At 31.8% G+C, this 236,204-nt stretch overlaps 17 protein-coding genes across 24 annotated transcripts; 8 read left to right on the top strand and 9 right to left on the bottom strand.

The window, feature by feature from the left end:
- Positions 1–19,285: 19,285 nt before the first annotated feature.
- Positions 19,286–23,641, bottom strand: LOC106710335 (cytochrome P450 6k1). Its single transcript, XM_014502354.2, has 8 exons — positions 23,170–23,641; positions 22,706–22,861; positions 22,326–22,510; positions 21,679–21,839; positions 21,201–21,319; positions 20,391–20,496; positions 19,946–20,194; positions 19,286–19,479 (listed from the first exon to the last, which is right to left on the bottom strand). Exons 1-8 carry the CDS (start codon positions 23,548–23,550, stop codon positions 19,316–19,318), a joined length of 1,521 nt encoding a protein of 506 aa, XP_014357840.2. The 5' UTR covers positions 23,551–23,641; the 3' UTR covers positions 19,286–19,315.
- A 33,676-nt stretch (positions 23,642–57,317) lies between these two features.
- On the top strand, positions 57,318–62,741 carry LOC106710355. The gene is made up of 5 exons (XM_014502375.2): positions 57,318–57,377; positions 59,175–59,344; positions 60,965–61,070; positions 61,782–61,965; positions 62,393–62,741. The coding sequence occupies exons 2-5, from the start codon at positions 59,176–59,178 to the stop codon at positions 62,495–62,497; spliced, it is 564 nt and encodes a 187-aa protein (XP_014357861.2). The 5' UTR covers positions 57,318–57,377; position 59,175; the 3' UTR covers positions 62,498–62,741.
- Positions 62,742–77,578: 14,837 nt separating this feature from the next.
- LOC106710319 (glucose dehydrogenase [FAD, quinone]) lies at positions 77,579–81,009 on the top strand. The gene is made up of 6 exons (XM_014502337.2): positions 77,579–78,480; positions 78,947–79,163; positions 79,353–79,554; positions 79,782–79,993; positions 80,130–80,279; positions 80,800–81,009. Exons 1-6 carry the CDS (start codon positions 77,600–77,602, stop codon positions 81,007–81,009), a joined length of 1,872 nt encoding a protein of 623 aa, XP_014357823.2. The 5' UTR covers positions 77,579–77,599.
- Positions 81,010–81,476: 467 nt separating this feature from the next.
- LOC106710361 (39S ribosomal protein L51, mitochondrial) lies at positions 81,477–82,834 on the bottom strand. Its single transcript, XM_014502382.2, has 4 exons — positions 82,675–82,834; positions 82,482–82,601; positions 82,145–82,289; positions 81,477–81,650 (listed from the first exon to the last, which is right to left on the bottom strand). Exons 1-4 carry the CDS (start codon positions 82,734–82,736, stop codon positions 81,507–81,509), a joined length of 471 nt encoding a protein of 156 aa, XP_014357868.2. The 5' UTR covers positions 82,737–82,834; the 3' UTR covers positions 81,477–81,506.
- An 8,173-nt stretch (positions 82,835–91,007) lies between these two features.
- On the bottom strand, positions 91,008–92,842 carry LOC106710349 (zinc finger protein 98). Its single transcript, XM_014502370.2, has 2 exons — positions 92,770–92,842; positions 91,008–92,476 (listed from the first exon to the last, which is right to left on the bottom strand). Exon 2 carries the CDS (start codon positions 92,460–92,462, stop codon positions 91,308–91,310), a length of 1,155 nt encoding a protein of 384 aa, XP_014357856.2. The 5' UTR covers positions 92,463–92,476; positions 92,770–92,842; the 3' UTR covers positions 91,008–91,307.
- A 388-nt stretch (positions 92,843–93,230) lies between these two features.
- Positions 93,231–94,748, bottom strand: LOC106710351 (surfeit locus protein 6 homolog). Its single transcript, XM_014502372.2, has 4 exons — positions 94,473–94,748; positions 94,034–94,399; positions 93,665–93,876; positions 93,231–93,471 (listed from the first exon to the last, which is right to left on the bottom strand). The coding sequence occupies exons 1-4, from the start codon at positions 94,594–94,596 to the stop codon at positions 93,301–93,303; spliced, it is 873 nt and encodes a 290-aa protein (XP_014357858.2). The 5' UTR covers positions 94,597–94,748; the 3' UTR covers positions 93,231–93,300.
- Positions 94,749–95,040: 292 nt separating this feature from the next.
- Positions 95,041–99,758, top strand: LOC106710388 (protein arginine N-methyltransferase 5). Its single transcript, XM_014502410.2, has 9 exons — positions 95,041–95,523; positions 95,613–95,891; positions 96,203–96,382; positions 96,605–96,791; positions 97,023–97,187; positions 97,565–97,718; positions 98,174–98,412; positions 98,730–98,987; positions 99,578–99,758. Exons 1-9 carry the CDS (start codon positions 95,123–95,125, stop codon positions 99,731–99,733), a joined length of 2,019 nt encoding a protein of 672 aa, XP_014357896.2. The 5' UTR covers positions 95,041–95,122; the 3' UTR covers positions 99,734–99,758.
- Positions 99,759–99,887: 129 nt separating this feature from the next.
- LOC106710389 (ubiquinone biosynthesis protein COQ4 homolog, mitochondrial) lies at positions 99,888–102,070 on the bottom strand. Its single transcript, XM_014502411.2, has 3 exons — positions 101,495–102,070; positions 101,157–101,319; positions 99,888–99,996 (listed from the first exon to the last, which is right to left on the bottom strand). Exons 1-3 carry the CDS (start codon positions 101,975–101,977, stop codon positions 99,914–99,916), a joined length of 729 nt encoding a protein of 242 aa, XP_014357897.2. The 5' UTR covers positions 101,978–102,070; the 3' UTR covers positions 99,888–99,913.
- Positions 102,071–102,436: 366 nt separating this feature from the next.
- LOC106710318 (zinc finger protein 271) lies at positions 102,437–103,286 on the top strand. Its single transcript, XM_014502335.2, has 2 exons — positions 102,437–102,791; positions 102,874–103,286. Exons 1-2 carry the CDS (start codon positions 102,523–102,525, stop codon positions 103,184–103,186), a joined length of 582 nt encoding a protein of 193 aa, XP_014357821.2. The 5' UTR covers positions 102,437–102,522; the 3' UTR covers positions 103,187–103,286.
- A 237-nt stretch (positions 103,287–103,523) lies between these two features.
- On the bottom strand, positions 103,524–108,077 carry LOC106710390 (high affinity copper uptake protein 1). 4 transcript variants are annotated; one of them, XM_014502414.2, is made up of 7 exons: positions 107,923–108,077; positions 107,243–107,371; positions 106,512–106,601; positions 105,940–106,052; positions 104,421–104,543; positions 104,314–104,343; positions 103,524–103,927 (listed from the first exon to the last, which is right to left on the bottom strand). In XM_014502414.2, the coding sequence occupies exons 2-7, from the start codon at positions 107,354–107,356 to the stop codon at positions 103,726–103,728; spliced, it is 672 nt and encodes a 223-aa protein (XP_014357900.1). In that variant the 5' UTR covers positions 107,357–107,371; positions 107,923–108,077; the 3' UTR covers positions 103,524–103,725. The 4 variants fall into 4 exon arrangements, with proteins under 4 accessions (XP_014357900.1, XP_014357901.1, XP_014357899.1 ...); XM_014502415.2 differs by having other exon boundaries at positions 107,243–107,364; XM_014502413.2 differs by having other exon boundaries at positions 103,525–103,927; positions 107,737–108,077.
- Positions 108,078–115,193: 7,116 nt separating this feature from the next.
- On the top strand, positions 115,194–129,266 carry LOC106710317 (bromodomain-containing protein 3). Of its 3 annotated transcripts, none has more exons than XM_045686620.1 (20): positions 115,194–115,347; positions 115,740–115,796; positions 115,941–116,111; positions 116,238–116,432; positions 116,632–116,919; positions 117,102–117,200; positions 117,310–117,459; positions 117,533–117,712; positions 117,912–118,159; positions 118,562–118,908; positions 119,481–119,741; positions 120,008–120,166; positions 120,314–120,436; positions 120,609–120,722; positions 125,454–125,546; positions 125,624–125,691; positions 125,836–126,948; positions 127,026–127,168; positions 127,303–127,501; positions 127,593–129,266. In XM_045686620.1, exons 1-20 carry the CDS (start codon positions 115,303–115,305, stop codon positions 127,656–127,658), a joined length of 4,119 nt encoding a protein of 1,372 aa, XP_045542576.1. In that variant the 5' UTR covers positions 115,194–115,302; the 3' UTR covers positions 127,659–129,266. The 3 variants fall into 3 exon arrangements, with proteins under 3 accessions (XP_045542576.1, XP_045542577.1, XP_045542578.1); XM_045686621.1 differs by having other exon boundaries at positions 115,736–115,796; XM_045686622.1 differs by lacking the exon at positions 125,454–125,546 and having other exon boundaries at positions 127,593–129,265.
- Positions 129,267–130,353: 1,087 nt separating this feature from the next.
- LOC106710398 lies at positions 130,354–137,993 on the bottom strand. Of its 2 annotated transcripts, none has more exons than XM_014502437.2 (11): positions 137,782–137,993; positions 136,026–136,238; positions 135,087–135,368; positions 134,858–135,003; positions 134,424–134,522; positions 134,189–134,271; positions 133,862–134,057; positions 133,208–133,375; positions 132,972–133,072; positions 131,960–132,878; positions 130,354–131,858 (listed from the first exon to the last, which is right to left on the bottom strand). In XM_014502437.2, exons 1-11 carry the CDS (start codon positions 137,822–137,824, stop codon positions 131,484–131,486), a joined length of 2,625 nt encoding a protein of 874 aa, XP_014357923.2. In that variant the 5' UTR covers positions 137,825–137,993; the 3' UTR covers positions 130,354–131,483. The 2 variants fall into 2 exon arrangements, with proteins under 2 accessions (XP_014357923.2, XP_014357924.2); XM_014502438.2 differs by lacking the exon at positions 137,782–137,993 and adding an exon at positions 137,108–137,179.
- A 909-nt stretch (positions 137,994–138,902) lies between these two features.
- LOC106710352 (leucine-rich repeat-containing protein 57) lies at positions 138,903–139,856 on the top strand. The gene has a single exon (XM_014502373.2). The coding sequence runs from the start codon at positions 139,061–139,063 to the stop codon at positions 139,775–139,777; it is 717 nt and encodes a 238-aa protein (XP_014357859.2). The 5' UTR covers positions 138,903–139,060; the 3' UTR covers positions 139,778–139,856.
- A 1,597-nt stretch (positions 139,857–141,453) lies between these two features.
- LOC106710336 (1-acyl-sn-glycerol-3-phosphate acyltransferase alpha) lies at positions 141,454–160,545 on the top strand. 2 transcript variants are annotated; one of them, XM_014502356.2, is made up of 8 exons: positions 141,454–141,591; positions 146,451–146,544; positions 148,709–148,797; positions 151,124–151,257; positions 152,277–152,455; positions 157,953–158,118; positions 159,585–159,749; positions 160,433–160,545. In XM_014502356.2, exons 2-7 carry the CDS (start codon positions 146,455–146,457, stop codon positions 159,746–159,748), a joined length of 822 nt encoding a protein of 273 aa, XP_014357842.2. In that variant the 5' UTR covers positions 141,454–141,591; positions 146,451–146,454; the 3' UTR covers position 159,749; positions 160,433–160,545. The 2 variants fall into 2 exon arrangements, with proteins under 2 accessions (XP_014357842.2, XP_045542298.1); XM_045686342.1 differs by lacking the exon at positions 160,433–160,545 and having other exon boundaries at positions 159,585–159,751.
- A 3,708-nt stretch (positions 160,546–164,253) lies between these two features.
- LOC106710350 (1-acyl-sn-glycerol-3-phosphate acyltransferase alpha) lies at positions 164,254–168,700 on the bottom strand. Its single transcript, XM_014502371.2, has 5 exons — positions 168,239–168,700; positions 166,120–166,253; positions 165,647–165,828; positions 165,173–165,341; positions 164,254–164,586 (listed from the first exon to the last, which is right to left on the bottom strand). The coding sequence occupies exons 1-5, from the start codon at positions 168,427–168,429 to the stop codon at positions 164,414–164,416; spliced, it is 849 nt and encodes a 282-aa protein (XP_014357857.2). The 5' UTR covers positions 168,430–168,700; the 3' UTR covers positions 164,254–164,413.
- An 841-nt stretch (positions 168,701–169,541) lies between these two features.
- Positions 169,542–175,162, bottom strand: LOC106710344 (1-acyl-sn-glycerol-3-phosphate acyltransferase alpha). Its single transcript, XM_014502364.2, has 5 exons — positions 174,932–175,162; positions 172,419–172,552; positions 171,817–171,998; positions 170,714–170,882; positions 169,542–169,769 (listed from the first exon to the last, which is right to left on the bottom strand). Exons 1-5 carry the CDS (start codon positions 175,126–175,128, stop codon positions 169,597–169,599), a joined length of 855 nt encoding a protein of 284 aa, XP_014357850.2. The 5' UTR covers positions 175,129–175,162; the 3' UTR covers positions 169,542–169,596.
- A 16,387-nt stretch (positions 175,163–191,549) lies between these two features.
- LOC106710345 lies at positions 191,550–192,369 on the top strand. The gene is made up of 2 exons (XM_014502365.2): positions 191,550–191,700; positions 192,100–192,369. Exons 1-2 carry the CDS (start codon positions 191,550–191,552, stop codon positions 192,363–192,365), a joined length of 417 nt encoding a protein of 138 aa, XP_014357851.2. The 3' UTR covers positions 192,366–192,369.
- Positions 192,370–236,204: the final 43,835 nt, after the last annotated feature.

Raw genomic sequence — 236,204 nt, 5'->3', positions numbered from 1 at the left:
ACTCATAATAATTGTACATACTTTTAACATGTAAAATTTAAAATAAAGATTTAATATTATTATTATTTTGTAATGAAAGTGAAAAGCTTTTTTAAACGCGGCAATCTCAGCGTCAATCGGATTTAAATCATATTCTTTTGTTTTGCCAGCCCTATTGTTTAAGTATTAACCAATTGTTTTAGTAAAATACATAAGTGCAAAGCTTTTATGGTTATATTTTACATATAATTATTAAGTTTACTGCAACGCTGTTACAATAGTAGGACGTTTTAATATTTGTGTTTTTATAAGCCTTTGCGATTATAAAGGTTGGATGTAAAAATTAATAAAGCATTGTGTTTCTAAAATAAGCGTTTTACTTTAACCGCAGATTACAAGCCAGTCTTTGTGATGGAAACGAAGTAAAATCAGTGAAAAACAACGATCCTGAAAAGAAGTCAGACATTATTCTTTTAAAACTATTGTAAAGGAGCGAGACCCTGCTTACATGCGACAAGGTCAATCTAGATTCCAATTTTAAATTTTAATATGATATTTATATTAGGTCCTTACATATGAAATTGGTGTTTTTCGTACTAGCCACTTTAATCACGAATTTCTCCTCTTTGGTAAGGAATTCCAAATTCAAATTTGTACAGCTATAGACTCATGTATTTGTGGTTCGATGACCGTCATTCATTTATTTTTTTCTTCTGTTTTTTTCTGTTTGCGTCACTCATTTTACAAAATGGAAAACTTAAAATATCGCATTATTTACGAGTACGAGTTCCGCCGTGGCACTAGTGCTGCGCAAACGACTCGAAGGGTGAATGATGTGTATGGCGGTCGTGTTGCAAAAGAAAACACAGTTCGTTTTTGGTTCCAACGTTTTCGTTCTGGAAATTTCGGTCTGCAGAACAAGCCCCGTGGACGGCCTGAGACTCAAGTTGATAATGAAGAGTTGAAGGCTATTGTGGAAGCGGATCCATCGCAAACCACGTCCGAGTTAGCTGCAGGCTGCGATGTTAGTGATAAAACTGTTTTAATTCACTTGAAGCAAATTGGGAAGATTAAAAAGCTTTAAAGGTGGGTACCTCACGAATTGACTGAAGCAAACCGGCAAACGCGCGTCGACTGTTGCGTTACATTACTAAACCGGCACAATAATGAAGGTATTTTAAACTGAATCATCACCTGTGATGAAAAATGGGTTCTTTACGATAATCGGAAGCGCTCAGCGCAATGGTTGGATCCTGGCCAGCCAGCCAAATCCTGCCCCAAGCGAAAATTAACCCCAAAAAAGTTACTTGTAAGCGTTTGGTGGACTAGTGCCGGTATTGTTCATTACAGTTTTCTCAAATCTGGCCAGACTATTACGGCTGATGTCTATTATCAGCAATTGCAAACCATGATGGAAAAGCTAGCGGCTAAACAACCTAGGCTGGTCAATCGCTCCACGCCACTGCTGCTTCACGACAACGCTAGACCATACACTGCGCAACAGACGGCTACTAAATTAGAAGAGCTTCAATTGGAAAGTCTAAGACATCCTCCGTACTCCCCGGACCTTGCTCCAACAGATTACCATTTTTTACGAAATTTAGATAACTTCTTGCAAGGGAAAAAATTCAACTCCGATGGGGCAGTCCAAATCGCCTTCAAAGATTTTATTGATTCCCGTCCGACTGATTTTTTTAGTAAAGGGATCAATGAACTACCTATGAGATGGCAAAAGTGCATAGAAAATAATGGTTCATACTTTGATTATTTAAATATATTATATTAAAAAATATTCGACTTTTTGTTCCTCCCATACAAAACGCCAATTTCATATGTAAGGACCTAATATTAACTAGGGCTGAATAATAGTGTAGTAGTTCAGTTGTTCAGTTCAGTCATAATTCACTTTTTGAATACTCGTTGAATCGTAATTTACGCTCAATTGAAAATTAGTTATGGCGCCAGACAACGGCAATTAATAGTCCTTTATAAATAAGCTTTCAAATAGGGCGACTGAACCATTGAGTCCACTGTACTGTGTATTGCATATTGTATATTTACATGCCCTTTATATTTGTATTTTATCTGGCTCTTGGTTATGTACTTGAAATCCATGATATAATGAAATGAATTTAAATTTATAATTTAACAATAGAAACACAAATAAAACCTTAACAATGGTAGACGTGAGTTGGAAGCCATTCCGCGTTTCGACTGAGGAGTGTGCGTTTCGGAGGCCTAACTTTAGTCCTCTTTCCCTTACGAACCTTTTTTATAAGGAAAGGATGGGAAGGGGAAGTGGACTTGACTGAAGAGGGGACGCTAATAACAGGAAATATTCTCTATCTATCCGTCCCCGCCTCTATCAATTAAAGGTAGACAACGCATTTGCAAATGTGAATGTCTATGGGCAGCGGTCGCTTCGCTTTCGGTGAATCCCGGTGGCCGCTTGATTGTTTGCCAACTAATAATATAAAAAGGCACTAAAATGTCTGGCTGAATATTAGTTTGTAAATATTAGTCTATAAAAGCGATTGTGGATTTTCATCAAAAACAAATAACCAAGTTTTCTTATAAGCAGATTAAATTTTGCTAGGAGTCGAAATTGAATTCATCGCGTCAGTTCGCGCCAATTTCACGGTTATTTTCTTCACGTGCCGTCTTCGTCCACGGCGCGGCGGTCTCCCGGGCACAACAAATATAATTCCGATACATTTATATTGAATACGACTGACTTTTAATAACTTTTATTGGTTTAGAAGCTATCGGACTAGACTTGCCTGATAGTTTGACAAATTAGTTATGTAAAATGTTCATATTTTAAAACAATTTTTCAGTTCTAACTAATACCTGCAATTAAATTGAAAAATACACATGTGTGAAGTGAACTAACCGGAACTGGACCAGTGTGGTTGACTATGGCCTAGTCACCCCTAACTTAGGGTAGGCTCTGAGCCCCTTATAACTAAACTAAATACTTATAATGGGCTCATGATTATTATTGCGTTTTCATTATTTACAAATGTCTCAAAAGTTTACAAATAAAATTTATTCATTTTATATACATATTTACAACATTTTTAAGGTCCTCGACGCATCTGCGATTTCTCTGTTGTATGTATGTCGTCAAAGCATGACGAAATATTAATGAATTTTGATGGGCGTTTACGTATGCCGCTATTTCTTTTGCTTTAAAAATATTTTAATGTTTGTCAAAATCATAGCTGTTTCAGGTAAAAAATAGGGCACAGGGTTAATGTTTTATGTGGGGCTTGTTAAATCACCCTGCCCTTATCACGTAAGCGCCTCGCGTCCGCCATTTTATGACCGCATCTGATGCTTCAACAATATAATAATATTTAATTTTATCTTACTTCTTACTAACATTATAAAGGCGAATGTTTGGATGTATGGATTTATGGATTGATAGAAGTATGCAAGGGTGGGTGAATGGATGGATGTTTGTTAGAAATTATGTCCAGAACGGCTTTATAGATCTCACCGAAAATAACATATACGTGAACAATTGGCATAGTCTGGAAGAACATATTATTAAGTTTTTATTTGTAAATCAACGCAGTTGTCAGTCGCAATATGGAATAATTTTTTTACTATCGTAATTATTAAACTATTGTTTAACGCACAACACGCACTAGTCGTCGAATTGCGAAATTTAACCTACAACTACATACATAGGAATTATTTGACGATTTACAATGATTTCTTTATTTATTCAATTTAAGCAATATAATTTTTTCGGATAAAATTAAAATCAAAGAAATAAGAATCTTTAAAAAAAATTGAGCATCGTAACAGATAAAAAACCCATTATAAATGAAACAGAAGTCCTTCGCATCGAAGTTCGAATAGTTTTATTCGTATTGAAATTTGAATTGAAGCCAAAAGTTGGAAAGTCGTTAGTAAACATTTCGAACACTGATGAATACAAAATGTGTTTTACAAACTCCTGAAAGTTTTTAGACTTTTTTTCAGCCCATTTAGTCTTATTTTCATGTATGTACTGGACGAATTACTTCGAATTCTTCAAGTCTACGAAATTATTTATTCTCTTTCTGTAAGTGAAGTAAGAAAAAGAGAGCTAATTGCTATTCTAATCATTAAGGGTACGGATTTCCAATCATGTGGTCCCGTCAACGACATGATTAATAATAGGAATCCCTCCATTCGATTACTGTCGTAAAACACACTGTAACAAACAACAACGATCACTCTTGTACAGAAGATATTACTCACTTATTAAAGTTGCAAGTTAATACTTTACTGGAAACTTTGAGCGCATCAAGTGAAATATTGTTGAAATAAATCAACACATTCAACCACGGAAAATAACGCCTCATGTCTGCACATAAAAGTTAAATAGATCTAAAGACAAGCAACGGCTACAGCCAAATCAATTTTGTTAATAGCTTGAACTGTTTCGATATAAAACACAGAAATAAGAACAGACACTAAAATCATTGAATTCAGTTTATAAGACGTTCAGATGTATTATCGGTTATGTAATTTAAATAAAAGTATAATTTCAAGGTGAAAAATATAAATGAATATGTTTTTCCTACAACAATTTAGGTTAACCGGTTGCCAATATATGCCATTTCGTAAACCATTGTGAAAAGTAAATTTAACTACAACTTTAATAACAAATATATAATTGGCTACTTGTTATACATTATATACCGTGAAGGGTATGAAAAGGGTTTTACGAGTATTTTACTAATGACCTTACATGTTCTCGACCTTGTCATTTTCAAGTTGTATATCAAATTATATGTAATGTTAAAATCAAAAATGTGAACATTATTCATTTTTTAAAACTATGATTGTTATTTTATAATACTTTTTAAAAGACAATCCAACAAAATCATGTAAGTTCCTGTGACATTAATTACGTTACAGTGCAATCATAGTCACGAACATTTGTGACAATAGCCATCGTATCGACATCGACATAATCTGGTTTTTAAATTTGTGCAAAAATCTCATACATCTATATATATAAAAGAAAGTCGTGTTAGTTACACTATTTACTCTAGATCGGTCGAACTGATTTAGCTGAAAATTGACGAGGAGGTAGCTTAGAACTAGGAGACGGTCATAGGAACATTTTTATCTTGAGTGCATTTTTTTATTCCGCGCGAACGGAGTCGCGGGTAAAAGCAAGTAATTGATAAATGACACAATTGACGATCATGATACGGAGGCACTTCTCACAAATATTCGTGCTAGGCCCTTAGATGTTCTTTGACTATACGTGTAATAATGTTAAAAGCGACGTTGCGTTATCTGACGCCCTCACTACTCCCCCGCCAATAAATTTCAACTCCTTTGATGTTCACAAAGTAATAAGTATAGCTAAGAGATACTTAAATATATATAATTTCTTTATCTTTTCAAATATAGTATCACTTTTATACCAATTATTTAAAAATTAGTTTTTACATTCTGTATATAAATAAAGCTTTAATTTAGGTTTAAATTAAGGCAATTGAAATTTTATAACCTCAATAATTGAAAATGGTTCCATGACATTTGACTGATTCATTTACTGACCACTTCATTTCTATCGAAACATCGAAATTGTTTGTTCGCAATCACGACCCTTTCAATCAACATATCTGTCGTAATACAATTATCATATTTACCTTCTCAATCAATGTGATACATCAATTTTGATACATTTTATTGCTTTAGATGTAATAAAAAATTATACAAAGGCTATCTATTAAAGACTTTGGCAAAGAGTGCTTTATAAAAATTTATGAGTCAAAGAAAAATTCAAACATACATTTATTCTCATAAAAAGAATGCTTACAGTTTTTAACGGGTTACTTACTTTCCATAATGTTCCGTTGTTTTCCTTCCAAAAATCACAAACAGTAAGATGTACTCGTCTAGGAGAAGTCATAGACTTTGTAACTTGACTTGTGTTTGTCTTTTAACATAATAAATAAACTGGTAATCACATATTTTGCTGATTATGTATATCTATTTTAGTCGGTACAAATCCGTTTAAATCGTCTACTTATCATATGCTTACTTTCGCATCATAAATTTGCCTTGACATTTTTTATTTTGGTCGATTTACTTAAGTCTGTGTTTAAGGAATATGCGTTTTATTATTAATTTTAATACAAAAATGATTTTAATCTAGGAGAGAATATAATTTCTATCACATAAAGAGTTCATTTCAATATAATACAATGCACGAACATTCCGATTTTAAGTTAAAATTGTGAACGTAAATTCAATATCCGATAGGAAACGTCATCACAGTACTGAATAGCGGTCCGATGAAACCGAAACGGTATTGTAAAGTTAAAATAAAACGACAACTTTGCCGGCTTTCCAACTGGAACACAATTTCACATTGAAGAGATGTTTTCACTGCTTCACTACATGTGTTTTCAGACTGAAAATGTTTGTTCTATACGATATCAACATATGCATACTCTACTGTCTTTTCTTTTTAAATAAAAAAAAAACAGTTTACTCACCAAAAACAAAACAAATTACATTTACAAAAGATATCAATTGAAGAGAAAAAAAATCTTGGCTAATGGGAAGAGCCTCAGCTGATGCTGGCTCCAGCTTGTCACTGAAGGCCGCGCTGGTTTTCAGCCTCTGTAAGTCTGTCTTTCAGCCTTTGTTATTATATCTTTAAAAACCTCGTTAGTATAGACATAACTTCCAAACGGCTACAAAGATTTTGATAATTCCTTGTGCGCTGTGAAGTTCTCAATTTAGGAAAATTTAGGTTTCGAAATACATCAAATCGAATGTTACAAAAAGATTTTATTTTATACTGTTAGATGTCATTTGTTTTAAAATCCATTACTATATTAGTCTAGCTTAATTTACTCTTAATGTTTTTGCTATTTTTTTTTAATTATTTATGAAAATGATGACTGAATTCTTTTATTTGTATTTCTTATAATACTTTTTATGCCTTAAACTGTATACCCTTTGGAATACAAATTCATTTCGGACGAAGGTTGTATAGTCGATTATAATGCAGACGACGTTTCTTTACTTACATATTCTTTTACCTTATCTAAATTTAATATTTAAGGTTTTGTGTCGAATATTAAATTCATTTTGTGAACTTAAATATTTACAATCACACAGCACACATATATGCACAATAGAGTTCGTATTTTGTATCCAAGTTCAAATTATATACATTTTATACAAGGTTTCATCTCTCAGAGTTCTTTTTTTACCAATACTTTACTTAATAGTTAACTGATGTGTATATTTTTATAAGAATAAAAGTATGAATTACAATATTAGAATATTTTTTCATGACAAATAATTTTTACACTGCCCCTAGGCGAATACGCAATTAGAGTAAAAAAGCTACGCGAATAAATTCTTTTACACTTTTATATTGAAAAATAATTAACAAAGTATAAATTGCCATTCCTTTGTGAGATAATTATAAAATTTAATTAAAATTTGCAAATTTTCTCATCTTTTAATCGTTTTAGGAAAAAATTATAGCGGCAATTAAAATATTAGTTTTCGTAGTCGCGATTTTTTTATCTCCGTCTTAGTTTTGTCCGTTTTCAAACAATATTATTACTATGACAGAGAAACAAAAGTACTTCATATGTGAGTTTATTTCATAAAAACTCTTTAATATTATCCTTTCTCTCTAGCAAATATTTTTGCAAATATCCAATGCTTCGAAACTTTAAAATAACAGTTCAATGCTTCGAAGTTAGCAGGAAATTAAACTTGGTGTTTGTTTCTATGTAACAATTGAACGGACACACTGTATTCAAATGTTGGACTTGCGCTATCACAAATTGTTTTTGTTTGCACTAACGAACGAACAACATGAATTCGTTTTACTCAAATATTTTTTAGACCCAAAAATATTTGTGGGAGCTATAGCCGATTCTTCTATTGCATGTCCTCAAAAGAACAACTTAGATTTAGTAAAAAAAATACTAAAAAAGTTTAAAAAAAATCAACCTGTGATAATCAAAGTCCTCGTTGATTCTTTTTGTTTTAAAAAAAAGTAATTAAGGCTTGAGTTGTGAAAATTCACTGCTATAAATCTTATGTCTTATGTATTGTTTTCTATGTTTATTAAGGCTTTGAAATGTAAATTTTGATACATAATGATTCTCAAATTAACATTCCAAAATGTTATAACTTTCCTTTGTGTGGAATGTATTCTGACGGAACAACTCTTGCGGTCCCTCGGGAAGACATTGTTGCAGTCACCTAATATAGTTCAGCTTCCCACGACCGACTTGTGGAATAAAGTTTGTTAGAAGATATTCCTTAAGTTGCAGCACCGTAATATCACTTAGAACTTTTCTATTAAAAGTTCTCTTCACTTTGCTACTGTTGTTTAATAGTCGCTCATGAATGCCCAGCGGAAAGCAGCCGAAGCTAGAAAACTTTCAATTCTTGACTTCTATTATTTTTGTATTTTGAGGTGTTTAGATAGTTTTTTTTTTTTTTTTGCTTCATTATGTTCGTATAAGTTGTTTGTAATTTAAAGCCGAGAATTCAGAAGTTTAGACATAATTTTTGCAACACAATTATTTTGTTTTTTAATAAGTTACTTACGAAACGAATGCGTTTTATGAATGTAATATGTGTATTTGTAGCAAACGAAGAAATTTTGTGACTTTTTATTAATTAAATAATAAAAAAAACAGTAAAAAGATTGGTATCTAAAAACATTCATGGTTCCATGAACACTATGTTTGATGAATGTACGATAAATTAAAAAAAATAAGTATATTTTATTATTAAATCCAAAGACACATGAATCAAATTATCGTTGTAATAATACACGGGCAGATGAATTCGTCCCTACAATAACAAACGACCCGTAAAATCCGCTTGATCGTTATTGCTGAAAATATTTGTTGTCGCCGTGTCAAAGGATTTCACTTGTAGGGGCTCGACTGTTTATACAAGTATGAACATAAATATTTTATTTATATTCTTTGAAATTCGAGTTGTTATTGAATGTGATATATAACTTTAGTATATTATGTCGATCAATGATTATAAAATAAAAATAATTTCTATTTTTAGCCGACTTCAAAAACGAAGGAGGTTATTAATTCGACCGTATTTTTTAATGCGTGTTACCGCGAATCTCCGCCCCTGGTGCTCCGATTTTGGTAAAAAATATTTAAATCGAAAGGTAGTGCTTGCAGATGGGTCTCATTTTTTTGAATTTATTTTTTAAAATAACTAGAAGACTTGTAGATTTTGAGTTTAGCTACAAAATGCGAAATTTAGGGACTTTTTATTTTCAACGCTTACGTAGGCTATAGGACCTACATATAAATGATGAATCGAAGAATTGTAGCTCTTTAAATGTGCTAAATAAAAGTCTGCGAAAGCATATAGTGTATATATCTTTTATAGTTTTCTCAAAATAACCATTTTTTTCTTTCTTAAAAAACTTATTATTTTTGCTTTCTTAAAAAAATGAAATGGATGTAACGGAAGTATTGTATTGAACGGCAAATTTAAAGGTACTTGTTACAAATTAATTTGATAAGACAATAAAAAAAAATATAGTCCTTAAAATCAGTAACATGCTTTTTCTCTCATTTACGTGAAAAATTTCTCCAATTAGTGCAAAAATACGTCAAATGAAACACTATCATTAAATTGGAACGTTTCTGTTAACGAGGAGTCATTAGCAGAAATATGTCATACTTTTATACATTTCGAACATGCTAACGTAGATTTTTACGTTCTTACTTGACTTGACTTAAAGTCCTATGTCCCCGTAGTGGGGCAGAGGGCGTCCACAGTACGTCGCCAGCTCACTCTATCTTGGGCTCTGCGTTTGGTCTCGAGCCATGTCAGCCCGACTGTCTTCATGTCGGCTGCCACTGAGCGCCGCCAGGTTTGTTTAGGGCGACCACGTCTTCTTGTTCCTAGCGGGATCCACTCCAGGGCCTCCCTGGGAATATGACTGGGATCCCGACGAAGCGTGTGGCCAATCCATAACCACTTGCGGCGTCTTATTTGTTGACCAATCGGCTGTTCTCTGCAACGTGCAAGGAGTTCTTCGTTGCGGATCGTATCTGGCCAGAAGATTCCTAGGATCTGTCGGAGGCAGCGATTGATGAAGACTTGGACCCGCTGTGTTGAAGCTTTTGTCACCTTCCAGGTTTCGCATCCATATAGCAGTACGGATTTTACATTAGATCGAAATATTTTAGTCTTCACTCGGTGCGTAAGCTTCTTAGACTGCCATATGGGGCGCAGTTGCGCGAAGGTGGCCCTGGCCTTGGCTATTCTAGAGGTGATATCTTCGTCGGTTCCTCCAGAGTTGGACACGACACTACCGAGGTAAGTAAACATCTGCACTTGCTCGATATTGACGTCCCGTAGTGACAGTGGTAGCGTGTTACTTCCCTCAGTACGCATCTCTTGAGTCTTCCGCGCGTTGATTTTTAAGCCAACTCGCGCTGCCTCTTCTTGCAAGTCGTCCAATTTTGATTGCATGTCGGCATGTTTGTGGCTCAGCAGACAGAGGTCGTCAGCATAGTCTAGGTCGTCCAGGTTGCTATCCAAACCCCATTCTATACCTCGTCGCCTGCCATAATTCTTGTAGACGGCTCTTAGGATGTTTACAATTTTGGAGGGGACTCCTAATTCTCTGAGACGAGACCAAATACTGGACCATTTGATGGTGTCGAAGGCTTTTTCGAAGTCAACGAAGGTAAGGTAAACTTCCCGTTGCCATTCTGATGCTTCTTCGAGAATAATTCTTAAGGTAGCAATTTGGTCTGTACAGGAGCGGTTGGGCCGGAATCCCGCCTGTTCCTTTCTTAAGAGGGGTTCTACCACTTTTGAGATTCTATCCAATATTACTTTACATAGAACTTTTGATGGGATAGAGAGCAAAGTTATACCCCTCCAATTTCCGCATTGACTAAGGTCTCCCTTTTTCGGTACTGTTATAAGAAGGCCTTTATTCCAGTCGTCTGGAAGTATTTCAGAGGACCAAATTCTCTCCAGGAGGGGCGTCATTATCTCTACAGCTGTTGTTACATCCGCTTTCAGCATTTCCGCTGTTATGAGGTCTAATCCTGGCGCCTTGTTGGTCTTCAGAGAAAGAATAGCCTTTTTGACTTCTTCCTTGGATGGAGGTGAAGTGTCAATGTCCAGAAGTTGGGATCCCGTGGCATCAAGCGAGTTGTCGTGGGTTGTCATGGCAGAATTGCGGAAGACTTCTTGGAAATGTTCTCGCCAACGTGCGAGTTGCCTTTCCGAAGTAGCGATGAGTCTACCCTCCTTATCGCGTAGAGGCTTTTTCCAGAAGCCTTTCCTTCCAGCTAGCATCTTAGTAGCGTTATACAGCTCTCGCATATTTCCAGTATTGGCGGCTGCCTGAGCTCGGTCCGCAATATCGTCGGCCCACTGTCTTCTATCTTTCCGGGTGCTGCGATAAATGCGCCTCCGTATCTGCCGGTACTGCTCTCTGAAATCAGCTAGATCTGTTTCAGACGACGTACTAAGAATTTTCCGGTGGAGCTCCCTACGTGCTTTGATAAGGTTCCAGGTAGACTGAGATATCCAGTCCTCGTTTTTCTTCGGACGATATCCCAAGACGTTGGAGCTGGTTTCTTGGTAAGCCGCTTTGATACGTTTCCACTCATCGTCTATGTTATCTAGGGGGAGGCTGGAGAAACGATTTCTCAGTTCAAGAGCAAACTTTTCTTGAACTTCGACCTTGTTCAGTTTCCCGACGTCATACCGGCGTCCCACCTTACATATATTATTAGCGCGCCGGGCAGTCGCTATTTTGATACGCAGTTCTGCCACTACCAGCAGATGGTCACTGTCTATGTCTGCGCCTCTTTTATTTCGTACGTCTAATAACGAAGTTCGCCATGTGCGGCTGATAGCGAGGTGGTCAATTTGGTTTTTAGTGATACCGTCGGGTGAATTCCAGGTGTATTTGTGAATTTCTTTATGTAAGAATAATGTTCCTCCGATGGTTAAGTCATAGTTCTGACATAGTTCTACAAATCGTTCTCCATTGTCGTTGCGGGTACCGAGTCCATATTTCCCCATATGCTTTTCACAATCTGTATTGTCTGTGCCAACTTTTGCGTTCAGATCACCCATTAAAATGATGATATCTTGTTTGCGTATACTCTTCAGGATAGTCTGAAGCGCATTATAGAAGTTGTCCTTCTCTTCTTCCGTTGCGACGTTGGTGGGGGCGTAACATTGTACTACGGTAATCTTGCGTACTCTAGAGTTGAAGCGTGCAGTGATGATCCGCTCCGAGACTGGTTTCCAATCTATAAGGCCATTCTTTGCGGAATTAGAAAGGAGAAGCCCTACTCCGTATTCTCGGCCGCTGTTAGGGTCCTCCTTACCAGAATACAGGAAAGTCAGACCTTTAGGTGTTCTTAGTTCCCCGAATCCATTTCTGCGTACTTCACTCAATCCCAGTATCTGTAGATTATACTTTAGCATTTCGGTCTCCAACTGAAACAGTCTACTCTCATCGTATAACGTTCGTACATTCCAGAATGCTAATCGATTTTTTACGTTCACAGGATACATTTTTAAGATCCTTTTTAAATAACTTTTAAAATGGTAATGTAATATTAAAACTCAACTTGTTCAACTTAGGATTGGAAATAGCCCAATATGATGATGGTAACAAAAATATAAAGCTATTATATTACGCATTTAAACGACATTGAATTAATAATGAATTGATATATCAACATACATTCGCGAGTATCAATTAACAGATTGTGTTAACTCACCTAACGCTATCTACGACACCTGTTAATTTAAATTGAACCCTGGCTCCATCTAAATTAACCGCCGTTGTAGCAACTAACGAGGATTGTAGTATATATAGGTATGTACTTAGATATACTTGATACCGTGTGACTTAATTGCTTTGATAATTTCGATCATTATTGAAATTAGGCGAAGAAAATCTGGATTAAAATAAAGTTTTTCATGAAGATTATTTTTTCATAATTTTAATGGAAACATTCTTTTGTTTTTTATTTGAATTCTATCATGATTTCAAGTAGCATAAATAATACAATCCTATATTAGTAATAGTAATAATAATAAGGTTGAGGTTCCTGTCTCTGCAGACCTGACCACAGGTTGCTTGAGTTATGAGATTCCGCTGCCGATGCTGCACTATTTTTTATAAAATAAATTTTATAATTTTTTTTATAAAATGTGTTTTATAGAAAAAAAGTTAATTAATAAATATGCATAATATTTATAAGTATACTCATAAATATATAACAAAATGATATTGAAAGAAAAACAATTTAACTAACTTTATTAAGATACAAGCTGTCGCCCGCGACTCCGTCCGCGCGGAATTAAAAAAAAACCTGAGAGGTTTCAAGGGACACCCGGATGGAACGAAGTTCCTTTCGATTAATTAGTGAAGGAACCAATGTTTATTCTATGAATAAAAAACATAAGTCTTCACAAGAAGTACATTTTATTTCTATGGATTTTCCTTATATATTGTCAAGTCGTTGCCATGGTGAAGTAGCGCTCATTCGTCGTTAACATACTTACTATAACAAAAAGTGTCGTGACAACTTTTCGTAAGAATTTTTTCCGTCTAGCCCCCTTTCACAACGCGCAATAAGGAACTTCGTTCCAATAAGAAGCCTATGTGTTCTAACCCAACTATGTTCTACATATGTGCCAAATTTCATCAAGATCCGTTGAACCGTTCCGGAGATACCTTCAAACAAACATCCATCCATCCATCTAAGCATCCGCATCTATATATAGGTAATATTTATTGTATTTTATGTATTTTATAAAATAATATTACATGAAAAATCCTTGGAAGCTATTGTCGTGTACAAAGTGATTTAGGAACATTAAACGCGAACATCAGAGGACGTAAAGTTTAGCGTCGGGAAGAGGCAGTCGGCAAGCATCAGATGAGAAGATAATTCCGCCTCTGTCGTTCATCATGCCTTTAATTAAGTGAAAATTAGACAGTTACAATGATATACTTTGTATTCATACATTTTCTGCGCGCTGCAAAATTAATCACCAATTCACTTTATTCTTCCACAGTATAAGTCGAAAATGACATTCATTCGTTCAAAAAGCTTTTCATACGTAGTTGTGTATTGCGTATAAAAGATTTTTTTAATTTAATTCTGAATTAAACTGAATGTTTTGTTTCAATATGTATAAAAATATAGTCACAATGTTCGTACATTAAAAGTGGAATCAAAATATAAAACAAAAACAATGTTTCCCGCTCTGATATTCTTCGCCAACAAAATTTCTAAAACAAATTTATCTCCGCAAGCAACTGTCTACAGAATCGTGAAGAGTACTAAAGTTTAGAAGATTTAAGTTTCGAGGGTACATTATTTCTGGTCTCGGGAGATATAAATCGCTTTTGTAACACAAATATTTTAAAATCACGGCTATAATTTGGTGGTTGCTCCAATTTCGTATTCATTAGACGTCATGACATTGTTTTGTACTGTTTTTAATTGTTGTTAATTTTATTATTTTATTTATTGTTTCATTAATGGCAAAAGGATTAAAATGTAGGAAAATAAAAACATGAATAAAACATAGGAGAAAACCTAATCTAGTGAAAGCATCTAGCAAACCAAGTTTTTAAATTATCAGATATCGAGAGTAAAACTCTAGTAACCGCTACTGTTCCATCTATTTGCCAGCATCACGATCTCGTCGTAACGAAGAGGACGGTCGCCGCGTATGAGATAAGGGCTGGGCAATTTGAAATTCTGCTGCCAACGTAATAAATTTGCACCACATGAGGGTAGTAATAGCATAATAATGAGACTATTTTGTTGCTTTCAAACCTCCTATACGCATTTAACCTTTTATGACATCATATTACTACCAAGATTAGTCTTTTAAAATTATTGTAAGCAAGCTTTTCGTGTCTGATTTCGCCAAAAGTAAATTAAAAATTAATTAAATTGACTTTGCGTTTTCTGTTAATCCATAATTAACAAAGAAATATTATGCTATCCCCAAAGCAAACCAGCTTTCTTGACATAGGTGAGTAGTGCTTATTCTAGTTTTGTGACAATAAAATTATATAAATAACACTGCGCCAGTGGTTCGGAAAGAGTACCCGTTCGCTCTTCAGAGCCGCGGTGTCAAGGGTACAAGTTGTCGTAATGATCGCCAACCTTCGAAAGAAGATGGCACTGTAAGAAGAAGAATAACACTAAGATTATTTACTTTGTAAAGTTAAGGTAATACGTTAACGTCACAAATTGCAATCCGCAAAGACGCAGTTGGCAACATGCTGCACCCTTGCTCGCAGTTACAAACAACTCTATATCATGGTAAGCCGTGACAGTGCACAGCGATTTACAATTGTCGAAGAAACAACTGGCTATTATGTAGCTTCACTATATAGCTTGATAAAGATTATTAGACTATTAATTATATTTTATTATTTTAATTACTATTACGTTGAATTGAATATTAAATATATGACGTACTTTAAAATAGAGGAGATTGGTACGTTGTTGAGTAAATGTATATATTCATCGCGCAATATTCAGCCAATATCATTTCATATTCGCAGCAAAGCTTCTTAAAGTGAAATCTTATTTGGTATCAACGCCGAGTGTTCGGGCTTTAAGGAAATTTTAAATCCTAAGCATCGCTTCGATATTCTTAACTTATTTCCGCTCACGTTCTATCTTCAAGATTGAAACTACTTGCTTGCTTACGAAATGTAAGAAAATGTAAAATGTAAAAAACACAGTTTGTGATTTTTTACATATTTTTTTCAAACTAGGAAAGTTTTTCTTAATCTCACCTCTCACTTTGTTCCAATATACTGTAGGAATTTTGGCAAGAAGGGAGATAAAGAAGCTGAGAAAGAGTGCGCTATTTGATTTAACCATAGATGACAGGTGGTACTAGAGTTGGCCGTCTCAATGCGCCAAATATTGGACATTTTTTCGTTTCTTGTTTTTGAAAGTTTCTCCGTTTTCTCGTTGTAAATTTTTTCGAGTAATAATGTATACAATAATCCATTCTTCGAAATTCGATCTCAATTTATAATCAAACATTTTTTTTTCATTTTGAATAAAAACGTTCATCCGTTAGCGCAATTTATTAAAAAAAGTGTATAAAATTTTCGCTTCAGCTATCATAATATAATTATTCTGTACTGATCGTTTTCATATGCTTTTATTCAAATAACTTTATTAAATCTATTGCGAGATGTCGCTCTTGCTGGAGGACAAAATCCATTAGAAGACAAAGCCGCCCTCGATGGGTGACGGTTCACTTTCGCTGCCATAAATCAAACTAAGGCAAATGTCATTAGCGAACGCGATAAATCTAACACTCATAGATGATGTCATTGCTTTGTATGTTTTAAATGGAATATAATACTTCAATAGAATAACAAAAAAAACTTGAGAGGTATCGGACGCCCGGATGGAACGAAGTTCTTTTCGATTAATTAGTGAAGGAACCAATGTTTATTCTATGAATAAAAAACTTAAGTCTTCACAAGAAGTACATTTTATTTCTATGAATTTTCGTTATATATTGTCACGTCGTTGCCATGGTGAAGTAGCGCTCATTCGTCGTTAACATACTTACTATAGCAAAAAGTGTCGTGACAACTTTTCGTAAGAATTTTTTCCGTCTAGCCACCTTTCACAACGCGCGATAAGGAACTTCGTTCCAAAAATGAAGATCTTGAAATCTAAATAAATATGTAGAACAGTGAAGCAAAATAGACGTAAAAATGTAGAAACAAAAAAAATTAAGTGGAGTAAAACAACGGTAAATTTTAAACTTGCAGTACAATTTATCACAACGTAAAAGTATACTGTTAATAATGTTACGTGTCCAACATAATGTCGTTAGGAATGTAATTGTACACGCAAGAAACCCTAGTCATTGTCACCACAACGTAACAATGCTCGTATGTGGACCGTCGTTTTTTTGACACAATGTATTGTGTGGCGAGTAATTGATAACCTAACGAAATAAATAACAAAGTTTCATAATAAGCGCACAGACGCTCTTAAAGCTATATAGCTTTATGATCATTTTCTCGTACATAACCCAGGAATTATTTTATAAGTGGTTTCATACATAAATATTAGCCAAAGGGAAATTAACATTACTAAAATGCACTTGATGAACAATCATTCAAATTACAGATTATTGCCATTTATCATGACGTCATATTGCTACGTTGGTATTACTTCGTGTAGATATATTCTTTCTTTGTATGCGGTATACTTTTACTTTCTATTCTAATTAAATAGTAATAATGTATAGTTATTTTTATTTAAACAACAATTTAATATTATTGTCTTTGCTGCGAAAAAACAGAAGTCTATTAGATTTATGTACATTTCATTCAAAACAAAACACGTTAACACAAAGTAAAATTTTGTTTCAGTGATTTTTAAAACAGAATCTACTTAATGAATTAATTTTAGCAAACAACTGCCTCTATCTAAACTTTAAAAAGATTTACGCTTCGCAGAACATTATTTTTATTCACAAAAGAATAATTGTCCCTTTTCTTTAATTATGTATCTCGATTTGTTATTTTTCATCTTACCAATTTCAATATTTTCGTAATAATGGATGATGAAAAAAATTTAACGATTTTTTTTAATTCTACATCTGACAATGACATGTATAAGTATAACTACTACTATAACAACATAAAATATTCTAGGTATAAATAATAAAATGAACAAAAATATCAATTTCAAGTGTTGCAATTAATCTTAAGTGTCCGACGAATGTTGCTATTTTGTGAAATTAATCTCATTAAATTACGCGTAAACCAAAATAAACGTTCAAATTATATAGTCGTGTTCACAAATAATTTAAACAATTGTAGAGTATTCATTAGGCTTGTGCAAATAATACAATACACAAGTAATGGTAATGAAAATGTTATTTTTCAATGTAGTATTTTATATGAATAACCAATTGAAATGTTATTATTAAAATTCAGCGAAAAAATCGGAATATCGGTACATGCAAAAAAATATATAACATAATTTATACTAACTATGGGTTTCTAATGCCCTTGGTATAAAAAAAACACACACAGATGTTAGAAAGTAGAAAACCTTTACTAACATTTCAACCAAACAACACTAGTCTCTAAGGGATATTTCTTAATATACACATATGTCACAAATGTCTCAGTGTTCTTTAAATCTTCTATATTCTGGTCAGCGTTAGTTCCTCGTTGGTTTTGTTATTTAATCTTGGTCATAAAAGAATCAACCATAAAGACGAAATTCATTTTACTGGAGTATTGAAATTTTTATATTTTATTAGACTTTTAGTTCACTGCAAGCTGTTGCTAACATAACGAATTTATTAGTTTGCAGTTTGCGATTTTATTTGCAAATCATAACAAATTAAAATTTGAATGAATCGTAAAGTGCGCACCAAAATTATTTTTGATAAACAAGATACTATAGCAAAAAACATAAATAAATAAAACAGTTTTCGCTCTTTTTATTCCACATGCATGCTCTTAACAAGACTCGCTCATAAAGAATTTACGCTTAATGCTTACAAGATGAGTGCAATTTCCAAGATGTCGTCATTGCAATAACATATCTTGTTTATGGGTTTAGGAGTCTATGAGCTGTAAGCATTGTAATAATAATATAAAAATATGTTGCTTTTATGTGTAAGAATTATTTTGTTTTTCTGTTAGTAACTATAGTATTATTTCATATGTTCCAGACAATTTGAAACATTAATAAGCCGATTTTATTATCATTTGACAAGAATTAAGCCACAAAAGAGAAATATCATGTTTTAAATTTGTCTATGAATCTATTCAAACTAAGCTGGTTGGTAATTCGAAAGTCAAACTCATGGTTAGCCATTACAAAATATGATTAAGTACACTACATCTAAGGTGTTTGGAAACAATTATACCTACAATCAATGTTTGTGATTTTCCTGCTTGACTATCGGGCAAATACCGTCCGCTAATCTCCGCGATAAACCTGACTTACACGACTCATTTACTTCATAGAATGCCAAGCCGGAAAATATCATTTTGATATCAGATATTGTGATACGATGAACGATAATATTTGTTTTAGCTTTAGAGTAAAACAAAATCTTAGATTAATATAATCCTAATTCTCTTATTCGATTTTTTATGAAACGTATTTATAGTTTTTTTAATGAAAAAAAAATCATATTAAAATGGTTTAATATTAAAATCATCAATAATGTAAACCTAAATTATGGTTTCTTTCACATTATAATAATTTAAACCCAATTCTTAGTATCGGGCCTGAAACTTAACACTCAATCCGCCTTTGGGTGATAAAATAACACTGTAGGGATCTGTTTCCACTTTGTACGGGATGTCAGCTGGTAGGAATTTGTATGCGGCCACCAGCTGAGAGAGCGATGCGCGAATTTGCATGTAGCCGTAGCGTTTACCTGTAAAACAACAGTTATTTCATATTTTTTGTATTTAATAAACATTGCATTACTTTCAGTTATTATTAAAAAATAAAAAGTTTACGTTTACTAATAAATATGATTACCATAACTCGTATTTCTGACTTTTGACAATAACAACTTTTTGAAATATGTACATTTTACTTCAAAAAAAAAATTCAGTTCAAATTTATTGATATTTAACTAGATTATAATAAACAAGACATATTCATGTATGAGTTATACATGCATACAACTTGTATAGAGGTTTTCAAATATCTTGTCGGCTCGGAATATTGCTGTCGCTGCGCAGTAAAGGGGCATAAAGGAGTGCGGGGGGAGAGCACAGAGCAGCACGCATATGACCTTGAGCCGCCATAAAGATTGAAATGGTCTATACTACATTTAAAATGGTAAGTGGTTAAACTTAGTACAGTTATATTAAAATAAAATTATGTACACTTACCTATGCAGAAACGAGGTCCTTCACCAAAAGGTAAGAAAGTAAAGTTAAGATTATCATTATCTGATGCATTATGCATTCTCTCCGGTCTCCACTGGTGGGGCTCGGGGTAAATCTTCTCATCGTAATGTATGGCTAACACATTTATAAACACAGGGGTTCCTTTCTCGATGGTCACTTCATCATTTAGCTTATATCTTTGATTGCAAATCCTATCCAAATAACCAAGTGGAGGGAATTTACGGAGTGTTTCTAAAAATATATGTTTCTTTATTTAAAATGTTTTTCTTTTTTTATCATTAACTTAAAAAAATATGTCAAATTTAATGCTTATTTTTACTCAGCGAGTACCCAACCCGGGTTTTTGAACGACTTTTATTTTGTATGGAATCGCTTTCATATCAGTGGAATTAAAACACGGGAAATTTGAATGGAACTTAGATCTTACCGTTAATACAAGCGGACATATACTTCAATTCCATTAACTCGTCATAATTTAAATTATCTTTTCCAGATTTTTTTAATGCTTCAGACACTTCATTGTAAAGTTTCTCCTGAAAATGTATATAAAACATGAAATTTTATATAACAAACCAAATCATCATCATCATCATCAGCTCACTATACGTCCCCACCGAGGGGCTCGGAGCCTACCACAAGTTAGGGGTGACTAGGCCATAGTCAACCACGCTGGCCAAGTGCGGGTTGGTTGACTTCACACATATCATTGAATTTCTTCTTAAATATGTGCAGGTTGCATCACGATGTTTTCCTTCACCGTAAGAACGTCGGACAAATGTACATATGTAAATCGAAAATCGAAAAACACATTGGTACATGGCGGGATTCGAACCCAGGACCTGCAGATTGCAAGACAAGTGCTTAACCCCTGAGCCACCGACGCTCTTACACCAAACCAAATAATATGTATGATTTATGTAATGCGTGCTCAGGTAGAGTAGGAGAGTTGCATAATGATGTCATAAACATGCTTAACAGAAAGGGATAAATATAAAAACTAATATTAAGGAATCAAAAAACATTTGCCTCATCTGGGAATACCCGCTGAAAACAAGTTACGCTTTAACACGTAGGTACAAAATACTATATTTACAATTCAAAATAAAATAAACAAATTTCTCAAACAATATTAAAATATACGTTTATTGACTTGAAGTCGTTATAACGTAACATACTTTAACGGAAACTGACTTAGCTTTACTAGTTTTAAAAAAAATATATCTTAATAGTTTTTCACCTGCTCCTCTGGATGGTGAGCAAGTTCATGCAGACAATAACTCAGTGCCGTAGAAGACGTCTCAATAGAGCCTAAGATGAACACGGCCACCTGCGCCAGCATCAAATCATCAGCCAGGTCTAAAAATGTTATAAACGAAACGAAACGAAATGTTATGAATAATGTTGATACTCTACATATTTGATTTGCATATTGCAACAGTCGAGGTGGGTCACTTATTTACCGGCTGTTGTTACTATGAAACCCATTTAGTGGTTCAATAACATACCTAAGCTTCAATTTCAGTAGCAAGTAAAACAGAAATTACGAAACGATCGAGACGCAAAAATTTCGTCTATGGGTAAACGCAAAATGTTCTCGGTTACATTTTTTTTTAAATGTATAATTACGAGGAACAATACTATTAAAATTTCATTGAGTAATTTATATTAGTATGATTAATAATATCGGTTATCACAAATTATAAACATCGACGTACCAGAGCCTGAATCTGCTGGAAGTTTTAAGTTATCTCGTAACTTTAACAAGTGATTAACGAGGTCCTTATGATTGTCGTAGTCACTACTTTTTCGTTCTCTGGCAACGTTCCAGAACATCTTCTTTATATATTCAGTTGCAGCGTCCGAAAAGAATTGCAATCTAAAAATAAAACATTATAATTGTGATGTATGTCGTAAGGATATAAGTCGTGAATAATGATTTTTTATTTGTACGAAGAATGCTTCAACAGTCAACAGACCTCCAGACATATAACATGTAATAAATAAATTAAATCTAAATATATAAAAGAAAGTCGTGTTAGTTACACTATTTATAACTCAAGATCTGTCGAACTGATTTAGCTGAAAATTGACGGGGAGGTAGCTTAGAACCAGGAAACGGACATAGGATAATTTTTACCCCATTTTCTATTTTATTATTCCGCGCGGACGGAGTCGCGGGTAAAAGCTAGTGCATAATAAAGCGTATAAATTTTATTATGATACTGAACAACACTCATATGCTATTTCTTTTACATAGCTTATAATAGTCTTTTTTATTTTAATTTAATTAAATCCTTAAATAAAACACTTTCATTTAAATTATCTGTTTCCTTTTCTCTATTTCTTCATTATTGGTTATTACCTCAGTAAAGCGGCGACCGCGGGTACAAAGAATATCATAGTGAACTCGAAGCCTCTCCAGAAGGTCCACTTGACCATGTGGTTGGTGATGAACCACAGCGGCGAGTCCTGATCGTTGAGCACGCTCACACGGATACCGAAAACACTATACGCCACCGTGTCTGAAGTATACATTGAGAATAGTTCCTGAAATACAACAAAACATACATAGTGGAAACAATAATACGCGTAGCTCAGCGAAATGAAGAAGCACCGTGATCTTTGGCTCGCAGCGAGGACATACTGCGAGTATTCAATACGTAAACATTGCTACAAAAAAACAACCGCTGTGATTATTCTTGTCATAAGTACTACTATATTATTGTAACGTATCAATATTACCTTCAAGTTAACAGCTTTATTGTTCTCGATGTGATCTCTTCGTATTTTTCCTACTAGTTCTTTAGAATTCATGTTCATTAGTTCTGTTATCATTTTAAGTCTAGACGCTGTAAACATAGGTGATAGAGAATTTCGCATTGTCGACCAAATTGGGTTCTGAAATAAATATAAATCTTTTAATTCCTATCTATTATGGAATAGTAAACGAGATTCCTTTCTCCTAATTTCCAAAGCTCAGATCAAGAAGTAAATTTTATTATTTTATCCTATTTTCTCTTTGGGGACGTAACTTGGAGGCTGAAATAATCTTTTTGGTCAATTTTTAATAGGCCTAATAAATATGACTCTGAGAGTTTGTTTAAATTTTCTGAGAGATTGAGACAATCAAGTCTATAAGTTTTAAGAATTCAAGTAACATTAAGTAAGGTAGGTAAGGTAAGTGATAGTAAATTGGACGAACATACCTTGACCGTAAACAAATTCAAAGAACCCAAAGGATCAGAGAAACCGGTGTACAAAAATCGATCTTGAAAATATTCGAAATCTTTGACGAAAATCCTTCTTGCGAATTCCGGCGTCTGCAACATGAGCGCCGGCTTCCATGCCAAAAATATTCCGACATAATCCCTCGGATGTTTACATTTCAATTCATAACAAAAATCCCATACACTTTTTCTCAGCACGAAACTAAGATTTCCGAAGAAAAGGAACGGTTTCTCGTAAGGGATGCCGCGATTCTTCCAATAGTTATAACTCGAGTAAAAGAACCAACATATTAAAAATATACAAATACTTAACAGTATAAGGAACCAGTTTAAAATGACACCTAGCACGGGGACGTCCATGTTGGTTCGTCTCCGTACTGATACTATTTGAGTTCGTACCGTGATTACTAACTTGATAATAATTGTATATAAGTAATACTTAGATACGCTTACTATAAACTGCTATTCACGATGTAAATACACTTTTAAGTAAGTACATAATTTTATTTTTACCTGATAGTTAAGTATATATTCAAGTTAAAGTTAAATATAGCAATGGTATATTCAAGTACATATTCTATTGTTCGTTCGCTGAAAACAAATCAAGTGCTTACGCTGTGATTGATTTTTTTAGCCGACTTCAAAAAGAAGGAAGGAAGGTTATCAATTCGACTGTATTTTTTTTTAAATCTAATATTCATCAAAAGGAAAACATCAACAGCTAATGTAATTCAGTTTTAAGTAAATTAAATGATACTCATTAAAGAAGGCGTTACATAGAAAATAATAAATAATTTAAAAATTCGATTTCGTTATATAGAAACTATTTAATTATTAGTCTAAAAACATAATCATTAAAGATAACGTAAAAAAGATTTTTTATAACCTTTAATTATTTAAGAATTATCTATCAACCATTTATCTATGAACGTAAATACACTGATAGTGAACGACCACCGTCTTTGCGAATTTAATTATTGTGTAATTGTGTAGTTTGATATTATTTTTAAAAACCTAAATAGGTATTTTTAAACTAATTTCAATAATAAAGGAAAACTTTACGTATTACCGCCAGCCGACCTACATAAAATGCTAACTATTAATTAAGGTTTAATTACAAGGAAATATTTTATTCTATATAAATCTCCTTATACCTACAAGACCATATCGATAGAAATCAACAGCAATCTCGTTTTGCACTCGTGACCACAAGCATACGTGTTTTCCGACAAATTGGCAAAACCCAGAGGCAAGTAAACACGTTTGCACATTTACCTGATTGATAAATGAATCGCCGACTGCTTGCATATTCAATTTTCAATTCGATAATATGCATGTTTGAATATTTCATATTTAAAGCTAATTTTGAAATTTCGTATTTTCCAAATCAAATTAAGTCTTTTGCATATCAACTGCAGACTTTGTAAAATTAACCTACAGAACCAATTATTATAGCAAAGTGACGCATAGCCATAGGCATAGTAAAGTAAGTCATAAAAGTATCACCTCAATCATAATTACAAATTCATAGAATACTTATCAGAAGTTCTCTGTAATACTAGTACCCTTTACTGTTGCAAACTTTTTATCTCATTAATGCTGTGTCCAGGGCGTAGACTGTAAATAGCAATTTTTTCAATTCATTGAATGCGGAATTTGTTGCGATTCAAAAACAACAGGCTCTTGTGCGTATAGTGCCGTTAACTGCGCGTGTAACTTTTCTTGTAATTTTTTTCTCTTTTAATACTTGATCACATCATAGACGGAAAATAAGTCTCTTTATTTATAATAAAGTACACTCTTGGCATTTAAGTTTCGATTTCTATATAAATGTTTAAAACACGACTAATTGTCACTATGTAAAAAAACAATTAAAGTTATGAAATTTTATTGTCAACAAATTAAAAATAATTTAGTAATCGCCGCAATTTCTTTCTATTTAAAAATGGTCTAACAGCTGGATGTAAGTACTTTTAAGATTAATGTCTGTCATTATCAGCCCTTTTCTCTACGATCATATTGCTTTAATTAAATCTTTTAAATGCTAAAAATAATTGTATCTGAATTTTTAGTAACTCTAACAAAAGAATTCCATGCAATAATATTTTAACCGAATAAGGTTTAGTACACACAAATGTGTAATACAATGATTAATCTAATATGAACTTAAATTTATTCCTTACAAACTTTCACAGATAATAAGCAAACTAAAATTAGTGTAATTAATTACTATAAAGATAGTTTACTTTGTCCTATCTTCGGTGTCAGTGTGTTGTGGGCTTATCATGAACTAACAGGCGCGAATATTATGTATTTTATGAAGCCTTTCGTCCTTACTAACCAACAATCTTAAAGGACAATGCTCGCCTTGAAACTTCACTGCTGTGACTCTTGTGTTGATGCTTATTGTCATCCCGTTTACCAAAACCAAAACCAAGACTTATGAATTAATACAAGCCTGTCAGTCGGGTTATTGTTTTTTTTTTTTTTAATTTAGGTTAGGTTACCCTAACAGAAATGAGAAGTGTCCTTTGTTCTTGGAGATAATATAAAAGCCGTGTTCTTTACGAGTTGGCAATAAAAGGAAGACTTGACCCGACCCTTCGAAACAAAAGCTAATTGTAGACCCATGTGAATATAAAATATTTGAAAAGTTGAAAAGCATAGATATATTACTTTTATATGAAACGTTTCAATTTCATACAAGTTGACATTTAAAAAAGAAACGATTTTTGAAATAGCTTGTATGACGCAAATGTTTACCAGTATAACGAAATTTTTTTTCGCAAATTCAGGAAAATGTTGTGTTTAAATTAAAAGTAAAACAAGCTTTAACATTTGTTAAAATTTGTATTATTCTTATTCTATTATACTATTTATCTAAAACAAATTGAAACCCCCTAAATTGTATTTTATTGCAGTTGCAAAATGATTAAAAGACAGGAACACATTTTTCAAGTTAGCGGCCAACCTTCAAGACTGAAGAGGCACTGGGAGAAGAAAAAAATTATTAGTTAATGTTTTATACAATTCACGATTAATTAAATATTTAAACTTTATTGAAAACTAAGAATTAAAATATAAGCATTATAAAAGAGGTTGTATTGGATTTATTTTATACTTAAATATTGTATTGTACATGACAACACTGGGGAAATTTACCACAAAAATGACTCCGGACGCTTTCTAACCCACACATTTGAGTTTCGAACATTCCGTCTAGAGGTCTAAGTCTATGGTGAAAAGGGTCAGCAAATATTTGTCAATTTTAAAATTCTTGTATAAAATAAATTCAATTAACATTATGTAAATGGTTAACGATGTATATAAAAGTTTTGATGCGAAGGGTCTTTGTTTTAATTTTTTAGTACATACCGGCGCTGAAAGGTAATGATACTTGACCCACTGCCACGGCGGCCCTACGCCACACAACCTTACATACATGTATTTTAATACATGTAACATGTAGTTAGTCTATTTTGAACTAAAAACTAAACATTGTTAACAAGCGTAGAGGTCTAATGTAAGATAATGTGAAAATAGCTTGGAATGAGCGTCGGTAGCTCAGGGGTTAAGTACTTGACTTGTAATCTGCAGGTCCTGGGTTCGAATCCCGCCATATACCAATGTATTTTTCGATTTAAACATGTACATTTATCCGACGTTTTTACAGTAATGGAAAACATCGTGATACAATCTGCACATATCTGCGAAGAAATTTAAAGATGTGAAGTCAACCAACCCGCACTGGACCACTATGGCCTAGTCACCCCTAACATAGGGTAGGCTCCGAGTCCCTGAGTAGGGACAGATATTTATTACGGATTAATATTATTTTATACCCTATATAATAATAAATATGCTTATAGAAAATTCGGAATTCTTCCTAAAAAAAACTTTAAGCAAAAAATATTTAAGCGCAAAAAGATTAAATGCTTAATAAGATTTAACTGTAATTTAGTTGTTATTACTTTAATACTGGATAGTGTAGAATTAACACAAGCATATAGTTTAATGAATTGGAACATTAATTGTAAAATAACTTTCTAATCCCAAACTTAATGAGTTTAGTAAGAGCAGATAAAGCTATTTTCAACTTTAAACACTTATTTAAGGTTGAAAGTGCAATGCATTAGACTAATGCGTCTACGAAATAACTAAGCGGTTGACTTCAAATAACCTTGCATCTGAAGTGTATTTGATTTAAAGTCTAGGAGTTAAGTCAACATTTTGGTCAAGAGAAGTCTAGGAGTACATTTTGTCTAGTAAAATTATTCAACATAGTATCTTATAAAATATTACTCCTATGTAAGCAAATGTTCCAGTCTTTGACTCAGTCTGAAGGTAACTTTAAAAATATATAAACTAAATCTGCTACCAGTTTATTATAATCGTGTGACAACATATTTCCAAGATACTTAACAGAAAATGAATACATTATTATGCTTTGCAAAGTTAATTATCATCAAGAGAACTGATAATATAAAATAAAATAATTTTGTATTATGTAGAATTTATACTAACTTTATATCATAATGTATTGAGAATAAATGAAAACATAAAACGCCGCAGCTGTTTCTTTCGTCAAGTAACAATAAAAATGTGGATTTAGACAGTCGTATATTGTAGATACTACCAACTCAAGTGCAAAACGTGATAAAGTTAAAAGGAAGTAATGGCCAATCCTATTTCCAAAGTTGGGAAATTTTAAAAAGGTATCATTGCCTTTGGATTTTATGACTAATGTGTCATCATCATCAGCCCACTATGTGTCCCCAACGAGGGGCTCGAAACCTACCCTTACTTGGGGTGACTAGGCCATACTCAACCACGCTGGTCCAATGCGGATTGGTTGACTTCACACATATCTTTGAATTTCTTCTCAGATATATGCAGGTTCGATCACAACTTTATCCTTCGAAATCAAAAAACACATTGGTACATGGCGGGATTCAAACCCAGGATCTACAGATTATAAGTCAAGTGTTTAACCCATAAGTCACCGATACTCTCTATAATATAACTAAATCAAACTAAAAAAATTGTTTGACACGTAAAGATGGTTCTCGACAATCGTACAGAAACAATCAAACCCATTACTATTTAGAAAATATTTAAACATAAATAATACAAAACTTTCTACTGATAAATGTAGTTTATTTTACGTCCATAAGTCTTCTTAATAACCTTTCATTTTTCCTATTTTTCATATGTCACTACCAAGCTTATCATTTAGTTTTATTATTGTCTTTTATAATAAAAATGTCTGAAAGTACTACAGCTCTTAACGTCAACATGACAAAAACACTTCCTTGAATAATAAATAAGTTCTGTTTTAGTGTTGTAGCTTTACACTGGAATGGTATATTCTGTGACCATAAACTACGGAACTAAGTAAAGAAAAAAACATTTCTTCTATGTACAATAATATTCCATTAGTACAGATTACATAACAATACAAGATTACATAACAATAGCGCATTAATCTTGCAATAAAGTATACGTGATTCAGGAATGTTTGGAATATTCCTTGAATTTAATTAAACAACCTGATTCCCGGAATCTGGAGGTACAGCCGACGTATGTCAGTTATTTATTGCTGTTGTCTCATTTCATTCTAGCGGGTTGTAACAAAAACAAACGAATAGATTATTTCGTTGTTTACACATGCGTTATACGAAACATATCTAACAAACAAATAACTTTAAAAAAGTTCTAAAATTTGTAAATTTTCACATCAGATAATATAGTAAAAGTGTAATAAAAAAATTACACAGAGGCCATCTATTATCCGTAGCAGAACTAAATCTGACGTTAGCAACAATGGTTAATAATGTCTTAATTTTGTCTATGCTACAACATATATAAGTAAAAAAATATATTTCCCCGAAAAAAAAAACTTTAAATTCACCACGCCTCTGACAGTTTTTGACAATGAATTGCAAGAAATGATAAAAATATAAATTTGTGGTGTGAAAATAAAAATTAATTTAAAAGCTTTATAAACCACAACACAACCGACCCTCATCTGCGTTAAACAAGCAAAGCGTTGTATTTGTTCTTTCATCGGATCGCCGGATTCGATTAACCCCAACTCGTTAATCAAATTTACAATTCACTTGTTTTGTTCCAAATAAATTATTTTCGATTTTAATCCTAACAAAAATGTAGTGACACAACTAGTGATTTTATTACACGTATATTATACATATATAATATAGTGATGTTAACCAGCTTTATTACAACCGTTTCATTGTTTTTTATTAACAAGAAAAACACACCGTAAAATAATCGGAAACATACATAACTTCACTATGTTACACACGAAGCGTTCACCATATTAATGTTTACTCGCATGTAATACCTTGAAGATATCTTAAAGACGAAAGCCTTACCGAAGCCTCTATTTAATGAAGTTTAAATAATTTGATTGATTACATTCATTCATCTTAATTTGAACTTCTGTATGGAGACTGCAATCTGTGAGCAACAGATAGAATGATTGATGATATCTAGCTATACCTAGACTAGATACCTAGACTAGACTAGAGTGATATCAATATTATATTAGAAGATATATCGAATATGAATAATCACTTTAAATGTAATATAGAAGAACAAGGGAATTTATTTGTAAGGTAACGGTGTGTATTTTGAATTTAAGTGCATATGAATTGTTACAAAAGTAAAATATATTTTTCATTAAATATCCCTTGTATAGGCATGCCTTTACATGTAAGTATATTTTGTTTTTCTTAACTATTTCCATTTAAAGCAGTATTAAATTAAAAATCACGACTTCGGATTCTCCCTACTGAGAGGTAGGAACTCTTATCTCGAACAGTTCGCACTTTATTAAAACCTTGTTCATTGCACATTTAGGTCAAATTACGACGACGTCGCCAAACGTTTTTCTGATAAAATCAGATCTCTTTAACTTTCATTAAAGTCAGGTGCTTTTAAAATATAAGCGCTATGAAATTGCATCCATTCATTTTAATTTTTGTATCATAATTAAATTGCAAATTCAATTGTTAATATTATTTATGTTTACGTTATCTACGGAACTTATGTGTATATTTATTACCTTACTAAATTTGTATATTATTTACCTTGCTAAATTCACAACATGGAAAAAAAGATGGTTAAAAAAGCTTGTGAAAATAATATCGCATTTATGAACAGCTTTTTTCATAAACACCAAGGAAACAGTTGGAAGAGGCCTATATGTCACAAGTCACGCCGACGACTAACCTATGACAAAATTAAATAAATCAATAAAATTACACATATAAAAATGTATAATAAGAGAAATTTACGTATGCAAATTTTATAAACTTTAAATGTAAATACTTTTACTTTCGGCAATATATGAAGTGGTATGAAAGCTTAAAAAAGTTCGATTTTCCTACATGAATAAATATTTTTTATACCTCATAAAAGCTGTCATCAAGAAAAAATTTACGATCCGAACAGCCACTTGTAAGGGCAATTTTATTAAGTTTTTTTATAAACTGTCTCGTTGCAAAAAGTGATTTAGCACGTTCAATTATAAATTGTATTTCACATTTCTCCGCTATGGTAAAATTTGTGTGAATTTTGTTTTAAAGGAAACATATAAAATATTTCGTTAATTAAAAATACCTTTCACACAATCTGTGTTCAAGATCCGAAAATAATTTTGCCCCGCCAATCAGTCAAAAGGTTTTGTTTGTTCTTTCATCAATACGTTGAATTCAGATGACCCAATTTATTTTTCATACTACTTTTTATAACTTCCTTAATTCAATGTATAAATTCCATCGAATTTGAGATATGGCGAGTGTAGAATAAAATATAAGCAGTTTTATTTTGGCCCAGAGACAATTTAAAAAATTAATTCTTTTGTTTTAAACAACAAGTTTTGTTTAAGTTTTTCACCGACAAAAATGAAATAAAAATTAGAACAATTAGGTATCTTTCTCTTAGATGTAGATTAAAAAAGTCTAATGTAAATTATTTAGTCTAAACTTTAAAAATCCTTCTAATGTATAATTCTAAAAGTAATGTACTGCATCGACATTGTACAAAAAAGAGGTCAAGTGAATTTTCCTCGGTCAATTACTGTCCAGGGATCGTTTTACCCGCTTTTATTTTTAAGTATATAATAGTTTCTTCGGTTCGTTATTCTCTTCGTAGCAATATTCTTAAGATAAGGAAAATATTTTAAAAAAACAACTTATACTCGTAATCTAGTAAAGGATAAGTGAAATTATTTCCTTACAGAATTTCTATTAAAGTAATAACATAACGAGAGCTAGTTACAAATAGATATTTTTTTATTTACTTAGAAGTTAAAGGCATCTTTATATATTTCTACATATCTATTTAGATATATTATAAACTAGCTTTTACCCGCGACTCCGTCCGCGCGGAATAAAAAATAAAATAAAAAACGGGGTAAAAATTATCCTATGTCCGTTTCCTGGTTCTAAGCTACCTGCCCACCAATTTTCAGTCAAATCGATTCAGCCGTTCTTGAGTTATAAATGGTGTAACTAACACGACTTTCTTTTATATATATATAGATATTATAAAGTTGTTTCTTTCTCTAATTTTACATTTAAATTACTTCTTAAAAAAACTTTATTAAATAGGTATTTTATTTATAGAATAGTTTTGTAGCAAATGAATCTTTTGGCAAGGAACTCTATGTTTGCACATCTATATGAGCTCACTGGAAGCTGGCACGCTATTCCCTGTTGTTGCGCTTGTATTACAATCATATTGTAGGTCAGTGGTTAGAGTTCTATGAAATAATAACGCCCACCGCTAAGGAAAAATTCGACACCGTACCACAAAAAAAATGTTATCCAAATTTTTATCTGGATCCTGATAGACTAGTGCAGTCATTTCTGAGTAATTCCTAAGTCTATACCCAGAACAAGGGTATACTGTTTGGAATCTGAGACCGGAATAATATTTATTCGACACAAAATACGCATCACTAAAAAAGGAGTAGCGAAAACCATAGTTCATCGTGTCATTACAGGGTAGTCGGCGCAGTACTTACTACGCTTCCATGCATCTTCTTATACCTATATAGCCATCGACATTCAATCTAATTACTTTCTTATTTATGTGATCATCATCTCTTCACATAATATGTTAAGTTTTATGTCAAAAAAAAAATAGCAATTAATTTTAAAATCCTTCCGCAACAATCCATAGTTGAAACCTAGCTCTTCAAGGCTGGTCCAGTCAATTTGCCTCCGCATAATCACGATGGAACGGCAATCAAAACATAACCAAACCAACTTGGCAGTTGGGCAAAAAGTGAATCTTATTAATTAACAAACAAAATTAGTTATATAATCGGGTGAACTAGGAGTTACATCCCATATTTAGACATCAATTTCAGTGTATCACTTACTGAAATTCATTTACCATTTATATAACCAGACCTTGGGATGGTATGTATTGTTTTGTCATCAAAGCTTTGACATTTCAATTTCACTTCGACCCCTACACCCGATCATATTGTTTGAATTTTCATAAAGCTCTCACAATGGGAGACGAGATAGCTTACCAATCTGAATGTAACTAAGCGATGTATCAAATGTTCTGTCTATACTATGTTTCTCTGAGTTCCCACTGTCGAAACATATGTATATAAACATATTGTAATTGTCATGCCTCAATTACTCTTAGAAAAATCGAACACAAGCCTGATCAATACATCAGTGGAATTTTCACGGTTTTTCCATGTTAATACGAAAAAGAAACCTTAGTTGTTCTCTATAGAATTTGTAAAGTTGCAAGTTCTAAAACATATTTATGTGAGGTATTTTTAGTGAACAGGTATTGTTATCGGGTTCCTTTAGAGTTTTTACGTTTATTAAGCTAACGTTAAACCGTCTAGACGTTTTAAGAAAGTTTTAAAATTTTCTACAGAAGTTTGTTGAAATAGAAGTGATATGTCCATCTTGTGCATATTATTTGTAACCGTAACATTTTAAATATACAAGTAGTAAAATAATATCATTAAGTTGTTCTAATTAATCGATTCCAAATGTTATCTTTTATTTCGAAATATTTATTTGTTTAAATTTAATTACAAAATAAGTAAGTAACAAAGTTGTTTCGTCGGTTGTTGAAAGAAAAAGACTTTATTTTTTTACTGATAATTCTTGAAATAAAAGGGACGAAGGAATAAAAAGCGAAAACAAATTAAGCTAAGTGAACGTTTGATCGATTGACTCGTCATTTTTATAGTGTAATCTCTCACGATACATGCCGACTTTTTAATCATGTCAGTTTTCTAAAACTATCATAGAACTGTATTGCTAAATGCTACATACATATAAGTGTTATTAAAAAAAAACAGTATAATACTGGCAACAAATAAAAGTAAAAAAAGGTACAAGTATTTTAATTCCAACCGAAGAATTTGTTTGACGGCAGAAAGAAATGGATATTTATGCAGTGATAATTTATAAATGCTAATAATAAATGGCTTGGTTATTTGTCTCCTTCTATCATAAAAAAATGTCATGAACCCCAGGGACCAAGTAACTTCATTTTATACAATATATCTGTATCAGTATGAATTTAAATAACTTTATTGGTCTTCCTTTCTTTGACGAACGAGACAGAGTATTATTTCAATATAAGTTGAAACAAAGTTACGGACAATCGAGCAAGGCTTGAATACGAAACGATCGCTCAACTTAATGTAAATTTTTTCATAACGACAAAGAGCGATGGTATAGGAAATTTAACAAGAAATACAATTTTCAATGCTTCACTGTTCAATGCTATCTGCTTCACTATGACCTCTTGAAGCATAAAAAGATTGACCAATTTTGTAGTGCAAGGTATCATTTACTTCGAATTCTTTCCTGGAGTGTTGTAAGGTACAATCAATTGTGTCAATTGTTTGGGAAAAATAAAAAATGACATTAAAACGAGCGGAGCTATTTGAATCAAGTAAGTAGTTTAAAATATTCTTAATACTAGCTATCGCCCGCGGCTCCGCCCGCGCGGAAACTTAATAAGCAGCCTATGTGTTCTTCCAAACTATGTTTTACATCTGTGACAAATTTAATTAAGATTCTTTGAACTATTCCGGAGATACCTTCTAACAAACATCCATCCATCTAAACTGTCGCATTTATGAGATTAGTAAGATTAAAATTTGTGGTTGATAAATCCTTTTAGGTTCTTTACAATCACTAAAATTTTGCAGCAATTTTTTTTATTTACTAATTTAGTAAATTTAATAACTATTTATAATTCATTTTTTCCCCGTTCTCATCATCATCTTCACTAAGATGAATGGAGGTAACTGAACAAGGAAGGAAAGCCGACACATCGAACAGACAATCGATTAATTTCTACAAGATGCAATCTAAACAGTACACGGGTTATCCCGGGAAGATAGACCTTTTTATAGCAATTAGATTAATCTTTTTACTAGAAAATTGTCAAAATAAACAGCCAAAATCAAAATCTTTGTATTTAAAAAAGCAAGAATGAAATAAAAATAAAAGCAAAAATAAAGACATCTGTAGTAAAGTTTAGTTAAACTTTAATATAGTTAAGAAAAAGCGAAACTTTTTATGACTGATGTCTGTGTTGACTCGATTGAAGAATTTCTCGTGTATTTTATTTCTCAATGAAATTAGATCGTCTCAAACTTTAGAACTTTTACGTACCTAACCTAAATATTCTAGTAAAATATTAAATACAAAAACGATTATAAATTATTTATTATATCATAGATTAATATTTATTTTCATTATGTTTTTAAATAAGAAAAATACTTACGATACATTTTTTAATGAAACATATTGTTACAGTATTATGTACTAAACCACAATAGTATTACTGCTCTGATTTATGTAATATAAAATAAATGCAAATACTAAAGAATTACGTGGTTTTTGATGTAATCTCGTAGAGTAAATCGAAAATACGCCTAACAAATTTTATTCACATCATGTTTTGGTGAAATAACTTATTCTAAAGAAGCGTCGAAAAATAATCCTACTTACTAGCTCTTACGTAATTTGACAAGACAGTACATTTTTCTTTGAGAAAAAAAAACTTTAATAATTTTTATATGGTATTTGTAAAAATAGATATATTGATACTAATTATTTGTATAGGTAACATTATAAATAGATATAGAGTTAACTCTACTCTGGTTACTTTAAAAATAAATATACAGTAATAACAATAAATTAGTTGTTGGGTGACAATAGTGTTTCTATTAATGAAAGAAGTATTAAAATCTATAGTTTGTTTTTTAAATTTTTAAAGTGTTTGATATTTTTTGGGTCTATATTATACTAGTTAGTAATATAATTAACCAAATATTATTTTTTCCTTGTAACAGGGTTTATTTATTTATAATATAATAACCCTGTAGCCATAACTTCGTACGTGATCAAACAAACAATTGAGTCCAATTAGGAATAAGCAAAGGTTGGAAAAATGTACTAAATTGATTACTGTTATTATTGTCTTCATTTATATTTATTATTAATGATTAAAAAAACTATTTTTCGACTGTTAATGAATTATTAAATATGACTTTAGCAATGTAATCAGTTTTGTATAGGTAACTACAACTATCACGAAAATATGAAATTTACCTAGTAACCCTACCTAATTTAATTCACTCTTGTGCAATGTTTCAACGTATGCAGAGTTGAATAGGTCCAATTAACTACCATGAGCCAACGACCTGTGAGTGGGCCTTGACTTCTGACAGTAAGAGTCTCCACTGTTCTCGATCCCACGTCATCTCGACCTGTTCCTCAACCTAGAGTTCCCTTAGGTATTTTTGGTAAGTTACGATACCCTTGATGGCCAATAGGTCTTCGACACTCGGCAATAAAGCGTGATAAAGCAAAAGTTTAAAAATACAAATTGAAGATTTACAAGTAAGGCATTCGAAGCGGAACATAATTGGCTCACTCCCTTCAATGCTCCTCGTTACGAGTGGATTTGGAAACTTAATTCGGAATTAGATCACTGAGCGTTCGAACGCGCCCGTCACTCGCAGCACTCTTACAACAAACTTTTAATTAAATCCAATCAAATTGTTATTTGTGATTCAGCCTCTTATCAATTGAAATACCAAACTTAGGATTCTTATTGTTGCAGCATTACGAATGAATTCACTTGATTGAGTTAGAAATCACATACCAATATTATGTCCAAATTGAAATTCCTTAAATGTCAACTGTATATTATCATCAGCACGTTCCCAACGAGGGGCTAGGAGCCTACCCTAATTTAGGGGTAACTAGGCCATAGTTGTCCACGTTGGCCCATTGCGGATTTGTTGACTTCACACATATCTTAGAATTGCTTCTCAGATATGTGCAAGTTGCATCACGATGTTTTTCCTTCACCGTGAGAACGTCGAAGAAATGTACATATGTAAATCGAAACTCGAAAAACACATTGGTACATAGCGGAATTCGAAACCAGGACCTGCAGATTGCAAGTCAAGTGCTTAAATCCAGAGCCACCGACGCTCTTGTATATGAAGAAAAAAATTTAATTAAACATATTTTAGTTATTGGTTTATTGTACAATACTGTTGATTAAGATTTTTATCCATTGTATAATGACCTAGTAATAGATGAAAAAGAATAAGGCTTTTATTTTTTTTAATTACATAAAACAATTAAATTTCTAACGTCCACAGACAGCTCTGTAAATCTTAAATTACTTCTTGTTGGCAACTCTGCTATTTCATGCGCCATTAATTTTTTTTTTGTACATAACTAGGGTAAGTCGTACATCTCAAATAATGAGAGAATGCTTGTACGAAAATAATTTTCTTTTCGTACTGTAAGGATGGCGTCCGTGGGTCCTTTTTTTAAAAAGAAATACAACACACGATTGATACACTTACTACTTTATTGGAAACTTACTAAACTACTCTATCGACTGCTCTGTAGACTGCACTGCGCTGAATTGAATTGAATTGAATTGAATTGCCGACTGCCGCGAGTCGGACATTTTATATACTTTGTGACGTCAACGACGCCCAATGACAGCTAGGGGGTTTTTGCAAGAGAAGCAGTTACTCCCTATAGTCAACTGTTCATAACATCTCCCCCCTTTAGACTGAGCTTTATTTTTTTTTAAAGAATAAAGTGAAGGATTATTTTAATATCAATTATAATTATTTGAGAAAAATAAAACTCAGTTTACATAAAAATAATTAGAATTTTGTTAGTATAATAGAACTTACTTAATAGTATTAATTTTATCATTAAAACCCCATTATAGAAATTAAGATTAAAAGTTAAGATAAAAGCAATAATAAAAAAATTAAGTAAAATGATTAAAATTAAAAATTGCTTAAGTTACGGTTGGATTTATTAAAATTTCGGAAAGTAGCATTAGTTTTTCCAATTTCTATATTGGGAAGGCTTTTAACAGATCTTTTTTCATAGTCGGAATCTTCCGAAATTTCCGTAAGTTCCAGAGATGTATGTACTTTATTACTTTCTTTATTTTTCCTTAAATTATAACATTGGTTAAAAATTTGAATGCAACAAGAGGAGGTTTTACAAGGACAAAGACATTTATAGATTTTATAAGTAATAAAACAGATTACAATTATTATTAACACATAAGTTATCCCGGAATAATAGTTACTATACTTAAGAATGTGAGATTGGTTTTCATGTTCATGTATTTTATCGTTTAAGTTATCTAATTTATGTGCAGCTAAATTAAGGGATTCTAAATCAACGTTTGACAGACTTATTGGGTTTATAAAATGAGATGATTCATTTATTATATTATATTTGCAACAATCATCTTGGGTTAAATCAAACTTTAAACTTATTTGACTCGGTACAGTAGAGTTATATTTATTTGAAGTATACAATTGTAAAGTTTCGAAATAAGCTACACAATTACTTTCAATTTTTAAAATTCCTGTTCCTTGTATAATATAATCAGTAATGTTATTAATACATTTCATAGTTAATTTCTTAGGCTTAGATTGTACATAAATATACCTGTTATCATTAAGTTTTTGCCAAATGTTTACATTGCCATAAATAACTTTAGAATCACAAATTTCTGGAAGTGATAATGTAACTTCAGATAGTAACTTAGATTCACAAGTAGGGTTGTTGATTGTTGACAATATTGAACCCAAAGGACATATAATATATTCTTTATTAACATGTTTACATTCAGTGATACTATCTAATAAGGCGTAATACAATCTGTCATCTGTTATAGCCACATAAAGCTTAGAAGGATGAATTAAAACATATGTAGAATAATGCTTATCGTCACGAGGAGTAGGCAATGGTAAATTCTTGTAAAGGTTGAACTTTGTCGGATTTATTAGAGGTATTTGTATAACAAACATAAGTTTATTATTATAATAATACACAATTAATTCTGATAAATCGATTATAGTGTGAATATTTTGTAGAGATAATGAAACTGGGAACTCCGATGTTCTCTTTAATTTAATGTTATTTAATAATTCTGTGTATAATTTCATTGGAGTTATAACAAATGGATGCAAAATATTTGCCTTGGCGAATAAAATAGAATTTAAGATAGTGTCTAAGATATTAGAAATAGATAGCAAAGATCCTTCAATAACATTGAACATAGAGTTTATTCTTTCTAAGTTAATTAAATTATTATTAGTTTTAGAATTACCTAAGAGTATATAATTAAGTTTTTCAATTTGATTATTAAGTCTAATTTCATTATTATTTAATTTTTGTATTGAAACGTTAAAATTATTAATTGTAGAGCGAACAATATGAATATTATCTTTCATTAATGAATAAATATGATTTTCGTTCTGTTCACATATGTTAATAGCTTCATCATATTTTCTAGCATCGTCAGCGTCTAGTGTTCCAAAAAAGAACTTTAATATTTCGCCTCCGAATTCAATAGCGCGTTTTTGGCGGTTATCAGAAATGAGATGTGACAAAGAATCTAACTTAAGATTATTAGAGTTAATAAGAATTTCTAAAGGATTAATTACGTCTTTACAATCTAAATTAAAAGTTGATAGATTTCGAGCTTTGTCGCAAAAGCTAGAGATAATTTGAGTGGACCTTTCAATTTTTTCCATATAAGGCCGTATAGGTACAATGTCTACATAAGTTACGACATTCCAAAAATCGTTATGAAAATAGACGATGGATGTTGGGTCAAAATAAATTCCTGGACTGTGACTGATAGTTTCTATCGGCTCGGAACTAGTTGGATACACGAGACATCTGAAACAATATATCTATGCTGGTTTTATTTCGTTAACATGGTATTTAACATGTTTTCTGTTTATGCATAGAGTGACATTAGTTTTACCATGTGTTTTCACTATTTTATAAGGTCCTTTCCACACAGGGGACAATGACTTACGAAGTCTATGATGATATTTTAAATACACTAAGTCGCCAACTTTATAATCTTTTTCACGTGCTGAAACATCGTAGTATTTTTTGGAAATTTCCTTATTTTTATTCATGTTTTCAATTGCTTTCTCACGTGAATATTTCATTCTGTATTGTAGAGCACGAATATATTCTTGATAGGTAGTATTACTGTTAGAATCGTAAATGCTACTAGGAATTGATGGTTTATAACCATATAAAAGTTCAAAAGGTGTGTAATTAGTAGAACAGTGAGGAGTAGTATTATAAGATAAGATTGCTGTTGCTAAGTAACAATGCCAATCATCTTGATTTTCATTAACAAAGGATCTTAAATACTCTTTAAGGGTAGCATGACTACGTTCAAGTGCGCCATTTGTTTGGGGATGATAAGGCGTTGAATATAAATTTTTAATTTTTAGAATTTCTGTTAATTGTTTGAACAATTCAGATGTAAAGGAGGTACCTTGATCGGTTAATATAATTTTAGGAAAACCAAATAACGAAAAGAAATGAATGAGGCTGCGTGCAACTTCATCTGAAGTACAAGTAATCATAGGATAAGCGCATGAAAATTTGGTTAAATCATCTTGTAAAGTGAGAATATATTTGAATTTTTGAAAACCAGCTTCTGGTAAAGTGCCTACAATGTCAAGAGCTAATCTTTCAAAAGGCTTAGTACTGGTTGAAGTTATGACCATAGGAGATTTATTAGAAGTTCTAAGAGGTTTATTAATTTGACACATTTTACAATCTTTTACAAAACGTTCTATATCTGAACGCATACCTTTCCAATAATAAGAGGCTTTGATTCTATTAAACATACGTTTCACACCTGGGTGACCGGCAATGGTCGAACCGTGATTTTCCTTAAGAATATTAGTAATTTCGGCAGGAGTTGGATACAGTATTTGATTTTTGTAGATATGAATTTTAATATTAGTAGAATGAAAAATATACGATATCATATTATAAATTTTAATGTAAACCAATTTACTAAAGGGTTCAGTAAAATCATGCAAAGCTAATTCTTTATCATAATCATTTTTTGAAATAATCGCATCGCGTAATTTAATTAATAAATTATAAATAGTTCTGTAATTAGTTTCATCGAAGTGATGAACTTTAGTGAATAAGAAATAAAGTATTTTATTGTTTTTACAATTTATAATTTGTACAGTGTCAGGTTCACGTTCACCTGCACGGAATTCTTCGGAATCATCTAACATGGATAATAATTGTTCACAATGCGGCATTGAATTATCTAAATCTAAAGAAACTGGACATGCAATTGATTTTTGTTTAGCCGTATGTAAACTTTCATTATGTTCTTCAATTATAGTATCACAAAAAGAATTAGTTTTAGTGAATTGTTTTTTAAAATATTCTTCATAAGTAGTTGAATTTAATCTAGAACTACGAGTGGTTACAGCGTTTACTGGGTAAAGAGATAAAGCGTCTGCATTAGAGTTTATTCTGCCTGGTTTGTAAATAATCTCATACTCATATTCTTCGAGTTTTAATCGCCATCTTAGTAAACGACCGCCTGGATCTTTAGCATTAAACAACCATGTCAAGGGTCGATGGTCTGTGACAATTTTAAACTTATAACCATAGAGATATGGTCGGAAAGTGTTAACAGCGAATAGAATTGCGAGGAGCTCTTTCTCAGTTGTAGAATAGTTACCTTCTTGTTTATTTAAAGTTCGAGAGGCATAAGCAATGGGCTTATCTTTACCAATCTCACCTTGAGATAATACAGCGCCAACGGCGTAATTTGAAGAATCCGTTGTAACAATGAAGGGCTGTGAAAAATCAGGGTACTGTAACAAGGGAGCTGAGATGAGCTTTTGCTTGAGAGTATTAAAAGCATGTTCTTGCTCATGTGACCAATGGAAATTAATATCTTTTTTTAATAGGCTTGTAAGAGGCTTTGTTATGTGAGAAAAGTTTTCAATGAAGCGACGATAATAACCTGTTAATCCAAGAAAAGACTTTATGTCTTTTTGAGTTTTCGGTGTTGGAAATTTAGAAATAGCTTTGACCTTATCTGGGTTGGGCGAAACACCGTTATCTGTAATAACATGCCCTAAATAAGCGACTTCGCGCCGTAAAAACTCACATTTATCGGGCTGTAATTTTAAATTTGCTTCTCTAAGCTTGTTGAAAACTGATTGTAATTTTTGCATATGAGATTCAAGGTCATGGGAGTAGACAATACAATCATCTAAGTAAATATAACAGTGAAGACCTTGTAATCCTGAGAGGACAAGATTCATCATCCTCTGAAACGTTGCAGGAGCGTTTTTTAAGCCAAAAGGCATTCGAGTAAATTCGAATTGACCTGAAATGCTGTTGGTTGTTACACTAAAAGCTGTCTTTTCAGTATCTTTAGGATCTAAAAGGAGTTGGTGAAAACCTGAAGCTAAATCGAGCGTACTAAAATATTTAGAATGACCTAGTTGGTCTAAGATGTCAGTAATGAGAGGGAGAGGGTAAACCTCTGAAACAGTGACATCGTTTAAACGTCGATAGTCGATAACAATTCGCCATTTTTGTTTCCCGGATGCATCAAGCTTTTTCGGAACCACCCATACAGGTGCATTCCAAGGGGAAGTAGAGGGACGAATAATATTCTGATCAAGCATTTTCTTGATTTGTTTCTCAACTTCTTCTTTATGAATTTCTGGGAAGCGATACGATTTAACATGAATAGGGTCTGCATCCCTAGTATTAATAGAATGCTTAATAACATTTGTATAAGTTAAGAATTCACCATCGAGATGGAATATATCCGTATAATTGGAAAGACAATTCATTAAAGTCTTCTTTTCTTCTGGGTTTAAATGAGAGCACCTTATCTGCTCTAAAACTTTCTGAGAACGGTCAATGTTAACAGTATCTAATTGATGAATGTTTTCCAGTTGAGTGTAGTCTAACTCATTAGATGGAAGTTCAAATGGAGTTAATTTAACTTGAAAATTATCAATTTCGACTTCAGACTCTGTAGTGTTAAGAACGGAAACATTAACTCGATTATTCGGCTTTATACTCACTATACAGTTAGCTAAGAATACGCCTTCACAAATTTTATGATCTAATATTAAGGCTTCTTTCAAATTATTAATCTCAGATAAATTTGAAACTGGACACTCAATAACCATCTCTGAGCGAGGAGGTATTATATATGATGGCTTACTACAACAAATAGGTATTTCATAACCTTCTAAATTAAGAGTATTGGTAGAATATTGAACATCTATTTTAAAATGTTGTATAAAATCATAACCAATAATACCATCGTAGGTTAAATTAATCGTATCAGGAATCGCATGAAACAAATACTCAAATAAAATTTTACCTTGCGGCGAGATGCGATGTTCAAACTTTAGTTTAGTAGACCCGAGAGATTCACAATAAGAATCGTTATCACTTAAACCTTTTAGTTTAATTATTTCGGGATTAAGCACTGGATTATTTAAACTTGAATGTTTAACAATAGAAATCGTTGAACCAGTGTCTATAAGAAAGCACAAGGGCTTGATATTATAATTAGTTTTTAAGTAAACATGAGGTAGAGAAATTTTATTTTTTATTTTATTTATTGTAAATGAAATCTCATGTGAACAATCCTTAGGAGAAAAACTCGATTTATTACGAGGTTGAGGATTGTCAAAATACTTCGAATTGTCCTTAGTTGTGCCGACCTGTGTTGGGAAAACTTTATGAACACAGTTTGAAAGACTCGTAGTCTCATTATTTGCACTAACCTGTGTTGGAAAAAATGTAGGAACACAGTTTGAAGAACTTGAAGTCTTATTATTTGCGCTAACCTGTGTTGGGAAAAATTTAGGAACACAGTTTGAAAGACCCGAAGTCTCGTTATTTGCGCTAACCTGTGTTAGAGAAAATTTAGGAACACAGTTTGAAAGACTTGAAGTATGTTTATTAATAACATTAACCTGTGTTGAAAAAGGTTTAGAACCACAGGATTTAGAATTTTTTTTCGTGTCGTTTAAATTGTATTGAGGGTTCGGCAGACACGACACCGGAACCCTATTTAGTTTAAATTACAAGTATTCTCATTAGGAATGTCAACATGATGCACATTAGAGCCTTTGTTCGGCTTGTAATATGAACTCTGTGCATGTTCACTGGGTGGCGCGGAATTCCGCGACTCAGCGTTATGATTGTTCTTCGCTTTAAGTTTACGACATTCGCTTATAACGTGACCTCGATTTTTACAATAAGCGCAAGTTTTATTTGCGTTATAATTTGTTTTATAATTATTATTTATGTTCGGTGAATTTATATGAAGTAACGAATGTCTGTTTTTATTTTTAAAACATTCCGAAGTGGCGTGCCCACTTTTATTACATGTTGTGCAATATTTATTGTTGCGAGATGTTAATTTGGATAAATTAAATAATTTCTCTTCTTCAATGGCTTGTGTAATTGCTTCTGATAGAGTTTTTGGATTTCTACACCGCACAATATGGGAAAAATTAGAGTTCAACCCTAACAAGAACGTATTGAGGGCCAAATCTTCCATGGCGGCTAAGCGACCTAAAAGTTCTTTGTCATTCTCACAGCTATAATGGATGTCAGATTGTAATTTTGTTAAACAAGATTCTACACGAATAGAGAATTTCATCACATCCTCAGAAGGCAATTGCTTACATTGTTGTAAATCAACCAATAAATGAGTGGAATGTTTCTTTTCACCAAATGTTGTTTTAAGGAATTGTTTAATTTCAGACCAGTTATTAAATCTTTTTAAACAACAAGCTAACTGAGCCTTGCCTTCTAATTGTGAGATGATATATTTACACAAGACATTCTGTTGTTCTGTAGTTGCTAAGGCTATAGCGTTTTCGCAATTCGTTAAAAACGCGGGAAGTAAATCGCGGTCCCCATTGTAGGGTTTGATGAACTTTGTGAGGACAGATAGTGTAATAGAGGTCATTTTAACCTTTGCTTTAGTAGAATCGTCCTCTGAATAATCTGAATAAGATGAAGATGCGATTTCTTCAGAAATCTCGTGTTTTAGAGACATGAAATAATTTACGCGTAATTAAATTAAAACCCTACAGAACATCAGATTTAAATAAAAATATATGCACAAACAATGTAATGTAAATCAATAAAAAATTGTATAAGTTGTAAATGAAAAAATATAACTATTATTTATAATTTTGAAAATTCACTTTCACTATAATGACTTTAGAGCACTTTTCACAAAAATTGATAAAAACTCACAGTAGCAGCGATGTAACAGCAGCACGCGGGAACATTCTCGAAGATGATGTCACACGCGTGGCGCAGTAGAAATGGCGACGCCTGGCGACTCAAGGAGTCGTATTACAGCACGTCGTCACGTTGTCGGCTTCTTCCACGTAGTGCGTTCAGAATACGTGGCGCTGATGACGGATGATGAGCAGTCGGGTGTTTAGGTTTCTCAATAAAACCTGATGATCCAGGTGGTGCGGGCTCACACGTAGAGGTGGAGGCTGATCGTCGACCAACGTAGTAGCAGGTGTTGCGGCTTACCGTAATGCGGGCTTAGGCTTTTGGAGAGCCTAAGGCTTACCGTCGATTACTTAAAAAGGACTTTACACCACGGAACCAATTAATATTGGTGCAGACGAGTGGATATTTCGCGACGCCTACACCTAATAGATCCCAGTACTCACGGATTTTCCTGGGATCCCACTTCTGACACCAAATTTGTAAGGATGGCGTCCGTGGGTCCTTTTTTTAAAAAGAAATACAACACACGATTGATACACTTACTACTTTATTGGAAACTTACTAAACTACTCTATCGACTGCTCTGTAGACTGCACTGCGCTGAATTGAATTGAATTGAATTGAATTGCCGACTGCCGCGAGTCGGACATTTTATATACTTTGTGACGTCAACGACGCCCAATGACAGCTAGGGGGTTTTTGCAAGAGAAGCAGTTACTCCCTATAGTCAACTGTTCATAACAGTACGAAAAATTTTTTGCAGAAAAGCGATTTACGTGTTTGTTTTACTTTCGAGCTAGTATCTAGGTTATATAAAATCTTTACTTGTATATTAAAACATTGATTAAAATGTTGCTACACTATTTTTATAAGAAACTTGTACAGTCAGAACTATAGTAAGGAAAAAGCTAATGCAAAAACATTTAATTTCGTGTAATTTGTCATCACTGAACATTTTGTTTTGAAAATACAAAAGTAATATACAAATTCCCAACAAAATTCACGAAATCTCCAACTAAAATTTCAAATTTGGAACTAACTGTAGAGCTGTCAGATTGCCTTCGGTTTTACGTCTTGTATTTAGCTAGTGGTGATACAAAATAATTCTGCGGATATAACTTTCTCGGCCAGAACCGTTCCTACAATATTACACAAAATGTTACGTCAAAACTATTCATTAACAGTGAAGTTCCACATTAATAACTTAGTTTTGTTAAACAAATGTTTCGACAATGTAAACCTTCAACAAAGTTTTAAAAAATCTGCTCCTTATAACAGCTCGAATGAATTGGATGCTTGTTTTCATCGAAGTTTCGAAGTTCGAATATAACAGTCCGAAAACAATTTTCCAATTTGAATACTTGAAAAGTTTTGTAATGAAACCGCTTGCAGCGCTGTAACATTTCAGTGTGCAATTAGTTCCGATGTCTGTTGCCGTCCTCTCGTGCTAATTAAACAAATATCATTGAAGTTATTTACATTCTCTTCTTCCTCGTCTGATCTTTTATCAGGGTTTTAATTAACGTAAATTCTATTGTAAAGGTAATAATAGAATGTTTATTAGTGTGTATGTAAAATGAATCAAAAATTAAATATCAATTAAATATCTCTACATCCTCTCAAAACCAAAAACACACTTCAACGTTTTACTTCTTAATCTTAATTCTTGACAATTATATAACAAAATAATTGGAATTTTCTTAAGTCCAATAAAAATTTATCGCAAACCATAAGGTTCTTCCAGCGATACACGATTGCCAACGCGGTTAAACCTATTAAATAAAAGCTGTTTCCACTGCGCACCAGAACTGTTGAAAAGTCAATAAAAGCGTGTTAAATTATTCGTTACGAAACTTTATAAAAACAGAAAAAACTGTTACAGAATAAAGTACAATTTTAGCAGCTGTATCAGTTATTCAATTTTTATTTCTTTTTTATGTGAAAGCACTTTTTGTGGAAAAAACAGATGTATTATTATTTATAATGACGTTAATTTATAAAGTAGAATTATAGTAAATGACAATGATAAAGCAAACATGTTTGTAATAAATATAGATAGAGCATTAATAGTACAGTTATATTGATAAATGTATACTTGTCAGGTTTCATTAATTACTAACTCTATGTCATATCTCATCATTAATAAATCGTAACACTATTTACTTCGTTCGATTAAATAAATAAACGAATGAAGAAAATATATTCCACTAAGTTATTAGTTATTTTATAAATAAAATAGTTTTTAAAATCGGTTCCGTAGTATTTGTAGTTAGAAACGAACAAATATCAAAAACAACGTTTTTACGGCATCGTTAGCAATTTGTAAATCTGGAACACGATGTATAAATAATTCCCTCTACTTACAATGGACAAGGGATTAATCCGACTTGATACTGGGCTGGTAGGGAACAAGCGCTCTCTCGCGGGAATTACTTCCATTTCCGATAACAATACGCTTAATTCTCCTTTCCTGATCTGAAATCGACTTCGCTTAAGAATAGTTAGTCTAACAAATAGATGAACGCACACAACATATATAAAACATGGTGTTAAAAAAGTCATAATTTTTTTACAATCCTAGAAGATGCTCTACAATTTCATAGAGTTTGAATTCTATAAAATATGCGTTACGCGACGCAACTTTAACTTTTCTCATCAGCCAATAACTAGGGCCTATGTTATGAAACTGCTTTTATAATTAACTAAGTTTCTGCAACGGTTTCAAGAATATTGCAGTTATAGTTAAAATAAAATACGAGACACTTAGTGCGAGATACAGAACTTGCACGCTGTTTACGCAGCATTACAGACAAATTTAACGGACTCTCACTTCATTATCCTTTTATCATCTTTTTTTATCATGTATTATGTCACCAATTTAATCGTTGTTTTTCTGGTAAGTCTCTAAACAACACTTCCAATCACTTTAAGATTTAGTTGTATTGTCAATTCATTCAACTTTTAAAGATGGCTGTACTCAAGAATGCCTCTCACAATTCTAATCCTCAAGCTACACTTTTCTCTAACAATTCAATTTATATCCCCAATATCGTTGTATTGAAAAGCGAAAGCCACGTTGCTGAAAGCATTCAATCAATGCAACATGACTCGGGAAAGCGCTTCATAGAATAGCAGCAGTGGCTGCCCGCCTTTTATTTGCTAAAATATACGTTGCAATTTCTTTATATCAATCATTTTGATGTATTAAGTTCTTTCATAATGGTAATAACTTGAAAAATAAATATAAAATCAACTTTAAACTTAAAAAATTGTAGAAGAATTAAACGAGAGAAAATTAATTTTCGTATTCAGTTTTCTCTCGTTAATGGAAAATGAAATTTGCATTTATAAAGTTTTAAAGAGAAAATCTACTGGACCGATTTAAAAAATTCTTATGCCATTAGAAGGGTACATAATAGTTAACCGAGTAACATAAGCTATAGATATTACTAGAAAAAAAAATCCCGCTTAAGCGAAGTCGCGGGCTAAAGCTAGCGAAATATGAAACTGTAAACTGTATATTGTAACATTTTTTTAATTAATTCAATTTACCTGTTTTCAAGTTGAAGAAAATATACGCCATCGCGAAGTACAAAAGCAAAAGCGAACAATGGTTTTTATAAGCTCTTATCTAAACGAGTATCAATTGATTCCAAAAAGACATTTCTTTTTAAAATAATTACTTATCTGTTGGCATTCATCCAATTTTAAAACCAGGCTTCTTTCTCATGTTCAGATGAAAAATAATCTCATTAGTTGAAATGAAAATTGGATTTATGTTGAATAATTGCAGATGTTAAAATAACTTCAGTAACGGACTTTACGTTAACAGCTGTTTTTGATTGTTGTGATCTTTAAACTTTACGAGATCGAAATCCTAATGAAAAAAATATTAAAGTATCAATATTATTAGCAGTACAAATTCAATTTATTTATCGCATTGCCTTACACAACAGTAAGTACGCACTATAGATATGTTAGTGCGTAAGTTAGGGTGGATTTTCACTGACGCGTAACAGCCACACTGGTAGAAATAGATCAATCAGATTATATGAAGCTCGTCCTTGTCCCCGCTCTAATTCAGTGGAAATAGTATTTTTTGAAAAGGCAACGAGTCGTACTACATCAAGGTTTTTTCAATCATATTATAACTAAGTAAAATGTGTGTGCGTCTGACAGGAAATTTCTTATACCTTTGATAATATGGAGTCATTGAGGGTATAATACATAAATTCAGCAAAGAACCGCCTTCATTCTTATGTGCCATTAACATAGAGAAGCTAAGCCAAAGCGGCTTTCGTTAGGGAATATTTTTATTTTTAAGTAAGAACCAAACTCAATCAAAGGTAAAATTATTTTTTACTTGATAAAAATTATGCATTATGTATAATTTCTACATATATGCAAAATTCACAAATACGCGTAATGTTTTCTAATCTTAGTAAAATCACTAGGGAATTAAATATATTTTATGTGGATAGAAACATGATTAATCTTCCATTTTTTTCACGTCTCACAGGGACAGCGGTAATGGCCTTTTTAGGACCCTACATATACCTTTCTACCTTTCAATTCTAACTCTATTCGATAATTCTAAATTACATTCACTAAATCAAATAAATAAAACATTTCGTTACTTTACCTTGTAGAATATTTTTTATGAAAGTAGCTTTAATATTAAACACGTATATCTCTTAAATTAAACGTTTTGAAACCACAATTGACACTTCCTCTTATTAGTAAAGCTTACTTTCCTTTGCATGAGAAATTCTGAATTAAATTTTACATTAGTGAAGTTGACAACTATTCGATTTTGTTCAAGGAATCCGTAATATTCCTCCGGCCGTGCTCGAGCGAAAGTCGGAGCGTTGTTTAATGGTTCGTTTGTTAATTTCAACTTACATACGTCGACAACTATTCAGCTGCTGCTAATTTAGATCTCCAGTATTTGTACTGTAAATTGTTTACACATAACACGAAATTAGTCTTCATGTTGCTATTAAATTTATACACAAAGACACCATGGACCAAAATCTCTGTTCAAAACATATTTTATACATAGATCTTGATCTCAGAAACCAACGGTTAATATTTTAGTTTAACTGTGAAATGTTTGGCTTCTTAGTGATATTTGTCATGAACAAAACTGATTGATGACATGAAATGATGTAAATACTCTGTCTACTATACTATGTGTTTACTTACAAATACATTTCTTACACTTCTTCTTTCATTAAGCAATAGCAATAACATCTAATTGTTTAACTGTTTTAAAAAAGTCTTTATTATCGCATTAGTGAGTCGTTATTTCAATACGACCGGCAGTTTGCATAAATATAAAGCAAGCGTCGCACTAAGTCTTCGTTTAGTTAATGCAAAGAGATGTATGCTATGGTGGTAATGGTATCAAACGACGGAATTACTGTCGTCTTTGAATTGTTAACCTTATTTACTTATCTACAATGTATAAACTAGTTTATAAATTCAATTTTTTTTACATACCGTTGCACGAAAAGGTTACAATGTATATTTTCTAAATCAAAATTTTATGTATTATACAAAAACAGCGAATATTTAGTAAAAAGGGATCGCCTTGACCTATGAGCTCGGGAAATGTTGACGTAATCAATATTCAGAGTGTCATTTAATTTTTTAATTAAAATCTTAGTTTTCTCTAGAGACTAACGTTTTTTCTTTAAAAAGTAAATAATAATTTCTAGAACTGGGTTGCAGATGCAGCACTGATTTAGGTTACCTTCCTATTAACCTATATATTACTATACCAAATGGTATCGGAAATTGTCATTTCATGGTTTGTTACCTCAATCGGTACTTACGGCTGCAAACGCGATACAAATTACAGAATCACACTTACCACAACAATAGCTTCCGATTCATTATACTATGATACATACGATACATACTACATACTGCTATATACATATATGGAATATAAGTCTTTAATGAAAAAAAACCTTTATTTTATCTAGTAACATTAATTAAGTAAACATCTGGCTATGTACAGTTATTTTCAAAAAGTACAAAAATGCTACGAGTGTCCATCTTAAACCTGGGCAAACAATGAAAAAAAAATCAAATTCATACGAAATTTTTGTGTATTAAAGAATTTAAATAGATACTAGATATTTTTTCTTTTCCTATATTAAAATATACTAGGGATACTTTAAAGCTTAAGATATGTTCTCGTGTGACCGCTGGCGTATCTCCAATTTGAAAGCCACACAAATGAATCAGCTTGTTATTACGTAATGTCTGCCTTACTAAAATATAACTAGATTTTACTTGCAACTTTTAAGAAGAAGTATACAAAGTACTTAGTTAAATACTTGCATAGTCATTAACGACGATAATTTTAAGGTTCAAAACTTTGTTAGCAGTATCAGTTAAAGTGAAAGAAAATTTTTCAATGGCCATTATATTACATAGTAAAATTAACTACCACATTTTAACGGTTCATATATGTGTATATATCTGTGTAAATAAATGGGTTTCTTAATTTACAGTACCAGTAACTCTAAATCAAGAGAACTCTTAACGAAGTAGCGTTAAATTCTGCCAGATATATCCCGACTAATGACGACTCCCGACGACTTCGGCAAACATGAAAAGGGTTCTAAGCCAAAGTAAAATTAATAAAACACGCCATCAATCTAGGTAAAAAATATCCAAATATTATCTATACATATAAAAGAAAGTCGTGTTAGTTACACTATTTATAACTCAAGAACAGCTGAATCGATTTGACTGAAAATTGGTGGGCAGCTAGCTTAAAACCAGGAAACGGACATAGGATAGTTTTTACCCCGTTTTCTATTTTTTATTCCGCGCGGTCGGAGTCGCGGGTAAAAGCTAGTATCAAATAAAAGGAGCTTACAATTGTATTACAACTTTAACAATAATATTGTAACTTAAACTTATACGTTAAAGTTGCAACAATTGTATTAAATTAATTCAATGTTACATTTCAACTTAGTCATCGTCCATAACTATACGAGTACCCTTCCTATTAAATAACCCATCGAGCCGGTGTAGACAACAATCGCCATGAACAAACCGAACAAAATTGAATCCTTACTGTGTGTTTCTGCTACCAAGACACCTGAAAGAAACATCTTTCATCTCTGTCTTTTTCAATGAAAGTGAGAAGGATAGTAATGTGTTTTTGTACAAGTGTATCAACATTGGAAAGCCACGGCAATACACATACATATTTAATATGTACTCAAGAGGTAAAAGGGTCCACATCAAGAATTCAATTGTAATTCCGTATTGCGTTTATTCTATACTTTACTGATTGTTCAAAAACATAATAGGTTGGCAAAAAACAATTTAATATGAATCAAATATTAGTGGCTACAAGAAGTCTTTTTCTTCTTCTCAGCCACGTGACGCCCGCTTCCGGCATAGTCCTCCCCCAAAGATCGCCACGATGATCGGTCCTGTGGTACCAAGTATGTCCTGTGGTAGAAGTATGTCGCCAATAATATGCATAACATTTAGCACCACAAAATACTAGTTTTAGAATTATTTTCTAGAATTTGATGAAATATTTTGCTACACTTATAAGGACGACGTTAAGAATCATCAATTTAAAAGCTAATAGAGTAAAATCGTCTCTGGAGTATATTGTAACTAAAATATAAAATGTATATAATAGATGAAGCGGAAAGGAGATATATTTTTACATTAAAGCCTGAGGGCTCGGAGCCTACCCTAAGTTAGAGGTGACTAGGACATAGTCAACCACGCTGGCCCAGTGCAGGTTGGTTGACTTCACACATATCTTTGGATTTCTTCGTAGAAATATGCAACGATGTTTGCCCTTTTTGTGAGAACGTTGGATAAATGTAAATCGAAAGTCGTTAAAGACATTCGTACATATTGGGATTCGAACCCAGGACCTGCAGATTACAAGTCAAGAGCTTAACCCCTGAGCCACCGACGTTCTCTCGATACAGCTTTTATGAATTTACTATAAAACGAAGATAAATTAAAATATTATTTTTAATTAAAGAATAAAAAGTTCAATCATTCAATTTCTAAATGGGTTTGAGTTAGAATGCTTCATTGGAAAAATAAAACTTGAAAACCGTATGCGGTTGGGCCATTTACTGTATTAAAAGAATACGGTTTCTATTTTTCACTCTTACATTGTTTCAAGTTGAAATTTACAATTTTGTGTTAAAAGATTATTTAATTTTCGTAGCCAAATTTTGTATTTAAAACTATAGAACATAAATAAGTATTCATATATAGAAAAATCGCCATTAATAAATACTGTAAATGTTCAAATTCCCATTATCGTTTTCACTTACCAAGAAATCGTTATTAAAATTGCATACTCAAATAACATCAAGACTACAAATCTATTTGTAGATCGTAAACCGGTCTTCCAATAATATAAATCTTGTAATATTATAATTTTGTATAGCGCGTCATTACTACACTGACCTAGAAGAAATTATTGCGTACGTGTTGAGTACATACAATTGGCCTTTCAGAAAATTTATTTGGTACGTTCACGTTGTTGAATAATCTTTATATTGATGTTAACATGTAAAAATAAAATAAATCGTAAAACCTACAATTGAAACATACTTCTTTAAATATTTCATTCCTACTAACATTTATAAGAGTAGAGAGACTCCGTCCGTGCGCAATAAATAATCATAATAAGAAGCCTATGTGTTCTTCCAGACGATGATCTACATCTATGCCAAATTTCATCGAGATCCGTTGAGCCGTTCTGGAGATACCTTCAAACAAACATCCATCCATCCATACATCCAAACATTCGCATTTATAATATTAGTAAGATATAGAACAAATAACTTAAAAATGCTGAAGCCAAGAAGAGACTGAAAACTACAAATTATTACTAACTATCGTTTTTGTGATTCGTCTCAACGTACTTACACACTCGCTTAAGTTTCCTCATATTTAAACTACACTAAGGAACTCTATTTGTGATTACTTAACGACATATGGCAGTCAATCAAAGTTAAGGTAAAGATCGTGTAACCTCAATTCTCGCTTCTTTAATTTCTTAACACCTAAGTATAGTGCGGCATACGTCAGCGGACAATATTACAGGGCTCAGATTTGGAGCGGCGCCAGATATTTGAAGATTTGCATTAAGCTCTATTCCAATAAGAACCTAAATAAATGTATTTTCCAGTAAGAAAATTTGACGTGAGAATTCCGTTCTATTAATGGTATCCGAATAAAGGGAAAAGAACAACAAATAGAAATAACTTAAAAAAAAATTTATTGAACAATTTTAAATTTAGGCATTTTACAGAGAATTTCAAGTTGTAAAAAAAAACTGGTATCAAGAAATTAAATCATTAATTTTTAAGTTTTACTCAAATGTATATTTTGTTTGCTTTTAAATTGTTAATATTCCGAAATCCGTTAATATCCCTGAAAATCGTTAACATATTGAAAGTTCATTGTCCAATGATTTCTCAAATTTGGAACATTAATAATGTAAATATTATTTAATTAATGTACGATGAAGGCCGCAGACGATGACGGCTTCGGTGCAAATATTTTATGACGGCATCAAACTGTAAATTGGTTTCAGAGAACCGCTCGTAAATAAACTTTTACCAAAATGAACTTCATATTTATGTATTCCATCTATATTTGACAGAATGCATACGCTTTTAAGATTTAAAATATTACGATTTAAATTGTATGAATTTACGTAATAAATGTCTTGTCCTAAAATTTTAGATTTTTATAGCAATTCGCCTCATTAAGTTTGCTTCAAAAAATAGATATTTGTGATGCTGAAGTTTCTTTTGATAGAAAACTCTACTTTTAGTTCAGACAGCCACACTATGGATACATATATTATCAAATTCTTCGATCGCTGGCCTGCACAGATTTGTCAAGGGAGCTTTTTATCGCTCTTCAAAATCAGCCACCCATTGCAGCATAAATTTTCTCCGTCTACGTTTTTGTTATCCATTTAAGTCAAACCTTCTAACTTTTGCATTACTATAGATAGGTATACTTTTAGTTAATATATTCTTGGCATAGAATTCATTGAAATGTTTCAACTTACACTAAGGGGTCCGCTTAACTCTGAGTTGGCAGTAACTGTATTCACCCTGGTTTTGATTACGAGTAGTCTTTTCAACAAAAAATTCGGACCGATCATTCACTGACATCTTATAAAATTGTATTTCATACAATAGGTTCTCAAATAATGTATGTATCAATACCATTGTACATTGATCCGAGAATATAATAAGATACTATTGAAATGAGCAATATTCCAACTGGAAAACTCTGTTTAAGAACATGTATGAGACAAACATATAAGCATACATTTTCATCGTATATTTAATCAAAGAATTGACATTTATTTGAGAACAAAATAGATACTTAAAGCTCCATACAACAGAGGTCTTAAAAGTTTACGTGAAACTCCTTCCAATGCCTTTCGCTTCTCAGTTAATGTATATAATAAGCCGTAACAGTAAACGTAAACATATATTGCAACTGTGTAAATACAAATTCATTTGTTCATTGACCCATTTTTATGTAGAAACAGAGAAAATTCAATAATTTAAAGTGGAAACCGTTACAAAAAACATACAGGAACAATAACTATTAATACTTGTCTGCTTAAAATACGAAATTAAAAATAATTTTAAGCGCTCTATTATTTGTAAAGATGAAATAGTTAAAATTCGCAAAACATTTAAAAAAAATGTACATTTATTAAGTGTACGTACATTTTCAAAGGTAACCTTTCATTATCATGCGGAAGGGATCGCATGATTTATATTTCACGTAAACCTCATATATACCGATTCTATCATTGATATATCAGAGGTATAACATATAAAGAGTGGCCTTTTTATTGCTTTACATATTTGAATCACATAAAACTGTAATAAGTATTACAAACCAATAAACAAAATACAGTGATTCTTTTTTTACAAACATTTGACTAGTATTTGGCAAACATTTGTTACTAAAATATCGTACAAGCCGCAAAATAACAACTGAGGAAACGAAACAGGATTCCAAGACAGCGTAATTGACTCACGTATGGGTGAGAAAATATTTGAAAAGAGAAAAGATCGCATTTGACCTATATAAGGATTACATTGCTTTCACCATGCATGTAAGAATATAAAATACAAAGGTTTGTTATTTAATGAATTTGGAAGCACAATTTAAAGTTCTTATAAATATCCTCACAACATCGCTTTAGGGTTTAAAAGAACTATTCAGGAATTTTCTTACCTATTTGTAATACATCAAGCAGTTCATCCCTAAAGAAAGAAAATAGCAATTTAGTAATAATATTTCAGTAATGTTAGTGTATACAAAATTGTTTTAATTAGACGTTTATTTCTGTAAACCACCAAGGCTGAGCTCGACAAAACGCAGAATATCGATCTATGAATTTCATTATACAACGCTAATAACTTCATAGCCAGCCATAAACAGATAACCATTGTGTTTACAACGGATACAACGTACCTAGATAACAAGCTATTCATTAGCGTCCTCACACGATCTTCATGTATAACTACTAAATAATTGTTTAAACTTTATTTATATAAATTTTATTGGACCTATTTGAACTTTCGATAAAACTTAACAGTAATGGATTTAATAATACCACGAACTCATAGAAGACAGGTAAGAACATCTCTCATAAAAATTAATAGAACAAACCGACTCTGTCATACCTTAATGTTACATCACAACTCGACTACATTGTACTTACACAACGACTTTTTAAAAAGTAAACAAAACATTTAACACTGTTAGAATGAAAATTTTTCCTTAAAGAACAAGCATTAAAATACCGTTACTTCTAGGAAATAATTAAAACATAAGCATCGCAGATTCAAATAAAAAAACAGAAAACAGACTTGAGTTATAGCTTTAAATTACAAACGCTTTTTCGCGATATTAATGCAGGGAAAAAGCTACAAAAGTAATATTTTATAAAATCCTGACTCACAGCCAACAATAAGAAAAGAAATAACTTATAAAAAAATGTTTCTTCAAAAATGTTCATTTCTTTACGTATTATAAAATGTTCGGTCTGTATTATATCATTTGAATGTCTACATTGGATTGGAACAGAAACCTGTCTGTCTGTCACATTTGTAGCTTCATACCTTGAATAAAGGAGATATGAACGCGGAGTATGCTTTGTGTTATTAAAGGCCTGAGAATTCGGGTCGCTGGACGAAATGCACTGACTATGGCTCGTTGTTTCAGTTCCATTCTATTCAATTCAGTAACCGGTAAGCTTCAGTGTGCCGGCGGGAATCCTGCCGATTGGACGTGTCGATTCCTCTGCAGTTTACATTAGAAAATTCATTGTAACGTGCTTGGAATAATAATTATAAAAAAATTATTTTAAATTTAATAATTTACAATTAAATTGTATAGAGGTATTTCATAATATAAATCAATATAGTTAAAGTGTATGTACATAGGATAACGTGATCGGTGAGTACAGCATGTAAAACGCATAGTTAAGCTATAAATAACTGAAACATAAAAGACCTACATCTAATACAAAGAGTGATTTTATGAATAGAATTAAAATTCAAATTCAAAATCAATTAAATTGTTACTAATTCTATACTTTAAATTTTAACTGTAAAATATCCGCCTATCATCTATCTTATAAGTAAAAAAAAAAACATAAAAACCTACATATTTTAGTGATGTAAATTATCTTAACACGTTTTATTACATCAATAATTTTTTCACAATCTCCACTGATTAGTGTAGTCTGGTGGTTTCTATTTTGGCTGCTAATTAGAGGTAGAGTGGAGTACACCTCACTTCAACTTTTTCCATTATATTCTATTCAAGATAAAGGTAGTCAAAGTGAACAATAAAGTTTTATTTAGCAATACGTTGTTAAGTTAATATTATGGGATACAATTCAATTTAGTTAACCGTTAAATAATAAAAAGAACTTCCTGAAAAACGTTCACGCGATGTTCACTAAGATATTATTGCCACAAATAGCATTAAAACCCATAAAATACATACATAAATCAGCCGTAACCAACTAATTCTAAAAAAATAGATGGGTTTTTTAATTTAACTGTACAATTTTTGACTAAAAATAAATTAGACATCAGCAAAATAATATAGTAAAAGGCGCTCAACCTAGTTTCAGTTTAAACGTGCCTGTAAAAGGGGAATAAACCACTACCACATATTTCAAATTAATTTCTCTTAATAGCTCACTTCGCTAAAGCGACAATGTAGTTGATAATTTACTACTAATTGAAACTTTATGTGATTTTGCAACAGTTTCTTTTCACAAAGATAACATGAGTTTTAAATTAATCTTAATTAGTTCTTATTCAATCATATATATTACATAAACATTTAGAAACATGATCAATTTTTTTTGGGAGTAATTCATGGTGATAAAAATTATTTTATTGAATTTTCATAATATTGATCATGCATCGGAGTATAATAAATTGAAAGTTATAAGACTTAAAAACGTTACGTTACACAGCATGTGGTTATAGCCATCAATCTCTTACATAGGGTGGTTTATGTATGTAGTGTCGACTTCCCACTCACAAGACGTATCATCTCATATCTTCATGTAACGAAAACAAATGAGATTTTGCTCCGTATTTGATATATAATAATCCGAGGAAATATCGCGTAGATGTGGCTTTTCGCAGTAAGATTCCTTTGCCGAAACACCTGTACAATATTTTTCTCCATTTTTTTTAAGATAACAAGTATTTTTATAATGTTTTATTGTAAAGATGTTTGAAAGTAGAATTTATTTACATGTATTCATATCTTATATCTATTCTAATGCCACGATAGAGATTCTAAAGCATTTCTTAATAATTCCTATGAAGAAACATATAGGAACCAAAAACGTATTATTTCAATCGAATTCTTCAATCGTTAATTGGTTAAGCGAATAATAACCTAATTACAACCTTTCAAATAAGAAATTAGTTTAAGTACTTACTACACCTTTTTCTCTGGGAAACTTTAAGGATCGTTTCTTCTGTAAAATAGCACGTCATTTACAAAAGATAACAACGTGAAAATAATATGTGAATTTTAAGCAGATACATTATAATCTTAGTTTTCATTTTTTATAATCTTACATATTTTAAATTAACGTAAAGTGAGTTCTTGATTAATAAGTGATTTTAATAAACAAATCTTTAGTTGACAAGTATTTTTAATTTAAACTTTCTTTAAACAAAAAAATAATCTCTTTTAATTTACATTTGCCCTATTGTTTAGAATGAAAATGACTCGGTCAAGAACTACAGAGTCCTTAGGAATATTAGAACAGCTCAGCACAAATGCCGCTACGACCACAACTCGGACGACAACAGCTGCCAACGTGGTGTCCGTCGCCAAGTCTAGCTCGGGCGGGAACAAAAGACCTCCCATCATCATATATCCTACAGGTATATTCATAACTCTTCTTACGTTGATAAAGATCATATTAATCGATTCGATCGTTCTAAAACTTAACACATCATAGCAAATGAATCACTAGTATTTAGAGTATGTTTGTATGTATACTAGCTGTCACACACGACTCCGTCTGCACTCAATAAAAAATCGTTATAAGTAGCATGTGTGTTCTTCCAGACTATGTTTTATATTTGTGCCAAATTTCATCAAGATCTGCTGAGCCGTTCCGGATATATGGACCTTGTATCAAATATACATCTAAACTTTCGCATTTATTATATTAGTAAGATTTCTAGGAAATATTTGATATTACATTTTCTTAACTACAAACTATTTTTAATTGGGATGCTTCAATGCAAACATTCATAAAATTAATCATATGGCTTGATTGACCGCTTAGTAAAACGCTATCTTATTATTAGTTATAAGTAAAGCTATAACGTATTCATATCTCATGGTTTTTATGATATAGCAGACTATAAAAGCTAATGGGCACCTACCTAAATGTTTCGGGAAGACTCAGAGGTACAGTACGCGTCGTATAATCAATTAACATTAAACGTAATTTCTACACGACCTTCTGTAATATTAAATTGCCAAAAACAAGTTTCGAATACGTTAAATAATATATTAAACCCTCACGACCATTTTGTCATCATATACGAAGAACATTTTGTAGTTACATAAATCTTTTGAAGATACTATTGAGTATTTCACGATTCACTAGAAAAATTCAAAAAATATTTCATTCGTGCGCAATTAATTGTACTGCTGTCCTTTTAATTTTGCATGTTATTTTAAAATTTCTTTTTTATTACTCTAATTTCATTATGTAGTATAAGTTAGTTAAATACGTTTTAAAACAGTTATTTTTGGAAATATTTTCTTAAATAAAAATGAATGTTTTATTAAATAAAACATCATTACCCATGGTAACACATTTTACAAAATAATTTCATGATGCAAAAAACCTTACTGAGCCGCGCATTTTTCGTATCTTTTAATCGTCTAAATGGGGAAAAAGAAGACTTTAATCCTCCTTACTAAGTAGGAGCGCTGTACGCGAGACTCACGGAAATTAATTATTCAAAATTGTAATACTTATTTAATTTTAAGGAAGTTTCATATGTATATATACTGGTGTCACTCCACTGACTGGAGTTACGTTACTGAATCCAGAAAACAAAACTCAGTCCCCTTTATGGAGCGATAAGGTCAATTTTACGCTCATTTGCTACCCTCAAAAAGATTCAACTTAATATGCCGCATTACCATATTCCATTAATAAAACAATAAATACACGTCAAATGAAAGTATTTTCGTAACCAATGCTGAATCTGTAATATCCAAAGCATTTTATTACTCTGTGGTAATCGACTTATTTAAGCTTTGTATGAATATATCCACCTACAATCGACCTTGTAAGCTAACAATAAATGGGTTCAGTTGTACACATTTATCCCGAATTACGTTACATGACGGAGAAGAAAAATTCAATAAGCTAAAGTAGTAAATGCGAGAGAGTATAGAATCTCAATAGTGATTTTTTAAAACGCTTCACTGTTATAAGGTGTATTCAATTTTTTAATAACGAAATCACTTTGTTTCAGTTACACCCGAATCAATAGTTGTACCGATTGTTTCGTGTATATTTGGTTTCCCGTTGCTCGCGTTAACAGTTATCTGTTGCCTCAGACGGAGAGCGAAATTAGCAAGGTAAGTAAGTAACGAAAATTACTAATAATTAACCGTAATTGGAAAATTATTGGATGCGGGATGGATAATAACCCTCATTAATTTAAAGCCGTAGAGAATATTTAACAGATAGCTATCTTTTACATTATTATATTTACCTATTCAACAACAACACAGATAGTTAGAAGATATTCCCGGATCGATTTGCTTAGCAAAAGCACATCACCTGAGAAATCTGCAACAATTGTACCACTTTCAGGTAGCTGTTGGTAATGTGTGAATATTTACTTAATTCGGCAAAATAGAATTGACCTTAATTTTCGTAACAGATTTTCCCAATAGGAGACAATGATGGCACATTTAGGTACTCGTAACTGTCGCCGGCTCGCGTATCGTTGACATAACCTTGCTTTTATTTTTATCGGTTTTGCTGTGTAGTGTTAGAGCCAGGGCGGGTACTTTGAAACTTGATTATATCTTTTTATTACGACGCTAGGAAACAGCGTGGTTTCTCTTTTAAGAAATGCGACTGTAGAACAAACATAAAAAGAATGCCAGCCATAAAATTAGTATATACCTACCCTAATAAATAAGCTTTAAATAAACCCTAAAACGCTACAAATTACAAAGACGCGCTTTTGCAAAATAAAATTTGTAAATAAAATTAAGTCACCATCACACTTATCTTGTAATATCTGAACGAAGGTATTAAAGCTAAATTTATTTAAATAGAGAACGCGCAAGACGTCGTAATTGTGAGTTGGACAGAGGAGAGCTGTCCGTGGTGCGGCTGTCCCCTGTGAAGAATCGTGCGCGAGCCGTGAGCTTGGTCCGCTCGCCGCGCCCTCTACCTACCCTAGAACTGGACACGGTGCTTGAAGAACGTTCAGACCCCGAGCAGACAACACTATCACAAGTAACGATAAAAAAGCTACACATTTTCGCCTTCTTTTCATATCATAATGTATTTTGTTCATTTTAAATCTCGTACTTCGACGATAAAATCTAATGTAATAATTAATTTTAATTATACGATAAGATTATTATGCGGGGATTTTATTATATGAGAAATGAAAAAGGTCTCTTTAATGTTTCATGAAAATTATTTCCACGCGCATGAGCTAATTTTAGAAATTTCTTCTCCGGGACTAATTGTATGTAGCTGTCGCTGTCGTGTAGACCTCACTGCAGTAGACCAATATCAGTGGAATGTAATTCTACAATAGAATAAACGGGGTAAATAAAAGCCAATATAATATAAGAATGTCTATATTGAGATGTCAAGGCTTTCCACAGTTGTGTTTTCTTCCTAACACTGAGTATATCCAAATATCAATTATCAGGTTGACATAACACCGGACCGTGAGGTGGGCACGATACTGTTTGGTGCGATGGGCGCGGTGGGCACAGCGGCAGCAGCAGCGGCGGCGTGCGCGCGTGACATCTAGCGGCGCGACTCGGCCCAGCTCGGCGCACGCTCGCCGCTCTGGGCCGCACTCACCAGCCAACCTCTCGACGAGGAGGACGTGGAGGAGGCGTCCATTAGCTGCGACAGCTAGCAAGAAATTGAAGAACATACCGTTGTCGATATCGGCAAACGTATGAAACTGTTCTTGGACATTCCACTCAGATTTTAATCTATTGCTGTGTAAATAAGTGCTAAGGCTATTTCGATTTGATCGTCAATATACGTATAAATTTCTGTGAACCTGTATATATCACTGTAAAAGAATTATTACACAACATAAACTAATGTAATCTAGAGTAAGTGTAGTCAACCTTTGTAGTCTTCCTTACGTCAAAAAAGTGTTCCATAAAGCGTAATTAAATCACACTGCTTAGTTCGTTAAAATATTTTTAAATTCGCAAAATTCGTGTGACGTCAACAACTTAAAAAAAAAACTTTAAAATGTAATTAGCTGACTCGTAGTCTGCCTAATTGGCTATATCTATTTTAGGTCGTATTATGACCGAATATAAAAGTTTTATCTTTAAGAAGCACAGTATAAAAGCTTTGACCTGATTGCAAATAATTAAGTGTTGTCTTTTGTTCAGACTTTAATACTGTTGGCGGATATTTGCATTTTGCATGCACAATAAAGTTCTAATTAGTAATTTTGACACTAGAATATTAAAACATTGAACAGAGCATTTTTAAGCGAACAACATGGTTATTACAGCTTCCACTATTTTTGTCTATTTCCATTAAAAGTGTTTTAAAGTGCCGTGTGAAAATATTAGTATCAATGAAAAAAAAAATTCAGTCGAATTGATAACCTCCTTCTTTTTCAAGTCGGCTAAAAATACAAATAACGCTTACAAAAATATAAGCACAAAGCTTTAAACTTACAAAATAACTTTACTTATGCATGTATTTGATAGTCGTAGACAAAGTTAAATTTTCTTCTTTTAACAAAATGGTCTTCGCTAAGATATATATTGATTCTGTAAAAGCTCTTTTTCATGCACTTAATAACCTTTATTTTAATAAATATTGTAAAAGTATTTTATTACGTAAAGAATGATTTATAAGGATAATAAAAGACTCTTTAACTACTGTAATTTGCAAAATATTAGAAATTAAAACAATGAAAATAAAGTAGAACAATTAGGATAAGTGTGACACATTCAAAGTCCCATTCATAACTTTATTACAGCCAACATATTATCTTGCGCCTCGCGTAATGGCTAATGAACCGTTTTACCCAATAATTAAAATCAGAGGTCCTAGCATGAATATTTGCGGCAAGCGCCTTCGTAGTATCGTCGACGTCAATTACGTCAAAAATTTTGGTGAATTTTATGCCCGACAAAGGCGCTGCATCAATTTATGTACAAATTTTGTCGATAACGAAACGAGGGTGCTTGACATAAATATTCGTGATAGGCACAGTTCGAAACATTTGGAAATTAATTCGGTTCCTTGAATCGTTATCGATTGATTTTGTATTTAATAGAAATGTAAATATTAAGTAATTGTGTAATATTCACATTGTTGTAAATGTAAAAATGAATTTGGCAAATAAATTACAGTGCTATTGTTTTGTTTTGTCCAATTAATATTAAAACGATTCGGAACGTACTTCTTAAAAAATTTTGTATGACACAATCATAAACGTTTGCTTTAAAAATTTACAAACGATTAAAGCAGACACAAATTGTAAGACTTGGAATACCATTATTAAAAACAAATGTACATCAAATGCTTAACCTATATCTTGTTTGAACTGTGTATGGAAAAAAAAGGATTCACCACTTCAAACAATTCACATTTAATTAAAAAGTACAATCACATAATAATTAGATCAATTTCAGATGAAGTATATATACAACGATATAAATAGATGTAGATTACATTTATACATTTATTTTTCTTGATTTTTCAATAAATTAAGCTGAAGCAAAGAAAGTTTTATTTCATTTTTAAAAATTTTCAATAGTAATTTACCTTTTAATTTATCAACATGTAGTCGATGTATTATAAATAAAATAAACTAATAGACCGTCTTTTCAATATCAGTAACATATATTTGATTTCAATTTGGTATTCCCGAAGCCAACAAACATAAAAGAACCCTTCTATTGTAAAGAGACTGTAAGAAAGCCGGTGGTTTTCTTATCACAATATCAAATACAAATGTATATTGCGAATACATGTATGCTACAGATTTCTTTAATCAAATTGTGGGTTTATTTTTAATATTGTATGTGAGAAAAAATTCTCAAGAAAGAAAACTAACATCGTAAATGTTTTATTAAGTCCAACCATTATTCATTTCTAACATGAATAAAAAATTTACGATCCATTAACCAGATGATTGCAAACTAGTAATTAAAGTTTTTTAACAGGCGTTTTAGTCATGTTATTTATGTCTGGAGGAAGATTTATTGATATAAATTTCATATGTTTATTAATCATTTATAATTTTCATATATAATGAAATATGAACATAATCGGTTCATAAATTCAAAGTTAATCCATCACAAATTAATCCTTCCACTTTATAATGTTAGTTAAGTAAATCTAAAAGACAAATGTTTTCATTACAACATGCAAGCTGCATTTTAGAGGCTTAACCGCTAGGCACAAAGACTAAGTTAAATAGAGATTATTTATATCTGCTTGAGCTTATTGTTTAGCGTGAATAAACACTTCATCAAACTATTAGAACAAAAGAAAAAAAACTGCACTACGAATTTTAATTAATTATTAGTGTTACAAACGACTAATAGTCACGTACGAACTTGGCATTAGACAGCAGGCAACCACAAGTCATACCATATGACTCATTACTTAATGTATAAACAATACTTTTTATACTATTAAAAATAATACAAACATGTCACTTATCACTTAGGCACAAATAACTATTGTCTTTCAGCGAAAAGCTTCCTCAAGTTTATCGATGTTCACAAATGATAAGGTAAAATGGTAATGTCTTATTGGCATAGACTTGTGTCGGTCTCTTACCGCGGGTTTCTGAGACCAAAATCCCCGTTTAAAACATATTGTTAAATCTGTTTTGTCAGAGATAACAGGGATGACCATATGTTTTATACAGAGATTTTGGTCTTAGAAAACAAAGGTAAAAGGTTATTACCACTTGTTTTCTTTCTTTCACAAAAGTTATCAATTGAAAAAATTATCGACCAATTTCAGCTTTTTTTTTAAATGTACATTCAATACCTACTAAATGTATTTATTTTTAATATACGTAGTTCAGCGTAATTTTATATCAAAAAATTTAATTTACTACTCTCGTTAAGGGCCCGTTAAAACACAAGCAATTACGCTGTTATACAAGAAACAACTCTTATAATTAAATCTTTAGCCGTGTTTATTTTTAATTAAAAACACGTCCTTCGCCTACGTATAATGTAATAAATAACTAATTATATGTACGAGTATTTTATTTATAGTAATATGGAAGAAGACTCGAATGTGTTCACGTATTGTCATTATCTTCTGAGGCTGGACTTCTACATTAATTGTACAACAGATCGATTCATCCGAGAAAAAGAGTTACATCTCTTATCATATTCCTTAAGATATGTAACTATTTTCGTTAGATAAGATATTGCCGTCGATGACTCTTCCTTTGTTAAAATAGAAAGCACAATTTTATCTATAAGCTTTTATATAAACATAGAGAATATTTGTGTTTAAGAAACCTACATCTTTTGTAGCGAGCGAACCGTCAATGATAAGAGAAATTCCGATTTCCAGCAAACATTAAAGTATCATTTGCCAGCCACGGAGTAGAAATCACATTCTGAACACAAGTCTACAGATATTGAGACAATTTCATAATTTATTTATCTATTTATCATCTGGTATGATAATGTCTAACAAAATAATACATATTTGTTAAAAATTACCGAAGAAAATAAACCAATTTGAAATATTGAATGGGATGCACACTAAAAAAAATCTTTACCAAGATATTCTTTTCAGATCCAATATACTTATAAGAAACTACGAAAATAGTCGAATTGGAAGTAATGGAATAAGAGCGCATTAAAATTACTAAACCCATACCAATAGAGACCTAAAATAAGGCGCGCGGGAATTTGTATTCGCTTTATAACGTAATCACACGCGAGACGGACATTACTTCGTTTGTTTTGTTTGACTCTGAATTACATTTCAGACATATTTACTGAAAAAGTTTAGTTAAATATAAAAACATACTATATAACACAATACTTTATTCTATGAGATTTTGATAACAAATCAAACGATGTTCTAATTAATATCTACTCATATTTTATAGCAAAGTTTATTTACGTCACTTTGTGAGCATTAGAACGTAAGGCGCCTAAAATTATTACATATTTTTCTTAATTTCTTTTGAATTCTTTTGAATATACACAAATAGGTGGTGATCTAAATATATGTTAGCCTTTATTTTTTTTACACTTTTTTAATAATACCCTTGTAATATTGAACAAATATGTACACAATTATTCTGACACATAATTTTTTATTTGACGCTAAAAGTGTTCAAAGCGTTCATGGAATCTAATTACAAAGTATAACGAAGGAATAAAAGCTTTAATTTAGAAAGATTTTAATCTCTTTTAAGATTGAGCCCGCCGTAATGCGTCACAGTAATTAATACAGACGCAAAATATTATCTATACTTAAAAAGAATCTAAAATCTATAGAATATTATCATTTATAATTATTTACGAAATATAATGAAAATTTAGTCAAATTCACGGAGAAAAAATAATTCGCTGAGTCCAATTTAATTTTTAGCAGCGCGGATAAGACTTAAAATCTAAAAAAAATTTAATAAAAAATATAAGTGTTAAAAATGTTATATATTAGGTCCTTACATATGAAATTGGCGTTTTTCGTACTGGCCACTTTAATCACTAATTTCTCCTCTTTGGTAAGGAATTCCAAATTCAAATTTGTACAGCTATAGACTCATGTATTTGTGGTTCGATGACCGTCATTCATTTGTTTTTTTTCTTCTGTTTTTTTCTGTTTGCGTCACTCATTTTACAAAATGGAAAACTTAAAATATCGCATTATTTACGAGTACGAGTTCCGCCGTGGCACTAGTGCTGCGGAAACGACTCGAAGGGTGAATGATGTGTATGGCGGTCGTGTTGCAAAAGAAAACACAGTTCGTTTTTGGTTCCAACGTTTTCGTTCTGGAAATTTCGATCTGCAGAACAAGCCCCGTGGACGGCCTGAGACTCAAGTTGATAATGAAGAGTTGAAGGCTATTGTGGAAGCGGATCCATCGCAAACCACGTCCGAGTTAGCTGCAGGCTGCGATGTTAGTGATAAAACTGTTTTAATTCACTTGAAGCAAATTGGGAAGATTAAAAAGCTTGAAAGGTGGGTACCTCACGAATTGACTGAAGCAAACCGGCAAACGCGCGTCGACTGTTGCGTTACATTACTAAACCGGCACAATAATGAAGGTATTTTAAACCGAATCATTACCTGTGATGAAAAATGGGTTCTTTACGATAATCGGAAGCGCTCAGCGCAATGGTTGGATCCTGGCCAGCCAGCCAAATCCTGCCCCAAGCGAAAATTAAACCCAAAAAAGTTACTTGTAAGCGTTTGGTGGACTAGTGCTGGTATTGTTCATTACAGTTTTCTCAAATCTGGCCAGACTATTACGGCTGATGTCTATTGTCAGCAATTGCAAACCATGATGGAAAAGCTAGCGGCTAAACAACCTAGGCTGGTCAATCGCTCCACGCCACTGCTGCTTCACGACAACGCTAGACACACACTGCGCAACAGACGGCTACTAAATTAGAAGAGCTTCAATTGGAAAGTCTAAGACATCCTCCGTACTCCCCGGACCTTGCTCTAACAGATTACCATATTTTTCGAAATTTGGATAACTTCTTGCAAGGGAAAAAATTCAACTCCGATGGGGCAGTCCAAATCGCCTTCAAAGATTTTATTGATTCCCGCCCGACTGGTTTTTTTAGTAAAGGGATCAATGAACTACCTATGAGATGGCAAAAGTGCATAGAAAATAATGGTTCATACTTTGATTAATTAAATATATTATATTAAAAAATATTCGACTTTTTGTTCCTCCCATACAAAACGCCAATTTCATATGTAAGGACCTAATATATATTACATATATATAATTGTTATAAGAACTGATGATTTCTTTATTTAACCTTTAATCGAAAAAAAGTATTTCCGTTTAAATAGTGCCTGTAAATTGAATAGTTTTAAAATAAATCATTTTATTCCTCAAATCTATTCGAGCTGGGTATTAATTATTCAAATTAGTTAACCGCACTCTATCGGTTTTCATCAATCTGCCTTATACAATCAATTTAAATTAATGAATGAAAATTGTATTTTATTTATTAAATGATTGTTTCCGAGGGGAAGTTAACAAGTTAGCTAGTTATTTCTTTACTAAGGCGCACATTACATCAAACTGGTTTAATATCATTTTGCTTTTACATTTACGATCAATAATTAATATTAATTAAACATTATCATACAAATCTGATATATATTAAAATATGTGAAGTATTTTGCAATAAATACATTGACCTCTTAACAAAATGTGGTCATTTCACAAAAAACAATAAATATGTCTGCATTTCGTAACAGAACATGACTTAAAACAGTATTACATACGTATATTTATGTAATGTAACCAGAAAAAATACTTAATATTTTAATTCTCAAGTCATTCAAGTTAACTCTTAAATCCAATTATGGGTCAATAGATCTCGCATATATTTCATTACCCTTTTCCTTCGTGAACCCGTTATGTTTTTATTTAAGAATCTTAAAACATCTTTACACTTACGTTTAACACGTGGCCCACCGCATGTCCAATAAGAGTCTGCAACCTTCGTGATTCGTGACACGAGATGAAATCATTAAATATCTGCTATATCATTCTGACATTGCAAATAAAATCTTACTCTTACTAATATTATAAATGCGAATGTTCAGATGGATGGATGTTTGTTTGAAGGTATCTCCGAAACGGCTCAACGGATCTTGATAAAACTTGGCGCAGATATAGAACATAGTCTGGAAGAACACATAGGCTTATTAAGTTTTTTTTAATTGCGCGCGGATGGAATCGCAGGCGACAGCTATACAATATACGCTTCCAATGTCGAAACATTTGTGTGAAAATATATTTTCATCACCTTCAATCACTTTAAGATAAACAGAGATAACAATAACATTCGGCGTTAGACGTAACATTATAATAAATCCGATTGTTTTCATGGACGTGGATAGGCCTTTATTGACTATTAGTGTTGTAATACGAAGCTCTAAACAATTTTTAAGGTGAAAAGTTAAAGCAATACGGGCGCCAACAAGTCCTTGTTTCGATTACCTTCAGGAATATTATCTTTACCGATATTATAAATAGTAAACATTTGTTTGTTTGTTTGCTTTTGTTTGTTTTATTTTTTCACCGTTGGGAAGCTACACTATCCTCGGGTGACAAAGGCTATATTTATTACTAGATTTTCTTAGTTTAGCGCGGACGAAGTCACGGGAAACTGCAGATTTGTTTACCAGTCGGCAAAGGCCTCCTTCAGCTTTTTCCACTTATTCCTTTCTCGGGCTATTCTGGTCCAGGTCACTCCTACCTAATTAATAATTACTTCTAATAATCTTGATACTTGTTTAGTCAATTGATCTTGACATTCCAAGTAAAAAGTGTCAAGATACACTTGCCCTTGTATTACGTTTATAGACGCGAAACGATTGCCAAGGTGATGCGATGTTTGTTCACAAGGGAACGTCCATCAATTACGTAAGACTCAAAGGGGGGTGACCCCAAATGTTATGGATGGTTGCATGGTTGCATTGAATAATATTCTTCAGCCGGCCTTGAACAGTTCAATATTATTGGAAAAAAAATATATTAAAAAACAACACAAATTACAATGCCATGTACGCGATTATATACTCGTACATATTAGTCAGAGTAACCGTAGTTTTATTGTAAGTAAAGGCGATTGACTTACAAAGTTTTCCTTGAAATATTACGTGAAACTACAGGACGTGTATAATTGTGTTAACACATGAATGAAATAAACTAATAACTTTAGCAAGGCAATACAAAATAATTCCATTCAGATCGTATTGCTTTTTGTTACAAGACTGATCTTTTTTTTTATTGAAGTGAGAAAAAAGATGAATAAAATGTCAACAAGAAGAAGTAAAGAAAAATAAACATACAAAAAAGGTTGCGCTGTGCGCACTGGCCACTCAACCCCGGGGCCGGTGTTGCCGCAACAATACTATTAATATTGAGAATATTAAGAAATCGAGCATTTGGACCAATTTGACATTGGTTCCTTTAGTGATGCTTCTGCAATTCCAAATCCACTTAAACATAATAAAGTTAAGAAAATATTTTTGTATTCCTTAATTAGTCATCTATCACAAGATTTTATTCCTGATTTAATTAATTTAAAAGCCTGTTTACCTTTATTACAATTATGAACCTTTTAAGGAAAATACTTTAATAGGAGTATTTAAAGACTATTAAATTTAGCAAATAAATTCATATACGACGTATCGGAGAAACAACAAACGTGACATACATGAACATGAGTGATCATTGACACAATGCATAAGTGCATCTGTGACGCAACTCAAACAAACATCTATCCTTGTCATCTTAACTATATCTAGGACTTACCACACAAAGTACAATACAAAACATTGACATGAAACAGTTTAAAATAATTTGACTGCCAAAAGGCTTTTTTAACAGTACGGAATGGATTATGAATAGTAAAAAAAGTAAATAAAATAAGTAACCCAAATTTAAATCTACAGAATGTTTCTTCTTTACATATTCTTTTTTATTAATAACCTTGAAAAGTACTGATATACAGAAAATAACTGTACGTATTTAAATTATTATAAACATGTCAATACACTGTTTTAAATAATTTATCTCATATTAATATCATTATGCTACTCCATTCACGTTACCTTTACGTTAAATAAAGCTAAAACCGCAGCAGAGCAAATGTATTTCAAATGTAACGTTTATCAGTTTATGTACAAAAATGCTAGTTCCAGTTTATTTCGCGGGGGAAAAACGTACAATTGTATCTAAAATCTGAGCCTCAACAAGGTCGATCATTCGCGTCCCGTGTTGGTCAGCTATACGTTAACGCGACCATACAACCAATACTATTTACACCGCGCTGCGTGCACAATGCGTGCATTGGATCGTATCGATCTAATCAAAATAATTACTTAATTCGAATCATTAAAAAAAAAACTTCGTTCTATTTTCAAATAAAAATTATAACCGTCAAAAATTTTCTGGATTGCAACCGACCAGTACGTTCAGTAGTGTTATAGAATTACCAAGTGTCAATAAAAATAATATTAAGTGCAAAAAATAATAATTAACGAAGTTTTTTATTAGTTGATAAAAGGTAAGACTTTACATTAAAATTATTTCTACTATCATATTTTAGATGCTTATTGGTTTTATAGCCGTATTAAAACTCTCTAAAATGTGCTAAAATAAAAAAAAAATATGTGAAAACAACTATTAATGTAAAAACTAACAATCCAAATCCACATAATGTGCATAATTAAGAAAGAACGGATTCGGTTAAAAAAATAACTTATCAAAATAAATTATATAGGCCCTAACGGCTATTCTTGATCCTGTTATAGATAAATACAAAATCGTCCATCTGTACGAAAGGCATTAAAATAGTTCAGACCGAAGAAAGGAAATTTGAATTTTCTTAGAAACCAATGTTCGAATCCAAAACTATGTCTAAATTCCACTAACGATTACGATTCGACCAAAACACGTGCTCAGATACGAAGGAAATTGACGTAAGAATACCAAAAACCCGTTTAAAATGATTTATTGATAGGCATGGCATATTTTTTTAATTTTATTAATAGTATTTCACAAGCTATTGCAACGATAGCAATGTGATTTTTAAAAAATATGATGTTTCCACACAATAACACGAGAAAACCAGGTCATTACCACTTTTAGAATATTTTCGGTGATAATGATTTCACATTTTTTTACATTTGTATAACAGAATACGTAATCTAATATTTGTTATTTAATGTTTCCTTTTCTTTATAGTAAGGTGGCAATCGAGCAAACAGCCACTTATAGTCGCCAAAATAGAGAAGCAAACTTTGCCCATAGACATCTGTATTTGCAGATGCGTTGCGTATCTTTAATCAAAAGAAAAGGGGAATCTCCTCTGTCAAATCCACCTGCCCTTCCCATCCATTCCTTATCGACAAAGGCTGAGAAGGGGAAGAGAACTAAATTAGGCCCCCGGCACGCATACTCATCCGGCAAAACTTTTAATTGTTATCACATCACTCCAGTCTTCTTTGTGGTCTTGATATTTCACCGGACGAGCCAGACCATTCGTGCAAAAAATGTTGTTACAGGCTCTACCTATATGCCAAAAATAAAGATAGATTATTCCACATCGGCTGAAGGAATATTGATGAAATTTGATAAATAGCAGTTATAGAATATAGTGAAGAAATATTGCGAATTAAAAGAGTATATGTGAGGATCAGTTCGTTTTCAATTTCTACCGGGACTAAGTCGGGGGCAACAATTAGTAATTGATTAAAATTCGTACGTTTATTGACCGAAAAAAATCGGTCAATAAACTTTAAAAACCCTTTCGAACATGTGATACCGTTACAAACAAATTTGTCTAATGAGTGGTAATTTCAAATACTATGATAATATATTATTATATACTAGCTTTTAGCTGTCAAATTTATTACTTATCTATCAGCATATTTAAACGATCAATCAATAAGATTATTACAATAAAATAAACAAACAAGCCATAAATTAGGAAAGTAGAGAGATGTAACGGATTCCAAATTTACATATGAGTACCTTTCTCATTTCCAAAATGTACCTATTTGATAGGTAAATTTCATCTTTGCAAATCACATATTAATAAATTGTTAACTCACAAGAAATTGGATAAATAATTAGAAAATTTTGAAACAGTACACGATAGTTGCATATTTCCTAATGATCCAAATAAAACCTGTGGAGTAGCTCGCAAGTATGTTAAATATGCTAACAAATTAACATAATTACGTTTACTTTGTAATACATAGGATGTCTAGAAACATGTGTAAGTGAAGACGACAATTTTTTTAAGAGAAAACACTTCTTGTTTGTTAGAGAAATTACCAAACGCATCACGATCAGCAGACAAATATTCTTTCTTTGTTATTAAATTGGCCAGTAACATTAACCTTTTTAAACATGATGCAGTTAAAACCTTTTTATCTTAATTTTATTAAAGATATTGTTAATCGTAAAACGTGCAGGCATCTATTGATTCTATAGTGTTTAAACAAAATCTATACAAATAGGTAACGAATAAGGCAATTCTTAGCGCAGTACTCAAGTACCGTATGTAAGTTGTTTTGTAATCAGTCAATACATGGTAACACTTAACGAACCCTTTTATTGCTAGACGCGACCAAGGCGTAGAATCATACGTACTAAATTATAATGTATCACATACTGACATATTCATACTACACAACACATTACACTATTCAAATTTCACGATAACTTATTACACGAATTGCCATGTCAATCCCCTTCATGAGACAATTTTCTGAAAGAAATTTTTGCTTGCCATTTTTGTGTTCTATGATTTCCTATTTCTTCTTTTTTAAGTTTTCTTTTTTTTATAACAACGTACAAAATTTTACTTTTAATTATGATTACGTCACAAGTCAATGGTTTGAGTACTTTTTTCCGTTGTAAAGTATCGCTGATAATGTAAAGTACTAATCTTCGATACTTGTTAACTTTTAACAAAAGGTCGACCATTACCATTCATTCCGTTCATAAACGCTATGGAGATATGAATCAAATATGGCGGGAATGTATGTTACGCAATGCAATTTTTTTTCCGACGCTACCGGATTGAAAAATAGCCCAGGTTTTAAACTAACCTTCCAAAAATTGTATTACACTCTGGCAAAAGCTCTTGGCTCAAAATTAACAGGTACATTTTACTGTATTTTTACTGTATTTTTACTGCATTATTTGTTTACGAGATTAATATGTCTCATTCATATTACATCTTTTGTAATCCTTAAACGAAAACCGGTGTATACTATTGTTACCACATGGTGCTCGGGGGACATAAATACGCACTAAGAAATCCACTTGAATACGTCCTAAACATGTTGAACATTTTTGCCGTCACAATTTTTATTTAGAAACCTTTTATGGTTATAATCCATTTGACGTACATATTTTTTCAATCTATTGAGTTAAATATAAGGAAATATTGGAAATAGAAAAGAACATGAAAAATCATATCCATTTGACACAAATTTTAAGTAACCGGTGATGATTAATAATATGACAGATATCAGTTACATTAAGAGATAACACGCATTGCCAATGTTACAAGTTTTTGAAATAATTACAAAAGTTGACCTTGATTTGTTAAGTTTAGAAAGTACTGACCGTGCAATATAATCCGTTACATTTTCTATAAAGTCATGGTGTAATTACAACTAACAACCTGTTCATTACAAAAGCAGGTGTAACTAGTTGTTGTCACACAAAGTAGATAAGACATTTGAAAATATTGGTCATAATTTCAGCTTAAATAGTACCGTATATTACATTAAAAATTAACTTTTAAGGGTTAGAACTATGAACTTTTAGATTCATGTTGACCAAACCGTAAAACTTATAACAAATTCAGATAAACCAAATCAATATACAAGATATGGTATTACAAGAGACGTGAGCAGAATTATAGTGATGGAAAGTTGTAGCTTTTGCATTTGAACAAATTGAAATTTGAAGATTAACGATCAACAACCCTTTCAGGCATCAGAGCATCAAAAAATTGGTAATCAAATAATGCCCGAACAAATTATTTTTTAATACATGTCACTCACGTCTCTAGGAATAGAAAAAACGTTTGTATCATAATAAGCAAGTATCGAAAGCCTCTGTGCATTAGATTTATTTAACTAACTATTAATTTGGAATGCATGCTACGTACATATTGTCAGAGACGATTGTTAACTTTAAATGTGTTAAAACATTTCGCATATATTTACAACCACGTGTTAAATACCTCCATGGCTATGTTAAGTTACTATGGAAGCTTAAGGTCTAATAGAGCAGTTTTTATGTATCGTACAGTTGACCTTATTAACATTACTATAAAGAGAAATTATTTATTTTTTTCTTTTTTTATAGTATAACCAAATTTTGAACCTTGAAATCGGTTTTAAATTCTTAATTTTAAGCACCATTGAAACATTTTCATCTTAAATAGGTTTTCCAGATCAAATATAATAATAAAAAGAATTGAGATTCACAAAAATTTATTAAATAAAAATCTCATCCTAGATAAAAATAGACCACTTGCTAAATTATTCAGTCTGCATTCGGTTCTTTTAATGAAACACTTTTTTTTGCGAAAATCGTGTTTGTTATAAATTCTCACATCCACTTGACTCGTCATGTGACGTCATTAAAATAATTTTGAGGGGCCTTGAGTTACTAGGTGACGGCCGTTCCCATGATAGGCCGACAAATTTACATCTTAAATGCTGGGTGTGTGCCCATCTTTAAAAAAAAAACATAACTGGTTCTACCAGAAACGTAAGAATTTTATTATATTCGATATCAACATTCTTTATATTTTATAATATTATCGGGTATAAAAACGACATAATTATAAACAATGCGGAAATTTAGTTTTCATTTACGAAGAAAACTTATAGAATATTTTACCACTATAAATATATTTATACTCTACCTGCACATACAATAAATTTTGATACAAAGCCAAAATGTAATTACATAATATACAATACCTTAGAATATAGTTCATTTTACCTATTTATTTATTTACATATTAGCATGTACATCAATCACATTATATGGAATCTGCTTGTAAACACGAAATTAATAATTAGCGTTCTGAACCGAAATCTATACCTATTGAAAAAAGGCTGTAAATAAAACACCCTCGCCTGAAACATATGAAAGTGTAAACATGTAAATGTGTGAAATAACCTTGACAGGAGTGAATAGTTGTGTAAATGCTACTCGAATTTACGAATTGTTAGTATTTTTTGATATAATTTTTAACCTCGATCTTTTACTTTTCAACACCAATATAAATATTCATTCGCGTTGAAAAGTAAAAGATCGAGATAAAAAATTAAAAAGTCATATTTATTCCAACATATATTTCTGTTGTAAATATAAAATACGTGTCGACCAAATAAATCGACAAAGAATGAAAAATTCCCTTTGACAGGATAGAAAAATGGAAGTTATTCTCTTCTTTGTCTTAAGTATTTGTTGATAAAATTTAACGTAACATTTTATTACAAAATTAAGAGGATGAAAATAAAGATATTTTCATATTCACTTTGGTCTTAAATCTTTTTTACAACTCTATCGGAGAATCCTTAAATTGTCTCCGTAGAATATTGTGTGTGGTATTGCAGAATCTGTCTTATTATTTCAAAGAGAGCATGAGATTTAGATTCAATGGGCGCAATGTGAGGCGATTGACTGATTAGTCTCCTATGAGACAGGCAAATGGTAATTTGTATTCACACCATAAGGGCAACTGAAGTACTATTGTGGCAACGGACGACCTTCGAATAGCTTCGTTACAAATAAATTCCAAGTAGCTAGCACGCCCTACGTAAAGTTTTAAATCCTCGCTTAAATTAATTGAAAGTGGAATAGATTGAGCAATATATCACGTAGCGTTTGAGTAATTTCAAAGTTTGCATATTTTCAAGGGTTCTGTAGTTTTTCAAAAATTTCTAAGACTTGTTATTCATCGTTATTACTTGAGTTAAAACGCAGTATTGTTGAAGAATCATCATAGAATACAAAGAGATAGACTAGTCTCAAAGCTATTTCTCTCTAAACATTTATTTTTGTCTAAATAAAAAGACATGAAAAATATAAACCGTTTCTTTTCATTTCTTACAGGTATGATAAATCGTAAACAACATGCGATGGGTATTCGTAATTACACTAATTTTATGTGGTTCATATGCAAGTGAGGTGTCACAAATCTTTGACTTTTGGACGAATTTATTCCGACCTCTACCTCGAAATCCCAAAGAAGGTTTCGTACCGGATTACACTCCCAAATACTTGGAACAATTCGATTTTATTATAATCGGCGCGGGCTCGGCAGGCTGTGTGCTGGCAAACAGACTGACGGAAGAGCACGATTGGAAAGTTTTACTCCTAGAGGCCGGAGGCAATGAAAACTTTTTTTCAGATGTCCCAATATTTGCTCCTTTCCTTTCCCTTACGCCTTTGAATTGGGGATATAATTCGGAGCCGGAACAAAAGGCTTGCAGAGATCTCAGAGGGAACGTTTGTTTTATGCCTCGGGGAAAAGTCCTCGGTGGCAGTAGCGTATTAAACTTTTTAATATATCAAAGGGGACACCCAGAGGATTACAATGACTGGGCCCGCATGGGCAACGAAGGGTGGAGTTATTCAGAAATCCTTCCTTATTTTAAAAAATCAGAAAATATACAAATTAATGAATTAAAAAATTCATCCTATCATGGTAGAGGCGGTTATTTAGATATTGATTACGCTAGTTATTCATCTCCATTACAAACCGCTTTTAAAGACGCCGGCGAGGAACTCGGCTTCGAATGGAACGATCCGAACGGAGAAAATGTCATAGGATTTTCCAAACCTCAAGCGACCATAAGAAAAGGAAGAAGATGTAGCACCTCGAAGGCATTTTTAGAACCAGTTCGGTTCAGACGAAATTTAAAAGTTTCCAAGTATTCAACGGTCCTGAAAATATTGATTGACCCCTACACCAAGAAAGCATACGGCGTTGACTTTTTCAAAGGTAACAAAAGGTAAAAATAATATTCTGTAACACGTTTTAAAAATACACATTACATTTACTAATAGAATAAAATAATAAAAATAGAAAGAATTTGTACATTTAATAATTTTAAATTATATCGAGACGTCTACATTTTTCGTAGACCGTAAGCAAATGCGTATTAAAAAGGGACAATGTGCGAGAATTCCGTTCAATGCTATAACAGCCTACTAGTAACGCGCAAACAATGTGTAAGATATCCAATAAATTTTATCGTTAGTACAAGTATCGTTAGTATCAGAGCTAAATTACAAAAAATATTAAATTTACTGATCTTTTACTAATAACTAAATTGTAAATTATAAAAATAGTAACGAGAAATTTGATTTTTATTTCAGTGCTTATACAATTAAAAAACATATATCTCTATGAGTGTTGTTGAAATAATTACACATATTAGATTACTTAAACAAGTACATGTATTATCAAATCAACAGACGACGGGTGATAGCTCGGCGCGAGGTTATCCTATCAGCTGGTACAATCGGTTCTGCACAAATACTCATGTTATCTGGTGTAGGACCGACAGACCACCTTTCTGAAATGGGCATCAAGACGTTAGCGGACCTACCAGTAGGCTACAATTTGCAAGATCACGTCACTTTCTCAGGAAATGCCTTTATTGTTAATGATTCAAAGCTCTGTGTAAATGACGTAAGTTATACTGACTACTTTTCAGTTATAAAAAATTGCATTAATAAATTGGCTATTTTATTTTATGAAAATTGCATGAGTCTTTCATAGAATTCACCCGCTCTCAAGTATCTTCACTTTTCTGCACTGGGAAGGAACCGTGGTAAATTAATAATGTTGTAAGACTTTAATAGTAAACTATTGATCTAGCTAACAGCTGCGTCTCCACTAGCAGCCGCTGCTTACTTAGCTGGTAGAGGACCTTTGACGATACCAGGTGGCGCCACAGGGCTAGCGTTTGCTCGCACCTCGTACGCCGCAGATCTGTCTGAAGGACGGCCCGATATGGAACTAGTGATGGGCGCTGGATCACTCGCTGGAGACCTCTTAGGCATTTTACGATCTTTGCTAGGTAATATATGATTTCTGGATATAAGTAGGTCTACGCGGCTGTGCCGTAAATAAACAAGAATTCTTTCATAGCAAGCGTTTAATCATAAAGTGACAATTAAACTTTGATAAATCCCATAATTTCAAAATTTAATCCATTCTAAGTAGTTCTATTAAGCAGATGTTTTGAGCAAATGATAGAACAAACAACAATTGCTGTACAATTTAGATCGATATTTCTTTTAATAGGTGTAACTGACAAATGGTATTGGAAAGTGTACGGTTCCCTGCCGCCGGAAGTCCGACAGCGTACATTTTCAATGAACCCTGTACTGATCAGACCGCGCAGTGTAGGCCGGCTAATGCTGCGTAGTGCTAACTACTCCGATCATCCCAGAATACATCCCAACTACTTCCACCATCCCGATGATCTACGTGCATTGAGGGAAGGTCTACGACTAGTAAGTTTAGATATTTTTTTGTATTTTTTCTTTGTAATACTTACCGTGTATTTTTACTTATAATATATGCAGTTTTCTGGACATTCTTGATTTTCGTAAAGATTTCTTGACTTCCTCTGGTATTTATTTCAACCAGGTAGAAAAAGTAATAAGCACTAAAGCTTTTCAACGCTTCGCAACAAGAATTCATAACGTGCCGTTTCCCGGATGCGAACATTACAAATTCGATTCAGATGATTACTGGGAATGCGCTATTATGCAAACCTCCATCACTCTTGACCATCAAGTAAGTCCAAATTTACCATTGCGTTAATTATGCGGTACTCCTTTATTTTGTATAAAAGGGTTTTCTTATTACAAATGACATTACTTCTTAAATTTGAAAGAAGAAAAATAAAATATTTTTATATTACAGACAAAACCATGTTTTTGTCATATATTACTGAATTTTAGTACACCTTGCTCAGCTTATGAGAAACAATAGAACACGATTCCCATCTACAAATTGTACCACAATTACATTCATAACGAAATGTTTTCCTACATTCTTGCGTCTGAACAAGATTAAATCTTTAATGTTTCGTTTGCGTTATTCTGTACGATAAAGTTCAAAGAAAATCTCACGTTTCTTTGTCCATTTTACTTCCATGCATTTTGTCATAAAATCACCTCACCTAATTCTACCAGAAAGTTGCGGCAATTTATTTTAATTTGTTAAAAATCTCTCTAAGACCAGTGATTCAAATGTACGACTAGTAATGAACGAACTTCACATCTTACTTCTTACCTTATTACTTTGTGTACAGGTTGGCACATGCAAAATGGGGCCAGCGGGAGATCGCACTGCAGTGGTCTCGCCACGACTACTGGTCCATGGTGTACAAGGTCTACGGATAGCAGATGCTTCTATCATACCACGAATACCAGCGTCGCATACATTAGCACCAGTTGTTATGATTGCGGAGAAAGCCGCGGACTTAATCAAAGAAGATTGGGCACGATACCCTTTTTCATAGTCGAATAGTCAATATAGAATAGATTTTTACTTAAAGTATTTTAATAAAAAGTTATTGCGTAAAAAACTTATTGATAGTTGTAATTTTTTGTCTTTAAATGTAACCTATGTTTTTTTTTAACAATATGTATCACTATTTCATGCTAGTCATTAGAAAAGTTTTAAAGCCATCAAAATAATAAAGTGCATCACAGAAATTTGTTTTACTTTCACCTTCTCTTAAAAATTTCTAACACAAACCTTCATTATAAAAATCTACATAAACAAACATCTACATGAAACTTATAAGAAGAGGTTTAACGCAAAATTACAGTTGTCACTAAAACCCCCAACATACTGCTGTGTCAATGTTTGGGCCCAATGCATGTTTGCAAGTACCCTACTATAGTTATTTTCTTGTTATTCAAAAGCGGAAAGAAAATGCATCTTTAATGACATTATTTATTAATTATTAATAATCTACATGTTTTCCACAAATACTTATTTTTACTTCAGTATCTAGTCTGGCGATGGACCAGTTTTTGTCTTCCTGTTAAGTTTTCTATACAAATAAGAGAGTCGTTTTTGTAACTCCTTCCACTTGGTAGGTCTAACCACTGGTGATCCTGTTTTAGCAAACATTTTTTTCTTCCTTAATAGTATCTATAACAGAAAAATTTAATAACCTTTTAATAATATACACTGGGACATATTACACTGGTAAAAGTGAACAGAGGTACACAGAGAAATTTTTTATAGCGTATTGTGACAATTGAGCAAGTGCCCATCATAATTTTCCAAAATAGCAAAGTGAGCACTGCCCATAGACATCTCCATTTGCAGATGCAATGTCTACCTTTTGTCACAGAGAGGATACCCAGAAAGAGGATATTTCCCCTACCTAAGCAACCCATCACATGCCAAATACATGTCCCCCTACCCATCCTCTTCTTGTACTAAAAGGGTGGAAAGCGGAAGAGGACTAAAATAAGGCATTTGTCATGCACACTTATCAGACAAACCACAAAATTACTTCAACTTCATGCACATCTTCTGTGTGGTTGTAGTATATCATTGGGAGAGCCAGCCCTTTGATGCAAAAAAAATATCACCATTTTTTCTCTATTTGCCTGGATAAAGATAATAAGAATACTTACATGATATTCATGTCCACTGACTCCCCTAATCCATGAAGGAACAGTGTAAAGAGTTTTGACGGGGTGAAGATTCCCAGGACCTAATATATCTATATAATCATTTTGCCCATATAATGCTTTGCGTTCAGTCCATGCATTTGCAGGCCTAAAAATAATAAATAGTAAAGTAAATCCAAATAAGATACAATTATTTTATCACCAAAGAATTCACTTTTGCCAGACTTTTCATATAAATACTTATATGAAAAGTGTGGCGACAGTCAATTCTTTAAGATTCTTAGTTAAGTTTGGATAAGAATCCAACGAAATAAAAACTGTAAATATATCAAAGTCAAACCTGTATTGTGGAATAGGTAACTGTCTTTCCGAAATCCTGGGCAATAAACCTCCACACCAAAGTTTTTCTTCATACCCATATCTTCGTACAAGTCTAGTTTTATCAGCGTGGTATCTTGTTCTAAAAATATAGTAAAGTGTAAGTAATATTAAGGTTATGCAAAAAATAACAATACAATTAATGTATTTACAACCTTACTATATTTATGCTTGGTCTCCATAGCGATTTTAAAATTGTACTACCTAACCGCTCCATAGCAGAGTTTACTCAACCGTGTAAATCTTTGAATATTAAATTTTAACTGCTTATTTTAACCAAACACCAAAATCTAACCTACAACTTTATTTAATAAGATTGTCACCTCCGTGAAGTTGGCCCCCTCACTTTCATTTTTTTAACTTTTTTTTACGCAAATCGTTTGAGAATCGTTTGAGAGGGTTTGAGAGAAAAGAAATATCGTTTGAGAGTTCCTACTTTCTCCGTAAAAACAATTTCAAATTCTAGTGTTAAGTTGGCCCCCTCACTTTACTTTTTTTTATTTTTTTCAATGCGAATCGTTAAAGAGTCGTTTGAGAGACATTAAGAGAAAAGAAATATCGTTTGAGAGTTTTTACTTTTTCTGTAATAAGTATTTTAATTCTGGGCATCGAAAGTTACAAATCGATTTTCTTTTTTTTCCGAATTAAATATGGCAATCATGCACTTGGACGTTTCAAATTTATTGTGTAGGTAGAGAATGGTAAGAGAGTGATTGAGAGAAAAGAGAAATCGTTTGAGAGTTAATACTTTTTCTTAAATAAATATTTCAATTTCGGAATCGAAAGTTACAGATCGGTTTTCCTTTGCTCCGAAATAAATATGGTAATCATGCACTTGGACGTTTCAAATTTATTGTGTAGGTAGAGAATGGTAAGAGAGTGATTGAGAGAAAAGAGAAATCGTTTGAGAGTTAATACTTTTTCTGAAATATATATTTCAATGTCGGAATCGAAAGTAACAAATCGATTTTCCTTTTTTCCGAATTAAATATAGCAATCATGCACTTAGACGATTCAAATTTATGGTGTAGGTAGAGAATGGTAATAGAGTGATTGAAAGAAAACAGAAATCGTTTGAGAGTTAATGCTTTTTTTGAAATAAATATTTCAATATCGGAATCGAAAGTTACAAATCGATTTTCCTTTTATTTCGAATTAAATATGGCAATCATGCACTAAGACGTTTCAAATTTATTGTGTAGGTAGAGAATGCTTAGAGAGTGATTGAGAGAAAAGAGAAATCGTTTGAGAGTTAATTCTTTTCCTGAAATAAATATTTCAATTTCTGAATCGAAAGTAACAAATCGATTTTCCTTTTTTCCGAATTAAATATGGCAATCATGCACTTAGATGATTTAAATTTATGGTGTAGACAGAGAATGGTAATAGAGTGATTGAGAGAAAACAGAAATCGTTTGAGAGTTAATACTTTTTTTGAAATAAATATTTCAATGTCGGAATCGAAAGTTACAAATCGATTTTCCTTTTATTTCGAATTAAATATGGCAATCATGCACTTAGATGATTTAAATGTATGGTGTAGACAGAGAATGGTAATAGAGTGATTGAGAGAAAACAGAAATCGTTTGAGAGTTAATACTTTTTTTGAAATAAATATTTCAATGTCGGAATCGAAAGTTACAAATCGATTTTCCTTTTATTTCGAATTAAATATGGCAATCATGCACTTCGACGATTCAAATTTATGGTGTAGGTAGAGAATGGTAATAGAGTGATTGAGAGAAAAGAGAAATCGTTTGAGAGTTAATACTTTTTCTGAAGTATATATTTCAATGTCGGAATCGAAAGTTACAAATCGATTTTTCTTTTATTACGAATTAAATATGGCAATCATGCACTAAGACGTTTCAAATTTATTGTGTAGGTAGAGAATGGTAATAGAGTGATTGAGAGAAAAAAGAAATCGTTTGAGAGTTAATACTTTTTCTGAAGTATATATTTCAATGTCGGAATCGAAAGTTACAAATCGATTTTTCTTTTATTACGAATTAAATATGGCAATCATGCACTAAGACGTTTCAAATTTATTGTGTAGGTAGAGAATGCTTAGGGAGTGATTGAGAGAAAAGAGAAATCGTTTGAGAGTTAATACTTTTTCTGAAATATATATTTCAATTTCGGAATCGAAAGTTACAGATCGGTTTTCCTTTGCTCCGAAATAAATATGGCAATCATGCACTTCGACGATTCAAATTAATGGTGTAGGTAGAGAATGGTAATAGAGTGATTGAGAGAAAAGAGAAATCGTTTGAGAGTTAATACTTTTTCTGAAGTATATATTTCAATGTCGGAATCGAAAGTTACAAATCGATTTTTCTTTTATTACGAATTAAATATGGCAATCATGCACTAAGACGTTTCAAATTTATTGTGTAGGTAGCGAATGGTAATAGAGTGATTGAGAGAAAACAGAAATCGTTTGAGAGTTAATACTTTTTCTGAAATATATATTTCAATGTCGGAATCGAAAGTAACAAATTTATTTTCCTGTTTTCCGAATTAAATATAGCAATCATGCACTTAGACGATTCAAATTTATGGTGTAGGTAGAGAATGGTAATAGAGTGATTGAAAGAAAAGAGAAATCGTTTGAGAGTTAATACTTTTTCTGAAATAAATATTTCAACTTTTGAGATTTGTAAGTTTTTGAAAATCGATTTGTTACTTACGATTCCGAAATTGAAATATTTATTTCAGGAAAAGTATCAACTCTCAAACGATTTCTCTTTTCTCTCAATCACTGCCTAATCATTCTATACCTATACAAAAAATTTGAAACGTTTAAGTGCATGATTGCTATATTTAATTCGGACAAAAGGAAAATCGATTTGTTACTTTCGATGCCGACATTGAAATATATATTTAAGAAAAAGTATTAACTCTCAAACGATTTCTCTTTTCTCTCAATCACTCTCTTACTATTCTCTACCTACACAATAAATTTGAAACGTCTTAGTGCATGATTGCCATATTTAATTCGTAATAAAAGAAAAATCGATTTGTAACTTTCGATTCCGACATTGAAATATATACTTCAGAAAAAGTATTAACTCTCAAACGATTTCTCTTTTCTCTCAATCACTCTATTACCATTCTCTACCTACACCATAAATTTGAATCGTCGAAGTGCATGATTGCCATATTTATTTCGGAGCAAAGGAAAACCGATCTGTAACTTTCGATTCCGAAAATGAAATATATATTTCAGAAAAAGTATTAACTCTCAAACGATTTCTCTTTTCTCTCAATCACTCCCTAAGCATTCTCTACCTACACAATAAATTTGAAACGTCTTAGTGCATGATTGCCATATTTAATTCGTAATAAAAGAAAAATCGATTTGTAACTTTCGATTCCGACATTGAAATATATACTTCAGAAAAAGTATTAACTCTCAAACGATTTCTCTTTTCTCTCAATCACTCTATTACCATTCTCTACCTACACCATAAATTTGAATCGTCGAAGTGCATGATTGCCATATTTATTTCGGAGCAAAGGAAAACCGATCTGTAACTTTCGATTCCGAAATTGAAATATATATTTCAGAAAAAGTATTAACTCTCAAACGATTTCTCTTTTCTCTCAATCACTCTCTAAGCATTCTCTACCTACACAATAAATTTGAAACGTCTTAGTGCATGATTGCCATATTTAATTCGGAAAAAAGGAAAATCGATTTGTTACTTTCGATTCCGACATTGAATTATTTATTTAAGAAAAAGTATTAACTCTCAAACGATTTCTCTTTTCTCTCAATCACTCTTTTACCATTCTCTACCTACACAATAAATTTGAAACGTCCAAGTGTATGATTGCCATATTTAATTCGGAAAAAAAAGAAAATCGATTTGTAACTTTCGATGCCCAGAATTAAAATATTTATTACAGAAAAAGTAAAAACTCTCAAACGATATTTCTTTTCTCTTAATGTCTCTCAAACGACTCTCTAACGATTCGCATTGAAAAAAATAAAAAAAAGTAAAGTGAGGGGGCCAACTTAACACTAGAATTTGAAATTGTTTTTACGGAGAAAGTAGGAACTCTCAAACGATATTTCTTTTCTCTCAAACTCTCTCAAACGATTCTCAAACGATTTGCGTAAAAAAAAGTTAAAAAAATGAAAGTGAGGGGGCCAACTTCACGGAGGTAAGATTGTCGTTGTCAAAAAATTGTCAATGTCAGGTCGACAAGTCAAAACAAAAATCAAAGATCATAATTATTTTACCGTCCAACCAAATATATCATTACATACTTTATAATTAATGAGAACTCTTTTTTTGTAATTAACTCCGATAATTTTATATCAGACAGAATTAGAGTATATCTATTTCACCTCGCGGGTTTTTGCGTTAATGCTCCTTATTATTCTATTAGCTTAGCTGACAACGCCGATACTATTTTATCCGATAGCTCTTTCGCACTGAGAATTCGGATGCAGAACGGAGATAACCACAAGCCGCACAATCAAATTGAATACTTAGGTATTAAGTAACCAAAACAAATAAAGGCACTAACCTAAAGAAGATAGACAGGTATTGGCACCTTCATCATCTCCCTGGCCTTTTCTCACTCACGTGGCGTCGGCACACGAGGTTTTATAAACCTTAGTTTTGGCTTGTTTTTACCGCCGCCCGCCAGTCTGTCGCCAACCCTACTTTGGAGCAATTTAGGCATTGGCATCTTATAAGCAATTATTTTTTAAGAGCGTTGGTGGCGAAGTTGTTAAGCACCTGACCGGATTTAAATGTAATCTACACGCCCAGGTTCGAACCCCGCCATGTACTAATATGCTTTTACGAATTTGTATGTATTGTGTGTATTACAGATAAAGTTCAGCCCAAGAAATAATAATCGAAATCTGAAAAAGAATGTTTATTATCGACAGTCGTGTACAGATATTTTAGTTAAGGTATTTTTACTTTATACAATTAAAAAATATCGTAATTATTGTTACTTTTGAAGCTGCTTTCAAAGTGTACAATACTAAAACATTTTTAAAAAACCATAAAAAAAAACTCAATTTGTCTTAAATGAAAATGCATAAATGTAATGGAAGTTACGTATACTCGGAAAAATATAGCTTCCGTACAATAGTGGAATTGCACTGTTATACAGTCTACTGTGCTAATATAGATATACTAATCTATGTAAATAACTAAATTCATATGAACACATTTTTTCTTAAAACTAGGTGCATTATAAGAATAAACACACCAAGCTAAATACTTATAACATTGAAAGTTAAGAAACTATTATTTATCATAATATAACTTTAAAAATATAAAATCAATGATTGTAAAATCAAAATTCTTAATTGCTTTTGTACTAGACGCTACATCGGCAATTTAAATAAATTATTGCATTGTGCTTATTTTACTTAAAGGTAAAAATTTTATCAAATGGTAATAAGATTACATCCCCACTTTACATATTAGGTCACACATTTTCCGAACACAAATAATTCATGCCCCAAGACGCAATCGCGAGGCACGCGTCATTAAAAGATGCAATAACATAAATGAACTCCAACAAGAAATTAAACTCAGAAAAACTTTTTTACACTGACAAAAATTATGTACAGTGGGGCATTGCTGGTGTTATTACAACTTTTAACTGATAATTTAAATTTAATTTAGCATGTTGAATAGGCCGTTTATTTTGGCGGCTCAAGCCTCACTGTATTACATATCGATTTTCATGACATACAAATGGAAAGGCGAATTAAAAAATAAATTCTTAAATACGAAACATAAGTACATGCAAAAATTGTTGGAATAAATGTTTAACAGAATATTTGGCATTATCAAAAATTTCAGATATTCCTTTATTATTCATATTACCCGAAACCATATTTAATTATACGTCTAAAAATAATTTATAGCGATATTTTTATAAAACAATTCAAAGTTTAAAACTCCGATGACTTTAAGAAATGTTACGAATACAATATTCAAGAAAATTTTACCAGTTTTCTAAACAACTAGATCTTGTAACATAAAAAGTATACAATATATAGAAAAAGTAAAGAAACATAAACATATATTTTAGAGGTTAGCGATTATTAATACTTCAAAAACTGTAGCAAATAATATATTATGATTTAAAAAATTAGGCGGTATCGAATATCGGTAATAATAAATCATCAAAGATTGGATGAAACAAAATTATTATTACACAAAAATATAAATTTAAAAAGTATCTGAAAAACTTAAACGAGAGATATTAAAAAAGTTAAAATATAAATGAGGCTATAACAAAAACTATAGCATATTTTAAAAAATATATGAACATTAAAGCATTTTTAAAAAGGCAATTTGAGTTAAGAACTTTATCATGATGAGAATGTAATTTTTAAATCAGCGCTGCTCAAAATTTTTTTTCCTAAAGCCTGAACAAAAAAAGAATGTTGCATACAGGAACAGGACCGTCTTTACCCGGTCGTGCATGAGGTGAGGGTGAGCCAGGGCACAAGAGACTATGTTTAGACGGCCCTATTACATGAAAACATCAAATCGCAGCCTCAAATTTTAACTTTAAAACAATATGGAACTTAAACATATTAATTAAGGCTATTGTTGATAAAACATTGCCATCAGGTACAGAAAAAATCTAGTTTAAATCTATAAATGTCAGTAAAATAACTAATTTTATAAAAAAAAATCTGCCACAAAAGTACATTCATATAATTTTTGTGACTTAAAAATAAAAAAATGGTGGGTGTTATATGGCCAATATCAATTCAAAATAGCAATGAAAATGTAATAACATAAAAAAATAATTATGCAAATACAATTTGCTAGTCATTCGAAATAATAAGATATCTTAATTCTTTCTAATACTAGAAATACTTAACATACAAAACAGTGTACTGTATTTTGTGTACAAAAATAATAATTATTTATACTAAAACTTATTTGGATATTAAATTAAAACGTAATAAACATATTCTGCTCGATATTCCCTCAAAAGTTGGTACCATAAAGCCATTTTATTACGAGCTATATTCCTAGAATTCCTTGACTTATTCCAGCATAAATCTAATAAAAACATATATATGTCAATCAAAATCAAAGTTTATATCATAGCTTGAGAATAAATCATGTATTCTTAATAATTTGCATCTCTTTAACTCACCAATATTCTTTTAAGTGCATAAAAGTGATATGCCATCAACCATTATAGAATTTATTGTCTATACTTTAATTGACATTTTAATTTGTTGGATGAATTAAAGATTATCCATCTTATGTTATAGGCCTTGCAATTGAGAGAGCTAATTTTTTTTATTAGAACCATGACTTTTGTGAATGTTATAATAAAAATTTGAACATTTTAAAACATAAAATATATGCAGTACTTAAACTTAAGCAAATACAAAAACTAACCTAATTTAAAATACAAGAATAAAAAATAAACTTGTCAATAAAGTGGAAAAAAACAATTGTAAATAGCAACAACATATTACCAAGGTACAGCCTCCATATAAATAACAAATAAAATAAGTAAAAAGAATAAAAAATTAGCTTGTGCTAAAATATGGATATGATTTAAAATTTATATAGGCTCTATAGCCCAATATATACATAGCCTCATATTATTTAAAAACATGAACATACATGTGATATTGCATATATCTATAAATACATTTGTAAAATATACCGAGACCCTTTTACAATCAATTTTATAAGATAATCTGGGCATTTAGTAAAACATAACGAACTCTATTTGAATTTTACAGTATTGAATAACTGAAAAGTTTTATTCAAAGAATGTAATAGGATCTCTAAGCAATCTCACAAATAACTTTAGTGTATAACACTTCATGAATAAATATTTTGTGTTTACACAACAAAAAAAAACTTGATAACTTCAACATGGTCAGGCTTTGCCAGTGGTCATTGCACTTTACAGTTCCTTAAGATCTAATGTCATGGAACGACAAGTTCCACATATAAAGGTGAATTAAGAAATATTAAAAATTCATTCTATATGCAATATGAAACTATTCTAAGTCTTTGGAGTATAGAGTACAATAGAGCAGTGAAATATTGAACATGCTCAAGTACACACAAACCTCCACAGACTGCCACTTTGTAAAACTAAAGCTTCCTAAAAATATGTTCTAAAACCTATAAAAAAAATATATCTCTTATTTTTTCAAAAATAGAAAACTAAAATAGGGTCTGATGTAATACTGGACACTAAACATTACTCTAAATCAGTCAAGATATTGTAGTTATTGTGAAATTAAGAGTAATTCATAATGTTTTGTATGAAGAAATGTACAAAATTATTTTTCAGATTGTATATAGTAAAGCTATTTTTGTAGAAAACTTACAAAATTAAGTATAAAAGTAAAAGGTGGATAATTTTGAACATATTCATATATTTAATTGATAAATAGATGACCTCTCACAATAAATGTTTTTTCAAACAATTATATAGTAGTTGAACACTTCTTTCTTCAAATTGTGAAACATTATGCAAATCACACACATTATGAGAGGGCACTGTTTATTTGAATGTATGAATATGTCCATCGTCTACAAAGTTATCCTAATTGTATTTACCTTACTTTCTACACCTTAATTTAAATGGTAATAATAAAGCAAGTTGTGAGGCGGGATATTTGCATCAGTCTTGTGAAATTCTCAATTGTGAAAATTATTACGGACATTGATTTAACTATTTGGTAATCTGTAAAAAAACATGAAAAGTCAAACCTGTAGTAAATTAAAAAAAAAAACTGGTGCACCATACTACATCAGTTCATATCACTTTTTAAAGATGATAGTGTTGCATCAAGTATTCTGCCAGCAGCATAGCCTGGTATGTTGAGGTATGCTGGTTTATCATGTTCACACAACCCTGGTTGTGTGCAACATCGGTTCATAGGTGGCACATCAGTGCTAGATGTTCCACTAACACCAGGTAAGTCAGACGATGTTCCTTGGCAAATCATTTTGTGATTTGTAAATTGTTCTAATGAACGAAGCTGTTCACCACAATTTTCACATTTCAATTCTCTTGCATGAACCTTTTTATGGCTGTTTAATGATCTTGAATTATCAAATACTTTGGTACACATGTCACAATATTTTAGAACTTTCTCCCCCGTGCACACCACTTTATGATTATTAAGTCTATCCAGAGACATGTAACGCTTGTTGTTACATAGGTCACATTTAAATTGTTTTTGAGGGACCCGTCCTGTATGTACTTGCATATGTTTACGTAAGTTGCTTTTGTCTTTTATATATTTCGAACAAACTGAACACTTATTAACATCCTTTCGGGTGTGGTTAGCATCTAAATGTCTTCTTAAATGAGATTTCTTATGAAAAGGTTCCAAGCAGATTTGACATCTAAAAGGTTTTTGAGCTGGGTGAACTCCAGTCAAATGGGTGTTGAATTCAAGAATAGTTGGGTAGCTTTTCCGACAATGCGGGCAGTGAAATAATCTACGGCACATTGCCGCACTGGAATCGCAAAAAGGATCTGAACAATCATCACAAAACGAATCTAAGCCTGCTGGTGGTGTTGCAGTTTGAAAAGGTTCCACTTCACTTTGTAGAGGATCATGGTCTGTATCGGGAGTACCAGCTCCGCTAGGTTCTTGTTTAATTTTAGCTTGTTCACTTGTCTCTGAAAAATCATCTTGTGAAGAAACTCCTCGAGACGTACCTGCTAACATCCACCATGGGTTGTAGTGCCACGCTCCCAAACCAGACTGCACCGATTGTGCCTTCAAATCACTCGACTTTGTCTGGGTGCCAGCGTTTGAAAATCCCGGGAAACTAGGCAATTCTTGATGTTTAGTCCTTGTCGTTTCAAAAATACTATGTTGCGATATTAAATTTTCGTAATCGCTAGGATCCAATTTTTTTTCATTTCGATCGTTACCCTCTCTTTTAGACATATTTTAATCAGAGCCTGAAAATTAATTAATTACGTATATAATCATCTTTTTCGTATGATGTCTAAAAGAGGAACTAAAAAACTATGATTTATTTAGAAAAAAAAAATTCTAACAATAGAAATCATTTGTTATTAAAAACTTTGAAAAATTGCTAAGAAAATTAGGCCAAGCTTTGTATAGAAGTAAACAAACAATACAAACACAATTATAATTGAATCAAAGGTTTAATGCCTAACATACGCATAAGTGATTTTAGGTATATGTTTTGTTTGCTTATTTTATATTAATTAAAGTAGTATGTACATACATGAATAATGAACTTCCCATTAAAGATATCAAACAAATATCAAAAGGGCTCGGCCATTTTGTTTGGTTTGGGCACCGACCACAGATTATAGCGTACTTTCATTTCATCCATTTCATCAATTAAAAATTGACAGATAAAAATATTTTTGTGTAAATTCAAATAACAACTTCCACAAAAATTATCAGTGTTTTATCGTAAACCCTATTACACGTGACGTATTTCCCCTAGGGGTAATACACATCCAAATATTACACCATGAAAATAAAAATCCTTAGTATTCAGAGATTGTTATAAGATCTTTAGTGCAGTCTTGAGGCAAGATACATAATTGTGAAATTCATGTCATCAATAACTGCATATATTATATTATCATCAGTAGTTTATTCTAATGGGTTTTCTATTTCACCTCTGGATATTAGGTTCAGTGTGTTAGTTTAACTTATATTTGTATATTTAAAATTCCAGGCCATGGTAATAATATTTATTTGATGAATCATGTTTAAGTAAATTACAAGTTAAATTTAAAATTATTTACAAAACAACCCTTCCTCTTTTGACAGCAGCTTTAACAATTTTTGTTTTCTTTTCTTTTTTCTTTTTAGAAATATTCTCTTTCCTTTTCTTTTGTCTATCTTCTTTCTTTTGTTCAACACCCTTTATTCTATTCTCCCATTGTTTTTTGCTTGCCTTTTTCTTTTGATCCTGAAAATATAAAATCGGTGTTTTATATTGGTGTGGTCTAATTAGAATGGGATATCCTAAACACAGATTAAAAATTAACACTGCCCACATAGCATTTTTGTATCAATTATTCCTTGTAACTTTCTTTTACAATATCTGAGACATATCTATCAATTTTGATATTATTAATTATACATAGAATTAACAGTCTTACCATTCTCTTAATGGACTTTTTCAATAATATAGGATCATCTTTAACTTTCTGACCCTCCGCCTTTTGAAGTATATTTTTCCATGCCATCTTTTCTTTTATTTCTTTCACTTTGTCCCCTTTGTCTGATTCTTGTAATTCACGGAATTTGTTTTCTTGCTGTTTCATATCTTCTAAAATTTTTTTAGGGTCCTTATGGGCTTTGGCACTTTTTTCTGCAACAAAAAATATTTTATGGCTAAAAATACCGAATATAAAATATTATAAAAGACTTTTTAATGGTAGAGTAAAGAATGAAAGAGAAAAAATATGATAATATATGTCTTATATTACCAATACAATACAGATAACTTATAATAACACTTAACATACCTTTTTTACCAAAATTGGCAAAGTCAAACTTAGAAAATACCAATTTTCCTTCGCTATTAAATATAGGTTTAGCAATGTTCACATTCTTTTTGTCATCTGCCTGCTGTTTCTGATTATTTTCAAAGTTTGGAGCTGAACCTTTTACATGTGTTTTATTAGTCCTTTCCCTTTTCTTGAGTTTTTTGTTCAATTTGCTATTAATGCTCTTTTTAGCTAATTTATTTTTTAAGTGAAAGTTATTTTGTGATTTAAGTTTCTGCAATTTTTCTTCTAATTCAACAATACTAGATGCACGCTTGTGTAGTTCTTTTTTATCTTCAGGCTGTACACCATTGGTCATTTCGAAGTCATTGTTAGCATCATCATCTGAAAATAAACTCATACATATGTATATTATACATATAACCTTTAGATGCGATCTTTATAATTTTTAATTTACCTTTGTGTATTGGTAATGATAAACTAGAAAATATATTTTTTATAAATTGTAGTTCTTTAGATAGCTCACTCTTTAACTGTTTGGTTTTTAATGTTTTTTTCTGTGACGCCATGATAGAAGGCATTTGATCTTATCTTATATATTTTACGTATTGTAAAAACGTAAATTTTAATTAGTGTTTCATGAACAATTTTTTTCCAAAAAACTCAAACGAAAGCTTAAGTTTATAACATTCAATTCACACGTGCAAAAATGACAGAATGACAGAACCAACCACCGATTCAACAAAATGACAATGACGGATCAATTCAATTTCAAAGAGCAGAAAATTGTACACAATCAAATTATGTAAAAACATAGAAAGGTTTCCATCCGGAACCATAAAAAGGAATTAACGGTAATGTACAATATCCACACAAAAGTAAGGATCTCTTTATTAGATAATGAGAAGAAAATTGAGACAGGTTTAACGCGTTTTAGTTATGAAATTAAAAGCTTTTTATCAAAAAACAAATAATTTAGGTCAGAAACCAGTGTGGTTTTTTATGCTCTTTGTCTTTGCATCAATGGTTTTTGAAACACTTTAAAAATTGAAATTTGGACATTAGTTTGTTGGGAGTTTTAAATATTAAAACCTCTAAAAATAAGAAATGTCGCAAGAAATATCGTGTGGTCTAGAATATATCTCAACACCAGATTTACAAGCATGTCTTACGGAGGCTTTACATAGTAATTATTCATTCATAGTTGCAAATGTTGTGCATCCACGTTTTCGCCGATCATATATTCCTGGTGCTAGTAAAATTGGAGGATTTACGCGGTCTGACATGGTACTGTCTCCACAAGATTGGACAAGTCGTATAGTTGCAAAGATATCACCTTACATTTGTGTTGACTCAGAATCTCCGGTAGTCCGTCAGCGTCATGAGGATTGCTTGAATGAAGAGCTATCATACTGCCGGGGCTTAGGTGTACCTGCTATTATGTTATCATTACAATCAAGAAATACAAATAACTTATCGAGAATTCTTCAAACATATTATGAAACAAGGTAAAATATGCACAATTTACAAAGGTATTCTCTGTATAAATATATGCCAGTTACTTAGAATATTGCTATAAATTATTAAACTGTTGCAGCCATCACCCATCCCTTATATGGGCATCTGTACCAATGTATTGCACAAGAAATGCTCGACGCAACAACCAAGATGATGATGATGAATGCGAAGAAGCATGGGATGAAACCTGGCATTGGTGGTCCAAGTTCCATGAACGGTTAGAATGGGATAAACGAGTTGGAGTTGTTTTAGAGATCTCAGCTGATATACCACCTCAGAACATATTAAAAAGATGGCTTGGTGAACCAGTCAAAGCTATTGTTATTCCAACATCCATTTTTCACAACAACAAGAAAGGGTGAGTAATTTTCTACAGTAAAAATCTTGTTCATGGTATACTCAAATTTATATTGTATTATCCTATCACCCTTAAAAACACTTAATTTCTGAAAATAATGTCTAAAGATGAAGTAGCCAATAACATTCATTTAGTTGTAATAAACAGGCTCTAATCCTGATCTTACTATTCTGAACAACATATGTAGTGTTATGTGCACAGTTCTTAACACATTTCAAGTTTATGCTTTTCATAAACAATAAGTGCATGGCTGTAAACATGTTTAAATCGATATGAATATTATTTGAAGTAATTATTTAAATAACTCACAGATATCCAGTGCTATCAAGAGCTCACCAACAACTTGTTGTCAATATGGTTGAGCATGAAGCCCAAGTAATAGTCAGTGGAGCAAGGAGATCTAATATTGAATATTATCTACAATATCTGTTCCGTTTATGGCAAAGAAGACCGTACAAAGCTGATGATCCTATGCTTAGTTATGCACGAGGGTATGTATTATCTGTTAGGAAATAATTGAATGTTCAATTCCATTGTAAACAATTTAATTTTAAAAAATTTAATCTGATTTCATTGAGTATGTGTGCTGTGTTCGTTTGAAAAGATAGTGTAATAATTTGTATGTAAAATAATTTAATAACTAAAGTAAAATATTATAAATGTTATCCTATATTTATTTTTACTATAATTTGTATATATGTTTGAACAACCAGGTGGGAAGACTATCTTCAAACACCATTGCAACCTCTTGCAGACAATTTGGATACTCATACATATAATGTCTTTGAAAAGGATCCCATTAAATATGACCAGTATCAAAGGGCTATTACACAAGCCTTAGTTGATATAAAAGAAAAGCGCCTCAACAAAGATAACAAAGAAACAATGAATGAACTTTGTGTAAGTTAAAATTATTTTTTTTGGTCTAATAAATAATTATCTTTATCAGTTTATTGTGACTGTGACGAGTTGGTAGCTTCATCTATTTAAGATTTAAGTAGGCTAGATTTATTTTGAAGTAGAGTTAAATTTGTACTTTCCTACGGAAAGTCACAGCTAAGTTACAATATTGTTTTAAACTATTACATATTCATACAAAATCAGTATTGTAATTTGTCCAACTAATTCCAGAATGATGTCAAAGAATTTTCCGTATCCAATGAAAAGAATGAAATGGGACATGGTGATTGTTTACAAGAAACAGAATCTATAACAGTGATGGTTTTAGGAGCGGGCAGAGGTCCATTAGTGAGAGCTACATTTAATGCTGCTGATATTACTAAGAGTAAAGTAAAGGTAATCATGTATTTAATCTTTTAAATAAAATAATATATATTCATCATAATTGTACATAACTAACAATTTGAATAGTTATTTTTCTATTTATTACACAACTTTAGCTCTTAAGAGTTGTAAAACAACAACTCTTAGGAGTTAAAGATGAATGGAATTGGTTGAAACTAAGAAACAGTGCAGTATTCTAAATTGGTCTTATTTCTCGTCTTTGTTGGTTATTTTAGGAATGATCTAGGATTCTTAATTTGCAACACCCAGTAACTGACTTATATAATAACGAATGTACTTTCTATAACTTTTCATATGAAACAAATTGTAGAACTTGGAACATGTTAGTTCTAGTTTAAATATATGTAATGTTTTTTTTTATAATACAGGTAATAGCAGTAGAAAAGAATCCCTGTGCAGTGGTAGTGCTCGCTGCACAAGTTCGTGAAGTATGGCGCGATCGGGATGTTGTAGTTATTCCCGGCGATATGAGGCATCTTAATCTCTCTCCAAAAGCAGATATTATTGTCTCTGAATTATTGGGTATGTGACAATGTTACAATGTTAATATATTATGTATATTTTTAAATGTTAAAAATACTATGTTGAAATATTATTATTCTTACTAACATTATAAATGCGAAAGTTTAAATGGATGGATAGAAGGATTGATGGATGTACGTTTGTTAGAATCTATCTCAGTAATGATTCAATGGATCTTCATGAAATTTGGCACAGATGTAGGACATAATCTAAAAGAACACAGGCTACTTATTAAGGTTTTTTTTTAATTCCGCGCGTCACCGGCGGCAGCTAATACATAAAGTTCGTTGTGGATATTGAAAAAATTTAATTACATTGACTTAGCTGTTCAATAATTTTTTTCTCTTTTTAATTAATTTTTGTCTTAAGAAAGATGACTTAAAGACTAACAATGTTCAGTTACTTCTGATTGCTCAATTATTAAGTTCAGATTAATTATTTTTATTGAATTTCAGGTTCATGGGGTGATAATGAACTATCTCCGGAATGTCTAGATGGAGCTGCAGGTCTTTTAAAGCCGGATGGGATATCAATACCTAAAGAGTACAATTCCTATGTGGCTCCAATATCTTCACCTCGATTGTGGGCAGCAGCTAAAGTTGCCTCATCGAGTTCAACAAACCAAAAAGAAAAGAACCTTGAAACATTATGGGTTGTTTACATGCAAAATAAACATGACATTGCCGGAACTAAGGTGAATTCTAGCTTCACAATATTGAAAGGTTTATCTAAACTTGTAAAAGAAATTGGAAGTAAAAGTCAGATTTTTGCATTATAGAAACCGGGTTTTGCTGTATTAAAGTAATAAAAATTACCAATTTCATACTGTCCGAAACCTTACGTTTGAAAAGTATTTATAAAATAAGCTTAGTAATTTTTTGAAATCTGAAACATTTAATTTTTTTCTCTTGAAATTATTTAATTTAGATTGCATATTAATATTACAAGAACCAAAAATAAATGCTTTATACATAAATTTGAAGCAATAATCTAATGTAATTGAAATTACAGCCCGTGTTTAACTTTACACATCCAGCGAAAGGTACAAAAGACCATGAAGGTGATGAACTGAAACACTACAGAGGTCTACCACTGACAGACAACAGAAGATCTGCAACAGTATCTTGGGTTGTAGAACAGGATAATGTGATGCATGGCTTCGGAGGGTACTTTGATTGTTCACTGTATGGAGGGGAAATGATCAGTATTGTTCCGTCAACTCATAGCCCAGGAATGATATCATGGTTTCCTGTTTTCATACCAATAAAGGTAATGCAGCTATTAATGTTTAATGTGTAAATGTTATTCACTTTACGTCGACTTTACGAGATTTAATATGGCTTTGTTCTATATAACCTATGGATGAATATATTGGTACATGTTTTACATATGCTTATCCCCCTTCTTTTTTATAAGTTAAAATCTAAATCAAATTCCTTATGAAATTACTGGACTGGAATCTATTGGCTTGTGTTCTGTTTTGATTAGACTTTTAGCATTTTTTTATAATGGGGGAAAATTTTCAAAAGATACCCTGTCTGTTCTGCAAGGTAAAATAGGGTTATGTAAAACAAGACTTGCTAAAATCTCCTTGGTAGCTAACAATGAGACAGATCTCTGAAGAAATGCATGAGGACTTCCAAATCTTAATATATATAAATCTCGTGTTACAATGTTTGTCCTCAATGGACTCCTAAACCACTTAACCGATTATAATAAAATTCGCACACCATGTGCAGTTCAATCCAACTTGAGAGATAGGATAGTTTAAATCTCAAATTTAGTTTTTTTTTTTAACTGCGCGCGGACGGAGTCGCGTGCGACAGCTAGTACTATCATATAAATGTGTCCTATTTCAGACACCTCTAAGGGTACATAAAGGAGAAACAATAACTGCAACATTCTGGCGTTGTGTCAACTCAAGAAGGATTTGGTATGAATGGATTGTGGAGGTTGGTAACTATACAACACCTCTGCACAATGCAAACGGAAGAAGCTCAGAAATGTTATTATGATATTGACATTGTTTACATATAAGAAATAAAACAATATTTTTAAATAACAATTTTGTACTCATTTAATCAACATCAATATAAATAACAATATTTTTGATATAAAACATTTTATTTTTCTAATATATTTTTAAATAATCTATACTAAACTAGACATTACTTCCTTTTCTACATTTTTTCTGGTCATTTTAAACTGAGCCTTGTTATATTCATTTCTTTATGAAAATCTTCTATGTCTTGGTCCCATCTCTTTTCAAAATAAATTCCTGTAGATAAAAAAGGTTTTAAATTAAAATTGTTTTTCAATGTTCAACTTATGGATAGAAAGTAGTGATGCAACGGAAGTGTCTTACCGGAACCAGAAACGGAAACAGATGTCAAAAATAAATTTTAGCAGAAACGGAAACGGATGCGGAAACAGAAGTGTAAATAGTAATAAAAAAACATATTTACAAAAATATTTTTTTCGGTAAAAACAGTTTGTATTCGTTTTTAATTTATTAAGGCATTGGATATCGGTGTCCTTTAGCCTTCAATGTATGTATTTTTACTGCGCTGCAATAAGTTAAAATACGCGTTTTTTTAAAATTTATTTTCAGGAAACAAAATTACACTATTTACAAATTAAAGTTCGCCAAACCACTCGTGTTGACAAACGACAAATATATTTCTAACTATATAATGATGATGATATACGTTACATGGTTATCACTTATTCAAAAGTACATTTAATAACTCGTAAGTATGAAATCGGGTCGGTGTCGGTGGCTCAGGGGTTGAGCACTTGACTTGCAATCTGCAGGTCCTGGGTTCGAATCCCGTCATGTACCGATGTGTTTTTCGATTCTCGAATTACATATGTACATTTATCCGACGTTCTTACGGTGAAGGAAAACATCGTGATGCAACCTGCACATATCTGAGAAGAAATTCAAAAATATTTGTGAAGTCAACCAATCCGTACTTGGCCAGCGTGGTTGACTATGGCCTAGTCACTCCTAACTTGGGGTAGGCTCCGAGCCCCTCAGTGGGGACATATAGTGAGCTGATGATGAAGTATGAAATAGTCACATTTTGCCAGTTGTCAAATTTTATATGGAAAACAACTAGACAGTTTACTCCAGCAAGTAAAACTGATTGTTTCAAACAGCAGCAGAAAATATTACGCGCTTAAATTCACAAAATAGTACGTAAACAAACAAATGCGACAAGTGCCGAAAGGCCACGCACGGACTGCCCGTCTCGCGCCGCGCATTTGGATCTCTCAGCCGTCGTAAAGTTCCGTTTTATCTCCGTTATAAAAGTTGCGGAAACAGAAGCAGAAACGGATGTTGAAAAGCACGCGGAACTTCCGCACTTGCGGAAACGGAAACAGACATCTGTTGCATCACTAATAGAAAGCTATAGGCCGCAATACACTTCATACCTTGTAAAAATTTTGCATTATTTCCAGTTGTAATTGCCCAAGGTAAATAATGTTTGAGGTAGAGTTGTCTGTGCTTTGGTTTGAGTCTTGCTGCTCCCCAAATGCCTCCACCTACACACATTGGAAGTTTTGTTTGGATGCCTTCTATCCATTTAACAGTGACCTAAAAATAATTATATTTTATATAACTGTAAACACCTTGTTAACCTGAAAGATTTAGAAAAAAATAATATTCCAACACATTATAGACTTACACATTCATAGATAAGCCAATAGCTTATAATTATGAACAATAAACATTGACAAGATATGTGATTTGTGTAAACTGGTTTACTTACTTCACCAAGCATAGTCGTTTTCATAAATAAAATAGCATGTACTAAATCATGAACTTCTCTATATCTTTGCATAACATAAGCTAATTCTGGATCAGATATAAATTGTACTGGTAACCTAGAGTCTGCGGTAATATTATTGTCAGTCATAAAGTCTGCATATACTCTGCCAACTGATCTTTCCGGCATTTTTCCAAGTGTTTCAAAGCACACAGTTTGGGAGTTTATTCGTGGTTGTTCAGTTAATATTTTAGCACCTTCCGTTGTTTCTAACATTTTTTCCCGCATATATTTCAAAGAGCTTTCTCCTGTAACTTCTCCCAGGCATGCTATCATATCTCCCCTGTATGGATTCAAGAGTGCAACCGCGGCTGATCCTACCGACAATATAGTTCTTTGAAAGTTATTTGTCGGAATAAAATTCTTCTGCATTTCCTCCACAAATGACAATACCTTAGGTTGAGTATGGCAAAATTTTCTAATCATTTTTAGTGCTCAATTAATGATTGTTTTCAAATTATATAGTATTTACTTCAACATAAAACACTTTAATTTATTATTTATGTTGCAGTTTATCCAACATTCATCTTTTGACATGTCAATGTCAAAATGAAATTGTCAGAACAATGAAATAAAAGAGCATGAATCACGATTACATGTTTCTAATTGGTCAAAGTAAGTTTTTTTATATACACAATATTATCAATAACCCATGAATTTTTATTAAAAATCGTATAGTAAGAAATCCAATGGTAAAAATTATAGTGTTTTATAAAATTATAAACTAGCGAGTGTTTTCTTCTTGAACTCGCTAACATTGATGTCATCTGTCAACATCTTTATATTATAAAGATGTTATATGCTCTTTGTCTGTCAAAGCAAAATTTTGTATTGTAAACATTGTAAATTATATTCATCGGCTGTATTTGATTATTATTTATTTTGCTTGCATTAAAAACAATAATTAGAGAGTGTTTAACATGTTTTATTTAGTTGTTTTTTTACGTACATGGACCAGTAATTTATAGGCAATGGAAGACTCCGTAAAACACTGTACTGAATCTACAATATACTCAAATAATACAGGAAAACTTCATAATAATAAAAGAGGAAGACCGGTTAAATCAAAAAATATTCAATTTGGTCCACAACCGCCATCGATTATTTCTCAGTTACTTCGGAAAAATGTAGAAAATATTATTAAGCATAACAATATTACTGATGAGCAAATACCAAACACCATTGAAGGTGACAATAAAAATGAAGATACTGATTTTTTATGTATTGTTTGTTCATTAAGGTAAGTATTTATTTTAAATTACACCATATTATTACTTAAATTATTTTCCTGTGGTTTTCATAACTGACAACTAATATTGCAGGTTGAGTAATAAGAAAGAATATAAAAAGCATTTAAAAGTGCATAAAATATATTCCTGCAAATTTCCTGAATGTAAATATTCTACGAAGTTATCATCAAATTTAATAAAGCATAAAAGAAAGCATACTTTAGAAAAACCCTTCTTATGTGACCAGTGTACATTTCAAACCAATTTTATTAACTCTTTGAAGGTTCATAAAAGGATTCATACAGAAGAAAGACCCTATACCTGTAAACATTGTAGTTACAAATGTAACAGTAGTTCTAACTTGAAGAAACATTGTCAATATCGTCACCTAAAAGACATTCCTTAAATTAAATTATTAATGTGGAGTTGTTATATGTAATTTAATATAATGATTTATTGTACACCATTTTACCATTATTGAAACAAATACTATTTGAACTGTACTGTACTGTGTACTGTAGAACACATAGGCTGCTTATTAAGATTTATTTTAATTCCATGCGTACAGAGTCGCAGGCTACAGCTAGTCTTAGTGTGAAGTTCAAATGGATGGATGGATAGATGGATGTATGTATGTTAGAAGTATCTTTATCTCTGAAATGGCTTAAGGGATCTTGATGAAATTTGGCACAGATGTAGAACAGTCTGGGTGACAGCTAATAAATCATATTTAAATAAAGGTATAAGAAAAAGAAATCATATTTGAATGAGTTTAATATTCATCAAGTTATAACCTAAAATATATATAACTGGTATAAATGTAACTATATCACCCAAAAAGGCTGCCTTACTACACGATAACACCACAATATAAAACATTTTATATTTTAAAAGCGAGGATACATAACCAACAATAATACTAGAGTGGCATATTGATCTTAATGGTCAATGACAGTGTTCAGTAAAGTCCACCACGACAGATTCACGCCAACCAAAGAGGAAGTAACCAGTAGCAGATCCAAGTACAACGGCAGCACATAGCCATGTATTGTACGTCATGAACACCAACATCAACATATAACTCACAAACACCTGTATACCGTGCAAAACCGTCTGCCATGCATGAGCTGAACTCATCATTGTGGGGCTGAAAATAAATTGCAATAGATCAACATTGATATAACTTTCATGTGACATAATTAAACCAACAACAACCCGCACTTGGCCAGCGTGGTTGACTATGGCCTAGTCACCCCTAACTTGGGGTAGGTTCCAAGCCCCTCAGTGGGGACGCATAGTGAGCTAATGATGACATAATTAAAAATGGCTGTCATGAATGTTAAGAAGTGGTGCCTGCACTGAACTTTGGACTTTTTTTAGTCAATTTTATTCAATTACACAATAAATCAAACAAAAGTGTTCTGTTAGCCAGCCACGTGGATTCAAGACAATGGATGTATTTATATTACATATATAATGGTATATTCTCTTCTATATAGTATAATAAAAATATTATACTTATAGTGTACTTACATGTTCCTTTCCAATACATGGGGCATGGACCTTGAAACAATAAAAAAATGTTAACAATTCATTTAGACCATGAAAACTATTTTATTTCTGTATCATATTTACTCAACTGTATAACTTGAGGTTCATCCGCTGTGCAAATATTTGACACACCCTTATCAGGTGGTGCTACAGCACAGTACTGTAATCCCGTGTAAGTTTTCCATAATAAATGTTTCCGGTAATATTTAAGCCTGCAACAAACAACTTAATATACCTATCTTGAAATATTGTAGTTTGAAGTGTCAATTGCCTAACGGTTAATAGTATGGACATCTGATCATGTGGTCAAGGGTTCAAATTCCCATTCGCACAAGCCTGGAGCTTAATATGATGGAATGGTTATAAGAAATATAAGTAAATTATCAAAAATCTTCCAATATTTTTGCAACATTTAAGCCAAAATCCCTTTTTTTTATGGACAACACATTCCATCTCACTGTGATTCTCTCTTTTTTAGCCGACTTCAAAAAGAAGGAGGTTATCAATTCGACTGTATTTTTTTTTTTAATTTGTCAGGTTGTCAAAGTTGGTGGCACTGAATGTGTTTATGCGTTTTTATTAAATTGCATTTCAGCTGTTCTAAAGGAGGCCTACATTTGTTTATTAAATTCCACTACACAGTATTTTGTTAACAACTTAAAAAAAAATCGTGTTAGAATGTTTAAAACTTAGTGTGTTTGATGGAGTAACAATAGAAAGTGGTTGTTTCTCAGAATATTTTTTTTGAACATGGATTTTTTTTTATATAACTTTGAAATTAGGTCTTCTTTTAATTGATAGTTGACCCATCCTTTTTTTCAATGATTTCAAGGAAATTAGATCAGTTCAAAGAAATATTAATGCTCTTGTCAAAACCAAGTTGAACAAAAATACCTTCATGGGAATTATGTTTAAAGATTTTCACACAGTATAAAATCAATTAACAATATTTATATCAGAAAGACACAGCAAATGAAATGTTTAAAAATATGACTCTTTGTTTACTAAAACCTACCTTTGTTGTGAAAATTCGTCGCCGAAAGGTATCTTATTGTTTTGTTTAATGCCTGCAGTTAGAATATTATAACATGTTGGCCAGAAAAATGCGCCTCTACTTTTTTTATTTCAGGTAAAAAAGAAAGATAATAAATTGGTAAATTTCATATTTGTTAATTTTGAGTTTGATTAAGTATATGTTCTAATTGAGAAATTCTACAACTGAAACACTTATCATATACATAAGTGTTTAATCTCTGTGTTCAAACTTTGGCCATCTTAGGATGTATCTCTGGTTATTACCATCATTACTTGCCTAAACTGATCATGAAGGTACTGTTTAGATCAGGGATCCCCAAACTATTTTGGACAAGTGACCCCCTTTTCCAAAATGAACCGTTACCACAGACCCCCATGGCCAAATTACCTACTTTTAAGATCAATGATTATTATTATTAATTATTTTGACTTAGGTCAATAGAAGAAGACAGATTAAGAATTAGCAGTGCTTTAAGTTCAATATCGACCCCAGGTGGTAGATATCAACCACTTTGGGAATCCCTGGTTTAGATAATCAAATGATATATGAAATATGATACTTAAATTTCTTACCCTTCATACAGCAAAGCCATAATAAATATTGCTAAAAATGATCCAATAAATTCTCCAATGTCTGCCACACTCCACCAAGAAAAGAGAATTGTCTCTGTGTAGCCTCCATGGAACTATGGAATAATTTTAAAAATTAAATAATTTTAAATTTAGCAAGCAAAGTGGTGTTTTTGAAGGGGTCACAAAGCTTTCAACCTTGTTATAATATATGTAAATTATAGTTGAAAATATATATTTTATAGATGAATCAATATTACTTCTTTAGTTTTTGAACAGGATGCGTTAACTATCTGATAGCCTTAGTTGGTACAGTCCAGTTGATTTTTGAACAGATAGTGTTAAAAAAAATTGTAATATTTTCAATTTTTTCAATAGGTACAAAATAATAACACATCTAAAAATAAATTGGATTTACTTTACCAAACCCACAACTGAAACTAATAATAAGAAAATATGTAGTTTCTTAGTACAGTGTACAACATAAATGTATTTTGTGGGAAAGTGTAGGACTTGCTTCACTCACCCTGATTATACTTAAAAACTTATTCAATTAAACTTTGCTTAGTACTTACTGTCATAGATTCCATTCCATGTAATTCATGGCCTAAACTATGTTCCTCATGTTCATGAAACGCTTCTGGTGTATTATTCAAAATTAACTCCTGAAAATAACAATTGAATTTCAAGAAGATATTGTACATAAATTTATATTCTATACAATATTAGATTTAATCATCACCTACATACTATACAATTTGGGTATATATATATATATATATATATATATATATATATATATATATATATATATATATATATATATATATATATATATACCCAAATTAAATAAAAATTTAATAAATATATAAATTTCCAAGGTAAATACTTTATATCTTTTTAAAAGAGAAATTTATAAAAATTCGGAGCGACCTTTAGAAAATAAAATTTTGACGTCAAATTTTCAGAATCTTTATATTATTTTACACTTAAAAAGATGACATGACGAGAAAAAAAAATTAAAACAAAATAAAATCTGATTTTCGGCAATTTTGGAATTTTTCAAAAATTCTGAGCGACCTTTTAAGATTTTTTTTTAACCTGTCCTTTGGTGGAGGTTCTTAAAACATAGTAAACTCACATATTTTCACACGAGAATCGAAAAAAACAAAAATTTTATTTTTTTGGGCCACCCTAATATATATATATATATACATATAAGGAGCTCAATACAGAATTACTTGTTTAATAATCAGCAATTAAACAAATGAAAAGTGAATTAAAAAAAATTGTTACAATATCTTACCGTCAGGTCTTGTGTAGTATTCATCTGATGATGTTGGTGATCCCCAGGAGCTTCATTATGGGTCATGTGATGTCCATGGTGGACTGAATGGTCCATGTGCATATGCTCACCCATATTAACTTCTGAAAGCTACTTAATATTTAAGGTAACAAAATTGATAAAGTAAATTGTAAAATAATTGGTATAAGTACTGAGTTTTGATTTGGGACATTTAAATGTATTAATTTTCTAAATATTTATGTGTTATTAGTATTATGTATGCATTTAAGTTGACATAAGTTTTAAATAAAATTAATTGATGACTTATTAAGTTTTATCTAAATGTTAAAGTAATTATTTTCTCAATAGTAGATTATTTCAGGTAAATTTTTATGACAGCAATAATATTACGAGATATTCAAGAAATAAATTTGTAATAAAAATAACTGTTACAAATAATTATTTCGAAGTACAAATTTTAGATAACTTAATTAAATAAGAACTATGTTTCATACCGTTAAGTTATGAAATCCACAAAAAAAATTTCGTTAATATAACGCGTATGCACTTTCACTTTCGCGACAAACCTCGTAGATAGACAAGACTGCTACACTTCACGAACTTGTTGAAAGTGCAGCATACTTCGCTCTAATATAGGTCCAAGCTGTATCATTTATGTAATTGCCGTAACAAACGCTTACTTGTAAATTTAAATGCGTATGTGGCACTCAGCGATAAACAGCTTGTAAATTCATAACTTCACATATATACTTGTTGAGGCAAAGTAATTAATATGTAACGAAAAAAAAACATTAGTAAATTATATCAACTTCAACATAACATCTCCCATAATTTCGTTGTCTACCAAAGAGTAAATAACGTAACCATTTTAATTTTTTTCAAGATACAGATCACAGATATCTACTATACTAGTCAGAGACAGATAGGACACTTCTATTTTGTATAGTTTTTACGATTAATTCCACCGTTGGCGCAAAGCGCTAGCGTCGCAAAGATGGTAGTAAGGGGTTAAACGAACTCAATCTATCGATATATTTGTTAATAGTGACGTACCACAATCGATAAGATTCGAGATTCCTTTAGAATTACAATTTGATCTCGTATAATAAAACAAAGTTTTTTAAAAAATTATTTATTTTTACTCCTTAACCTATATGACTTAAATTTACTATAAGCCATAATTTGAGGTCTGCTCATTTTTAACACATATTTTTCTTCTACGTCCCCTTTTAGTATTTTATTTATTATGTTGCACCAGTTGTGTATTTGAATTCTTAATATTAAACGTATGACATATTCACGTACACATGTTTTATGCACTTTGCAACCCAGCCAGTAAAAATTGGATTTCTTTAAAATATCGTGTTTAATGAATTTCCCGATGCTTTTGCTATGCGCATAATTATTTAAATTATTATGTATCAAATTAGATACATCTCTGTATACTATAAGAAAACGCTTTGAGGAGTTCGCCAAATTGCTGTTTTTAAGCTTTTTATACTCCCTATGTGCAATCCATGTGTTAATATTTTCATTTTTATTTCCTATGTATGTTTTTTGACATTCCTTACAATTAAATTTTTTTGAAATTCTTCTGCCCAGATATCCAGCTATGTAAGCTGAGGAATGAACACGCACTCTTTCATTAATGGCGCTTGCTGCACAAAATGTGTTATTTTCCTGCTCTTGTTGATCTGATGGCGAGGAAATCAGACCAGGCATACAATTAAAATTTACTGGCAGATTTTCTTTGTCATCAGTACCGATATCTTCTTTTAATAAATTGAAAAAATCTACTATAGTTTCACTGTCATCTTCTTCACAGTTGGAGTATATGCTATGAGGACCCATCACATTGGAAATCAATAGAGATTTAAATGAATTTATGAATGTACATGAGTCAGGATTTACATTTCTATAATTTATAGCCCTTATTCTGCCAAAAAAAAATTCTAACGGATCCTGGTTTATAAAGCGAGGATAAAAATATTTTAAACCATATTTTGAAAACATCAATTTGGCTATCCTTACAAAACTTTCCAGTGTTGTGACCCACCCATCAAGAGAGGGAACCCTTATATAATATTCTTTTTTGTTCATTAGTGCTTTTTTACTGGCAGAGTCTATAAATCTAAGATTTTTTTATGTCTCTATAGCTTCATGCCAAAAACAAAAATGTTTGGAATTTGGTTTGACTGGCCCTCTTAGTTTCCCTTTTGTTGTGCTGCGCTTTGAGCCATTTACGCTGTCAAATAATTTGTCCATAAATTCCACAGCTTCACCTGTTGTCTTCATGGTTTTACTAACATTTTCACCATTCACAGTTGTACCTGAAAAGCAAAACCAAATAGTTATGAGCTGTATGTACATACAAAATCATCATAATAATTAAAATATCAAAACATAGAAATAATACTTAAATATTATTGCACTACCTGCGCCTAGGTATTTTACCCACAGCTAGTATCTATATATATATATATATATATATATATATATATATATATATAATTATAGTACAAAGATACAAATAATTATATTAATCTTTCAATGCTACAATACCAACCATCAACTCTGAGAGCAGTAGCTTCCTCAATGTCACTTTCAGGTGCAATTGGTAAACAGTAATTGTGGTCGCTTATGTGGTCACCAACTGAAACATTTTAGGTTAGTTATTAGAAGCATTGGATTCTGACCACAAATTACACTATCAGTGTAGATATCAGAATGATGATCTTATCTAGCATAGAAAGGCTGTGTTCCCACCCCCAGCAATGAGCAAGTAGATATAAGAGGCGATAAACTTATAGCCCTGTGAACATCCAGAAAGTAGCTGTTAATATACTATATGCTATATATACTATATACATCTATTTTATTTATGTGGGATCTACATCTTATTATACGTTTTTTGAGCGTGAATAGTTGACGGTTTGTCGCTTCCTCGCCAGCAGTGGGACCACTGACTATACAATAAGATGCTGAAAGGCCTATACCTCTTATCTATCAAAATTAAATAAATGCAAATCTTCTGCTTACCAGTGGAGCTTAGGGGACTTCCATAAAATATTTCTTTTGCAGTAAACAAGCAAGGGTAGCCACTGCGGAGACGGTTTCCCGTATTATCAAGTTGATACCGATCAAAGTGCTTTTGACAAACACGTTTCGCCAACAGCTGTTCTTTAGATAAACCACTGAGCTCTATGTTAGTGGGGATCAAGAAAGACAGCCACAACTGTCTTAAATTATCGTCCTTTGGAAGATAGAAAAGGCGATGTGTTCTGTTTGTAGATGAGCAGTTCCCAACACAGCATTTTCGCAAATCCATGGCGAAAACAATAGTCGGTTAATCGATGATATATGAAGGAAAAACTACGTTTAATTTGTAACTTAACTCAAGCTTAAAATAGCGAGAAATACACAAAATAATACCGTAATTTTCACTCGATAAATACTCAATTACTTGATTTTGACAATGTCAGAATTGAAACGACGGTATGGCGATCCAAGATGGCGGTCGACCAATCAGCAGCCAGCACACTAGCGCTTTGCGTAAACGGAGGAACTAAAGGTGTCACAGGCCTGATACAGATTATAGTAAATTGTCAAACTCAACTCAAAATAGTACAGAACAAACTTATTTATAATCAAACAAGGATATTTGGTCAATATTGCGGGAGTATCCTGAATGCGGCTAGAACAGGATCGATCATCGTAACCAGTTTTGATAGAGGCCTATGCCCAGTAGTGGGTGTTACGTGGGTGTAAAGAAGAAGAAAAAGGGTATCTGAACCTCTGAGAGAGGTGCTGCTATCGCTGTTGGTTCTGTCAGAACCAAAATAAAACCTACTTATCATAGAAACTGACATAAAAGAAAAAAATATATGACAGCTACAATAATTCAATTCAATTTCCAAGCAGTGGCTAACTACAATAAAAAGGATGACATTTTTTGACGTTGACATGGGGGCGCTAGTGAGTACTCCTTATGTCATCTTGACAGCGTCATATTTCAACCAATGTTGGAGCGGTAGCTGCACTGTTTAATGTTGCCAATTTTAACTGACTTCAAAAACGAGGAGATTCACAATTCATCTGTATGTCTTCATAGTTTCGAAATTTCATAAAAATATCATATAAGATATGACATGTATATGAAGGAGTATTTGCTAAAGATGTTGTGACATTTTTTGATGTTGACAGGGGGGCGCTAGTGAGCTATCATAATTTTCTTAAACCATAACGCATACAAATGTACTTTCAACACTAAAATGAGCATGTTCATTTTTCCACTTGCACTGCAATGTTCGTAACTACACTAGGGAAATGTAAACCATCTACAGAAAAATGGAGTAGGTAAAGGGCCGCCCCATAAATTCTGCTACTTTTCGCGAGGGGTGCGGGAAAGATGACAATCACATATGCGTAAATTTATACATGTTCGAGAACGCGAATATTCGCGTTTGCACGTAAATTCTAGCCAGAGCATTATTTATAGCATACTGAAGCGAGCGCATAAGCTAGTTGAGAACTTATTAGTAGCAAACCATCTAAAAGGCCGACAACGCATCAGCGATTCCTATAGTATTGCAGATGTTCATGGGCGTCGATGAACACCTTGGTGTTCCCGCTGCTCGTTTGCTTCCTTATCTTATAAAAAAAATGGACGTTCAATAACCAGTAAGTGCGTGTTTCCATTCTATGGCTGGCCACCTGACTCTGGTCTTGCACCTGACGCTGCTATTTTGCATATATACCAGTTGTGGAGCATCAGCGGAAATAAGATAAACGACTCTATCGATACAAATCAACGCCGCGCGTGAACTATAAAAATGTCATGCCAAGGGATATGAATATGCCTATTTCGTCGTCCGCAGATTTCGTGGTGTTGCAATAAATTAAAAGCTTCTCATTAAATTGTTAATACTTTTTCTCCCTTCCACACTACGTTTTCTATATCTTATACATATAAAAGAAAGTCGTGTTAGTTACACTATTTATAACTCAAGAACGGCTGAATCGATTTGACTGAAAATTGGTGTGCAGGTAGCTTAGAACCAGGAAAAGGACATAGGATAATTTTTACCCCGTTTTCTATTTTTTTTTTCCGCGCGGACGGAGTCGCGGGTAAAAGCTAGTATTTGAAAAAATTTCACCCAAATTGCTCAAACATTTGTGTCGCTTAGTGGAAACTGATAACAAAAAACCAACATTTTTAACCATTCAACAGTACAAATCAGGGTAACTTATTCACCTATATTTTACCTATTATTAAAATATAGATTGAAACATTTCAATTTAAATTCATTTTACATTTCATATGTATAATAATATATCAAGATGATTTTAATTTTCAAAAAATTTTATTAGTAGCTGCGAAAATCAATTTTTAATACAGGTTTTATCGTTTATTGTAGAAATGTATTGGATAAATTATTTACTATACAAAATAATAATTGAAATATTAGACACTAGCAATACGTATTACGTAAAAGCCCATAAATAAGAAATCATTTTTATGATATGAAGTTGATACGAAGGTTGGCTGGAGGGCGCCACTTGAATGAATTTCGAACAACTTCGTGAGCTAGATTTACTATGGAAGCTGAAAACCTAATCTTCCAAGACTGAATCCTATGATTGCTATGAAACCTTATATCATCGCTTTGCCAAAATTAAAATATGTTGGTTTTACACGTTTTTCGATGCTGTTATTTCAATATTTCTTTTCCAGAAAGTGATAAATGAATTTTAGGTATGACTAGAGACGCTCGTCACTCGCTTCATGTTTGGCCGCCATGTCTGAAGCTCGGCTGTAACCTTAGAGTTCGGGTTGTGCTTTTCTTTGTTGTATAAAAAAGACAGTGGTTTTTGTTAGTTATAGACAATGAATTACTATATTTAGTTAATTAATATGAACTTTGATATATGTGGAGTGTTTGATGAATTCAAGCAATTTGATAGAGTTAACTTTTGCAGAAGTTACTCCAACATCGTATTTTTAGTTCATCCGCCATATTGGCGTTAATATCCCTCGTAAGTCTTTTTTCATAATTATTTGGCTTTACCACAAATTTATTGTTGTATTTTATGCTATTTTGTTGCCCTATTGATAGGACTATCGTATGTGTAAAAGTAGAGCGTGCATGTTGCGAATAATAAGTAATATTTGAACTTTTCGTTTTGGCCTCTGTACCAGTAATTTTCACCAAATCTCCACTAGCTTATTTGTTCCAAAATAAGTTTATAACTTGAAATTTTACTTTATCTTTTATTTGCGCATAAAGAACACTTTGAAATATTTGTTACATATGTTTTGCAAATAGGATTTTATTAATTTTGAGTGCGTGCATTCTCTTACTGGAATTTGGAATTAAATACATAATTATAATGTAAAATATGCTTATAAAGTTCTAAATATATACATTTTATAATCACAACAACTTTTTATTCTACTGTTTACCCCTTGAAGCCCTTACAACATAATTTGTAATTCTGTTGAAAATCGGTCAGAGAATATTCTAGACTGACGCCAGTGTCCATAATGGCCAAAGAAATTACGATTTCTTATTAAATTCCATCATATTGTGTTTAGGTAAACTCTAAACAAAACATTGCTGATTAGTATCATGTGTTAAAATTTTCAAATCAAAGATGCATGAAGAGCATTTATCCATGGGTAATTTTACCCAATTATGATGCGACTTCTGTGATGCATTATTTATAAAACAAAAATAATCCAAACATCAACAATGATACAATTTAATATATGGAACATAACCTAAACTTATTAATTTTAGACATTTCATATCAAAATTTCTCTACTTTGTAACATTTAATGCCTAAAATATAACATTAGAAATACAACAATTTATTATTTTAGATTAGATCTTTGAATGAATCTAGTTTTGCTTGGTTTCTAGAGAGTTTTGCTTTGTATTAGAATTATGAATATAAAAGGCTACATTATATATTTTTGGTGGTGGTTATTATTATTTTCTAATATTGAATATGTTTTCTCAAACATATTATTTTATGCCCTTAATCTGTCTCTAATTATTGCAATGTTCTAAGTAAATAACAACATTGTTACTGTAGTAGTGTTCTTGACTGATAATTTACAAACATTTGTTTATTAAATGGAGATATTGGAGCTTACACTATTTTATACATAGATTGGGTTATTAAACTTTTTTCTCATAAGATTGTAGTAATTCATCCTTAAATTGATTACAAACTTTTTAAATACAAAATACTGTATATAACAAAAGTTTAAATTTATGTAAAAGTAAATTGAATATATGAAAATATTACATTTACAGATTCATTAACTGTTGTATCTATACTCAAATTATATTAATGAAATGCACATATAGAAGTAGATTAGTCAAAACTATGCCTAATTTTTAAGTAATGGTATCAAAGCTAGTGTAGATACATTTTCTACGTTCTGGAGTTACTAGCTTTGTGCGGAAAACAGGAAATATTTTTACACAATGACAAACACTAAATAAACATAAGAACCAAATTCCTGATACCTTGATATATTTGTAAATGTATTTTTAAATGTGTTCTAGAGACATAAAAAATATAGTATATCACATAAAATTCAAATCAAAACAACAAAATCATAATTAAGGCATCTATTATCGAGATAGTTATCTTTATTGTTAGGTTAATTTAAAGATTTTTGGTGATTGGTAAAAATGAATAACTTTTATAAAAGTATGACATGATGAATACATAACATTACATGATTTAGTTTTTAATCTCAGCATTTTTTTTTTCAGATGTGGATCCTATCTTCATTTAATTATTAAATATATTTTACAATATCTGTCTCACATCTCCTTGGCTTTCAAACACAGCACCCAGGTAATTAAGTTTAATTAGTGCATATTTTTTAATCTGTTGCAATGTGAAAATTTCTTATGTTTCTAATTTTAGGACATTTTAGGTTAATATTAGTTTAATGGTTGGATTGTGGTCCGGCTACGGTGCGATCGCACCTAAGAATTTATTATGATAGAATGGTTTCATGTTATTAGAGGGTTTAGCTGATGCCTCTTAGTCAGAAACTGGATGAACCTCTTGTTACGATTGAGGTGAGCTTGTACTGTTTCAATATGCTTTGTCTCTAAATATTATATAGGACATAAATGTTAAATTAGCAATTGGTTTATTAGTAAAATTTAAAATTGAATAATTTATTGTAATTACAGTCAAAACCGTTTATAGCGACATCGTTTAGAACAACATACCGGTTAAATTGACCAAAATCAAAGGTCCTGGCTGAATGTTATTACATATCTTTTCTATTAATACCTGTCACCGGTTGTTACAACTATCGGTTTTTACGACTCAATATGAGTAGTCCCTTCGATGTCGTTATAACAGATTTTGACTGTATTAAGATTGTTACTAAGTAGATAGGTTTCTTTTGATGGTATGTTTGTATATAAATGTACTATAGTGTTTGGGTAACTTTGGTAGGTAGATTGCAGACTCCAGCACAATGCAGCAGGCTGTAGATCCTCTCGCAACTACAAGTACTGTAAGTATTTACTATAGATATACATAAAAATTATTAATTTAAATTTCTAAGGTTTGAGCTCCTTTCAACATTTTTGCTCAATATATAATTCTTAATTGTTTGATTTTGAATATGCAATTTTTTTACGGTTCTATATTTCCGTAGCCAATGGCAGAGCCTGTCAATGGAGCACCACCAGAGGACACGCCGCGGCGACAGGGCCGGATAACGAATCAATTGCAGTTCCTCCAGAAAAATGTGATCAAGGCAGTTTGGAAACATAAGTTTGCATGGCCATTTCATCAGCCTGTAGATGCAAAGAAGCTAAACCTCCCAGTGAGTACATTATACATATATTAAAAAAATGTTTAAAACATCTTTATTTGATCTAAATTTTTGATTATTCTAAAAAAAATTTCTATGTATTAATAGTTTACTATAGTTTAAACTGTTTTATTTCAGGATTACCATAAAATTATAAAAAAGCCTATGGATTTGGGTACAATTAAAAAGCGTTTAGAGTCCAACTACTATTACTCGGCGCAAGAATGTATCCAAGATTTCAACACAATGTTCACCAACTGCTATGTTTACAACAAGCCTGGAGAGGATGTGGTTGTTATGGCACAAACATTAGAAAAATTATTTTTGAACCGGGTAATTATTTATTTTCTGATACTTTGCTGTAGAAAATAATAATTATGCATAATTAAAAAAAAAAACTCAAATTGTTTAATATTTCTAAGTTAAATACCCATAATACTTGATGAAGTCTTCCGAAGCTTTGCTCATAGATGACCTGCACAATGATTGTAATAATAATAAATTTGTTAACAGTGTATTTTTTTATATATAGATAGCGCAAATGGACAAAGAGGAAAAGGAAATCGAGGTACCATCAAACAGTGCGAAGGCAGCCGTGAAGAAGCGTACGAGTGGGTCCGTGGGGTCAGTGGGCAGCGTGGGAGGCGTGGGCGGAGTGGGCGGTGTGTCGGCGGGAGGCGGGGTGGCGCGCTCCACCGTCAAGGCGGTGCCCAGCACGCCGCTCCCCGCCTTCGTGGGCTCCACCAACACCACCACCACGCCCGCGCTCACCGCCTCTACCCCCACACCCCCCGCCACACACACCGGACTACCGCAGCAGGTCGGTTGCCTTCTCAAAAACACATATTTCAAAAATAGAAATTAACGCAAAAATTAACTGTTTAGGTCTGGTAATTATTATTAAGAAAATTTATTTACATAAAAATAGAGAATGTAGTAATAAGGTTCATACAAGTCATAGAATGTCTTGTGAATGTTATGTAACAGAGAACTTTCCTTCAGGTGGCAACTCAACCATCTAGTTTTCACGTTACGCAAACTCCGACCACACCTGTCTCAACTATGCCGGCGGTCACTTTGTCCCAGACGCAACCTGCTAAGGTATTGTTACACTAAATAATTGAGAATCTATTTTATATAGTCACTTTGTGGGCTATTAAATGATTTTGTTTAAAAAAAATACCTTTTAAACTTGTGCTTCATTTATAAGGTAAAGAAAGGTGTGAAAAGAAAAGCTGATACGACAACACCTATGGGTAGTTCATTTGAAGGAGGTTACACTACCCCGACCATTGATCAACAAGTTGGACCTAAACCTGCGAAAATTTCTACAAGGAGAGAAAGTGGACGCCAGAAAAAGGTTTCTACTTAGCAATTATGTAAGGTTTTTTGTAACCTACAGGTTTGATCATAGTTTTATTTTCACTCAATAGGCTGGAAGAGTAGGAGAGGATAATTTCAAAATGGGTGGATTATCACCAGGCATGGGTTCAGCGGGGGCATCCCATCATTCTAGTATGACCCCACAGATGGTAAAGGGTAAAGAGAAACTCTCCGACGCTCTCAAGAGTTGTAATGAAATTTTAAAGGAATTGTTTTCCAAGAAACATTCAGTAAGTATAAGTTTTATTTGCTCTATACTTGCCCTATATAAATACAATTGTATTGTTTTGTTACGGTTATCTTATATATATATAAATATATTATATATATCTAAGGCATTTCTCATTAATATTGCTTTTTGATTGTTTGATATTTATTAATTTCTAAGCATTCATTAAGTGTACAGTAAAGCAACAACGTATTCGACAGGGATATGCGTGGCCATTTTACAAACCTGTAGATGCGGAATTGCTCGGTCTTCATGATTATTTTGATATTATTAAGAAACCAATGGATCTTGGAACTGTCAAGCAAAAGATGGATAACCGAGCATATAAAACGGCCGCAGAGTTCGCCGCCGACGTTCGCTTAGTGTTTACAAATTGCTACAAATACAATCCGCCGGATCACGATGTCGTTGCTATGGCGAGGAAACTGCAAGATGTTTTTGAGATGAGGTAAATTACGTCTTACTCTTTTGTAACAAACTCATTTTCCAATAGGTTGTTTCAAAGTATGAGATGAGGAAAAGTATAATGTCAATTTATATGTAGCTTTAAGGTCATCCAGAACAAACATTAAATCTTTTCCTTTCTCTTTATAAGTTTGTACTAACTGTTGCACGCGACTTCGGCAGCACGGAATTAAAAAAAAAAAAATTAAGTTACTTCCGCACATATAAGCTACCTTCCGTAAAGATCCGTCAAAATCTGTTTATTAGTTTTAGAGATTACACGGAACAATCGCTAGAAAGACGAAAATTAAAAAAAAATGCTCCTATTTTATTAATGTCATAGATAAAAATCTAATTTACGTTTTCAATTGCAATTTTGATTTATAAATGCGATGTATTTCCATAGGTACGCTAAGATTCCTGATGAACCAGTCCATGTAGGAGTTACTCACACGACGGAGAAAGGCAGTTCCGCCTCCAGTTCTGAGTCCGGATCAGAATCTGACTCCGAGTCTGATGATTCAGAGGAAGAAAGAAACAATAAAGTTAAGATACTCGAAAAAGAATTACTTGCCCTTCAAGAGAAAATGAGGAAACTTGTTGAAGAATCCAATAACAAGAAGAAGGCAAAGAAGAAAGTTAAAGACAAGCAAAAGAAACAGACAACTAGTACTACGAGTAGCAGTACTATACCTAAAGCGAACACGGTCACCGCGTATGGAACAAAAACGAATAATATTAGTGAAAGTCTGGGTATGTTCAGTACACTTTTTCTCTTTTTTAACTCATCTTTTTACCCGACTGACAAGGAGGATGATGTTTATGTGTATGTATATAAATTGCCTAGAGTCTGACGACTGAAGCGATCTTGATGAGAGAGAAGTCATTCGATTTGTCTTCTTCCACAGAGTCATATGAGTATATTTATCAGGACAAATACATAGTAGATGTGATGGATAAAAGTAAAAAAATAGTAAAAGCAAGCGAGTTCAAATCTCCACACACCTTAATTTTTTTTATTGTTGTTTTAGTATATTCTAAAATAAAAGAAACTGTTACATATAATATTACAGTTTATTTATTACAAATATTTTTTTTTAAATCGTTATTTTAAAACGCAGACAATAAATGGCGTCTTCATCTCATAGAGTTTCAGTCGGTCTGGTTTTTTATGTTTTTAAAATTAAGATTAGGTTATCTGTGTATGACATGTGTAATCTTTTAGGTGGCAAAAATATGATACAGTGATAGAGTTTATAAATTATACATGTGATTCTCAAGTAAATGAATTGTAAGAAATATATTAACAAACGTGTGCCCGTTAGCGACGAGCGCGGTGCGCGGCAAGCCGGGCAGCAAGCGCGGCACGGGCGGGGCGGGCGGCGCGGGCGCAGGCGGAGGTGCGACTGCCGCGAGCAAGGCGGGCTCGCGCGGCGCCGCACCCGCCAAGAAGAAGAGCTCCACGCCCACAGCCGCGCCCGCACCGCATCCGCCGCCGCATCCCGACACCGACGACGAGGACGTCGCCAAGCCCATGTCCTACGACGAGAAGCGCCAGCTCTCCCTCGACATCAACAAGCTGCCAGGTGACGTGACAACCATGCTATATACATCCATAACAAGCTTATATACTTCACCCTTTGCCGCCGAATGGCTAACGTGTCTACTGTAACAGAGGAGTACGAAAAACGTTACTGTGTGTTTTGATTGCAGAGGAAGTTGTCATCCTTCACATTCTGTTTGATAAAACTGAGACAACAATATGTATATTATTAATACATAGCACTATTATAATATAATAAAATTGATTAAATTTTAAATTTTGCAATTATCTCAAATAATATTTATGCAGGTGACAAGCTCGGTAAAGTGGTGCATATCATTCAAAGTCGAGAACCTTCTCTGCGAGATTCAAATCCCGATGAGATTGAGATTGACTTTGAAACTTTGAAGCCGTCGACTCTAAGGGAACTCGAGAGTTATGTCGCGTCGTGTCTTCGCAAAAAGACTCGTAAGTATTCTCTTTTAAATTCCTAGTTTTACTTTGTATGATTTATGTATTGTTACATTGAAGTTTGAAAATTACAATTCAGTTCAGATTTTCGTGATTCACAGTGACATTTGTATTATTTTCCACTGTAACGTGTATGTTTTTCAGATCGGAAAGTTTCGGGTAAATCAAAGGACGAACAAATGGCGGAGAAAAAACAGGAACTAGAAAAGCGGTTACAAGATGTGTCAGGTCAATTAGGATCTAATAAGAAGCAGCAACCGAAAAAGGGTATGTATGGAATTATATTTATGCACAAAGTTATATATTTTTTAATTTATTTATTTTCTTTTGAATGCCATAATTTTACTACTCGTAGCTCATTTACTAAGTGCTCATTACTCACTGTCTGCTCCCCCTTCTGTTTGAGAGATATATTTAAATTTGTCTTATTCATTGTCAGATGGCAAGGAGGGTCTGGGCGGCGGCATGTCGTCATCATCCAGCTCCTCTGACTCGTCCAACTCCTCGTCCAGCACCGACACCAGCTCCTCCGACAGCAGTGACAGTGAAGCAGGTTAGATATCCTTGCGGCATACCTTGTCACACTCGGCATACCCTGACTACAGGGCGACTTACTTCTACTACATAGACTTACCCTACATCAAGCACTGATCGGTACTAATTTGTACCATTAATTGTATATTACAATTTAGTATTAGATTTTAATATTAACTGCATTTAATTAGAACATACACATCACTCGGTCATCACGTTTACATCAGAATATAACAATATAGAGGAGTACGGTTGTGTTGTACATTTTACAATGTTGATATGATAGTTAATTAATTAGTGTGCAATGAAAATATTATACGACTATGAAATTATATTAGAAACAATTGATTTGTATATAATTATATGTATATGTGAATATGATAAATGCAGAAGTCAAGGGTACAAAATAAATCAGTATATGTATTTAAAAAAAAACATATAGATTAAATATAATATCTCTACTTACATTTTACCATTAGACTTTTTAAACTCAGTTTTAGAAAGTTTTCAAATTCAAATTTACTTTCTTCTTTAAAAAATCTAAGCCATGTCTTTTTAACTATGACTTTCATTTTTACAACTATCTTACTTACATTAAAATTTTTAATGTTTGGAAATATTCTAAATTTGAAGAAATATAATACTTTATATTTAGTTTTTTTCCTAAACTAGGAAACAGTTTTCATGTTTTTGTGCCAAGTTCTATCAGGGATTTTTTTTTAATTTTTATTCTTCTATATTTGTTATATTTTGGTGTAAATATGGTATATTTAAAATGCTTGATATCTATAAATATTATTAGATTATTTTTTTTCGTAATTTAATAGGTAATGAAAAACACAAGTTTTTTTTACCTTAGCCAGTATTTTTATGGTATGACTGATTGTGGTTCTTTTTATGTTTTATATAAAATGTGGAATGAGATTTACAATTTTAACCCTTTGAATAATGTTATTCTAGTCTGAAAAGTGTCAATGACAGAATGAATGACATGTCTTTTAACTATGCACAGAGACATAGAGTCTGATGAACAATACCTAGAGAGAGATTGAGAGAGAGAGTGAAATAGTGGCAGTAGTCACTGAATAGAGATCGGTTCAATTGTTAGAAATATCCTCATGTGGATGATTTTATATTTTTTTGTATGTTTTATTTATTGAAGACCTCAAGTTATAATTACCTATTATTTATAAAAAAAACAATATATTTTTATTTATTTCGGCGATTGTTATTTTAGAGCTCAACAATAGTAAGCTAATTTGTTTAAATATTGTGTTTCATCAGAATGTTTGGCAACAGTGTGAATGTAGTTTTATACTTCCGAAGATTGCATTGTGAGAATGTCGTCAATCGGCTCCATTGACCTTAGATTTGATATTATTTGTACCGCAATGTTGAGTGGAATCATCCTTGTGGTGATGTGAATGAGTTTGAATGTGTTCAGTTAGAGTGGAGCCTATGATTTGTCATTACTGTGATATTGATTGAGTAAGTGGGTTATACATTTTAGCTCGGGATAATGTTTAGTTGGAAGTCCGCTCTTTGAGCGTTGAGCGATGCGCGTTTTAACGAATGCGGTAACGCGGTAAAGGCACAAACACTCGATAGTCGGTAAGGAGGTGAAGCCAGCTTTGGTGTACGCCGATACAGTGTAACTGGTGCCGGTGACATGTACCGTTTTGGTTTGCTTTCATAAACCAATAGGAAATACCTTTTCACATTAATATTTTTAACTATATCATGTCCTCAAATGCGGTGTTGTTTCATTTGCATCCTTTAAATTTTGGATCTCTTTACGAATACCTATCGGAACTTCAGATCTCAGGGCACTGATTGCTATGCGTGTGAAATAGACGGGAGACAATGTGAGTGCGCAGCAGTCGTGTTGCGCGGGAGTCGGTGTGTGGCGGTGTGGCGCAGTGTGGCGCAGTGTGGCGCAGTGTGGCGACACACAAACACACACACACACACGTAATGCAAACAATTGTGTAAGGACGGATACCACTTGGCATTGGCAAGGTGTCAGGCAACGCACGGCCTCTTGTTGCACCACTCTCTGCGACCACTATGTATCTTGTGACATGCTGTAGTTAAAAATTTTATCTTGTTTTGAAAAGGTATGGTTTTATTGGTTTAATGCTTGACACTCTTGGATGCTTGCTCTCAAGAAATTATCATGTTACGTGTGATCAAAATTGTTTACGATTACCGAATACCTAAGCTGGCCTCCTTCCTTCACAAATTGTTTGCAAAAACCTCTCTCATTGACTATCGTTATCATTATGTTATGAATTATATTACAAATTTTATGTGGCCCTACCATCGAGTGTAATTTATCTAGTTTAGTACTTCTCTGTACAAGTAATACTCTGTAATGTTTATTGTTCGGCAGCTGGATAACTGTACTAAATGAATTCTGTACGAAATATTGTGTAGTTTATCCACAAGAAGGAGGGAGGAGAATGGTGCAATAAGTCGCGTAAACTTTCAAGGGTGCTGGTTTATCACATCGGTGAATACAACCATCTCGAAAGTCACCGCATTATGTCTCAAAATAAATCTTTAGTTCAGAATTATATCGCTTATATTCTGAATTTCTAGTCTATTAGCCGTATCAGCTTATTCAAGATAATGTTTTAAGAAAATATATTTGAATAGAATAACTTCCTCATTTATATTTTTTTTCTTGTTTTTCTTTTTCGTTATTTTTTTTCATAAAAGTGATATTCAGCAGAATTCTTTAAAAAATCATTGAAATTTGTATTTTTTTTAACTTTAAATTGTGACTTTTTGTAGTAAAAATTCTCTTCCATCCATCTTTAAGGTTACCTATAAATATACTTAATACCTTGTAAATATAGGGCCTCTGCTAAAAGGTGTTCTTCATATTTTTACATTCAGTTTGAACATACAATGTATACTACAGTTGTAGATATGCAGCTGAATTATAGAAAGTAAAATAATTAATGTATTATTTATTAGAGAGCTATTAAAGCTCTGTGTACTATATACTTGTATTTTTAATTTTTTTTTTTGTCGTGCGGCATGTTTAATATTTTATCGATCATGCATATCTTCCAATTGTGGTAGAAATCTGTTTTTACACGTTTTTTTTGTAATTAAAATCAACTTGATAATTCTGTCGAATATTATAAATTAAGGAACAAATAAATTATTTTTTAACTTATGTTGACGAAATGATTTGTGAAACTTTGTGACTGTCAAGAGTAAAGTTAGCTCTAGTTTGTTTAGTTGGAGTTGGTCGATGACACTTTTATATCCAGTAGATGTACATTGTAATGTTAATCTTCCTATTAAGATGAAGTTACGGCACGAATTATTATTTGATACGTAATATCATGCGTTTTAAGGATTTTATCAGAGTTAGATGAGTCAGTATTTTTAAATAAGTAATTGGTCCATTGAATGAATTCAAATGAAAATTTTACATTCCTCATGTTATCTGAAAGTAGAAATTATGCAGAAATTCGAAAAGCACTATTAATATTTTTTCCCCTCAAGTACAATTCGATAATTCTAAAAGTCTTATTGTAAGTTAGATATATAGTGTACACAGTTGAAGTGGGTAAAAACCGATTGACACACACTTTTTAAAAATAAGAGACCAGTAAAATATTGTTATTCGTACATATGTAGTTATAGTACAGTCGGCGTCATAACTTCCAAAGTGGTCAACATCAGTCATAATATATTAAAAATTAAAAAAAAATCTAATTCTCTCATTTGATTATTATTAATTAGTAAAAAAGGCGAATTAAATGTGGAATTTAATGTTATATTTTGGATTAAATGTTCTAAATGTGGTTTAAATCTAATAACGACTTGATTCATTTACCTTAAATGTGTGGCGCGTACGTTGACCACTATTGGGATGTCATAGTGACTATCAAATGTTTGTATATATAAAAGCAAATGATCCATATTTGCCTATTTATATAGCAAATGTTATCTAATACGTACATAATATATATTAGTATAAGATTTTATCTGTTAACAAAAAAACAGTAATTTTAAAATTCATGACCACATAAATGTTGAGAAGAATGAGTTAGGTTTTAAGTTTCGGTCGGTTGTGTCCCACTGCCGAGGTTTAGATGTCCCCCATTCTTTGGGTTTTAGTCGACAGAACAAATGATCCCGTTGTATACTCTAGTAGAAATTTGCAAATAATTAAATGAAAGGAGATTATATTTGTCACTCTAGATGTGAACTTATGTTATTTTACTAAGAAAGTAACGCATGTACAGAATATATGTTCTATTGTGTCGGTTGTTTGTTAAGAAAGTAATAGTTGGTGCAATTGATTACTTTCGCGCAACATTTGTTATATTTATGTATTGAAAGTGTGAACAGAAACATCACGTAAGAAATTTTATTGTAAGATTTATTTAATCGACCCTCATGACTTAAAATTATTAGTCGATAAGATTGAGTGGGAATAAATAAGTGTATATACTTAAATATATAACAGAAATTAAGTAAAACTTTTAAGTAATATATATTGAATTTTATTTACACCGCCCTGAGATCTGAAGTTTATAATATCGACATAGTGTGTCATTTTCCACCACCACCAGTTGCATTGATTCATTTCCTTTACCGATTGTTCTGTGTTTATAAAAGATCAATTGGAGTCAGAAATTCTTTTTTTTGTTTTTTTTTTTCACTATTTGAACGACGACTGTTTTAGGTTAACATGTTTAATACAACACAAATATATCCATTCTAGGTCAAGTATTTGAAAGTAATGCTTGTAATAATAAAGAAAAAAAGTCTCTCCAAAGAGACCAAGAACGTATTTTACAGCTTAGGAACGATATCGGTATGTATGATGTTTGATTTGTACTTTTTGTGTTTGTGTTGTTGGCAATGTGCTTCATGTGCTGCTAACTATTGCAGGACCGAGCCCAGGAAAGCCATCCAAAAAAAAGATGAAGAAGCAGGTCCAGCAACTGCCATCGCATACGGTAAATACATAACATTGTTCTATTTAGAGTTTATAAAACATAATCATTATTTAATATAAAAAAATCTAGTTTAGATTTTTCTAAAATGACATTGGTATAGATAAGTGAAGTATTGTGTCTGTGCAGTGTAAATTTATATTTCAGAAGTCGGCCCCTCCTGTGGTCGTACCCGTGACGGTGGCGCCGGTCGTGGTTGAGGAACCTCCGCAACCGCCGCCCGCCGACGACAAGAGCGAGGTGCCTCAACACGCCCCCTCGCCCTCCCCTTCGCCACCGCGCGCCCACGCCGCTCAGCCCTCGCCCGCCGCGCCCGTACAGCCCGCCCAGCCCGCGCCCGCCCCCGCACGGTTGCCCACCCCGCCGGACTCCTCCGACCCGCTCCTGCCGCCTGCACCGGTGCTCGACGCGCACGAACACAAACAAATTATAAAAACGGAACCCCGTAACGGCCTTGATAAAATTGATACCTCGCAGTACATCGACCCCCTTGAGAGGTCGCTCGCCAGCCTCGAGCGCAGTCTGAAAGCGGAGGTGCCCATGGACGTGACCGTGAGCGTGGCCGAGCCCGCGATGCGCATGGACGACTTCCCGATGCCCAAGACGTCGCTGCTGCCCGACGCCGCGCATCACAGCCTGATGGCGCAGCTCGGCGGCCTGGCCGACATCACGCACGTCGACCACATCAAGACGGAGATGTACGCCCAACCGCACAACGGATACGTCGATAAGAACCCGCAGCTCGAGCGCGAGATGCTGCGCCCCGACGTCGTCGCCACCATGGCGAGTGCGCCGAGCATGGCCGCCGTCACCAGTATGGCCAACATGGCGAACATGGCGATCGCTCCGCCCGTATCCTCAATATTCGACCCGGCGTTCGCCGCCGCGCACGCGCCGCACGCCCCGCACGCGCCCCCCGCGCAGCCGCACCCCGCCGTCACCGCCGCGCCCGCCCTCATCGCTCCCAACGTAAAGAAGGAGGAACCCAAGCCACTACTTACGCCCAAACCTATAGAGGACCTCATGGGCGTTCCCAACATGGGGACGAACAACGTGTCCGAGAGAACGAAATATGAAATGGAGAAAAAGATGGAGGAGTCGAAAAACTTTGCTCAACCTTTCAAAATAAAGCAGGAGCAGAATCTAAAAAACGCGAGTTCATGGTCGTCCTTAGCGCAGGCCGGTAGTCCGCAGAACATCCCCAACATAGGAACTAATAATCAAGTAAAACAAAAACCGGTTATGGATAGTTGTTTCCAAGTAAGTCTTTTACATTCGGTAAAATTCATTGTTTTTCAAGTTAACATAAATGTATTAACTAATCTGTCCCGTTGCAGGCGTTCAAGAAACAAGCTCGAGAAAAAATTGATCGACAAAGAGCGCTTTTAGAACAGCAAGAATTAAGGAAAAAGGAGCAGGCGGAAAGAGAGAGACAGCGGCAGGAGACGGAGAGGCGACATCCCGAAGATGAAAAATTAAGGTGAGGTCTTTTTAAATTTATTTTTTTAAATAAATAACTTAAAATAAACATAGACCAAGTATATTGGTAGAGTTGTAGTTGTAGTTTTATTTGTATAACTTATTTCTAAATAATGTGGTTATTTCGGTGTGTAGAGTGGTACAGAACGTGCGCAAGGCTGAGAGCGCGGAGGTGTCATCGCCGAGCGTGTCGCCGGTGGCGCGCGCGTCCCCGCCCGCAGCGGCGGCGGCGGCGGCGGCGGCAGCGGCAGCGGCGCAGGTCGCGCCCGACAAGCCCGCCAGCGAGCGCGAGCGGCTCCGCCAGCGCGAGCAGGAGCGGCGTCGGCGCGAGGCGGTCAGTACACACCTACATTATTGTCCTTTGTAATTTGATTGACTTTACTCCCAGGCCGACGGTTTTGTAATGTATTTGTTTACTTTTCCAGATGGCGGGCCAGATAGACATGAACATGCAGAGTGACCTTATGGCTGCCTTTGAAGAGTCGCTGTAAAGTGCTTTGCGAGAATTTAATGAAATTGTAAATATGGTATAAAAATAAATGTCAATGCAATCTACGGTATGTGTCGGTGTGGGCTAGTGACTGCAGCTAGTAGTACTGACCGTGACCGCCGACTAGTGACGCCCGAGTGTTTGTGATCGTTCCGTGAGTGAAGTTATAGACTTATTTTATGTGGTTAAGTGCTGTGAATAGATATACTTATATTTTAAATAAAACTGTTGTAACATCCGACCGGAGATGGCGCGGGCCTCCGCAGAGGGTTGCATTTTAAATGATGTATAATATATAAGTTTGTATGCAAGTTCTTAATGTAAACTCTCTTTACATTCGTAAGCCTATATTTATATTTTATTATAGAAGTGTCTTCTACCTTCCATATTTGTTTTATAGTATGTATTGAACATAGAATTGTAGAATTTTAAATTGATAAATCAAAAATGTTTTATTTTTAATGTACTGATAGATAATCAATTGAAGCAATCAAATGTGTTATGTAGCGAGCTCGCATTGCACTCTGCAAGGCGAAGCGGCGGCGGCGGCGGCGGCGGCAGCGGTGGCGGGAGGCGGTTCGCTTTGCACGATGAGATTTTATGTAACAATGTCTCTATCTCCCTACTATCAGCGTTGCATCGCGTCTCTAATTTTATTATTATTTTCAAAGTTTTATACAAATGACTAATGTATTTTAAAATAAAACTAAGCACTGTATGTCTCGTAGTAAAAGATACTAATGTTTTAGTATTGTTACTAATAATTTTGTAACTAATAAGAAGAGAAATGAACTATATATTGGTCGATTTAGATTCTTTACTTTTACTTATTGACTGTGTATGTAATTGTTACATATTATTCGAATGTTGTTAGCAAATGAGTAAATAAATGATGAGTTTTGTTGTTCCTGTCCATCAATATTTTATTGACTGTCGCAAGGCGTCCATTTTGCATTGTGTTTACATAAAATCTCATGGCTCAAACTACGATAGTTTGCGCGGCCGCGTGGCATAGCGTGCAGTCTAAGTGGCAGGTTGTCCGACGTCACAATGCAGGGCCCTGGGGCGAGGTGTGCGTTATGTATTTAATAGTAAAATAAATTTCTGTTACGTGTTCGATTTTCGATAAATATTTCTTAATGTTAGTAGATTTTTTATCAGTCTGTCACCGTAAAACAGATCAAATGTCATACATTTGATTTGGAAATATATTTATTTTACATTGGAATATGTCTTTTTTATGTTTGTAGATAGTTAACTCCAGTGGAAATCTTGTAAAGTATTAAAAGTTGAGGTGGTCAATAAGCGCCGTACATCCGGGGTATGGTAAACACACCGACGTCATCCACAAGAGAGCATTGTATATTAAGAAAATTTTAATTGCAGTCATTTACTAAATCTTTAAATCAAATGTAGATATTGAAGTAAAATATATTGACATTCCATATAGTAAACTGTTGTTTAAATTCATGTATATGTAAATACACCGACCGGCCGCACTGGGCCGAGGATGTTTACGTAACTCCGTCGAAATAACACAATTGAATCAATTTTTAAGTTATTTTATTAGTTATACCAAAAATCATGTTATTTTTTGTGGGTATTAGATAAAAAGCAATAAATCAGTGTCTTCGCAATAAAATTTCATAAAAATTATTGATGCTGAACTCATGCAAGTTAAATGATTTTAATATATACCTCGTGTACATATGACTAACATTTTTATTTAATTTCACAAAACAGCCATCATTGTAAAGTTATTTGGCATATCGACACCTAGTTGTTTTTGTTAAGGTATTTTCTATGAAACAAATAATGGTCCATAAAAAAAGTTAAAAATGACATGTTCCACGTGCATGTAATATATTTAAATAAGAAATACTACATAATTGGGATAAATTAAACAAATTTATATTTACGTCCGCAAGTCGGAATACATTACGATCGTACATATATAAATTGCTACGAAAACATAGCGGTTAACAAAACAATTATTACATTAGTACATAGATACTTATGCTATTGCAGGTAGGCATTTACTGTCTATATGTACACTGTGAAATAGTATGTACATGTATATAATGTGTTCCACCGTATTGTACGACATGTACTTATCTTACAAATAAAATCAAGAAAAATTAACAATTCATTTTTATAAATAAACATTTATTTGGCTGAGTATTTTTCTTTTCGTTAAAATTTCCACGATCTAGCTCAGTTACCCCTAGAGTAAAGTTCTCACAACCGTACTTAACCTAGCTATAGTCCAGTCTGAGGTAGTGACAACTACAGCAGTCTATACCCACTGTCTCCCAGAACTAGTTCTTGCAAGATGGATGTCACAAACTTAACCTGCATGAAGTTAGCTTTGAGAATGTATAGTAGTTAAGAAAATAGTTATAAAAATAAAATTATCAAATATCCAAAGAAACTCAGATCACCCAGTTTATTAACATTGTAACAGGTTGCCTCTGCCATTAGGTAAAATTGGTACAGTTCAAACAAAAAGTGATAGCATTATTTTTTCAATTTTTTTGATAAGTTTGAAGCTTAAAAGAATAGGTATTAGACAAGATAATTTGGAACATACTATATGAGAATAAAATTTTTGTATTTGGAATTTTTGAATTTGTATTTGGAACTGGGTGAAATTAGCTTCTCTAAAAGTTTCTGCACATAAATATTACAAAAATATAAACGTAGCAAATATGCCTGAAAACAGTTGTCCAGTTGCTAAAACCTTTAGTATAAGAAATATTTATCACAAAAATATTTTTTATATATATACAGTAGATGCGCGGATATTTGGTGAAATTATCCCTATTATATACTGGGAAAAAGAACTATGTTTCAAAAAAAAAATTCAGAGATGTCACCGTCTGTTCTGCCTTAAAAAGCAAACTGCAAAGACACTAAATATACAAAGATGGGCACAGCCGAGAGACATTTAAAAATGGTTATTTTTTTAATTCATGGAACTAAATGTTTCGGACCTCCACAACTATCATACAAAATAACAAACGATACTTAAGAGCTAACATTTACTATTTGTAATTCATAACGATTTTTACACAAGGAATAATACACCAAAGCAATTTTTAATACGACCTAAATGTATGCGTCTATAGCCACATACTTGGTCAAAGGTTGATATTGATTTTTCTATCTACATGACTGGGATAATGCTTTTCAGATCACCTAATCAATTACTTTCAGTCAATTGAAAAAAATGGCTTCCTTTTTCTACTGACAGTATATGGAAACATAAAAAAACTTTTTTTTACAACACGCACGAACAGCAATACCAGTTTCACTTATTGCATATATATATATTACGTTCAATGATTATATAGTTTGATCTCTCTAATACATAAGCGAGGATCAATCATAGTATGGTTTTGGCTGGTTACCGAGGACTATGGACGCGCGAAAGCCGCATTCACTAGTAACAAACAATTTCACCCAATAACAGGTTTATATTGTACTAAAATAAAACGAATCAGTCTGGAATAATAATATATCACATTCCTTGAACTTACTGTACAACTAAAAGTATACTACAGACAAGCACTTAAATACATCATACATACATTACATCGATATGTCACCTACCGATTGTAAACTTTGTCGCTTTATAATCAGACTAATTACTAAATTGTTTATTGAACAAATAAATTAACATTTTCCAAATGATTGAAATATTACTCGGCAGTTAACTATCGTTAAAATTTTAACATATCTAATCCAATTAAAAACTGACTCAATTTCCAATCGGTCGATGTCAGTTTACATTTAAATAAATTCATTATGGTCTTAGGTAGACCCGTTAGGAAGCGTTGGAGTCCCATTCGATGAGGTACGCCGGGGGGGAGTCAGGAGCGAGACGACGCGCCAGGATATGGAAGGTCTGTCCTGCACGGAAGTAAGATTGTACAGTCGACTTGAGCGCGGAGAGCTGACGTGCGTCAACATCGCCAGCGCTCGCTTTGTGCGGACTGAGCTGTAAGCTGCGCACACTACTGCCGGCAGTATTATTATTGCGCCGCGCATTCTCATAGTAGTTCTTCTCCTGCCGCTGGCGCAGTCTCCTGCCATGGAACTTGACGTTGTTTATGTGACTCACTGCTGCCATCTCGCCGTTCTCATTTTGTGGCGGTGCCGCTTTTGTCGAATCCTCCGGTAGAGGACACGATTTGTTCAACTGAAAATGAAAAAAAAAAAATGTTATAAAAACCATTGCATTAGCATAAAATATAGGTTTTGTTATTTAAGTGTTACATTAAAGTTGAGTGATGAACATACCTGCATCTGCATGTACTTTCTCGGTCGCCTGTATTTTCTTCTTTTTACTTCCCCATTAGGACCAATCACGATATCCTTTTCACTGAGTTTCCGTTTCATTGGTCTAATCATGGGGCCCATCAGGGGGTTGAGTTGGCCCGGCAATGAGAACCTCGAGTGGAAGTGATGCTGCTTCCCATTGTGCTTGTTCCATAAATTCATAGCCGATGTGAATGGGATTTTTGATGTGTACTTGTTCTGCATCAGGAACGGGTTGTTCTTGCCTTGGAAGTCTTTGAGGGGTGGTATTATAACGTCTAACGTGCCTCGGCTCGAGGTCTCATCTCCCGAGGACTCTAGTTCGTGAATAAAGGTACTGTTGTAAGTCGGTATACTGTCCATGTGCTGGAGTGATAGTATCTTGGAATGTTCGATGATGTTCTTAGTGGATAACTTGGATACTTCTAAGTTCATGGTCGCTATTCTAGTTGAATGTGTGTTGATGTTGACTGTGCTTGTGGTCGGTTTGCTAAAGCTGACGTCTTCAACGTTCTCTTTTGGTATTTTATCTAACTGAACGGTGCAGGGCAGGAGGGAAACGCTGCTGGAGGGCACCGGCGGGGTCTCGCTGGGCCTGGCCTCATTGGACTCAGTGTCGTTGGGTTGCGGCATGTCGTCTAACGTATCTTTGGCATCGGGTTTCCTTGCGGTGGAGGTGCAGACGGGCGGGGTGGGCGAGGGCCGTTCGTCGCGCTCGCTCGTCTTCACCGACTCGTACGAACTTGTAGAGTCGTTCTCCGAGTTGGAGTTGGAGTTGAGATTTTCGTGGAAGCGTTTGCCCATCATCAAGTTCAGCCAGTGACCATCGACTGGTACGATCATGTTCTGACTGTGATTCATATAGGAACTTTTATCATTGTTACTGCTAGAAGGTTGGGAACTGTAAAAGAAAAATATGAAATTTAAAAAAATAATGTATCTTCTTTAACTACCACTGGGTTGAGAGAGAGCTTTAGAACTTTAGCAAACTTACCTATCATCGACGGTTTGCGGTGAAGGCGCTCGCGACAAAAACCGCAGCCGGGGCGCGTACTCTCTCACTAACTCATCCGTCAGCGGCTCCCCTTTTTTAATCTGCATTCCAGTATTACATATAAATAAATCATCGATAGCGTTGTTGACGTATTATTTACTCCTAATTTGGGATAAGTTCGTTTATATAAAATTTCTACTATACAAAGAAAAGTATTAAGACTAGTATGTATTTACCTGATCTAGTGCGGCGAGCTGGTGCGGTGGCGGCGGCGGGCGACGCAGGCGCAGGCCCCAGATGGTGGCGCGCTTCTTCATCTCGCGGCCGCACTTGAAGCGCTTGCGCGATGACGTCAGCGCCGTAAGGATCTTCTCGCGCCGCTCATTCACCGGCGTCCGCCACATCTATAAATCATAATATTTTAATTGCATATCCAAATAGTAAACGATATGGGTTTCAAGAAAAAAAGTGTTCAGCAATAAGGATGTAATAAATAATGTTAAAATATTTTTAAACTTTGATATACTTCATGATATGGTACATTTTAGTTAAGACTAGACTTTGGTAGCTACCTTCCCGTCCAAATCCTGTCAAAATCTGTCCAGCTGTACTGGAGATTACCCCGAAACAACTGCAGTCTTGCAGACAGACAAAAATTTTAAAAATTGGTTTTCGTTTCACATTTATTAATATGTATAAACTAGCTGTCGCCCGCGACACCGTCCAAGCGTAATTAAAAAAAAACATAATAAGCCTATTTGTTCTTCCAGACTAGATCTAAATCTATGGCAAATTTCATTGAGATTGAGCCGTTCTCGAGATACCTTCAAACATCCATCCATCTAAACATTCGCATTTATAATATTAGTAAGATAGGTGGTAACAATAACCTTTTCAGGTAGTTGTAACGCGTGCCAGTTGTCCAAGATATATGGCATGATGACGGTGTCAAGATCGAAGTAGTTGGGTGCATTGTAGGCGGTGAGATTGTAGAGTGCGAGGTGTGCCAGATCCAACCAGCACAGTTCCAGCCGACGCAGGTATTCACCGCCGCCATTGCAGCCACCGCATGCGAATATGTACAACCTGATAACACAATGAGTTAACTTTATACAGTTTAAACATTCTATAAATAAATATACAATCTTTATAACAATTCGAGAAGCTCTTAAAACACTTTGAAAGGATATAAATCAATTAATTATAAGTTAACGTACTTATCTCCAGCATATAGTGGGTATTGTAAACTTGAAACACATCTTTGGTGAAACCATCGAGAGCATCTACAGCATAATAACATCTGAAATAATGTGCATACTATTAGTAAATTAAAGGTTCATTTTAATTTTAATTTAATATATTTTAAGTAAGTTAAATTCTTAGACAAATAAATGATTCTTTTATAAAAAAAAATCGCTTTAAAACAGATTATATTCAACATTATTTTCATACCTGTGCAAGCCAATCACTTTTTTCTCCGCAGTAGCAATGCGTTTCATTTTGATCTTTCCCTCCGTCAGAAGCAGTTGATGAGGACGTCGTTGACGCAGTCTAAAATACCAAACAACGATAATATTAAATGAACGTTGACAACGGATGAGTTGAGGCGGATTGTTAAGGTGATTTTCCACTGTAGAAATGCTTGATTAAAAACATTGTCAGAAGGATAAAATCCTCTTTGAAAAACCAAAGACAATATATTACAAGTATCTCGACAGAATTTCACAGTTATCTACCTGATTCTTGAGGGTAAAGTGAGGGTATTAAATCTATTTTAACCTTCTTTAGCCTATTAACCAAACCTAATTAGACAAGTGAGGTGTCATTCTAATTGTATCCTTCCTCTTAGAGTATGTTAGTCGTTTTTTTTTAATTAATAGTGTTACATCGCATGGCGGCGTGAGTTCCTGGTGCTGCCGCCGCTGCTGGCCGCCCTTGTACCGGAACAGGTCAGACCTCTTCAATGCGCGATTCTCCGCCGCAGCCACCCGGTACCGCTGGTCCACGCATCTCTTGCAATGCCATGATGCACCTATCACACAAATTTCTTATACATCGTATCATCTTGCTTGGAGTTTCTTAATGTTGATTATCTTGTTACGCTATAATGCATACCATGTATCCAAGCTTCAACCGGTGGCGTATGACATTTAGCGTGGTATCCACGGCCGCACATGTCGCAGGCAACCACCGCGTTTGTAGCGCAGTCCTCGCGACGCTTGCACACGACGCACATGATGCGGCCATCATCCGCGGGTGGCGCAGACAGCAGTTTAAGCGAGGTGACCGGCGCCCACGCGTGGGTGCCGTCGCCGAACTTGACGAGGCAGCGCGCCTCGCCAGTGCCCACCTCACACGAGTCGTTGTCATTGCTCGTGCTCAGCTCTATTATTGTACCTAGTATACAGTAGACTATTTTTATTTCCTACCCAACCACTAGTCTATTGGGCATCCCTGGCATTCCCTTCTCGCCTTTTTCCTTCCATCTCCATAAATAAACACAAAACGCATGTTTTTCTACATTACTATAACTGGCTGATAATTAATAATTTAAAGAAGACAGTTAAATGTGGAAAATATAAGTAAATACTAAAAAAAATTTAAGAACTTTTTAGAATGAAATATTCAATTATGTAGTTTTTTGTGGGAAAACCACTCCACTACTAGATATTTAACATTTTTATACAAACTTCTAATCATTTATTGTTTGAATAAGCATCATGTTTATAAATGGAGTAGACAGGAAATTGATAAAGCTTGTAAATAACAGTTTACTGAAAATAGGTCATAATTTATATTATAAACTAGCTTTTTCCCGCGACTCCGTCCGCGCGGAATAAAAAAAAAGAAAAGAAAACGGGGTAAAGATTATCCTATGTCCGTTTCCTGGTTCTAAGCTACCTGCCCACCAATTTTCAGTCAAATCGATTCAGCCGTTCTTGAGTTATAAATGGTGTAACTAACACAACTTTCTTTTATATATATAGATAAGATTATTATTTTACATATATGAAAAAAATATATAAATATATTAGAAGATTCCAAGATATTTACCTAAGTAATACCGGTCATCTTTATTTAGCACAAGGACATCATCACCACAGTGGAATGGGTTGCCATTATTTTTTTCCGTGTTGGTTGTAGAGTCTGGCATTGCATCCTGTGTTTCTTCTTCTTTTTTGTCATTCTTTATACTGGCACATGGCGTAATGGTTTTGTCAAGGTTGCTCAGGAGAACATCGATCAGGGATAACTGTCTTGAAACCTCTTAAAACAAAAATTCTATATTAATTCTTTTAATGTATGATTTTCCATATGAAATTTTACATTTTCAGCAGAGACAAATATTTTTAACAAATAATTATATAAAAAATATTTAAGATATACCTGGAAATTAATATTTTATCTATTTTTAATGAAAAGTGTTTGACTTTATCAAAATGTACATGTAATTTATAGTTAATAATTACTAGTGCTTTTAGTATAGCTCAATGGTAAAACAATGTTAATTTTATTAAACATTGTATTATGGTTGTTAATGTTAAAAGTTATACAAATGTGGAAGCTGGCAACTTAGAACAGCAATGGTCAAGTTTATGAAAGCTGAACTTTTGAACCGGTTCAGAGCTGATCTACACACAACTAATACAAAATATTTAGGTAGTAAATTGTCTTTTTTTTTGTATTTTTGAAAAGATTGTGTTTAAAAATTTCATATATAAAAGGGGGATTTTTTAGGTATTTAAGTGGCAATGGCGATCTGAAATTATTTGAGTTTTTTACTACTCTAATACCAGACTACTACTACACCAGATACAGTAAGCATAGCCTGTGGAGGTGTAGTCCATTTCTGGATTCAGTTTATTATTCATATGGAAAGTGTGTTAGTAACTTGTTTAACTTTTAGTGGAATATGTTGTAACAATTTATTCAAAATTCAAACTCAGAGATTGTTAAGTATTTGTAAATTATTATATTTTCACCTTATCTAAGATTGCTTAGTATTTGTGCTACTAGTAACTAATGGATTGCATAGCAACAGATGACATTTATTTTCCCTCTTGAAGTACCTTATTCTTGACTTTTTGATTATTACATATTTATTTAAGGAAAAAATTTCTTATGTTTATACTTACATGTGTAAAATCCAGTGGTCAGCACAATAAAAAATTTAATAAATTATTTTTTTTTGTCTCATGTAATTTAACAAAATATCATTACATTTAAAGATTTTGTACTATTTATTTGTCTTGATCACATGTAAGCAAAAATATATTATCCATCAGGAAAGATGTAATAATAAAAAAAAAATTGCAAATAAAAAATCATGTCTCCCTTAAATATTTATAGTTTCATATGAACTTCTAACATGTCATAATTTTTTCAGTGTCTTGGACTTGTGATTTAAAATTAAAAAATATTCACAAATGAAGTGTGACAAGATTAACGTTTAAAGTAGTTGTCAAAACATGTCATCAGTAATTTATAAAGGTGGTTGGTTAATTTAAAAATATGTAAGTATTAAACATTAATTATATTTAGCCGTAGTGTAACATTTTAGGGATATCAAACAGATAGAACCATTGGTAGTTTTATACATTAAGAATGCGCAAGAAATTGCCTGAAAATGAAGCGAGATGAAATCATTGTGGTGGTTATATTTTACCACAATCATTTCATAGTGGTTGGATTAAATATATGATAGGGTTACGCCAAAAAGTATGTCCACAAACGCCCGAGTAAAGAAATTTTTACGGTCATACAATTTGCTTTAAAAATCTATTATTCAGTTAATTAAATGAAAACTTACCAGCGTCCATTTCAAATAAGTTTCTTTTTAATATATACAACATACAGAAACCTTATTCCATTCTAAAATTTTATTAGGAAAGAACAAACACTAAAAGCATTGGCGCTATTGCGGCCATTATAGTAGTCAAACGTTTCACAGTTTTCCCGCGGTAACAAATAATGAATATTAAAATGTTCAATGAACATTAGGGTTATTTTGTTACATCAACTTCTTCAATTCCATTTTGCTTAATTTCAAAAATACATAATATTGTTAATACATAAAATTTTATATAAAATTACAAAATACTACTTCAAAGATATGCACAGCACAGATAGAAAAAAACGTTATGAATGCTTCTAACTAGGTTATAGGTTATCACAAACATTAACACTTGCAGAGGGCGCTACAAAATTAATCGATTCAGATAAAAAATTTAGTAAAACAAAGTAAGTAGATATATTTTATAAGCTGTTGCTTTATAAAATACTGTTTCCTAATATGAATTATCTTAATATTTTCAGAATAAATATAAACTTTAGATTTTGAAGTATCTCTACCAAGGTACCAATGAATCGATTTGTGTATTTACACTGAGCAACTAAATAATATGATACAAACGTTCTTGCTCGCATATTATTTACGACATCTTCATATTTTCGACTATACACTCTAATGCACGCCACAAAATGGAGGCAAAGCTTTATAATATGTTTCTCACGACCCGAAGGGGCCTTTTAAATCAATGATACCATCTGTTCACACTGTCGAAATATTTTTAAACTTTTTAATTCTATATGTTGAGTTACTAACGAAAATATTTTTATAAAACTTATAGCATAGTTCGTGTGTACCCTAAGGATAATGTAATTTTAGTAACTTACATGAAGATTACAAAGTTTTGTACTAGATAAGACAGCGTATTTGTCGTATCTATCACATTTCAGAGACCATGTTATGTATTCATATAAAATTAATTGAAAAAAATAATCAAGTTATCGTCTATTTTAATTCTACTTTGTGCATTATTTGCAATTATTTATTATTGGTCTACTCTGTGTAAAACAAACTGTCATGTGGCTTAAATGTCCAGTAACCAGGCTATACAATCTTTAAAAAAATATATATATCTGTCAACTGTCAATCAATGTTATCAGTTAAATGTCTAAATGTTGTGATTTGGTAACTCCAAGCAAAATAAAATATTTTTTGGTTTCATATATACGGTAATTGCGAAGAGGTGTGATAAAGGCTGAAATATTAGTAATAGGCATATGTGTTTGTACCAGTATCAGTAATGGGCAATTCAGGCCTAAAACAACATTATGAGACGGCGGCTAAGACGGGAGTTTTACAATTATCTGAACGGAAGTTAAAGGAACTTCCTTTGGAAGTGTTTAATTTATCAGACAATTTAAGAAACTTAGATTTATCGAAGAATAAAATTCGTTGTATCCCAGATGAAATTAATCGCTTAAAACATCTAAAACAACTGAATTTGAGTGCCAACTGTATCACTAACTTACCAGATTCATTGTTTAGTGTAAAGAAACTTGAAATGCTAAATATTTCCAGCAATGCTATCGCGTCGTTACCACAGCATATCGCGAATTTGAGTAATCTGAAACAAGTTTATCTAAACAACAATAAATTTAAAGAGTTTCCAGTGCAATTGCTGGGCTTAAACAACTTGGAAGTGGTTGATCTTTCTAATAATAAAATAACTGGTATTCCTGAGGGGATGACTAATTTCTATGCTGCTGAGTTAAATTTAAGTCAAAATGAGATTTCAAGTCTAAGTGAGGATTTGCACCTAGCTCCGAAACTTAAAATATTGAGATTAGAAGAGAATTGTTTAAGTCTAGATGCTATAAGACCTAGTCTGTTGAGAGATTCCAAAATTCATACAATCAATTTGGATGGTAATCTATTTGAAACAAAACAATTGGCATTACTTGAAGGATATAATGAATATATAGAAAGATATACTGCAATGAAAAAGAAAATGTTTTGAGTGATATTAACCGCACAATATTTCAATTTATGGATACTGCATAACATTTGAATACAAGAACACAACTATTTATCACAACACAAGCTTTATGTCAATGTTTAATTGTAAAATTATTTATTTTTTAACTTTTATTAAAATTATACACTATTAAGCTACATAGTTGTTTCATTATTCCCATGAAGTAATAAAACTAGATTGTATACTGTGTCTATACCTAGAGTAACATGAATTTATTATTATTACTACTATATATTGCAAGATGGCCGCCATTACAAAATGGAGGATATCATTTTGTACAACCACCCTAAAATGGATATCAAATGAAAGGGCTTGATTAGTAGAGTATAGTGCACTATGAAAAAGCCAAAATGGCGAATGACAGTTTTTTACATTTGCCACTTTTCACATGTTAATTTGTCATCCGCCATTTTCTAATGACGGCCATCTCGGATTTTTCTGTATACTCTGCTAGAGAAGCAAAACACTAATAGGTAGTAAAGTAGGATTACAGTGGTAGATCCAGTTGGGTGCACGAATGGACCGAGTCGATCGGTGAAATCTCACGACCACGCTGAAGAGAAGATAACTGTGAAGTGGAAGTAATTCCGCCTTTCATCTGATGAGAGTACGTGCCGGAGGCATCATAGTAATCATTCTTAAGGGTACGGTCATCTCGTGGTCGAGGGTTCGATTCCCGCCATTCGACTATTATTGTAACTTATCAAATACGCTTCTCAAGTAAAACTTTGTATGTATAAACTATAAATATTAGTATGACAAGTTTTCGACCTAATTGCATTGTGAGCGTTAATAACAATCACTTTATAGAAACAGGTAGAAAATCTTTAAATCCTAGAAAAACATTTCAATTACTTATCCAAAGAGTTTTTTTCCATTTATACTGGAAGTAGATACGAGCAATGATACACTAAGGTTGAAGTTCTTTCAAGTGTAAATATTGATATCTATCGGTTTTATTGCCTGTGAGAATAATTTCTTATCAGTTATTATGCGGGATGTTTATCGCATATGAAGGCAAAAGGCTAAATTGATAGTTTTGAGATAATTTAATGAAAGGCGTATTTTAAAATGTATGTTGTTCTACTAAGATAATTCCAGGGGGATAATTGCTTTGTTTGTTTTATCGTAACTAATGGACATATCAACCAGATCGAACTACTGGGCCTAGGGACTACATAGTTATTTTGCATCGGAATGTATACTAATACAAACGTGTTCGAGCAGTGACTAGGAAAGTTATTTTGAAAATTCATACCTCAGGGAGTCAGTTAGTAAGATGGCATTTATGACCGACTTCAAATGATAACGTACCAGCGACCTATTGACCTAATGTTTTTATGGACTTGACATTGCTATAGATTAATTGTTATTCTTATTTTAGATTTATACGTTCTAACTTTTGTTTTATTACTTAGAATTTTCAAAGATAAAGTACGTTATAATGTTACTAAATGTAATTATGATAATGCTATTGTTATTTAATACATATTTAAATTCCATTTTAAAATTTATTATTTGCACAAAGTTCATAGGCTGATAACTAGGCGTGTACCCGGTGTACCCTGTTGTTCCTTGCATTGACTTATCGGGCCGAAAATTAACGTGGCAACGTGACCGAGTCGTTCGTCAACCGGCCAGTTGCAGTCATTCCGCCGGTCGAGTCGGATGATTGTATTGAATGGTCTATATTAAATATTGACTAAAATCACGTGTCGTTTATTTGAATCGCGTCAAAATAAATGAATCTAATGATAACAATTGTGTTATAATTTAAGATTGGCCTTCTTTTAAACGTAAGTTTTTTTTATAAATTATGTTTTTGGCGCCAATATTGTTGAATAATTTTGATGCAGTGACCAATAGCTGTTGCGATGTTATGTGGGTATCTAAAAAGTAAAAAAAAATAGTCAATATATAATAATTTTATGAAGAAAAAAAGTACAAGTTGCGTGAATTATTCATTGAACTGTAAGTTGACGTCAGTAAATGGCGGGATATTTACATAATAAAAGTTATGTGTAAACACCCAATAACTTTTTTAACTTATTTAAGTGTAAGTTTTCGGAGGGTAGATGTTTCTCTAGAAGCGGGTAAAATTATTATGCAAAATTAAAATAACAGAGAAAATATCTGAAGATAGCTGATGAAAAAGGAAAAAGATTAGCATAATTGGGTGTTTTTTGTTTTTTTTTTCTATTTTTTTTTGAGATACCAAAATAGTTTTTATGATCTTGACAACTTTTCCTCGACAACTTCTTAATTAATTTTATCATTTCATTTCTAAAATCCCCGTTTAAAATATATATTGTTATTTCTGTATTTTCAAAGATTATATTTCAGACAGGGATATTGGGCTCAGAAACCATCTGTTGGTTGAAGCAGTGATAAAAGATGACTATTGTCACTCTGAAATTAATTAATTAATAATGTCACTATTATGACTAACATTGCCAAGCTACAAGAGAGTTTATTTTACAATTAATTCAGTCCCATACATTTGTACTCTTTATGATACATCCAGTACCTACTATTCTGTAACCTATCGTACATTTTAATATAGAAAAAATAATCATCGAAATCTTTTGAAATAATTTGGAGATTGTAGTGTTCTTTTATAGGTACAATAATTGCCATTTTCCTACCTACATGTTCATCATCATCATCTCCTTGACCTTGTCCCACTTACGTAGGGTCGGTGCACCAGGTTACCGTCTTCCAAATCAAATTAATTAAACATTAAATTAATTCAATACCTTAATTAAATATAAACAAAAGATATAAAAATACAAGAGCTAATTTTGTAACAATTTATCAATACCGGTTGTTATCACTGGTACTATCAAACATGTATTGTTCCGTGAGCTTAGGATACAAAGGAGTCTTTCTGTAATCGCTGTCCTTGCTATATCTATTAACTGGGACTACACTATGTCTATTGTTTTTAAGGTTTACGTTAAAACTAACCATATTTATATAACAATAACTCGATCGCGACTTTGTTCAGGGAAAATTGACAATCTTTTTGTCGCATAACAACTTGACTAGGTACCTACTAGATGCGAGAGATCGTACCTTTCAATTTCTTAATTATTTTTATATTTATATAATAGTAATTTGTTATATAGCGTATGCAATCGTACTGTTTTTGCAGAACAGAAATAAGAAATCAAAAATGAGCATAAATTTGAGAAAATATATAATTGTCCAAGTGTGCGTTGTGAAGGCAAAAAATAACCATGGGTAACCCAATAAAAAAAGGCCTCAGTTTCTTCAGAGAGATATAACAATAAGTTTTTGTATACATCTACGGTTATAAATATTCATCCATACATCATCTCTCTTAATCCTTACAAAGTTGAGTCGTTTATAATATTAATAAGATAATAAACACATTTTACTTTGTAAAGTTTGTTTATTGTAATCATACCTCATTAGGGAGGTTATCTCAGTAATAATGCATGCAAGTATAGAATGTACACTTCAGCAATTTATTTTATGTCGTAATATAGTCCGGTGGTCGTGTATCTTACGACTAGATAAGTAAAACATTATGTTACACAAGTGCATGCAATTTTGTATTCGATGTTGTATTTTTACATAAAATTTTTACGACTTTTTTATGCGTCAAATGAAAACGAATAATGTGGAATTGTTTTTAACTTTGATTTTAAACCTATATGATTTTTTTATACGTAATAAATTAGACTTATAGATCTTAGTGTTCTTACGTAATTGAAACTTATTTATTTTCCTCTAAGAAGATAGTTTCTAAATTTAATTTTATATGCGTAAACTTCTTAATAATTTACTTATTCAATAAGAAAACTTTTAAATTCTCACTATTCATTATTTTTTTCTTCGAAAATCATGGAGAAAAAGTATCGATGTGTATATTTCGTTGTAGGTAATTACAAATGAGAGTAATGTGATGGGCAAGACAAAGTCAATTTAAATTATTTAAATACTAACTGTCGCCCGCAACTTCGTTCGCGCGGTATTAAAAAAAAAACTTAATAAGTAGCCTAAGTGTTCTTCCAGACTATGTTCTACATCTATGCCAAATTTCATCAAAACCCGTTGAGCCGTTCCGGAGATACCTTCAATCAAACATCCGTCCGTCCGTCCATCTATCCATCAGTCCATCTAAACATTCGCATTTATAATATTAGTAAGATTACTTTCCACGAGATTGTTCAACGAGTAGCCAAAAATACTAGACCCAGAGCTTTGTTAGTAAAAAAATTATCTTTCATTTAGCAGAATGAAATAATTGTTTACCGATTTCGGTATTTTTCGCACATAGTAAAGTATCGTTCGAGTCAGCTAGTGTGAATTAAAAATGACACTTGTAAAACTAGTTTTAGGCAGACGACTGGTATTGTGTTACATTATAATTAAGATTTTAACTAAGGTCACTTTATATAAACTACGAAAGTCCTCTATGTTTAAGGACCACATACAGCAGGTATAATTGCGCATGTAACAGACTTTAAGCTAAGACATAAGCATGTACAAACGAGGGTTCAATCGATAACGGTTGTACGTGACTAAAAGCCTGTTAACTTATTATTTTGTAGTTGTTTCTTTTTTAATTTGTTACGAAAATTTACCATTTTAATATCAATATCAGTAAAGAAAAATAGATAGGATTATTTGGTGCAAAACTTTTTTGTCATTTTGCACTTGATGTTTACATATAGTGCTTGGCATAAAAATCGTATTTCATGCGACTGCAAAATATTGTTGCGACATATTTCGTGGCTGTTTCCACGTATGGTTACGTAAGCCATGGGACATAATCCCACACATTGTTACGTGCTAGTATAAATGATGAAATTATTTTCTTAACTTTCATGTGAGCCCATTATTTATATTCCTATAGTCATCATCATCGTCAGCTCACTATACGTCCCCACTGAGACAGTATACCGTAAGAACGTCGGATAAATGTAATTATGTAAATCGAAAGTCGAAAAACAAATTGGTACATGGCGAGATTCGAACCCAGGACCTGCAGACTACAAGTCAAGAGCATAACCCCCGAGCCACCGAAGATTGGAAAAGGAATAGAATAATTTTATCTAAACTGAATCGTTATCAGTTCTTATCAATCTAGTTTATTTAGCTGATAAGATTAGAGGGCAGTTTTTATTTCCTGTTTACTTCCTTAATATATGTTATAGTTTAAATAGCTATAAGTTAACATAGTTAATATGTAATTAAAGATTACTATGTGATGACTGGTGATAAGAGGTTAATAATTCAATTTTATTATGCATCCAACTTTATCTTTTCCTATGTTTATATACTTTTAGGAGACCTATTTAAGCTGTATAATTTTTTACTTATTTAAGAAAATGATCTTTACATAACTAATCAAACAATATATTGAGTTTAGGACTTTATTTAACTTAACTTGAACTTTATTAGTATGCATTTTATACTGACATTGTCTACGTATACCTACCAATACGACGCAGTACATTATACCTATATTGTTAGTAAAGATCAGTGAAAGTTGGGTTGTAGTCTTACCGCTTTACTTTCTACAAACAACCATAAAAGTGAATGTCTCAGTTCAGAATGTGCTTCGGTTTAATTTAAAAACATATCTTATTGTCTTACAATTTTGTGGAGTAAAGTGGGCAACTAAGGGACTATTACCTCTTTGCGCAAATTACACTAATTGGGTAAACACTACCGAAATACATATCAATCAGATGAATTGTGAATCTCCTCCTTTTGAATTACGGTTACGAAATACCTCTCATAAAAAAAACAGATAAATAATATTATTTTGTGCAAGTGTTTCAGCAGTGGAAATGGTATAGCTGTTTGTTGTATCTTATAAAAATTCTAGATGCGTTTTTAAGTTAAACTAGCTTTTTCCCGCGACTCTGTCCGCGCGGAATAAAAAAAATGGAAAACAGGGTAAAAAATATCCTATGTCCGTTTCCTGGTTCTAAGCTACCTGCCCACCAATTTTCAGTCAAATCGATTCAGCCGTTCTTGAGTTATAAATGGTGTACCTAACACGACTTTCTTTTATATATATAGATGATTGATGAATACTTCTGTTCTTACTGACCCTACTATAAAAGAGATGTGCAATTTACTTGGAAACAAGAAAATTCATATTTTTTTTATTTAATCTGTCGCGCTTAATATTATGTCATAGTGCTGATTCAGATATTGATATTATGAATAAGTATATTAGAAGTTGTTCGGTTGCATAAGATCGATGGCAAACGAATCGATTCTTACATATTAGTCAAATGCCATCTGCTCTTGTTATTCAATACTGCGTCTGTCTATTGTTTATAAAATTTCATCAATACTGACTAACGTTACCTTTCAAATTATTTTTTATACATTAAAATTACAGTATGTAGCAATTGGCAGAATGACGTCACAAGAAAACATATTTAAAGTTTTATAAAGAAGAATACATAAACAATTGATTTAATAAAATGGTCCAGTTGATGTTTTATTAATTTACCCGACTGTAGAGGTTTTTAATACGTTTGCATGTTTTTTATGATTGACGTCAGAACTACGTTCCGATATTCATGTTTTTTTAAATTGTAATGTTGTCGTGTGATATCCATTTTTTGTGCGATATTTTTATTTAAATGTATTTGTTTGTCAACAGAAATATGGCGGCCTTCAATGTAGTGCTGGGCTGTGTAATGGCTCTACTTATAATATTGTTTACAATCAGTTCCATTGCTCGGTATTATATAAAGGTGAGTGTTATTATATTATCTTTTTAATTACAACTAGTCCTAAGATCTATTTTAATGCAAGTGAACATAGGTCTCCTTATGTATTAAATTATTCAAACTTACATGAGACATTATCATTAACTAATATAGAAATCATTAACTAATATAGAAAACGGCTAAAACACTTACGAACATTTGTCCGTTGTCGGCACCGACTAGTTTCGAGCCTATTGGAGTGAGTGAGCGACGGGCCGGCGCGTTTAAATTGATGGATGTTTGAAAGTATCTCCGGAATGGCTCAACGGATCTTGATGAAATTTAGCACGGATGTAGAGCATAGTCTGGAAGAACACATAGGCTTTTTATTAGGTCCTTACATATGAAATTGGCGTTTTGTATGGGAGGAACAAAAAGTCGAATATTTTTTAATATAATATATTTAATTAATCAAAGTATGAACCATTATTTTCTATGCACTTTTGCCATCTCATAGGTAGTTCATTAATCCCTTTACTAAAAAAACCAGTCGGACGGGAATCAATAAAATCTTTGAAGGCGATTTGGACTGCCCCATCGGAGTTGAATTTTTTCCCTTGCAAGAAGTTATCCAAATTTCGAAAAAAATGGTAATCTGTTGGAGCAAGGTCCGGGGAGTACGGAGGATGTCTTAGACTTTCCAATTGAAGCTCTTCTAATTTAGTAGCCGTCTGTTGCGCAGTGTGTGGTCTAGCGTTGTCGTGAAGCAGCAGTGGCGTGGAGCGATTGACCAGCCTAGGTTGTTTAGCCGCTAGCTTTTCCATCATGGTTTGCAATTGCTGACAATAGACATCAGCCGTAATAGTCTGGCCAGATTTGAGAAAACTGTAATGAACAATACCGGCACTAGTCCACCAAACGCTTACAAGTAACTTTTTTGGGGTTAGTTTTCGCTTGGGGCAGGATTTGGCTGGCTGGCCAGGATCCAACCATTGCGCTGAGCGCTTCCGATTATCGTAAAGAACCCATTTTTCATCACAGGTAATGATTCGGTTTAAAATACCTTCATTATTTTGCCGGTTTAGTAATGTAACGCAACAGTCGACGCGCGTTTGCCGGTTTGCTTCAGTCAATTCGTGAGGTACCCACCTTTCAAGCTTTTTAATCTTCCCAATTTGCTTCCAGTGAATTAAAACAGTTTTATCACTAACATCGCAGCCTGCAGCTAACTCGGACGTGGTTTGCGATGGATCCACTTCCACAGTAGCCTTCAACTCTTCATTATCAACTTGAGTCTCAGGCCGTCCACGGGGCTTGTTCTGCAGATCGAAATTTCCAGAACGAAAACGTTGGAACCAAAAACGAACTGTGTTTTCTTTTGCAACACGACCGCCATACACATCATTCACCCTTCGAGTCGTTTCCGCAGCACTAGTGCCACGGCGGAACTCGTACTCGTAAATAATGCGATATTTTAAGTTTTCCATTTTGTAAAATGAGTGACGCAAACAGAAAAAAACAGAAGAAAAAAAACAAATGAATGACGGTCATCGAACCACAAATACATGAGTCTATAGCTGTACAAATTTGAATTTGGAATTCCTTACCAAAGAGGAGAAATTCGTGATTAAAGTGGCCAGTACGAAAAACGCCAATTTCATATGTAAGGACCTAATATTAACCTATTTTTTTATCCCCACGGACAGAGTCGCGGGCGACAGCTAGTTAGGAATAAAATAAAATGAAATTATAAGCCTTTCAAGTAACGAAACAGCAATCAAATGGATGAAATATTTTGTATGCATTTTTGGGGTGACCATTAAAAGTTTCAACCTGTTTGAGTATGTCCAAATAAGACAAGTGAAAACTTGATTCTGGTCTTTTAGTTTTATATGGAGTTGAAAGGTTATTTTGAGTTACAATGGTTAATTAACATACCTTTATTCTTATTGTATTATTTTGAATAGCTTATGTAACATACTGATACGAAATTGAGCAATTGGTTTCAGATTATTTTATCCAATTTGAATTTTTCTTTGTTTATTGAATCCGATTCGATCGGACACAGAAACGCACTTATTAATTAGTAATGGTAACTGTGTTTATGTTAAATAACCTATGTGTATTTGAAACATACCTTATGTACTTTAAACTATTTACTTTTGTATATAAATAAATACCAATTAAATTATTTTATTTTTGTTTGCAGTTCTTTTTGTTCATCGTGCTGTCATTATTAGCTGCTTCACTGCCGATACCTCTTATGTTGATCCGTCCATTTAATCCAAGAAATGCTTTGTAAGTTATTTCATTATATTATTATTATTTGATTTATTATATGATTGACTAATAATATTATGACAGCCTTTCAAAGAAGATAATGAAATGTATAAATCTTGCAATCTAAACGCTACATGTGAAATTGATTATTTATTATTCTTTGTTACATAAAGATTTTTTTTTATTATAATTTATGAGTTTTTCTATACGATCTTGATTATCACTAACAGTGACTATAGAAAAGCTTAATGAATCTATCTTTTAATATATAAGTAAGTATATACTGATTACCTACTTAAATAATATCTAACAAAAGGTTTAACGATCTCCTCTGATCTTAAGTATGTGTAATCTGTAGGTGTATTCGTATCTCAGGTGTTAACAGTGTGGTCGCTACTGTTTTACCACGCTTGCCACCTGACGCCAAGGCATAAACGTATTTGCTCCTTGTTGCTTACGATGCTACATCTAATATTTATCCGTACATTTGGATTTAGAGGGGGGCAATTCGGAGATTTAAAAACTTAAGGCTACCTCCTTACAATGGTAGCCAGTGCTAAAAAGTACATAAAAACGTTTTAGAGACAAAAATCCGTTGCATTTAAACTATTTATATGTGTTTTCGTGTTTAAAAATTTTATATGATATTGATCTAGTTAGCCAAAAGTAGTATTTATTTCTCTAACATTGTAAATTTAGGCTTCAAGAGAAATTTATTTCTAAACAAAATTTATAAGGGGGCAATAGTCATGTTCATCCTGAAAAATGGGACATGGATCCAAAAAGGTTGGGATACACTGCTCTACCTGATATCGTTGTTCCTCACCAACCGGGTGTATAATATGTTCAACGAAGTGGTCCGTAGCAGTGTGCTTTGAGATATTAGATATTTACACTTTACATTAGCGTTCTGAAATTGATTAAACTAAAAAAGTGATTGTGATAACATTATCATATTTTAAATATTTAACTTATCTTTCTTAAAGTTATTTTAATTTTCTTTTATCTAATAATTAATAAGTTTAAATCAAGGTTGTAGGCCTATCATTTGGAATTTATTCCTCCGTTATCACATTTATATATACACATATATGTATGTGATAACGGAGGTTACAATGTAATATATGTACCAGCCCATATACATAATAAAATAACAGCGAAAAACATCTACTGTCAGTCGGGAAATCAAAACAGGCTTGTGAGATGAACTTGGCAAGCGAAACACGAATGAATGTCAAGGTTGTATTAGTTACAACGACGTGACAAAGACTCTATTTGGCGCGATATTTGTAAAGTTTTGTCACGTTTACATCCTGCGAGCGATTTTGCAATCGAAAAACATTATATGTACATATGTATCATAAACTGCATGTGTTGATAACATTTATATACTATTCTGTATGCATTAATAAAAAAAAACTCTTTCTGTGTACTGACAATACTACATATGCTATTCCAATTACCAATGTGCATTATGTAATAGGGTAATAGTTTTAAAGTTAACATGTTTAAGTTTAAACAAATAACTAAACGATGTTTATTGTGAAAACAAAGGTGCAGTGGTAGGTACTAGAAACAAATGAACACCATAATTATTGGACAAACAATACAATGCAAACAGGAAAATTGTACATAAAGCATAGTAACTTACATAAAGCATCGGAGTGAACGGGCAACCAGCTCACTTTCACTGACCGCCTGCTGTACTGAGCTCAAACTTACAACCTTTAGGAACGTTTAATTCTTTTCTTGTACAAAGATCCTGCCTTCCTGTTAAAAACAAAAGGTGCTTCTTCCGTATCAGTTTCAATTTCCCGCAGCAATGCACGAAAATTGTATGGATTGCTAACTTTCATGTTGAGGTGGCTGGAACCTGCGTTACTAGGCGCAACATATATCCGTCCTTATCAAAATATTAATTTATTATCCAATATGCTGTTCAATTTAATTCTTAGTTTCGGAAAAAACAACGCCTCATAGAAACTTAGTTGATAGAAATATACTTCTTTATATAAACTAATATTAGGTTTAGTTATGTTTGTTATGAACTATTATTAAATGTTATGACCGTGTCATTGAACTATGTAAGGTCAGTTCTTTGTATAGTTGACTATTGATATGACATAAAATAAATGTTTTTTTTTTCATTTCACATTCATAGTGTCATATGATTAGTCTAGAATGACTTGTTTTATTAAACATATAGGATACAATGTATCTAATTAAATCAAAGCTATGTTTTACATATCAAATTACTTAAAAGGTTGATAGGTCACCATTGTTTTGGTTACACCTATTTAGGTCTATAATTACTGATGTTACAATGTTTGTATTGTTCCTATAGGATACCAGCAGCATTGTCAAGGTTGACGTCCAGAATGCTGGGTATTCGGTGGACGGTCAGGGGATTGGAAAATGTTGACGACACGCGCGGCGCTGTTGTCCTACTAAACCATCAGAGTAGCATCGATCTTTTTGGTAAGTGTTTTATTTATCTACTTCAGTATAACTATAGTCATTTTGCGAATGAATTGAGTTGAAATGAATTTGCCGACTCCTTACAATTTGCTTAGACAAACAGGGACATTCACGATTTACTGGTGCCATAAACAACTTATGACTTTAAGAAAAAAATATTTGTTCCTTGTCGTACTTAATAAATTTCGTCATGCATTTTTTTTCTTTGGTGTTTGATTAGGCACCGTTTTTTGTCTTGTGACAATTTATTGATGTTCTGTCATTAGATTTAGTATTTTTTTTAAAATTAAATACAATTAGTTACGATAGCAGAATAACGATAAAAGATAGTCATTGTAATATTTTTCTTTTGTTTTTGCGGTCATTTTCTAACGTTGTAAAGTGTAAGATGTGCCGCTTCCGCAAATGTCACCATTTTAGTATTTGTTGCGTAAAGTTTACTTTGTTTAAAGTAAACGTCGTGAAACTGACAGTAATTTAACCTTTAACTGACAATAATTCTTGAAATATGACGAAAGCTGGTTTGTATTTCAAACCATCTTCAAATTATATGCGTCAGACCAGAATTCTAGATTTAATACATTTTAGTAAGTGGCTATAAAGCTTTAAAAATAATTAAGCGTTGCATTTCTGTTAATTACAATAATAAAGTGCAGACGAAAACCAGTCCCCCAATTTGACCATGTCCGACTTTCTCATGCCCACAGGCTTTGACCTCCTTTATTGGATTGTGGACAAAATTTTCCGTAGGCAATTAACACCAATTTTAATTTTTTTTCAGATTTTATATGACATTTCTTTAGCTTAATTGAATTAATTATTTAACATAAAAATATTATTATTATCTTCTTTATACTTTAAAACATTGAAATTCGCTAAGTAAATTTATCGTGCAAAAGGCGTCCCTTATATTCCATTAGAAAAAATAAAAAAAACAGATAATAAAAATATTTTTAGACAAGTATTGAGACAGTTAAAATTTTCTTCGCCATTACTTTCATAGTTCTTTTGTTGTTTAGTGTTGTCAGAGCTTTGGCCGCTTATGTCACGATGTACGGTGGTTTCCAAACGAGAGCTGCAGTACTTGGCACCTTTCGGCACCGCCGCGTGGCTGTGGGGCACGGTGTTTATCGACCGCGGTGCACGATCAGCACAGACCGTCCTTAACCAACAGAGCCTGGCTGTTAAAGAGCATAAGGTAATTCGTCTATTTACAATGGCACATAGATAACTGTCGTAACTAATATTTCGTTACAATTCAAACTATAGCTAAATTACACATAATATGTCGCTAAAACTCGTACACGTACTTTTTTCTCGTAGCTATGTAAAATCAGCTTCCATTGTTTTACAATCCTTACTCCTTATTAATATTATAAATGCGAAACTAACCCTGTTCCTGGTTTCACACGAAAACTACTGAACCGATTTAAATTAAATTTGGTACATATGTAGTCTAGTCTAGAGCCTGAGACATAGGTTACTTTTTAACGCGAAAATAGGGTTGTAAGGAGTTGAAAGTTGGGGTGGAAATTTGTACGGAAGTATTGTCATTTAGAAGCTAGAATCCTGTTACTTTGGTATAAATAAATACGACATTCAAAGTTTAATAAAATAACAATAGGGAATAGGGGATGAAAATTTTTATGGAAATATGTAAGCTTTATGTGACTGATTAATAAGTTTAAGTAAAAGACAACAACAATAACATAACTCACGACCCTAACCCAGAGGGGTAGACAGAGATCACGGACCACCATTTGATGCGATACTGTGACACCTCATTCGTTTCTTCAGTTAAGTAAATTTATTTAAATCTATAATGCGCATTACTTGTTTGATGTAAACAAGGTACGTATGAATCATACAACTTTGAAATAACATTGTATTTCCGTATTTTGTTTCTTTTAAAATAAAAAAAGGATTCAAAAAAGTGCTTAAAATTATAAAAATTAATGTTTGTAACATTACTCCTTTTTCTTTTCATTGCATTTCTCATAATTTTCAAACTAAAATAATCCGTTAAGTTGTTTTTGGCTGTATATAAACAAGTATCATTAAATGTTAGTGTTCAATGCATTGAATGTTTAGTAATCACAAGCTAGAGTGACCCGAGTGCCCTGAACTGGACCAGTTGCATTAATACGTTCGGTGCAAAGTTCTCTCACAATTGGACCTAGTGGACTACATATTGTTTTATTTATGCACAAGACTATAAGATTTATTTGTAGCGCTTAAATGCATTTGATTCTAGCCAAAGTCGTTCAATGTTATGTGGTTATAGGTTTAACTTGCAAATCTCACTAATATTATAAATTCGAATATTTAGATGTATGGATGGCTTTTTGTTAGAAGGTATCTCCAAAACGGCTCAACGGATCTTGATGAAATTTGGCATAGATATAGAACATAGACTACTTATTATGTTTTTTTTTTCATTCCGCGCAGGCGACAACTAGGATTATGTAAAGTAGCTGTATATGAGGAAGTAGGTAACCTCTGACTTTACTGACCTGCTTGTTATCTGTAAATCTTACATGTCTGCGTTGTTTATTTGTTTTTCCAAACATCATCAAACTACGGTGACATTGTGTTTGTTGAACAACTTCATTACTCACCATCATTTGCCAAAAAAGAGATCACTGTTGGATTGACGCAAAAACTCACAGAATTTCCTCCACTGTTGGTTAACTTTTATATTGCTGGCGTCCTTGATATGTCTTTTTAGTAGAACTAAAATATATCTATGTCAATAACGACCAAGGCTTGGGCGTGTTGAGGATCGGTTTTAAGATAATATGTGTCAAAGTTAATATTAGTGTAGTTATTCATTGCGTGTGTTTTCCTCCCGCGTCCTGCGACCTCGGCCAGGTGTTGAGGACGCCACGTACGACGTATGTATGTACGTGACGTAACTGATTGTCTAGTTTGTCACAGACTGTTTATGAACTTGGTCAGTTAGTATTATAGTTAGGATTGGTTCTATTATAGACAGAAATTGTGGTTAATCTTTACTATTGGCTAATATCAATACATAGTATAAAACAAAGTCGCTTTCGCTGTATGTCCGTATGTATGCTTAGATCTTTAAAACTACGCAACGGATTTTGACGCGGTTTTTTTTTAATAGATAGAGTGATTCTTAAGGAAGGTTTGTATGTATAATAAATGCATAATATAGTAGAGAAACACTGATAAATTTAAAGTTTTCTAATGTGATGTCGTAAATAAGCACGTTTTTTTGCGCTTATATTGCAAACGCTGGCTGAACCCTACGAGATAGACCAAAATAATGTACTACAGTATTGTTCACCTTAAAAAGTTCAACAAAAAAGTCCGCGATGGTATATGTCTATCTCTTAGGGATAACCCAGCATAACCATTTTTATTCTTTTACGAAGTGATTTTAAACAATACAGCATTAATCCTTATCCATTTAAGTACCTTAAATAAATTGTGCATTTATTCTGTAGTAGGTATATTTTGCATTGCACCCGTGCGAAGCCGGGGCGGGTCGCTAGTATACCTATAAAATACGAATGTCAATATAATCGACCTACCCTGTTTTCTGAGACCAAAGTACCTGTATAAAACATATCGTCATCCCTGTCATTATCATTGACAAAACAGAGATAACAGTATGTTTTTAAACGGGTATTTTTGTCTCAGAAATCCACAACTAATTACTAACAAAATGAAATACTAAATATACATAAACATGAAACTAAACCCGGAAAAACTGTCAGATAATTAGTATTATTACGTCGATCAAACAAGTAAAAGGTCAAAGAAACCAATTAAATTAATTATCAATTACCTACACTAAAGTAACTTGGTATTGTTAAAAGTTACGACAATAATGAAAAAAAAAATTAACAATAGTAAAGTTAAGTATTTTTCCTTGTCATCCAGTGAGGTTAATTGGGAAAAGGTCAAAACTGATTAATAAAATGTTTAAAGCTTAGTTCGTTACTTAGTTACTTAGATAAGTGTTTGTTCGTTTGATGTTTGAATAGAAAGAAAAGTAGTTACTTAGGTATCACTTATATTTATTAGACTTCCTATAATAACATTATGTACTATAATTTGTTATTCATCTTGTTGAAAGCCAGTCTGTATACGTAACAAAACATAAATAATATCACTTTTTGTTATCTAAAAGCGAAGCACTATCACTAAAGCTGGGTAAACATCATCGTCATTCTGTCCGGCGCTGAAAGGCGCGGGCAATTTTCTATCACGATAGATCAACGAGACGAAATGTGCGCTAGTTATTTAGAATGAGTCGCTTAGACTTTAGATATATTCATGTTTTGAATGGGATAAAACACAACATTAATTAAGCTAGAAATATGTTGTGTTTTTGACTGAGGTAAACATGAAAATTACTAAACAGATTTTTCATACGGTTTACATTAATCGATAAAGTAACTGTCCAAGTAGGTTAAAGTATGTAATTCATAAGGAAATTGTTCAAATTTTTTGATTGTCAAAATATGACGATTACCTACTGCTAAGTTACTTTCTCTAAATTTCCCGTTTTGACAGCAAGAGCACTTCTAAGTTGATTAAATTTTTAACTTTTGTTGTTTTTAGGGTTCCGTACCTCGAAAGGAAAAAAACTTGTTATTTAGATTTAACGAAATTGTCATATCTGTTTCTTTTTATATTTTTCTACGCCTACATTGTTTAGATTTTAAAGCGTAAAGTCTCATTCATATTATACACATTATAGTCATTAATTTCTATTACTCATGTGCTTTATGTGGTACGAATTATCGTAACTACGCAATGCATTAGCAGCATTATAAAATGACGCTAGTATGTAAATTTTGCGAAGGCTATTCATTTCGTATAATGTTTTTAGAATACGTTAGTGGAAGTGAGTACATTTGTCTCCTATTTTTTTTGTAGATTTTGTCAATGACCGATGTTGTAAAAAAAGTGTCCATATAATTCATGGTCAGATATTTTTTTATTTTACGTATTTGATAATGTCTGTTATTGTTTTCCGTAAGTAATAACTTAATGGATGATCTTGTTACAGATGTAAATTGAGTAAGCGGTTCACGCGATGTTCAGTGATTAATACTTCCCTCATGTTTGAAATAATAGCAGAGTTGCGCAGCAATTCTAACGTTGTCACACATTTTGTAATATAGGAGCTAGGGTTTAGATTAAGCAAAAGAGTGTGGATGTTCTGATGTCTGCAAGGTGAATAGGTTTTTAAGCTAGTGCGTGCCATCTTTGGACCTAATCACAATGTACAGTCGAATCTGGACAAGCGAGAGTCCAGGGGCCCGCGATATTCTTCTCGCTTGTCCAGGTTAGACTGTATAACATTAGGTAGGATCGTGATTAAGCGCTGCTTTATTCATTGTGAAAAAAGCAGAAGTAAAATTGTACAAGTCCTTTCTTATTAAAACTACATAATATATATCAATATCATAATCTATATGTTATTACTAAGCGGGTACTAAGTTTTCTTAGACGAACTATGTAAATCATTTTCGGTACGGAGCTAACAATGAGACCGCGCTGTCTTTCAATTATCTCCTCATAAACAATTTACGTACTTATGCAGGTACTTGTACCAACTCGACACTGGACGACATCACTGTGCTAGTGCTAATAATGCTGTTGTTAGGAATAACCTCAAGTCTTAAAATATGTGAATAATCATATTAAGAGCTGGTGAAAAAAGATTTAAGATCATTAGTCGTAAAAAAGTTTATCCGTTGCAAAGAAACCAATAACACGACTCTACAAAAAAATTTTTGTTCTTTGTCCTAAAGTTTATACTATTATTTTCCAGTTAGTTATGCACAAAAACGAAAAGAAAATACCTTTTTTCGGTATAAAGTTTGCTTTTGTGATAGTTATAATAAAATTTTTCCGAAGTTATCGGAAGCAAAGGTTAAAGCTGGGGTTTTTGTTGGTCCGCAAATAAGACAGATTTTCGCTGATGAAAAATTTCCAACGTTGCTGAATCGTACTCAAAAAGCAAGTTGGAACAGTTTTAAAGCAGTAGTTTCTGGATTTTTAGGAAATAATAAAGCTGAAAACTACGAAAAGTTGGTTGAGGATATATGCTTACAAATTTTAAGGCCATTGGCTGCAGGATGTCATTAAAAGTACATATGCTGCATGCTCATTTGGATAAATTTAAAAACAATATGGGAGCCTATTCCGAAGAGCAAGGAGAACGTTTCCATCAGGACATCATGAATTTTGAACAACGCTATCAAGGCCAATACTATGAAAACATGATGGGCGACTATATTTGGGGTTTATTGAGAGAAAGTAGCTATGAACATAAAAGAAAAAGTAAAAGTGTGCACTTTTAAGTTATTTTCCACTTTTCTGTAAGCTAATTTGATAGTAAAACTTAATAAAAATAATAAACATTTTTATTTCAATAGTTTTATTTTCAATCAAAAATTAAAATCCGAGATTTTTAAAAATTTCGTTCAATCAGTCTTCTAAGCACAAAAGCAAAGTTTTTCATGCCATATATTTTTTTTCCGTCTAATTACGATCTAAACTACCGAAATTTAATGCTTTGCAATCAAAGTCAAATTTCATGTTGACCCGTGTAATTCTTCTTTATTAATTATCCTATTAAGCTAAATCTTAAGCTAATAAATATTAAGTATAGCAATTTACATCTAATGACTTGCTTCCATTATTTTCAGCGTAAATTGTTACTGTTCCCTGAAGGCACTCGTCATCTCGGTGACAAGTTGTTGCCGTTCCGCAAGGGGGCGTTCCACGTTGCGGTGGACGCGCGCGCCCCCATACAACCTGTTGTCGTCTCCAAGTACCATTTCCTCGATGACAAACGACTTCGCTTCGGCTCTGGTGAGTGCAACGTAAACTAAATAATCACCTTAAGTCTCTTAGTGTATGAGTTAACCTACACTAAGGAAGTGAGTTCTTAACGTCTGTAATTGTAGTAAGAATTTCCAGAAATATATCCCTTCAAGTTCACAATAAAACAAAGTTGTGTATAACTACGAAATTGTTCTTAATAACAATTCGAACAGAATTAATCTTGCTTCTTCTTAATATTACAAAATGCGAGACTTTTAGTGAATGTTTGATAGCATGTTTTTTTTAAATTTCGGATGATTGAAGTCGCAGGCCAAATTAAATTGGTAATATGGTCGAAAGATGGAATGTACCAAACGTAGTAGGAACACATATCAATCTTAATTTTGAGTAATAATGAAACCATTGATGTTATCTACTTGTTCGAATACTTCGCACAACGGTTTGTGTGGTCTAGTTATAATTGTTGTATGGCGTTAGGCTTAAACTGTAGTCGTAAAATTTTATTGTGTATTTTATAATGAAAAGTTTGCCCTTGATTCGTTATCTGTACTGGTTTTTATAGCATTTAAACGTGGTAATAATTTAAATTTAAAATTAAATACGATTAACAAAGAAAAGAAGCCATCGTATAAATACTGTTAACAAAAAACATGTATATTTAAGATTGTGATTGAACCCGGGTGTTAATATGCATAAAATGATATATATTCGAAGTCTTACTATATATTATTATAAAACTGAATCTTTGGATGGATGGATGGATGTTTGTTTGTAAGTATCGGAATGGCTCAACGGATCTTGATGAAATTTAGCACAGATAAATAAGGAAGAATATAGTCTGGAAGAACACATAGGCTATTTATTATTTTAGTTTTTTTTATCGTTGGTACTTATCTGTAAGCTATATAAACGACACTAGTTGAAATATCGGTTATTCAATTGTTCCCGCTGACCTATAAACATGAATGCCTATTGGCAGGCCTATTTACTGTTATCTTTAAGGAGTGCAAGTGATATGAACGCTTGTAATAAAGTTCTTATCTAGCGTATCGCATTAGAAAGCCGCTGTTGTCGTTGATAAACTGTCGTTTGTTATACTAAAACATTTTTATACCGCGAAAATTAAGTTTTCATTGAACAGGAATCATAAATCTTGCCTACTAATATTATAAATACGAATGTTTAGATGTATGGGTGGATGGATGTTTGTTTGATATTAGAAATCTCCAGAACAGCTTAACGAATCTCGCTATAATTTGGCATAGATTTCATACTACAGAAGAACACATAGACTACTATTTTTTTTTTTAATTTCGCGCGTACGGAGTCACGTCCAGAAGCTTGTGTAGACATAAACTGTAAAAAAATTACCCAAAATTGTCTTATCGCAACAAATCTTTCGATTAAATTATTATAATAAAATTAATTGTTATTTGTTAATATTGCCCAATACTTACTTGTATATTCAAATTATTTATATTTGACTATTCCAGGTGAAGTTGTAATAACAATATTGCCGAAAATCGAAACCGAAAATTTGAGTAAGGAGGACATTCCCGCGTTAATGGAGACGACACAGATGACGATGCAAGAAACATTCACTAGAGTATCGGCCGAGACGAAATCAAGACTCGCCATGCAGGAAAAAAACGACTGATGTGAGTACAAAACCTTGCAAATTATATAAAATTAATATTTAGGTAAATAATATCGAATCTAAAAAAAAAAGGTATTGGTTTAGTTTATTACTGTTCGGCTGTTGCCAAGTATAATATCTTAACTGATTTTATTTGTATGGGCATATGAAGCATATACAAATGTTATTTTTATAATTTCTGGTTGTTTACCTGTTGTTTCTGGTTTAAAATATTTAAATTACCGTAAATGGTTCAAAACGTGAATAGTTTATTAGCGACATCTATCGATAGATAATTAAGTCGCCTGTTAAAACTCAACCACAACGCTGTAAATATGTTGTAGGTAAAACACATGTCTTCGATCTTAGTGTGCATTAGTATTCCATAAGCACCGCTAGATGTCAGTGAGAATTTATTTTTAAATCTTGTTTAATGTACCCACCGCCTTAGCCCTTCGTAACTTTAACTTATATTCTAGTGTCAAAATAATGGGTAGACATTAGATTTACATAAGACCTGAATTACGAATGTTTTTTTAAAAAGCTGTAGTATTTCATAGAATGCCAACATTTTTTTATATGTGCTCTGTGCAAATCTATAAATAGACGTAGAGATAGATTATAATAAATATAATTGAAAAAATAAGATCAAAAATCCAAACTTTTACATAAATTCCAGTAAAAATGATAAAAATCTTGTTTCAGGTAAAGTTAAAATATACATGTTTATAAAAAGGGGCTGTGATAATGTCAAATGTTTGTGGTATATTTAATAAAAGATTTTGTATTTACATTAAATACGTATTTATTGAATAAAAAAGGATAAATAAAAGTCATGTCTTTGATTTCGAATTTTATTAAAAGTTGATCATCACATTGTTATGAAAAAGTGTTTTTGAAAAAATAGACGAAAATACATTTGGTATTCAAGAAATACTACACAACTACACTACATTGTATATCACAATACGATAAGCATCTGTAAAGAATATATCTTACGAATACACAAAATGATTACATATACTTATATTTCTACAATATTCGAGATTATAAATATAGCATACACATATAGTTTTATTATCTACAACATAAATGCTCCAACGACTGAGATAAATTACTCGAAACTTTATTGTTAAGTAAGACAGGACTATATAAGTAAATTAGTAAAACTATACCCAACATATACAATATTTTGGATTAAAAAAAATACATACTTGAGATTAATTGTTGAGATCTAATGAGTACTGGTTAGTGGATTATCTATAATGCTAATTTCACACCAAGGTAGTAAGGTGGACCAGTACGAGAGAAATTTTTGTTAGTGTTAAAAGTAGAGTGGAAATCTTATTTTTTTAATACTTATCTGTTTGGTTAGGACAAAATATAACCAATAGATAAATTTTTATTACTTAAATAATATAAGTAAATTTAATGTTTTTGAAAAATCCTTTTTTTATTTTAATCGATTTCTAAATTAATATCGAATTTATAAAGCGAATCTTTGGAATTCATTTGTGTAGTAGATAGTCGTTATCGTATATAAGCTTAATTTTTTTATTCTATAACTTAGTTGTCACATAATAAGTGATAAACCATTATAGCTATGTTTGATTTCTTAGTGACTGGGAACAACAATAAAACATAGTTGTTTTTTTGTAATAAACAAAATAATAGTTATTAATTATGCATAAACTATTAGACTATAGATATGTTTTCTGCAAATACAATACAAATGTGTGCGAATACTTTATTACTTTAACTTTTATTTGATTGAAAAAAAAATCATTAAATAATAAATAGTAAAATGGATTAAGTTCGTAAACATTTTTTTTTTGTTTAAAATTTGATAACTTTTGTGAAAGAATTAATATTTTTTATTATATTGCAGTTATATTTTCTGAATTTTATTGTTTTTTTTTTAAATCCAAATGTAGTATAGCATTTTCATTGTAATAACATAATATAAATTACAAAGATCTATTGGTCCCAACTTTAGAATGTGTTGAAGTACTAATAGTAGGTTTCTGACAACAAAATCCCCATTTAAAATATATTGTTATCTCTGTTATGTCAAAGATAATGCCAAGGATGACATTATGGTTTATATTTATATTTTAGTCTCAGAAACCAACTGTAAATGGCATAATGATTTTGAGTTACTTGTGCAGTTGAAATATTTAATCAAAGGTTTTTTTTTAAAGCTACGAGTTTTTTTTATCTATGAAAGAAATTTAATGGCATTTATAACTTTCATTTTACATGAATTCACTGGCAAAAAGTTATTTTCTATTAATACCTAGTTTTAGCTTATTTAGTTGGATAAACAATTAAGCGATTTAATAAGTAATATGTATTTATTATATATTTAGAAATAATATATGTTACAAAATAAAAAAGTAAAAAAAAATTATACTATGCAAATAGAAAATAATACTAAGTCCACGAACAATTAAACTAATAGTAAAAAAAACTAAGCTATAGCACATTTAAGAAAAGAACTGTTAAGCAAATTTTAAAAAGCTTCCTTGTCAAGTATAAACAAAATAGTAAAAATAATTGACATTTGGTAACCAAAAATGGCGAATTTTCATTTCAAATATGGGACAAATTAATATGTTTTACTAATTTATGGCAGACATTTTTAAAATTATAAAAAAAATAAAAGGAAGGTGGTAGGAAAAATTTTAAACGTCCTTAGTGTATTATGAAATGACCAGTAATGTATTGAGTCAATGGTTTAATTAAGATGACCTAACCTGACATTGTCATTCTATTTATTGCGTATGAACTGTACTGAACTGTGCTGGAGAACTCTTTAGTCAACGTGTTTTGTATTCGAAATGAATTTATGTAGACTAAATATCGCAACACTTCACGCAATGAAAGTTAAGAATTTCACTATCGTCCTTAGGGTTACCATGCTGTTCATATTTTTCTTCGGGATTTTTTCAAATAATTTTTTATTTAACTATAATAATGTGAGCTAAAATATTGCGAATGCTCTAATGAAATATTATAAATTAAATACTAAATTAGTAATTATTTTTTTCAACACAAAATTATTTTTCCCAAAAAAAATGGCAGGTTTTTTTCGATTGACTCGATTTACATTTGTTTGTAGTAAATAAAACCAATGTTGTCTATTGTCATTTTCGACAGAGTTAAGAAAGCGTTAAGCTTTTTACATGAAAATAGGGGCAAATGACTTTTAGGGGTTGTTAATTAGGGACTGCTTTGCTATAATACTGCGTAATCATTTATACTAAAATGGTTTTAAGGTTGTTGGCTTATTTTGTATGGGTTTAAATAACTTAACAACCACATTATTGAGTGAGAAACGCATATCGAATTCCGTATATACATGCAAATATTAAAATTGATTCGTCAATTTAATATTTGTCCATTTTTCATGAGATTGCCTGGTAACTGTATCCTATAGATTGATGCAAGAAACGTGTTGGTCCTTACCAGAATACTGAGCAGATAGTGTAATAAATAAACCTGTCAACTGTTTTTCCTTTCACGATATCGTTAAATTTAAGGGACCTTACACAGAGTCATATCCAAAAATAATACCTAAATAAAAGCCTAAATATTTTAACTTATAATATGAATTATTAGTGTGACATTAAAATATAAGGTTTTAGTTCTCTAAAAATATTATCACAAAGCAAATACATACTAACGCATATAGCATTTATTTAAAAATGGTGGGCAATATAATTTTTAAAGGAAATTATTATTAGAAGATTTTTTTATGTTGTAAATTTTTGGCTTTGATATAATAACATGTAGTAAAATTTCCTAATTTTCGAAATAAAATCACGTCACTAAAACAACATATTAATTTTAAGGTCAAATAAAATAAAGCTTTAAAATACTAAAAGACTCCGTATTTGAATCCTAATTTAAAATATACACTAAAAAAATCGTTAAACATAGAGTTAACTTGAAAGGTTATGTGTGCATATAAACCAACCACATTTGAATTTCAAGTTAAAATTGAATCTGAAAAATTCTTCATACTTATGTTCTAATTTAAACACATTCATGATAAAATCCATTAAATATAGAAAAACTGGATTTTATTACATTTTACTATATTTATCAATATGTATAGGTTGCTATTTAAAAAAAAAATCAAGAAAAAATCACATTTTTTTCATGTCACATAACTATTCAGTACTTAAGGATTTAAATATGTAGACAGGAACTTACTTTAAAATACAATTTTCGGTAAACTTAAGTCACCTTAATATCCGTAAAAGATATATTTTCTAGACTTTTTAGTACAATTATAGTTGAAAATACATAAAATCATATTAACATAACATTCATACGCCTTCGTTAATCAGATCATGTTTTAAATTAAAGTAGTAACATTTAATTTTATCACATATATATATATATATATATATATATATATATATATATATTCCTTTGCTACCTTATTGTACCTTTGTATAATATCGTGTTAGGTATCAAAAAAGATTCAATAATCATTATATTAAAATCATTTCCGATAAAACTCTTTCTAAATATTTTGCTAATCACCTATCTGCATATTTAAATCTTCATCAATTAGAAAAGGAGAATTCCTAAGAAAAAGGTATTAAGAATGTATCTCAAAAAATATTAATTCAAACCTATAGAACATTATAAAAAAATATTCTAACTCACAAATCATCAGTCCATTGTCGCAAGAGGGTAGTCAGGGGGTAAAGCACTGAGCACTTCCTTAGATAGCTCCTTGTATGCATTCTCCATCATGGTCCGTACTTTAACAATGAGTTCGGGGACATCGTTCATTGTTAATCCTTCAGTTGGCACTGGCTCTAAACACTGGATGATAGCGTGACCTGAAAATTATTTTAATTGTCTATTTACTACTAATAAGTGATTGCCTATTGGTTGAAACTAGACCATAATATTATAAAAACATTTTTATATTCTCGGTTAAAAAAGTTCAATGAACTTTTTCTCCACTCCGGGAATTAAAAAGAGGTACAAATTTTACTTTTAACTAAACAACAAGTAATAATAATATTTATTTCAATCAAATTTTCTACTGCCCATTGAAATGTCATTTAACGCTTACAAAATTAGTCGTAAACGTGTCATATGACGTAAATAACTTTATATGGATCATGTGTTAATTAAATTTGTAAATTGGCCTACATATTAAGTAGATAATTAGTTGAACAAGTGAGTCAATATTCAAACTGATTTCACTTTTAGACAATAAAGCATTGTCTTCGTACATAAATACAAGTTTAAAATAAATACAATTTACAAATAACTTGGACATACAGAAATGAATAAAAAGTCAATATTTTTATAGAACATCCAGCTACAGATATTTATTAGTTCAGTAGTTTTTGAGTTTATTTGCTACAAAAATAGAAATCTTTTCTGGATATAATGTTAAGTGTAGATTAGACATACCTTTGTTGAATATGAATTTCTTTGAATTTATAAAATAGTAAGGTGAGAAGACAACTGGCAGTATTGGCACTTGGGCAGCAACTGCTATGTTGAAGGCACCTTTCTTAAATGGCAATAGCGTTGTAAAGTCCTTGTTTCTTGTTCCTTCAGGGAACACCCATATCTTTGTCTATAATTTATAAATATTAAAAAACATAATTACTTCTGAATTTAAGTCCATTTATGATGTGTTCAAGCTGAAATTACACTAAAGGTTTCTTTTTGTATTTCTCAAAATAATAAAAAAAAATTACAGTTCCAATAACTGTCACTTAATAGGTCCTGTTGTGAATACTATACTCTTGAAACCCACCCAAACACACATAAATAAAGGCATAAAAATACAGGAGTAAATAAAATTTAAGACCTTTCTGGTAAAAATTGTAGTTGAAATAGTATTAAAATACATTAAAAGGTAATAAAAAATGTTAGTACCTTGTTGTTAATCATCACATCGGATGTAATTTTAAGTTGTTTGTATGCATCTTTAGAATTATTTCTGTCTATAAATACGACTCCCGCAAGGTACGCTGCTAATCCAAATGGCCATACATAGAATATTTCCTTTCTTGCAATAGCTGCTATTTTAACAGCTACATGCCAAATATTAAACATACCTGTAATTAATAGAAATATAATATTATAATATAGCTTTAGTGCAAATTATTTTTCCCAAAGATATGGAAATTTACGAATATTTTTTTAAGAACAATATATGAATACACCCCTGTCTTTCAGTACTGTACTGGCCTAATGTAAGCCAGGCATAACCATTTGTTACTCTTTACTTATATTCAGGGCTAATCTTCTAACTCAACTTCATTATTAAATTCCAAGTTAACAGATTTTTTACGCATGAAAGTGAACATATTAAGCGACTTTGGCACTGAATTTATTGAATAACTTACCAAGAATATCAAGGGAAGATTGATGATTGGATACAATAACAGCTCCCCTGTCTTCAGCTAAAACTTTTCCGTTTCTCAGAAACCATTTGACCTCAATAACTTTGGTTACATGTTTTATTATTTGTGTACCAAATCTGAAAATATTAGAATTATCAATATAGATAAATATTATTCTGCGTCATTGATATTTATCTGTGGACAACCTTTAATCTGTAACCCTGACTTTATTGATATGCATGATGGGTGTGACTTATTTATCTAGATATAATTGTAAACAATTGTAGCTTTCACACATGGGTTGTTTGTTTACAAGATGTTTTAATATAAAATAATGTTTTGAAACAGTTATGGAAACTGGACTTCTTCAGAGTTTAAGTAAATCATTTCTACTTTTATAACTTAAGGGATAGAATAAATATTATGGTATAAAATATATAAAAATAATCTTAAATTTTAATAATATTTAACACTAGATATACCAGCGATTTGAATATACCTATTTCTACCAGACCAGTCAAAATGACTGGTGCATAAAAAATTTACATAAAAAATAAAAATTTGGTATTATTATAAAACGATACGGTTTCAGGTAATTTCTTTGCAGCTTTAAAAAATTTGATGTGTTTATGTTTTGTACTTAGTACTTTTTTATTAGGTTTGCTCTTATAAACAGTAAGTGTGCATCCATTAGATTGGTACAGCAACATTGAGAAACGTGTCATACTGTCTTTATTCAGTTTGCAAATTTTCGGCACTTCCCTCTTGTTTGCGCGTATTGTTCCAAGTAATGAAGTGTTTTTAGATCGTAATTTCAACGCCAAAGGAATACTTGTAAAAAAAAAATCAGTTGTTACAGTTCTACCCTTCATGGTATATGGTTCAAGAAGTTTCATCACGATCAATTCACTTAGGGGGTTGATGCATTTCGTGTTTCGTCTTTTCCTAAATGCGGAAAGCCATTTACCACATATTTCGTCTCTACGTCGGACGCCAACCAAAATTTTATGCCAAATTTTTGTGGGTTTGTTTGGCATATATTGAGTAAATCTGCATCTGGCCTTTGTTGGAAAAAGTTGCTCATCCACGGTAATATAAGCTCCCGGTTTGAAGCAATTTTTACTGTTTTCAATAAATTTATCCCAAACTGCTGAGACTAAAGCGAACTTGTCTGCCTGCAAAAGTTGACTCCAAAGACGATAACAAAAAACGCTTCAGTGCTATATGTACTGTATCGGTCTCATGATTCCCAAAATCATACATTTTTTCATACAAACACAACCTGTCATTTTGACTGGTACTGGTATAAATGTCAACAACAAAAATTATATTTGTTACTAATGTATATAAAATAACATTAAGTTTATAAAACGTACTCTCTTATTATAGCTACAAAAGTCATAACATCAGTTCTGAAAAAAAAATGTGTAATATAGTAGGAATTTTGAATTGAAATTGCACGACCAGTCTAAATGACTGGTCTGGTAAATCTAGTGTTAATAATCTAGTCAATTATTTTAATTAGTGTCTATAAAACATACTAATACTCCATTAACTTAATATAAACAAAAATATGCGGTCAAAAATAATTTGCCTATTTTAATTATAAGAATGTAGAGCTGTGTAAATACCAATAGAGGAACTAAACTATCAATTAAACCTGCTCTAAGTATGTACAAATTAAAACATTTTAGACAAAAGGAGCATCATATAATTGGCTTAGCTGTTAAAGGTTACTATAATCAGTAAAGGGAATGTGAGACAATCCTCTTTGTTCAGCAATAGTATTGAATAAAATTAATTGTTCTTTTGGATGTAAATTCAATTTGTCTTCAGTTCAATAAGTGATAATTTTTTTAGCACATATATGCACATGGAATTAAAATACTTATAACTTCATATTAAATAATAATATTGGGTGCATATATTATAAAACTGTGAAAAATATGGATTTATTTTGTAGACAAAAATTTTATGTATATTTTATTATACATATTAGCTAAAATAATTAAGTGAAGGATTAATATAAATTAAAAAATATCGTAAATTGCGGTTTTGTAATTATAAAGTAATTCCATACTAAAAATATGCATATAAAATATAAAAAAAATATTATACTTACAATGAATTCATAACATTTTTCGGGTTGAATACAAAGAATGGCATTAAAATTAATGAAACCACTGAAGCAGTGAAATAAAATATCAGGAATTTCGATTTGTATTTTATAAAATTAGGAGTCTCTGAGAAAAGCTGTTTTAAAATGTACGTTGACAAAGTAATCACAAAAACATAAATAAATTTATCCCACATGATGTTTTTTTTTTTATTTTCGTGTTATTATTGAACTGCAAACACTTTGATATAATTAATTTCCGTATAGCGTACTTAAATCCCCCTATATACTAGTATTTCATGGCAAGTATTTAGTATTTTCTCCTCAAATGACTGAATAAATTTTGCACATAAAACAAGTCTTTACACTGCGTAACGTTTGTTGTAAATAACCGAAGCGAAGCTTTTAAACCTGAGTTCAAAATAAAGGAATTTTAATTTATTCATTACAGTTGTGACTCATGACATATTAGTTGACAGCTAATATTTTGACAACGCAAATTGCAGTGTTGTCAGCTGAAATGCTTAAAAATATGAAAAAAAATCTTAATTTTAATTTTTGCGCTACAATCATAATATCATCGGGTAAAAGGACATTGGATTAAAAAATATTCCATAATTTGAGATGCCTAATCCGAGTCCAAACGCACAAGCGGCCGGATTCGCCGAAATAGCGAAATAGTGAAGCGACCGCTGCCCATAGACAACTCATTTGCACATGCGTTAACTACCTTAATCTACGGAGGAAGGTACGCACAGAAAGAACATTAACCCTTCCGTGCTTCCCCACCTCCGTAAAATCCACTTCCCCTTCCCATTCTTTCCTTGTAGAAGAAGAAGACTAAAATTAGGCCTCCGGCAACACACTCATCAGAAAAAACGCGGAATTGCTTGCACTTGACGCTTGTCTTTTGTGTAGTCGTGATATTGATACAGGTGAGCCGAGCAATTCGTGGAACAGATGTTGTACTGTCGAAAAATTTTACTATCTAAAAAAAGCATTTTACGAAAATAAAATAGGTGTATAAACGATTCCAATTATATTATTATTGTTAATTAAAACATTTATATAAGCAATATATTTTCCTCTCTCTATATGCTTTTGCTTAGGGAAAACTTGCCTATAACATAGAAACTGAATCCGAAACGTAACATACATATATCCATCATCACCGCTGTCAGCCAACATAATATGTAGGATCATCTATTTTAAGGAAGATAGGGTGAACACCCACTTCTCACCTAAGAAGTTAATAGCTGTGAATTCAAAACGTAAGTAATAATTACATGTTTCTTATTTTAATGGTTTTAATAGTAAACACAATACAGGTACAAATAAATAAAATCACAGTTTATATATTATATTTATCCTACTGTCGTATGTGGGTAATCCGATGGTAAATTCGTTATTACTTCTTTAGTCAGTTCTTTGTAGACAGTCGACATTGCGTCGCGCACTCGTGTTACAAGACCGTCAATGTCTTCTGGACCTAATCCTTTTGTAGATATTGGTTCAAGACACTGAATTATAACATGGCCTGGAACAAAATCGAAAGAAGTTTACATAATTGTCATTTCTAAATTATAATTTAAATTATTTTAAGCCTCAGTTTAAGTGTGGATTTTCCGAATCGTAAATTGATTTCTTAAAATACATAGATAAAAAATATTTAATTTATGTGGGATTTGTCATCATGTTAGATCTGGTATTGCACCGGGCGAGCCGGCATTTGATCAACAGGTTTTGTTGTTGGTTGCGTCTAGTACTAGTTATTTAATTAAACAAGAAATGAAACATAAACGAATACTGTCGTACAGAAAAAATATTTTTACAAGAGAAGAAAAATATGGCTCGAGAAAAGCTTCCTACAGCGAAAAGCGGAAAAGCAGATTTGAGAAAGCTTTAGTTTAGCAGAGCTTTGTTTGAATTATTACAAGCTTAAGAAGGCAGCTTAGGAATGAAAGTTTGTTTTAAATAAGATGTGCAGCTTTATGTATATGTTTGTGGCTAGTATATATGTATATATAAAATTATCTGTTAACTATACGTACAAGCATTATTGTTGTTATCTCTATTTTATTTTCAACTAGCTATCCACCGCGACTTCGCGAGGAATAAAAAAAATAAAAATAAATGATTTTAATTTGACAGCTGCATATATATTATAATGTAAATAAATTAATACATTAAACAATTCAATTGCGGTTTTCACGAAAATCTTGTAAAAAAAAAAAACAATATTATCTTAGTTATCAAACAATGCTTCTAACTTGGTGTCTGGTTACACCGTGAGAGTCAAAATTCGGAAAAGTTAAATTTTATTCATTAATTCACATTGTTTTTAACTAATAAAAACATACAAATAAATTACATAAGATATGTAATTAAAAATTTTAATTTACAAATAATTAATTACTTCTTCAAAATATCTTAAACTATTATTTTAATTGTTTGTAATAAGAAAATACCGACTTGTCTTACCTTTATTGAAGATTCCTTGTTTGTTATTTATAAAATAATAAGGTGAAAAGACGACGGGTATGATGGGAACTTGTGCTGCGACGGCCATATGGAATGCTCCTTTCTTGAAAGGCAATAAACTTCTGTAATCCTTATTTCGTGTCCCTTCAGGAAATAGCCAGATTTTTGTCTGAAACCAGATATAGTATAATAGTAACTTTACTACTATGTCTTGTCTTTACTGGTCTGAATCTGGAGGGAGATGTAAATTTTTATACATGAGTGTATAAGCTGCATTGTGACCATCTGGAGCCTAAACGACTGAACCTATTTTGACAAGTGAGATGTTATTCGATTCGTTATACCCCTGAGTGTTATAAACTTATAGTCAGTAGGTATTTTTTTTATTTATTAAGTACCAAATAATGTTATTATCAGAATAGTTGGTAATATGATTTTGTTTTAGATTAATTATATTATATATTAACCAATTCCAGTTCCACTGTACGAATATTCTTTAAGTATTGTAACATGTGAATTAAGGAGATTAAAATATGTACCTAAATACTGTTTATAACAAAAGGTTATATTGTGCGCCTGAAACAAAAAAAATACTTTCTAAATATTTCCCGTTTTTTCTACCTCAATGGATAGTCGTATTTTGTTTCACGTTGTGTGTATGTTATTTTTTAAATTAAAAAAAAATACGAAAATGTTAAAAACACTCAGAGACATATAGAATAATTCTTTAACGCTTTGCGTTTTTTAGCTTGGCGATATATTGTTTTAAATTAATAAAAAAACGTTATTGCTGAGGAAGTTATTTAAATGATGGTTTTTTATACGATTCCAATCATTGTGAACTGCTTGCGTGTGTTCTTGACTACGTTGCAACGAAACAAAAATGAAATTAGGACCAGGGTCAGTTCGTTCAACAATTGTTTAATTTGCATTGAATTCATGAAGATTAATTATTTTTCAGAAACGAGAGATCTTCGCTATGATTGCACCACAATTTGGAGTCTTGTTAATCGATAGTTGTTTTTTTATCTTATTATGAATAACTACTCGAAAATTTAATAAATGTGTAGGATTCAATGTGTACTTTTTTCATTATCACATACCTTCTCTTTGACCATTACATCTGTCGTCATATTAAGTTGCTCTCTTGCTCGTTTCGGGTTATTTCTGTCTATGTAAATTAGGCCTGCGAGGTATGCAGCGAATCCGAAAGGAAAAACGTACATAACCTCTCTTTTAGCGACTGCTGTTAATTTATCAGCTACTTCCCAAATGTTGAACATACCTGTAGATAAACAGAGTAATACAACTATTTTAAGTACATCATTATCATAATCGTATGATAGTGTCCTCTCATTTGTGCAGTGACTGACAGTACCTCAGTAACTCGGGTACAGATCCACCATTAAGTAGTCAATAAATAGTTTAGAAGACTGGTTAGTCCAGCTGGGTATTTACAATAGTAACTGTGTTCTGATAAGGTTGACCTTATACTACAATTATTCATTAAATGCCACATTCAAAGCCTGTTTGTGATTACTACGGTAGTGAATAAATAACAAATTATTTAATATATAAGTATAAATTACCTCGGAGTAAACGGCTGTTTAAGCCACTATAAGACTCTGAGTGTGGAAACAAGGCTACGAAAAGCTTACACCTAACATTGGAATTGTAAAATGAAATATTGATATAAGTTACGTACCCAAAATATCCAGTGAGGATTGATGATTTGATACAATCACCGCTCCTCGATCTTTACTCAATATGTCAGCACCACGTAGCTCCCATTTTAAATCATATAATTTGGTTATGTGTTTTAAAATACTGGCTGCTAATCTAAAATTTAATGAGCAGTTTAAAAAAGCTAAAGTAAAGTTTTTTTCGCGCCAGAATCAGACAAGAGCTCTACACTAGGCTAGTCTAATTTTACTCCGATTTTCATATCAATCATTCATGATTCAAATTATTTCAGCATTTTACCTTTGGGAGAGAGAAGTTTTTTAAATAGCATAATGTTTAAAATAAAAGTGCGTAGAAAAAAAAATAGACTTCGTTTATCGCAAAATAATTTCATCATATTCGTCAAAAGAAAAACTTAACTGAGAATGGATTAAAGATTATTTTTAAAATAAAAGACGGAATATTGTGTGAATTAAATTACTGTTCATACATGGTTTTGACGTCATTAAACTTATTGTGTAGTCAAACTTAATACGTGTTTTTTTAATAAATGGCCTTTAACATCGAAACAATGGATATTTTCCGGTGTGTACTTTACACATAAAGGAAACGGGATGAGATAAAGCGATATCCTTAACTACAATTTGGTGTTCCATATACTTCTATTATGTGTGCATTTTTTTTGTAATTTGCCGATTTTATATTAGTAAATAAGTTCTCTATTCATTAATATTGGTGAAGACTACAAAGAGTTTGCTATTCTTGAATATTTACACGATAAAACTCTTTGGTATTATGTTGTTAATGCCAAATGAGTAAAAAAGTTACGTTTATTAAGAAAATAAATTGAAAAAAAAATAACCTGCCTGCATTTTAATAAAACAACAGAAATTCGTTAGCCAGCGTTACTATTTCATTAAGCAACATACACATCGATACAGTTTGTTTGCCGTGTTTGCGAGAGGCACATACAATTTTAGTTCGATATTTCAGTGGCTTGGCTTGTACAAATACACACACGGCGATGGCAATTGTTAAATTCAGTGTATACTGGTACACCCTTGGGGAAACTGGAGCACAAAACCACCAATATTCGTCATGTTAAATGCACCGATTCAAATTAACACCTCTCATTCAACTTGAGTACAAAAAATATTTTTTAACATGATGGCAATCGATGTTAGTAGTTTTTTGTCTCAAGAGAATTAGAAGACGTAAAAGGTTTTGGAACATTCTAAGTAACTAGCGCTTTTAGAAAAAATAAATAATTACGATCAATAGCAAATGTTATTATTTTTAATATGTATTGTTTTCGAATATACTTTTTATTTAATAAATAGAAAAAATCTTTGGTAAAATACATTAAATAAATGTTTAAATTTTGCTAGTGTTAGTTGGTTATCTTGTTACTACTGTTATTTTTTAAATAATCATATCACAGAGTATATTATCTCCTAATCACTTTGACAAGGCCTACTTCTTATCTCATAAATAATATAATTACGTATCACAAATAGGATATTTGGAATATTAAAGTAAACGAATAAAAACATTAATGCTATTCGTTTCCATCAAAACTAGGACATGTTACATCATTTTTTTTTGCTTTTAACCTTATCATTAACCTTGGTTTATTAAATCCAAACTTAATAATGCGTCAATTATAAATGTTTAATAAAAAGCAATCATTATAATAAAATCAAGATATTGAGAAGTTACCCAAATCATTTTTTCGGAAGATTTTCAGATGTTGTGGTAAAGTATTTTTAGCCATCAAAGTTTTGAGTTTGTAAAATACAGTAAATACAATATTAAAACTGTTTAAAATACCATTGTGTATTAAACACTATAGATATGTGTCATTATAAGATTCAAACTGTATGACGGCTAGTGGATAAGAGCGCTTGTTTGTTTGTACACGTGGGTATTGCGGGTGGAGAAAAGCGTGCAGGGGTGAGAATTTCTTCTTACCGATACTTAAAATCATATTGTGCATGTGTAAAGTATCGTGCGATTTTACGATCGGCCATAAAGTTTGAACACCACTGTACATGTTGTATATGAACAATTTGGTAGTTCCGCGGTAGTTTTTGGTACACTATTTTCGTTATCAAATTATTGAAGATTAGAAAACAAATATGTAGTTATAATATATTCTTATCAAATAGTACAAATTTGTTGACACAAATAATTGATAAATTCATTCAAAGGGCTGTAATTTAATTCCTATACTATTCTTGTTCCTAAATACAATACATTTATGTATTATAAAATAGAATATATGTGTATAGTAAATGGTATATGTAATATAAGTTCCGAGTAGTTTTATTTTGAATCCTTTTATTTATCTTAATCTTTAATAATTAATTTTATTAATAACTTTTATATTATATTATAATAACTTTTTTATAATTAATATTTTTTATTAATAATTTATTAATCTTTAAGCACATGATCTTTGTATATAGAAAAAAACAGAATTTAATATTTTATTCATAATCCTAACATAAGCATTCATAACAAAAAAGCACTAACCTGCTATTTTTTACATTCCTAGGTCTGAATAAAAATAAAGGCCAAATAACAAACGCGAGTAAACTGCATAAGAAGTAGTATAAGAAAAATTTTAGATAAAAACTAAATTTACTAGTTTCAGTGTAGGAAATCTTTTTAGAAAGAAAGGAGAATGTTAAAACACACATTGAAACATAAAATAGAATTTTCTCCCACATTATTATTGAAAATTTCACTAAGAACTATGGATGCGTTGATCTATACACGACAAGCGACTACACTGACCACTTCGTTATCTGTGCTATTATAATCGAAGACAATTCTCTGAATAGTTAATAGTAACCCGGCCTTGTTTAAAGGTTGTATAAAATTAGTGAAGCTATAAAATTATATAAACTATTAATAATTAAAAAAATTACTAGTAATAATTGATCAGATATAATGAAAATAAGCGATTGCGAATTTCCATTTTGCGATCGAGTAGTCGTAAAGAAAGAAAGAAAATTATTTATTACCACACAAAGAACGAGATGTAGAAGTGAATAGATGGAATTTAGATTGTAAATATGTATATAGTTTTAATAAAAGTGATTTTAACAACGGAATAAAGAATTTTTGGCTGCCGTGCTGCTTAAATTTATACATAAAGCTTTCTTTATGAACTTTTAATTGTTTATAACGTCGTATAAGATGAGAATATTAAAGGTTAAGGTTATTTTCCTATGTAAGACTACTTTATCGTTTTTTTACTTACACCATAGGCAAATCAATGCAAGTCTTTCTCAATATTAGTCATACTATCCACTTTTTCCGTCATCGCTTGTGTAAACATTGGAAAATAAGAGTGTACTGATATGAAATGACGTACAAAGCAAATATTTATCATGGATTTAATCATAAAATTAATGCGGCTTTAAAAACATTGCCTTTAAAGTAATAAAAAAATTAACGATATTTTTAAGTAACTTAACTGATTTCCATTTCATTTATCTAAAATCGTTAAAAATATATTAGATTTGATAAAATACATTAATTTAAGTTCGGTTAATTACATTTTAAATTTATCTAAACATCAAAAATATTTCCCACATTTCAAGCCATCCACTTTCGTAGTGAGTTCACAAAAAATGGGTGTTCGACACACATGTTAAATAAGTATTCTAATTGTATTATTGGACTTAAATACGTTTTGTAAATAAAATAAATGAAATACTTCATTTTTATGACAATCATTGAAGTCATCAATGTTATTTAAAGTCAAAGTCATAATTTAAAATACATTTTGAATGTTTTAATATATTCTCTAATATTAATGATCGAAGATAAATATGCAACCTTGTCTAAAATTTTTAAACGCTCATTTATACTTTGACCTAGCTTAAAATTATTTGGTATACACAAGTTTATAATTTATAGGGAACCTTGTAAATCGCCTTGTATATAAAAAACAAGATCTACTATGTATTTGAAAATAAATTAGTTTTACTACCATACCAATTAATTATTAACGTAGTTTTTTTCTAGGAGAATAAGGTTGACATTTTTTTGTTTAACGAGTGTATACACAATGGATTCTCACGTAAGCAAAAAAAAAAACACAATCGACGCAGATGACATATTGAAACAAAAACAAAAAAGCGACATGTTTCAATTATAACGTCAACCATCAGAGGCCATTGACTCTTTGACATATACTTTTTTTCAGGTACTTCTGTATGTCTATACAGTTTTTAATTGGGGAAAAATGCACGAAAATAAACTGTAATTTATTTATTGTATATTTTATTACATTGATCTAATGTGTACATCTACACCTTAACAACAGATAAACATTTAAAATACATATGAAAAACGTCCTCGTGAATTGTTATCATTAGGTAAAAATAGAAAGGTCATTGTGCGATTGCATAAATCGCATTGATGGATACATCATAAACTAAATTGCAATGTATTTTATTTAATGTCAAAACGATAAAATTTTAAACGCTAACGTTTATAGTTAAGGTTATGTTTTGACCTTTAATTTATATAAAATTGAACATAATAAAAAAAAGAAGACGTACACAGATTATTTCCGTTTGCATAATTTTTAACTATTAAGTTTTATTTAATTTAGGATAATATATATAAAATATAATAAACTATACTTATATCTTATATCCAGAGCTGGGCATTAACTCGTTAATCCGTTAATCGTTAATTAACGAAGTTAACATTTTGCTTAACGGATTAACTTTTAAGTTAACTTCAAAAAGGGTTAACGCTTTTGTTAACTTCCGTTAAACTCAACTTCCGTTAATAAAAGTCCGTTAATCGTTAAATTAGAAACTTGGAGAAGTGCTGTCATTTTGTTTAAATCACGCGCCATGCCACGCTATGTTGGGCGACTGTCGGCGACTTGAATGGTGAACGAACGAGTTGATAATTGATATATGTGAAGTTCGCGTGCAACTGTGATAAATCAGAGCGTTGGGGAAAGACGTGAACAACAGGCAAAATCAAAAGAAGGTTCGAAATTAGTATATTTTATTACGAGTATATAAAAGCACGAGTATGTAATAGCCCATATTCCGAACGCTCTTCGTCCCTGCAATACGCCACTTTTTGAGCAACTGTATTAAAAAACTTTTTTACTCATGCTTTTTTCTTTAGCTTTTCCAAATTCGTGCGTTCTCTTTCCCAACTGTCAAAATAATGTCTGTTATAAAGAAAATCCAACCACGAAGATTTTACAAAAAAAAGTTATTGAAGTTTTTATGATTCATGCAACTATTTCTAAAAAGAAGCTCCTAATTTGTTAGAATATCAAATTTAATGATTTGATTCAATGAATTAGGTTAGGTTTCATTTTATTTCATCTCATTAAATTTCATTTTCATTTCATATCAATAAAAATAATCTACTGAAGACTTAGCCGTTTGGGCATAGTTCCCTTTGCCTACCCAGAATGGGTGAAGAAAACAAAAAAAATCTCTGTTTGTATTCTTTTACAGTTGACGCCATTTTCCAAACATTTTACTTAGTTGAGTTTATTGTGTTTTTATTATTCTATTAAATTGCTTCATTTTTTCGCAACTGTATCAAAAATAGTTGTTTAGTACACGTGCGAAACTGTCATTACAACTTGTTCCAACTGTCAACCTTCACCTTCGGCTGCGCCTCGGCTCGGGTAGACATTTGTCGGAACTCTTTGCAATGACAGGCTTTCCACACTCGTAATGAAATATACTATAATGCATTCATACTTGTGTCTAATACTAATGTGTTATAGAATGTATGGTCAAATTACTATTTTAAACAAGTGTCGCCACAATGAGTGTGAAATTAGTATGTATAATTTTGGTATGGTTAACTGTTAACGATTAACTTTAACTTGCGTTAAATTTTCGAGAATTTAACGCTTTAACGATTAACGAAGTTAATTTTTTAATTAACGAATTAACGATTAACGAAGTTAACTTTTTGATTAACTGTGCCCACCTGTGCTTATATCTTTTTTACTGTTTAATGTCACAAGTCCTTTTAACATACGTTATAATTCACCTATGTTCACTGAAAAAGGCTTCGTTAATTTGTATTTCTTCAAGAAATATAGGAAACCAATTATTCTAGGCAAGCGTCACTTTAAAATTAATTATCAATTTTTTTAGTTTTAACCAAAATAAAGTCATGAAGTTTGAAGTTTAAATTCTATTGTTTAAGGATCGGTTTATACGAAGTTCGATTTTGGAACCAATATGATTTAATAACAACATGCTCAAAATAGATCTCGTAACCAACATTTGAAATTGAAAATGCTACTACCGGTATGCAATTACATCAATAATTCAATTATTAGTAATTACTTTTACTCATTTACTGCTAATTACTCCAATATCATTACTCTGAAGGAGATTATGGTTTTAAGAAAAGGCAAAATCGTCTAATGATGGATGCCGAGATATATTTCACGATTTGTTTTTTAAGTTGTATTTATTTAGCACAACAAAGAAACATCACATTAAAGCAGTACTCTTATCCTTTGCTTTACAGAGATCATGTTTACCGTAACTTGAGCGACAACGGCAGAGAAATATTTTTTGCTGTTAATGTTCGTGAGTATTTTACAGTAATTTGGGCTTTTACAATATCGTGAGTCGTACGCTTTTATTGTTGTAACAGTAGAGGAAAAAAATAATTTTTATAAGTATGTTTCGGCAATTATATTTACCATTTTTTTGAGATCAGTTCGCGAAGTGTTTTTTTTTGTAAAAGTTAAAGTAAATGCCTATTTCTTAAAGAAACATCCAAATTTTATGCTTTTAAAATTATCATTTTTTGGATTGCTACGTTTATATTCAGATCCATCTTGCGCAAAAAAACAAGGGCAATGTATTTCAAGACGTAAATGTTTGGAAATGAAAATGCTGTATTTATCACGTACTTGTTACAAGCGTGACTTGGTCTGCTGTTACGACGACACGGTGGTTTCCCCCATCATAGAGACTGGCCAGCCAACGACAGAAGTAACCGTTCCCGTCGATGAAGAAAATAAGATGATTGAAATTGAGCTTATGCCATTAACATAGACAATAAATACGTAATTTAACTTAATAATGTTTGTATGTATTTACATTACCTCAGATCCCATTTTTTTTTCGTTCATATTTTTATTGTGTTGACGCAATGGAGATAAAAATGTATCTGCTTAAAATGTTTGATACATGAAAGAAGATTGTTTTTAATTATTCTGTACCGAAAAGGAAGAAATAAATAATGATCATACTGAATCATAAGAGACAATTTTTTATTTACTTCTCGTTCCAGTCAGGTCGGTGAAAGCCAGTTCAATTATTCTGAGACAATGGACTCAACTTTGCCGTAGAAACAAGCGGAATAAAGCTCGTTGCAAAGGTTTTTTACCAAATTAAATGTACTAAATGTAAATAAATATTGAGTCTGTCTGAATTTCCAAGCGATTGAATTCGAGTCATCGAATTTATTAATTTATTTATTTATACTTTTTAAGGATGGCTACTATTTTTTCAAAATGTGGAGTAATAGAGGTAGGTGGTCCATTGAAGTATTGAGAAAAAATCTGTGCCAAATTTCATCAAGATCCGTTGAGCCGATCCTAATGTACCTTGAAAAATTCATCCATCCATCTAAACTTTCGCATTTATAATATTAGTACAATTACGTTTAAAAATGTTGCTATACAATTTTAAAACTGACTCTATAAGTTAGGAAATCAATCACCCTCTATTGAATAATTGCCAGTAGTCTTGGTAATGCTTAATCTATGCTTTAAACCGTTTTTAAATCGTTCACGAGTAGCATTTCAGTTTGCGCTCGGTTGAGTGAAAAATCGTTTTAACCGTGAAATTACGAACTTTGGATAAAGTATAGTTTTTGAATTGGAAAGTTATTAATATTCCAGTTCAAAATTGCATGTGTGTTAGTTTTTTTATTTAGAACTAATGTTACTTTATCATTCTATTAGACAGAAAAATATTATTGACTTGAAATTATTACGTATTTTATATCTTATGTTGATAACAAAATTTATATTACATATAGTATGTCACTAAGGGAGTTTTTTGGGTGATTTGAATACAATCTCAAAATATTTCGTGTGAAAAATGAGTCAGGTTATGTAAGTAAGACGTAAAAATTCCATCAAAACATGTTTTTTTACGTTTCTTTGTATTTTGATCATAATAATAATTTGTGTGATATTTTGTAAATGCTTCCATTTTTTACATTGTTATTTAAATTTTAATTAATTATTCTCATACATGTACATTTTATATGCATACGCAATATTTTTACATAAATAACACTTGAGTGAATTCTTTAGTTATTCCACATAATAAACATTTATTCTTGGGTCACAGTTTTGGCTCCACATTCTGATGTGTTTAGTATAATATAATAATATAGATAGTATGTAAGTCAAAATTTACAAGATGTCACAGGTTGTACAACATTTTAATTTGACACCTAAGATAAACAATGAAATATTTTGACCTTCTATGTAAAAATAAATAATTATTGCATACAAAATCTTACAACTGAGAATATTTTAAAATGTACTTTTTCGTGTCTGATTCTAGAATAGTCTCCTTTACAGTTTTGACTAATTGAAGATGTAATTTACAACTTTTTTGTTATTAATTTGATGAAACAATTGTCAATATTATCATTTCTAGGTATATAACTATTATATTCATGCATAATTAATGATAAGGACATTAATTTTAAATTTTTAATTCATTTGTTTTCTTCACTCAAAGTTGTCTAATGTTCATGAAGTCCGTTAAAAAAAAAACCTAAGCTAAGTGTCACAACGATCTTTGATTGCACGTTTATATGAGTAAGTGAGAGTCTTTGTAAAAACGTAAATAAAATTTTTCCTGGTTTAAAGAAACAAAAAAGACGTGGAAATTAAAAAAAAAATGTTTCTATTATTTCATTAATATATAATTTCATTAATTGTATTTTTTGTAGAGTTCCATTTAACTATTTAATAAAATTTAAAGGATCTTTTTTTTTCAACAAAAGCAACTTGGAAAAGTAATGTATTTCGTTTGTGCAATTCATGAGAAAGTTTTGGGGTTCAGGGTTATTAAGGTTAAAAGGCTATTTGTATTCACGGGCACTCCTTTTTTGTATGAGCGAGCTTTGTGCTCTGATTTTGCTCTTAAATTTTTATCGCAGTGCAAACCATTTTTCCTACATTGTTTAATTTTATTATTTTAATTACACTTACTTAATGGCTGTTTAATTACTTTTAAATGTTTTGTTACCTTTCTTCTTTTGTTTTTTGGTAGATGTGTTATTGGGTACTCAGGACCGCGCCAGATCGAAGTTCGTAGTCTCTGTTAACCTTCCTGGGTTACGGGCGAATTCTGATATTATTGACTTGAAGTTGTCATTATAGAATAACTTAAAATGTTTAAAATTAATTATGACTCGATTTTCTATTTTTAAATTTATGTGTTGAAAGGAAAACATGACTTTTACCTTCACAATCATAAGCCGTAAAAGGGACATAATATGATTATTATGATAGAGTTGTACAATTATTCAATAATGCTTATGTAATGTTATTCTGTCTGTTATTGTTTTTAATGGCTTTAAATAATATAATAGAGATAACAACAAACTGAATTTGTATATTTTCAGACAGACGATGAATAATTGTATGACGATGAATATATCTTACTAATATTATAAATGCGAATGTTTGGATGGATGATTGTTTGTTTGAAGGTATCTCCGGAACGGCTCAACAAATCTTGATAAAATTTGCCATAGATATAGAGCATAGTCTGGAAGAACACATAGGCTACGAATATTCTTTTTTTTTAAATTCAGCGCGAACGTAGTCGCGGGCGACAGCTAGTCATGTGTATTTTTAAATAACGTTTACCAGCATACGCATTTTTTCTTAGTAGTTTAAACGCAAGATAATTGTTTTATATTTTATTATTACTAGTGAACGGATAACCATTTTACTTATGTACTCGTATCGGAATTAAACTTAACTTTGTAGTTTTGTCATGAAATGTTAAGCTATAAAACATAACTAACTATCGCAAGCGTTTCCTTCCGCGCGCAATTAAAATAACCAGACCTTTCTCAGACCTACTGAATATGTATATAAAATTTCATAAAAATCGGTCAAGCCGTTTCGGAGTAGTATGGTAACTAATATTGTGACACGAGAATTTTATATATAAGATGACGACTTAAAGTTATTCTACAAAATTTAATTTAATGTCCGCAAATGATGTTTAAATGGTGTGTAAAACGTTTTGATAGGAAACTTTTCCTTTTCATTACAATTGTTGGCTTTCTAGCTAAGTACAAAGTTGTTTTAAGTATTAAAACTTTATTATGATAAAATCCTTTAACTATAGGACATAACCAGCCACCTTTATTTATTTAATGGAAAGACACATTTCTACATAACCTTATTCTCATATTGAAGTCAGTTAAAAAGAGTCAGATGTGATTTTTTTTGTATTAAACTAAAGCAGTTTTGGTATTGAATTGTTATTAGTATATTTAATTTTAAAGATTAAGACTTTAAAGTGAATAAATAAGTAAACATTTTTTTTATTTAAGCTTTGAAATAACCATATGAATGAATAAATATACTTGGCTGCAAATGAAAATCCTGTCATGGATTCATGAATAAGTGAGACTGCTCAAGAAACATTCTGAAATGAAAACATTCCTAAGCAGTAAAGTCGAATGAAGAAACATATTAACATATCTATATGTAGTATAGATGTTTGAAGAAAATTCATGTTTTTATGTTGAGTTTATTTGTATGTATTTATATAGGATGTATGTCCTGAAAGTCAAGGATCAAACAAAACCGGGAGATAGGCAAAGTCGTCCCCTGCAAAAAAATTGTTTTACGACCAATCTATTGAGTTATGATATATTTTGTGTTTTTTTTACAAACTATTTTTTTATATTCGATAAATGGACATCTTGTATATTTTTTATCACCAGTAGGTCGGTGACGATGAGACCTTGCTATAGACATGCATTTTACGGTTGGTTAGGACGTGTGTGAAAAATCTCTGCATTTTATAATTATTATTTTTTACACAAGACATTCTTTGTTTTTAACACGGAAATTCAAGTTATGTCACAACGATGAGGAGAATCGAACGATTGGGCTTCATTCATCAGACAAAACGTAGAAGCTTTAAAATAATTAACGCTTGTCTTGTGAGTGATGTATTAAAGTGATGAAATACTAATTATTTTATTATATATTGTTATAATTTAACATATTATGAATTACTAAAAATAATACACAAAAACCTTACAAATATAATAGATTTCTAGTAAACTATAAAAAAATACAGCAATTTCCATATGATGATATACAGACTTAATGTCTGGGAAATAAAGACAGATAGTATATAGATAATAAATTCTTGTGAAACAAAAAAGAAAACGACAATTGGGTAAATTACAAAGTCTGCAAGAGGCATTAATAAAATTTTAAAGTTTTTGTAATGGAACTAGAGCCGGCGGAACACAATAACAAAGAAACAAAAGTTTTAAATTAGAAAAACAACTTCGCACTCAGCGCCCAATGTGTTTTCAACGCGACCTCTACATTTGTTTGAGTTAGCACAATCGATGTATTTTAATACGAAGTCTATAAATGACATTAAACTTAGTGTACTAGTGTCATCATCATTACCCTGTGTCAGTCTACTGCTAGACATAGGTCTTCGAAATGCTATCGGAGCCCAGGTCATCGGATCACCTGGAAGCAGGGCCTCATGCTTTTGATCCCCCTTCATGGCCTACATACAAGGATTCTCCTTCCGATTTAGCTTCGCTGGCTTGACAGTACTAGTATTTAACTGGTTGTCTTATCTGAGAATTGTCTACCCAGTATTTTTGGTATAGGTAGAATAGACTACTGGCTGGTTGGTTAAGTGCAACAAAAAAAAAAACTATTCTACATATGTCATTGCTTTTAAGGGCAATGGACTCGTACACTTACTACAATATTCAGAATTGCCAAAGTTTGAGGGCGTTAAGTGGCTTTTGGTAGTTTATGCGACACCCCACATATAAATTGGCTAAGTCCTTCCTACAAAGCTCTCAGGCAAGATTACTTGGAACAACTTTACCTTGCATATCTCAATCGACTTAAGTTATTTACTTGAAAGGTTCAAGGTATATACTTAGTATGAATATGAACATAATATTTAAATTATCAATGAAATACTATGGTCAATTGTCAAATGTATTAACGTTAATTAAAAAATCAAAAAACCCGATTGACTAAGGCTCTAGTAGATGGGGCACCGCCATCTATTGGCTGTTTTTTAAAGCAAAGATTTTATAATTTTGAAATGTTTAATTTGAACTAGACAAAGTCTAATTTCTTTCTTGTTTTAGCATATAGTCGAAAAAAAAACAAAGATAGATTCAGGGTATGAAAAGTTATTACAAGTGAGATTCGAAATCGTTTTATACTAATTTAGAATATTACTACGGTTAATATAATATGAAACGGTTGACACCTCATTCGTAAATCGGTTCAGATGTTTAGGCTTTAAGCCTTAACATAAATGTGCATAAACCTACACATATAAAAACAAAAGCGTTTTCATAAGCGTATAATACTTTAAACTTACATAAACTAAAAAACATTACGCTCTTTGGTAGTCGAGAAAAAGTTACACGGTTTCCTTTTCTTTGCATTTTTTTATACAATTTTACAAAACATGCACCGGTGGTAATCAAGGTGAATACCGCCTGATAAATAATGCACCGGATACATTGACGTAATTACAGTTGTTACATTGTATATTTACAAATCAATTTTCTCAGGATATTGATTAAAATAAAACCAACTACAAAATAACATTAACAATTGAAGCTTCCTTAACTGTTAATTTTATTTCAACAAGAAAGATATAATAATAAATAATGTTTGTACTAACTATCCCTTGAAATAACCTTTTAAAAAAGAAATATGAACTAAAATATCATTAAACTGGAACATTGACTCTTTTACAGTTTCTCGAGCCCAAATAAAAAAAAACGGATCAAAATATCAGCGAAATAATAGACAAAGAATTTAAAAAAATGTTTATAAAACGCAATGGATAGGAAAATAATTAGTGAAGCGTACTCGTGGGAATAAAAAATGAAAGACCCCAGGCGAATACTACCGATTATGATAAACTAGCTTTTACCCGCGACTCCGTCCGCGCGGAATAAAAAATAGAAAACAGGGTAAAAATTATCCTATGTCCTTTTCCTGGTTCTAAGCTTCCTGCCCACCAATTTTCAGTCAAATCGATTCAGCCGTTCTTGAGTTATAAATAGTGTAACTAACACGACTTTCTTTTATATATATAGATTGTATTTTTTTTTCGGTGGACTATACAATAAAAGTCAAAGTTTGCTTTTTGTATTAAGCTTAATGATCAAGAACAATATTCATTTGTTGATTTTAGACTTAAAATAAAGATTGTAAACGTCTAGCCTTCCATATTATTCTACCTTTGTGTATTGTAAAAAGACCAACAACACGTTGGTAATCACGTAACAAGAATTTTACTTTTGTTTTTCTTCGTTATTCTTAAATACAGAAATGTCCCTGCAAATAAAAAATGGTTTCACAGAAATCCAGCTTGATTGGATTTTATTTCGGCTTCGCGATACAAAGCCACCTAATTTTGTATTTTATTATTGTTTGTTTTATTCTTATGTATGTATTCCACATTTTGTTTCCGAATAAACCTCGAGATTTGTTAATACTTACGTATTTAAGCTTTCAAGCGTTTATATACTCTGAATAAATAATTTTCTTTTTAATACGTTTTTTTATGCGCTTTGTGCTTTGGCTTACTTTTGATCCGTTGACATCTATCATTGCATAATTGGTTAGATTTTATTCAAATTAATTGTTTATTCCTTGCTTTGTTTTTTTAATTCCATTTCCAGATCTGTATAAACAAAGTCTATATTTCAAAATCCATACTCTCAAAGTCTTCAAATTCTATTACAATTATTTTCAACTTAGGAACGTCTTCAGCAACTCGAGTCGTTGTTGAGAGCTATCTACTTTGAGAGGATATCTTACTCAGATAACCTTGTTACTGTAGGAAATAATGCTAGTCGAAGAATTATCGTATGGATCGTAGCTGTATTAGTCGAGTACTATGTAATAGGCATTACATTTGTTTAAAACATTAATACTTCCTAAAATAATATGATAAATGTCAAATTGTAATCTTAAAAAACTTAGTAGAATTAATGAATGTTTGCTGTTTTTTTGTTTGGAAATACAGCACGGATTTGAGATTTATGAAACAGTGATGTAATTAAAATAGTTCATAATGAACTTTCACTTCCCACCCTTTTTATAAGGAAAGTATGGGAAGGTGAAGTGGATTTGACGGAGGAGAGGACGCATAGAAAGAGGAAATATCCTCTTTCTATGCGGATGTCTGTAGGCAGCGGTCGCTTCGCTGTTTAGACGGACTCAGGTGACCGCTTCGATTGCCACCTTAGGATATAAAATATGAGTGGATTTCTAAAAAATACATTATTTACATCTAAGACTTTCTTGGGTACTTACTCACTTGGGGATTTGAATGGCTAGAATGAGATATGAATAAGAAATTAAAAGCTGTTTGATGGAGTCAAGTAAAGAAAATTAAGCAAATAATTTGTAGCCAAGATTCAAATTTAAAATATTGTTTAAGTTATCTGTATTTGTATTTTTTGTAAATTATGAATATAGATAATTTCAAAATATTAAATGTAAAATGTTGTTGACCCCGACATTTTTGTAAATAACTCGATTTGAATAAATTCAAACAAAAGGATCGTGCTACAAAGTTGTTCTCGGGGATTAACTTTAAATGGTATTTACAAAGAGGCCGCCTCTGTGCCAGCTCATACAAAGGAATATTTTATAGCAATATGCACATACAGGATTTATTCGTAAGCCGAAGACGTAAGACGTTGTAGTTTTATATGGTCTCAACATTTGAACTTGCGCTCAAATGTCGGAATCATACAAATATTTTACAATAATATAGGAAAAAGTGGCGTAAGAATGGTAGGAACTTGCTGGAAGAGGGCGTGTGATTTCACTAAATTTATTGTATTTGGAATCGGGGAAAATTTATATCTAACAGTGAAGTGATACGGGCTGATGATATAAACGTTATAAATAGGGTACGGCTCGTTAACTCACCACTGCCACTCTAATATCGGTTTCATTCGTAAGTATGATAACGTTGTCAGAAGTATTGGATACAATAAGACGAGATAAAGAGGTGAAAATATTAAGTAAGGACTGTAACACACTTTACAGATGAAATAAAGACGATCTAATTACGTCAAGTAAAAGACAAACACCGATTACTTGAAGCACTAAGTGTGTGCCGACCCTAAGCATGTAATTGCTATATTCTGTCAATAAATATTGGTGAATTATTGATATAATAATATCGGTCTCAACAGGAAAGAAATGATCGCGACAAAAAAATTCAATATCCGTTTGTTGCCTCAAATCTTTCCTCAATCTCACTATCGTTAACTTCGTTGTCCATATAAAATGGGATTGGATAACTGTTTTCAGATTTGTACTGAAAATATTATTGTAAAGAACATTTTTTAAAGTATAACTTGTATACAGTCGAAGGGTTGACTACTTGATTTCAAATATACAACATCAAAGAAGTTGCCATAACTCCAGCAAGAATACATGATGTATTATAATCATCAGCCTGTCCTTTTCCTGTCCTACGCTAGCATGTATCTTTATCAAACATGATATTTGTATTCATTCTCTTCTTTATAAATAATGTTTTAATATTTTTCTAGTTGCGATTTTTCTAAAGAAGAACTTTCTAGTAAACCTGATACTTCCAAAATATTGCTGTTACGAATATTTTTGTCACAGAAGTGCTTTCTCGGGGCTTCGTTTGAAATAATCGGGCAATAAATAGAGTATTTACGTCGGTTTTATGAGGACGATAACAAGCAGGAAGGTTCTATACTTTAATGACGGCAACATTTTTTAAAAGTATTAAAAAATAAGTTTAAAACCTTGTCATACTTTACAAACTCAATTTAACGATAAAACACAGAATGCAAAATTTCGAAACAAAAATTTTAATTTTGAATCTGGTACGTTTTTGTTCAAATATAAAATTATCAATAATTGAGTGGAATTAAAAAAAAACGCCTTTATCAAAATCTCATTTGTATACAAATCCAATGAATGTCATCAGTTCCTCAATATTATTTCCTTTCCATTTGAATTTATCGGAAGCGAACACTCATCATGAGAATTCTAAATCAGACAAATTGCCTTTAGATTATTAAAATGTAAGAATTCAATCTTCTTTAATATATTTATCACAATAACCAGTCAGATTATTCTTTTTCTTTCTTATTTGTATGTAAATATCTAAAGATATTGTTTTTTTTAAGCTAAATAAACGTAGCGTTAAACATTTTTTATCATATAGTATAGAATTAGGAAAGTCGACCCCACTACCATGTGGATACGAGCTAGGCAGAGATAGAAGGAGAGAGAGTATTGAATTAAAGTAATATACTTAATTTGAACATCTTTGCTTAACCTAAAAATCTTCCCATAGTAGCAAGTACCGCACAATAGTTTAAACAAATCAATAAACCCGTCTGACCTCACTCTTATAGCTTTACAGGACTTATATATATAGACTTTTATAACCTTACTCTACCAATCGGGTAAAAGAAGATCTTTAATTAGCCAATTCCTTCAAATTAATCAAATAACATCAGGATAATAAAAGTGAAAGAATAGCAAAGAGTCAAACGGCGCCGGCTTCCTAAATTATGCAGAATAATTTAGCACACGAGTCAGGTCTATTCATATTCATGGCGAAAAACGTTTTAATTAAAATTGCCTTAACGTAAACTTTCTCGTATTTTTCCAACGAAATTAAAAACGTCTCTTCTTTTTGTACTTGTGACTGCAATAACACTGCCGTTTACACGTTTATTTTCATTTTGGTAGATTCCCACTAATTTGTATGTGAATAGAAAACAACAGCTTCAATGAAAAATATAACCTCAATATTAAAAAAAATATACCGTATGAATATGGATTTATTATGCGGAGTAATAATGGATTCAAAAATTAAAAAGTTATTAGACTAAATCTGGATAGCTATAAAGATAGAAGAAGAAAGCTGGATGTTTGAATGAATATGTGCATACGAAGGGAAGGTAAATTCAGATGTGGCCTCTGATATTGATGTATGTAAGAGTAGTACATACTGTGTCAACCCTGTGCATAAAAAAGTGCTGGAAGGTGATGACGTAGAGATAGCAATGGCTACCCCATTTTAATAAACATGTGCTAAATGTTTTTAGCATCGCAATGGACAATTGTTTACATCAATGAGCCTCATTTTGGGTCAACGTGTTGCGCCTATGCATTGTTAGTTTGTAGACGTGACCACTAATTTGCACCGGCTTGTGTTACGCGAGGTACGGGGTGAAGTGGGAGGAGGTAGTTAGTATGCGAACACATGACTTTGGTTAAGAAGGTGTTTGAGGTATTTATATAAATGGCAATGTAAATTGAGGTATTTAATTTATGATCGTCTTAGTGTTACTTTATTGGTTAGTAATAGTTATTTTCAAACACATGTAAAAAAACATAATTATTATCTATTGGAACGAAGTTCCTTATCGCGCGTTGTGAAAGGGAGCCCCCCTTAGACGGAAAAAATTCTTACGAAAAGTTGTCACGACACTTTTTGCTATAGACGAATGAGCGCTAATTCACCATGGGAACGACGTGACAATATATAACGAAAATTCATAGAAATAAAATGTACTACTTGTGAAGACTTAAGTTTTTTATGCATAGAATAAACATTGGTTCCTCCACTAATTAATTGAAAGGAACTTTGTTCCATCCGGGTGTCCCTTGACACCTCTCAAGTTTTTTTTTTTTAAGACTGAGTGAGATATAATTTTTTTCTAGTATTTTTTTATAATACACATCCAAGATATAACTAGAATGAAACCTTGCGTGAAGTTTTAATTTATTTTCAAAAAAAGAACTGAACTCTGAAAGCAATTTTAGGCTTGTTTTATATAACAATATGTTCACTACGTATTGTGTCAAATAATCACACTGAAAATGAACAATAGAGAAGATTTTAATTTGCAGCTTATATTGTTGGCAGCATATTTTTTCATTTATATTCCATGTGCTCGTTAGCCTCGGAAACAAAATGTAAAAATAAAAATGTTAAATGTTTTATTTGACTATTTTTATAAATATTGTATAACTATAATATTTTATACAACTGTAACCAGAATTTTTAATTATTACGATAGCATAATTTTATCCGACTCGAATCATCAAGTCTTGTATTTTATTTTTATTTTTATAAACAGATAGATACAAATGCCATAAATAGCCTACCACTGATATTAAAAAAATAGAAACATTTCAAAAGAAAGCTACAACAATAGCAATAGTAGCTGAAATAAACGCAGCGTGAAACACAATTCGACGCTCACGTTACGCTAGGTTTCATTCAATTTCCTCTACTCCTGCGAGCGCACGTCAAATTTTATCAGAAATGAAATTAAGAATTATTAAACTTGATTCTAAGAAAATGTAATTTTGGTAAATCGATGATATGAGAAATTTATGGTTCGCCGACAAATCTTGTAATAACAGAATCAAATCTATAATGTAATTACTGGATGTTACAAAAGAAGAAGTTCTAAAGAAACAGAAAGACGGGAAGGGAAATCTGGATCCAACGCTAAACACTGACATCTATCTATATATATAATATCCACAGAAGTAAACATATGTATGTATACATAACATAAAGGTATCTTGCTGAATTCTTACGTTATAAGTCTGTAATTGCATTTATAACTTTTTGATGCTTTACTTATGGAGGTACAGCCATGACTTTGTATGTACTTTCGTTCTGGTCATAAACTCTTAAATTGCAAACGTTAATTGTATAGTAAAAAATCCCCGTCCACTTCGAGAGTTATTGCTTTTGACAAGAAGAAATGGAATTCCAATAGTGATTTTAATTTTGTTACGTTACGATTTCAAATGAATTTCTTTCAGTTGATTTTTCTTAGTTTTAATTTAGTTTTAACAAGCGGAGAAGATGTTACGATGTTAAGTTACCCGATGAGGAGGGAAGTTCTCAAAACTTTTGTCGATGTTTTTCTACCAGGAAGCAGCGGCAGACCTGAACGAGGTAAAATGAGTTTTACCAATATTATTAACTTATTAACACGTCCTCTTTACTATGAAAACTACGACTGTATCCGCTTTCAAAAATGTTTGTAAAATTTCATGAAAATAGCGTGAACATAATTTTTTTTTTGCAACTTGGATACCAAATCGCAGATAAACGATGACCATTTCTATCGCCTTGTGATACGAGTTTTGGATGGTTTGCACTTCAATCCAGACAATGAGCAGCTAAGATCATACTTTTGTTCATTTCTTAAGATTTCTTCTAGTGCCTTTTCAACCCTCAAAGTTTGCCGCTGACTTGTAAAATCTATTCTAGTCTAATGAGAGACGAAAACATTCCTTCTCCGAATATATCTTAACCCATTCCCTAATACCCCTAATTCTTTTTTTTGTCCAGGCAATCCACATTCGACATGTTGGGTTCGAGGTGGAATTTGCGTCAAAGTCCGCCATTGCCCTGTAATGAACCTGGACTCGACTGTCCCCGGCTGCAACAAGAACTGGCGGGTTTGCTGTCGAGTTCAGTCGATGCTGTCGCCCACTGTTGGCGTTGCGAGATCTGAACAGCTCCAGTATGATCTACACTTACAAGACGTGGACAGCTCGCTGATGGAAACTTTAGCTGTAAACAATAAAAACATCTTTGAGAATTTAGTAGATTAAAATATATCCAGATGTGATTCAGATAGTAACAAATACAAAAAAATGCTTCTTAACTCATGTAACCTTCAGTAAATAACAAAAAAATAAATTTATTCGTAGATAAATATTTCTTTGCTGGCTGGTAATAATTTTTTTCAGAATTGTACGTATACACTAAAAATTGAAAAAAATTGGTCAAAATAAGTTTTGGTATAGCTTCGAGTAATGGGATATGAAATAACCTCCTTCTTTTTGAAGTCGGCTAAAAATATGAAAACAAACAGCCTAATCATAAAAAGAATATCTTTTTTTATATCAAAAGGCGGCAAACGAGCAAACGGCCACTTGAGTTCGCCGAAATAGCGAGGTGACCGTTGCCCGTAGACATCTGCAAATGCAGATGCGTTGCCTTAAATCAACGGAGAAGGGGACGCACAAAAAGAGGATATGTCCCCTTCGTATGCGTCCCCTATTCCGCCAAAGAGGACTAAATATAGGCTTCTCTTTTTCTCTTTTAACACCTTAGCTGCGGCAAGTAAAATCTTAAACCTTCGTCTGTTGCGGCGGCGGGCCATAGTGTGTCCCCAATGATTTTTCCGCCAGTGCGTGGCAGGCCTTTCTCGACCCACCAGCATAAGGTTAGATTAAATCGCTATAACTTTGCGAAAACATAATATAGGTGTGTACTTCTCTTTTAATTTATCGAAAGTTTTCCAATATTATTTAATAAATACTTATTTACATTTTACTATTTACAAAGTATCACATAAATAAATACGAACTCATAATACTAGGAACTCGTAATTAAAAATTCTTTGAAAGACGTCCTTTCTGTGATTATATAAATTTCCAAGAATTTCTGACTTTAACTACACGATGTTTAATTAACTTTCAGTCAGGAATTAAATACATAAAATGATTTGAGCACCTCTCCGAAACTACATTTAGCTTCGTCTTAAATCTTTTATTCTTTAGATTAACTTCGTATTCAGATCTGCTTCGCAACATCGAATTTATTCTACAGCGAAATTACAAATAATTAACTTTTAAGAATCATTGCTTTTACAGACTTTATTTAAAAGAAGCTACTTTTATTTTAACGATATCTAAACTAACTATTTAAAAACAAAAATGTTATAACAATTAATTTTGGCCTAAAATAAAATTTGGTCACATTAAAATATAAAGAAATAAAGCGACTAATTGAAAATAAATTTGGCAAAGTATTTACAGTATATATCCACATACATTGATCGTTAATGATTCAATATAGCAGTTCTATATCTATATTATAATGAACAAGACTGACAGCTTTATAGGGAGTATCAAATAACATTTATGTGAACGTATATTCAACATATTGACCGTTAACTGCAGAAGCGAGGTCTCTTAATTAACTGTAGTCGTAAGAAGTAGAGAGTAAGTGTGAAAGAGAAACAGATAGACAAGGGGAGAGAGAGAGAGAGAGAATAGAAAATTATATAGAACGAATTTTTGTTAAAAAAAATTGTCGCATAGAACTGTTTATGTAATGCCACAATTTTAATTTTTATTTAGATCTAATCTAAATTCAAACACGATTGACCTAATTTCGATTATAAATATTTTTTGATGAATTCAAATGTATAGATTGATTATTAGCATTAAATATTCTTTGAAAAATTCAAGTGTATATAGCGCCGGTAACTCTATGTTCAAGGTAACAAGGAAAAAGACAAGTCAATTACATTTTCTCGGAATTGCGCCTCTCGAATCGGAATGGGCCAATTAAGGAGCAATTCATTTAATAGACGGCCTTATCTCACCTGTTATTTAATTCGTACTTACAGTAAATAACATGAAGGGCTTGTTTTCAGTAAAGGATCTTGAATAGAGGCAATAATACCTAGAGGTTTAACTGCAAAGTAGTCTAAAATAATAGTTGTGGAAAAATATGGTCTTTTGTGTTTTAAGATATCTTAAACGATCTTAACTTCGCGCGGATCGCTGTGGAGAACACAATTTTGGGTGTTGCAAGACGTAGCGGGATACGGTGGGAAGGCATTGGCACACGGATGACCTTGAGCAGCCAAGAGATTTAAAAATAACTGTACTTATGTTTCGATATCGGTATTAAGTATAGTGTGTGGTTAATTACTTATCAAATATCCATGAATCTACTACATGTTACTAAAATAAATATACGAATAAACTTATTGCAGTAAATAGATATCAAACTTTGCGACCATCCATTATAGTTAGTTACGTTGCTGAGCTTTTGAACTGTGAGTGAGACGCCTTATCATTTAGCCGGGCCCCTGACGTGGTGGCTTCCCAACTAGAAACTTAGTTGTATCATGATTGTTATTGAAGTTTAGTATTACATATTATAAATTATGTACCATCTCTATTAAATTATGAACAATTATAAATTGTATTTTTAACAGTGATAAAAGGGATATAAAAATATTAAATACTACATCGGTAATCTCTATGAGTTTATCGACTAGTTTTCGTTGTTTTTTAAAGTACTGTCGAACCCAGAGTCCTTAAGTGGCATCTTCTAGCGTAGTTTATTATAATAAATCGACACTTAGTATCCAATTAACGTCTGCGAGCGACACTTAGTGTTAGGTGTGTTAAAATGTGTAATTAGTCTGTTATGAGGGAATCAGTATTCACGCAACGAGCTTTCCCAAGGGTGAAATGTTATTAGCACAGAGTTTAGATTATGTTTAATTATTTGGTACGTCATGAAATAACATTGAGTACCATGAATCAATTTTATTAAAAGTTTGAAAAGTTTAAAGAATGAAAAAAATATAATTAATATTTCGAAACGTTCTCGAAACGAAAACGTCTTCGAAACGTTCGAAAATCTGAATTTATAACAATAAATATTACGATCTAATGACCGTCAGATATTCTAGTAATATTTGAAATTTAAATATTATATATATTCGTAATTAATAACATTAATATTGATTAATTATAATTTGTGTTTGTTTTTAAATATTTAATCGTTTAGTTATTAGTTTAAAAGAAGAATGATTGTCATTTTAACTTTTTTTTATAAGAAAAGATGAAAAGCAAGCGGCGTGAAAACAGAGGTGTTCAACGACGCCCATGGATGTTTACAATACCAAAGGAACCGCAGATGCGTCGCCGGCCTTTGAGAAAATGATACGCTCGCTTTTTGAAGGACCCAAATCTACACTAGCCATCGCCCGCGACTCCGTCCGCGCGGAATTAAAAAAATAAAAACATAATAAGTAGCCTATGTGTTCTTCCAGATCTACATCTACGCTAGATTTCATCGGCATCCGTTCAGCCAGATTCATCCATCCAAACATTCGCATTTATAATATTAGTAAGATCTAGGGGTAAGTTATAATATTGTTTAATAAAAATATTTAACACCCTGATTTAATATGAATTCACAAAATCATTTGATTGAATTAAAATCAACCGAAAATGTTGTCGTAATAAATTTCCGAGGAAGCAATCAACGTCCAGCGTAATGAAGTTATAATTAGTTGTGATGATTTTAGCGCGATTATTGAATAATTTCAGTGCAACGATTTACATTTTAATCTAATACTTATACATACATATACGTTCGTTATAAACATAACATGTAGCAAATAAGATTTTATAGTACTACCCAAACTTTATGACAATTTTAAACGAGAACCATATGCGAGAAGAGGAACACTTTATATTCGTACAGGGTGTGCATCTTCTCCATGCATACATGTTTATCCAAATATACATTAAGCTAAAAATAATTTTGCTCTTACATTGCGTATCGGAGAAGTAAGACATCACTAAGAGCTTTTAGAGCATTTAATATTCTAAAGCTTTTCACACGTTAATATTTAAACAAAGTCGACCTTTAATAGTAAGTATTCCTTTTTCTCTATATTTTATACTAGCGACCCGCCCCGGCTTCGCACGGGTGCAATGCAAAATATACCTACTACAGAATGTCCTTATACACAACGTTCACAGCGTTCACATTAGAAACCTTTAAATTTATCAGTGTTTCTCTACTATATTATGCATTTATTATACATACAAACCTTCCTTAAGAATCACTCTATCTATTAAAAAAAACCGCGTCAAAATCCGTTGCGTAGTTTTAAAGATCTAAGCATACATACGGACATACAGCGAAAGCGACTTTGTTTTATACTATGTATTGATGTAGTAAATAATATATAAGCTAATTTCGTCATCCTATTTGGGCCACTGCATTCTGGAGGTAAATATAAAACTATAAATACTAAATATATTTGAAATAATTATCATTGCATATTGTTAAAATATTGAGAAACATACGAATGAAATTTTCCTATCGAAATGTGAATTTTGGAGACACATATTTGAAGCATTTTACAGTTTTTATTTTCACGTCAAAAAATAATTTAATAAAATATCAATAATATATTGCGTAAAAGTTGGATGTAGATTATAGGACAATAGCGTTATGTAAATAAGGAAATTCTAAGTTATTCGCATCGCACGCCATTACTTTAGACGTGTATGTCGAATAATAAAAGTCAAATAAAACGAGAGCTCTCACTGCCAAATGAATTACGTTATAGGAATTTAATACTCCAAATAGCAGGGTTGTAAGCATATCAAAAAAATTGTAGAAAAAAGCTGAATGCCTTTTTTGACATCTATATCTAGAGAACATGAGGATTGTTCTATGACAAAATACGAAACATGATGCGACACGGTCCGACTCCGTACAATACGACTTTACCGATACTTACTGCCTGCTGATGGTTAAGGGTAGGGACATCCGATCCTGTGGTCTTCGGTTCGAATCCTCCATTCGAATGTCGTGAACTACGAATCACGAAGTAATTACTCTTGTTAAATTTTAAATAAAATCTTTGAATAGACATTTTCAATAGATTTCGTTCGTCATTGTTTGTAGAACAATTCGAGTAAGCCTATTAAACAAATTGTGTTCTAGTGAGTTATAGCAGTACTTTATTTTGGCAGTGTCACCTGCCGGAAACTCTGAAAGGAAAGCGCCGTGCCACTGGCAAAAGCTTATTTACGAGCTTTTTGGAAATTGCAAATTCGGTTCGATGTTATCTCAGCGTTTCATAATTACGATAATCTAAAAAGCTTCTTTTCTAAGATTTTTAAGAAGAATTAAGTATATAAGTAATTATCACTATTTATTTTGCAGAAATAAATTTGCACTAAAATTTACAAATACTGTTTCTAATACTTGGATTATTTTGATGTTCTTTGATCATTTATGCTTAGAAGTTTATTTAATATCATTACAGTTCTGACAAGTATCCAAATCAAAGCGCCTTTAAAGCCTTGCGAATAAACAATTCTGTGAACAAACAGAAAAAAAATCTTTTGGTCATGAAATAAGAAAAAATTATGAATATTTTAAACATTGTTAATTAAAGTAACGAAAGACAACGTCAAAGAGCAATCGATATACTAGAATAATGCACGAAGATACTGGAAGATACTTGCATGATAAATTTCACCAAAGACTAAGGCACTTTGTACACTATGCAACGTTGGAAACCCGGCGATTTAAGTCGCTAATCAACTTACGCAATATAATGTCATAGAGGTTTATACACAGCACACCGACATTTCTATCAGACATAGTCAAAGACAGTCGCTCGCAACCTGTTTGTCAAGATTGTCGTGAGAGAATCGCGGTGTTTTTAAGTAACAAGCTAGATATTACATATAATTAAAAAATATTGGAAAAGAACGATTTTCACCTTCGAAAGGACCTATTCTAGAAGCTACTATATTGTTATCCAAGTGTAAGAATAAAGAAAGATATAAAAGAAAAAAAGTTGCATCAATAAAATTACCTTTAGTCATAATAAAAAACGCTGTGTCTAGGACATAGTATTAAATATGAAGTATTTTTTGCATATTATCTGTTCAAATTAAAACCCCGTTTTGTTGTTATAATGCTTTGCCAGTTTGCATTTAATTTTAAAAACTTTAAACTTATATTAATGCCTCGCCTAGCTGGAAATGAATTGCTTGGCAGAATTTTAACCAACTTTTCTTTGAATTTTTTTGTTTGTCTTCGTAAAAGGAGAGGAATTTTAATCTGTGGCTACGAAATTATTTATAGCGAAATAAATCTGCTTTAACTTTATTTAGGTTACGGAATAAATGAATAAAAAGTGTTTTGAATAAATTAATAAAAAGAGTTGGATTATCTTAGTATCAGATGGTGAATAATTGGTAATTGAACAAATGTTAACAACCGATATTCTGTTTTACGATTAGAACAAGATATCATGGAAAAATAACTTTATATATTAAAATTAAAGCTTTAAAATTATACCACAGTTGCATTGCAGTTAAATCAAATTGTCCACGCATTCCCAACGTAGGAAATAACATAAGTTTTATTCATTGCCACATGTCCTTACTTAATATTATAAATACGAAAGTAACTCTGTCAGTATGTCTCGTTTTCACGCCAAAACTAATGAACTGATCGAATTTAAATTGAATGCACAAGTAGTCTATAGCCTTAGAAGGGCATAGGCTACTTTTTAACGCGATAATAGGGTTATAATGTTAATTATTGGTATTTTACGTTTTACGCAGCCAAAGTCGCGGGCACAGCGAGTATTTTTATAGAGAGAAAAAAAATTGTAATTTTTATCACTGATTTTCGCCATATAGATTTTAAATAAGTATAACAGTCGGTTTCACATTTAATTACATGTATTAATGTATCCAGGCATTCAAACTTTATTTTTTTATTTGTTAACCTTACGTTAACAAATAAAAAAATAAAGTTAAAATATAAAAATATCATGTTTATTTGAGGATAGGATTCAGGATTCATGGTTAATGATGTACTCAACAGATAGCACTTTAATTAATTGATAAAATATTTATAGATGGCGCTGGTGTCGAGAAAAAGTAATAAATATATCGCAAACAAAATTTACTTTGCTGGCTGTGACAGAACCAATAACTAACGTACTCTATTACCTGCAGCAAATATTTCGACGGTTGCGCTTTTCTGCAAGCTGCATTGAAGTAAAATATATTTTCCTTTGTATTGATATGGTGTTAAACGGAAATGAACAAAGTATAAAATTACAAATTACATTATTTTATCTATCTAGATAATCCACTCTAAGAAAAACCTCAAGAAATATGTAATTAACTTATTAAGAATAAAATTTATCGAATTTGAATAGAAATTGAACACAAGCATTGAGTCGTTATAAAAAGCAAACGGAACATTCACAAAAAGGTGTGCCCAGTATAATAATGTTTTTCATGCAAACGCCCCGCAGCCATTTTACGGTTAAAAGCATGATATAAACGGTTTTTAAATAGAAAAATTGCAAAGCAAACTCTTTCAATGAGAGTGTTTATTTTATATGGAAAAAACACTCGGTTAAAACCCTAACTCAATCTAATTAGGTAGTAGAACTAAAATCTAGGAATAGAAAACAATTGTGCCTCAAGTTAATTTCTATTTTAAAATTTAAAATTTAATTCATGCTCATTATATAACAGAAGTCAGAGAGTAGAATTAATTTGCAAAGATCGGGAGCAAAGTTAAACGAATTAAGGTAATTAATTAATTATATGGAATTAAGAACGTAAAAGAAATTTATTGTCAGTAATAAAACGATTCTATTTCCTTTAATATCTGAATTTCTTTATAATGCTTCCTTTTTTCGAGTCTTCAAATGTCATTTCTAATTTAACTCGGTATTCAGTTATCAATTGACAGATCCTATCCATTCAATAATACTTGGGTATCCATTGAAATTTAAGAATTCTAATTAAAAAGAGATGAAGAGTTGCTCCTCTGGTCAATGTAGTTCTAATTCTGGTTCTTTTCATAGTTTACCTTAAAACATAGACATCTTTTAATTTACTAGTATTATAAATGCGAAAGTTAAGATGTATGGATGGATCGATAGATGGATGTTTGTTACGAGATATCTCCAGAACGGCTCAACGGATCTCGCTGAAATTTTCCTTAGATGTAGAACATAGTCAGAGACACATAGGCTACTAATAAAGTTTATTTTTTATTCCACGCGGACGGAGCCGTGGGCCACAGCTAGTTAGTGATATTTCATGCTATAAATGTCATAGAAAAAAATACGGAGAGCTTAGTATAAAATGCAGGATTAAAAGGAAAAAATGGCACATTTTTTAACCAAAATTACTGGAACAAGTTTTGTTATTTTATTTCGGGACTCGTTATGAAATCTATCCTTTAAATAAAAATTAAACAAATAAAATCATGAACACAACATTTACTCCTTTATTATACTTACTATTTTTCCGAGAAAGGCTTCGGACTCCCGCGGGGTTCTAAGTAGTGTACAATCAGTCAGGAGTGAAATTGGTTTCAAAGAGAATATTATTTTGCTTGAATTTATTATTTACGCTATAAAAATATGAGAGAGTTTGATCAAAAAATAAATAATATTGATTTAGAAAGACGAGGGAGAACTTCGATCTAGTGTGATTAGATAGAAATAAAATCTTTTCACTAGTAAAAGTAAAAATATTAATGCCACAATTTATAAACATTTGATAGGATGTCTCGTTTATTATTTTCAATCTATATTCTACTATAGTTTAATTTAAGTACAAAGATATTGCTATTGCATAACAGTAGTGTCATATTCATTTTAATTAATATTAAAGCAATCTTTGTGAGCTTAAACCTGAGCCGTCTACAGTTGTGACTCCGTAGTCAGGTCTACAATTCAATTACTGCGGTGCAGACTTACTAGTGCGTGACGTCACCAAAGAGAACTTAAGCCTTTTAAAATAACTGCAATATAACAATTCCTACATATTATTTGCTTAACTATGCGAAAAAAAATAACATTAATTCCATTTTTAAAAGGCGATCACTTAATTCGCTATTAAACATGAAAATCCGTTTACGATCCCAATCATTTTTTTAACTAATCTTTTCTTTCTCGATTCTCGCTTGCCACTGTATATGAACTCTTTGGTACTGGTTAGTACATATCAAACACTAGGTGGCGCTGATCGATATTGCAGTGTATTTATATTAATTAAAAGCGTAAAAGCACAATTACATTACAAAGTAATGTATTTAATTAGATGGAAAACTGTAATATAATAATTATTTAAACTTATTTAAACAGTCAATCCCGTACTGGCCACCGAGAATGCAGTAGACAAATATAAATATAACAAATATAAGTAAACAACGAGAGGTAATTAGGCGGGAAACAGTGCGAGATGTGAAATCAACAATGCAACAACGTTTTGTAGTGGTGATGCAATTTTGTTATTAATTGTAAATAGTTTAAGTGTTAACAACGAAATAAAGAAGTATCTCAATGGTACTAGTTTACATTTATCCAGGTACCACTAAAGAGGTTGGATGGATACTTAATATTAATTAATTATTCATTTCTGTTATAACGAATGTGAATTGCTGAAAATTAGAAAAGTGATCACGCACATCAGAAGGCACGCACGTATGGATTTTATCCGCGTTCCATTTATAGCGGATTATGCGAAAAATATTGTAATTGTTGTATTTGTTGCTTATCTTCATGTTAAAATATTTGTTTTTCGCTAATAGTATCCGAAGCACTTAAATATTATATTATTAACATCTTAATTGGAAATTCATGAGTTGCCGTCAAAGGGCTCTTGAGTAAACGGGTAATTGAGGGGAACAATGGCACTCAGATCAATGAAGCTTCTGTTGTCTGGAGTAGCCTCTTTGAATAAATTATATTTTTAAATTTCTAAAAGATGTTTGTGGAGCGGTCTTGGGCTCGTATTATTATTAAATACTTAAGTTTTTTTCATTACATCTAATAAAGTTATACATAGTGATAATATATAATTTTTTCGGTAATGCAGTGAAACGAAATTAATATTTTAAATCTTTGTATAAATAAATAGAATTTTTCCGATTCGTAACCAGTATTATCTTTCGAAATTAAAAAGTAAATCAATTGACTATTATACATTTTTCATGTAATAATTTTACTATTTAATTTTCCAGTCGATATTGTTTTACAATATTTGTGGCGCAACTTTCATACGCGATAGATTCGCTCGTTGCGTAATGCGGATAATTACACTTGTACATTGTTCCGTATGTATATACATATTACGTACATATATAACAGGGTAGTACATAATATATAACGTTGATTTATAGTCTCTTCATTATATACAGCCTATTGCCATGTTGGGGTCATGAATATTATCAATTAAATAACTCTAAAATATTTTTGTAAACGATTTCGTTGCTATGAATGTTAATGAAAATTCCGCTTCAAATAATTTGCATATTCTCGTCGACGTATATAATTTTAATGTCGACCCTTCTCTGATTATTTTTTTACGTGAACCCTTTTCAAAACACCGCACCGCACATAACAATCTGGTATAATGCATGAACATGCGTATTTCGGCATCAAAAAAATTACCGAATTATTCGTGGACGACATAACACAACGTTTCAAGACGTTTTTACTACTAAAGGCAGTTTGAAAAACGACTTTGATAGTCGACAATTTTGTATGTCGTCATTTTTATATACAAAGAAAAAATATAAAGTTTACCACATACTTAAACTTTCTTTATGATTATTTATTACTACCTGTCGCCCGCTACTCCGTCCGCATGGAATAAAAAAAACATAATAAGTAACTTATGTGTTCTTCCAGACTTATGATCTAAATCTATGCCAAATTTCATTGAGATCTGTTGAGCTGTTCTGGAGATACCTTCAAACATCCATCCATCTAAACATTCGTATTTAAAAGTACGATTAGTAAGATAAGGACATTTCATTTCAAACACACTAAGATATAAAAAATGAATGCATGTTCTCTGACCCAGTTACATAACGTTTATATTAAATTTAATTACATGTATCAATAAAATCTTTGAACCAATACCACAGAGTTCAATGATATGTTCATAAATAACTGTAAGCTGTTTCCGATTCCAATCAAATGAAACTATTCCGTTATTAGACTTGCATATTGTATCATCCGCTATTAGTAGTAACCGGTGTAAAATCCGGAACTTGAATATTGCGGTGTGTACAGTAAGCTATTATTATTTAAAATTCCATTAAAATATGAACAAATACATATGAATAAGAAAAGAATTGAATCGTTTAAATTGATAAAAATTGTGAAACTATGTTTTGATAGAGCGTCGATGGCTCAGGGGTTAAGCACTTGACTTGCAATTTGCAGGTCCTGGGTTCGAATCCCGCTATGGACCAATGTGTTTTTCGATTTAAGATTTACATATGTACATTTATCCGACAAGATACATATCCTAAGTTAGGGTTGAATATGCCTAGTCTATATATATATATATATATATATATATATATGTATGTATAACTTAGGGTAGCCTCCGAGCCCCTCGTATGAGCCCCTGGGGACGTATAGTGAGCTGATTATGATGTTTTGATAGTCAAAGTCATGACTCATTAATAATGTAATAATTCTGGTAACTAATAAGCTTCTTATCGACTTCTTATGTCCCAGTTTAATTTAATAGAAGGTATAATAGGAACAACAATATCGCAGTAACATCATAATTTGCTGTTAAGCGTCAAAATGCGTGTTTTAAAATTTTCATTTACCTTAATAATGACTAAAATCTTACTAAAAATAATTTTATTGATAATTATAATGTCTGTGTAATATAGAAAGATAATCAGATTTTGTGCACTTAATGTAATATTTGAGTTCATAACGAAACATATTTTTTAAAATTTTAAGAGGTATGTTCAGTATCGAGTGATCTCCGAAACACCTGGACCAATTTGACTGGATTTTGATGATTTTAATGAAGGTAGCTTACTTATATCCGTGAGTAATTTTTTTTAAATTTTGTACCGACGAACTCGCGGAACATCACTAGTTAATTAATAAATCCAACACTGAATATTAACAATGATAAGGTATTTAAAATGTGTATAAGTCAATTTCGCACACCAATGATGTCGATAATGATCAATGACGATGTAATCCGTTCTCGATACAACGGGCCTTGCCGAATTAAATTAATGTATCTCAAATATTTACGCACAGATGTTTTGATACAAAATATTTTTAATTGTTAAAGAAAATCTACAAAGCAAAAAATTAAACACGAAGTAAATTTGGAATAATATCACGATGGACCAGCTTTAACAAATCTACGTGAAGTTAGTGATTTAAATTAAACTACTTATTGGATTGCGATAGTTTTAATAGGTAATAGTTATTGTATTCTTTATTCTCGATTTAAAAAAAATAGTTAGTTGCTGGATTCAAACACATCTCCATATAATGAGTACTAAAGAACTACTTAATATGTATATAATGTAAATGCAATGCATTGAGCGTATAACTTATGTTCTCTGTAGGTAAAATAAACTGTAGGAATGCGAACAAAAGTAGCTTGTTTTATAACTCATGTTAGAACTTCGCCTGGTATCCTTTATGTTACGCAAACTCTAAAAAGTTCCGTAATAACGCTTCAGAAATACTTTTCCGGCACCTGGCAAAAACTGAACGCAATTCAGGGAACGTGCAATTTTTTTATTCGGAAAACAAACTTGAAAATTCAATTAAATGGTTTTTCTAAATAAAATTGAATTATCTTACTAATATTATAAATTCGTATGTTTGAATGGATGGATGGATGGATGTTTGTTATAAGGTATCTCCAAAACGACTGCATGAATCATGCTGAAATTTGGCAATGATGCAGTAGAGTCTGGAAGAACATAAAGGTTACTAATTAAGTTTTTTTTTAATTCCACGCTGACGGGTCTGCAGGCGACAGCTAGTTATTAATTATAATACATATAATGCAAGTAAGTATCCAAAATTAAATAACGTCTTAGTTTCGTTGTTTACTGTGAGTACGTATAAAAACTTTTGCAATTAAAATAGTTTTAGTTTTAATATTTATCAAGGCATCGTAATAATATCGATCGTAGTCGGTATTGAATTTCAAAGCATCATTCAAGTGAACTGAACTATTGAATATTTATTACTTCGACACCGAAGCGATATCGTTCACATGCGGTAGGTTGCATTTTAATTTCCTCAATCACTGCTATATTACTGTGGTTTTCCACTGTAAAATATTTGTATACAAAATAATTATAAATTAAGAGGTATAGTATTTTTTAACACATTTATTTCGGGAGTAGATTTTCACAATAAAGATATCAAGTTAATACGTCTTGGGACGAAAATAAATAAAATCGCAAATCTTACTAATAATATAAATGCGAAAGTTTAGATGGATGACATTCCGGAGAAGAATACGTATCGAATGAAATCTCGTTCGTCACAATCGGTTCAGTTGTTTAGGCTTTAAGCCGTCACAACAAAATTTACGTATCCGCAAACCCACATACATAAAAACTAACGTACATACGCGCCAAAAACAATACCCTCTTGTCAGTCGGGTAAAAAGATGCAGTAGATTGTTATCATTTTAGGAAAGGGGCTGTCAGAGCGACTCTTTACTAGCTGTCGCCTGCGACTCTGTCCGTGCGGAATGATTAAAACTTGACTCGTAGCCTTAGTGTTCTTTCAGACTATGTTCTATGTCTATGCTAAATTTCATCGGGATCCGCAGAGTCCTCTTGCAGATCTTCTAAGAAACATCCACACATACATCCAAACATTCGCATTTATAATATTAGTAAGATTATAAGATAGCTGAGATTGATTCATGCTGTTTAGTTTTAGCCGCAACTCTAAAAAGTAGCTGTGATTGATTTACATTACGTCCAGTAGAGGCCGCTGCAGAGACTGGATTTTAATTACGGCTCGAAGCTGGATAGTGCAATGTAGAGGCAATGGCAAAGCGCCAAATAACCGCAATCTATTGTATAACTTGGCCAGCTGTTTATACAAGAATGTTTTTGCGAAGTTGTGAAAGAACGTTCAAGTACATTCGACCGCAGACACAATAGTTTTTATTTGGGGTCGCCAAATGAACGAGTACCTCGTAATAAAAACCTGATTGTGAAAACATACTCGTAGGTTGTATAAGCCAAATTCAAACCCAGGTTTCAATTTAGTAGTTCCAATCAAGATTGGTTATAATTTCGTATCACCTTTTTTTGCAGTGAAGTAATTCTATTTTTATATTCTTAACTACAATATAATTTCTGTGGAAATTTCGAAAATAAAACTAAATTAATTTTTGTACTAGTATTACTTCACATAGGCAATAATCGGTTTCGTGTGCGTTTAATTGCACCCTTTCGGAACTTTAATGGTTATCCCTAATAGAGAATTAGTTTAAACTACAACAATTTGGAAAGAACAATTACTTTGTAACGGCTCATTTATTTTTATCGCTATCTAAATGATTATATTTTGTACATTGACAACATACGTTGGTTGAATAACAAAATGTTAAACAGAAGTTCTCGATAGCACAAATGTTGTACAAAATTATATATAACTTAACCTCATATAAAGATGAATTATGCTTCCTGTGGACCTAGAACGAATATTATTTGTGATAATTGCCTTCGTATCATCGTCAGTTATGTCGAAATTAGTATGAGATTCTTGGTGTACTTTACGACCGATGCTGAGTGTTAGACAAGTTTTAATACTAATTTTCTCGATGACGATACGAAGGTGATCGTCACCTATATTCGTGATAGACCCACTACACCTCATGCATCACTCGAAACGCACAATTCTCTGCTTAACTCCTGTCTTTTACGAAGTATTGGTATTTCACCCTTTTTAATAGCTGTTCATTTTTCCATTTGTTTAGAGAAATTAATTAAAATGCATGAATAAATAGCTTTGTTTTTCTCAATATACATCTATAAGTAAAAGCAATTAATGTACGGTATGTAGATACAGTTACAAATTGAATTCACGTAATCAACTAATGGACACATATGTTACTATGATGTAGAAATATTTGTCTAATCATCAATCTATAATTTCATTTTCTAATGGATTTCTTTATAACTGTAGGAATTAGAAAATTGTACAGTTATGTAGTAGTAGAAAATAATGTTAAATGGTGGTTTTTAAAATAGTGTTTTGTTTTTGTTTAGTATTATGTTTTTAATACATATAAATAGTATTACACTATAGTACATTTATTTCTTGCATCGAAAAAATAATTAGAAACTACATGCTACATTTACACTACATTTTTGCAGAATTAATGTAGCCCACACTGAAACAGATTCTCGGTTTTATCAACATTTTACAAAGTAAGTTTCATAAACCCACATAATGAATTCCCCAAAAGCGCCATTAACATAATACTCTAAAAGCAAATTCTGAGCAAGTAACATAAAGCAAAAGTAACATTTTAAAGTATGTAAGTACAGAGCAACAGATTTTCCTGGAATGTGAATCTCCAAAACCACGTTAGTGTTCTTTTTTAATACTTTTCAATTCCAATTATAAATACAAAATTGCTCTTAAGATTCGCATGTATGGATAGCAAAACCAACCAAAAAAAAAAAGTTTCCTTTTCTAAATCGGTCAACGCTCTGAGCGATTTTATGCGTTAATATATCTTGGAGGCACACCGTTTATCTTCTTCCGTATTATTTGACGAAGAAAGAACTGTTTTTGCCGCTATTTTTTCTTTAAATCCTTTTAAAATTTTCTCTCCATTATTATACGGATCTTTTCAAAGTGACAGCTCTTTATCACACTAATGTAATGTCTTTTTTGCCTCGTTTACTTTTTATAACACTGTTAATAACAATGCTTAACATAGAGTATTAATATCACAACTTATCTTTGGTTTCTAAGACCAAAATCCCTGTATAAAAAAAACACAACAAAATGTCAAAGATAATGAGAGGAATGACAATATCAGAAATCAACGATTAGTAATTTATCTTAAAGGAATCAGTATTATTTTAATGTAATGTTCCAAAGTTTGCAAATCTTCATCAAATCATCAAATCAAAAACAATTTGTATCTTTTATTTAGTTTTAATATAATTAAATTTAAATAATTATCTTTGACAATCATATTATTAATGATAACTAGATGCTCCCCAACGTAGCCCTAGGGAGCTGTTAACTCGGCAGTGACGTTGCAATGCTGCAGGTAAAAGCACATTGGCAGATGCTTAATATTTCGGTAAGTGTTTCAATGAAAGGTCGGAAACCGACGAGCGTGTATGAGCATATGTGAATGTGGATAAGTCAAGAGAGGTACATCAGGACTCCTCGCTCCAAAGGAAATTCTCTGAATACCTTTCTGGGTTAGGGGCGTGAGTTCTTTTGTTGTATTAATGTTTTTGAAAATAAAATAAGTGCGTGAGAAAATTACGTATGTACTTTGTTAATAAATGTTTGTAAATTTGTAGACTCATTAAAAGACAATTTACGCAACGAGTGGCAATGGCGTTTATGCTGATTAAACTTGTAGTCAGAATGTTATGGCCCGGTCGCCAGCTGAGGTCCGAGGGTCGAGCTATTTGGAATTGCGTTATTTAGGAATGTTACGATTATGTCCCTTATCCTAAAATTCTGATACAACTATTTGTTATTGAATTATAATCTGCTAATGACTTTGTTGCTAATATTTGCAATACTTCAATTTAGTTATATGTACATTTGCAGTCATTGTTGCGTTAATAACTCACATAGCACAATGGATAGCAATTACTTGGACCTCTGCCATGTAAGCCTACCAATTCAATATTGAAGCTTTTAACAATTTACTAACACTTTGTAACTAACATACTATAAATAAATATTTTTTAAATATAAAATTCCTAAAAGTTAAATTTGTAATAACTATAGGTTGATTTAAATGGGAAAACTAAAAGTTTTATTGCCATGCTATGAAAGTGCTCAACTAAATTTCGCAATTAGGCGACTGCCGTCGTCCACCCGTTGTCTAAATGTCGCCCTCAGATGGACGTCGCGGCAACACAATGCTCTTGTAGGTCTAACCTTAAAAACGACCAAGTTGATGTTGCTTTGTGCACGTCTTCTTTGCATTGTTGAAAATTTCCACATACACATAAATATATTGTTACTATTGGTATATAAATGTAAAATTTTTGTTATAAAACTAAAAGTTGCTCGTTAACAAAAAAATGTGTAAGCTTCGTGAATACAATTTGTAAAACTACTGGGATTAATACCGGTGCAGGGAGAGTTTTCATGCAAAAATAATAGTTTTAGTTCGAACCTAGTTTCCCAGAATTGTTTAATGATATAGGAAACTTTGTTATCTATCTAGATGAAAATTAAATTCTGTTCGTTAGCAAATGTAAACCACGAAAACTTATTTAAATATTGATATGTTTTTATTTTTAGTAAGATGTTTATATAAAAGTTGGTAAAATAATTAAACTAAGTTTTTCTAAAATCTAGTTCATTTGCATTAATTACATGGTAGTATGTATTATTAGATATTATTTTATATATTATTATTTATATATTAAAATTATATACCATGTAGTGTATAATTTTGTCTACGAATAGAATTGATAATAAGTAAGTCTAAGCATACAATTTGTATAATTTGTAGAACAATTCAACTTTAGTAAATTATGTGTTTCGTAATAGACGGTTTTGACCTAGATACAACATATTTTAAATATACTTTGTTGCTAGTAAATAAAAGTTGTATAATCAAAAAATTCTAAGAATTACTCTAATTAATACTTTATTTCATTTTCTTCGAGTTTGGATTTAGAGGTTATTTTATTTAAAACATTACTTAGCCCTACTTTTTATGTGAATGTTCAATTAACATCACCTGCTTTGCTTTCCACAGTTACTTTTATTTTTTGATTAAGATTGATTTTGTTACTATGAAGATAAAAAGATAATATACAGAAATAAGTAGTTAACATTAGTTATAAGTCATTTTAAACGACCATAATTTATCTACGACTTTTTCATCTAAGTCTTGGAAGTTTAAGTTCGTTGTAACGTCATCGTAATTCCGGTACAGTATTTGAAAAAGGGAAATAGTAAGTGAATTAAATGTCGGTAGATATAATAAAAAGAATTCAACATTCAATTGCAGGTTCGGAATTTTCCGGTCTCTTTGATGAACCGAATGGAGCGTGTAAAAGGATTTGTATCTCGGTTCTTCGCTTATTTGAAACATTTTCTCAAATACTCCGTAAATTACATAAGTCTCCATTTCATACGAATTTTATTTTTTACGCTAGCTATTTTATACGATTTCTTTGCTAACAAACGCATTCGGGGTTATTTAATGGACTAGGACTAACCAGTCCCTTAGTTGATTTCTATTACTAAATAAGGGTCTATTAGTTGATTTCTCACACTAAATTAAGGGTCTATTAGAGTGGTCATTAAACAACTCTGATTGGTTACTGTTATCTTTTTATTAAAAGCCATAAAAAATTGCGAAAGCTGATATTCCGTTCATATCCGTATTTATGAACAAAATATAGCTTCCTTAGAACGTTCAATTCTGTCACCTAAAATTTAGATAGAGGATAGCTTCATAAAGGATATCGAAGAAAATTTACGTTAGAGATAAATTTTCACGCCAACTCTAAAAATATACCAAAGGGATATAAAATTAAGTTATATTTAGTAAGTCACCTTAGAATCTTCTAAACCAAATATGGTAGATAATGGATTGGTTTCAGCAAACTTATTAGATAATGGTGTGATATAGATGATGAACCATTTACCATGTTTTATAATTTTTACTCTTAGTTTAATTTATTATTTGTTAATTTTATACATCAACATAAACATGTTACAAATACTTAATAAGAATTAGGGTTCAATAACTAATAAAAGATATGACGCAAAAGAGAAATGTAAAATTTTAATTAAAAGATAATACTGAAAAAAGATATAAAATTGTTTAGACCACTCTTGAATAAGAAATTCACTTGTAATATTCATAGTCGTCGTAAAATATTTGATTGGGATCGTAAAGTCTACCATAAAAATATTTTTCCAACAGTTACTTCCGATTGCTATAGTAAAATCTTAATTTTACTGTTAATTATAACTTGGCTTTTGTTACTTTATAAATTGAACTGATTATAAAGATATTTGAACATGAAAAAAGAAAGAAATTAAAAAATTAAGTATTTAAATAAAGTAAAATGACTTCAGTATGTTTTGTAGGCAATGTAGGCAGTGAAAATCCATAGTGATAAAGTGCAACAATTATAAGAGCGAGTGAAGAGAGCCCTATACTATACCATCATGGTTTTCAGTTTTGTGATAAAATTTACTACTATCTTATAGTTAACTCCAACTGTTAGATAATTATAGAACCTATAAGATTTTTAATATCCCATATTAATAATCTATACATTAAAATATTTATAAATCCCCCTAATGAAGAAAGAGAGCCCCCTAAAGCACCGCTTTTACTAATGCACATATTGTAGTTTATATAGCCCTGCATAAATCAGTTTAATTAGACAAAGGAAATTAGTTAACACAGCAGTTACTCAATAAATTAATATGAAGACATTAGCGGACGCGGTGCGCTGTTATACAAACTAATAGGCTTTACTCGTTAATACTGAAAAGTAAAACATATTCTAGAATGTCTTTTATTTTTACAAAACCTCTATAATAATATAAAGAGGAGGGATTTGTGTGTTTGTTAGCATTGAATAGGCTCCGAAATTACTGTATCGATTAGAAAAAATATGTCACTGTTGGGAAAATACACTAGTCCCGGATGATATACGAGTAGGTTATTTATTATTAGATTTATTTTAAATTACGTGCGGATGAAGACACGACCAACTGTTAGTTTAAAATTAAATAATATTATTTAAAACTAACTTACATTTCGTGTAAACATTTTAACTTAGCTCTAAGCTTGTGGGATATGGTTCATGACGACAACACTGGAATGGCGTTAATCGAACTCACAGCTACTAGATCCTAAGACAGTATCAATATTGCTGTTAAAGCTTTAACGCCGCTTAATGCGAATATGTATAGAGCACATTGTTATGTATCCATTTAGTAGCAATGCACTCCCGTTTTCAAGTCACGTCAGGCAGTCCATTGTTCAATTGGACATCGTGTCAGTTTGTGACATGAACAATTAGTGTAGGAGCCCCTATGTATATGTGATTTGTTAATCAAATTACTGTTCTACATGTTTCACTGGATAAGGATTTATGTTGAGATTCGGGATATATGTTTTTGAAGCTGCTAAGATTTAAAAAATAAACTTTTAGTTTCAGGTGATTTAAATAAGTAAATATTTTGCTTAAAACAAATAGTTATTGTTATTTTTAAGAAAATTAAATCCTTTACAATAGGCATATAGTTTTTTAATAGACGAGTTCGCTAATCAGGTGGTGGGTCAGAAATTATCAAAAGATACCTACTATGTAATAGACTGGGCTATAAGAGACATGAGAATTTAAACACTAAATATAGATAATAAAACATTTACCTAAATTCTCTTGTTTTATTCGTAAGAGTTACGAATTAACATTTAGCGTTTGCACTGAAAGTTTGAAAGCTATTGAGCACTAGACATTGTCGATATTGGCTGCCCTACTTATTATCAGACCAAGCTATCGACGTCTGGTGCTTATCTTAATGAATTTTACAAAATGAAACAAGACTTATTGAAGTTTTGTGTGACTTTGATACTTTATAAAGTTTTATCGAAATATCAATCACTTCATTGTGTCTGTAAACTTTGTTATGGTTTAAATAAAAGTATTTGATCATGTTAAATATAAAATTTTCTTCAATTTCATTTACTATTTCAATTTCATCACAATCGTTGTCTGAAGAAATTTTTGTTGTTTTCTCCTTATTCAAGTTTTTAACGCACTTTATTGAAATAATTAGATTTTCGATTTAGTAAATGTAAATTTTATTTTAAACTTTTGTGTGAGGATTTATAAAGGATGTGTTAGTTAAGCTCAGCTTCCCCTCTAACATATTATAAGGCATATAAAAATTGTAAACACTTCTTTCAATAAAATTACTTAATATTACAGTCCATCCAATGCTTAATAAATTATTATTATTATGAAATGTGGCCTTTCTACGGTATGTAAAGGCAATATTAGCCGGATATTGAATTTTTGTGACGAGTATCTGTTTCCGATAAAGTGATGCCGCGAGCGGATATGAAAGGGTCCAAACTTCGTATAATCAATATAACTTCGCTTACAAATCAGCTCTCATAATCTCATCTTTGGCTTGATATATTTTTTAACCATTGGTTCCGACTACCAAAGTAAATGTACAAAAAATATTGTTATGTCGATTTATATGGTTATAAATTATAATATAATCGTTATTTATTTATATGTTTGTGGGAAAAGAAAGCTTATTAATTTGCTTTCATTAGAAAAGTGAAACGATTTTGACGTGAAATAGCTGTAGCAATTTAGTTCTTGCAAATTCATTTCACACTTAGTTAACGAAGGAAGCAATCCACTAATTGTGATTGTAATAAATGTAAGTATCATTATTGTTCATTGTAATGCCATTTGTACATGAAGGCTAAATAGTGAGGTAGAGTAGTAAATATTGCAGTACAGAAGACACATCGAGACAGAACAATACATGCGATTAACAATAAGAGTACTGCACTGCCTACTGCTCTACTTGGCCTAAGCAAAGGAAAGTCTCGGGACACGCAACATTGCGTGACTACGGCGTATCGCTGTTTTGTCGCCGAGCTAACCTTACAAGCTACCCCACATTTGACATTGAATAATTCTGTACCAATGTAGGTAAAACGGAATATAAACATTGCATAAGTTGAATTTCAATATGTATATGAACGCTATTCATACATGAAGAGCCTATACTGATTCGACGTATCAAAAAATATTTTGGTTTATTTAAATAGATCCTTCAGAAATGTGGTTCTCGGACTTAAATCCACTAAACCGAGTGCATAGTTTGTTTCACGAAATCTCCTTTGGGAATTCGAAACTCCACTTTACTTAACTCTATCTATGCCACAGTTACATCTCACATTACACCGCCGTGACTTAAAACAAAATATAAGTTTAGTGTAAGTTACTAGCAAGGTAAATTGTAGCAAAACTTTTGTCCTATTAGTTAATCTTTTGCCTTTAACTTTGTTAAACTGTAGTTAAGAAATTAAACTTAGATAAAATACGTGTTGTATGACTGCGACTAACATACCTCTATACGACGTACATAGATGTCTAAATGTTAGGATGGCAGAAGAAAATTTATTTATGTTATAACGAATAAAATGCACATAATATTGCAACTTAATGTTTTCTTTTAAAATATGATTCCAATTCAAAGCTTGGTGTATCAATGTTTTGAATACACATCTCAAGTGCTTTTCTTATGTGTTCGGTAAAATGGAGACGTAGAGATTGACGTAGACGCAGAGGTAAACGCAGAAGTAGACGTAGAGGTTCACGTAGACGAAGATGTTTACATAGACGTAGGGGTTGACGTAGTCGTAGGGTATCATTGAAGTAGAGGTTCCGTAGACGTAGAGATTCCGTAGACATAGTGGTTTATGTAGACGTAGATGGTAACTGTAACCAAATAATTTAATAAAATTCATACTTTTTCATATGAAAGGGCAAATATATATTGTCCGTTTTATTTTATAGGGTAAAACAATGCGCTGACTATGAATTATTTTACTTTTAGTGAAGCAAAACGGCCATTTGTATGCCTAACACGGTTCGTTAGGTGCCCGGAGTTTGTATCTAAGTCCAGGATCAATATTTCAGTGAAAGCTGTTGGTCGGCTTTACGAGGGACTAAATTTACTGTTTTTCAAACCAGGCTTGACATGTTAAAGTGTAACTTTTGTAACAGAGGTACAAAACATATATGATACAAATGTGTTTATTACTTATGTTGTCAGCAATCGTCATATTTCTTGTATAAAATACATAAATATTGTTAAACTTCATTAAAAATTGCAGTACCAACCATTAATGCAAGATTAGTAACGCGCATTGGCTTCTAAAAAAATGAATTATAAATATATTAGTAGAATGAAAGTTGGAAACTAGTAACTTTCTCTGACTGTGATATTAGCAAGGTCATTTATCATTCCTCAAAGTTCTTTACATTACTTCGTAAGGAGATGTCTTTCAATTGTTTTTATTCAACTTTTTCCCAAGACATAAACACATTTTTATCCGGGATAAGAGTGACGGACGAGTCGCGCTATGGCTTTAGATTATTTTCACAGACGAGATTATGTCTTTTATTCAACGAATTCACGTCTACTAACTGTCATATTTTATATTTGACATATTTATATAAAATTGCTATCTCTTTCCTGCGATTGCGACCGCGTGAAATTAAAAAAAACTTAATCAGTAACCTATGTGTTCTTCCAAACTATGTTCTATATCTATGCCAAATTTCTGAGCGACCCATGCAGCCGTTCTGGAGATACCTTCTAAAAACATCCGTCCAGCCATCCATCTGGCACATTGGCTTTTTTAATATTAGTAAGATTATGTTTGTAATATACGTAAAAGCAGGCAAACACACTACGTTGCCCTAAAGATTATATTAATGTAACAAATTAAACGAAATTGTATCTTGTAAAATAAAGTTAAGCTCTCAAAAGGTCTATCTTATTATGTTACTAATGAGTTCGTCATTTGAACTCGTCTAATGAAAGTCAGAAGTAAGTAGTTAGTAACTAGTTTCATTACGAAGCAAAAGAGATACTTGGATATCTAGTTAACGAATTCTTCTTTAATATCTGTGAGTTATCATCTCTCTGACAAAATATTTGCATAATGAAATTATGAACAACATGTATTATAAAAAATAAAGACTTCCTAAGATTTACTTTTACATTTACCTTAACATAATTAACAAGCAATTTAACTGAAGAAGTTAGTCTTTCTTATATAGCTGGCAAACGAGCATGCGGCCACCTGAAAACGTCCAAATAGAAAAGCGACCGTTAATTATAGACATACGCAATTGCATATACGATGTGTGCCTTTAACCGACAGAGGAGGGGATTCACAGAAAGAGGATATATCCCCTTCCTTTGCGACATCCGATAAATCACAAACTGTCAAACATCTTATTGAAGTAGATATCATATTATTTTAGTAAATTAATATCTAATCACTATAATTAATATTATAATGTTCTATTTTGACGTTACACGCCTTTAAAATAAACACGTAAATTTGCTTTAAGTAAATTTCATTTCATAAACTCATGTTAAAGTTAATTACAGGGTAGGAACATGCCGCTAACACAGCCTCACACGGCTGACTCGAAATACTCGAAACTAATTTGTGAAGTTTCTAAAACCTGCTATCCAAAGTAAATTGAGTTTTGGCATGGTAACTGATGCAGTGATTGAATGGCCCATGAAATTACCAGTTGGTTTCGTCAAGTTTCGCCGCCGCTTGTGTGTTTTAGGTTTACATCAAGGAAGATAATTGGGATACCAATACGTCTCTTTATTAAATTACTTATTTGTCTTTTGAAGTGAAAATTTGGCGGTATTCGATTATTTGACGAGAATTAAAAGTTAAATTTCGAAGCCGCGTCTCAAATTTCGTTACACGAAAGAGAAAAAAGATATAACTTATAGTTGGAGTAAGAGAGAAAAGTGTACACTCCATAATAAGTGATGAAGTTAAATACTTAATAGTACCGTACACAGGAAGCGAAGGAAGTCAGTAGCGGAAGAATCCTGTATGCGGGTAGCACAGGACCGATCATCGTGGCTATCTTTGGGGGAGGTCTATTCCCAGCAGTGGGCGTCATGTGATTGAAAAGAAGAAGAAGCCGACTGAGAGTACAAATAAGAGATTTATTTCAAATCATATATTTTAGCAATATTGAGTTATTTTGAACATAGTTCATCATTTCGTCGAGCACCCGTTAAATTTACACTGATTTTATTAAACTTAAACGTCGAAAGTGCTGCCAAAATGCGGCTTACAATGTATGTGAAAAGGTGCAATTTACGAATATTTTACTTGGTACAGACATGTTTCCATTAGTTGATTACTTGCACGCGATGTAGTCATATTAGGAAAGGAATTTAGTATTTCCACATTACCTGTATACACTAATTCACGTAATTCATTCTGAAACAAATAAACAAATGGTTTACGTTCATTTGTTATTTTACAATTGTTTGTACTTGCTTCTTTTTTTCCTTTAATTAACTCAAATGGTCTATAAAACATTATTGAATCTGTTCTAGCTATTTCATATTAACTACTAAAATAGGTTATTAGATTATTTAAAAATTAAATGCAAGTTAGATTCTGGATAAGAAATTATAATCGATATTAAAGAAACGATAATCCGTAACAACAGTTTACTTACTCAAATTGCAAAGGTATCTTCCGAACAGCTCAACGGATCATGATGCCATTTGGAATAGATGTAGAGCATAATAGGAAGAATAAAGAGGCTACTAATTAAGCTATTTTTTTCAATCCGCGTAGACGTAGTCGCGGGCGACAGCTAGTTATAGTATAACTATAATTAGTAATACTATAATTACTTTCTAGTAAGCATATATAGTAGTTTCAGTAATTATAGTATATAATGAATGTATTTTAAAATAATTTTAAACGTTATAATTTACAATAAAACCAAAGTCCATTAAGCGTATTTAATAAAGACTCGAAAGGTTGCAATTAAAGCGACGACGAAAACTAATGACACGAAAGTGAATCGTGCTGAAAAAGAACAAAGCGATTATACACAGACAGACGATATTTGATAAAAGGGGATCTCGGATTGACTATTCGGAACGAGACATACATTGAAGTTATTTTTTCTAGTTTTCCCGATAAGCTGGAGGAACTTATTTAGCTTTTAAAAAAATTAAAATATTAATTATGTCTTGAACACTTCGTGGTTCCCCTAAATTTAAGTAAAAAATAAAATGTTTTACTCCAAAGATTGATTGATTGATATTATGGACGTGAACGTAGTTATAAAACAGTATGTTTTACACTTAAATATGTATCACATAAACTGCTTCCAGTAAATACTTTTTTAAGCCTACGCTCACGCAAAATCATATTTCAATAATCATGATTTCTGGTAAGGTCTAATATCAGCGTGCGATAAAAGGGTTAACCTATGTCTAACCTAAGTCTAAAATTTAGGTTTAGGTTAGGGCGAATGAGTCGATACTTCCCAAAAACCCTTTTATCAGTAGCGCACATTAGAGAATAATACTTACATATAGTAAATATATCTTCTGCACGAAAACTTCTAAGCAATTCCATTTAAATGTGATCAATTCATAAATATCTGAAATAAAGGTAGAACTACATTAAAGTTTCATCGTTAAAAGTTATTTACATATGTTCACCAGAATACGGAGTAGTAAAGCAATCTGAAGAACGTCGAGCCTTTCACCGTAGGAAAGTTAAACGAGCAGTACTGAAAATATATTTGACGAAGGAAGACAGTTCTGAGTACAAGTTTTCAATAAACTACAGTAATGGTTCTGCTTGAGAAACGTAACATCTTAACATTAATCTTGCTAATTACTGGAGTAGCAATATAGTAGAAGCTGGCAAATGAGCAAACAACCATTTGATATCGCTACAACAGAAAAGTGACTGTTCTCCATATACGTCTGCAATATGTTGAAAAGTTACAGATTCGCCTTTAATAATCACACGAGAGGATGTACAAAAAATTTATTTTTAAACACCGATTAAAGAAATAAGTTGAGGAAATTAAAACAAATTTTATTTTGCAACAGATATAACGGACGAGTTTGTCTTCCACACAATTTATAAAAATTTCTTAAGCAAACAGCGCAAGTTTTACAATGTATTGCTTTGATCTGGCATTTTGCCACTTTCGAACCACTATTTGGTAACGCATATCAAGCTGTAGTTTAAATACAGAGGCTGCAACCTGCTCCTCACTGTGTAGATTGTAGTACGTCGCTCATATTGTCAATTTTCACTATGTCACGTCACGTCACGTCACGTCACTCATGTAGGTAAAAAATACGAGTACTTTTCAAGAGCAATTTTGTCAAAGGTCACAAAGAACAAAGGTCTCAAATGATATGTTCTGTAATTCTTTGTGGCAGTTATTTTGTTGGTGCAAAGATGCAATTCAAATTTTTCTTTGCTTCAATTGTAAATCTTTACATTGCTTCGTAAAAAATATCTCTAAATTTATGTAAGCTTTGGTTAATCTTAAAGTTGTAATCTGTGGATAGCTTTTTTTTCAATTAAATAAAATATTTTAATTGACAAGTAAAACGACAATAATAAAAAGTGCATTCAGACTAATCTTGAATATTAATTATAATCTTGAAAATTCAAAACCGTTCACATGCACTACGACCTCGAGTGAACAAGGACGCTTCAATGCCTACTCCATGTAATTGGAGTAGGCGGAAAGAGCTAACTATATTTTGCTAGCGGACCACTTCTGGTCGCTTGTTAGATGCTATGAGGATACAGGCCTTTCAAATCAATTGACGATCGATTACCTAACATAGAAGCTTAATACGCAACATACTAGTAATAGCACATCTAAATTTTCGAACATTTTCATTTGATAAAAGAACAAACTTTCGAGTTTTTTATTTGAACACTGGCTAAAAAGTGGAAAATCTTATCTGTACATATGAATAAAATTGAATTATATATGAATGTGATATAATTAATTTTCGCATGTATAGAGAAATAGGGAGCAAAATCGGTAGTCAATCTCTATGCACCAGCATAGTGGCTTTATTATGACAAAGGATCATTACTCCTAGATATCGGAAATGGCATCACTCAAAGGAAACTTCAAGAGAATGTCAATATTACTAGCTTCCAATATTCTATACTTTGATGTACTGAGTATCTCGGCGATTGATTATGAATTTCAGTCTTAGTAGGAATAAAATGAACATGAAATACGACAATATAAATTATAAAATCTCAAAGTTATTTATTTACGTTAAATTACTTTAAAAATAGATTGCAATATTATTTAAGGTCTAGTTAGTTTAGATATGATAGTTTGAAAGTTTCATACCAGTTGAACTAGGTACGCGTTGCAATTAGAAAGTCAAATTATCTGAAAAAAATCATTACAAAAAAAAATACATTTTGTCTGTTTTATATGCTTATTAAAACTATAAATTGATAAAGTTTAAAATCTATCGCTGACATGATTCACAAAACAGTATATTGGTTGCCAGTAGTAAATAACGAGTTGTTGTTTGTTTGTTCTCAAATACTTTTGCGGTTGTTTAATACAAAGATACAGAAGGTAATGTGATGTGCAATAATTGTTCATTGAACCATATACAAGACAAAGAAAACACCTATAAAATATTACTGTTTTGTGATCTTTAACGACTTATCATTAAATAGAGGAAATAATTTATTGGAGATTCTTTCCTCTTTTTAATGATAAATCATTAAAAATATTATATTAAAACTCTTATTTACTTAATTCTAACAGTAATTTTCTGTTATTATATAAACATACTATATGTATACATAACTTAATAAAATTATTATTCTACTTTTCAACGTTTAATCTGCATAGGTGATAAAAATGAAAAAGAGGGGCTTCCTTCCTCGAACATAAATATAGGATTTAATAAATGGGTCTAAGTGTGTCCCATATATTCAACATACGGACGGACAAAAGTGTGATAACCAATCCCAGGAGTGCGATGTAATTCATATCTGCTAGCTGTACTGTATTTTGTTGCATGAATAATTAAAATTGTAATTGTGTATTTGTTTAATGCCCGGTTTCTGAAGTCCTTTTATCCGTACGATAGTGTTTATCGTTATTACTAGATAAAATTCATTTCCAAACTACATTTTTTAAGTTTAACTCATTAACCAATCAACTAAAAACATTTGTATCGGATAATCCAACATTTTTTACGTACGTGTTGCAATGGTAACCCACTGTTAGGCTAGAGTTTCTAAGTAAAATCTTTATACGTTTAAAGGCAATATAAACCTGTAGGATGTTGCGACATTTTCTAAAACATAATATATAGTAGATGAGGTATTGTCACTTATTTCAAAACTAATGTTTACTAATTCCATGAAATTTATATCATGTTGAAAATTTGTTTACGATTCATTCATAATATTATCCACGAACTGAAGGACTTTTGTAATTAACATTTTAATTGAAAATTCATGAATTTCGAGCAGATGACAATTTAAGTCCGTTATCGGAGTTCATAATAACACTTAAGTTAATGAAGACGGGGACAGTTATGACACTAGTGGTAAATATCTTAATGGTGTTATGGTAAATTATTTTAAACAGAAATGTGATTATTTGTATTTGTATAAACGTATTAAAATATAATTCTAATAAAAGTCGTTAATATTTTTTTCTTAAGGCTTGTATTGTGAACAAATATCATTTAAACAACAAGCTGACCTATCATCATCATCAACATGCCCTTATCCCTATGGAGAGTCGGCACAGTATGTACTAATCCTCCATACATCTCTATCAGCCGTCATATCTGAATTTACCCATTTCTTACGCATATCCTCTTTCACACAATCCATCCATACTTTATTTGGTCTTCCTCTACCTTTACAGCCACATTAATCCTATCAATTTATTAAAATTAAAAAATAAACCGTGTCTTTTTCGAAATATCTTTACAAAACTAAATATTTAACCTGATAATAAATACAAAAAAAAAAACATAAATGCTCTATTTGGAATCGAATTAAAGCAAAATAACAGTGTTTCAGCCAAAAGACTAAAATGTCATTATAACTTTGTGTATTAAACAGTCTAATTTAGAAAGCAATTTATCGTAAATAAGCCTCTGTAATTCCCCTGTCAAGTACAATGTAATGTTTCTTTGTAATTGAACATGAATTTTAGACTATCCACATAACGTATCACTAACATTCTATTATATTTCGTTGCTACTGGTTCAGTCCCTGGGGCCGTTAACAATCATTTCGAGTTGAAATTGGATTCAAAGAGAAAAAAAATGCTTTATTTTGTAACGTGTGTACGTAACATTCTGCTTATTTTATTGCAAAATGAAAATGTACAATTTGATAAAAATATTCAGTTACTTTTCATTTTTTTTATCTAAACACAGCATAAAAATTAAAGAATTCAAACTTCCTATTTCGACGTCCATATGCTAGATCTAGACCATAGGTTTTAAGATTAAGGATCACGTCTGTTTAAACGTGTGCACGAAAGCACAATGTCAATATCAGAAACCTTGTTACACACGTTGTAAACTTTCATAAACCACAAGTCATGTTCGATTCCTTTGTTCGTAACTCGTAGACGACTGTCAAGTCGTATGGTATCCTATCGACGTGACGGCCAGAGTTAGTTAAGCGACGTATTTCCAGTTCAAAGCAAAAACAAATAAATTTTCAGTCGGCATTAAATCAAGCTACCTCGTTGTGTTTGTTTTGGGGTCTGTTTGATTTTCCCTTGACACTGCGTTGATTAAATACTATGAGTTGATTGTATCCTGAACATATATATATTTTCTTTTAATATGTATGAGCGTTAATGTTGCATTTTATTATTTAAAAATAGATATTAGAAAACTTCTCACTCGTAGAAAACAGTTTCAGCTCCTTTCAAGCTTATAATTTATAAATTAAAATAAAAAAAAACTCAATTATGAGACAATAAAATAATTATATCGTTGATTTTCATCAAAATTCTAATACCGTTGTTCAAATGGTACCAATAACTTAAGCTAAAGTTTAGCTAGCTAGTCAGGTAATGTCCCGAGGTCAGTAGAACTAATCACACGTGTCGTAATCTCATTCATGACCTAATTGTACCATAAACTGGCTAACCCGACCTGAATAGAATGTACATATACTCTGATTAATGATTTACTTTAATTATAATAGCTTTTGCCCTTTACTTTGTTTGTGCGAAATAAAAAAAATCTATCAATAAATATAGCCTATGTTACTCAGGTATAATGTAGCTTTTTAATGGTAAAAGAATTTTTAAAATAGGTCCATTACATTTTGATTTTATTCGTGGCATACTAAATACAAGTTTTTTCTCTTTATAATATTAGTATAGATTACTAAAGAATGGTATTAAGAGTAATCTTAACCGAAGAGTTATGCATTTGTGGGAGGCGAGATAGGTGTGCCAGGATTACGACAAATTGAAATCCGGTGTCTCTGGCAACCACATGGAACTAGGTCGGGAGTTATTTTGTTGGTAATTAGGAATAGGAATTCATACATTTTGCGGGAAAAGAAGTCATTATAATAAGTAGTAATATTTTAGGAAATATAAAAAGATTGTATATCAAATAGGTTAAATAACATATTTATAATACAACCTATTAATAGATGCGAGGAAGATAAAATACTGACCGAAAAATTTAAACATTTTAAAAATAGAAGTTTTTTTATTATAAAGTTTGATATAAAGAAGTAGAGACTTTCGTTTTGATATTTCTAAATTTCTGTTACAAAACATCGCATGTTTTGGCCACTTAACGAAAATCACAATCAAGTTAATAGGCCTAGTAACTTAAATCTCGTCTAATATTCGTAGCTATGATTTTATATGACGTATTAAATTAATTGCATACATATTTCTCGCGAGCTTTATTCATTTGTTGTTTTCTGCCGATTCCATATAATACTATGAAAAGCAACTTAAATTCAAATTTTAGAAAAGGTTGCGTTTATGTGCCAGATGTCCGGCAGAGACAACGGGAAAGTACAGGTTGCTTTGACGAAAATTTATCAGAATTTAACCAGAGTTTACTTCTGTCTAAAGTTGCTAAGTTTAATGGGTTGTTTGTGATGTTATTTCTTACGTAATATTTTTAAGGAATTGAGCGCCCTTATTCCCTGTCTCGTATACCCAGACGGGCGTTCCCAAGTGCTGCTTATGTATTGAGGTCAATCGCAGAACGTATTAATAATTCAGGCGAGTGTGCGACGGAATATCAATTTTCATCGGTGCTGTTTATTATATCTCCGTTAACATTACTACTCGTTAGTTTTTGAGACCAAAATTTCGGTATCAAACATATCATCAACCCTCTCATTATCACTGAAAAAAAACAGAGATAACAAGATGTTTTAAAAGCATGCTTTGGTCTCAGAAACCTACTATAAGTCCACCTAATTAAATACAAGATAATATTCTCTTAGTATTCGGTTTTCATACATTGTTTTAGTTTTAAAACAAAAATGTTTATATTGGACAAATCAGAAAACTAGTCAACTGAATTTTAAACATAATTTCAACTTTAAAAAGATATACCATCTCAATGACATTTTTTTTTTTTTTTTGTAAGAGAAGGGGGCAAACGAGCAGCGGGAACACCAAGGTGTTCATCGACGCCCATGGACAACTGCAATACCAGAGGAATCGCAGATGCGTTATAACATAACGTTAACATCGCTTGTGACGTCCGTTTTTAATTTTTAAACAATGTTTCCATTCATTTTAACAGGACATTTCACAATAAGTATGACTAAAGTACAATTCAAAGTAACTTGAATAGCAAACAAGCCAAACAATATTAAATCGTTGAATTAAGTTTTCTTAAAGTTCTGCGAGTTTTCATCTACTCGCAGCCTCAGAGTTTAAATTGAAAATTAAGTTTTGTTGTGAAATTTCTTCATAATTATTTTTAATTGTTTATTCATTTTTAAAAATAATATAATGTAAATATAAATTTGAAAAGATGTTTACATAACAGAAGTTATGAAGGTTTAAATGCCCAATTCATACAACGCGAATACTAAAAAAATACCAAAATTATTACGTCCTTTTCTCCTTTGATAAAGAATGCGTCTTATCTACAAGTATAGTACTACAATATAACACACGGTTCAAGTTTCTTAGTAGTTATACATAACTATACTGCTTATTACAAAGTTATATAACATATCTCGAAGCAAAGTTATCACTGTTTGTGCAAGGAAGTTTATGTTGTACAAGATAATTCCAATGCGGCTACAAGAGCGCATTTACATTATTAAATACTAGCAGTTGCCGGTGACTTGGTCCGCGCGGAATTAAAATAAATTTTGCAACAAATTTAGTCTATGTCACAAGGGGATAGTGTAGCCTCCCAATAGTGAAAGAATTTTTCGAATATGTGAAGTAGTTTTGTAGCTTATTCAATGCAAACAAAGTATCAAATTTTTTCCTCTTTGTAATACACAACCGCGAATATACATTCCTGTAGTTGGCACACTTGCATGCAAGCTACTTGCACGCGCCAGCTATAGACATGTGTAAACGTTAACTGGCATACCTGTAGCTGGCATGCAAGTAGATGGCATGACATTTGATTTTGTGACAGTTAAGGGGATGCAAGTGGAGGGACGAGACGAGTTTTTATATTTATACGTCTTGGAAGTAACAGCCATGCATTTAACTTGCAATGCTAAAATCATTACACCAGGGATAGGCACGTGCCAGTAACAGGCATTCCAGCTACTGCTTTATTTTACAGGCATGTCTATACGCGCCTTTAGTATAGAAAGGAAAAGATAATAAGCAAAAAACAATGTTATAGTTTTTAGTTTTGTATTGTGTCCAACCCAATGCACATGTTCTTTCGAGTAAAGTCGGTTGTTTTAAACTAGTTCCTGATTTTCAGCTTTTTTTCGCGGAAATTGTTGATGTAAAATCCGATTAATAATTCCATACGCGAAATTTACAAAGGCAAAAAGCCCAAAAAAAGGAAACCCGACATGCTCTTTGAAGTCTATCGATGATAAAAATTGAAGGGTATTCATTTCTGTACATTCTGTATGAAAGAATTAAATTAATCAGTCTTCGTTGCAAGAGGATTGAACTTTTAATAATCTATTTAATTTTGTTAACTTTTTATTTGACAGTTGGTGGATGTTATTACTCCTTATATTCAAGTGTCATACTATTAGTAGATATAGTGGTAATATTTATTTTAAAGCTATACGTTGGAACTTTATCTTTTTTATATTATCAGGTGTAATAATAGTTCCATAAGGCACAATTTTTTTTATTATGAAAAACAGTTCGTTGAGTTTCGTTCGTTCGTTTCGCTCTTTGAATAATATATTTATGAAAGTTGCTACCGATAAAGAATGTAATAAACTTATAATGTAATTAAAGTTTCTCTTGGAAACAATCCAAAATCAATGCACCAAGATTTTTAATATGTATTCCCTTCAGCTTGTTATTCGAACAATATCGCAACTTTTATATTTATCAAGTAAATAAAGCTAAAAGAAAGAGTAGTTTCTAAATTTATTATCCAGTAAAGGTATAACAGCATGTCTATTTAAAGTTTTATAATATTTGTATTTAAATAGTAGATCTTTTTATTTCAATTTTGGTGAAATTAATAGACTACTATTCCAATGATTTTTTGATTAGTTTGTATATATATTTTTTTAATTATCGTACTCTATAGTGTTATTAGTATAATGCATTGTATGTATGTATTCAACGTACACAATGCGAAGATTACAATGAGCCGTTGTTATTTCTATAACCAGACCCAAAGAACAAAGATCGCGGTCAAATCAATAATTGTGTTGACTTCGATTGATTGGAAAGCGATGTAATGTAACCGATGAATGTTTCATTTGACCAAAGAGGTCGAACGAATATTTCTTTTGACACTGGCATGAATAAATATAAACATGAATGTTGAATGTCATTATTAAAAAAAAACATACAGAGAACCTCCTCCTTTTTGAAGTCGGTTAAAAAAGGGAGGAAAGAATGCTTCTTTCTGAAAGATTTTTTGCATTGAGACAAAAGATTATTTTTTACTATGGTACTTATAATTTTTATAATGAAACGAATGTTTTATTGATCATGTTCTTAAGCATGTAAAGCGTTTGTATTATACTGTAGTTGTTAGTGTTACGTATCGATGGGAAAGTGCACTCTATTTTGGGCGCAATGCTGCGGTGATATTTATTATTGAAGCTATCGCTGCCGGCGACACAAAAGTCGTTGCGGTTAACGTCTAGTTGAAGTTTACAGCACTTTCGACATTACTTCGAATATATGTGCAATTTGTACTGACTTATAGGAATAATTTTTAAATCTATTCATATTTTTTGGGCTGTTAGAGTGATTTGTATGGATTTTGCATTTTGATTTTCAACGACCCCTTCTCACCTTTCTTTAAATCAATAATTTTGAAAGGCTCTAATTATATAAAAGCATTTAGAAGTTTGCTGTAAACAACACATTTAAACGAATTCTATTGATATATTTTTTCATAAATAATAAAAAAAATACTCTACTTTGAAAAGGAAAACTTTCCTGATATTAAAATACGCTTTTATCCAAATAATGAGCATTAGTTACTGCGATCTAAAATAAGTAAACTCGATAAAAATTACGAGAAAAATTAAATCCCAAAAATATAAAATTACTTGGTAGTTAATAGTCAGCAATTATCAATGGTTTTCCTTTTCAAGAATAAATGAATTCATTTTTCTTTAAACAATTTATTATAACAGGAGTGAAACGAAAACAAAGTGATTTATCCTTTTTTTCTTATAATATTAGTATAGATATGTGAAAGTAGTACAAATATCTGGCACACAACTCAAATATTTGACTGTTCAAAACAAATAATAGGTTAATACAAAAAAAAAACTCGTTGATTTTCTTGCTCCTATAAAATGATCATTTAAAATGTGTTATTTGATACAAAAATGTTGGCGATTTGAAGATAAAATAAGCTTTCGACAAGATAACTTGAATCGTTTCCGAGCTAACAGGGTGAGTGATTGCTTACGCCCGCGCCTCTGCAATTACAAAAAACTCGAAACCGGAACACGAAACGTTCCACTGTAGCTTATTTAGCAAAATTCATTTTATATGCTTTATACTGTAAAACTTTCTTTGTAAAACTTGAACAGTCAATGTATGGTGTCAATTATAAGATGAATTAATTGATGATACATGTTAAATTTTATATTTGGAATGTAATAGTTTCACTAATTTTTCATAGAAAAGAAATGCATAAGGGTCTCGATCTGGATGTTTAGTTGGATGGATGTGTCGTTGGTATAGATGTAGAAAATTGTATGGAAGAATACATAGGCTACTCTAGTCATACTATTTATATATTCTTTTTTATTCCGAACGAAGTCGAGGGTAAAAGATAGCTAACATATTTTTAAAACTTCCGTCACTGTTCAAAAACAACCTTGTCGATGTTATCGTGGTATGTAGTGGTGGCGATGCATGGTAGAGACTGGTACAAACAGAACGTCAATATATTTTATAGTTTTGTTTATTGTAAGTCAAACAGTTCGAAGTTTTTCTGTCAATTCTTGAAGAGATTGAATCTTGTTTGAATTATACTATTTTGGGCGGTTACAAACTATGTACTACTACTGTCTCTTTAATTAAGGATCTTTGCCATTTACTTGTATTTCACTCTGTTGTATCACAAAATATATTAACATATAAATGTAAAAATAATTTTTAAGTCAGTAAAAAAGTAAGTAAGTAGTTTCAACATACTAGTTTTATTTTGAATCGACTTCATGAAAGATAAATTTTATACTTAAAATATGCGTATATGAACTCCTGTTCTCAGAAAAAAACAAACGTTTAAAAGCAAATTGATATCGTATATCCTTTATTAAATAAAGTATTACTTGTGAACTAATAATATGTATTAATACATTCAATGCGGTCCCACTTGAAATGTCAACTATATAATTAGTTTTCTTCCCGTCTAATAGTATAAGCCTATACATTGTTTTCAACTTTGAGACAAATGAAAGAGCTTCTTGTTACAAATACATATTCCAAATTATCCCACTTTTTTGTTGCGTGCAACAATAAAAGAAGATTCAGAACGTTTTGTAAGATTGCGTGTGGTGAAGTGTTATAAGAAAATACTTCAATATTCCTTGAATAGGTTTCAAAAGTATATTAACTATAGTCACGATGATATTAAGTTTGTGGAAACTGTAAGTACAGGTGTAATGACACGGGATGAGGTCGCCACGTAACGATGACGCGTGAGCTTTACTTCCCAATTAATTAAAGGGATGGATAGCGTTCCTAACTTCTAATTATTACATAGGTCATTACTCTTTGGCGGTTAACGAAGATAGGAGCATTTTGAAATTTGAATACAAAGCTTATATTAACACGTAATATTCACACAAACAACTCATTCATTTAGAACGGCAAAAAATGTTGTTATACAGGTGTTTGGAAACCCAAGGAAACACATACTTAGTACTTAATAACTAAAACAATATCGAAACAAAGTCGTTCGTATAGATCAAATAAACAGAACACTGTCTATAATTTATTCTACACACGTAAGCATTTCAAGTTGGGGAAGAGCTATTTCTGTAATACGTTTTCGTACGAAATCCACAGCTTTACTGCAAACACTCGTCGGAGTTAATCTTGGAAAACAATTTGGGCTCACGTTATATGTACTTAGGAGACCAGAAACGAGGACAGTTGTTTGATAAACATAACCGTTTGGCAAATTTTGGATCCGTCGAAGTGCCTTTCAGGGCTGAATTGAACCAATCTCTAGATTTTGCAAATAAACATTCGTATAATTTTAGCACAATGTAATGACAGATTTTTCGCAATGTAGTTCTCTCATGCATAGATGAGAGAGTTACTTATGGTGGAAAGAAATAATAACAGAAGTTCGTGTTAATTTTAACAGAAGTACATATATCTAAATGCTTTTTATGTATAAGTACACCTGTTGTTATAAATATACACTATCTAATTATTTATGTTCATTCTTAACTAGCGTTCGCACGTGACTACGACAGCGAAAATTAAAAAACAATATATTAGCCCGCGCGCCTCAGCTACCTTCCCGTCAAAATCGTTCCAGCCGTTCCGGACATTACCCGGAACAAAGGCAGCCATGACAGACATGAACTTTAAAAATATTTTTTTCATTATCAGCTCCGCAAATACAACATGTTTACAAAATATTTTTATTTTTTAGATTTTACTAATATGTATAGATAATATTTACATGTGACAATAATGTTACGAATACATATATTTTATTACAATATGTAGACAAAAGCTCTTCGATACGAGAACATGTAACTGGTCTATAAAATTCGATTTAGTTGAAAGCCCGTTCGCTTCCACGTCAAGTCGCGGGTACGAAACGATAGCACCGCCGTCATAAAAATGTTTTTCAATAACCACAACATAGTATTTTTCTAGAACAAAACAATACAATTTATAATATAGTTGTATATCGAAGTTATTTCATGTACACCTAAGTAAGATTTATTCCCCAAACAATGTATGTAAACTAAAATAGTTATGCAAATATTATCTTTTATTCGAGTAATACGTAATAGTTGATAGCCATGCGGGTCTAGACAATGTAACATTTGATTATCGCTAGTAGAATCGACAAAATGTGTTAAAATGTATAAGAAAAATAAGTGACATGCACGTGACTTATCAAAAGTTATTGGCACTTCCATACCTTTTTTACTTTTCAATAGGCGACTTCGCTTACAAATGTTACTTTGTCTAGTCCATGTATGTCTTAATCTAAAGTTTAAAATAATACAGTAAGTATAAAAACGAGTAATATTACTGGAAATGTTTTTCTATTTTAAACTCTATTGAAATAAATTTATTCTATTTTTACTTTTTATCCGCAATCTTAAAAGATGCAGCTAAAGAAATAATTTATACCGCTTCAGTATACTGCAGTGACTTCGGTGTTTGTTTTTAAATCGGTTCCCACAGGCGCAACTCCAAAGCAACACTTGTCAAAGGTAATCCTAGAAAATAACTTCGCTGTAAGAAACATTCTACGCTTCTATGTGCCTTAAAAACTTTTAATATATTTTTGAATGGATTCTTGTGAATATATCTAGTTTGATGAAAATCAGAGAAATATCTTCTTTCTGTGTGTCCCTCCTCCGTCGATTAAAGGTAAGGCATCTGCAATTGCAGATGTCTATAGACAGCAGTAGCTTCGCTATTTCGGCGAATTTAGGTGAACGCTCGCTCGTTTGTCACCTAATGTTTGCCATATTACTCGTATGATATATCTTCTATATCTATATCTATCTATTACTTGATATCCGCCAAAAGTTACCCCGACAGGACCGGTCATTGTAATGTACTGTCCGAGAATCTAAACTCTTATAATTACTTAACGTCGTGATCTAAAAAATTACACCAAGAGACAGCGACATCTGTTGAAAACAGATACTTAAAAAAGATATGTTAAGTAAGGATCAGTAACCAAAATTGTTACGAGTGAATGGATACCGTTTGGTAATAGTTAAAAAACCTAATTCTAACACTACAATGTTGTTGCTTACTTTATGACATAAAACTGTAAACTTAATATGATACATATCCTTGTGTTGTAAACGTTATTACGCACAAAGTAATCAATAAAATCTGGGCTAACGGCCGTCGGTAACATCTCGTGAACAATAAACCAAAACCGAACAATAAAATACTTCGGCACGTCAGGTGTAAACACTAAAACTTCGTGTCATAAAAAGGTTCTACTACATACCTGCTTACGCACTACATGTACGAAAATTTTACAGTCTAAATAGTGTTTCTGTATCTTAATTATAATACTAATTAGATGGGCGTAGAAGCTTCGTCTACATGGAATAAATACTTTGGGAATTTACAATATTTCCATCTACTGACAATAATAAGATTTCTTTAAAATATTGTAAAATTGTACACTACTAATATGGGTATGCTTATGCATTTTTTACATAAACGTGTGTATTTACTAACTTTATTATTAGGACAGATGTTTAGTTTTATAAATTTATATTAAATTTTAATATTTAAGATTCACTGTCCTAAATTCCATGTAATTTTACTATAGAAAAGTTCAACTATGGCACATAACTTTATCAATAAATTTAAACGGCCAATTATTTCGGAATTTCGCTATTGTAACGCTGATATTGTCTGGCAGTAGGCTTAGTTGTTGAAAATTTATTGGATGGTTCTTAATTAATAATATTTCTTAATTAATAATAGAACTTGATAGTTATTTGATAAGACTCTATAACTACTTAGTACAATACTGAGGAAAATCTGTAGTTACATTTTAAAAATCCTTAACTTCGAAAGTCGTTGATGAGTCAAAAAAAATTTACTAGTTAAAAAAACGAGATGCTTTTTTTGTTAAGGCTCTGTATATTTTAATCAGTCCGTAGAGGTCCTAAGGATGTCCTAGGATGTCTAATCCTTGAGAACTTTTATTTATATTATAATCGAAAAAATACAATTTAGACCATATCAGATATAAAATATATCGTCACAACCGTGTTAAGATGAAGATAAATAACGTAGGTAAACTAAAGATTTTTAAGTTATGAGACAAAATAAGCAGCTTAACTTTTTAATAGAAACTGCCTTTTCATATGATAAGGTACATGAATACCATTGCCCTTAGACATTCGCAATTGCAGATGCGTTGCCTACCTTTGATGTGGTATTGCACCGGTCGAGCCGGCTGATTCGTGCAACTGAAGTTGTTGTTCCTGGCATCTACCACTGTGTAATAATTGTGTATTAAATATTCAGCATTCGGAAAATGAGACGGGAATCCATGTTTTTGATAATAAAACCAAATAACATAAAACTGGATATTTTTTACTAAATTAAAGCAAATGAATACTAATCAATTCACTCGAAATAAAATATCTCAAATGAAATGATGTCTGAAATAACTCGGGGCACGAAGTTACTGCGGTATTTCGATATCGGAATACACCGAGCTCACTTTGACGTCCGCTTTAGTTATTGAAAATTTATGAGCCGCGGCCTCAAATAATCTGTTTAATAGAACTTCCTAACCGCGGGACTTTCTCACTTTCAAATAAGATTTATTATGTTTTGTTCAATACTTAAAACAAGTTTAAAGTACTTAAACTTACCAAGTTGTAGTTAGTTACTTTTTTTTTACATTCATCATAATCTCGGTGACAAATAGTTATTGAAACAACTAATAGTAGATAAATAGGAAAATCTTCCCTCAGTCGTATTAAAACAAGACTCTACAATCAACTTATTTTTGGCATACTTTTTCTAATCTGTACTAATATTAAAAAGGGGAAAGATTTTATTGTTTGTTTGTTTTTTGAATTGAATTGTCTCCTAAACTACTGAACTAAGTTGAATAATTCTTTCACTTTTGGTACGCTACACTATCCCTAGGTGACATATTGTGATGTTTTTTTACTACTTTTTTATTTTGCACGGCCGAAATCGCGGGCAACTGCTAGTGATGGTTTAAAATCATCATAGATTTATGGAGTAATTAATCTCGGGAGTAACGACGATACTTGTAATAGATCCTTGAAAATAATTAATTACTATTCCTGGAAATTTCCTGAGAAATATACAACGTCCTTTATTACTCAGCTTCAGTGGGTCCTCAAGGATAATGGCTATGTCCGTTAAAACAACTTTTCCTAGGTAATTATTTCTCGTATGTTGTCTTTTCATTTTATAATGTAAACGACGATCGTTTACATTTGATTGTAGTGTTTTAATTGTTATTTCAGTTCCATATAACTTTTCTGTGTAATTGTAAAATAATAAAAAGTGACCATTTCATATACATAGATAGCTTCCCCAAGTCCTGTAGTAAACGATTTTTATCTTTTCAAGTCATCCACTACTTACATATCGATATGTTATTTGACATAACTCTATATAGTCTGTCACCTAGTTAGTTAGTTAGTTGTAAGGGCTCGTTTTCCGCAACTTCGTCTTTCCAGTCTTTCCACGGCTAGCGCGTATTTTGCGTGTGAGCAGGACCTAGATTCACTCCAGCCGAAGTCTGTCACCTAATTGGATATTAATTTCATCGTAACCAAAATTCAGGTTTTAAATAAAACAAAATTTCACACTTAGATCATCGAATGATTCTTTATTTACAGTGATGATTTTCCGGTGATTCCTTCTAACATTAAGAAACATCACAGAATGTTATGTTAAATAAAAAATAAAATAATTTTCTAGTTTCATCAGTTTGAACTTAAATACTAATTAACCTATACACTTCACTGAACACGTTCCAAGTTCAATAAAATTTTGAACGACAAATTTGTGCTAAGAATTTTGAAATTCAATAAAAAAAAAAATTCTTAAAATAAAATACAAAACTAACAAAGAATTCCATGCAGTCAAATCTATACTAAAAGCCGTGACATTTTAAAGATTCAAATTGATTTAAAATCTTTAACACATACAATCAAAGAATTGTTATAACATTATTTGTTAAAAATATATCGCACAACAATTAAACCATTTCATAACATCCTAAATAATACTAAATTATATAATACATTACCAGTAATTACAAATTAAAATTGTCTAAAACGACAATTATTTGAAACAGTGTCTTCTGCAAAATTTTACTCTAAATTACAATTCCAATTAAAAATGAAACGCTAAAGTGCTTTTTTAAACAAAAGAAAGCTTACCATATTATATTTCTTTCTACATTTGAAGTAAAATATTTAAGTCCATTCTATAATTTTAGTAGTGGCAGTGTTGCGATAACTGTTACATTAATATAAGGCTGTAGCCTCATAAACGACGGATAACGTTTAAAACATCTTTACAATGACTAAAGGAAAAATCAAAAAAGAAAAACCTTACTATAGTGGTTTAGTTCATTTCCTTCATTTCACTTTTTTATATTTCGTACTAGATCGTCATTTAAATTATCTCGGAAACTAGTTTCATCAAGATTTCCTCTCAGCCCTATAATAAAATTCCATTCCACGAACACCCGCATTCATACATCAAACATACGTTCCGTTCTCACATATATTTTTGGCATCGACTATCACTGAAATAGATCTGTAAATCATTAGAAGGCGAGAGGAGCAAGCTACTTTAAAATTCAAAGTAACGCCAGGACATAAGTGGTCGAGTAAGCGATGACATTTATACACTTTAAAGACGTCTCATAAAGAACCTGGAAATAACCGTCCTCGACTGTGTTATTCAAAACAACAATATTCTGACTTGGCATTGACTTATAAATAGACATGATATTTAAGTTATCATTTTATTTTCATGTGTGATATGTAAGGTGTGAAGTGTAATTTACAAGACACTCGACACAAAGTTTTGTATCTGAACTTAACCACAAGTGACTCCGTCGGCTAGATCTGAGGGTTATCATCTGACTCTGTCGTATCTTGTTGTGGCATATGCATCTTAAAACGCGTACAATATCAGCAAACTTCGTAGACTTATAGATATTATTTAAATGTTTTAAATAATTACATTTGACAGAGATGGCATTATTATGCCATGCAAATATTTTATTATAGAATTGCGTTTTTCTTGATAAAAATTTGTTTTTTTTTTACATAAATTATTCGTTATATAGGATGGATTATAATCAAATTAGTAACATTAACTGTTAACAATTTTTTAAAGTATAATCTACAACATTTAACAATTTTTGTTGATTTTTATTTTGTCAACTTTTTTAATAGTACTGAGCAAATATCATTTTTAATCAAACTGAAATTATTACATATCATATCTATGTATGTTATATTACTAATAGTCTCATATCTATTTTTCACTACAGATTCACTATGTGAAATAATACACGAACACTTTGTCTTGTGGTTTACTAAATTATCATAATTTCAGGTACTGATTTTTTAAAATTAATTCAAATATATAAAATTCTATTATTACAGCGTTTGATTTTTTTTACTTTTTCAACTGACAGTTGATAACATATTGAATAATATAAGAATAATTTAATTTCTAACATAAATATTAATTCTAATACTTTTAACATTTCATATGGAAAATGTAACAATAAATATATAATATATTTTCAT

This window comes from Papilio machaon, chromosome 3 (genome assembly GCF_912999745.1).
Source record: "Papilio machaon chromosome 3, ilPapMach1.1, whole genome shotgun sequence".
NCBI lineage: Eukaryota > Metazoa > Arthropoda > Insecta > Lepidoptera > Papilionidae > Papilio > Papilio machaon.
This window is presented reverse-complemented; position numbering and strand designations above follow the sequence as displayed.

What these genes read in the sequence shown, in the direction of transcription:
- LOC106710335 (XM_014502354.2), bottom strand. Translation starts at nt 23,550, where the DNA reads ATGGACGTCCCCGTGCTAGGTGTCATTTTAAACTGGTTCCTTATACTG. An exon ending in ATAAAGCTGTTAACTTGAAG is followed by an intron (nt 22,511 to 22,705) that starts GTAATATTGATA and finishes GTTGTATTTCAG; the next exon opens with GAACTATTCTCAATGTATAC. An exon ending in AGGACCTCGTTTCTGCATAG is followed by an intron (nt 19,480 to 19,945) that starts GTAAGTGTACAT and finishes GTTGTTTTACAG; the next exon opens with GTAAACGCTACGGCTACATG.
- LOC106710355 (XM_014502375.2), top strand. Translation starts at nt 59,176, where the DNA reads ATGAAAATGACTCGGTCAAGAACTACAGAGTCCTTAGGAATATTAGAA. An exon ending in CGGAGAGCGAAATTAGCAAG is followed by an intron (nt 61,071 to 61,781) that starts GTAAGTAAGTAA and finishes TTATTTAAATAG; the next exon opens with AGAACGCGCAAGACGTCGTA. An exon ending in AGCAGACAACACTATCACAA is followed by an intron (nt 61,966 to 62,392) that starts GTAACGATAAAA and finishes ATCAATTATCAG; the next exon opens with GTTGACATAACACCGGACCG.
- LOC106710319 (XM_014502337.2), top strand. Translation starts at nt 77,600, where the DNA reads ATGCGATGGGTATTCGTAATTACACTAATTTTATGTGGTTCATATGCA. An exon ending in CAAAGCTCTGTGTAAATGAC is followed by an intron (nt 79,164 to 79,352) that starts GTAAGTTATACT and finishes CTATTGATCTAG; the next exon opens with CTAACAGCTGCGTCTCCACT. An exon ending in CCATCACTCTTGACCATCAA is followed by an intron (nt 80,280 to 80,799) that starts GTAAGTCCAAAT and finishes CTTTGTGTACAG; the next exon opens with GTTGGCACATGCAAAATGGG.
- LOC106710361 (XM_014502382.2), bottom strand. Translation starts at nt 82,736, where the DNA reads ATGGAGCGGTTAGGTAGTACAATTTTAAAATCGCTATGGAGACCAAGC. An exon ending in CCAAGCATAAATATAGTAAG is followed by an intron (nt 82,602 to 82,674) that starts GTTGTAAATACA and finishes CTATATTTTTAG; the next exon opens with AACAAGATACCACGCTGATA. An exon ending in TCAGTGGACATGAATATCAT is followed by an intron (nt 81,651 to 82,144) that starts GTAAGTATTCTT and finishes TTTCTGTTATAG; the next exon opens with ATACTATTAAGGAAGAAAAA.
- LOC106710349 (XM_014502370.2), bottom strand. Translation starts at nt 92,462, where the DNA reads ATGTCTAAAAGAGAGGGTAACGATCGAAATGAAAAAAAATTGGATCCT.
- LOC106710351 (XM_014502372.2), bottom strand. Translation starts at nt 94,596, where the DNA reads ATGCCTTCTATCATGGCGTCACAGAAAAAAACATTAAAAACCAAACAG. An exon ending in ATCATTACCAATACACAAAG is followed by an intron (nt 94,400 to 94,472) that starts GTAAATTAAAAA and finishes GTTTATTTTCAG; the next exon opens with ATGATGATGCTAACAATGAC. An exon ending in AAAAGTCCATTAAGAGAATG is followed by an intron (nt 93,472 to 93,664) that starts GTAAGACTGTTA and finishes TTATATTTTCAG; the next exon opens with GATCAAAAGAAAAAGGCAAG.
- LOC106710388 (XM_014502410.2), top strand. Translation starts at nt 95,123, where the DNA reads ATGTCGCAAGAAATATCGTGTGGTCTAGAATATATCTCAACACCAGAT. An exon ending in ATGCTTAGTTATGCACGAGG is followed by an intron (nt 96,383 to 96,604) that starts GTATGTATTATC and finishes TTGAACAACCAG; the next exon opens with GTGGGAAGACTATCTTCAAA. An exon ending in CTGTTTTCATACCAATAAAG is followed by an intron (nt 98,988 to 99,577) that starts GTAATGCAGCTA and finishes GTCCTATTTCAG; the next exon opens with ACACCTCTAAGGGTACATAA.
- LOC106710389 (XM_014502411.2), bottom strand. Translation starts at nt 101,977, where the DNA reads ATGATTAGAAAATTTTGCCATACTCAACCTAAGGTATTGTCATTTGTG. An exon ending in AAACGACTATGCTTGGTGAA is followed by an intron (nt 101,320 to 101,494) that starts GTAAGTAAACCA and finishes AATTATTTTTAG; the next exon opens with GTCACTGTTAAATGGATAGA. An exon ending in TAATGCAAAATTTTTACAAG is followed by an intron (nt 99,997 to 101,156) that starts GTATGAAGTGTA and finishes TTTTATCTACAG; the next exon opens with GAATTTATTTTGAAAAGAGA.
- LOC106710318 (XM_014502335.2), top strand. Translation starts at nt 102,523, where the DNA reads ATGGAAGACTCCGTAAAACACTGTACTGAATCTACAATATACTCAAAT. An exon ending in TGTATTGTTTGTTCATTAAG is followed by an intron (nt 102,792 to 102,873) that starts GTAAGTATTTAT and finishes CTAATATTGCAG; the next exon opens with GTTGAGTAATAAGAAAGAAT.
- LOC106710390 (XM_014502414.2), bottom strand. Translation starts at nt 107,356, where the DNA reads ATGGGTGAGCATATGCACATGGACCATTCAGTCCACCATGGACATCAC. An exon ending in ATGGAATGGAATCTATGACA is followed by an intron (nt 106,053 to 106,511) that starts GTAAGTACTAAG and finishes ATTATTCCATAG; the next exon opens with TTCCATGGAGGCTACACAGA. An exon ending in ATGGCTTTGCTGTATGAAGG is followed by an intron (nt 104,544 to 105,939) that starts GTAAGAAATTTA and finishes TGTTTGTTGCAG; the next exon opens with GCTTAAATATTACCGGAAAC.
- LOC106710317 (XM_045686620.1), top strand. Translation starts at nt 115,303, where the DNA reads ATGCCTCTTAGTCAGAAACTGGATGAACCTCTTGTTACGATTGAG. An exon ending in CGACATCAACAAGCTGCCAG is followed by an intron (nt 119,742 to 120,007) that starts GTGACGTGACAA and finishes ATATTTATGCAG; the next exon opens with GTGACAAGCTCGGTAAAGTG. An exon ending in GAAGCAGCAACCGAAAAAGG is followed by an intron (nt 120,437 to 120,608) that starts GTATGTATGGAA and finishes ATTCATTGTCAG; the next exon opens with ATGGCAAGGAGGGTCTGGGC.
- LOC106710398 (XM_014502437.2), bottom strand. Translation starts at nt 137,824, where the DNA reads ATGTTGTATATATTAAAAAGAAACTTATTTGAAATGGACGCTG. An exon ending in GGTTGAAGCTTGGATACATG is followed by an intron (nt 135,004 to 135,086) that starts GTATGCATTATA and finishes TTTGTGTGATAG; the next exon opens with GTGCATCATGGCATTGCAAG. An exon ending in CCGCAAACCGTCGATGATAG is followed by an intron (nt 132,879 to 132,971) that starts GTAAGTTTGCTA and finishes TTTCTTTTACAG; the next exon opens with TTCCCAACCTTCTAGCAGTA.
- LOC106710352 (XM_014502373.2), top strand. Translation starts at nt 139,061, where the DNA reads ATGGGCAATTCAGGCCTAAAACAACATTATGAGACGGCGGCTAAGACG.
- LOC106710336 (XM_014502356.2), top strand. Translation starts at nt 146,455, where the DNA reads ATGGCGGCCTTCAATGTAGTGCTGGGCTGTGTAATGGCTCTACTTATA. An exon ending in TTTAATCCAAGAAATGCTTT is followed by an intron (nt 148,798 to 151,123) that starts GTAAGTTATTTC and finishes TTGTTCCTATAG; the next exon opens with GATACCAGCAGCATTGTCAA. An exon ending in GAGTAGCATCGATCTTTTTG is followed by an intron (nt 151,258 to 152,276) that starts GTAAGTGTTTTA and finishes TTTGTTGTTTAG; the next exon opens with TGTTGTCAGAGCTTTGGCCG.
- LOC106710350 (XM_014502371.2), bottom strand. Translation starts at nt 168,429, where the DNA reads ATGTGGGATAAATTTATTTATGTTTTTGTGATTACTTTGTCAACGTAC. An exon ending in AAAAATGTTATGAATTCATT is followed by an intron (nt 166,254 to 168,238) that starts GTAAGTATAATA and finishes TAATATTTTCAG; the next exon opens with ATTTGGTACACAAATAATAA. An exon ending in ATGTGATGATTAACAACAAG is followed by an intron (nt 165,342 to 165,646) that starts GTACTAACATTT and finishes TATAAATTATAG; the next exon opens with ACAAAGATATGGGTGTTCCC.
- LOC106710344 (XM_014502364.2), bottom strand. Translation starts at nt 175,128, where the DNA reads ATGTGGGAGAAAATTCTATTTTATGTTTCAATGTGTGTTTTAACATTC. An exon ending in ATGTAATGGTCAAAGAGAAG is followed by an intron (nt 170,883 to 171,816) that starts GTATGTGATAAT and finishes ATCTGGTTTCAG; the next exon opens with ACAAAAATCTGGCTATTTCC. An exon ending in ACAAGGAATCTTCAATAAAG is followed by an intron (nt 169,770 to 170,713) that starts GTAAGACAAGTC and finishes ATTTTGTTCCAG; the next exon opens with GCCATGTTATAATTCAGTGT.
- LOC106710345 (XM_014502365.2), top strand. Translation starts at nt 191,550, where the DNA reads ATGAATTTCTTTCAGTTGATTTTTCTTAGTTTTAATTTAGTTTTAACA. An exon ending in CAGCGGCAGACCTGAACGAG is followed by an intron (nt 191,701 to 192,099) that starts GTAAAATGAGTT and finishes TTTTTTGTCCAG; the next exon opens with GCAATCCACATTCGACATGT.